This window comes from Antedon mediterranea, chromosome 1 (genome assembly GCF_964355755.1).
Source record: "Antedon mediterranea chromosome 1, ecAntMedi1.1, whole genome shotgun sequence".
Taxonomy (NCBI): domain Eukaryota; kingdom Metazoa; phylum Echinodermata; class Crinoidea; order Comatulida; family Antedonidae; genus Antedon; species Antedon mediterranea.
In genome coordinates this window covers 14976124-15264481 of record NC_092670.1, presented here as the reverse complement: position 1 = coordinate 15264481, position 288358 = coordinate 14976124, and the positions used below count along the sequence as shown (strand labels likewise).

Here is a 288358-nt window from a genome sequence, read left to right as displayed (position 1 = left end):
GAATAAAAACGTCACAACGCATGCGCATTTTTTTAAACTTTTGCAGTGAATAAATCAATAAATTAATGTTGGTCTATATTATGTAGTTTCATTTTAAATCATTCTATATAAAAATACTTTTAATTGATTTGCAGTGTTCAGAATGATCCTATGTCTGGACGTTTGATTGTATCAGGTAAGTTCACATTATCATTTGTGTTTTATGTTACGTGTTTATCATTTTATCATTTATTATCTGAGTATTCTTAATTATTAAATCTGATCAACCAACTCGCTCACTTAGGTGACCAGATGATACTACCCTGCTTAGAATTCCATCAGCGGGTTGTTCCAATGTTTTCTTTATTGATTCATTTAGTAGAGTTGTAACTTGGGGGTTTGGATCCTTTTCTATTGATTCATTATTACTGGTTTTAAACGCTATTAGGTATATTCTCACGACATGTTCAATTTCACTCACAAATACCTAATGCAATACTTTTTGTAGAGCATCTTGTGTTTGTACGGTAAATGGCAGTGCACCGTCACCTTTTTGGCAAAAATTATGTATTTTGACAATATTTGACTGCGTCTCTAACTGCGGTATATCTGTGCTTTAAAGACTTAAGCCATTTTGCATATAAGAATGTATAAAAAAAATATATTTCGTCTTTTCGGGTATTTGACATTTTACCATGAAGATATCTAAAATATGTAAACAAAAACTCGTTTATTGTTTATTATCGCTGTTTTTTACATTGTTGTTGGTTTAGCCGATGGTCGTTTCAATAATTTAGAAAATACACAAGCTCCACCTGTAATTCTACTAAACCAATCAACCCCAGTGGCCAACTCCGTGTACGAGGGAACAGAGGAACTTTGGACAATTACATTTGATGGACCCGTAAGTATACAGTAATCACAGTTAAATCTGACGTATTGGTACGGCGGCGCTCTTTACTATGACATGACGTAGGTTCAATGCATAGCAAACTGGGTACCCATTGTTCAGTTTTGATGGATCAGTGAATACTACATGTAAGAGGCCATCGTTCTTTTGAATAAAAGTACATATTAATTTCATTTGATGTTGTTACGTTGTACTCGTTGTAATGAGATCACGAAACGCCATAATATACCGCGGAGAAGTCGGGCATGGCGGTAGAAAATAAAGCCAGTAGGCCTATAAAATCTCGACCAGAATAAGATACGCCAATATATTATTTTACTTATAGGTTCAACGTCCAACAAACAATTCACACATCAAAATCTTAGACTCGAAAAAGAATATAATTACCAAGTATAATGCTGTTGAAGATGTAGTAAGGTTCCCAAAAAGTGATCTCACGATTGTCCAATACCCTGCACCTACTGGTCTAGAAGGAGGCAAAGATTATCTTGTAAAAGTTGAGGCAGGTTTTAGTGAGCGAGTCTGGACAACTCCATGTGGCTTGAGTACCAAGGCTGTCAATGATGAACGGATGTATGGCTTTGAAATCGGTAAGTAGGCCTACACTCACTTGTAATTTACATACATAATACTTTAATACTAAAAGTTGTATAAACGGTTGTATAAACTACTTCTTGCAAACTATGCAATCCAAAGGATCTTGTTATATTGTACGTAGGTATAATATTTCCAAATATAGGCCTAAATCTGAAAATGTATTAGTCCCCTATCTTTTATTATTCAATGTTATATTTCTCATTTTTTATAGCTAAGCCACCAGAACCAGAAGTAGAATGCGGAGAATCATACATAAATGTCCGCATTCCTAAAACGTACGTGAATAACATTCCAGCAAGTGAGCTTCACCTTCACGACACAAGATGCAGAATTCAGGATAATGACCCAATGTACTACACGATTGAGTTTGATTATGACGAGTGTGGAACCATCATCAAGGTAAAAAATATGCTGATTTTTACTTGGTGAAATAGTACTTGCTTTGTTTGTTTGTTAGCACGATAGCGTCTACAATTTTGAAGTTATCATTCTGAATTTGTCGGTTTAATAAAATTATATTCTTATAGAACATGCCTATTGAATTTCAGGAAAATTGATATGGTCACGTCACAAAAGCTTAGTAGGCTATATTAAAATCTGAGTTGCCTGTATCTTCCATATGAGGAGTGTTGACAAAGTGCCAGGCCTATGTATAAAATAAAGTAATCAATAATAATATATAATAATAATTGGTGTAATCATACAATATTCCTGTTTTAGTAGGCTAGGTAGTACGAACGATTTTCATTGTTGTCCACGTACGTACTATTAGGCCCCGGCGGCGCTAGTTCCCTGCCTTGCATTTTGACTCCAAATTTGGGTTATTACTTTATGAAGATTCACTCTTCCCTCATAAAAAGCGATGGATTTTGTTATACACCAAGTATTCCTTCACTTTTAAGTAACTATGAGCTACAAAATGAAAGCAGTACTGGATATGGGACTTTATGAAAATGGAAGTCGCTAAAAATTGTGCGGTGTGAATATTAATCTAGGGTGCGCATCATAAAGTAACAACGTTGTACATGAGAGGCAGGTTGAACTCTGATAATCAGTTGGCAGTTGAAAACATTTCAATGATATGAATTGATAATTTATAGAATTGAGATGTTGGCATAATAAAACCACAGCCTCTAAAACCACAGCCACGGTCTTGAAATCAACACAAAAAATGCATGATAAGATGATGCGCGCGGACACTAACGAAAGTAGGCCTATAAAATACCAAACTATATTTCAAATGTATTTTTCGTTGTGATATTTTGTTTGTCAGAATGTTTTTCTGTTCATTTACATTTTTTTAAATTTCATGGCTTATTATATTTTGCTTTTTGTGTGTCAGGTTTCATATCCGTTTTGCTAGTTTTGTAATTAGATTATTAGATTGAGGTCTAGTTTTGATTTTTAGATTTAAGCATGTCGCGGATTCGAACTCAAACGTACTAAACATTGATATCAATGGTCACGGCGATTTACTTACTGAGCCATACCATGATTTACAAAAATCATTCTGTTCAAACTATGTGTATAAACTTCAACGACGTGATCATTAGATACGGTTGACTAAAGAGTGGTGTTTTGGCGGCCTGGCATGGTATTTGTAGATCCATCCGGCCATGGCGCTACACAAAGAGGAGGTTGCGTAATTTTTACAGTGACGTAACACGGTCGCTGAGACGTCAAATTACTGATATTTTTTGCCTTTTTTAGCGTTTCTCCTTAGAATTCAGGAAAGTGACATAGCCTATCGTGTGCAGTCCATCAATAAACATCTGTGTGCCAAATGTGAGCACGTACCGTTCAGTGGTTTTGGAGGAGATACGTAAAATAAAAAAATATTTAGTAGATAGTAATAATAGTTGTTCAATATTTCTGTATCTATGGAGCACCAAAAGAGCAACAATAATAGAGGACTAAAACTCATTGGAATGCGTCAACTTGTAATGCATTTATTGGTGAAATACACGTTTAATTTCAATATATTTAGTTTTCAATCAAAATGCTGTAATATGTTACGCGTACAGTCTTTTATTGGCCATTGCGTAAAAATATGGAATCTACTTAGCTTCCTTTTTTTTAAATCGACGTCAATTGAACTTAACTCTGTCTTTAGTTGATATAGTTATATCTATATACATGTATAAGTTATGTTATTAGGAATACATGTATTTAAAACATGTCTGTATATTCAGTTTGCTTTTTTTTCAAGCGTTCATCAAAATCGAAAACTAAATTCTACAACACAATCAGAGACGACCCGAAACCAATCTTCCCAGGTGCACCAGTAACCCGAGCAAAGCATAAGGTTGAGATGCAAATTATTTGTGAAATGAGAGGACTTAAGGTTAATGACGTATTCTTCAAACCAGTGGCAGCAGTAAAACCCGAAAAATACAAAGCAACTGGAGAGTTTAAGACTTATCTTAAGATGTATGAAGACTCAAGTTACAGAACAGACATCACTGGAACTGCATCAGTTGAACTCAAAGAAACCTTGTACTTTTCTGCGCAGAGCACATCTTCGAAGGACGTTGCCATTGAAAGCTGCAAAGCAATGGCTAAATTTGGAACATGCACAGAGAATGACAAGAAATACACATTCATTGAAAACGGGTAAGGTGTTTATATTTATATACTTTTACTACAATTGTCTTCATATTTTTTACTCATTTAGCTTATTATGTATTATATATTTTTTCAGATAATTATTATCTATTAACTATACTATTACTGAATATTAATTGTATTATAATTGTAATACAAGAAAGAAGATTTTGATTTCATTTGACTTGATAATTATTTGGACATCTCTGGCATGTAATTTTCTTTACGTGAACTTCCCCTGCGTGTCCCATTGTGGAATTCTGTTGAACAATTTTCATATTTTTTTGTAATGAATTACAAAAAGACACATGACAAGACTTTGATTTTCAACAGTGCATAAGAACACATTATTCTGTTAGCATTGGCACGCCACAAGGGTCTGTTATCTCCCCAATGTTGTTTTCACTGTTCACCAGCAGTTTCAGAGCCAATTCAAATGAATGTTGTATAGTAAAATATGCAGATGACACAGTCATCACTGGATACATTACTGGCAATGATGAAACAAGCTATAGACAACTAGGATGTGATTTTTATCACTGGTGCTGCAATAACAACCTGAAACTAAACATAAAGAAAACAAAAGAAATGCAAATTGATTTTAGGAAAATTAAAGAACCCTTAGAACCTCTGATTATAAATGAAAATGAGATTGAAGTAGTAAATGAGTACAAATATCTGGGTTGTATAATTGACAATAAGCTAAATTGGATAAATAATGTAAATAAAGCCACATGCAAAGCCAACCAAAGGATGTTTATTTTAAGAAAAATGAAGTACCTACAAATTGACAAAACTATACTTAAATTGTTTTATAACTCTGTAATTCTCAGTGTAATACTTTTTTGTAATGTTTGTTTTTATGGTAATACAATGCAAAAAGATAAAATTAAACTTAATCGAATAGGAAATAGAGCAATTAGACTAGTAGGAGAGCACTTACCTGATGTTGAATCCTTGTATAAAGAAAATGTGTTAAAAAAAGTAAAAAGTATCATTGATGATGAAACACATCCTCTTCACAAACAATTTGCTCTCATGAATTCTGGCATAAGACTACGTGCACTTAATACCAAAACAAAACGGTTTAGGTGCTCGTTTGTACCTAATGCTATACACTTATATAACTCGTACAAAGGTAAAATGTAACCGATAATTTTTATCTAATTTTAACAATTTTTAGCCTCTTAACTTTTTGTGTGTGTTTTTGGAAATTGTATTTTATATTTTTATATTTTGCCAGTTTTCAAATCACATTTCTGTTTTTTAAATGGACAATAAAGTATATATGACTATGACTTCTATAATTAAAGTAATGATCTTCTTTCTTGATTATTTAGGTGTGGTGTAGACTCATCCGTCAGTTTTATTCCTTCTGGCTTGGATCACCGCTTCTCTATTAAATCATTTGGATTCCTGCAATATGGCTTAACTAACGAGGTAAGAGTCTTTGTTTAAAAATAGTGATGACATTTACTGTTATGAAAACTGACCTATCATCAAACACTTTATATTGCAACTAACCCATAATCAAAGAGAGAGTGTGGGGTAGTGGGATGTTATATTACATAACAAAAAAATACTATTGCATTGATATTTTCTAATACTGTATTATTCGAGACTGTTGAGATTTGCTATTTATTCATACAACATTTGTTTTTTGTCTAGGTATTTTTGAAATGTAAGATGGTATCGTGTAAACCTGAAGCAAGTAGTTCACGTTGTGCTGAGATCAAGCGTGGTAACTGCTCCAGACGTCGGCGAAGTATCAGCACGTTTGAAGAGGAAATCGATACCTTTATGACATTTAGAATGTAACATATGAATCAAATCCAAAAGATCAATGATAAATAACCTATAACCGATGACTTCTGTTTACTGAAATAAATGTTTTACAAAGTTTAAATGTTATTTTTTGGTTTTTTTTCTGAATTTACATAATGCAATGAAAATGATATGGATTAACACGATTTTCGGCAACCTACGACTGACGACACATATATACTGTTTGGACCTAGAATTCGCTGCCAATTGTGAAAACAAATTGTGCCCGTTCATTATGAATGAAGACGTAAATAGTTTCTAGTGTATAATGAGAGCAGGTAAAATCGAAATTAAGGTTACGAAGATGTTGATTGTGACATTTATTAATTCCCCGGAAGCTCTGGCTTTTGAGCAATTTGGTTAATTTCAATCCGTTTCCTTTTTTATTACACTCTTATAAGCTGTATTTAACTATGAATAACAAACAGTAAAACATGGTTGATATTTCAGTAAGATATACCGATATATATAACAAATACAGTATTTCTTCTGCGTTTAAAAATGTTGAAACGAAAAAAGGGTAAACAATAATAAATAAATAAAAATAAAATGTCATCTTTAATAGCAGTCTAGTGTATCGACGGTTCTTGATATTTTAAACTATTTTTATTGTACTACTACTGTTAGTCTAGTAGGAAATGTGGGTTCCCATGCACTCCTGAGGTATATATTTTAAATATTGTTTTTTTCCATTCCCAAGTATGTCTATTTACCAGATCAAGTTGTTTTTTTACCCATTTAGTCGGCCATGTTGGATTTAAGTAGGCCTATGTTAAGTAATTCATTTCATTTCTCAGGGACTAGAAGAAATACAATTTTTGTACCAAAGTACTCAGAAAGTTTTTTGTAGAAAATGACCGAAAGTAGGACTTTTGATACATTACCTTGCTTTTAAATGGGATCCATAGCTCAATAACCGGTATGGCATCGAAGCTTTAGTTTCGAAATTATGCAGAATACCACATTGATATGGTAATGCGACAGTTTGGCCAACATTTACAGGAAATTATAGTTTTTGACCTTTGACGTAATTTCATTTACATTTTTACAAAATTGTTCCCGTATTTTGGTGCATTTGCAGTCCTCGATAATTAACAGATGTAGAAATATAATTTTGGTGCCAAAGAACGTACTCTTATGAATTTTTATATTCACTCTAATAGCAGTTTCCTTTTGCAAACAATGACCGAAAGTAGGAATTTTGACATATTAGGATCTCAATTTAAATGATGTCCCATCCAAAAACAGGTTGACATAAAATAGTATTGATAGTATCAAATTGTTCAGAACGCCGATATTCATATTTATGTTAAAATGAATAGGTTCGGATCAGAAATGGTATTTTTTTTATCATTGTCTTCTTCCCTTTTTTGAAAAAGTAAATTATAAGCCAAACAAATAAAACAAACATATTTTAATATTTTCAACCATTTTCAATCATAATTCTAAAAAAATACATCACTTTCAACCATTTCTTTTGATTGAGCCTCGGTCACTTGAACTAGGAATGCATGAGCTACATTTCTTAGTGCATAGAGATATATCTATATGCTTAGTGAAAGGTGATGACCTGTTTGCTCGCAACGCCAGTTTTTCAATTCAATTGAATTAAGCTGTACGGCAATCTCAAATGTATGTGATTGAAGTTACAACAGACGAGATTTCAAATATCTACGTAAGTTATAATTATGAGTCGGGGCTACTTTTAAAAGAGAACGGAGACGGTGTTATTTTATACTTTATTAAAGTATGTTGCACTAAGCATTGATGGCCTCTGAAGACGGGACGGGGCAGGGAGCTTCATTTTGATCCTTTCAAGTTGTTTAGACTCATTAGTAAAACTGGTATACCAGACAAGACATCCATATTCAATAAACAGATCTAATAAACGCGCAAAAAAGTGAAGCATGATGACACACCATCGTAGCTTGTCTCGAAAAATGTACTAGATTCTTTAAAGTGCACGAGAAAACTATAGTTCTAACACCAGAACCATGGAGCGAGTGAGGATCGAAACCTTGCCGATATTAATATGGTAGGGTATTACGGTTTCACTGTCTTAAACCGCTTTGCTCTACTCACTCATAATAATAACTAGAAAGCCACTCCGAGAGTGCAAAGTTCCACCTACTGTAACATTCTTCTACATAAGATTTAGTCTCCGGAAAAATTGTGTGTGATTTAGACTAACTTCACTACAAGCATGTGTACAGTATGCGAGTTTGGTGGGATAGTTATTTTATGTAACCAGCCTTTCAACTAACAATAGCTTCAGCTGACTAACAATAGAACAGCAACCCGAAAAACAAACAATGAATTTGAAAAGAAATAGCTTTTTTAAACTACTCGAAAAACGTGTACATTAAATCTAATTATGTTTTAAAATTACAAACCACAAATTATAATTCTTGCCTCTTGAACAAAAAAGTTTTTCAGACAAGTAGTTCTCGAGAAAATGCAATTTGAGTTTACTCGTTACCTGCTCACCAGCTTTGAAAATTCTGTACTATCTTTTAACACTAGCAGGTATGAAAATAATTCTAAAAAGTGGTCCAGAATAATTGCTTCCAAAATTTAATGGAGTGGTCCTTGACCGCATATCTATCTGTATTTTCATTTTGGGAAAGATCTTGTAATTACTTTTTGAGTAATCCTGCCAACAAACAAACAAACAAACAAACACACGCGATCGATTACATATACCTCCTTGGCGGAGGTGGTAAATAATGATGATGATGATAATAATAATGATAATATAGACGATGATCAAAAGTGGGTCGATCATTCAGGAGCTTTGAGGAACTCCTCTATGCCTAGGTGATGCCCATGACGATAGATATTGGTCAATTTTCACACGGAGTGAATGCTAAAAACGCTTCTACAAATCATACACGGATCTCATCTATGTTTAAAAATTAGGTCGAAGCTTTTTATAATCAATCAGCATTACACGGCTCTCCGTATATTATCATTCAAACCTTCGTTCAAAAATAAAACAAGAGCGTTATACATCTTTTAGTGGAGAACCTAATGTAATTCCGTGATATTTTAATGCTCAAGGTGAGTTCTTGGCAGTTTTGGAATCATTAGGACTAGTAGACTCCATTGCAACTGGGGCCAATTCTTCCTGACCATTTTTTGGCCACCATATTAGATTTACTCAAAACTGATAGTAGCTCCTATTTTAAACCACGTACGAACGTAATTTGTGTGACAAATCTTACAATATTATGATAAATCAGTCCAATGGTCAAATTTATAATAATAGCATATGGCAGCCATAATGTGATGATTAAATATATAAATGCATACATTATATACGTTTTTCATAGCGGCCATCTTAGAATCCAATATGGTTGCCATATGCTATTATTATAAATTGTACCATATGACTGATTTATCATAATATTGTAAGATTTGTCACACAAATTACGTTCGTACGTGGTTTAAAATAGGAACTACTATCAGTTTTGAGTACAAAATGGGGGCCATTTTGAAATCCAATATGGCGGCCAAAATAGGGTCGGGAAAAATTGACCCCAGTTGCAATGAATTCTACTAGTCCTAAGGATTCCAAAACTGCCAAGAACTCAACTTGAGCATTAAAATCTCACGGAATTGATATTTGGAACATTAGGTTCCCCACTATTTGGTGCCTCAGAATTGCTCTGGATATTAGTTTAATTTGGTTCTAGGTAAAATGTCACTGGTGTGTTACTATACTGTAGTAGTAAACGAACCAGTACAGTATTCTGAAATTGTCAATTTTTTACTGCTTTTAGACATTTTATTTGTGCACTTAGTATTATACTTTTAGTATTATAAAACTTGAAATACCTTTTAAAGCTACAGAAGGCCTACTTGCAAAAATAATAGTAGACTGGCTCCTGGCCTATTTATAACAGGGTTTGTTCATTCCTAAGTTACATGTTAATGTATTTCAAAATGTATACAAAATGTATTCTTTATAGATCAAGAATATGAATTTACATTGGATGTTAAGTATTTGCAATTCGCTGACAATAGATTGGATAGATTCTAGTAACCTATTTTCTTTTGTTAGGTGCTTGGTAAGAGTTTAGATTGTGTCAAGTAAAGCCGATTTTCCACTAGGCGAATTTGTTCGCGCGAATCGAACGCTTGTACGCATGTGTATTCATGTTTACGTCTTCCAAATCCTTCTCTACGCATGCGTATTAGCTGACGCCTTCGATTCGCGCGAACAAATTCGCCTAGTGGAAAATCGGCTTAAGTCGGAAGTAATTCCAGTTGTGCTGAATTGAAAAGTGGTAACTGTTCCAGACGCTATATTTGAAGAAGAACGTGATATTATTTCTGTTTTACCATAATGTTTACTACAAAACAAGACAATAATAATTAAAGATCCATCCCTACAATTTGTTGACGTTTAAAAAAAAATAATGGATATACATTACTTTAAAAACATGGTCATTCCTTGTCTTAAATGTACGTTTTATGGTAAATTATGATAAGAAGAGAGAAACAATGACGAAGAGGTCGGAAGATACCATCAGTACTTGATAGAGTTGTACAACAAAGTCAACTTACTAGATGCAACTTCATTGGAGCCTGCTTCAACAGAAATTTATAATTCCCAGCAATGTTTTAACTATATATATGAACTGTTTTATAAGTTGTTTTGTGACTGTGCAATTTGGTAGTAGTCACTCTCATACTGTACATTTAAAAGTAACACATACAAATGCCAACTTTAAGTCAATGGCTACCAGATGTCTCTGTGAGACGGTTATTTAAACCAGTACCAGTACCAGTAATGCACTACCTAAGTTAAAGTAGCTCGCGTTGAATGTCCGCGCTCGTTTGCCGTCTTAGGCCTAGACCCCGGAACCTTACATCGGTAACGTAGAACATCGTACACTAGCTATAGGCCTAGCCTGACGTTTCGTAAACATAGAACCCATTTTTTTTATTGGAAATAGAAAATTAATACGCTTGAAGGTAAATTAGGCTACTAACTAATAACTACTTTTAGGCTATTTGAAATTCCAACGTGGAATTAACATCAACTCAATTCTGTGATCTCTGTCCATGCATAGCTAAAATAATAATTATTCCATATTTGTTAACCTCCAATAGTAATTTGACTTTTAGCTAATAAGTTAATTTCAATATTTATTTAATAAATGTGGTCTGTAAAATCGATTTAGGCCTCCCAACTTTGAATAACAGCACTTAAAAATGAGAAAAGTCTGTGAAGCGCAACAGAATTGATGGAATGATTATACTTCTAATTACTTGTCCAATTACGTGACCAAATTAAATGACCCATGGACCAATGTATGAACTGTATAAAAGGACCAATGAATTTCACCTACAGTAGTTGCGGAGTGTGTGTGGTACAGGAGGTAACGGTTTCGACAAATCCGTAAGTTTTTCCTTCAATGTTTTTTTTTTCTGTTTCTTTTAATTCTTTTATATTTTCTAAAGGACCTCATTGGAAACAAGTCCACTTTAACTATTGACTTTCATGGGCTATCATTGCATTTCTATGTCTGTTTTCCCTGTCTGCTTTCCGTTTTTATTTGATTAGTCAAGTTGTTTTAAATAAGGTTGAAAAAGGAATTTTACTGCTTGTAACAATGATGCTTTTAATTATATTCTCATTCTTTTTTTTAGGTGCAAATTTCTTACAATAATTGTAATTTCACTCTTCCCTGATCAAATCAAAATAATAACTATTTGGGATAGTCTTGGATTTAGGGTAAAATGCATCCTCCTGGTTAATTCTTTGTAAGAGTTGCAAGAGTTTGTTTGTTTCCTTTGACAGGTAATCATGAGAAGTTTGGTGCTCTTAGCGATGGTGTTTATGGTAGCTGAGGTGTACGCTACTCACTACCGTGGCGGTACGTTCTACTATGAAAGACTCGGAAAAGCTAAGGTACCTTGATTTTCTTACAAACTCGAGAACAGGCATAATTTATGTAGTTCTTTGTATTGTATATCCATTGCCCATTATATATTGGTATGGACAATAACTGTGAGTTAAATTAAGTTCATAAGTTCCCCAATTCCTCGATCAAATCCTATGCTATAATTTGTGTTTATAAAAGTCGTACATTGATAGGTTTTAACCTGTGAGTTCTAGACTAGACTAGGTTTATTCTTTGTTAAGATATAGATGGTTTTAGTCATGAAATATTATAGGTCTTAACCAGAAATATATCAGGAAGATGCAAAACACCCGTTATATAGTAATTATCATAAAATGCGCTCCAAGATAAATGATCTGTATGATCTATCAGATGTAGAACCGAGAGATATAAAAAATCCGTTGTTCCTTACTCGATCAGGTTGTATAACGCTGAATAATCTTAATTGAAATCAATTGAGCATAGTAAAGTCAGAAAAAAAATTTTTTTAGCCAGTTTTTTTTGCATAATTTAAGTAATTATTGGAACCAGTATCAAGTAATTTTTATAGTATTATTGATGTTCTTATATGTTGCTTTTAAAATATTGTATCCCTGTGGTATTCTCAAGTCTGTTTTTAAATATTGATTGTTTTAAAATAATTTACTCGCATATAAAAAGAGAACTAATAATTATGTTGCTATTACTATTAGGCTTCCTTAAATGTAATTATTATGTATTATTAACTCTTATTGTATTTGTGGCAGTGGCCTACATACTATTGAATAAATGAATGAATGAAACACGAATCGATATAAAAGTTCACTGTATGTAGGATTTGAACATTGGACATTGTTATCATTTATAATCTTAGTTCAATGTTATTTCTGTTGGACTTAAATATTCATTTTCTTATGTACGCCTAAATAGTAATAATAATAGTAGTATAAACGCAAGTTATTTAATCAATCACAATCCACAATTCGGATGCTCCATCACGTTGTGATTGGTCAAATTACTTGCGTCCAAAGTAAAGAGTATTATCATTTTGTTATAATTCCTGATTATGATGTGAATTTGTTTTCAATAGGTACGTGTTTTCTGGCGTCTATCTTTCCAGTTGATTAACTATTACCCAGAATACTATTGCAACGAAATAGGAGACAACCTGATTGCCGAAAACCTTCTTGCTTTAACATGTATCGATTGTGGTACCAACCAGACCATCTTAACCCCACTAAAACTTGAATGTACTTCCATTTCACAAGAAATGGGATGGAGTCTTCTAGATGGATACGTGGATTATACGGCAGACCGTAAAGAATTCATTATGGCGTAAGTAGTTTATTTTTATTAACATGACTTGGTGTTTACATCTATCTGATCTTGTTGGAAATAGAAAGTTCATTGCTTTCGTTACGAGCGCTATACGAAGAAATATTCATGTTGGCATTATAATTGCAATTACCTACTATGCATTAACTGAAGTTGAGTAATTGATCCGATGTTTGTCCTACTGTACTCTGGCGTAATTTTGTACATACATTAAGTACGTTGAGAAGACTAAACATGTTAATATTATTATACAATATAGTATTGACTTTGATGCAAAACAATTAATTATACTTTGTTTTTGTTTTGTTTTTGTTTTTAGATTTAAGACAACTGGCATGTGTTCCGACAGCAGCTGGATTAAGCTGGAAAATTACGGTCCTGGCAAGTGTTGGTCACTTTTGACTAAAGTTGACACTTCGATAAAAAACGACTCTCCACGAGTTACAGCTGGTTTACCAGTGTATAGAGTCAGACATGGTTGCAAGAGACTTATCGACCTTAACCGTAAGTGTTGTAATGCTAAAAAGAGACAGAACAATGCGTATGCTCTCTCTGAAGATAGATGAAAGAGTAATTTAGAAAATATAACTAAAACACAGTATTTCAACACTTATACAGTATCTCATTTATTTCGTCACCTTAATCTTTCAGCCATTGATATAAACGAAGACCCGACAAAATGTCGATGGGCGAATAACGACGAATGTCCAGAAGGTCGAGATAGTAACGATGTGAATCGTGTATGTGGACAAGCAACATCATTGACAAAACTTTATCAGGTATATAATTATGCTGTTGTCCTTTGGTGCGTTCGAGTATATTTTTGTATGAGAAAAACATTTATGGTAAGTATAATAAGAAAGGAAACCATGAACATAAATTGTAAATGTAAATGGTAAACTTAATTTTAGGAAGAATGCAAGATCGAGTTTATTACCGGAGAAGATGATTTGCAAGGATGGTATGGCGCTTCCGTAATGATCGAAGATTTTCCAGATAAAACTTACAGTAAAGCTAAGAGCACAGTTCCATTCCAATTTCTTCTTGATGTTACTGCACGTAAGTTAAATTTTGTTGGGTTACGATTTTACTGACTATACATACACTCCTGTTCTGTTGTTAGGATCTTCCTAGGGTAAATAACTGTCTCTGAATGTAAATCTCTGTAATAACTAACTTGATTAATGAACTCACTTGTTCTGTCTACGTTGTTTTGTTGTGGGATTCACTGTATTGAGGAATATCATAAACAATTAATATAGGCATAATTTATTATTATTAAATTGATGTTTTTTCTCTTCACTAGCTGGATCATGTGTAGGACCAAAGATTGATCTAGAGGAGTGCAGCGTGATTGCTCCTGGAGAAACTTGGAACAGTTTCGTTACTGCGTCAATACAAAAGGGCTCTGATGCATCAACGTATGTAATTGTTTTTTTTTAAATTGAAATTGTTGTACATGTTTGTATAGGCATAGAACATTAATTCTAAACCGCCCGGTGATAATTTGAAACGATATATATATATAAGATTGATAATCTAGGCCTATAATAGACAATCAGAACGAATTGACACTTATATTGATTTTTTTTATTATTATTATGCTTCTTTTTATATTATAGTATTTATTTTTATTTGATTTTTATTGTAAATACTGATATTGCATATACTTGCAATACTGACATTGTTAATATATTTTCAGTATAACTGAAATCCAAGGCAGTTATCCAAATGGAATGAAAATGGAATACGTTAGCGGTTCAAAACCAAGCCAGAAGGTTGTCAAAGCCAAACTTTCTTTTAAACCTAAAAAAGAAGGTACCTATGTATTCAGTTTCACAGCTACTGATGATAATGGGTAAGTGGCATAATAAGGTCTTAGTTTTGTAAGTTTCGGATGAGGGCCATCTCGTGTTGCACAACATATTATACTAACAACGCATTAGCAACTTTTAGAAAGAATAAACCAATCAATTATGTCGGTCTATATTGTGTACAGTACTTATAAACACTTTCAATTAATTTACAGTGTTCAAAATGATCCCAAATCTGGACGTTTGATTGTGTCAGGTAAGTTGACATGATTATTTGTGCTTTATCATCTTATCTTATTATCTTGCTTACTCGGGTCATCAGAGGACTCTACTACACTGCTTAGTATTAGAGTCCCATCAGCGGGAAGTAGGGCGTTCAGCAAGGTTGCAACAATGTTATGGAAATCTTTATTGATTTATTTAGTTAAGTTGTAACTTGTGGGTTTAGATCCTTGTCTATTGATCTATGGCTACAGGTTTCTAAACGCAACCAGATATTTTCTCACGACATGTTGTTCAACTTCACTGCCAAAAACGTGTTTTAATATGTTGTGTAAGGCATCTTGTGTTTGCGATGTTTTCTGTATGTTAGTGATTGTGTCATTGGTTGTGTCTCTAACCGCGGAATCTTTTTGCTTAAAAAGTTCATATTAACCTATTTTGAAATGTAAAAATTTGTATTATTTCTGATTTTTACAAAATATTTTGCTTTCTAAAATCATAACTTGTCTATAATTTATTTAACGATACTTTGTACTTTATTGTTGGTTTAGCTGATGGTCTTCCCATGGAAAATAAATTAGACCCCCCTGCAATTCTACCAGATCAATCGACACCAGTTATCAACTCAGTGTACGAGGGAACAGAGGAACTTTGGACAATTAAATTTGATGCACCCGTAAGTATACAAGTATTCACGGTTAAAATATGACGTTTGATGATGGCGCTAGTTACTACAGAATGACGTAATGCATTGCAAACTGGATACACATTGTTAATTGTTGGTATTTGTGGATTGATTTTTTTATTTGATTTATTCAATTTTGGCACAACTTTACAAAGTAATAAAATGCTATGGATTTTCAGAAGCGAACTTAATCACTCTATGAAGACTTTCCTGTAATTAAATACAAATATATAACTAATTTTGCATACCGTAATTTATGCTGGAGAACCCAGGTATGGCGTCAGAAAATAGAGCCAGTATAAAATATCAACGCTATATGAATAAAATAGGTCTACGCCAATATTATATATATCATTTTACTTTATTTTATAGGTTACACGTCCAGAATCCAAGTCACTCATCAAAATTTTAGACTTGAAAGGGAATGTAATTACCAAGTATAATGCTGTTGACAAAGATGTAGTAAGGTTCCCAAAAAGTGATCCAACGATTGTCCAATACCCAGCACCAACTGGACTAGAAGGAGGCAAAGGCTATCTTGTAAATGTTGAGGCAGGTTTCGGTGAGCGAGTCTGGGAAACTCCATGTGGCCGCAGTGCCAAGGCTGTCAGTGATGAAGGGATATACAAGTTTGACATCCGTAAGTGACAATAATACCAATGACAGTAATGTTTAGTTCTTTAACGATAGAAAAATGAAAGAAATAACCGGCTGTATAAACTGCCTCTAACAAAATTATGCAATAAAATCAAAAGCATCTCGTTTTATTGTAGGAATGGTTTCAAATATACATCTAAGAAAAAAGTTTTATTTTCTCATTTTCTATAGCTAAGCCACCAGAGCCAGAAGTAGAATGTGGTGATTCTTACATAAAAGTTAGCATCCCTAAAACATACGTGAATAACATTCCAGCAAGTGAGCTTCACCTTCACGACACAAGATGCAGAATTCAGGATAATGACCCAATGTACTACACGATTGAGTTTGGTTATGATGAGTGCGGAACTATCATTAAGGTATCAATTGTGCTATTAATGAATTTAAAAATTAAAAATGTTTCTTTTTATTGGCCGTTGTGTAACAATATTATCGTATATAGAATCTAGTTAGCTTCTTCTCTTTAAAACTAAACTGAACTCTGTACAGTAGTTGATAGTTAAATCATTATTAAGTTATTAATAATAAATTGATTTAAAACATGTTAGTATAATCAGTTTGCTTTTTTTCCAGCGTTCATCAAAATCGAAAACTAAATTCTACAACACAATCCGAGACGACCCTAAACCAATCTTTCCAGGTGCACCAGTAACCCGAGCAAAGCATAAGGTTGAGATGCAAATTATTTGTGAAATGAGAGGAGTTGGTGTTAATGACGTATTCTTCAAACCAGCAGCAGCTGTTAACCCTGAAAAATACAAAGCAACTGGAGAGTTTAAGACTTATCTTAAGATGTATGAAGACTCAAGTTACAACAAAGACATCACTGGAACTGCATCAGTTGAACTCAAAGAAACGTTGTACTTTTCTGCGAAGAGCACAGCTTCAAAGGACGTTGCAATCGAAAGCTGCAAAGCAATGGCTAAATTCGGAACATGCACAGAGAATGACAAGAAATACACATTCATTGAAAACGGGTACGATGATTACTATACTTTTATTACACTTTTCTTCATATTCTTTACTCATTTAGCTTATTAATATTTGTCAAATATTCAATATCTATTAACTACTACTTTGTCGAAGTGAATATTAATTTTACTATTAAATTGTAATATACGAAATAGGATTTTCATTGACTTGACTTGATAATTATTTAATAAATAATTTGGACATCATTGGCATCATTGTTCTAAAACACATTTTTTCCTAGTGATATTCTCATGCGCGTGCGCGCTCCATTTTGAAATTCTGGATAACAGTTTTGTTTGCCATGGCGTATAATTGGTTGTAAACGTTCCAGCATTAAACGACAAAGGAGGACAAGACTATGCTCAACAGTGCCTAAGAACACATTGTTAATTATAATCAAAGTAATTCTCCGTCTTTCTTGGTTATTTAGGTGTGGTGTAGACTCATCCGTCAGTCTTACTCCTTCTGGTTTGGATCACCGTTTCTCTATTAAATCTTTTGGATTCCTGCAATATGGCTTAACTAACGAGGTAAGAGTCTGTCTTTGTTTAAAAGTAGTGATGATATACTCAAATGCAAAGGATGTACGTGGGAATGTCCTGTAAATAAAAATGTTCTAATACGTTGAACTTGAATTGAATTGATTGAAATTTATATTTATACTGGGTAAATTAATTTGTTTCAAAGTTAGAAGCAGGAAGTATAAAAATAGAAGAAACAAAATTCGGCTTAAATTAATGCTTAAACTTAATACATCCCAATTTAAGAATTAAAGAAAACCATATCTAATACGGCCCTGACGTGTGATTATACAGGTTATATATAGGGTTAATAGATCATGATGATGATGACTGTAAAATATTTTTTATCTGTAGTTGTATCTTTTGTATATTTACGTGTATTTTAATTGTAACATTAACCTGGATTGAATGTAAACTTTCTTTTGTACACATTTTTATTTTTGAAAAAAGAATGATTGAACTACTGTTCATAAAATACTGTATATTGCAACTAACCCATAACCCAAGGGAGAGGGTGGGTATTGGGATGTTGGTGGACAGATATCATGCAATTATATTACATAACAAAAAGATACTATCACATTGATATTTTTTTAATATTACTAATACTGTATTATTCGAGACTGTTGAGATTTGCTATTTATTCATACTTTTAGGCTACTAGTCTACTCTAATTTCCAGAGTTATATTGAATAAAAAAAGATTAATTTAGACTGCAGCCGAACTACTACTACTAAAGCAAACTAGTTTATAACATGAACAAAACACTTGCTTTTTTTCTAGGTATTTGTGAAATGTAAGATGGTATCGTGTAAGCCTGGAGCAAGTAGTTCACGTTGTGCTGACATCAAGCGTGGTAACTGCTCCAGACGTCGCCGAAGTATCGGAAACTTTGAAGAAGAACATGATACATTCATGACATTTAGAATGTAATAAACGAATGAATTTCTAAAGAATAATCTGATAACCGAATGTGATTTTTTTCTTTTGTGTGAAATAAATGTTTGCAAAGTTAAAAATGTTGATTTTTGTATTAAATTCTGTATTTACTTATGTGACAATGAAGATGATGAAAAAAGAAGATTTTCGACAACCTACGACCTACGCATAATTATGCTGTTAGTGTTCGCCCGGATTTAGAATCCACCAAAACTCAGTCGAAGAATTAAAATAAAAAGCATATTTCATTGTCCCGCATGCACACAATGAATTAAAATGACGTAACTAGTTCATAATAATAAAGAGCAGTGAAAATGTAATTGTTTGCGAAGATATTTTCATGACAAAAATGATAATAAATCAAAGTTGGCAAAACGCAGAACGACAGAGGGCGTTCTATTTAATATTTCAGCTCATTATTAAAGATACAGATAACTCGAGATTTTAATATAAGTATTTTTCCTGGTAAGTTTCCTGGCACACTGTAGTCGCTATATGATCGTCTATCAAAATGAAATGTGACAATATCATTTGAATATAATGCTTTGGATAAATTTGTCTTCTATACTTTCTTTAAAAACTATAATCTTATGTAAACTTACAACGATAAAGTCTTAATTTATAAAAACTCCGACCTATCTATCACATATGCTACATATATATTATATAAGATACAAGATCTAAAAATGACTTGTGTCTAGTAAAGCCAAATACAGAATGTTTTAAAAAAAAAGTTTTTCCTCATTTGAAGAAAAAATTTGGAACATAAAAATTGCTTTATCCCAAAACGATTTCTTTTTATAATTTTTAGCAATTCTGTTTTAATTTATATATACTAACTTTAAATCTATTAATCCATTACATTTATACTAGCAGTAACCCGTGCTTTGCATGGTATTTTTCTGCCCTATGTGGTTATATACTTTGCATGGGAAAGTATAATAAAAGCGCACTCTGACAAAAGTATTTGACAAATTATTAAAATAAAAACAAATTGTATCAAGAATACAATTCGGAACTACTGTATTTACGGCGGCCATTGATTTTGTTATACACTATCCCTTCACTTTGCAATATATGTAGACTAAAAAATGAAAGCAATACTGGATATGGAACTTTATACTTTACTTTTGTTTAGATTTTGCGAAAATAAAAGACGCTAAAGAAAAATTGTGCTGTGTGAATTAGATGATGCGCGCAAACACTAACGAAAGTATAAAATGCCAAACTATATTATTTTGGGTTTTTTTCGTATTGTATTAATTATTTGATACAGATAAAATAAAAAAGTTTAACATAAATCGATTGAAAAATACATTGATGCGGAAACACGAATTGTTAAGTTGTTTTCATGTTCAACAATATATAAATCTAGGCCTATTTGGAATAGTTTTTTCTTCATTTACATTTTATTTTTATTTCAATGGTTTTAATATTTTAAAATTTTTGTGTGTGGGAGATTTGTTAGCTATTTGCTAATTCTGTAATTAAATTGTGGTCTATAGCAGTAACACGTGCTCCGCACGGTCTTGTCTGCCTTAATAACAATGGGATGATTAAGTATAAAAGCGCAATACTGGATATGAGATATGAAAGTGACAACGTGCACGTTGAAGATTAAAACATGTTAATGATAAAATATAAATAAGTTATAATAATAAAATTACAGCTGCCTGCGGACACAAAAAGTGTCCGGAATTAAATGTTGCACTTTTTTGTTGGGTGCTCATATTTTGTGGAAACACAACACCCATTGGATTCGTTTTATGTGTTTTTTTAGAGTTCATTTACATTTTTTCATGTTTTTTTATATTTTGCAAATTTTTGTTGTGAGGTTTTATATCTTTTTTGCTAGTTTTGTAATTACATTGTGGTCTAGTTTTGATTGACTAAAGACTGTTTTTATATCGGTCCAGCATGGTATTTATAGATCCGGCCATGGCGGTACACAACAGAGGAGGTTGCGTAGTTTATACAGTGACGTAACATGGTCGCTGAGACGTCAAATTACTGCTTTTTTATTTGCCTTTTTTTTGTGTTTTATCCTTAAAATTTAGGAAAGTGACTTAGCCTATCGTGTGCGGTCCATCAATAAACATCAGTGTGTCAAATGTGAGCACGTACCGTTCAGTGGTCTCGGAGGAGATACGTCAAATACGCGAAAAAATTAGTAGCATTAATATATAGATAATTTTTTTCTCATTTTAATATATAATTTTGTTCATGGTTGTTCATCATTCAGATAGTTATGATAATTGTATTTTTTCATACGACCTCGTGGAAGAACCCAGTTTGTTGTGAACGAGCCTACATTTTAAAATAAAGATTTCATTATTGTTATTATTATGTTTATTTACGAAAAGTGCATATAGAGTGTAGCGAGGCAGACCACATCGTAATTAAAACGGCTTGTTTGATACTAATTAAAAAACACATAATACTTTGTACTTAAGCATGTGTTTATGTAATTTATATTGTATTGTGATATTAACATAAGCATACAAACAATTACTAACAATTTACTGTCACTTCACTACTTTCGACTAATTAAAAAGACATATACCATAGCATACCATATACCCGACCTAGATCAGTTCTGTCGTCGTTGGTCGTCGTCGCCTAGTCCCAGAAAACATCAAACTTTGTTAAGTCTGTAGCGATAAAACACGTCCGGCGTCCCATAACACACACTTCTTTATACTGTTGAAACACTGTTGTTTATGGTATATAGTTACATTACAATAACATAACATAAACATTACTTATATTGCGGCTTTTGTGTGTTAGTCCATAGGTCTTCTAATGGTTTATCGATGATTTTTGTTGTAAAACAATATTTCCAAGAATTGGAAAATACACTTATGCCTAAATATTGTTTAGGTTATGGTAATAGGCGTACCGTTTTCACACATTTAAAACATGATAAATAGCGAGAATTTTACACAGTTTGTTTATTAAGTCGAACACTTTGATGTGTTACCTTGCTCGTGCTGTTATCGGCAACTTTTCATCAGTGTTGTAGGCATTTTCTTTAACGGCTTTGCGTTACTTTTTCGCTTCGAAAAATTGCAACCTGGTTCCGGCTTATCAACTTAAATCAGGTATTTTCATCTACAATTTCCGACAAAAATAATTGCTATAATTTATTATGTAGTTTAGATAAACTTCTAGACAATTTAAGTCTAGTTCGGCTTTCTTATGTTTCCGAGTAGATCGTGTATTGCTAAGCCATTTGATGACTTAAAGTTTAAAAAAAATATCGAATGTATTAATGAACCTTTGCATTTTTTGAATATTTATGTACCATTAATTGTTATTGTTATGTTCTGTAATTTGTTTATTGTTTGTATTTTTTATAAACGTTGAATTTTTTTTTAATTGTGTAAGTATACTCTTTGAATTTGTTACGGCAAAGTAATTGTGAATTATGCGCGATGCTTCTTTTTCTGGGATAGAGATCTTCTATAATTTTTGCGGACTTGCTTTTTTACCGACTAATTAAAGACATATACCCTCCAATGTATTAAAACATCCTCGTCTTATTCAGTTCTTCCTGTGTAAATGGAATTTTCTAGGGATGTAAATGGGGTATAGGCCTAATACAGTATAGAGATTGTATTTCCCGAGGTGTGTATTTGATCCTTTAGATAGAATCTACTGACAGAGATAACATATTAAAGTATTATCCGAGACGTGTGTTTAACTGATTGTCAATAGAAAGTTAGGTATTACGTGTGGATTTTTAAATAGTCATGATATTTCGAAAGTATCCTAAAGAATTATCCAGCGGAAAACATTATTGCAAAATTTGACAGAAACACAATTGAATGTGTGCACTTTACTTCTTTGAAAGTAAAAAGACATAATAGTTATTTCTATATGTGTGTTTTTTTTTAGCGCGTAGTAAGATCATCGGTGCTATCACTGTTGTTTTGCAATCATAATGGTAGATATTCGGTAGTTTTGACGATCGACGACCTAGATCAGTTCTGTCATCGTTGGTCGTCGCCTAGTCCCATAAAACCTCAAACTTTGTCGAGGTGAGTCTGTAGCGAGGAAACACGTCCGGCGTCCCATAACACAAAATACGCATGTTACCGTAGCACTAGGCGTAGGCTTACTTTGGTCGTTGGTCGTCGCCTGAACCGTACCCAGAAAACATCAAACTACGTCGAGGTGAGTCTGGAGCGAGAAAACACGTCCGCGTTCCATAACACATAGGCCTAATGCGCTTGCGTACATTGGTCGTTGGTCGTCGCAAATTGAAATATTTTCCTATTGTGTAAAACAGCTTGCATTTACAGTATACTAAATATTTAGCATACATTTTTCCTAACAACGGTTTAAACGTATGTGATAAAACCATAAAACCATCATCTTTCATATAGTACATGGACACTCGCATTACGGATACATATTACTAAAGCCAAGTCATTTTTTTGTTGTTGAAACATTGCCTATGTTGTTATTGCTGTCTGATTTTAAATGTAAAACAATATCAACAAGAATTGGAAAATGTATTCCTAAGTCGCCAAATTGTTTCGATTATGGAGATACGATTTTTAGTGGCAATGTGTACTTAAACACATAGATGTTTTGTGTTCTTATACCATAGTACATACATATTTAAAAACCTATAGAATAATCATCAGAATTACAGATAATAAAATCATATAAGCTGACTTAGTAAGAAATTGATTCAATTATTTAAAAAAAAATCATATTGTCCAATTAAAGATATTACATATCTAGATACCAGATATAGCGTTCAAAGTTGCAATTGTTGCTAAGCAGAGACTGTATAAAGTCGATTGAAAGGTATGAACGGGTCAACAGCATCAGACGGGTGCAGAGAGTTATCATAAATAAAATGTGGAAAACGCTACACGTATCTCCATAATCTAAACAATTTGGCGACTTATTATATTTATTACACAGTATCATACTCACACAAGACCAACAAAATCAATTATGGAAGATAATTCTATAACCTGACACCATTTATTTTCAGTCAACTAAATTGGGAAGTAATAATAAAAAGAAAAATACATACTCTTATAGTTCTGATATATTAAATATTGTTAGGGGTGTTTCTTCTCAATAATAATACTTGAGAAATACGGAAAATTACATTTAAACATACACATGCCTTGACATATCTTGCTCCCGTAATAGATTTTCTTTGAAATATAGGTACCCAGCAATCTTTTTAAGCCATGACTTTTAATTTTTGGCAGGTCATTATGAGGACTCTGGTACTCTTTATGGTTTTGGTGGTAGCTGGGGTGTACGCTACTCACTATCGTGGTGGCACGTTTTACTGGGAACGACTTGGCAACAAACATATCCGTATTTTTTGGCGTCTCGCATTTGAAAAAAAAGAAGACTTTTTTGACGAGTATTTTTGTGATTCTATTGGACAACAAAGGGAATCAGAAACATCTCTTGCTTTGACCTGTACAGACTGCCGTGAAAATAAAATAATTTCTTCACCACTAAATATTAAATGTTCATTCACTTCAGAAGAGATGAAATGGAGTCTTTTTGATGGATACGTTGATTATAAGGCAGACCGCGAGGTATTCACATTGGCGTAAGTAGGCCTACATGTTCGTGTTCATTTAGTACTCATAATAAACCTTGTTCAGGCCGGTAGCCAGGAACTCTGCTGTTTGCTATAAGGCTCCGCTTGGCACCAAAATAACATTAAAATTGTCAACTAAATAAATTAAACACATAGGAAATAATTTTCGTTTTCGGACCTCTTATTCTTAATTAATATTTCCTATTTTTTTTAAATAAAAAATTATATTTTCAGGAGTATAATTTGTTTGTTTAAAGTCTCGACAGTTTCTTTAAAAATAAGCTAAACAGCAGCCTATGATTCGTTTGAACGGAAACTTATCCTCTTACACGATAGGTATACTGTAGATGACGAATTGCATAATCACTGTTGGGCTGAGTTATCAATCACAAGACTACAAAATCTTACATCAGACCCACGATTATTTGCATTGGCCCGCAAGTGTATCTCTTTTTTCAAATTTGAACTAATCTACAAAAATCCTGGATATGGGCCTGTTGTTTTAATTAGAGCATCATTATTAGTGAAATGCACAAACGTTTTATTTAATAAACATAAACGACATTGTAAACATTTAGAAAATAGTATTTTTAGTCGCGTGCAACGCGACTCTATAGCTCACTATGTCGGTCGGTTGGTAAACACTAAATGTTTGGTAAACACTAACTCAAATTTTCGCACGTGACTGCAGCCATGTATATGGCCTTGTTCTAAAAAAGAAAACAAGAGTTTTATATTATTATCTTCATTATTTTTTTCAGTTTTAAAACAAAAGTAGACTGTAAAGATAGTAGTTGGATTTACCTTCAAAACTACGGTACCGCCGGTGGAAAATGTTGGTCACTAATAACCAAAGTTGACACTTCAATCATATTAAACAACAATTCTCCAAGAGTTATGGCTGGTTTACCAGTTCATCGAGTCAGACAAGGCTGTAACAGAGTTATCGATCTTAACCGTGAGTTGTTTATATTTAGATATAGCTACCCAAATACAAATAACTCTAACGATTATGTTAAACTCTGGCTACACTTCATCAGTGCAATATATATATATATATATATACTCATACTGGCCGCATTTTTCGGATAAGACAATCAATTAATTGTCTAACCAAAAACGTCATTTATCTCATATACTGTAATATTTGTGGCAAACAGTACGTCGGAGAAACAAAAAACACTCTCCGTATGAGAATGACACAACATAGATCAGCTATCAAAACAATAAAGCTTGATCAACCTGTAGCCGAACATTTTAATTCAGCTGGTCACTCGATTGCAAATTTCAGAGTTATTGCAATAGACCACGATGTCAAATGGAGCGAAAAAACTCACAAAGACAAAGAAAACCACTGGGAATTACTACTTAACACCACAAAACCTTTTGGAATTAACATTAGGAACATACTCCCAGATCGGTAAAATTATTCCATTGACTACCAAAATTTAAGTTTCAATATTAACCACCATTTTACCTTTTTTTAGTTCCATTCAAAAATTTTTTATATCTCTACCAAGCTACCTTCTTTGTTTTCTACTCTTATTCAGTCTCCACCCACTATTCAACACGCTGTTTCTATTGTTATATTTCTTTTATTCCTGTCCACCCAGGCAGCACTTGCCAACTCATATGCTATGACTTTATCCAAATTCCCTCACTTGCACTGATGAAGGACTAGTGTTGCCTGAAAGCTCTGCTAACTTTTCTGGCTGTTTACTTTATCGTTTTGATTTAGCTTTTCGCTTTTTTTTTTTGTATCTCTATTGAGATCCAGCCACTGATACCCACAGCATTGTCATTTTTTTCAGTAATTTGCCTTTGGATTTATATATATATATATATATATATACCCAAAATGCCCTTCATCAGTGTATATATATATTAGGAACATACTTCCAGATCGGTAAAATTATTCCATTGACTACCAAAATTTAAGTTTCAATATTAACCGCCATTTAGGCTGTTTTTTAGTTTCATTCCAAAATTTTGTATCTCTACTACCAAGCTAACTTCTTTGTTTTCTACTCTTATTCAGTCCCCACCCACCATTTACCACCCTTTCTTCTTTTGTTGTATTTCTTTTATTCTTGTTCTTATGCTATGCCGTTATCCAAATTCCTTCACTTGCACTATAAAATATGCAAAGATATGCTTGGAGTAAACAAAAAAGCATCCAACCATGCTATTAGAGGAGAATAGGCTCATATCTAATTCTAATTTCATTGCTATGTTCTTCCATTAAATACTGTTTAAAATTAAATAACATGTGTTACAATGGGATTGATTCACTGGTTATTGATGCCCTTTCGGAGAATAGAAAATTAGACACACAGTACGCATGCCAAAAAGGCTTTACATGGTCCTCTGGAATACGACGTATTCTGGAATCTATCGAGGCAACACATATTAATGTAAACATTAATTTTAACTTAAATATTTTATCGAAAATACATAAAAAGTATGATAACCAATGACTTAACATGATACAAAACCATCAACCTAAATTACGATCCTTTTGTACATATAAAAAGTCCTTCTGTATAGAGAATTATACGTTATTATATAAAAGAAATAAAAGATGTCAGTTTAGCAAGCTAAGAGTAAGTGCGCATGCTCTCGAAATCGAGAGAGGTCGCTACACAATTCCCAAAACAGATGCAAACAATAGATTGTGTACTCTTTGCAAAGGTGGCGATATTGAAGATGAGATCCACTTCATGCTATATTGCCCCATTTATGATGACATCAGAACGGCATTATTCTCGGATCTAGATTTTAATCTAAACTTAAAAAATATGTCACAAAATGATAAGTTTATATTTATTATGAGTGCAAATGATCCCGATATCATCAAGCCAGTTATGAAGTATGTATGTTCGGCGTTTGAAAGGCGCTCGACCATTCAGGCCTCCACCTGATACTGGTTTTTTATTTATTTGTTTTATTTCGGCCGCGATTTTTGTCTGAAAATACAGACTTGTGAAACACGTATAGAAATCGATTTGCAGACCGCAAACATCCGATAAGAATGACGTAGGTTATCATACCGTATTTGGCTATATGGGGCGGGCGGTATGTAAATATGGATTTCGAATCAACCAATGATCATTTTGTTTCAAAATGAAAAAGATCGAGTACGTACAGTGCTGAATGTACGATCATGGATTAAAGAATAGAAGGATATGCATCGACGTGAGATCAAGGGTTCCTTGACTCTCGCCGACAGACCGCGGACCGCCCACAATGTTACAGTTTAATTAACCGCATGGTAACAACGAAACGGTCGCGTGCCTAATATATTGTTTACTGCACATGTGCAACGACATTTAACCTTGTTGGCTACTACGCTTCTTTCGCGCGTTCTTTGGTGGCATGATGTTTGTAGATGGTCAACTATTGACTATGTTGGTTTCTGCCGCGATTGATCTACGCTAATGATTTTTTTATGATGATTAAAGTAGCATTTTATGACCTGTAGTAGCCCTACATCTGAGACAATAACTATTAGTTGTCTCATTTGTTGTAAAATTACAAAATCAGCAAGAATGCTAGCCTAGCTAGGCCCAGGCCTTGTACTAACTAGGCTAAACTGGGCTAGTAAACCCTATGATTTGCCGACATTGATACTGCCTAGGTAGGCCTAGGCTAATCTTAAATACTCACCGTTGTCTTACTTCTTGTGTGAATAATAATAATAGGTAGGCCTACTTCGTTTGTTCGTGATCAAGTTTGCCCTGCGTGTACTTTTCAAAACGACCGCTAGGTAACGAATCGCAACTATACATAGCCAGCCAATCCCGGATCAGGGATCACTGTTTTCATTCAATTAGGCCCGGTGATTGGATGTGATGTGGATGACATAACCACTAGCCAATCACCAGGCACTACAGTTTAAATATAATCACATCGATAATTAAGGAGATTTATGAAGAAACCACTGCTTAGCCATATATTAAAAAACACGATTGTTGTATGTCTGAACACCGGCCACGCTAACAACATACATGGTCAAATGCATAATTTAATATTCTATAGATTAACGCAATTTTTAATGACAGAAGATGGCAGGCAAATAATGATAATTCAAATATAAAAATGGCATATTTTATTAATATTACCAACTACCTAAAATTACCAGTCGTAAGAAAGTGAACTTTTCGTAGTCCGATTGTGATGAAACTAAAACAGAATTATTCAGCAATATATGTTTGTTATCAATTAATCATCGACGCAGACATGTCAATAGAACATTCAGACTGCGCATACGATTTCTACATGGTTACGTTTTGGTCTCAAAAAATGTAACAGTTGATTCGCAGCGTTTTACAGAGGGCCGCGGTTAGAGACACGGAGTTCAATGAACGTGTTTGTTTGATTGGCAGCAGTGCTTTAGTATAGGCAAGCGCGTTGTAAAATCGTTTGATGTCACCGTCGATGCATATCCTTCTATTCTTTAATCCATGGTACGATCGAGACTGTTGAAATATGAAATCGTGTTGCCAATTTGTTTTGTTTATTAATTGTTTAGTCCTTAGCCTAGGCCTCCTTCGTAGGTCCTACTTAACTCGCACGTATGACCTGCCAAATAAAACGCCAATAAGGTAGGCCTACATACCACCACCGGCGCACACAACAGGATTCACACACAACAGACAGGGCTACACTACACAGAACAGGACAGGGTCTGGGTGGGAATTAAATCAAATTATCTCCGCGTAATATTAAATGATCCATTCAATGTTTGATTTGCGGAGAAGCAAGACGAGTTTTCTTGGGAAAAATCCCATCAAATTTTTACCAGACTACTACTAGGCATACGGTATAAAATCATTTCTAGCCTTCAGAAACTTTCATTAATGTACCCAAGTACACATTGTCTAAACGTAACATAGCGCATGCGTACCTTCTTAGTTGTTGAGTCTTTGAAATTCTGAAACATGAATATTAAAACAGTGTACGAGTGAGTAGCCAATCGCATGCAGCTGAAACTAGTCAACCGGATAATCTATGCACCAAGAATTCTTGGTGTCAAACCACGTGACTTTTGCGTGTTTCCCCAGACGGAGTATCCAAAATCAAGTAATACACGTATGAAACGCCATATGTGCAAAAATATTTATATTTTTACTAATATTAAGAAAAAACTCCGTCTGGAGCCCAGACTATAGTTTACACAAAGCGGTACGATTCTAGGCCTATCTCCGCTGTGGTTGCCGCGTGCGATTTCATAATAGAATAGCGGCGTTTTGTGTGAATTGTCGAAATAATCAGCCTTTAGTTTATGGTGTGTTTAATATAATTTATTACTAAAGAATTACGTGTTAAAATTATAGTTTCTATTGATACTATTAGGCCTAATTACTATTCTCTAAACCCATGTCTATTCTAGTAGTAGCTGTGTTGGTGTGTGTGACGTGTGTGTTAGAGTCAGCAAAATTAAACAATAAACATTACACAAAAATACATTTTTTATTCTCGTGGGTCTAATCTTCCCATCTCATGTGTTCATATACGCGCATTTTTAAAGTTCCTTTGATTACATGCATATTGTTTGATAATAAAATAGCAGAATTAAAAAAACTAGATGGTACGCTCGCTTCGCTCGCGTACCATCTAGGTCGTGCCCACAGTTGGTTCTCGAATACATAATAATTTCAGCGTTAAAAAACTGGCGATTTCAAATGTACGTACCGCAGGACAATACATGTCGTGTACAGGAACGAATAAATAGACACTGTGATTTATGTACTCAACTAAAATTAGCACCCTATTACTTCCGAAAGAGAAATTTGTCACAAAATAAGACCAATTGTTTAAGTCAAATTTAAACAAACTTAATTTGTGTTTTGTATGTAACATTAGGGTTGAGGGATGGGGAAGAGGATGGGTGCAAAGAGGAACAATGTTAAAATATATTCTTTATCCATTTAGTAACGAAATATTAATTGCTTTCATGTTTTACAAATAGTATACCACTAAACACAGTAAAACATTGCGATGTAATACTTTGTTGAAACTATCACCGTCCTAGTCGATTGAAATAGTACAGCACATGTAACGATACATCACTACGACGTGTATATGTTTATAATATAATGTAAAACAATTTGTGAAAACCACCTCTATTCGGGGAAAATCATAAATTCGATTTAATCGTCAATAAATATTAAATTATCTAACTCAACTTAATTAGTAGGCCTAATGGTTTTCAATTGTTTCTTAGAGCCAATTTATACTTAAGTTGGTTCCTACCCTACCCACCAAAGTTGTTCTGCGTTTAGGGCATGTGATGTACCGTAGGCCTATTCTCTACTGGTTTTACAACGTTACTCATGCCAGTGAGGGAAAGGTGATGATGTGGGTGGTTTAACTGCAATAATAAAGATTTGTACATAATATACGGCGAGTGAAAACGCTAGCTCATTATCCGTTTTAAAAAAATTATATCCAACCTCTGCAGCACAGATTGAAAACAAAAATGGATCGAATTTCGAGTATACAGTGCTGTACTTGCCTTTACGACGCCTGAGGGAATAGACACTTGTAAAACAGAGATTGGAATGTTCCATTCATCGCAAATCAATACATTAGTATAATCGTATATTAAATCTATCAAAATAGTATTTTTTTAAGAAAATCGGCCTGTCTTCAACATTATGATGCTGTACTCTAGCTGTTCAACCAGTTTTCAGCTATTAAAAACAATTATCGTAGGAGGAGATAGGAAAATGCGAAGCCTCCTCGTATTTTTGTGGCGGGTATTTTTCCAGATGGACATCCATTAGACAGTGTATACCACGATCGGAAAACACCCCTATTTGGGGCAAATCGTTGAACCTAAATTCGTTTTAATCGTCAATAACTAATTACCTAACTCAATTTAATTAGTAAACAGGGTTACATCAGATGGTTAAAATCAGTACCGAAAGTATGAACCAACTTTATATACCATCGAGTAGAAATTCTAGAAATAAACCGAGATTTACCGAATTTTGCCCTTACGTAAATTTATATTTACCGAATTTTGCCCTTACGTAAATTTATATATAGATACAGTACACAAATTATACACATTCTTTATTCTTGTGGGTCTAAGCTTTCTTTGGGCTATGTCCAATGAATTACTACTTAGTGTAATGTCTTGCCTAGCTGTCGATTAGCCTCGACTCGACACATTTTGCATAGTGGTGTGTGTGTAAGAAGAGTGCGCGAAGGCAAAAACGTGAATTGACTTAGAATCCTAGGCCTACTGTAAAAGTATCGTATCGCAGTTGTGTAATCACTTCTTGTTGCTATACGCTTGGGTGCACACGGAACAAGAAAATTTAACTGATGAATTATTCATGTTTATTTTGTGACGTTTCAGGAGGGGGGGAGGGTCCCCAACTTATGTACGAAAAAAAAATTGCATGCGGGACATGGTACACTGATTATGAACACAAAGAGTACACGAGCTCAACGAGCGTGCTTTGCAAAATGCTAATAGTATTCACAACAAAAATGCACCGTGTATATATATCATGGAGTAATTACTCCATGATATATATATATATCCTTCTTAACGGTACATACTTGTTCATCTTTCAGCCATTGATATAGACGGAGACCCAGTTAAATGTCGATGGACAAGTACTAAGGAATGCCCAGAGAGACGAAGTGATACGCCTTACAATAATGCTCCTGTGTGTGGACGTCCGACAGATTTTACAACACTTAATACGGTAGTGAACTGGTTAAATATAACAAATACAATTATAATGTAAACAAATTTAAAGCATGTAACAGATAATTGAACCACGTGACATTAGAGTCCGAATTTGATAAATAAACGATGTACCTAAAGAAAACTGAAATTTCATCTATTGGTAATTTAATGTTAACCTCCTTATTGTAGACATCATGCACGATCGAGTTTAATACCGGAGAAGATAGTGCGGAAGGTTGGTATGCCGCTTCCGTTATGATTGAAGATTTTGAGGATGAAAGTTACAAAATAGCTAAGAGCACAGTTCCATTCCAATTTCTACTCAAAGTTACGTCACGTAAGTAGCCAAATGTGAACAGATTTATCGACCGATTGAGGGCAAGCTATAATGTGTTTTACTAAAGTCTAGTGTTCTACACTATATATATACACAATACAAATCGGGAGGTAGAGACCCAGTTTTATCGAGCTTGAAAGTTGATGGCCTTTGGCCTATTTAAAAACAAAATAAGTATTTTTTATATATCCTCAATATATCTCAAATTCATTGTCGTACACATTCTAACAAATAATTAACAATCAAAACCAAACGAAAAATACTACATTTACTGCAGTAAAACTATTATTCTTCTTTTCAAACAAATAATGTTCAATTTTATATTTCTTAGTTCTGTAATGAGAAAAGTCTATTAAATAAATATACATAATAACATTAATTAGGCCTAGAAGACACATAATACAATAAAAAATACAAACACTAAAAAAAACTGACACCAGTCTGGCGGATTGTTGCAGAAAAGTGACGAAGTACTCTCCTTCTGGTGCAGACAAAAACAACAAGTTAAAAATATAAATTGTTATAGGCCTACACAAAAATAACAAGAAAAGAAATGAACGTAATAATACTGTAGTAGCCTACAGTAGTAAATAAAACAATGACCGTTATATTGGTGAATGGCGCTCCATACTATTAGCTAATTTATATACGAGATCAAGCGGTACAGCGACCGAAATGTGAAACGCGACCGATATGAGTCGCGACCGAAATGGGTACATCACAGAAGGAAAAAGAAAATATCAATAGCATGCTGCTATATATAGCTAGCGGGCAGCTTAAATTATTATGATCGGCTTAGCTTTCACATTTTGAACAGTTTAAAGACCAGACAAATTATCGCAATTTTACACGAAATTCAGTGTGTAACTTTACTTAATCGAAATAATGAAAGGATGTATTACAAACGTGGTGTCTAGACTCATTTTCATGGTCAAGATCATTTTTATATTATATTTTATACCAGTTATGAAGTGACTAGGCCTACATGTTTCAATAACCAGCTATATTAATAAATATAGCTGATTATTTTTAAGTAGGCCTATGTAAGTAGAAATGCAATGCCAAACGCGTTGGCCTATATGTCAAGGGTGTATCCAGATTTTAAATGGGTTGTGCTTTTCTGGTTAATACTATTATTATACAACATTACGAACCTTTAACCCCTTGTGTGTGCATGTGGATTATTATTATTTAAAATTTTTGTGATGTGAATAAAATGCCCTAAGAAATTCAGTTCATGAATGAATGGCTAGGTACCGTAGTTGGGTCATGCTTTCAATTAATCAATATTTCGTTGAAGTTGATGTATTTGGTATATTAGCCATGGAAACGTAAATAATATATGTGAATAACCTTTGTCATTTAGCCGGCTCATGTATAGTTCCAAAGATTGAGATAGAACATTGTTTTGAGATTGGTCTTGGAGAAACATGGAGCAGTACGGTTACTGCTTCAATACAAACGGGCTCAGATGCAAAAATGTATGTACCTTTGAAAAAACTGTATTATGCAAAAAACAACCATAATTTATAAAAGGTCTATACAGTATTTTCTTTTTTTTTTTATGGTCACAGTACAAGTATATCCTTAGTGGTTTACTGTAACGTTTTAACTTGATAATGTCTTTGTTAACACACAGAATAAAAGAAATCCAAGCAAGTGGAAAAGGACTGAAAATAGACGACATTAACCCCGGTAAAAAAGTAACAGCAAAGGTGTCTTTCTTACCTGAAGCTAAAGGTACCTATGTATTCAGCTTCACGGCAATAGATGATAATGGGTATGTTCAAACTTCTCTTTTATTTAATATTCTTTAACAGTATTAGAGACTGTAAAATACGTAAAGAATAAATTAATAAAATTAAATAACTACATTGTTCAATAACATGTTGAAAACATTTTTGGATATGCATTTTTGCTCATTAACATACTGTTTTTTTTAACATGTTTCTTACCTTACTTAAATATGTTGCCTGGATCCCACATCTTAAAGTTTAAGCTTCCAGTGGGGTAACCCACTTAGTACCTCATTTATTATGTATCATTTTAGAAAATGTTATCTGTACTTTGTTTGTCTTTGAGAAATAAAATTGATTGATATTAATTGATAAAATAAATAAAAATAAATTGAAAATAAAAAAAATGTCAACATCATCATAGCAACATCACCTCCATGACCAATAACAACATCATATTAACAACACCACAACAACAACAACCAACACCATATATTCCTTTATTAGTGCTCGAGGATAAATATTGTATGGCCCTTTTACTGGTTATGCATTTGGGGTGAATTACTTGATTTCAGGCTCGAATTCGTCAATGTTAATTTAAGTTAGGTCTTCTAGCAATGGGCCCTCAATTCATTACCCTTTGGTTGAAAACCTTTGAGACAATAGTGTAGATACCGTTTATATATTAATATTATTAGGCCTATTTATAATTCACCTACAGTGTTCAAAGTGATCCGACGTCTGCACGAGTGCATGTATGTAAGTATCATATTATCTCCAATAATATTCTATAAAGTAATTCAGTAGACTTATCATCAAAATTGGATTGGTTTATGATAATATAATTATTTCCAATAATGATATGTTATTGTTTAGTAAGAATTCAATTTATACATTATATCGTCGTAAATCGTTGTTGGGTTTTGAACCTCTGTCTAAGTTGTCTTATTTTCTTTGTTACTGATTTAGCTTCCAGAAATCCTGTCAAAGATAAACAGCCTGCTCCCTCTGTTCTACCAGAAGAGTCGACCCCGGCCAAAGCATCTCTGTACGAGGGAACAGAAGATTATTGGACAGTCAAATTTAATACAAACGTATGCAAAGTTCATTGCAGTAAAGGACTACGCGTAACCAAAATAGTCAAATACTCTTAGTATTTTTAATAATTAGAAACTATAAACTAATTTTACTTATAGATTAGACGTCCTGAAAAAAAATCATTCATCGAGATAAAAGAAAATGGCACTACGAATCTAGTCCGAATTGCTAAGTATAATGTTCGTAATAAAAGTGAAGTAACATTTCCAAAAAGTGATCCAACTATTCTTCAATTCCCTGCACCAACTGGACTAGAAGGAGGCAAATCATATTTTGTTTTTGTGGATGAAGGAGCTGCTGTTAAAGACTATTCCGGTCTGTGTCACCGTCCTGCAACGAAAAATGGCGCTTCCAGCTATCCATTCACAATCCGTAAGTAAAAGCATTGTTGTTGTTTATTGCTTTCATGTTTGTATGTCTTTTTTAGCATAAAAAAACAATTTAATTTACATTTTATAACGTTATACATTAAGATCTATTTTATCCCACGGTCTTCTTTATTATTATTTAACTAGGAAGTTGAATTACGTGTGTTTCTTTCTATAGCTAAGCCACCAGAACCGGAAGTTGAATGTGGGAATTCTAAAATAAAAGTCCGAATTCCTAGAACGTACGTGAATAACATTCCAGCAAGTGAACTTCACCTCCACGACAAAAAATGCAGACTTGAGGAAATTGAAGATAATCCAAAGTACTACAAGGTGGATTTTAGTTATTATGAATGCGGAACCAGTATTAAGGTAACATTATGAAAAGAATAATGTTTAGAGTGTATACATTTTATGCAAATTAGTGCCACCATTATAAACAAAATAATGTCATACGAGGATTGTTTCAGCAACAACATTCTGGAATTTGGGTGAAAATCTATCAAGGTTATGCGTGATCGTGGTCCATAAACTTTTTTTAATTATAATAGTTTAAAATACGTAAGTAAAATGTGGTTAAATAAAGGTATTGTACAGTTAAATGAACAGTGGTTAAATTGTCTAGTAATAAGTAAAATACTTTAAAATCTCGAAATGAAGCCCATTTAAACAACAATCCATTCCTTTGTCTGCAAGAGTAATCTCGAAAAGAAGCTTATGTCGAAAATAAGCCCACACACAAGAAATTTACTAAAAAAAAGAATTGGGCTGCTTTTGTTTCATAAGATAGTTCATGTATTGTAAAAGTGAATGTGTGTCAAGTCAGTGTCGTCAAGAGACTTCTTTATATATCCTTAGGTTTTTAAGTAATTATGATTAGGCTAAATGATAATGTAAATATTTAAAGTGAGTCTTTACCCATTATTGCTTCATATATTTCTAGCGTTCATCAGAAACGCATACTAACTTCTACAACACAATCCGAGACGACCCTACGCCAATTGTTCCCGGTGCTCTTGTAACCAGAGAACAGCATAATGTTGAAGTAGAAATTATTTGCGAAATGATAGGAGATGGTATTGACGTACGCTTCAAAACAGTTCATACCACCACACCTGTAAAATACAAAGCGACCGGACAATTTAAGGCTTACCTTAAAATGTACGAGGACTCGGCTTATAGACATGTTATCAGCGGAACCGCTTCAGTAAACATAGACGACGTCATGTATTTTGCTGCTATAAGTACCTCCTCTAAAAACGTGGCCATCGATAGCTGTAAGGCAATGAATACGTTAGCAAGAGAAACGGTACAGGAATACACTTTCATTCAAGATGGGTATGTATCTTTTGATATTTTATTTTTTTTGTCTCCAAAATTTGATATCAGTTTCCATAGTTTATAACAATGCCATATACATGGCTGCAGTCGCGTGCTCAAATTTGAGTTAGTGTTTACCGACCAACCGACTGACATAGTGAGCTGTAAAGTCGCGTTTGCACGCGACTAAAAACTTAGAAAAGCTCTGTCTACAATAAATAGTTTGACAAAAAAAGTGTAATTTGCCCAAATATGGTAGTGTTATGACATACATGGGCACATCACAATTAATTTTCACATGAAGTTTGATAGTGTAGACAGAGCTTTACATCCTTGTACTAATAATTCAAAATTCCTTTTCTGTTTTGATTTAGTTGTGGTATAGATCAATCGGTGGTGATTAGTTCTTCAGGTTTGGATCATCGTTTCTCCATCAAGTCGTTTGAATTCATGGATCGAGCATCTGACGAGGTAAGGATGTTTACACTTAAGGCACTAAATACAATTGACTAATATGTAATTATGGTTTAGGAATTCCTTTCTGTTTAAAACTGTGGTTCGTTATGAAATATACATGTGGTACAAAGCATGATTCAGTTCTCTCTCGACGATATACCTAATGTCAATATAATGGCATTAAGGTGATATAATACATAAAATTGTACACTGTTTCACTGTAAGAAACTTATGTAATAATAATCTATATATAAACGCATTAGTCATGACTTAACATGAATTGTATACCGCCCGGTTCATAAATAATAATAATTGCAAAACGATTTTCCAACAAAATACAACACTAAAAAATTCAACATTTTTATTCAACTATTCATCTGTTGACTTACATTTTAAAAACCCGGTAAAACATTGTTAATAGAAGAACATACACATTCTTAAGTAGTGTATAATTACATATTTTCTAGCCGAAAACCAGACAACATAGGCTAATTACAATAAAGTACGAAAAATGGAAAAGAAATGGGGGTAAGATAAGGAGTGTGAGATAAATTCAAGTCAAAGTATATTGTGTGAGAACACAAAGCCTATCAGTGTAGGAGGATAAAAGGGACTGTTAAAATGTAAAAGTTAAAATTATTTTACTTAGCCAAAAACTGGCGTGGTAATCTGTTGACAGCGTGAGGTGAAGACGATGAGATGCTCACGCTGTCAAAAGATGATTGCGAGGGCGCCCCGCAATCACGTGATATTTTCTAGCCGACATTGTATAGTTTTTGTACTAAGTCTAACCACCTAATGTAACCTTGTTTACTAATAAGGTTAGTTGGATAATAAGTTATTGAACGATTTTTCCCCAATAGGGGTTTTTTCCGAACGTGGAACTTGGAATCTGTTTTCGATGCTGAAACTTACCCACATAATAATAATACAAGGATACTTCGCATATTCTTTCTACAATAAGTGTTTTTGATTGCTGGAAACCGGTTAAACAGGTCGAGTACAACAGCATAAAATTGACCGTCAAACAATAACAAGTTATAATAATCTTTTCGGTTAGGCCTACCAAAAAATAATAACCGAATGAGCCAGGTTCTACACTCACTCCATATTACAATACAAACAGTTAAAATAAAATCATTGGCCTATGAATAAAGTGTTTTGTTAGAGAAACTTTAAATATTCAAAGTGTTGGTGAAATTTGTATGTCACTTTGTATTTGTTCCAATAGTCTAGGGAAGAAAAATTATGACAAGTATTGCCTTTCGAATTAAAACGTAAAAGTCTGTCCGGTTGCATTTTTTTCCTATGAGGTTAAGTCATTAACCACCATGAAATCATGAATAATTCATTACCTTAATTATTTTCTATTATAAAGAATTACAAGATAGTTGATCTACTTCCTAAATATACTAAACCTAACCCTCTAAATAATCTCTCTCAAGTATTAAAAAAACATGTTCTTGATAGACCTCGAAGCGAGTATAGGAGGTTAAGGCCTTTACCATTAGACCAAACATTTCGGTTGGCAAACGCTGTTTACACAAATTATTTTTAATCTCTCCCCATGCTTATATAGCGCCATCTATAATGTCCCATATTATGTCATAGTTATTCTAATGAATTATTCATGATTTCTTTGAGGACAGTAATTCTCAACACAATCATAATGAACGTTTATGTAATGCCAACAAGTCTTCAATAGATAATATTCTCAGAACTTCCAATCTTTAAACAAACTTAATGATTTATTTAGTTCACTTCACATCATTTAATTTTAAAAATAAAAATGTAAAATCAAGACGTAGGAGCTATCTTATTATGATTTCATTATTTAAAATATATTAATTAATTTAACAATAACAAAAATGCTATTTTTAGATTCTTGTGAAGTGTAAGATAATTTCATGTAATGATCTACATACTGAATCCCGTTGCGCTACTCTCAAGGATGACCAATATTGCTCCTCCAAAGGACGACGCCGCCGAGGTAACCGAATCGGTACGTTTGAAGACGAAACTAATGCATTCATGACATTTAAAATGTAATCAAATAATAATTGTTGATTTTTAATTTTACTATGATTAATAATTTGCTCAGTGATAAACTGAACAAACTACATCGAATTACATTTAATTATTAGTATATCTCATATGTGTTTAGAAATTCGATGTAGTCGGTCAATCGAATAACAATTTAAAATTGATAATATTTTTGTTATATTCCAATTACTTTGTGGAAGTAGTTGACGCAGTTATAAACTGAACAAACTACATCGAATTAAATTTAACTGATAGTATATCTCATATGTGTTTAGAATTCATTGTAGTCGGTCAATCGAATAACAATTTAAAATCGATAATATTTGTGTTATATTACAATTACTTTGTGGAAGTAGTTGACTGAATAATCTTATCTAACTTACTTCTCATTTAAAAACTTACTACTTTCATTATATTTAGTCAAATTAAGTCAAAATTAATTGACAATATATCAACTTTATTGAATGTACGAAAATAGTAAACCGTTGAAAATGGTAGTTCTAAATAAATAAATAAATGTTGTAAATGAAATTGTTTTGAATTTGCAATCATTTGATTATTTGATGACGGTTGTGGTGATGATAAATAACGGTGAATGTGATATGACGAGTTACCATTGATATGACTTATAACGAGATAGTGCATATAGATGTTTATTGGTAAACTTTTTTCTTGCCATTTGACTTTAAAATTTGGTTCTTTAGCTTTTCCTTATCGGAAAATTTAAAATGAGCAAATAATTTTGAGTTAATACAGTAATAATATTTATGGACCAATCATTTGTTATTGATCAACCCACTTGTATTGCCCTAAGCGGTGCCAAACTTTACTAGTTGTTTCTGCCTAAGCTCTGTCTACAATGTAGTTTGACAAAAAAGTATGATGTGCACAAATGGTAGTGATATGACATCATCAAGTCGATATATGGGCACCATATTACATTTTTGTCACATAAATTTTGTGTAGTGTAGACAAGGCTTTATGAGAGTTGCCAAATGCACTGGTATAGGAATAACTAATTTTGGCGTCTGGATGTATGTCCGTTAATGGGACCAGTCTGCTTTCGAGGAGGGGTTTCCGCAGAGGGAGGTTCAACTGTAAATTTAATGCGAACAAGTTAGGTATTGATTACCCTATAATTGGCGTTTCTTAATCCGTTTACCCTAATAATGTCATTTGATTGACATTAAAGACCTAAACATACGAAACACTGACAAACGATACACAAATTACGTATTCAATTTCATTTAATTATGCAATACAACTCTTACTATAAAAGTTGTCATAAGCAAAACGCATCAGAATTAATTAACAATAATTGAATGATAATTGTTAAACAGTATTGTTGCTGATATCGCATTTTCAAAAATGTAAAACAATATCGACTGGAATTGGAAAATTCATTTATTCCTAAACGCATTATTGTTTGATACGTTGAGTTTTGGAGATTAGGTATATTGTTTTCACACATTTTATAAGTGATAAAAAGGTGAAAATATGAACAGTTTATTCATTTGGATTGAGGACGTTCTAGAGTGACAATAGCAAGTTTGTTGCGTTACGCCTTAGCTTACCGAAACAGCAACTTCTTGTCTGTGTGTTCAGTTGATCAGGTATTTTAAAATATTATTTTCATGTTACATATTGAAACTAACTATTTGAAGCTTAGGTAGGGCTTAGTACATAATAAAAGTGTTTATAATACAATTCATTTTGAATACGGGATATGTATGCTGTGCACGTTTAGAATGGCGTGTGAGTACAAATTTGTTGACAACAAACCAACACTGGCTTAGGTTTAATATTCCATATTGAATATACACGTAATCAGTATGGATTCAGGAACTAAACTAGGGAAAAGAAAGCCTGCAAAGATTTACGTACCTTGGTTGTTGAATACATTTATGTTAATAATAGCATTATTTTAATTTGTTTTAAGAATGTTATATGATATTCATAAAAGCATGTGTTTATTATAGTTTGAATCACCATGCACTTGGTGGGTTTACTGCTGTTAGTATGTGCACTTTCTCAGTCGGCGCAAGCACTTCATTACCGCGGAGGAACATTCTATTGGGAGAAAATAAACAATCGGAAGGTAGGCCTACACAAATATTTTTTAATATTTTAATCTAAATTATTATATTGGAAACAAAATTATGCTTCCTTATACATTAGTAAAACATATAAACGTATATTTTTATATCTTTGCCATAAGCCTGTTTTCCCTTAGCGAATAACATATTATTTTCATTTCGTGTTAAAGACACGTGCTACGTTTTAACATTTGCTTTCCAAAATCTATGTTTTATCTTCTTCAAGCTTTTTAGTATGCGGCGCCAACCACATACTAAAAAGCTTGTAAACTGAACATATTTCATTTTTGTTCGTTGTTAATGCAAAAATATAGTAAAATAAATTGTATGTGAAATATAAAGATTTCCTGAAATTGCATTAATTATTTAACTATTTGTATTTAAGTATTTCCATTAGGCCTACTCCAAAAAAACATTTTAAAACATAATTGTCAGCCAAAAAAAATTTGAAATATTTAGATTACAAGGGGAGGCAAATGTCTATTTTTATTCAGCTACGAAACTGATGGGCCATGTACATGGAGTAGTTGGCTATATCTGCAAAATTTCAGTTCCGGAAGATGTTGGAACTTACTGAGTCATGTGGACCTATCTATTGAAAATAACTCTCCCCGCGTAACGGCTGGACTACCACTCTATCGTGTACGACAAGGATGTGAACTGCTGATCGATTTGAAAGGTAAGAAACATAACAATTATAATTATTATTTACGCTCATTTTTGGCTTTGTTTATTTTATTTCTACTTATCGTAAAGAAATAGCTAACCGGTTCAACATGTAGGCCTTCTCATCTATTCAATTGTTAAGTGTCTTTCACACCCGCTCCGGTCCGGCTTGATCCGCGTGGCCGTCGTGAAAACGAAACCTTGAGGTTCGATTTTATTTGCCGGAGCTTGACCGGAGCAGGTGTGGTGTGAAAGGCCCGTTCGATATGTACCTTAGATAATACATAGGCTACGCCATTAACATGTTGAAATATTGTGTATTGTTTTATCGTATTTTAAATGTTTTTATTATAAAGGTATTTTAAATAGAATTTGATATCTTAACTTGCCAAGAAACACAATTTTCGAAAATATCCTGACGAATAAAGTATATCTAGGCTATGTCTATACTTATTGTATGTTTTTTTTAAAACAGCAAGTGATCCAGACGGCGATACAGTGCGATGCCGATGGGCAGATCCAGTTAAACAAGAATGCCCAGACGATGCTAATGAACCCCGTGTATGTGGTGACCCAAGTAAAGATCCTGCTAAAGCCGAGATTTACGAGGTATTTCATTTTTTTTATTTTGTAGATTCGACAAACACGGTAAATGGGTTGCGCCATAACACGTGTCTGCAACCCTTACAGTTAGCCATATACTTCTACTTTACCAGAATGTCTATTGCTACACAATTTTACACATGTGTATTAACATAAAAAACAAATTCAATTATTTTCTATCTAATAGTTCACGTCTATACTGGGCAGTTTAGATGATTTTCTTCTGAAGTATATTATATAAATTGCAAAGGGTACAAAATAGAGCTGCACGATTAATACTAGGTGCTGATATTCGAACTCCTGTTAGACAAATGCATTATGATTTAGGTTGGCTAACAATTAGGACAAGAATTGAATATCATACAATTTGTACAATATTTAGATGTTTACAAGAATCTGTACCTTCATACTTATGTGATGTTTTGCAATATATTAGTAGTGTACACAATATTCAAACCAGAAACTATGAAAATAATCTGTTGTATTTGCCCAGATGTAACCTCGAAATATACAAACGTAGTTTTGTTTATTATGGAAGTTCACTCTGGAATGGCCTACCTTATGAATTAAGAAAACAAAACAATTATAACCGTTTTAAATCACTTGTTAAGATTCATTTATTGTTGCCGGTGGTCTAGGATGGTTCCAGTGAAATATATTTAAATATGGTATAAAAGTATAATAATAATGAGAACATGCATTGAAGTTTAGTTTTAGTTTAAGTTTTAGTTTAAGTTTAGTTTAAGTTGTTTTCAAATTTTGTTTAAATGTGCCGTAGGGCCCCTCGGAAGAGCAGTTTTATTTTATTACTGAGAGGGCAACCCTACTAAAAGAAAACGAAATAAAAGAAAACGAAATAATATAATAAAGAACATTGTTTGACAACCTAAATATTCACAATGTTTTTACTGAATGTAGGATAGGTGCTTAGTAAGGTTTCAGGCAGAGGGAGACTACGTTATTCCAGTAGAAGGGCATTACTACGGCGTATCCGTGATGGTTGAGGATTTCGACGAGGGATCGACAAAACCAAAGAGCACCGTGCCCTACCAGTTTCTTATTCAAGTTACTGAACGTTAGTTTAATCAATAGGCAATTTAACAACAGGACACTGAGCTCGCCTTGCTAATATATAAACTCGTAACAGTCCTTTGCTCTTATGTATGGCTGCGATAAATACCACAGTACTGCAATTTACATGTGCGGTTGAATTGATCGTGTCGCATCCACAGATAAACCATGTAGTTAGATTGCCTTGGTTGAGTAAAGTCAACACTCGGGGCTGGGGTGGCCCAAGCAGATAGAGTAGACTGTATGAATACAGGAAAGATTACTCTTTTGTATGCCTATTATGCCAACAAAAATGTTTATAGAGAATATGTAGTGAAGTTGAAATGCGCTGATCCCGGTTGAAATGTTTATTAACAAATTGGTTAATTATGAAGAAAAAAGCTGAGTACTATGTAGTAGAAAGTAGAGTAATAGACACTCAACACTGTAACAATTAATCCCATCCATCCCTCTACAAGACATTATTTCCAATATTGAACTAGAACATTGTTCAGTGTAAATTATTAGCTCAACGATACAAATGTATTAACAAATTATCACTTAGCAGTTGTTCTTCAGAAGACATAAAAAAAAATATATAATTTGTTCATAATTATGAAACTCAACTTATTGCTTATATATCGGTAGCCGGTAGTTGCATTGGACCAGAAGTGTCATTAGGTAACCCCTGTTCCAGTATTAAACCAGGTACACAATGGGAGAGTACGATTTCTGCAAAGCTACCAGAAGAGTCAGATGGAAATCGGTGTGTTCATTGAATATTATTTTTTATCCTATAAATAGTTAAAAATGTTGATGAGATAGGGCTGTAATACGTTCACAATAAAGTTTTAAAACAAACTTATCAAAAACTAGGCTTGCCCCAATGCCTTTAGTTATTATTTTATTTTACAACAGTCTGAGTTTCGATTTTTTCAGCTCAAAATATTATACGTATGAAACGTATAATACGCATATTTGTCAACAAATTATCTTTTTACCAATATAAAGTCGAAATGCTGTCTAGAACCTAGACTAATCAAACACCATCAAGAACCATTTTTTGACACACGAGTGCTGATTTATTTTTACTATTTATACAGGGTTGAAGAGATGACGTATATTTTACCAAAAGGCATGACATACACTGAAGATATTCCTCCGCCAGGTAGATTTGTTCAGAGCACTCTTTCATTTCAAACCACGAAACTTGGAATATATGAATACACTATAACTGCTACTGACGATTTTGGGTATGAACAACGTCTAAAATTTATTAAAAAACCATTGCACTTTATAGATTAAATGCAATGATTATTATAATATTACTTGTATTTTTACAATATCCACTACAGTAGTACATTTTTTATTAAGTCAGTTTTTATTAAACCTTAGTTGCCCGCTTTGCTAAATCATTGACTTTCCATAAATAAACCAAGTACCATGTTCTTATTTTATCTAAAGATTGCAAGGTAAATCTGTATCTGGAAAAATTGAAGTTACGGGTGAGTTCTATTTCAATACAGTAAGCACTTTACAGCGTGGTTGCCACTAGCGACGCAACGCAAGGACGTAACGCAACGCAAGTGAATTGACCAATCACAAGCGATGGCTTATTCGCTTGTGATTGCTAACTGTCTGTAACTTCGCTTTTCATTGGTTAACACGCTTGCGTTGCGTTTACGTCCTTGCGTTACGTTCTAGTAGGAACCAAGCTTAAGTAAGCATAGACATACGTCTATGAACATAGGTTATGGAAGAACTTAAGCACAAAATGATTCTATGCAGTTAATGCAGTAACTATATTTACATTCTAACCTTATTTAGCAAGCTTTTTCCGGGTAATCATGTATTGTTTATTATTACTTCTACATTTTCTACTAAAATCATACGTTGAATGTTAGTTACTGCCGAGACTGCAGTTGAATAATTTAGAAATGATCCCTTAAGCATACACGATGATGTCATTTCACTACCATAATTGGGTACATCACGCTTTTTTATGCCAAGCTAGTTTTGTAGACAGAGCTTTAGTTACTGCATTATAACGAAATTCACTGAAGTTATTTTTAGACAGAATTTACAAGTTTATTTAAATGTTTGTTTTTTTGTAGATGATGAAACCGTTATTAAACCACCACCGCATCCACAGGTGCTCAATGACGAATCTTACCCAGCTTCCAATAGCCAACTGGATGAAACCAGAGAGTACTGGTTTATTCAGTTTGATGGACCGGTACGTATCCTCATGATTATTTATTATTATTCAGTAGTATCTCTCTTACATGGACACGAATGTAGGCCTATACTTCTACTTTTACTACACACGTGGATTCAATGTGTTTGGTGTTCGCAGACAGACAGCTGTACTCTGATTATCCATTGTAGATTTGTAACCAATTTATGTTTCAACAATGTGTACAGGTTTCAAGACCGGAAAAATCTGCATATATTACGGTTTTGGATAATAGATTCAGGAAAACATACGCCACATATGACTCAGCAAATCCGGATGAGGTAGAATTTCCTGCAGACAATCCTACAATAGCGCGGTATAAAGCGCCAAAAAACTTACAACCCGGACAAACATATGCGTTACAAATAGAAGAAGGTTTATCAGTTGTCAAATACTCGACATTTTGTGAACTCGCTGCAGTAGTCAATTCAGACACATCAGCGTATCCCTTCAGTATTCGTAAGTGTTGTCAATAGCTACTGATAGCTTAGGTTTACCTTTTGTATTGTAGTAATATTTACGTTGGGCTTCAGATATGTAGTTCTCTTCAATTATTTTTGGAAAACCCGAATAGAGTACTTCTTTTAAGATATCAAAAGTACCAGAAGCCAAAGTCATTAAAGGGGAATAGGCTTCACGTACAATAATGCAGACGCATCATAATACATGACCAATGATTTTCACTAGTAACTTAATCACTCGATACACATTATAACATCACATTTGGTAGTCTCCCTGGAATGATAAACTGTGTGCTCTGTTGTTCTACTCTCATATATTTTATTACATAATAATGTACGGTATCTTCTGAAATAAATTTAATTTAATTGAATTGGAAACAATATAAATATAAATGATTACACCACAATATTTCTGATTAACTTTAAACATATAGCAACTCCGCCAGAACCAACTGTTGAATGTGATCAGTCAGAAATCACTGCGTCTGTTCCAAAATCATACGCCAATGACAAGTCGGTGAATAAGCTACATCTGATAGACCCACGGTGTAAGAGTAATGATAATGGAACGCATCTAATCATTAAGTTTGCGTACGATTCATGTGGCACTTACATCAAGGTAAATGCTTTCGTTCAAGTTTGAAATCAATTCAAATTGTTTGCTATTATGAATTTTTTTTTTCAATAAAGGCTTAAGCCAGACCAGTGGTGTTTCTTGGTATCCAATACTGTACAATGAAAGTAATTAAATATGGTCTTTCACTAAAAGCAATTTAATTACGCCACGTGTTCTGATGGGTTTAACTGATTTTCCAATTGGCAATAACATTTAAAATGTTTTCACAGAAAAAATCCTCAGATATCACTCGATTTATCAACATCTTGAGAGATGATCCAGAGCCTTATCAAACAAGTAAACTGATAACCCGCGAAAAACGGAAGGTGAACATCAAAATTATCTGTGAGGTCGAAGGGGTTGGGATTGCCAACGTTTACTTCAATCCAGACACATCGGTAGAATCCAGTAAGTTCCTATCAAAGACAAGATTGGAATCAATGCTGGAGCTCTACGAAGACAATGGCTATAACGACAAGGTGGAATACGGCACAGAGAAGGAGGTGGATTTTAAAGATACCTTGTATTTTGCCGCCAGAGCACACGACAGTGGTAAAGAGGTTGCAATTGAGAGCTGCAGGGCAACGCCAAAGTACAAATCTTGTACCAAATTTGATAAGAAGTTTGAATTTATCAAAGACGGGTAAGTAAAACATTGTTTCTATGACCTATGCATCACATTTGATACTGTATCACAGAATTTATCATTACAATACCATTGGCTAAATATCATTATTGATATAATTATTATATATTTGGTATTGTAGCACACTGTTCTATCAATTCGCACAATGTATATAAATATATTAATATACCTACAAGCTTCAGAAACGGATGTTGTTAAAAAAACGATAAAAATCAAACTTGATGATTACGTGTGCAGTAATAATTAAAAATGTATATATATATATATTTTTTTTCCCCCGGAGAAATCTTATGTAGGAGAATTTTACAGTAGGCAGATGTATGCACTCTCGGAGTAGCTTTCTAATGTTTTACTGCTGTTAATTTCAGTGTTTAACTGTCGAATTAGTGGGTTATTGATGTTACTGTTTACTTTTAATTGTCTTTTAGTTGATTTTTGTTTCCACTGTTTTGTCTTGTTTTTTCTTGATATAGTTGTCCAGTGGATGATACCGTCATGTTTTATGGGTCTGGGTCGTTTGCTCAGAGACGCTTTTCTATCAAGACATTTGCGATGATTAACTATGGCTTAGACGACGCGGTAAGTGCAATAGTATATTGACTATGGGTCAGATTCCATTATAATGACCAATAATCTGTTTCAAAGCTTTGCAAACTTTCAATTTGAAATTATGTTAACCAAACGTACCATAAACAGAAGTAACATTATCTATATTGAACAGAGGACTAATATTAAAAAATATCAGAAATTTGGAATAGTTCACTACTCGTATTTTCACTTGCTTTTCATTTGCTTGCATATAACATTGTCGTTAATATACTTTTATTATTGGCAGGTCTGGGTAACGTGTTCATTTGTTACATGTGATCCAACTAACAACCAATCGTATTGCAGGATTTTAAACTCCCAGGAGAGTTGTAATTCGGCCGCCATACGACGAAGAAAGAGAAGTGCCACCGATGCGGTGACCCAGGCTTTCTTGGAAGTGCAAATAGACTCTGATTTCATGGAATAAGCCGCGGAAGATAATCAGTTATTTATCGAAACTTAAACTTTAAAATTGTTTATTTACTTTTAATGTATAATGTAATGAAAATTATTGAAAAATGTTTACTCATGACACGATGTTGTTTGGAAATATTTTACAATTTTTTGATGTTAATACTATCATTATTCTTACAAAATATCTAATTTAAATAATATATAAGTATAGAATTGGTAGAACTCTACCAAGTATAAAAGCTTTCAGTTTATTATTGTATTTTGTATGCTTTTACGTTATATTTTAAGACTGAAAACAAAACAAACTCGAACGAAATACGTTGAAAATTCAAACCTTGTTTTGGCTCTAACCATCCAAGCCAAATGTTGAATTATGTCAACTAAGTGCGTAGGCCTATTACTACTACTACAGCAATCTGCTAGATATAGAAGTAGATTTATTGACGAAAATGCAGTGCTAAATCATAGTCTTAAGCTCTTTCTACACTATCAAACTAACAAACTTCAATCCAATTATAAACCATGAGAGGCATGTAATAATTTGCATAAAATGCCATGTCAGCTGTCGCGGTTGGAGTTTACTAGCCAGTGTGGTTAGTTGAGACGATAGTATAGACCTGAGTTCTTAATAGTATTGTGATTGTCATGTTATGTAGTATTACAGAAGTTATAGAATAAATCATTACTTTTGTGGCATGATTGCAAACCTTCTGTGTTCTTTCATTTATTATCTCAACTCAAAGAAGTGGCCAGTGAGGCCGTAGGTCAAAATCCCATCGGTTACTGTAATTCTTCACACACAAGTAAAAAGGCAGAGTAGGCTATACATTTAACCAATTGGATTCATATACCAGGGAAGAGTTAAATTAATTTAACTCTTTTCTTCATATACGATGGTTAAATCTCTAACCAAACTATTCCATTTAGGAATACAGTAAAAATAATCACATTGTCATACGAGAGTTGGTTTGGTTTGGTTTGTGCCGGAGTGATAATATAAACCATCAGTTTGAATTTGATTTCAAACGCGTTTGGTTTGTACATTTAATCGACGCCATTTTTATGGAAACTTATTATTTCTTCAGTGATTTTGATATTCCTGTTGCTATGACAGAGGAAAGACAGAACTACGGAATACTGTTTTCAAGTACATACTTATAAAACATTATGAGGTAGGTAGTAACAAACTTCCAATTGTTAATGTATCCTACTAAATAGTCAGAGTTCAACGGAATAAATATAGGCGTAGGTATTGGTGTAGATAGGTAGGAATTCGTGATTTTGTTTCTATTATCTTTGAACTATTGTTTTTTTTATGTACATGTTTTGAAATAAAATATAAATTTTTAAAAAGAGGGTGGGAGTGGGTAATTTGATTAGAATTAAGATTAATTCTGTGTGACCCGTTAAATATTAATAAAGTAAGTTAAATAAAAGATTACAAATAATGTAAGCTTATTCAAACTGAAAACAGCCAAGATGAAACCTAAAAACAATATGTAACTTGATTATTTTGTAACCAAATAAACTGTGTTCTGTTACGATCTAATTTTATTTTCTTCAACCCCATATATGCAATTTTTTTTAAACGTTGAATGATATTCGAGACCTTCTAAACGAATTAAAATTTCAAGCCATTGTAAATTTATTTATATCTCATTAAATTATTTAAGATTATCTTTTGGTTCAGTAAAATTGTAGAAATTGTGTATAAACTTTCATAATATGTAAGTTTATACACACTTTCTACAATGTTTAACTTACAATATTATTGTAAGTTAAAAAGGTGCCCTAAAGTTCTGTCTACACTATCAAGCTAGTGTGATGCGCCCACATGTTGTAAAGTCATCGTGTCCTTATTCCCACATTTTGTTGTCACATAAAGTTTGATACAGAGCGTAATATCCTCTAACGGTTGGTGTGGTTGATTGGTGCGCTTAAAAGTGGTCCCAAGTCCACCAATGGAAGAACAAACGGGCGTTTGTATGAATATCCGTTATGAGAGCCACGTGTCTGTTTACATGGTTCAAGCTATATTTAATGCGGCAAGCGGTAATAATTACACTTGAATCGATGTGTATACGTTTTGGCAGCTGGTTTTGCATAAACCAAGACTTTCCATGTTTATGTTATTTTATATTTGATTGAAATTAAAGACCTAAACATACGGAACGCTGATAAGTGATATACAAATGACGTATCAAATTTCATTTAATTTGGATTTAAAAACGCATTAGAATTGATAAATAATTGGTTGATTATTTTTAAACAATATTGTTGCAATTATCGTCTTGTTTTCAATGTAAATCAATATCAACGAGAATTGGAAAATTAATTTAATACTCAATGTATTATTGTTTAATACCATGGAGGTTTGGAAACATCGTTTACACAGATTTTATACAATATAAAAGGACAATGAAGAGATTATTCATTTTGATTGCACCTCTAGCGGCAGGCCTAGGTTTCAAATTTACAGTGTAGGCCTACAGTTATCGACAACAATAGTTTTGTGTCTACATAATTAAAAGGTATTTTTTTATTTTAACTGAAAATGTTGAAAGTAGGACCAGCTACTACAATGCTTAATTAAATCAGTTTATAATGATATTGAATGGTTAATTTTATTTTTATTATATGAAACTAGGAACCAAATCTGAACCAAATCTTGTTGAATACATTTGTATTTAATAATATTAGTATAATTTTTTTTTTAATGATATTGATATTTATTCATGTTTTGTTTATATGTATTGTAGGCTGTAGTTTTGATTCACCATGCAATTGGTGGGTTTACTGGTGTTAGTATGTGCACTTTCTCAGTCGGCGCAAGCAGTTCATTACCGCGGAGGAACATTCTACTGGGAGAAAATAAACAACAAGAAGGTAGGCCTGCACCAATTATTTGTTTATATTTTACCGAAAGGTAGGCACATAATGATAACTAAAACGTTATTACTTAAATTTTAATTTATGATAATACTGTAGATTATTGTAAATGTTACGACCAGAACAGTATAAAAAATATGAATAAGAATATATGCATTGTAATGGATGAACACTGCACAAAGTGCATGGTTGGTGTACCCCCACTTGACTCCTAATGTTTTAAATTTGAAACTCACATTGTATTGTTAATGATTGTATTCCAAACTTAATCATTTTTTAAAATGTTAGGTTGAATTTTTCTGGCGTTTGTCGTTTAAAAAGAGTGAAGGGACCTACCCTTGTGAATTCGTGGGATCCCAGATTCTGGCCGAAGATTCGAACATGTTAAAATGCAAGACGTGTTCCGTTTATGATCAAGAAATTATAAAACGCCTTCCATTAACCTGTATTGCTACCAGCTCAGAAAATGATTGGAATCTGTTTAAAGGTTCTTATAAGTATAAGGTGAAAAGTAGTGAATTTACAATGAGGTAAGTTTATAAATATTTTGATTTATTTTTCTGTAATTAGCCTATATACTCATTATACATTGTACTAAAAACAGAACAATACATTTAATAGGTTTGGTTTGAATTTTGGGTCAGGAAATCGAGTGGTAGCACTTGTTTGAAAGGTTTTGCGTGGAAAGCTACCGTGATGGAATAGCTTTTGCGGCCCTAAAATCAATAATGTAGTCTTTTACCATCAGTGGCAGAGACGTAATATCTAATTTTATTCAGCTATGAAACCGAAGGGTCATGTACAGACAGTAGTTGGCTATATCTGCAAAATTTCGATCCTGGAAGATGTTGGAATTTACTGAGCCATGTGGACCTATCTATTGACAATAACTCTCCCCGCGTAACGGCTGGACTTCCACTCTATCGTGTACGACAAGGATGTGAACTGTTAATTGACCTGAAAGGTAAAAATCATAACAATTATATTAAACGCTCTTTGTTTGTAGCAATAACTAACCAGTTCAGCGTTTACTGACCAATTAAATTGTTAATAGATGATGGGTAGGTCTACATTAGACATCTTAAGCCTGTTTTCCTGTCGACGTTATTCGACGCTATCGTCGTTGATCGTTAACAGTTCAAGACGATCGTTTGAAAACGATAAAATTGAAATGATAACGATAGTGAGTACCTTTTCCTGTAAATCGTTAACATTTCAATGTTTACGTAGAAGATTGCCGATTATTGTAACGATAGCATCGAATAACGTCGACAGGAAAACGGGCTTTATTTGATACATTCACGGCGCCACTCTTTGAAACTAATCATCTCACTGTGGTAGATGTACTTCCAATTATACCTCCATGTTCCAATTAACCAATATCACCAATTAAAATGCTACCATTCATATTTAAAACTTTTTGAATTTAGAATCAACTGAACTTGTTGAAATATGCAAGAGAATAAATACGAGATGAATAATGAAGTTCTATCAATGAAATTCATTCAGTTTTACGTTGTATCCTATCGTAGGCATACTAGTAGGCCTAATGTTACATTTTGTGTTTCTTGTTCAGCAAGTGATCCCGACGGTGATATAGTCAGATGTCGCTGGGCTGATCCAAATAAACATGAATGCCCAGGTGATACTAATACACTCCGTGTCTGTGGTGACCCAAGTAAAGATCCAATTAATGCAACCATTTATGAGGTAGGCATAAATTCTCTTCTACATGCGCAGTAGGTCTAACCTAAATGATTTTTTTTGTTAAATCTAACCGTTTATTTTGTATTTTTATAAGAGAAATATTTGTGGTTTTTTTTTCTACTTTAATTGACTTTCTTTAAACTACAAAGTTTGATTTTGCTAATCCTCATTTTCATTTTTGTGGGAAAAAATTTTGACTGACCATCAATTCACGATTTCTATTATAAATTCGATTACATTTTTCCAAAAGAGTTCGCATTGTTTCAATCACTGCATATGTAATCCCTTAAAGATGTATTGTTCCCCGAAAACTTGAAAAATTAAGATTAACAACACAAAAACAACTTTGAATAAGCAGTTCACAGTTTCAATAAAGTTAATCACTTCTTTAGAAGAAAAAATCTTTATTATATTTTTGGTTTTTTTTTCTGGTCAAAGTGAATAACTATTATTTGCCATTTAAATGGTATTCAACAAAAACACTGTAACAATTATTTTTTCAGGGTGAAAATATTGTCTTTAAAATAAATTTATTTCATTTTAGAAAAAGTGCTTAGTAAAATTTCAAACAAAGGGAGAATACGTTTATCACCCTGCGGGAAATTACTATGGCGTATCCGTAATGGTTGAAGATTTCGACGACGAGGGTTCAACAACACCCAAGAGTAAAGTGCCGTACCAGTTTCTTATTCAACTTACTGAACGTTAGTATAGTACAATTAACTCTCCCAATACGGAAACTAGACTTGTACAGTAGTCTAGTCTTTTTTTATGTTATAGTCAACCAGTCGGCGTTTCGATGTTTGTCTGCTGAAAGTACAGAAGAGAAACTTAACTTGAAAAATAGTTCTGCTTACGAATCGTCAATGAAAGTTGTATAAAATAGAAAGGTTTATGAGACCAGAAAAATGGTTATATAACCATAACAACATCCGTCCGTAACGACAGTTATTTTATTTATATTTTTAAATCTTATTCAAAAATCAATACAAAGTAGCATTTAACTTTATAGTAAACTTAAATATGAAAACATATCTAGAACATTGTCTTTAACTAAAAGAGAATTATATAATTTATCTAATCTACAAAACAATATATATGGTTATTTTTAGCCGGAAGTTGTACTGGACCACAAGTGACGTTAGAAGAGGAATGTTCCATTATTCGACCAGGTGGAAAATGGAAGAATACCGTTTCTGCGAATCTACCAGAAGAATCGGATGGAAATCAGTGTGTCATTTTTCTCGATTTTTATCTACAGCCGTATTCCTATTCTATTTTAAGTATTGCAGTTTCTGGAATCTTCCCAATAAAATACTGTAACCTCGTTGTTTCTCTTTTAAACACAAGAACAAAATTCAAAATTTCGTAATAATTTGGACAATAAAATAATTCCTTTGTTATATCATCGAATACAATTATTTGTTGTTGTTTTATACAGAGTTGAAGAGATGACGTATATTTTACCAAAAGGCATGTCACACACTGAAGATATTCCTCCGCCAGGTAGATTTGTTCAGAGCACTCTTTCATTTCAAACCAATAAACTTGGAATATATGAATACACTATAACTGCTACTGACGATTTTGGGTATGAAAAATATTTCTTTGTACCAATTTTTATCGGTATAAAATAACTTATAGGTTAAATTCGATCAACTTACATTTCAAGCACATATGTTTAAAAGTTCTATGAAGCTTGTGTTACAGCTTGAAGTGTGGCGATAAAATAAATACTACATAATATAAAGTTTATACCACATTGGCTATGGCTCTGGCAAATACCTGATTTAACTTTTTTTTTTCCCTAAAGATTGCAAGGAGAGTCTGTCGCTGGAAAAGTGTTAGTTACAGGTAAAGAATTGTTATTACAATAATTTTGCATTCAAGCCTCTATTCCATTAGGCGAATGTTCACAAATCGAAAGCAATGACACATCAGGTTCTCAGACGGCAATTCCCGATTTCATATTGTCTTCAACTACGATGACACTGTTACAAAATGCAACACATGGGTATGGCATTATGTTCACGTATACACTCTACCAACAAATGAAGCGTGATAATCGCGTCTACGCCGTAATACCGTATTTTATACTGTATAGTAATCATTCTTTAATAATGCATAATATTAACTAGCGCCATTTGGGGACCCCTTTGGAAACAAGCCTCTGGGCTTAAAGGGCCATCCCCTGCTTTCAATGCTTATTTTCCAGTTTAGTCTTGTATTATTATATTTAATGTTTTCTCTTTTTATATCATTTACATTATACTGTTTTATAAATTTGTACTGTTCTTGGAAAGCAATAAATATTACTTACTTACTTACCATCACACTATTTATATCTTTTTTTTTGTAGATGACAAATCCGTTCGAAAACCACCGATTCCAAATGTTTTAGATGCCGAATCGTACCCAGCTACCAATAGCCTATTGAAGGAAACAGTAAAATACTGGTTCATTAAGTTCGATAAACCGGTAATGTAACCTCATACACTATTATTCCACTTTTTTTAAATTCATACAGTACCGGCAATAACGCGCTTAGTTAGTAAGTGGAAAAAGAGATAGTATTTGGTTAAATAACTAGAACAATAAATACATTGAGTAATCCTTTATATATGTAACCATATTACATTTTCGTTTACCACTATTATTTAAGGTTTCAAGACCAGAAAAACCTGTATACATTCGCGTACTTGATTTAACGGATAACCAACAATTAATCAGCTATGACGCTGCCAATTCGGATGAAGTAGAATTTCTTTCCGACGATCCTACAAAACTTCGATATAAAGCGCCAAAAGACATAAAAGCTGGAAACCGTTATGTTATAGATATAGATGGAGGTTTTTCAGTCACCAATTACTCCGCATTTTGTCATGGTACTGCTGAAACCACGTCAGATCCATCAAAAATTGGCTTTAATGTTTGTAAGTATTGTAAATATTACAAATGTATGATTAAGTTTGGTACGAAAGTTACCATGGTACACATCATTTTGATATTCTAATGAAAATTATCTAATTAGTTATGGATAAAAACCAAATTGAAACTTTGAGACTGTCTATATCAACATAACGACCTTGTATGTCACTTATTCGCCTGTTGATTCATCGGTAATAGAGTTTTCGCAATCTTACGGTACGAATACGATAACGAAAACGGATACGTCACGCACACGTATTCGTTTTTCGTAAGCCAGTAAAAATCTGTTTCGCATGGCAACGAAATATTGAGGACGCCGTCCAAAATATGACTGCGGTAAATTTGAGCGAAGCGCAGGTACGTGTTGCTTGGTGCTTGGCTGCCTAGGCCTAGCGTAACACCAAAGCGAGTGAGGACTTTAAAAACTGCTATTTATACCTGGAATTTTAGTAAATTACTTTAGTAAATTACTTTCAATAAAAGTAGGCCTATAATTATATTATAATCATGAATCATTCATGATTCAAATGCAAAATGTGCAAAATAGATCAAAAACTATAGGCCTACTCGTTTTGTAGTTACGAATATGACTGGTGATATTCGTCAACACGAATACGCTTTACAAATATGAAATGGGGATCAGCTCAAAAGTTTCACAAATGTGTGACGTATCCGTTTTCGTTATCGTATTCGTAAGGTTGCGAAACCTCCCTATTAAATATCGAAAACTTAAATAAAGATATTAAAAACTATGAGTGGCATAATAAATTGTCATAAATAGCCATCGATCCTGTGATAGGTTAATCTTAATTTGAAAGTACAATCATGCCTTAATTCCGCAGTCTTTAGTTTACTGAATTTAATATAATTATATTTAGTTTAAAAGAAAGTGGTAGTAATAGGGAGGTTTCGCAACCATACGATAACGAAAACGGATACGTCATACATTTGTGAAACTTTTGAGCTGATCCCCATTTCATATTCGTAAAGCGTATTCGTGTTGACGAATATCACCAGTCATATTCGTAACCACAAAACGAGTATAGGTTTTGATCTATTTGCACATTTTGCATTTGAATCAGGAATGATTCATGATTATAATATAATTATAGATTTATTGAAAGTAATTTACTAAAGTAATTTACTAAAATGCCAAGTCAATTTTGATAAATAGCAGTTTTTAAAGTCTTCACTCGCTTTGATGCTACGCTAGGCCTAGGCAGCCAAGCACCAAGCAACACGTACCTGCGCTTCGCTCAAATTTACCGCAGTCATATTTTGGACGCCCCTCAATATTTCGTTGGCATGCGAAAACGAATACGTGTGCGTGACGTATCCGTTTTCGTTATCGTATTCGTAAGGTTGCGAAACCTCCCTATTATGACGTCATTGCGTCCATATCACTTTATTGTCTCATTAAGTTTGATAGTGTAGACAGAACTGTATTATTGTACAGTGTTATCTTTTGTTTAAAGCAAATCCTCCAACGGTTGACTGTGGTCAGTCAGAGATCACTGCGTCTGTTCCAAAGTCGTATGCCAATGACAAGTCGGTGAATGAGCTACATTTGATAGACCGACGGTGTAAGAGTATTGATAATGGAACGCATCTAATCATTAAGTTTGCCTATGATTCCTGTGGAACTTACATCAAGGTAAATGTTTTCTTAGAGCAGCCTTATAGCACTTCCATGTTGATAGGCTAATGCAACCATTTTCCAAAAATTGTACCGTATGACCGAATTGATAAGGCGCATTGGGACAAGCAAAGGTTCTATAGTGGGAATTTGTTTACTCTAAATACCTAATTCGGATATTATTTTTGACATTTATATTCAAACCAAAAAAAACGGCAATAAGAGTGACGGAAAGCAAGGATTTAATTCACAGACTAGACAAGTCCTAAAAGCAAAGTAATTGCAGTTAATGTTTTTTAGGTTAGTTGTTGCCACAACATAGTGTGATAGGCTGCACATTGTGCACTCTCATGTATGAACAGAATAATAACTATTGCAATCAGTAACAATATTATCAAATAACATAAAATATGTTTTTACAGAAAAAATCGTCAGATATCACTCGATTTATCAACATCTTGAGAGATGATCCAGAACCTTATCAAACAAGTAAACTGATAACCCGCAAAAAACGGAAGGTGAACATCAAAATTATCTGTGAGGTCGAAGGGGTTGGGATTGCCAACGTTTACTTTAGTCCAGACACATCGTTAGAATCCAGTAAGGTCGAATCAAAGACACGATTGGAAGCTGTGCTGGAGCTCTCTACGAAGACAGACGCTATGAAGACAAGGTAGAATACGGCACAGAGAAGGAGATGGATTTTAACGATACTTTGTATTTTGCCGCCAGAGCACATGACAGTGGTAAAGAGGTTGCAATTGAGAGCTGCAGTGCAACGCCAAAGTATAAATCTTGTACCAAATTTGATAAGAAGTTTGAATTTATCGTAGATGGGTAAGACATCCTCTTACATATTCATAGACAAATTACATAAATAGGTTTAGAGTAAAATCAAAGCCGTGTGTGACATGGTTTATTTTTTTTTTTATTATTATTTTTTTTAATTCATTTAAAAAAATACAACCATAACACAAAATCACATAAAGTAATAGATATCAAAGAAATATGAACGTTTAAATAAAGTAACTTACAATGATCAAACAATATTAAAAAGTATAAATTATTAATTCCATTTTTTTAAAGTAAATAATAATTAATTATTAATTATTAATCAATTATTAATTTGGTAAATGCTGTAACCAATCTAGTAACTGAATGTAATTGTTTTAATTAAGTAACCAGATATATACATTTTATAACATAATTTTTTTTCTCTTTAACATAATATTAATAAATCATATATACATAGGCCTACCGTATACATACACACATATGTGTGTGACATGGTTTATTTGATACAGTACAGGTATTTGATATTATATAAAACTTAACTAAATTTCGATTGTGGGTCACATGGCATGCAAATAGTGCGCACTATTCAACGATTGTTAAATAGTACTTTTCACGTACGAAAAAAAATGGGAAAGACCATAACAGTGATTCTGAACGTAAAATCCAACAGCGCCGCCTATTTTTAAACAATACAAAAACAGTGCACTCTCGTCGTATCGCGACGGAATTTTTAAAGAGATACCGTACTAAGTTAGACCCAAGAATCAAATGTAGGCCTATTATTCAATCTGATTCAAATGACCGGAATCTATTTAGATGTTATATAAAACAAATAATGAATGTTTATGTTCGTGGAATGGTACAAAAATACTAGAAGGAGAATAATGAAAATTACATTTTTATTTATATACTGTATTACTGTAGATTTAGCACCATTGAATAAATATGCTAGCGTGGCATACTGTCAATCAATTTACAAAAAGGATATAAATATATTAATACTCCTTCAAGCTTATTTAAAACAGATTCAGACATGGCTGTCAAAATTAAAAAAAAAAAGCAAAACTTAAATTGATTTTAAAAGGCGGAAATGTAATGAGATTTCTATAAATTATTAGGCTACATGGCCAATAACAATTTACAATTCAATCAACTCTTGATTTTGTTTCTGTTTCATTGTTTTCTTTTGTGTGTATTTGTTAGTGGTTCACAGTTGTTCTCTCTTGTTTTGTGTTGATATAGTTGTCCAGTGGATGATACCATCATTTTTCATGGGTTTGGGTTTGCTGCTCGGAGAGAATTTTCTATCAAGACATTTGCAATGATTAACCATGGCTTGAAAGACGCAGTAAGTAAACATTTTTAAAAGGTGGACAAACATGACCCAGAATCAGTTTTATACCAAGTTTTAGTTAGAGTGTGAAATTTCTGAAATCAAGATTTAGACCCTGTTTAGTTTTATTAAGTAAATTAAATTTAACATTAAAATAACATAGGCCTACAAAAATAAACTTTAAAAAAAAGTGAGTGAGTGTTTGTCTGCGCGTTTGAGACAGTGGAACCGTAGTCCAGCCAAGTTATGGCAATTAAGTTCGATGCTCACCCGCTCTATGATTCTGGTGGTAGAACGAGTCTTCTCGGATAAGGACTATATAAATCGTAGGCCCAGTGTAGGCCTACACATCTAGCTCATGTGCACTTCATCCAATCCAGTACATTTTTCGAGACGAGTAGAGGGTTACCTCATACAGCAGCCACTGTCATGGATAGACTCCTCATTAAGTTATATTTATTATTATTAGGTGTGGGTAACGTGTTCATTTGTAACATGCAATCCAAAAAACAACCAATCGCATTGCAAGATTTTAAACTCTCAGCAAAGTTGTAATTCGGCCGCCGTACGACGAAGAAAGAGAAGTGCCACTGATGTGGTGACCCAGGCTTTCTTGGAAGTGCAAGTAGACGATGATGTCATGAAATAAGCTTACATCACTCATCAATTATTTTTCGAAACTTTAAAATGTGTTATTTGCTTGAAGTAATGTAGGCTATAAAGTAATTACATTTGTTGATAAATAAGATAAAAAAAATAATAACAACCCTTCTTGGCTCTAATCATCCATTAAATTAAGTCAACTAAATTGAATAAATACTTATATATATAATTAAGCGGATCATACCTAAATCACCAATCTTCTAAATATAAAAGTAGACCTATGACATATGTATTACACTTATCATGTTTTATTATTGTTGTGTGTTGTTAGTTAGAAATTATACTACTTGAAATTGATATTAAAGCTCAGGTACAGGCATGAATTTTAAACATAATATCTGGTTAATTGTACATAAATCTAATATTTGTAACAGAAATCAAGACGAAAAAACATGAATTTCCCCTAATATGGTCAAATACAAAATTTGGCAAAATTCTGCCAAAAAAACTAGGAAGACTTTTTTTCAGTAGTTAGGTAGTTAACATAATGTAATAACATGTCTGGTGACTCCCTAGAAGGTGAAAAAAGATAGTGGATATACGGTGGATAATTTTTTCTATAGCATGAAAATAAAATTCTGAAGTTGAATAAAAATACCAGAAATGTAAAATTCAAGTTATATTACCTATATTTAGTCATCTGATAACATTTTTTACCACACCGTTTATTTTTCATAGCTTTTTAAAATGCCTCTCTATTTTCAAAATTTGTGTACAAAAGAATAGATTTTACTGTGTAATTTGAACTATCCCCCCCACTGATAAGAAAGTGCTAATTTTCAAAAAGCTTGTGTAACACAAATAAAATCCCAAAAATTATGAAACATAGGGGAAACTATAGATCGATAATTATTGGAATGTATGATCAATATAAATTTTTTGCCACCACCCTGGCCTTTAAAAATCAAATCAAATATTATAGTCGTGCTATTTAACTTTCTTATAGACCGGGCGCCCAGAAGATTTATTCATGTGAAAAGCCACAAAAGGTCTGATGGGCTGATTATGTAGATATATGGCCAATATTCAATATTCAATATTGCTGCCGGGTCCTATCATGTAAATTTACCATGGGGACACCAAATAGGAGGGGTAAAAAATGGATTTAATCATGTGAAAAGTCACACGGATAAAAGTTGTTGGACATTGTTCCCATATATGTGTATACAATGTTAAAACAGCAATGACAGCAACTTTATCCTGTAAGTTGCCCGAGACAGTAGCCCCAAGTGACCCCTAAAAAATGATGTTATTCATGTCAAGAGCCACACGGCTAATTCCTTTTGCATTGCAACTGTTACACATTGGGGTGCACAAAAATATCATTGACAGCAACTTTATCCTGTAAGTTGCCCCAAATAGTAGCCCTAGACAGTAGCCCAGATATGCCCGTTGGGCTATACAAAATTTAATCACACGAAGAGCCACACGGCCAATTCCTTTTTTATTGGAACTGTTACGTCTTGGGATAGACGAAAATACCGATGACAGTAACTTTATCCTGTAAGTTTCCCCAGACAGTAGCCCCAGACAGTAGCCCAGAAATGCCCGTTGGGTCTGGGCCTACAAGATTTAATCACACGAAGAGCCACACAGTCAATTCCTTTTTTATTGGAACTATTGCGTCTTGGGATAGACGAAAATACTCATGACAGCAAATTTATCTTAGGTTTCCCCAGACAGTAGCCGGCCCCAGACAGTAGCCACACGGCCAATTCCCTTTTTATTGGAATTTTTATGACTTGAAATATACGAATGTATTCACGACAGCACGTCGGCAGGCTCCTTAACTTCAAGTTTACCCATCAAGTTACAATTTACATTTACCACCATGTGACACGAATACGGTTTTGTCACCTATTATTGGACCATAGTGATCATTCTGGACATCGTTTATAAGAAACTGTACTAGAGCTTCCTTAAATTCTCCATTATTTAATAGATCTATACCTTTCTTTTGCTGTTGTTGATCCGCTCCAGTTATAATGAATGTGTTCTTGGCGTTCTACTCTGCACCTCTTTTTAATCTTTCGACATCTTTTATTGATTGTTCTATATATTTGTCCAGCAACATCAGAACAGAATTTCCACTGGCTGAACATACCTTAATCATGATATCTGCAACGATTTTCCCAATATGTAGACACATTATGACGAGGTAAAATTTCATGCAGAACAAGTCCGTCATCAAAGAGAGTTGTGTCGGTCGCAGGAGTATCTTCCTTATGTGAACCAGATTGTCTTGTTTCTAAAATCTTCGCAAAAATTGCCTTCTCTGTTTTTGTTGGAGTAATAACCATTGAATGTGCAATAGCTAGTGGTATTTCAGTGATCGTTAGTACATAATGCAAATCTGTAGTCGTCTTTGATAACAAGTATCCAAAAGCATCACGAACACCTTCAGCTACACCAAGAGCTTTGTTTCATTTTAACGATTTCTTCTTCATGTTTGAAGCAGTAAAATTGCGTACCTTTATACGCTTTACCGTCTTTAATAATCTTGTTTCGTTTGAAACACATTCTTTGTAAAATAGATGCCGTGATAGGGCTCCTCTCTGTAGTGTTCCCAGCAAATATGTACTATAGTTATGTCATTTACAGCTTTACCTGTAGCAATATTTACTAATGTGGTTGGTTAATCTGAGGGGAATGGATTGCATGTACTATTTAGCTTAATGAGAAACTTGTCTACATCATTATTATCTCTCTCAATCCTCCGTCGACGTAACTGGTTAGCTGGTGTTTCACCGGGTTGAATTCCACTCATGGACTTCATTTCAGACACAGGAATACTCCGTTGAGTGAGACTTACGCAACAACGACGAAATGCACTCTCTGAGTTCGCAAAAGCTGTATTTCCAGTTGCCGATGACGCAGCATCTCTGTTAACAGTTTGGTCTAATGTAAGATCTACATTTTTTCGTTCATCGTGTTGAAAAGGCACCGGCTTTTAAAACATCTAATGCTGCAGAGTCCAAATTCTTCATTTGTTTCCATAAAAAGTGACCCCCAACGAGCATAATTTGGCCGGTTCAGATTTCAACCAAATACGGTAGTACATTAATGAACAGAATCACATCATTCGTTATTACTGCACGCTGGAATTGACGATACAAGCGGTTGATAAGGTACACGTAAATAGCCCAATATGCGGCAGTGTTGTCAAATTCACCCTTTATAGTAGGCCTACGATGTAAAAATTCTTCATATTCATTAAGAAGTATTAAGAATTCGTCAGTGTCGGCAATTTGATGAGGCGCATTTATATCGTCCGTTGGTATTGCTCGAACACTTTGTAGCAAAGTATCATCTTTCATAGAGTAGGTACCCAGGAATCGCTTAAACAATTCTTTCTCAAATGCCATAGCAGTGATTTGATGTATTCTGGTGCATCGGTTGTATAATTTACCATGGATGAAACCATTATCAATCAATCAATCAAATCAATCAAAGTAACATTTATTTCTCTTCTTTTCTTTCATAGAATATAAAATTAACAGTAAATAGGATTAAAATAAGAGGGGCAAGATTCCAAAAAAGCGAAGCTTGTATAAGGCAGCCCATAAAAACTGAAACAAAAAACAGGACAACACGGGAACCGGAAACATGACAAAAACAGTAATGAAGACTTTTAGTTTCAGGGTACCGAAAAGACTAAATAAAGTCTTAAGTGACCTCTCTGCCAGTATACCAGATTCAGAATCAGAAATGTATGTTCCAACCGCTCCAAAAAATGCCCCTTCGATATGAAAGTGACCAAGTAAAATTACAAGTCTATCAAAAGCTTTAAGTGCCACGTCACTGGATGATACGGCATTTTTGTCTCATCTGCAACTTTAAGAGATCGAATCATTGTCTCTTGCACAACATCATTTCTTGTTGTTGGTTATAAAATTGCGTCCATGTATGCAATGGCAGTTAAAGGAAATGGATCGTTAACGAACGTTGAGTAAAAGCCATTGAACAGAGGAAGTTTTCAATTAGATGATAAGATTAGCCAAACTAAATCTAGGCTTTTCCATCTTACAAGAGAATAACTTGCATCGGATTCACTTATTTGTTCCTGGTATTTTTCTTCAAATTTAAACTTGGCAAGTTTTAGATTTGAATAAAATAGTGGTACTATTTTCTCTGCTCCGTCAAATTTCCGCCTAGGTCTTCCAGTGACCAAACTGAACGGCAGTCCTTCCATCTCAGTGGTTTGCCCCTGAAGGACATTCTGATATGCAATGCGAACTGTAACATTGAGACTATTTTTACCATCCATGGTTTCCATGTTTAAATCGTAATTTTCCCACGCAGTACCTGTAAAAACAAAACATATCAATATATACACATAATGTACTGTGCAATTTGTCACCTTGATTATTGATACTAATTACTAATTTCATTTATAATTTTCATTAAATTAAAATATTTATATTACCTGTAGCCAATAGAGGTTGCAACAATAAGCCAGCAGGGGTCTCCAATTCACTTAAAGAACATGTGTATGCTATTTCGGTCTCCATACGTTTACATTCATCATAACTTATTGTATGACTAAGGCGATTTAAAATAGTGATTGCTCCCTTAGATCCAAGCATGGACGTTAAACCATGGAAAAATAACTTATTTCTCCATGGTTAAACCAAGACCTAACGATGTATTCTTCCAGGGCCTGACAGTACCTCGTGAAGTTGATATTTTTGTGCAACCCAATGTGTAACAGTTGCAATGCAAAAGGAATTAGCCATGTGGCTCTTGACATGAATAACACCATTTTTTAGTGGTCACTTGGGGCTACTGTCTCGGGCAACTTACAGGATAAAGTTGCTGTCATTGTTGTTTCTCGACAAAGCAGTAGTAAGCCTAAGCACACGCATCATCTGATCGAGAAATTCACTGTTATTTGCTATGATAGCGTTGATCATGTTGCGAGCGTCCTGTTAATGAACAAAAAAACCCAACAACAACAACATAATTTGACGCGATGAATACTGTACTGTTTCTATGGTTACTCATCCATCTCTACTAAGTGCACAGTAAGCAATGTTGATCAAGAAATATAATGGTTATTGTGTATGTCTACCTTTAATACCTTTAAATAATAATGTTTATACTAAATCACAGTCAATCATGGATAGACTTTTAAGAATATTCTTACAAATGAATATACCTTTTCTAATGATTTACTTTATTGCTATATAAACAAAAAACATTGAAAACTGATTTTATTTAAACAAGAATTTAAATCGTGTAATTGGCCTTAATATTAAATAAATTAAAAAACCTAAATGCCACTGACTTCCAATTAAACAACGAAATATATTCAAACTGATTCACTTCACTTCATAACCAATCACAATCATATTTCCACCTTAACTAAACAGCTTTTCAGTATGTAAACAACTATGGCGACTAGATGGAACAAAAAGTACAAAATGATCGAGCCTTTGCCTTAGGTCAAAGTTTAAAAACCCCATATTTTTAGTTCTTCGTAATTTAATCTGTTCATTCCAATTCTAATTTGTATTTTAAGCTCTTTTGGGACAATCTGCTGATTGTTAAAAGTGCTATATAAATTTGTCAACATTAACATTACATTCTCAATTGTTGTTAGTGCTTCTAAATTGAAAATTAAAAAGAGATTTCGAACAATAACTCAAACGCGGTAGTCGAAACCTTACAAATAATGAATGTCTAATTATCTTCTTTTTTTTTAAATGTAGGCCTATATTTCTAAACTAATAATATGCAAATTTAAATTTGCAAAAACTTATACCTACAAATATGATGTTAATTTATTTTGCGCATGCGTTTGTGGTTTTTTTTTTGTGACAATTTTTTCCTGTCGTCGGACCTAATTTCATCGATTAATATTACCTTGGATTCTGTTATCTAGACATACCATTACGTTTTGGGTGTACGGTCGTCGCGGAAAATAGAAATTGATTTTGGGCAACGATTTGGAACAAATAGGCCATGTAGGCCTAATTTCAATTTTTTTCTTTCCAAATTAAGAGATATTTCCCTTCAATATTAATAAGTATCACTCAATAACTATTGAAGTATTCCCCTTAAATTGTATTCACTCAGATAGCAGATTGTTATTATAAGTGTTTCCCTTAGCCTAAGTGTGAACGACCAGTGTATCACATGACCGCTCCTTAGCCTTTATAAAGCCGTGTTCGTGCTGCGTCTGTTTCTATACAATATTTTTATTTTCATGATTATACACCTTCCTGATTATTTACAATGCAGAATATAAGTAATACACAACACTAAAGTACATACTACTAAACAGAAATGATTTACACATACAGTAAGCCGTCTAGTACGAATGAAATTAAAGACAGCGCATTATCCATGCTTACTTATACACATAAAACGTCTAAAATATTACAAACTATTACACACAAGAAGTAACATACTGTAATGCTCTGTTGTAAAACTATTAATAAACATATGTACATGTACATATATACATATGTGAATACCTGTCGAATATTATTAGAGTCTTTGAGACACTTCACACCAACGATTGTATAATTTGAAATTCTACTGTACAATTTTGCTTCAGCTTCGTAAAATATTATATACTTTTTTACGTCTTTACGTTACGTATATGTACGGTGTTTTATCTGTTTTTTCAACAGATGATTCATTCTCAAGCCCAGTTGTTTATCAGTTATGAATACTGACATTTTGTTTAAAATATTTGTTAGTTACGTAGATAAAACTACACACAAGGGAAAATATAGTAATCTTAAATACTGACACAAGCTTAGAAATCATTACAGTGTAACACGTTTCCTGTCATTATTTCATCAACCGAGTCATTTATAGTACAAAAAGCTATCAAGTGTAACGAGCGCGTATGGATTTTTACGCGATAAATAGCAGACGATAATATAGCGAACTCATAATATTACATAATTTATATTTAATAAATTATAAGAGAAACTCTTGGTTAGCCTTCTGGAGAAGGTTTGGTTCAATAAGCTAGATATTATTGTCACACTGTAGTGTACAGACATTAACATTACGTTAAATTATTACTATCATATACATAATTACATAGTTAGTTTACATAGTTTACTCCTAAATGTTAAACTATGTCACAGTACAATTATCAATATTTATAATGTTTAAAGCACCTCTTCAGACTAATGATCATTTACGCGCGATAATTCCTAATTACCAAATATGGGTTCGTGGCATTGCCTGCAATGCCCTAGCATGCGTATATTCAAATTAATAGAAATCAATAATAGCTTCAAATGGCTATCAACAAACGATTATGCAATGTAAATTTAACAAGTTGGCTTACTTGGTGGGGTCTGTACTTCATGAATTGAATCAGAGTTAGGAATTTCATAGTTTTTCAGGGGCTCGGGGAGAGGATCGAGTAAGTGAATCCTGAGACATTTGATTGTTGTCTCAAATAAATCACATAGTTCAACTTATACATTTTAACCTAGGATATCCCACTGACAGTACAAAATTTACTGCGTTAGGTACGTCTATTGATGGTCAATAAAATGTGTAGAGTTGGTGCGTAGCGCCACCTAGAAAATAACACATTTTGATATTAAACACAATATGGTACTTATAGACAAAATATAATCTAATGAACTAACGGTGGCAGAGTTTGTAGGGTTCGGTTCTGGAACTGGAACGACTGCCATTGCATCTTCGTTGTTACAGTTATTTTCAGTACAACATTTTCGGCAGGTTCCGACTTGGATAAACTCTGCACATTCACTTTCTTCCTCGCAATCGTTCGACAATGTGCAACCCCTTTTAAAATTGATGATGCAACTACCCACTCGAGTTACCTCGCTCTGAAAAAAGAACAATCATATATTATATCATTACCATATTTGGGTATATTACATTTTTTTAAACTAGTTTGATAGTGTAGATAGGGCTTTAAAAAAAAGGTTGATATAAATGACAATTGTACTGATGGTACCACGACAATAATAATTATACTGTAAAATAGGAAAAAAACAACAAATAGAAATGACATGCTTCCCCCTCCCTCCCTTAATAGGGACACTTAATTGCTCCTTCTCTGTCTTACCTTAGAATGGGACAATGCATAATAATTGCTTACAGTGGCAGTATAGTATTTTCGGACTCAACAAAGTATCCATTATTGTTCGTTTCGTTCGAAAGGGTTCCCCTTAAAATGGGTCTCCCTTGAATGGAATGTCATATGTAGTATCTTATAATTGCATGTGTACAATTGTTATAAAACAATTGACAAGATAGCCCTAAAGGCAGAGCGAACCAAAAGACAAAAATGTACCCGAGGTAGTTTAAATACAATCCAAATCTGTAATTGTTAGGAGAGGGAAAAGTATTCGATATACCTTCATTATGACACTTGAGCTTGGTTCCCACTAGGACGCAACGCAATGACGTAACACAACGCAAAGTGAATTGACCAATCACAAGAGATGGCTTATTCGCTTGTGATTGCTAACTGTATATAACTTCGCTTGTCATTGGCGTAACGCAATGACGTAACGCAACGCAAAGTGAATTGATCAATTTCAAGCGATGGATTATTCAAATAGACGTGTGATTGGTCAAAACTCGCTTGCGTTGGGCCTACGTCCTTGCCTTGCGTCCTAGTTGGAACCAAGTTTAAGCTTGGTTCCAACTAGTGTGAAGATTACAGCTTTTTAGCCAGACAGAAAAAACTAAATTAACTCACATAACATTTATTTGAGCAATTCAGGATCTGTGGAGAGTATTGTTCAGTAACAGTACACGGTGTTCCAAATTCTAAGTAAGAATCGCAGGTATAGCACTGTAGTGACGTCACTTTATGAAATAATGACAGTAGGCTTACTGCAAAAAGAAAAATATAACCATGAAGACATTTAAGTTCGGTTCACACTGAGGATATCTACATATCTATGTGCCCATATGTGGACATGATGATGTCATATCACTGCCATATTTGGGCAAACACTACAATATGTTTGGGCACATTACACGTTTTTTTTGTCAAACTTAGTTTGATAGTGAAGACAGAGCTAGTGTCAATTTAATTTTAAGCTTACGCGTGTCACTTCGCGTGTAAACTGAATAATACAATAAATAGTTAAGTAAGGCTAGCATCTACCAAACTAGAAATGTATTTTAAATTGGTACAAAATGGTATATTTGAATCCCCTAACTCTCCCTTACACCCTACACACATACGGTACAGCATACACCGTATATAAAGCGATCTGCTATCATTATCTTATGTTCAATCATCAGTAGGAATACCTGCACATAAGTATATGTAAAAGTATCCATCAATTGATAATACAAAATAAGACAGACACTTGCAATTTGATATGCATAAAATGACACTTTAAATGTTAATACTAATTTAAAAAGTATAAAAAATTGCAATTGCAATATATATCTCAAGTCAACATGTCGTGATATAACAGTAATTTAAAACAAGATACAATTACAGTTGAGCGAGTACTTTCAGCTATAAAAACGTAATTTCTTACTCTACAACATAATATCGAGATAGATTGATATTTAAATCAACTTCAAACATTTTTTTTACAAGATTATGTGATGAATACTTGTATTTTGTACATTCATTGCTTAGTATTGGTAATTAGGACGCAACGCAAATCTAATTGACCAGTAACAAACGACAGTTCGGATAGTTCATCGTTTGTGGTTGGTCAAATTACTTACTTTGCGCTTACGTCATTGCGTTGCGTTCTAGTGGGAGCTTTAGTTCTAATACTATGGATGGCAACTGTATTTCAATCAATACATATCGTGCTACATCTAGGATTTTTTAATGTAGATAAACCTAGGCCTTAAACACAGTGCTGAATTAACCCAACGGTTTTTTTTAACGAGGTGGGGAGGAAGGACCGGTCCAGATGGATACGTTTGAATCCCCCTGTCGTATGCAGTTACTTAAATAAATTATTTTAGACATAATTTAGATTATTTTATATGATATAGGCCTATTACATTATCATTTTTTTTAATGGCGGTAATTACGTTAGAGATAACTTTCAGTTACAATACAATTACATAGGCCTAATACCGACCTATTTGTGTACATTTTAATGTTTATTAAAACAATCATTTACGCCCACGTGCACACCACGTGGACATGTCCTACATTAGCATCATAACGTGAGCGCGAACGTTAGCAATATATCTCGTTGTGGCATCCGTTTTATTTGTTTTGTACGTTTAAAAATATAGCAATTACCATAAGGACTCGACGTGTTTTTCCAAGATTTAGTCAAGTTAATTAAAACTGACAGTAGAATATATTAACGGTGCAGACGTACAGTAACTATTTACAAGATCAATGATCAAGAATCATAATAATCATGATGATAATAATGTTATAACATGTAATAACATCCTATAAGTAAGTCTCAATAGCTTTAATAACAGCATCGTCAACTCCAAGAACGTGATGAAAATTGTAATATAACAATTGTCTGCCTATAATTCAAATATAATATTCCGCGCCGTACATTATGCTGACAAAAGCCTATTTTCTAAATCTGTAACATCCTTGGATCTATATCGCTAATGTGTTTATGCTTTTGATTCCTGTATCGTAAACTGTTCTGCATATTTACATACTAAGTAATAAGTCTGAAACAGACAGATATATAAAAACAAATACCAGATCATGAACACATTTTCAAACCGTTACTTACCGAAAATGGCTAACACGTCGCAAAATCTGTTCGCCTCCATGTTCAATTAGAATCGAAACGTCAGAAGAAATTACAACTCAGAATTTGGAGATTGTCAGATTGAAGTCAGTTGGAACGCGTACTCATGAATATTAGAGTGGCTGGGTGTCACGGGACGCACTCCCAGGGGATTCGTGCTCATCAACCTCTCATTATAGCAGTGTGAATGTCATTTTTTTAAACCAATAGACAGTCTGCAGAGCTCAAATGAAAATGTTATCTAATAATATTGAAGATTTTTAGATATATACTGTATACAGTATTGAACGATGAGTATCTATAATAATATAAATTTGTATTGCTTAGCATTCTTATTCATTTCACAGAAACTATATTCCCATATGACGATTTCCTCATTAGTCTCTCATTAAAAAAACTCTTTGTTATCCGCCAACACAGATCGAAAAAAAAAATGTCGGTATGGTAGCCTATATAATTATAATCATTGTACTCGCCCTGTAAACAAAATTCGCGTGTTCGAATCCTTCCAGAAAAAAATAAAATAAATTGGGACTCGCTTTCTGAATTTGCACCGCTCCCCAAAGCTTGATTTCTACTAGGAAGCAACGCATGGACGTAAGCGAAAAGCAAATGACGTAAGCGCAACGCAAGGACGTAAGCGCAAAGCAAGGACGTAAGCGCAACGCAAGAAGGAGGTATCATGCGCAACGCAAGTAATTGAAAAACCAAAAGCGATGGATTTATCGAACTGTCGCTTGTAAATTTGCTTGAGTTGCGTTTACGTCTTTGCGATGTGTTGCGTTCCAGAGGGAACGAGTCGTTAAGCTCCGTTTACACCATCTAGTTTTACAAGAAAAGTGTTATGTTCTAAAAAATGGTAGTGATATGACGTCAACGGGTCTATATGGGCAAATTCCATTTTGTTGTGACACAAAGTTTGATAATGTAGACAGAGCTTTATATTTTTTAGGTAGGCCTACATTATCATAATTCTTAATTTTTGAGGAAAAAAAATACTTTCGTTCTATTTAGGGCCTAAGTCAGATCTGAGTGTGATTTATTTATTTATTTATTGATGTAGGCATACACTGTACTTTTCATTATAATCATTATATATGATATAATATGATTATTATTATAGTCATAAAAATAAAACATTTGCTTGATTAAAATCATTCTGTAATTATTATTATTATTATTATTTTATATTTTTATTAATTTATATTTTATTAATTTAAGTTTCTCCATACCATGTGTCCATTTCATAAATAATTAGCATCTAAAGGCAGTGAAATGCTTTACAAGGTGCACATTCCGACTTATTTATCAAGACAGTTCTGTGGAAGTTGAGTCATGTTGCTAGTTATGATATATTCTGGATTTGAATCAGCTATTGATGATCCGTGACGTTGCTACAATTATGAATATACATCAAGATGCATACGGTAATATTTTATTGGTTATTGTGTATTGTGTTATGTTCTCATAAAATGATATAGCAAGTTATGTAGGCCTCGCTCCGATTGCTATAAAAAAAAATAGGCCTACAGTGCAGTAGATGCATTCATATTTTGGTTTAATTACTACGGCTTACCCGTAGAAAATTATCATAATCTTTATCGGTGTTATCATACTATATTGCACAGTCTCATAAAAAAGTCGTTCCCCAAAGGCATCCCACCCGCGTAATATTACTTGGCCTATATTATTTTGGTTTCAGTACCTTGAATATCTAAACGCTTGACTTCCATTTGGACGTAATCGCGTAGGTCTACACGTCACACCGAAAATGACGGATGACTTCGATTTCTTTTCATAACACGCGATTACAGTATATTGCGTGTATGTTCGAGTTAAGTTGATTTTTATCAGTACAGATATGCTAAACAGATGTTACATAATACAAATACTATCTACAAATGTACTACCTGTATCACATTTAACAACACTAAGTAATACCATAGAGATAATATCTCTATGGTAATACTTGTCCTGTAATTGAGATCGACAGAATTTGAACTTTTATATGCTTGATATGAGTGATGATTATTGAGAAGTGTTATGTGATTGTCTTTGCGCAATTTCAGACCTATATTGTGCGTGATGAGAACTTAAAATTAATAACTGATGATCGTTAAGTATTGTAAGTCGTATGGGTTCGTATTGCACAATAGTAGGCCTACGGATAATGCTTGATATAATTATGGGAAGATGTTTCAAATTTGTTTGCGTTAATCATCACTCATATAACGTTTTCTTGTTTTCGTTAGGGCCTAACCCATTTTCTATTACAATGAAATGACGTATTAGTTCACTTTTAATAGGAAGGTGACAAGAATTATTAATCAAAATCAACAAGAATCGATCATGATTTTGCAATAGTGTTAAATAACTTTGAAAAATCGATTAAAGCATATTCGTTCACACTGATGTGGCTACTGTATATACTGCTGTCTATTAATACTAATACGGAGCTCTCTATTTGCGAACATGTTTCGAAATTGTTATAGGCCTATACATAAACAATTGAATAAAAAAAGGACTTGTGTTAATGTCTTTTTAGTCGTTTGCAATGCAACTCTACAGCTCACTATGTCGGTCGGTTGGTCGGTCGGTCGGTAAACACTAACTTGAGCACGCGACTGCGGCCATCTATGGCCTTGTTTACCCCCTCCCCCCCAACAGCTTAACTATTTTTGTCATTTTCAGGCATGTTAATACTTTACACGTAACATTTTTTGTTGAAAGTGGTTGTTTTTTTGTGAGACATGTTGATAGTGATTTTTTTATAAGATCTATATAACAAATACAATAGTACGAGTGTAACTCCAAATAGAACACATTTTGAGAATTAGATTAGCATGTCTCTTTTTCTATATATATACAGTAGGCCATACACATGTAAAAAAGTGTCACCAAAACAATATTTGAACCAATGAGTGACTGATATGTTTTAACCAATCATGGAGACCTTATCATATTATATCATTTATTTCGACAATATACAGTACAGTACAAAGAGAAAAAACACTACTAACTAAAGTAAACCAATGAGGCCGGATTACCTAAAAGTTATAAATTAAAATAACCGTCGAGTGGCTCTCCCGGGGGCTCTCCACATCGAAATACTTACACAAAATGAATAACACACACAAAAAAAAAATGAATTCCTATAAAATTGAGATAAAACTATAAAATTTTGCAATTGATTTATATAAAACAATTATTGGTAATTTAAATAGATAGAATTAAGAAAACATCTTTAAAATACACATATAGATGTACAGTTTAAAACAGATTGGTAAGATATTTAAGGCTATGCTTAAAACAGTTTATATTAATTAAAAGTTGGTCGCAGAGATCCGCAGGCAGATCTCTGAAAAGTCTCTCAAAAAAGTTAAGGACAGAGTTATGAAATGAATCAGTCCGAGCTACAATTATTACGCAACTCAAGGTTGTTAATATGTCTGCAATTAATAGATAAATATTTAAAAACGTTAACATCATATAATTTGTACATATATTTGGTAACAAAATTAATACATAAATACCTAATACGATTGTTAATGGACATCAGATTAAGGCGTTTCAAACGTTCAGGGTAAGGAACACTGGCTGACCTTGGGACAGATTCAAGAGCAGCGATGTCTTTTTTAAGAAAGAATGGGATCCAGGCAGGGAAACCGTAATCAATATATGGTCTAACTAACGATATATATAGTCGCAATATAATGAATAAATATTAAATGAAATAAATGAAATAAACAAAAATAGTATCGAAAATCTTTTATCCAACCCGGAAAGTTGTTTTTATGTTTTTAGCGTAATAAAGTATGATACTTCAAAATCAGGAACTTACTGATATCAGCATATTTAATCTTGCTGATTTGTGCAATTTTTTTTCTTCAAAATATTGCATTGATTGAATAAAATCGATACCAGCAATAGCAGACTTGATTATCACACTTTATGAATGTTCTCTTATATTGGCTTAATTAAGCTTCAATTAGCGACAAAAGAACTTCAGTCAACCGTTAGCAATCCACAGATAGAATACATATTATACTTCCGGGTTGCAGCTATTTGGCTGCTAATTATTTTCATATAAAAATCATAATTATAGAGCCTTCTGAAAAACTGTCCTTACGCCATACAATGAAACTATAGGATAGGCCTAACTACTGTACTTCTGCTATACTCGCGAATGTGTGTATTATATCAATACACATCATTCTAGATTCATTCATTTTGTAACCCGGAGTCCGGACTGGTTTCAGAATAATAACACATGAAATAATTTATCTTTTGTTATTTTGCCTCCTTATTAGGCTAATAATTCACAGATAATGAATGTTGATCAGTTCAATTATACAAATATTTTCATGAGGTGAAAATAGAACATACTTTCACCAAATGTAAATTGTTCTTTGTATAAATAGAAAATCCGAACATCTTTGTTTTCTATTAAAATCTAATAATGAAGTACGATTTTGTTTGTATTATTATGATTCAGTATAAATAAGGTATATACAATAAAGTGAAAACAAAACCGACGCAGCGGTGACATGAGAAAAAACCAATAGAAAATGTATAAAGTATATGGTATTTCTTCATTTTTACCTATTTTACAAAAGAAAAAAAAAGTCCTATAACATTAAAAGTTAACAAGTTTTCATTACCACATTAAAACATTCTATTTTGTCATTTATCGACTCTAACTACTCTTCTACTCTTATGTTTCGGCCTATAAAGTTTACAAGTCCTAACTGTGATGGTTTTATATAATATTATTATGAAGTACCATTTTGTCGCAATTGTATTCTTCTGTTCCCTGTACATTGAGTGCCCAGTGTGTAGGTTTATATTATGTTAGACTCATTTAAATTCAAACGGATAAAATCGTATGAAGTCAGGTTTTCGCCTGGATGGCGGCTTTAATATAAAAGGTGTGGGGGAATAAATTGTCTATGAACATTTTTAGTTTTGAGCTATACCCGACCTTTCACTTCAGTCGTTCCCACTTTCTCTTCAGTCAGTCACACATCTTGTTTGGATCCCTCCTTAACAAATTCACTATAGTTAAAAATGTATTCTGATGTTTAGTTAATAATGAAAATGAGTACTTTATTTTCATTGATTGAAATTATTTTCATAGATTCTTTTTTAGTATTTATCCGGTGAGGCAAAATAATTGCATTGTAGGCCAATGTTATAATTGACTACTACAAATCCTCCGGTATTCGATTTGAATTACTGTGTAAAGCGTTCAAAAGGCTTAATAACGATTGATTTTATTGAATTTTCTTTTATTCCACCATCTGTTCACTGAAATCAGTAAAATCGATGTAATACTCTACAAAAACTGTCATTACAAAACAACTGTTCTGATTGATTTTCAGCCACTGAAAATACGTTCACTATTTTCTATAGGCACTTTCTAGAAAGTTTTGACCAATCAATGAGCTTCTTTTTTCTCTGATCAATACAAAATCTACGTTAGTATAAAAAACGGTCGGCAGGTATAGAACTGTATAGAACCAAGTTTCCTTTCGCTTGGTTCGAAATCGACGAATTCATCTTCAGTAGAAGATAATTAATATCGTGTTGTTAATTAAGAAAGGTTAGCTTGCCAATTATCGTATAATTTTATTTAAACAAAGGATTATACACCGCGGAGGAATGGCGCCGAAGGCGTTCTTCTTGGCGTTAACATTAAGCCTTCTTTATTTGGCTAGGTAAATATAACTTCATATTTGTATTTTATTTAGTTCTGTTTATGTTATACGTTAATTGTTCGTTCCTAGTCAAGATACATAGGACATTCATTCAACAATATTTAGGCCATTCATTGATATCAAAATATCTTCCTTCTGAGTAGTAGTATCAGCAAGGTAATTCTACTTAATACTAAGTTATTAGTTGTTCCCAACTTAGTATCCTTAACAACAGGGAATGGGAGGGCGGGGCGGTCTTCTGAATCTAGGGACTCGTGGAACACAATTTATAAAATCGCAACAGATATCATAGTTAGGCCTACTAGTTGGATCGAAGTAATCAATTTTCGCGTAATTGATTAAGCTCATAAGGTAATTTAGTTTAGGTTTACACCGTAAAGATTAAAAAATAACACTTGATTTATTTTATTTTGAGAAGAGTACGGTAAGCTTCATCTTTGTTTGGTAATGAAAGAGATAAATATGAATTTAAAGGCTGTAAATATAGTATTTACTGAGAAAAAAAAAAAAAATAGTACATACTACTGTAGTATTATGAATAAAATATTATTAGGTCTGAATGTGTAAATTCTATGCGAAATGATAGAAATATAACGCTGAGGAGAGGAAACAACACGATGGTGTGGAGACAAATGTCACGTCGGGACAAATTTGTCCCTGTTTTTTATTTCACACTTTCCTAATAATTAAATTCAATGATATTTCAGCTGCCAAAGCACAGAGACAATTGTCACTGTGGCTGATACTGGTAACGAAGTAGTGGATGGAGTTGCCCCGCTTGCGCCGGGTGGTCACTGGTGTACAGAGATGGTTCAAGTGAGCCAAGAAGTCGAGCAAGTTGAAAGCGAGACTCAACTCCAAACTGTTACCATTAACTGTGGTGAAACAATAGAAGGTGACTCTAATCTTCAGGAAATAGGAAATGGCCAATGTACAGTTTTGAGGTAAGTGTTTCGTTTCACTTAATCTAATAATAACACGTATGAATTTAATATGACTACTAGGGGAACATTTTTAAAATGAATGCCAGGTTAGGTGTCTGTTTGACAGATTAGGGTGGGGGATGAGTTGTATGTGCGGACAAGCAATAGAATTCGACACAGTCCACACACTTTATTCCACCGTACATCAAGTATATTGTGTGAGATATTTCTACTAGTACTGTAGGCCTATACATATTTACGTAATTTAAAGATATATTGTCTCATAAACAATAATTAAAACATTTTTTTTCAATTTTGCTGAAAATATGCCATTTTAATGACACGTATTAGTTATTCATTTTCACCAAAAAGGATCGAAAAAAAAATAATAATTCACCTGAAAAAAAATAAAATAATTGAAAGCCAAAAAAAAAAAAAAATAGTCAAATTGCTTTTTTGGTTGATTTAAACCGTTTATTTTGGTTTTTCTTAAATATAAATTTTGGTTTTTTTTTCTATGGAAGTGATTACCCTTAAAAGCCCTTTAAACTACAATTTTTTGGGGGTAGAGGGAGGATGGGGAAGGTGGGGTGGGGAGGACAATACAGTCTTTAACTGGTAGTGACTTAAAGGAACATAGTTAGATTTTAATATTGTGTTTTTCTTAGCTGTGTGATTGGGGGAATAAACGATCAAGAGTGGATGAGAGGTCCTTTTTTGTTATTATGATAACCTCAATAAACATAAAAATTTCAAAATGATGATCCACCTTCAATCTTATGAATAATTAATTAATAAACCTTTAATAATTAATGAATGTTCATTGTACGACTGTGGTGATTCTTACTTTTTCAGCCTATGGAAATTAATATCACAATATACATCCTAAATGTGTGTAATATAAATCAATTCCCAGTAGGCCTATAACTGATTGGAATGTTCTATTTGAATAATGCTTCGAAAATCTTAAAACCAATAATTAATCAATAGTACTGATAGGAGGCCCATCAGAGTAATGATTTTTGTACCTTATACGAGAGAGGGCGCGAGGCAAGCTTTCGGCAAAAACTAGCAGCTCACCTGTTGTGTGTGGTTGTGGTGTGAGTTGTTGTAGAGGGGTGGGAGTTTCAACTTTAAAGACTCGGCGTGTAAAGACATTTTTTTCTTATACAATTATTTATGACTCACTGACACTCTATCTATGTATCACTAACTTTTGATCTAAGCCACCATGGTACAACAATACGTTAATTTTTCATTGCGGCAGGCTCATCATATACATTATGATAGATAGAGGGCCCAGGCATACTTTTTTAGGCTAGGCCTTTTTAGGCCTACTACTAGCCTAGGCTACTCGTACTCTACACTCTAGCCTAGGCCTGGGCTACACCTAGAGGGCCTAGCTAGGCCGCTAAATATTATATTCAATTCGACTTCCTGTGCAAAGGGGGCCGTAGCGAGTGGCGCTATACGATCTTTGGTTAGTATAGAGCGCCCATATCTACCTTTTCTATACTGTTCAGTGTTATAACAAATTCTTGGTGAATTTAAATGGAACTAATTGAATATTTATTAGCAACAATTTTACTTTTTTCATTAACAATAACATTCAAAGAAGTTGGAACTGCTTTTTCTTTCAAACTAAACTTAACTTAATTAAATTCAATAATAAAATAATAATCAAATACCCGTCTAATTAATGCTTGAATAACAATATTTAATTTCTTTCTATGTACATTTATTTTTATAGCTTTACATATTAACATTAAAAATTAGTTAAAACCCTTATTTTTATAACACTTTATCTTGCCAGTACCCATACTTACTAATTATAGTTAATAACAATATGTAAAATATTAATTTATTTATTTCAAATAATCAATTATTATTGATGTTTGTTATAGTTAATAACAATATTTACAATATTAATTAATTTATTTCAAATAATCAAATATCCGTCTAATTAATGTTACCTGGAATTGTATCAAGAATTAATATATCATTTTTGTACAGTCCAATTTACAATGATTTTATATTTTAATTTATATATGATAAAAATAATATGACATATAGGGTACATTGCAATAAATTACATTAATTAATCACATTACAATTAATAGCCTATTATACATTGGATAAAACACATAAATTATTTTGTTTTAGCATTAGTAGACCTAATTTAAAACACTTGCAATGTTGTTGTTGTGATCCTGAAAGAGAAAAAATATACTGTATGATTACAAATGTTTATTTTGATTCTCTACAAAAAACGTTTCTCGGTTGTAAAAGACTCATTGGGCGCTCCATAGCTGCGGCCGGAATGCATCGCGGCCGGAATGAATCGCGGCCGGAGTGAAGCGCGGCCGGAGTGAAGCGCGGCCGGAGTGATCTGTATTCAGCCTAGTACGAACAGCCTATTATTAATTAATATATATTCAATGAAAATTGGCCGCTTATTAATTAATTTTCATAACGATCCCATTTTGATGAAGTTTCATATTTTAGTGAAGAAAAACTGCCTCTAGCATACCTGGATAAAGTGGCATAACTCTATTGAAAATGAGAAACAAAAACACCCCTCTATGTCTAATTGATTAATCCGATTATTGATTTAGGGCTGTGGCTGTGGACGTTGATGTTACCAACACTGAAGTAAATGAAGTCCCTCAACAAGTTTGCTGTGCAGGTTGGCAAGGAGAAAACTGTGATGAACGTAAGTATTCATTTTTTTTTAGATGCCTTAATTCATTCGAAAAACATTTAATGTTGGAAAATTAAAGATATAATGTCCCCTAAAAATGAAATGAAAAATGAAGATTAATTCAATTTAACTTTGAATGAATAGTCCATTTTGCAGCTTTCATAAAGTTAATCACTTTTGTAGAAAAAAACAATGTTTTCACTTACTTCATAAAAAAAGACAAAATAAACTGTTAACTTCATCCAAACCCCAATTTTTGGTCAAACTAGTGAATAACTATTATGTAACGTTATAATTGCATATTAAAAAAAAATGTTAAAACATTATTTTTTCAAAGCTATCAAACACGAACTTAAATATTAATATAAATTGAATATAAAAGGGTTTCACAATGTAAACACCTAGGTGTTAAAATTGATGAATGTCTAGCCTGGAACAAACATGTTGAGCTTATTAAAAACAAAGTTCTGCCAGGTTTGTTCTATCTTAAAAAAGCTAGTTGTTTGTTGCCAAAGCATCTCCAGATAATGCTATATAAAACAATTATAGCCCCCCCCCCCCCCCCATTTTGACTACTGTAACATCGTATGGTGCAGATGCAATAAACATCTAAATCATACATTTCAAGTGCTTCAAAATAGGGCAGCAAAAATAATCACTAAAAAAAGCAAGTATGATTCAGCTACAGGCACTTGAAGAACTAAATTGGAATAATCTTGAATGGAAACTAACCTACAACGAAAAGTCTTAATGTATAAAGTAACAAATGACTTAACTCCGACTTATCTATCAAATAAATTTACTCAAAGCAAATCCTCATATAATACAAGATCTAAAAATGACCTGTGTCTAGTAAAGCCAAACACAGAATATAAAAAGAAAAGCTTTTTTTACTGTGGAGCCAAAATTTGGAACGAAATTGATATAAACACAAAAAATGCACTTTCCCTAAACAATTTCAAAAGATTAATTTCTTCTTATTTTAAGACTGTTTTTTGTTGTAGTGAGTTTTATAATTTTTTAACTGTTCTGTTTTAATTTTATCTACTAACTAGAAAATCTATTAATTCATTAATATAAATTGTTGTTATAATTTTTTCTTTTTCAATGTATAATTTTCTTGTTTGCTCATCAGTTTGATAATTGTGATATTGTAGTTTTATTTCTTTCATACGGCCTCATGGAAGAACACATTTTGTTTTAAAAATAAAGATTTTATTATTTTTTTTATTATATTTGTTATATTATTTGTTATAATTTTCAAGCGGAAGCATTCCTGATGTGGAGTTTTCTAGAACTAGAAAACTCAGATATTTGAGTTTTCTAGGATCTGATATTACATCCATATGACATCAATAAATGTGTTGTTTCATTAAAATATGTTAAATTTTTCTAGAATCTTTACTGTAAAATAGTAACTGATCATCTGTACACGATCATTTTTTTTTCCATTAACAGCTGTATGCTCGTCATCATGTCAGAACGGAGGTGTGTGCGATGAACCAGATCATTGCAACTGTGACACCACTGGCTATACAGGAGAGTATTGTGCACAACGTAAGTAGCATGAGAGAGGATGCGGGAAAAACATTACATCCCGCTCAAACTATTTATTTTTGTTTTATTATTCATTTTTGTTTTATTATTCATTTATTCAAAAGTTCTGTCAAATACAAAAAAAAGATATAGAGTAAAAGGTGAGGAAAGACCAAACACCTTTTAATGCTATTTAATCAACCAAAGAGAAACAAATAAAACACAAAATTGACTAACTGCAGGGGTTGTGCTTAGGGTTGTTTTTAACTGGCTTGCCTGGCTATTAAATCTGTTTTTCTTACTGAACATTTAATTTCACTGGCCATCAATAATGTTAACACAAAATTTGAAGTACTTCCCACTCTCTGCATACAGTCTATGCTCAATTGAGGTAATCAAATGCTGACAATGCCTGCCAGTCCTCAATAACTACATTGAAAACATTGTACAAATATGTGTTAACATAATAAAGTAGTTTATTCTTCATTAAAGAGCCTATAGATAAATTGAAATTGCAAATATTTACATGCATGTCTGTAGTCACTTTGTGTTTATTCTCTTAATTTTAGCTCTATGTGATCCAGAATGTGGTGAAAATGCAGAATGCACCAACCCGGGTGAATGTACATGTAACACTGGCTACGATGGAAGTCCTTGTCTTCCAGTTTGTGACCCAGCTTGTGAAAACGGTGGTGAATGCATTAGCCCTAATGATTGTCGGTGTACAGAAGAATTTGAAGGCTTGACTTGTTCTGATCGTAAGTAGCCAAGGGTTTTTGTTTCAGTCTAGAGCAGCACTAATAGGCCTAGTAGCTGATGATAATTTGTTTGGGCAAATTCTCCTACCAACAAGCAAATTTCATCTACACTTTAATAAAACCGTATCAGGCATGAATTTATTATCACTTTTTTTGTAAAGGTATTACAGATACAAGTGCATGTGACCAAGATTGTACACATGGAGAACTAAGTGACGGATGTATTTGCATTTGTAATGAGGGCTGGAGTGGTATTCTGTGCAATGATCGTAAGTATTATAGGATGAATTTACCCAAGTCAATCTAACAACAGGATGCTGAGCTCTATTAGATCAATGGTTTTATGTGTGGTTGTGACACGACCAATTACACGCCCCTAAACAGAAACCAGAGAATAATGTACTTGGTATGTAACAGTAACTAGTATGAATTTGTAGAAGCCAATCGTAAGATCAAAGGACTGGAAGTTCCTATCTCAGCATCCTGTTATAGATTGCCTTGATTTACCTGATTAACTGTATATTTAAAAATGTTTCCTCTTTGTACCCAACCTCTTCCCCATCCCTCACCCCTCATGTTACTGTACATACAAAACACAAATTGGGTTTGTTTAAATGACTCATTTTGTGACAAGTTTCTATTTCAGAAGTAATTCCAGGGTATTAATTTCAATTGACTACATAAATCATTGTCTATTCATTTCTGTAAATGACAATGTATTATAATCCTGCAGTACATGCATTTGAAATTGCCAGTTTTTTTACGCTGAAATTACGGTTTTATTAGAGAACCGTCTGTAGGCAGGACCTAGATGGGAAGTTAGCGTACCATCTAGTATATAAACATGTTTGCATGGACTAGATGTTGAGAACCAAACATTGTGTTGCTGACTAACAAATTATGTTTTCATGGATGATCTAAATTTTCCTATAGATTGTGAAGGTTTTGCATGTTTCAGTTTTTCACAAATGATATTTGATTATCTTCTTTCAGCAATCTGTACAACACCATGTGAAAATGGTGGCATTTGCGTCCAACCGGAAACATGTGGATGTACACAAGGTTACACGGGTGCATACTGTACTGAAATTGACAGTAAGTTTTGAAAATTCAGTATACTCCTTATCATGTGTATAAATCTTTGTTTTTAAAAGCTTGATTTTGTAACACTAAATTTTTGTGTTTTTTTATAGCATCGTGAAGAACTTTTTAAACATAGTTTATGTAGTAAATAAATTTCTTTTAGATGAATAAATTCTTTTTATTATTTGTTTTTAGGTAACATTAATGGTGATGGAAGTGGTATCTTTGATAGTAAGTTACGTGTTTTTTATTGGCTATTGGGTAGGATGATGATAATGGCAATACCTACTTTTAACACGTCAAAGGTGTCTTTTGTCATGGCTGTGCAAGGCCATAAAAGAAAAACCAAAAATAGAAGAAGAAAGACACTAAAATAGTTGTCAACTTTACATCAATCATAGAGATATTATAGTTCACTATAATATCTCTATGCATATATATATGGTTAAATTAAACGGTGTTTGTTTTATGCAAAATATATATACTGTGTAATTTTTATATAAAAAGAAAAATGCAAGCATACTTTAAAAGAATAGATCTTTAAAGACTACCATAATTGTCATTGAAAGTGTTTCCGAGACAAGTTCTTTTTTAAAAAATAAGTTGATAATGTTTGTTTTATAAAATGTCTTCTTCAAATTTGGATACAATTTTAAAATTAGACATACAGTACCGAAGAGGTGTGGGGGATGTTTTATCATTAATTTATTCAGGGTTTTGAAATGTAACTATAGGCCTATCATCAAACTTTTCTGTTAGTTATTTTGAGATAGAAGAAGGCAGTGGTGGAATTAAGGAGAAGCATTTAACCTAGACCTAGGAAAGATCTCTTTGGGTGGGAAGGAGAGATTTTTATGTTTTATGACACCATTTATATAATTATTCTGCGTAAACAATGTTATAGAAATTGAGAAAGTGTAGTATGAACCCTGTTTCACGCATTATAGATTTTAGTATTTTGTTTTTATAATATTAATTAATTTCTTCTTTTTTTCTAGGTTTTAATGACAGCCGTAGTAAGTAATAACCAATTTTTATGCTGCAATGTAGGCCATATAAAAAGGGGTACATGGAAAAATTGTTTTCCTCAACAGAAATAATTATAGTATTCATTCACATTCAAAATTACCATATACAATTGATAAATTTACAAAAATATATTTATTAAAACAAACATCAATTCCATAAAAAAGTACCTTTCTGTTAGTATACAAACAATAAATTAATTTTTTGTTTTATAACACACCTACTTTTATTTAATTTATTTATCGTAAACCATTGACGAATGCTAGACTCGGAAGCTAGGCCATTAAAAAAGGCAGTGCTCTAAATTAGAGTAGAACAGTTTTAGATGAGTTGATTTCCATATCATTAACAATTGTCGTGTTGCAAAATTAGATTAGATACAACTTTTTCAAATGTAACGTGATGCGTAATTGACCAATGAAATTGCAAGAATGCAATCAGGTTTGTTATAAAACTAAATACCGCATGACACGTGATGCGTAATTGACCAAAGCAACATTGGCCTACTGTATTCTATTTAATTAATCAATGGGTGTGTCCTGTCAAAAAGTGCTCTGGTTGAAACCTCACCAACCGTGCTAGTGGCTATGGCCCTGCTTATTTTTGCTAATGATAACACTACTATTTTTGCAATTTAGTTTGTACAGCTTGCTGTAATTCACATTACCGTTCATTTGATGGCCGAGTTGTCATTTTTCCTGGAAAATGTACCTACAGTCTGGCTTCCTATGAGGGTGATCCAGACCATTTTTCAGTTGATATAATAACCGATTATGACTGTGATAATTCTGGAAATATTTGCAGATATGCAGTCTGTATCACGTAAGTCACAAAGTATCAATAATAATATTACTATTACTTGGCAAAATGCTAAGAAGATTAAAGTATAATTTCCACAACGACGCAACAAAAGAACATAAATGAAACACAAGATATTTGACCACAAAACGATGGAACATCAGGTGTTGCATCATGATTGTTCAAATGACATGCATTGATTCCTAGTGGGAACCAAGCTCTATGTACAGTACTTGCTTTAAATGTTTTTTTTCCCTTTTAAAGATATGAAGGAATGGAGTATATGCTGTATCCAGGCAAGGTGCTTACTGAAAATAGAGTCGAAAAACGAATTCCACGTACAGAAAATGATGTCACCATTGTTTCCCTCGGCGTTTACTTGATTTTCCAATCTAATGATGGTACGTCATTATACTTATACAAATATATACTTATTATATACTTATATTATAACAGTCCATTTAGCCAGTGCTTAACCGTTGCCTGCCTTAAAGTCTCAATCTTGTCTAAGTACATTCACTTGCACTAAAGAAGGGCTGGTGTAAGCTCTGATTTTTTTTTTCTGGGTGTTTCACCGTCCTTTGATTTGATTTGATTTGATCACTTTATTTCAGAATATATATTCCATATATACTGTACAACAAAAAATAATACAAAACGGAAAATCAAACTAAAATAGAATTTTTTCCCACTTAATGTAGAGATTTGAATATCATAACAAATAGTTTTAGCCTTTTGCTTATTTCATTTGTATCTCCATAGAGATCAGCCATTTATATATACATCATTTTAATTTTTTCAGTAATTTGCCTTTGGAATTAAATATATTATATTTTCTCATCTTTATCGTTTCAAATTAATTAATTAAAATTTCAGTATATCACCGGGCGGTTTAGAACTAATGTTCTTTGCCTGTCGTGTTTATATATTATATTAATGAAATGTATTATTTGTAACTCGTACTTACTTTTTTAATACCTTATTCATTTGTTTTATTATTGAATGAAAGAAAGAAAATAAATGTTTACGTTGAGTTGAGTTGAGTTGAAATATATTTGGCCCCCTCCCCATCCTAATCTTTTTCTAGTGGCTGTGTGAAGACCATTCTACATACTCAAAATTATTTGATTAATTATGATCAATTTTCCTAATTTGTACGAGTCACATATTCTTTGATCTAACTGTATTATTAATTCAGTTTAAAATGACGCAAATTTAATTATTTTTTAGGTATAAAAGTATCATTCGATGGACGAGCTGGTGTATACGTGCAGATGCCAGAAATCTATCAAGGCACAATGAACGGACTTTGCGGGAACATGGATGGTGATCCTGAAAATGACTTGAACATGAATCCATACTCTTTCGCAGCAGCTCAAAGTGATTATGAGTTTGGTAATACGATGAAGGCTGCCCCGAGAACGGATTGTGTTGATTTACCACTATACCCAGATCATCCTTGCCAAATACTTGTGGACACCGCTCAAAACCAACTTCTTAGTTTGGTAAGAATTATTATCTGATACACAAAAATAACACAAATGTAAACAAAATCTAACAAATTACTACATGGATATTTCCAGAATATTGGCACCAAGTTTCAGCCTTACACATGCTAGTTTGTAAATGGCGTGTTAAAAAAAAATAACTTTTACTAGTACTATACTAAAGATACCTGGAAGTACACCCTCTATCTTGTCAATTATAAAGAGTCAATTCAGAAAAATTAGTACTTTAAATATAAAATATTGTTAGTTGAGTATTAACTCAACGCTTAAAATACAAAATACTTAAATCTTCAATGGATCCACAAAATGATAATGTGCTTAGAAGCTATATAAATGCAAGTGTTATTATGGACAAACTATGCTCAACGTTAAGTGTCAAAATTGAATACAGTATTCATCAATGACAGCCACTTGCAGAAGAAGAGGTCTACAAGATCAGTAATGGTAACGTATAAAAAAGAATGCAAAATGAAGCACTGATTATCTGATTTATTTTGTTCATAATTCTATTTCTTTCCAGGCTGTTGAGCGTTGTAATTATATTTATTCTGACGTATTTGAGGCTTGTCATGCCCTAGTGAGTCCGGAACCATTCTTTGGTGTTTGCATGTACCACATGTGCCAGTGTAATATCACTGCTGGAGAGCGATGCGAATGCGAATCATTCACAGAGTACTCTCGTATTTGCGGCACAAAAGCGGTCAACTTGAACTGGAGGAGTCCCACATTTTGTGGTATGTCAGGTTTATCAACTTACATTTCAATTCAGAGCATATTCTTTAAATCACTATATAACACATACAAATCAAATTCTTTAGTAACACAATTCATTATTCTCTACTAAAACAAAAATTGAAACAAAACTTTACACACGTTCTGACAATAAAGCACAATTTTCTCTTAGTGGATATAAACATTTTTTTTTCAGGTATATCGTGTGATAGCAATATGGTGTACAGTGAATGCGGTACAGCCTGCCCTCGCACCTGTGAAAATGCGGACTTTGAAAGAGAATGTTTGGAGTTCTGTGTTGATGGTTGTGTCTGTCCACAAGGTACAAATGTTACATTTGAAAATGCTTTTTATATTTATCTACTTATTAGAGAAATGATAGCTTTCCACAATTTAAATGTGAATAAATTTAAATAACCTACTGAGTTAAGAACCAATCCCTATTTGGAAAATGATGTTCCCTCTTTTGAATACTGTATATGCCGTAATTTTTGTGAATTTCTCCATTTTAAACCTTACTACAAAAATCCCTGTAATCGGGGAACTGTGATTGACAATACTTCCGCCATGGCCATTTCGCAGTGGAAGGTTTGCGAAAAAATAAAGATATATCGAAATATTATTTTAACTAGTTCAGTAGGCTTACTTCTGTAAATGTAAGCCTACATAATAGACTTTGTTTACCTTACAGTACAGCTATTAATTACTGCTTCGTTCCCATGCGTAACCTTTTGTAGCCTACACGTGGGGCATTTTTTTATGATCGCAAACCCATGAAGTATTGTCCTTTGATCGCAATCCCACGCGCTCCCACGAAAGGTATTGTTTTTTTTATCGCATTCCCACGTGATGCCACAGTAAGGTATTGTTTTTGGATTGCGATACTACGAGAGGCTTAGTCCTAGGTAGGTACTAGATGTTCAAACTACAGTACTGAGTACATTCGCGAAAAAACCAAGTGATTGGTAAATTGCGAAAAATTCTGTACGCAAAAATAATGGCATATTATTCCCAAAATTTAATTTCTTGTTTGTTTACTTTTTCACATTAACTTTTTGAAAATAAAATATATGATATAATTAATATAGAACAAAAACAAGTTGTACTAAGATTTTATGTGATGTAAAACGATGAAGTGACATAAAATTAACACATTGATAAAATCTAAAAATGTATAAATTATTTCTCATTTCAGGAACATATTTTGATGGTGAGAATTGTGTTGAACGAAGACAATGTCCATGTTTACTCAATGATGAACTGTACCCAGCACAAACAACGTTAGATGCTGAATGCCGCTCATGGTATTTAATAATTTTTTTTAAATATATATCCTGGATTTATATAGCGCCTAATGTTGTGAAACCTCTAAGCGCTGTAAATATAAACAAATACCCAAAAACATAGGCTGGTTTACACTAAACAAATTTGATTGCATAAAGCTAAATAAACATTCAGGTAAAATGGTTTTCATAGGGGATCAAAGGTCACATTTTTTATTGAACAGGGGACCCTGTAAAGTCTCTATGATGAGAGGCCTGTTTTTTTTTGTTTCAAGATGAGCTGAGTTGTTACTGGGCATGTTTAATTGCCCTGGTACTAAACTGACCATCATAGTAATCAAATAGCTCCAAACTATACGTTTTATCAAGGTTCGCATGTATGAAAACATGTAATAAATCGGCAGATCAAACTATGTTACAAATTGTTTTAAAAAGCGTATTAATCTATAAAAACAAAACAATTGAATAATACACCTATTTAAATCTTGTTTAGTACATGTGATAGTGGTACTTGGCAATGTACAGATACTGAATGTGATGGCCGTGCCTCAATTATCGGCAGTCATTTCTTCACAACATTTGATAACGTCCGTTATAGACTGAGAGGAAATTGCCAGTACATTTTAGTTCAATCAGTGAGCGATGCATCCATTGAAACACCATTCCATATTTGGATTGACATGACACAATGTGCTCAGCAAGTCGTGACGGTGTCTTGCATTTCGTCAGTTTCTATACGTATTTATGGTGACAGTGTATACAAGTAAGTTTTATTCATATAAAGCTCTGTCTACACTATCAAACTTTATGTGACAAAAAAATGTAATGTGCCCATATATGGACATGATGATGTCATATCACTACTATATTTGGGCATATCACTACTATATTTAGGCACATCACACTTTTTGTCAAACTAGTTTAATAGTGTAGACAAACCTTAATATGGAGCTTTTTATTCGCGATGGCCTACGACCAACAACGTCAATCAATGTGATGTGCCCATATATGTACATGATGATGTCCTATCACTACTATATTTGGGCATATCACTACCATATTTAGGCACATCACACTCGTTTCGTCAAACTAGTTTGATAGTGTAGACAAAGCTTAATATTATTATAATATGGAGCTTTTTATTTGCGATGACCTACGACCAACAACGTCAATCAATGTACTGTAATAACAATATGTATGATTACACAAGAAAGCTTGCTAATTAGTTGCATAAACAGGTTTAAAGAGTAAACAAAATGTAGTTACTGCAATAACTGCAGTAGAATAATTTATACGTGATACCTTAATTGTATCTCATTTCATAGATTACGTTCCAATTCTGAACTTCTGAGAAACAATGAAGTCATTGGAATTCCGACAACAGAACAAAGCATGGTTCAAGTGAGATGGGTATCTGACGAGTTCATTCGCATTGAGACGCCTATAGGTGTCCAGATCCTTTGGGATGGTGAAAACCAACTGTTTGTCCGACTCTCGCCTTCATGGAGAGAATTGGTAAATTTATTTTGTATAATAATTCAATTTAATTAAATTCTTTAATAACACATGTGAAAAAATTTCAATTTCAAGAAGGTAAGTAACAAAACAAACAAATAAAAACTATCAAAACTTTCAAAACACATTAATTATGCCGAAAACGAGGTGCGACAATGCTTGATGCACAATAAATCCATCATAGATAATAAGCTAATGATACAGTTTGGTAATGGCCTAGCTACTGCATTTTTCTTGATTTTCTTCCCCCTTATCGCAACCACGGTCGTAATTTGAGAATTAATAATAATTTGTTGAAAACAATCCACCATCCCTACCACAGAATAAATTGTCTAAGATGTAGTAGTTTTATTATCGTTTGATTCTTGGCATTTAAAACTTTTTTTCATATTTTAATATTCTTGTTTTACTGTTTCTGTCCTTTTTTCCTTATTTCATAGGGTTTTTTTTTAATGAATGAATAAATACTAGCAGGTACTTGTCCAACAGACAGGCACCATGATAAATTAAGTACACACTGTATGTTCTAGAGAAAGTAGAGTATAACAAATATGCATAGTATATATATATATATATTATAATGTGCTCTGGATTTATGTTGTGAAACCTCTCCTAAGCACTGATCATACAGTAGAAACTGAGGGGAAAAAATTGAAACATATATTTTGTACAACTTTGCCGTTCTGATAATAGGCTAATGGATAAATGGAATTAAACGGCTCTGTATCGGAATTACAGTTTAGGAGAAGATAGAGGAATACATTTTGGCTTAGTGCTATTATAATATAGATACCTGTAATATTGAAATAATTAAGTTTGTTTGTAAAGTACCTAATGTTTCCATCCTACTGTAGTTCTTTTAACTTCTATTGTTTGTCTAAATTTACCAACTTTATATTTCTTCTTGTTTTACAATGTTATACGGTTTTGTTGCAATACTAAAGATTTTATTATTATTATAGGTCACTGGTTTGTTTGGCAACTTTGACAGCAACCAAGATAACGATATGATGACACCTAGGAACTCTGTTGCCGTGCAACCTTACCGCTTCGCAAACTCATGGAAGAATTCTGGGTCTTGCCCGGATCTCGGTGATGCTGGCTATGGCGGACTAGGAGGTGTTTGTGCAATAAATGCACAGATGTACAGGCAGGCAACTACACTGTGTAGCCAACTTCAGAGCGAGACATTCTCCAGTTGCCACAATGTTGTAGGCATTGAAGAGTTCATTGAAGACTGCCAAAATAGTGTGTGTGCTTGTTGGTCAAGAGTGTCAGTAGGGAACGAATGTGAATGTATGGCATTTGCAGCATATGCTCATAGATGCGCAGTTGCAGGAATTGTACTTGATTGGCGGACCAGTGAATTTTGCGGTAAGTGCATTTTTTATTTTATCTATCTAGATGTGACAAAAGCCCATGGGGTTTTCTTTGTGTGTCAATTCATCTAAGGGAATCTGTCCTACATTTATTTATATCATTTAGGGACCATGTCAACATTATTCTACTGCAGTTACTGCAGTAACTACATTTTGTTTACTCTTTAACCTGTTTATACAATATTTTTGTTTTGTTTATAAACATACTGTTTATTGCAGAACTCAAAAAACTGCAGTGTAAAATGTAGTTACTGCAGTTTAATAATTTTATCGTGATCCTTTATATTGTTTATATTTTTAAATATTGGCTATAAAAATGAATCAAATTAACATTTGTGTGTGTTTATTTTTTCTTATGTTTATGAGTTATAATATTTTTTGTTTTAAAATGTTGTTATGTTCATATCAGATTTCAATTAGTAATATTCAGAATGCATTTTTTATTTTATTTTAATTTGTTATATTGTCTAGAGCATGAATGCCCAGAGGGTAAGGTATACAGAGAGTGTGGAAGAAGCTGTGATGTAACATGCCATGAATTATCAATTAGTAATGAAGACTGCGTTGAAGAATGCATTCCTGGATGTCAATGTGCCGATGGAACTGTAAGTGACAGTGCTCTACCATAAAAAAATCTAAATAAAAATCCTGAGAGGCATCACGTCTTTCTAGCAATATCATCATCATGCTGTGTAGTTTCTAATGACAACAGCCTTCAGACCATAGGGTACTGTAATATGGTGATAGATTATTTTAAAAGCCCATTTACACTAGGATGATAATGATCGACGATAAATAGATAAACATACATTTTTCTTACTTCAAAACAAAAAAAATTTCGTTCTAGAACTATAAGATAATCTTTTAAGCTGTCTTTAAAAATTAATGTTTTTTTTAATCCAATCAAATGACGTCATGATCAATAAAAACATTAAAATCAATATTATTGCTCTAACTAATCTTGACGTCATTTGATTTGACGTGTGAAAATAATTATTTTCATCAAAAGAAGCATAGATGGTTCCTATCATAGTTCTAGGATGAGAACTATTTAGATTTCTTGTGCTTTTAGAATGACAAATGCATATTTATCATCGATCGTTATTGTCCTTGTGTAAATGAGCCTTAAGAGGGTTAGGTTAGTAATATTTAGGAGTTAGATACTATGGTATTGGCCATTTGCTATCAGCAGTTTCAATACTCCAGGATGTTTAATGTCGCTAGACTTAATTCTGTATTAGATTTTGTTTAGATTTTTATTGTAATTGTTTGTTAATATGTTAAATACATGTTATAATAATAGATGTGGGATGCAGAACGTGACAGTTGCGTCCCTGTGGCCCAGTGTCACTGCTACCATGGCACTCGCTACGAACCAGGAGAAACAAGGCAGGATCAGTGCAATACATGGTAAGGAATTTAACCTTAAAGGCCGTTTAAGTTTGTTTACAAATTGATATTTTATTTCACTACGGTGATCGTTCGAGATCACATGAGATCCCGTTGCGCACGTCAGTTCGTTGCATACGCACAAAATCAGAAGTCTTCAACATTGGATATCTAAAGAAAAACTGATTATTTTGTAAGAAATACACGTCATATTATCTATCAAGCATTGTTTCGTTATGGACAACTTATCACTTGGTAAGATAGATATTGATATTTTTTTACAGTTATTGTAAATGTATGTGTGGGAGAAAATCTGCGACTTGCAGGTGTGGACAACACATATCACAACTTTATTCTCCTGTAAGGGTCCCTTTGTGTCAAGTGCTGCCACCAAACGGCGCTCATTTGTCCTTAAAAATGACGGTGTAACCCCATACTCTTCCAAAAGATGTTACTACATGTTCTGATTTTTACCATTTTTTTTTCAAATTTGCCATCGCCCTAACTGCTAAATAAATACTAAAGTTGATAGAGTATTCTTTTATCCATATAATTTGGTAAAAATTATGTATACGTCGTACTTTTAACACGGACATTTGAGCTCTAAATTAAGGGTGCATCTTATATACCGAACATAAATGCCTCACCGCACAATAATTGTTCATCGAAACCTCGTTGGCTAGGCCTAGGCTTTAAGGTAAGGCCTAGCTAGAGTCTAGGCCAGCTACCTACTATAAATGGCAACCTGCTTGTGCCTAGTTTTCAAGGCAGTATCGTGATGTTATACTAAATATGATGAGAAGATTTGTTCATTATGGAGATGTTTTAGGCGCTCTTAAGATCTGATAAACTGATTGTTGACGTCACTGACTATAATATTATTATCGAAACACTAATTAAAGAAACTCCAATCGGCTTTTGGGATATTCTATTGTTCAGTTCGCTTAAAACTAATAGCACCCTCTAGTAATTTAATATTACTAAAAAACCGTTTCGATAATTTCTTTTCGATTTACTCTAAGCATTAAAGTTTACTTCAACCATTTGGACTTTTTAAAGGATAAATAAGCGATTTTGAAGACCGGACCAGTTTTGGCCTTGGACCAAATTTCGCGTTACATGCCCTCTCGAAATAAAAAAAAAAAAACAATGTTTTGATGAAATATTAAGTGCATCTTATACATCGGCGATATAAAAAATATGGATATTTTACTCTCAGTTAGGGGTGCGTCTTATACACAGATGAAAATTATATACCGAAATATAAGGTATAGCAGATCTATATCCATATGCTTTAGCCAATTTTTTAGTGAAGTCTGCAGCCCATTGGACTGAAAAAAACCCTGATTACATTATGCTGTTTCTTTGCACAATATATCCTCTTTAGTTTAAGTATATGAGAAGTTTATTACAAAAATATTAGTTTAATTTAGCCCTCTGATCATATTTATCTATATATAAATTTACGTAAGGGCAAAATTCGGTAAATCGCGCGTTATTTCTAGAATGTGTACTCGATGGTATATAAAGTTGGTTATAATCTCGGTACTGATTTTAACCACCTGATGTAACCCTGTTTACTAATTAAATTTAGTTAGATAATTAGTTATTGACAATTAAAACGAATTTAGGTTCAACCATTTGCCCCAAATAGGGGTGTTTTCCGATCGTGGTATACACTGTCTAATGGATGTCCTCATGAAAAATACCTGTACACAATAATACGAAGATACTTCGCATTTTCCTATCTCCTCCTACGATAATTGTTTTTAATAGCTGAAAACCGGTTGAACAGCTCGAGTAGAGTATCATAATGTTGAAGACAGGCCGATTTTCTTTAAAAAATACTATTTTGATAGATTTAATATACGTTTATACAAATGTATTGATTTGCGATGAATGGAACATTCCAAATTATTTGGTTTAACCATGCTTGCATACCTCCATGATTTAACACAAGTAGGTCAATTTATGGGCCCTTTGAGAATAAACATAAATAGTATTGTAAAGCTATACAATACTGTAAATAGGTATTAACCACTTTTGATAGCCATTTGAATCGCAAATTTCTTATTGTGTGCGTTGGTAGGCCTACTGTTTATTATAATATAAACAAATATACTAATAAACTTTATTACTGTGAGTGTGGGTAGCCCCTACTTTTAGATTATAAACACATAATAATATAATACTTTATTACTGACAGTTGCTTCACAACGTTTGTATTAATTAATAATTACAAAAAAATATAAACGTCGTGGTGGTGTATCGTTACATGTACTTTACTATTTCAATCGACTATGACAGTGACAATTTTAACAGTTATTAAATCGGAAATGTTTTACTCTATTTAGTGTTATGTTATTTATAGGCCTATTAAAAAAAAAACCCAACCCTCAATAATGTTAGATACAAAATACAAATTGGGTTTGTTTAAATGAGTCCAAATGAAACATTTGGACTCATTTTGTGAGAAGTTTCTCTTTTGGAAGTAATTCGCACGGTGCTAATTTTGGTTGACTACATAAATACATAAATAGATGTTTTATAGTCATGCGGTACGTAGGCCTACATTTTGAAATCGCCAGTTTTTTTACGCTGAAATTACTATGTATTCGATAACCATATGTGGGCACGACCTAGATGGTACGCGAGCAAAGCGAGCGTACCATCTAGTTTTATAAAATTGTTTTTTATTTCATATTTAATTATTAAGTTCATTATTGTTAGATCAATACTTACTAACTTATCTATTTTTTTGTGTTATTATAAAGTTGAAAATTAAAAGTCAAATATAAAAGTGCATTGTTTTTCTAGTACATGCAGAGATGGACAATGGTCATGCACAGAGATTGACTGTTCAGGTAAACATTCTAAAAAATATTAATAGAAACATCTTAAAAACTTAATATTTATAACTTCAAAGATTTGTAATTGATTTTTAGCAATTTGTTGTAAATAATTTTAGATTGTTTCAGATGATTGTGTATGAAATTATTTCTTTTATGTTTTTAGTGAATCCTCCATGTCCTGCGGGACGTGTGTGGAGCAACTGCTCAGCATGTGAGCGTACCTGCGAGACTCTTCAAATAGACTGCGATGCCGTTGACTGCCGTGGAGGATGTGCATGCCCAGACCATTTAATAAGCCACAATGGAGAATGTGTGTCTATGGAGCAGTGTCCATGTGACCACCAAGGAAGAGCATATGCCCCAGCTGCAATGGTCTATCAGGACTGCAATAGATGGTGAGATTTTTTTATCAAAACATCAAATTATAATAAACAAAATCAAGTTTTTAGAGTTTTAATTTAGTGTTACAGTATAATGAATAGTATTAAAGTGATCATCAAAAAATTTCCACTGCAATAACTACACTTTTTTACTGCAGTTACATATGATTTTAGTTTTTTTTCAACATAGAAGTTTACGAATCGTGTCACTGCAATAAACAATGTGTATGACCTATAAAAAGCTTGCTAAATAATTGTATAGGTTAAAGTATAACATAATTTTCTGTAATTGATTTGTTAGTTTCTGCTCAAACCGTGAATGGGTTTGTGAAGAGAACCAGTGTCCCAGGACAGCGAGGATTTATGGAGAAGCACATTATAAAACATTAGATGGAAAACTGTACAACTTCCATGGTATGTATAAATACTGTAATCACTTTAATATGTTGATCTGTTTTATAAAAAAATGTCAAATGTAAAAGAATCGGATTTATTATAAAACTTTAAAGCTATATTCAATTAAATAAGTTTTATATACTTATACTTTTATAGTATTGCTGTCGTTTAATAATATAAAAATAATTTGTAATAACAAATTTTACAAATAATTTATTTTCATCTTCTACCTAATGAAATTATTTGTTTCATTGAACGAATATAAAACTTTGGATGTAGAACAATAATAGAGCCTTTGACACTGTAGGTTGCCTGAATATTATCAGTCAACAACAGCCTCTTGTGTAACAAAATGAATGCACAAAAACATTGTGTACAAAATCGCACTCTGGAGAGGACTAGTACATTCATTTAATGTCATGACCCACAGTTATCCAATCAAATTTACAAGAATCAACTATAGGTGTGTTATAATAGTAATTATGTGTAGATGTTGATACCATAAAGAGAACGATTTTATATGAAAGGTATTTTTTGTATATTATAGCATACATAAAAAAAAAAAGAAAATGTAAAATATATGGGATATGCAATGTATATATTTAATTCAAATAAACATTTACTTCTTTCATTTTAAATTAAAATTAATATGTTGTAGATTCTAATGAGATTTTCTTTTTGAGAAAAAAAAAATATAATAATTATAATGTATAAAATGGTGATTAAAATATTTTAAAAATGAAAGCGGCAAAAAAACCCAAGATGTATGAATCAATTGGAAAAAAAAAATTGAAAAATATTTTTTTGGGAAGCCATATAATAACAATAAATATATCCAAACGGGTTTGAACAATACCATGAAAGCCCCAGTGGTCTAATGGTTAGGACATCTGCATATCAAGCAGAATGTTCCAGGATTGAATCTCGGTTAGGGCGACTTTTTCTCATTCTCACAGGTTTCCTCATCTGTATCGTTTCAATTTAATTAATTAAATGTTTAGTATATCACCGGGCAGTTTAGAATTTATTCTGTGCCTGTGATGTGTATAAATATTAACATATATATATATATATATATAAATCCAAAGTCAAATTACTGAAAAAATAACAATGCTGTGGGTATCAGTGGGGATACAAAATAAAAGCGAAAAGCTAAATCAAAACGAGAAGTAAAACAGCCAGAAAAGTTAGCAGAGCTTTCGGGCAACACTAGCCCTTCATTAGTGTAAGTGAAGGAATATATATATATATATATATGTTTCTATAATTTACAGTATAATTTATATATAATTTACACAGTGCTACGCAACATCATTGATTTACATATACACAATATTATTTTAAAAACCGTTGCGAATTAAAGTTGGAATTTATTTTGACTTGTTAAGCCTCCACTGATTGTGAGGGCGTTTGTTGTATGAGAGAATGTATCTGGTGGGTGAAAATCTTTGATAATACCATACATGGCTCTGTGGTCTAGTGGTATGATACTCGCCCTGTAATGGTTGCTATAATTATTATTTGAATATTTTTACATAGGATCTTGTGGATACGTTTTTTGTGAGGATGGCTGCGGTCAAGGTACGTCAACATTTAGTGTCATTGTGGAGAATGTTCCATGTGGTGTTACCGGTGTATCATGTACCAAGTCTGTCAGAGTAACATACCAAGGAACAGTAACTCGTTTCACAAGAGGACAGGATACAATTGATATCCAATTAAATGGTGCACCAGAGGGCACTGTTGACTGCTATCAGGTTGGCCGCAACTGGATTTACACAACACAAGATCAAAGTAAGATAATTTTGATTTTGAAAAACTAATTATTTCAGATATTAGAACTAAAGAAGGATATTTTTAAAGATCAAAACAAATGACTTTATTGTCATTAAGAACAATTTAGATATTGTATCATCATCTGAATTTTGAAAATGTTATTTACATCAAAGACAGCATAAATTGTTATCTTAGAGTTCTAGGATGAAAACTTTTCTTTTTGTTTTCTGTATGAAAATGTATGTTTATCCACTTTCAATCATTATTGTCCTATAGTATAAATGGGCTTTAAGAATGTGTGCATTAACTTTTCAGAGCTTGTCAAGTAGCACATTTAAACACAAACTAATATGTGTTGATCCTTTTTAGGACTTGTTCTTCAATGGGACGGAGGAACGAGTTTGTCTTTAACACTTGATGCTTCATACCGTGGTACCACTTGTGGTCTTTGCGGTATTTACGATGGCGACCAGAACAACGATTTCACAACAAGGTCAGGCGAAATTGAGTCTAGAGCATTGTTGTTTGGAGACAGCTGGCGTACACGCACAAGCTGCCCTCTAACACAAGATGTCATTCATCCGTGTGATGCAAACCCACGCCGTCGAAGCTGGTCACAATATTCATGCATGATCATTAAGCAAGCTGTATTTCGCCCTTGTCACGAAGTGGTAAGCATCCTAGTTTTTGTTTGTAATGGTTTTACTCTACAGACACTTCTTCATGACCATACAGTATATCCATTTATCAATCTGGCCATTGTCTCTGTTAATCCACTGATAAACTTGCCCTTTAAGTGCCTTGGAAAATTCCATATCTCAGGGCATTTTTATTGCCGCTGCACCTTTGAAATGCACTACCTCATAGTGTACATCATTTGTCAACAGTTTAAATCTGTTATTAAAACTCATCTTTTTTTTTGGTGTTAGATATAAACAAACTTTATACCTTATGTGTTTCTAAATTCGTTTCTGATCTATTTAATAATAGATTACCTCACAGTTTATCTGATTATTTTTAAACTACCAATCATGCATACAATACAAGAATTAAACATTATTTTAATTTAGCCATTCCCCCTTGTCGTATTAATTGTGGATGATTTAGAATCTCTTTGTCTGGTGCTGTTATTTGGAATGATTTACCTTTAGAATTACGAACAATTACATCTAGATTTGCTTTCTCTAAACAACTTAAAGAATTACTTTTATTTAAGTATATAAAAGAATAATCTATAATTCACAATGTTTTATATATTGATAATCCATCAGATATTATCTATTGAACTGATATCGTTTTGTTTATTACAGTACAATACATACATCACTTTATGTTATATTATGTTATTTATTTATTATTCAAAATTTTTTGTTTTGTTTTTGACGTTATCAAAAGTTCTGTTATATATTTCTTAATTTCGTAGCTTAAGTAATAGTTAAGATGTTTTAAAAGATACCAAGCTTGATTAGCTCCGGCTATATCTTGGCTACCTTTTGTATTGATAATTTGTTTGATACAATAAAGAAGAAAAAATAAGAACTAAATATTTATTACTTATTAAATTAATAATTGTTTCACTGAAATATTTTCATTCAAATATAAAACATTCTTGTTATTTGTATATTATCATTGTTGTTTGATTAGGTTAATCCAGACATTTATTATGAGAGATGCATCTGGGATGCTTGTGCCTGTGATAGTGGAGGAGACTGTGAATGTCTGTGTACTGCTATTGGGGCTTATGCAAAAGTATGCTCCGAGAAACATGTCAATATTAATTGGCGATCAGATGGTGTTTGTGGTAAGTAAAGTAGTTTTTTATTCACAATTCACAATTATTAATTTTACAATATTACAAAAACAACAACACCCAACACCCAATGTTTGTTATTATTGATACCGGAAGACCTCTTCCGTCAACGACTGGTCTTGGTCTGGTACAACAGGATAACCCCTACTCATCTTAAAAGATGTACTTTAAAAAAGATCATATCTTCTCTTATTATTAACGTGTCACATTTTGACCAGTACCTATCTTTTCCATACTTCCCTTTTGTTTTTTAATTTATTTATCCATTTTTATTTATTTAATTATTTTTATTTATTTATTATTTTTCTTATTTATTTATTCATTAAGGCCCGCCCACCTCAAGATGTTTTTCTTTATCTTTCCGGATATCTGCTTTCAAGTCTGCTATTATATTTATTTATTTGCATTGTATTTTTCCTTACCCTTTTTGTCAGAGTTTGTAAATAAATGTTATGAAATGAAATTAATATTAACCTCAGACAATCAGAACAAAAAACTGAAGGAATTAAAACAATAGGCCTACCAACTTCTAATTAGAATGTAATACCAATAGATCAAGCCATTTAAATAACAGAAGTAGAACTAAAGTACTTTGTTTAATTATAATTTTAGTAAAGTGGACAACATTTTTTTTAAAATATTAACAATTGTTTGTTTATTTCAGGTATTCAATGCCCAAGTAGCTTACACTTTGATTCAGCTGCAAGTACTTGTCCCGATCTTTGCTACAACCCAGAAAACATCCGCATATGCCCAGCTTGGAATTCCACAGTAGAGGCTTGTGCATGCCCAGAAGGAAGTGTACTGGACAATGGCGAATGTATTTCACCACAGCAGTGCCCATGTTTTCATCATGCAGACAGATTCACTGCAGGAACAATTAAAGTTATAAATTGTCAACAATGGTAAGATAATATTTGTTAACCCCAGAGCTTAAGGGGCCCAGAGCATGATCAGTCCATTTAACTGTCCCTTAGGAGTTCTATGAAATATTAATATAAAGTATATTGTGTATTGCACACATTTTATTCATGTAAGCCAACAACATGTAGTATGTGCGCATACCATCTTACCAGCTATTAATATGCATGTGTATATAAATATAAATAAATTCAGATCACCTGGATAGAGTTCTCAATACACAGAGGTAGAGTTAAATAAAACAATACGAGATGCTGACAAGTGAGCATAGCTCAAATAATTGTATATTTTTCATACAAACATAAAATAAGGCATACATTTTCATATAATTTTCCATTTAATACATTTAAGTCCTAGAGGATGTGTCATCATTTTTTATGCAATTTTGTAAAAGAAACTAATGTTGAGAAATTGTTTTCAGTCAATGTAGAAGTGGAGGGCACTGGTTATGTACTGGGGATCCATGTGTAACAACAGCAGCTCGTAAGTAATCTGTTTTGTGTAAATGATTCTATGTTTTCCGCTTACCATTGACTGCTTACCATAACCCTCTGTTGTGTAAATTAATCCATATAAAATATTATCACTTGAGTGAGTACACATTTTTACAATATTTTGTAAAAATAACTCTGACTGGTGTCAGTCAGATTTCAGTCGTTTATAATATTACAAAAACACATTTAATTTGTTTATTACAGCTACTGAGCCACCGACAGTAGAACCACCTATTTGCATGTCAATTTTTACAATATTTTGTACTTGATGTGTGACCAATTAGATTGAATTTGTTTCTTCTAAAAACCCTACAACTGTTGTCAGTTAGAGTTCAGTCGTTTATAATATTTCTAAAACCATTTAATTTGTTTATTACAGCTACTGAGCCACCGACAGTAGAACCACCTGTTTGCACATGTCCAGGTGAAGGCTACTTTAGTTGTGCCGATTGTTCATTGTGTATTGCTAACAATAACGTTTGTGACGGAGAGAGAAACTGTGTAGATGGATCTGATGAACAGCAGTGTCCATGTACAGACAGCAACAATGTTATACACCAGGTAAGTGCACCATAGTTAGTTAAGGTTAGGGATGTTATGGTGTTGGAAAGATACGCCCTTTGAGTTGGAGAGACACACCCTTTGGGTTATAGAGACACACCCTTTGGTTATATTTGTCTTTGACAGCTCTTGTCTCTTCTCAGTCTTCCCTTTTTATGTTTCACTGAAGGGAATAAATCAAATAAATAAATGTATTCTACTTCAGTAACTACATTTTGTTTACTTTTTAACCTGTTAATGCAATTATTTATCTTTTTTTTGGTTGATTGATACTCACTGTTTACTGCAGTGACTGCCTAAAATCATACGTTATTATAGGCGGTTAAACAAATTTAGTTACTGCAGTAAATGCAGTAGAATAATTTTCATTAACCTTTAGCAATATACATAGAAGAGTAGAAAATGTTCTATTCTCATGTCATTTAAAACAAAATACAATAATTGATTTATTTTTATCTTAACTAGAATGGGGCAAGATACTGGCCAACCAACTGCAAAGCATGTTCCTGTGATAATGGTGTCAATGTCTGTGAGAAACAGTGCAATGCGTCATGCTCTGCAGTAAATAATAATCTTATTTTTATATATCATACTTCAGAGATAAAGTTAGACAAAGTGTTAGGTTCGAGAATAAAAGGAGTCTTAGATTGGGGGATTTTTTTTCTCTATAGATAGGAGAAAAATTAAAATAATGTTATCCTTAAAGGAGATCCGCATCGTTATAGATATTTATATGGATAATATAATTAAACCAAAAAAAAGAAAACATTAAAAATAGATAAACCTTCAATATATATTTTTTGTTGAACTATTTTGTTGGAGAAAGAAGAAATTCTCTTTTGTATGCTGTTTCCATAACATTTTGCAACTTTTTTTTTCTTAAATTATGGAAGGTTATTATGTAAAAAAAAAAGGAAAAATAACAAAAGTAATAAAAGATTTAAAAAACAAAGAACTAAGTTTGGTGAAGTATTAACAAAATACCTTTTTTCTGTTTAGTACTTTTTTTTATATAAACCATGGTTTGTGTATGCTTTCTTTTAAATGTTAGGGATTACTCCTGAACATGTACGAAAATGATCCTGACAGATGTTGTGAATGCTCTGAACGTAAGTATTCTTGTACTGATTGATTATTGATTGATGACAAAAATGGTGGAAGCCTTACGCTCACTGCTGTTATAGACTGGTCCAGGCTGGCTGACCACCTCTTGATTGAAACGTCTTGGTCACCACTTTAGTGACTGCACGAAAAGACAAAATAGACAGTTAAATTTGATGTAATGACAGAAAATTTGACCTTTGGGAAATAAGTTTCAAAGTGAATATTACAATTAAAACTGTTATATTTTAGCTTAACATTGAGAAAAAAAGAGAAAATAGATTTTTACTTTGAAATACAAAAACACTACTTGTATATGTAATTCCTCTTAATCAGGCCAACCTAAAAATGAAATTTGTTTCCTGTCGATTTTCGGCCGAAAAAAATTTCAGTCGAGAGGCCGGACAATTATTTTTTTTAAATAAATGTTTTTATTTTGCGCTCAAGACGTACATATTATGCGAGGCCGACTAGCCCTAATGTTTATATAGCCTAGACCTGACACAACAACGCACATGGGTTGTCATCCCTGTACAGAGATAAATAAAGAAAAATAGCCTATCCTAGTCTAGGCCTAGCTATATATATATATAATTATATTTTAGGGGGACAGTATATCTTTAAAGCATGGAATTTATTTGAGTCTGTATACATTTTGCTTTTTTTTATTACACAGCTTCTACTCCAAGTGTTACCACCATAGTTACTACAGAGACTCCAGTGTGTAAGTATATCAATACACATTTATCGATTCCACATACATTTTTTCTCCAGATTCAGATATAAAAAATAGTATATTATTTTGGCCAAATACATGTCTTATTCCACAACTAAATGAACTGCTTTAACTGATCATATAAATGCACAAAGATAAATTGGCCATATGGTTTTTAAAAAGCATTATGGTATATGCTATTTTATTTTTAAAATAGCACAGTTTACAGGCATAGAAAAAATTATAAACCATCTAGTGAATATGGAAGAATATTAAGTCATTTTGGAACAATAAAAGATGATAAAATCTGTGAGAATGAGAAAAAGCCACCCCATCCGCTATTCAATCTTGGCAGCTTCTGCTTGATATTTAGATTGCCTAACCATTAAACCACTATATTTGTATTTTTTTACATTTACAAAAGATATCTTTATTTTCATTACAATTTTAAATTAGTGGAACTGTAGCTTGGTGGTTAACATGCTTGTCTTTCAATCCCAGAATCCAGGATTCAATACTGACCTAATGCCAGAGTTGTAACTTAAATCTTTAAACTTCACTTTCCAAGAATCAAATGAGACTTAGTTTATATAAATTATAGAATAGTTTATCCATCCTGTAATTGGCAAGTTACTCGCTGTTGGATGCGTATGAAATGTTAAAAAGTGTAATTTGTATTATATTAAGTTTAAGTTGAACAAGATGATAATAATAAAACTTTCACAAAATATTGTAGTATGCGATGGATGTTATTGCAATCAGAACTGTGATGGTTCAAGCACCTGTAGGTCAGTGAACCCATGTGTTGAAGCCTGTGCCAACTCATGTGCTGAAGGCTACTACTGGCAAGGAGAATATTGTGTTAGAAGAGCTCAGTCATGTGGTTGCCTCTACAATGATGTTCATATGGGAGTATGTAGAATTTCTCAATTTTTATCTCTATGTATGTATTTATCAGATGTTTCTACCCTCAAGTTAACAATTTCGGAAGGTTTACATAATTAACGGATACAAAGTGTTTTTAATGGATTAGACTCGTTTAAACAGGTCAAATCCGTTACAAATATATAAAATGTTATGCCCTCAAAATATCTCACAATTGGTATTTCAACGTTTACCAAAGGCATGTTCTAGCAACTAATCGAATGTAATTATGTATTAAATACTGAAATAACCTTTTAAAAACTGTATTCAGACAGTAAAAGTGGGTTTTAAAAATCTTGAACCGAAATTCTGGGGATTTCTTTAATATTAATGTTCAGAAAATTGGATGAACATTATGGAGGCTTTCGGAGAAATCGGAAGGGTTGGAACTCTTTGAGCAAAATGCTTTTTTTCTTATACTACAGTGAACATTGCAAGTGCTTGATATTTTACTTAATAAGTTATACAAGCAAAGGACCAGTTAAATAGTGAGTGAATGTTTGTTTTTTTTGTTCGCATTTAGAATGGAACATCATGGGATGTTGGAGAATGTCATCGCTGCACATGTGTAAATTTTGAAGCTGCGTGTATAGCACAATGTAACATCGGTGCCTGTCCTGACGTGAGTTTTTTTCTCTTCCTTTTGTGTAACGACATATTCACAAAAAACTAAAGATCAAAAATATGTCTGTATTGATTTCAATAAAAAAAAAAAACAAATTATATATCTTGATAGATTTCAGATTTTAAATGGATTGAATTTCTGAAAATTGTGATTAACATATATAGAATAGATAATATTTTTTAGAAAACATTTTCCTTAACAGCACAACCAATTATAAATACAATTATATTTTAAAGGAAACTTTGGAGTACTACTGTTTTTTTGTTTTCTTTGTATTTTTCTTTGGCTTTAAATTTGTTGCCATATAATTTTAGGGTGAAGAGCGTGTTGATCGTACCTCAGTTGGAGAATGCTGTTATTGTCGAACTGCTAGTAAGTAATATGTTAACAGTAATTGAACCGCTCCTTGGTACAATCAAGAAATTGTTGTTTTCAATTTTGTTTGCTAAAATTAGTAAATAAAATAAATCAATGTTTTAATGTTGTTGCTAACAGAATTATTTTTTCATTTTGCCAACAGCAACAACTATAGTGACTACAACAGTTACAGAGACTACTACAGAGCGTAAGTAAAACAAAGTTGATTTGTAAGTTCCTGAATTTTCCTAAATTAGGTACTTTAATATTCTTAGGCACTATTTTCTGTGAAATTTAGTGACAAAATCAAAGAATATTTGTTGATATTATAGCTCAAACATTTAAACACAATGTCTAAGGAGACATATGGCAGCGCAAAAGTGTCAAGCTGTGACGTTATTTAGTGGCAAATAGTACCATTCTAGTCTAAATTTACTGTTTTGTTGAATGTACTCGATGTGCACTTGGATAATGTGATGGCATTTAAACCAATTCAATGGTTCATGTTTGAGCCATAATATAATGCTTGATATTTAAACATTGCTAACATATAGAAAATTACTACAGACACTAATTCCCTTTTAAAAAAAAAATGACCTATTTAGTATATAGTATTTGTTAGGTGGCTCTTAAATAAAGTTTTTACTCAGATACACCCCTCCCCTCCCCCACTCTTTCTAAAAATATTGAAAATGTTGTATCATATCATTGGTAGGCTCTTGTGAAGCTGCATTGGGTATGGCTAGTCGTAGAATCCTACCAGGACAGCTTCATTATTCATCCAGATTGGAAGGCGAAAATGATCCAAACGGCGTTGGCCGATTAGGGGCAAACCCATGGGTGCCTACTAGTAATTCCATTTCTGAGCACATTGAAGTAAGGTTCCGTAGGCCTCAGGAAATCACAGGAGTATCAATTCAAGGTGGTATGAATAGAGAACAAGGCAGAGTAACAAGATTCCAAGTAAGGTACTCTCAGGACCCTCAAGTTAATGAGTACATTAACTACCAAGAGGTAACTGGCACCGAGGAGATGATCGATAAGGTAATCTTCAAAGAATTTCATTTCGTTCCTAAGAGATCATGTCAAAATTATTCTACTGCAGTTACTGCAGTATCTACATTTTTCTACTGCAATAATGTATGATTTTAGGTTGATGAATTTAAACCCTGTCACTCATCTCATGTTTGCTTATATGTCATCAGAAAATTAACCAGAAGTTGTGTTTTTACAGGTGTTTTCTGTTGTCTATAACGACGATAATGAACCATTTAGAATTTACTTCACCGAACCACTGATAAATATTTACGCATTTGTGATCGTTCCAATTGATTGGGATATAAGGATTTGCTTGAGGTTTGAACTTTATGGCTGTGGAGAATGTAAGTTCAATATTTGCTTTGTTAGAGACACTATCCCTGCAATTTTGACGTTTTGTAAAAGTAAGGCATATATATATTACTTTAAAACATTAAACCAGGTCATTCCTTGTCTTAAATGTACGTTCTATGGTTATATATAAAATCATCCTTTATTTCAAATTAAAAAAACGTAAGAATGTAACAAACATCCCAGGTCACGGTTTGGGGGACCAAGTAGCATATGCAGGGCAAAATATGAAACAATAAAAAATAAGATGGCAAAAAAGTAGAAAACACATCAGGCATAAAATTGAGATTGTTATAAAAAAAAATTACAACTAAAAATTAAATTTTCTCACGTCAGTTTAAAGCTGGCATTCCATATGGTATAGCTACATACCAATGCTGTTCCGCTTAATTTTTTATTCTTTTCATTTTACTTTTATTAAATACACAAAACACATTTTGAAAATTTTATAAGTTTTTTATTTGTTAACAATCCACGGCTTCTTACATTTACACATAATAATCTACATGTACAAATCATTGTTTAATACTGTATACTTGGGTAATTTGCGTTCGTTGATAAAAAGAAAAAAACAATGCACTACCTAAGTAGCTAGCATTGAATGTTCTCTTATAGACGTTGTAAAGCTCTGTCTACACTATCATACAAGTTAGACAAAAAAGGGTGATGTGCCCAAATATGGTAGTGATATGACATCATTTCCACATTTTGTTGTCACATAAAGTTTGATAGTGTGGACAGAGCTTTAGGCCTATCGTAGCTGGCTTAGGCCTCTGATAAGAAGCAGTAATTGTACGATGGCTATGAAAATAATAATTAACAATAGAACCAGGAATGATATGATTTAATGTTTTCAAAGTAATATACTGTATACTGTACATTATTTTTACAAAATGTCAAACATTTCGATGATCAGACCACAATGCTTTTTAGTTGCGGATTAGATTTAGTGAAGCAGAATTACTTTCTTCACATTATTGAATACACATTTTTAATTATAATAAAGCATTTAATAGAAACTGATTTGTGTTTCTCGTGTGTGCATTGTTTGCCTTTCCAGATGTGCCATCTACTCGTGCTCCAACAACACATACAACAGTAACTGCCACAACCAACATACCTTCAACAACTGTAAGAAGTGAGTAGAAATAGATTTTATTTATAGAAAATATTTTTCTTGGTTTTATAAAATATGGTGATGAAGTCATAGTACTGTATCTGATTGGAGGACTGTTACATTTTCCACAAACTATACAATCAGGCTAAAAATCAGTGGCATAAGAGCTATGAGCGCTCATTGGCTAAACTCAGGGGCTTGAAAACAGTCCACTGCAACTACCCAGAATTAGAGGCCCCCTTAGGAGTGCTAAACTAGGGGCCTATGCCCCCTGCATTATGCCACAGCTAAAAATTTGCCTGTTTGAAGACATTACCCACTTTTGTTTGCCACTCTGTACGTTTTTGAGCAAGCATATAGGTCCACATTTAAAAAGTTCTTTTTCCATTTTGATGTTTGCCATCCATGTTGTTTTCGGTCTTCCTTTTGATCTTTTGAGTGCGATCTCAGCCGGTTTGTTTTCATAATCGGAGCATATGACCATACCATGCAGCCTTCTTTTCTTTACATACTTACTCACACAATCTCTCCTGCTCTTTTATACATATCTTGCACACAGTGGATGACTTAACTTGTTCCTAGCTCCTACAAATTACAACTAAATCAAAAGCTTGATACATTCAAACTTGAGATGTCTGGTATTTTAGAATATTCATTAACACTGGTTATTACATTAATATTATTATTTAGTATGTGATGGTGCATTGGGTATGGAGAATGGAGATATTCCAGATGATAGAATAACTTACTCTACAAGTAGCCTTGCTTCTGGAAGTGGTAGATACAATGGTGGATCCTGGTCTCCAACAGTTAATGATGCAGATCAATACATCCAAGTTGAATTCCTTGGTGATACAGTTGTCAGCTTTATAGATTTTCAACGAACATTGGAAGATTCATATATTACTGAATTCAGAATAGAAGCAGATGGACAAGTATTCGACAGGGTACGTGCCTTTTTTTTTGTATATTGCCGACTCTGTCCACTCTTTTCTTGAAACTTTTCAGAGTTGGTCCTTATTAATATGTTTTTATATCATAACATTATAAGTACGTCTGAACAGAATGCCCTGTTGAAACAAATTTTGGTTCGCACTGTTCTGTATTCAATGTGTACCATAAAATGGTATGTATTAAAAATAGTTTACGCCATGCGTGAACACTGTGATCCGCATTGTTACGTATGCTAGAGTTTGGGGCCCAAGAGAATCAAATGCCCAGCATTGGAAGGCCCCTAGGAGTGCTAAACCAGGGACCTTGCCTCTGTGTTTACGCCACTGTTTGTTTCACTTTAAAATGCATTTCTACTAGCTTCTGGCAATTGTAAAATAAATTTCATTTCCAACATCAACAATTGTTAGAGTATAGGTTTTTAAACAAAATAAAATACCGGTAATTAACATTTTTTTTTTAGGTTTACAATATTGCATATGGTACTAATGAAACTGTTAGTAGAGTAGAAGATACATTCAATGCAACAACAGTCAGGATTATTCCCTTGTCGTGGGAAGGTGGTATTAAAGTTCGCTTCGAGTTGTATGGTTGTCCATATGGTAAGTTCTGTGAAATTGTATAAACTAACCATCACTTCTTTGGCCTAAACGTATAAGGTCTATTTTTTTCATTATTCAACTCTTCAAAAAAAGTAGAGGATCGTCTCCGGGTGTACTTCCGAATTCACCACCAGAAGGACCCTACCTCAAAAACAAGTCTTAATGATAGTGGGTTATCTTTGGTGTGCAACAATCAAATCAAATTTATGATAAGCTATCGCTTTTTAGATACAAGTATGTGTCATCATTAGTTTATCAAAGCAATAATATTTTTAAATAGTCAAAAAGTTTAAGTTAAATTAATGAATATTTGAATTTATATATTTCAGAAGCACCAACTACAGCTGCCACTGTGGCTACCACTGAGACTACAATAGTAACAACGCCTGTAGTTAGCATTTCTTCTACTGTACCAGGTATAGTAAAAAGTCATTGAAAGTACTCACAGTGATATTGTTAAATTAACCTTTTTTTTTTTTTCCAATTTTCCATACATTTTCTAAATTTAAAATAAAAATATGATTACGTTTAATTTTGTATAATAAAAATTGAAAAGCTCATTAATCAATCAATCAACCAATATTCATTGCTACTATTTTACACAAACACTGTACGACAACCAATGTTACTATTTTACACAAATACTGTAGGACCAATAAAAAAAGTGTAAATAGAGTTTAGAATAATTTCAACCAAAATGTTGATTGTTTGGGGCGTTTTTCTTTTCAGTTTGTATGTATGAGCTGCAACAGTTAGAAGGTGAAACCGAGGGTTGTTATACGTTTAATTTCCCAGATTTAAAAACAATCAATGCCATTAAAGTTTCCAGAAATAGTTCTCAACCTGCGACAACAGTTGCCTTTGAAATTGTTAAAATTCTAGAAAATGTTGAACAACAAGTACGGAATGATGAGGTAATTTGCAATAGAATATTTGTTGTGGGTAAATTTTTTTACTCAGTTTGAACTTGTCACATAAAGTTGATTATCTCATTTTTCATTTTTTTAAAAAGTTCTATTTACAAACTCTGACAAAAAGTATAAGAACATACAATGCAAGAAGATCAAATAAAGGCAAATGCCTAGAAAGATGAAAATGGATGGGCGAGAAAAAAAAATAAACCAAAAAATAAATGACAATATGAAAAAGACAGGTCAAGACATAATGAATAATAATTAGAAAAGATATGATTTTTTTTTTTGTCTGGAGTATCTAATATTGTGTTGGAGTTGGATTTATGGGTAGGTACAGAAGTTATTATGAGATCGTGTGTGGTGGTGATGGAGAGACGAGTTGAAGGTAAAAGGATAGCAGAGATGATTTGGCAGGACATGGTAAATGGAGAGGAAGAAAATTTGCCAAAATATTTATATACCGTGCAGTGATTTTTTACATTTTTATTATTAGAATGCACCAAAAATCTTCATAGCAGACTTGATCTCGTCTAGCTCAGACATTTTGGAAGATCTGCACATATTTGATGTCATGGGAATTCGCATTGAGAGTATGAATGCAAATTTCACAGTTTCTGTGTATGGATGCCCTCCATGTAAGTACTGACATTATATTGTTATATAAATAAACAGAACAGGCTGAGAACAAATTCTAAACCGCTCGGTGATATACTGAAAATGTAATAATTAATTTGATAAGATAAGATGAGGAAATCTGTGAGAATGAGAAAAAGTCGCCCAACCGAGATTCAAACCCGGAACCTTGTGTTTGATATGCAGATGTGGTAGCCATTAAACCACTGGAGCTTTCATGGTATTCAAATTCGATTGAATGGCAACTCTTTAACACCCTCGGCATGGTACAGCGAAACAGCAATAGTTCTCAGTTGTAGAAAGAATTTCTCATTTTATAGAAACCTTTAAGGCCTATTTACACTTAGACAATCAACGATAAATAGATAAGCATGCATTTTTAGTCGCGTGCGACTCTACAGCTCACTATGTCGGTCGGGTGGTCTGTCGGCTAGTTTGTCGGTTGGTCGGTAAACACTAACTTGAGCATGTATATGGCCTTTTTCTTATATAAAACAAAAGAAATTAGAAAGGTTTTTCTTTGAACTATAGGATAATCATTTATGCTGTCTTTGATAAAAATAATATTTTTTGAAACCCAACCAAATGACATCATGATTAATAAAAACAATAAAATCTATGTACGATATTATTGCTCTTATCAATCATGACATCATTTGATTGGACGTGTGAAAATATCTTTTTCATCAAAGGAAGCATAGATGGTTATTCTATAGTTATATGATGAAAACTTGTTAGATTTCTTTTGTTTAATATATGAAAAGTTCATGTTTATCTATTTTATCACCAATCGTTATCGTCCTAGTGTAAATGGGCCTTTAGGGATCTTTTCAATATTATTTTACTGCAGTTACTGCAGTAACCACATTTCTACTACAATAATGCATAATTTAGTCAGTCACTGAATAACAACTTTCTAAATAATTGCATAAGCAGGTTAAAAAAATTAATACTAATCAACATATAATTTGTAATAATTGTGGCTTATGATTCACAGCGCTTGTTTTATATTTTCAAATAACATTTTATCATAATACTTTAGAAGACGACTTGGTTTATATTTTAATGTTTTTCATTTTTATATGTTGTAATGTGAACTTGTCATTTAACTATTTTAAATATTTTGTTGTTGTTTTAATATTGTAAATTCAACAATGCCTACCTTGTTGATGAATTGAAACAAAACATATCTCTGTGCACAGTAGAAAATTGTTAACTGTTTCTCTTTTTCTTTTACAGCTACTGTCTCTACAACAGAATGTAAGTAGCATTTTTGTTTTCATATTACATCAAAATGTGTATTGGTATATTAGTTTCTCTCTGTTATGATTCTGTTAAGCTCTGTCTACATTATCAAATTAGTTTGACAAACAAAAAAGGTGTGATGTGTCTAAATATGGTAGTGATACCCAAATATGGTAGTGATATGACATCATCATGTCCATATATGGGTACATCACATTGTCACATAAAGTTTGATAGTGCAGATAAGAGTCATTGGCACTGATTCGTATGGAAAAGACTTTCCAAAATGTCGCCAATAAATACACACATGAAAAAACCATTCCATTTTAATACCAAATGATACTTTATTTCATCGACATAGAGTTCATGAATTATAAGCTAGTAAAATAACTTTTTCGATACTTTACATTATTTTTCTTGTCATTGTACCTATGTTGATGTTCGATTCTTGTCGAAATAAAGGTTGAATTTAATTGTCATCTCCTGCTCCCTTGTAGTCTTGGTTTTGATGACATTTCAAATTTATATTGATAAAAAGATAAATATTTTCCCTGTACGCAATTTCAGTAATAGAAATACTTTGTTTATATGTTTAAAATTACACCTTGTATTGTTTGACCACATTTTCGTTTCATATAATTTTTCCAACTTGAGATCTCTGTTTTATTGCACTGTAGATATTACAGAAACAACAGTGGTTACTACTACACCTGAGTTTACTTCTATTACAGTAACAACTACAACTGTTACAGTAGAACGTAAGTAACTCTTTTTTTGCCCAGTTGCTATTCTGAATTTTTACTCCCGGCGTAACTTCGTGCTCCCGATTTTTCAACGTTTTCTCCCAGATTACAAGATAAATCTTGTATTTTGTATAAATTGATGCTGCGTACCACTGTAAATTATATATGAATCATACTGTCAAATTATTGAAACAGTGCTCATATTCGGAACATGATCTCATGATCGCTTCGAACATAGCTCATTGGTGAAATCAAGTTTTAAAACTTTAGATGTTGGCATGTATGCAGTTATAGCAATTTTACAGTTTTAATTTATAAAGTATCAATATTACTTTATTTGTAGCACAATGCAGAATACCATTACTTGGTAACTGCAGTAATATTGAGTATTCCAGCCTTGAAGATTCAATGAACGAAAACACTGTATATGGAATAAGTAGTGGTCTTCCTTGGATGCCCCGAAATGCTGGTGATTTGGGTACAAGAAATGAATTCATAAGAGTAAGTATATTTATATTAGGATGTTTTCACCTGAACATGTCAATGTAATATAAATGTAACAACATGCAATGTGCAAGTTCTGCCGACTTTATAATTAACAACATGCAATGCACAGGCTCCACCTACATTGTAATTAACAACATGCAATGTTCAAACTCCACTCACATTGTAATTAACAACATGCAATGCGCAAACTCTACCAATTTTGTAATTAACAACATGCAATGCGCAAACTCTGTCCACTTTGTAATTAACAACATGCAATGCGCAAGCTCTGCCCACTTTGTAATTAACAACATGCAATGGGCAAACTCTGTCCACTTTGTAATTAACAACATGCAATGCGCAAGCTCTGCCCACTTTGTAATTAAATTAATCTGCTTATACAATAAAAAGGTCTACAGCTAGGCCTAGGCTTTAGTCCTTCAACAATTTGTTGTAGGTTACACGATACATGCGTTGTGTCCTGTTAGAATGTTGAAGCTATCTGGTAAAGTTGAGTTTTTACCAGCTCAGGCAAAAACTCCCTATTATTATTATTCTGATTAATGGTACACTGCTGCTGTTATTGTTACAATACTATTGCTGTTACAATTTTTCAATTGTGTTTAATTAATTGTTTTTAATTATTTGTATTTAAATATTTTTCAGTTTACCCTTTCGCAACCTATGGACATAACTGAAATTTCTGTTCGAGGTGATCAATACAACAGAGTTAATATGTTTACAGTGATGGTAGGAGATACTGTAGATACACTGGTAACAATAAAGGAAGTCTCAAGTGATCCAAATCTTGATGTTGAACAACGTTTCGATAAGGTAATGACATTTTTTTTTATCAGGCCTTGTATTTTCAAAATTGTAGGTGTGCTACAAATTGCACTCCTCATCACATTCAGGGGTGCTGTAGTTGTGCTGTTTGTACTTTGGTGTGTAGAAGTTTACCAAATTTAGGCGTGTTGTAAATCGCACTCCTCAAGCGCAGTTTAGGATTGTGTTAGGTGAGTGATCACTCTCACTCGCCTTAAAAGACCAGGCCTGTTTTATATTATATATTTAGGTAAACTGCAAAGAATAACCATAAGTGAATTCCTTCACTATCCTTCTTAAAGGTGGCAATCCTGTTCACAAGACAAACATATACACGAATCATAAACAAAGTCTTTGGGAGTGGAGTTGTGTTTTTTCATTAGCAAGCAACTCCACTCCAGAATATTTCATGAGCTGATAAATCGATTGCTCTATGTTAACGAGGCGAAGCATAATCACAAAAAGCCTTCATACATTATTAGTATTATTATTATTATTATTTATTGATTTGTTAACAATAAAGCTCAATGATATTTATTTATTTTCAGATCTTTGATGTTACTAATACAGATTCAATCAGATTTTCCTCTGTGATCCGAACTACAATTATTCAGGTTGTTCCATATCAGTGGACAGGAAGAATGACAATGACTGTGGAAGTGTATGGCTGCCCACCAGGTAAGTAGTTAGCTTAGGATTGATTCCCGTATACCATGAATGATTAATGAAACTAGAACGGCACTTCAAAAGTGCATACCTCCGCCTACTATCCGCTACATAAGATTTCTCCCGAAAATATATATTTTTTTAATTTTTGTATCTAGTGTGCGATTAGGTTAATTTCACTACAATCTTGTAAATGTGAGTTTGGTGTAATGGTTATATATCCAGCCTTTTTTCATCAATCTTATTATTTCTTTTTATTAATATATTTTGTATTTTAATTACGTTACATTTTCTTTCGCAGTTATTGCAGTTTTATCTTAAAATCCACGTTCAATTGAATCACCTCTTGTCAATCATTTACGTTTGCCAAGAAAATATTTAAATTAATGCACAGCTTATTCTAATAATTATTCCCACCTTAAGTTGCTGTTAAGTTGTGAAAATGTCTGTATAATTATTTTTTTAATAAATCCGAAAAAGATCCAAAATCATAAAAATTCAGGCTCAAACCAGCCATAAATTAAGAACAGTAGAGCTGTACAGATATCAAACATCGCAGTGCTTAGAGCTCCTGAATACAGTATAGCTTTTAAGTTGTATCTTATTTACAGGTACGCTTAATACAACACCAGCACCAACAACAGAACATCCCACAACAGCAATTAGAGAATTAACTCAAACAACTAGTTTGTCATGTAAGTGTTATACGTATTTTGCACATTCTTGATGCTATGTTGTTTCATGGTAATTAGTTAAAATTTGAAATTTTCCCAACAGTGCATGAATTTTTTTAAATAAAGTTTACAATACAAATATAGATAATTATAGGTAAATGTATATTATAATTATAAATTGATTTTTATGATGTATTAGCTTCAATAAATTAGGGTAGGTAAACAAATATTGTTTTTGATTAAAATAAATGTAATGTTTTTTTTGTAGTTTGCTTTCAATGTATGTGTACCGAGGATTGCTTCGGCAACATAGAATGTGCCACTGAAATTAGTGACCGCTGTCAAGATTGTTGGTGTGAACACACAGTGCGAGACAACGTTTGTGTGGTACTTGCCGAAGATTGCTCATGTAGAGACATGGACAATAACATGAGAGACGTAGATGAGACATGGTTTGAAGGAGAATGTCGATCATGTAGATGTGAAGGAACACATACTAAAACTTGTCAAAATACGTGTGGTAAGTATTAGTTTAGGTTCAAATCCTGTCAGATGCCATCATTTTATTTTTTTTGTAACGAAAGACAATTTAACTCCCAGAGAATTAAAAACTGAAGAATTGTTTGTGGTTTAATTTGCTATAATTTTCAATGTTAAAAATGTTTAGAGTCAACCACTGAATCCACTCAGACAACAGGATCAACTGGAGAAGGAACAACCAGAGAGTCGGGATCAACTGAAGAGGGAACAACCAGAGAGTCGGGATCAACTGAAGAGGGAACAACCAGAGAGTCGGGATCAACTGAAGAGGGAACAACCAGAGAGTCGGGATCAACTGAAGAGGGAACAACCAGAGAGTCAGGATCAACTGAAGAGAGAACAACCAGAGAATCAGGATCAACTGAAGAGGGAACAACCAGAGAGTCAGGATCAACTGAAGAGGGAACAACCAGAGAATCAGGATCAACTGAAGAGGGAACAACCAGAGAGTCAGGATCAACGGAAAGAACTACCATCACAGTATCTTCAACTGTATCTCCAGTTGTTACAATAGTACCGTCTACTACTCCAACCGTTCCAGAATGTTCATTTGTAAGAATATTTTAATGTAATTTGTATCACTTTTACAAGAAACCACAATTTACCTTGTGAATTCATTCACTATATTTCTTAAAGATGCTCTACAGTACATAAACAAAGTCTTATTACAAGTCTTTGGGAGTGGAGTTGTAATTTGTCATTAGAAAAAATCTTGACATTGATATGACAGGACTTGAATCCAGGACCCTTGCATCATAATAACCACCAAGCTACAACTCCACTCACTAATCCACAACTCCACTCAATTCTCTACTCCGCCTCCATTCCTGAGGCTGATTAAATAAAATTATCTTTGCATTTCTTTCATGCTTGAATATGTTTTGTATTGTAGGAAGGGATGCAGGAGGAAGATGCATGTACTAGTGCAGTTTGTTCAGGAAGAGTACTGACACGTATACTGGCTTGCAACAAATTACCTGGAAGTTGTGATGCTGTATGTAATTTTTTTATTACTGTATATTGTAATTTTTAAGAAATTGATAGCGTCTAGCTTTGTAAACTTCTTGCTGAGTAGTTCAAACTAGTTAGCATGAAGCCATTAACTAGGCTACCAAACTTCCAAGCAGAAATTGCAATACTTTAAATGCATTACCCAAGTACTTTCCTAAGTATTAACTAGAGATGTACGATATAAGGGCTTGGCCTATTATGGATTTGAAGATTACTCCAAATTTGAAAAGTGAGGGTTGAGCAACCTGGAGGAAGACTGAGAGTTTTGCACTAATTACACACATTTGATCATTATAAAGAGGCAAAGCTTTATTTATTATATTATAATTATGATTTCAACATACTTGAATACAAAAAATAAAAAAAAAATAATGATGAACTTTTTATTTTTTCCTGTAAGTAAAATCATAAATTTCTTGTGTTTTCTAGGGTTATCAGTTGGTCAACTATGAGGATATAGGAAGGTGTTGTGCTTGCGAGCCAATTCCAAGTAAGTTGATTATTTATGGCAACAAAACCCATGTAGCATTAAAGACATCTGTGTGCACCAATTTGGTATCTGACCAACCAATTTGATATATGACCAACCAATTTGATATATGAGAAACCAATTTGATATCTGAACACCTCAATTCAGAATTTGTATAGTTAAAACATTAGTTAATTTTACACAGGCTGGTTGTTTATTGAGATAAATTTCCCCCCTAAATTAATTTTTTTGTCCAGTAATGTGTCATTTAAATATAACATAACATAATTCTTCACTTTGAACAAAAATTTGATCAAAAAAATAAGGTCTGTTTGCTCTTCTTGTCATCTAAAAATAATATTGCCTCCAAAAGTTAATAGATATTCCCAGGGTTAAGGTGGACCTGTCCAGAAAAATCTCAAATAATAAAAAAAATATTTTGAAATTCTTTTTCAGCTTACGAGCCTACAACCATTTCAGGTAGGTATTTATGCACTATTGCATATTCATTGTTGATTTAAATGTAGTTTTTACATTTTAACTTCAGAATTTTTATTATTTCCCAAAAATAATGAATAAGGTTTATATGTAAAATAATGCAAATTATGCATATATAAATGATCATACATTTTGAAAAGAGTATGGTACTATTTTATAGTCTCGCTGAAATTGTTGAGGCATTTGAAAAGTACTATGTACGTGTGAGGGTGTGTGCATACACATATCGACTAGCATTCAAAGATGAATGCAGATCTATTACTAAAGTTATGTTGAAAAAATGACCCGGATATAATGAAGACTTTGTCAGAAACAGTTGACTCTTAATGATTGTAATCATCTTGGTTAAACCAGGAAAGAGTGAAATTCAACTAGGGAAGTCCCTGGTTCAACATTAAACTAAAAATTACATTGATATTCTGTAGTACTGCATATCAATCCATGATAATGATAGTTTTACTTCAAAGTACCTTTTCATTAGGAAGCTTAAGGACCATTAATTATTCTACTGCAATTACTGAAGTAACTACATGTTTTACAATTTTGTTTACACAATGGGATAATCATACACACATTACAGTGAATGAACTCTAATCTCGTACATTGAAAACACTAAAATCATCCATTATTGCAGTAGAAAATGTAGTTACTGCAGTAGCTGCAGTACAATCATCATCAAGTTATTCCTAAAGTCAGATGTTTTACATTTGTATGGAGGTTTTTGGTTTTTATTTTAACCCAAAAAATGATATATGAAATATCAATTGCATTATATTGCAGATGTTGACAAATATTTCACCTTATTTATAGTTCGATTTGAGTGTTTGTTTTTATTTGTATTTTTTGCAGTGTGTAATACAGGTTATGAGATTTGCAGTCAAGTTTGTTGTAACTTCATATCTGAATGTGTTATTGATACCGTGTATTCTGGTGCTGAAGGCTGCGGATGTGCTGGCAACAAAGTATTCAATGGAACAGCTTGTGTTCATCCTACTAAGTGTCTTTGTCTGGATGGTGCCGATGAACTTCGTTTGGTAAGATTAAAGGCCTGCATTGTGAAGTCACTGACAAATTTATTTCATTGAATAACATTTACCAATTACAGAAATTTAACCCAGGCTTTCTAAATTTGATCCTCTTTTCTATTTGTGTTTATTTTTGGGGATTATTTTACAGCCTTTAGCATCATGGCCTGATGAAAGAGATCCAACTTGTTCTACTTGTACATGTTTCAATAATGCCTATTCCTGTGCAAGAGCTCCCTGTGAACGACAGCCAAATTGTGATGAAGTGAGTATCTAAATCTCTGTCTACACTATCAAACTTTATGTGACAAAAGAATGTGATGTGCCCATATATGGACATGATGGTCATATCACTACCATATTTGGGCTTATACTTTATTTATCAAAGTAGTTTGATAGTGTAAAACAAAAGTTGATTGGAAACAATTTCCATAGCTAATAAAAGATAAAGGTATTTATACTGGTCCTCAAGCTTAACTGGAAACTGAGGAAATTCAGATTAGGCCTTCTACGGACCCACGGCAACCAGCAGTGCAGCTCCTACCAGATCAGCACACCGGAAGAGGATCCCCTATCCTACTCTTTCCAAGTGGTGTACCAAGTTCTTTAGCATGCACTAAATTTATACTGGACCAACGGCTTTAGAGAGTAAAGAATCTTGCTATCTTGATACAATTTGTATGGTACAGATAGGCTTAAACCCATGCCTATCACATGATAGTCCAATATTTTCATTACACCATCACTCTCCTGTATATAAAAAGCACCCGACGCGATCCCAGACAGTCTCCCATTCACAACGTCACCAGGCCCAACATTGGTTAACTTCGGTGATCCGGCGAATTATTTCAACGCACTGTGGTCGTATTAATGTTGCAGTTGTTTCTCCCTAATATCAGTATAATCAGTATACACACTCTATGTCGTACAAAAAACATACAAAAAGTTATAGGTATAGTTAGATGGAAATTATTTTGACCAATTTTATTTACATTCTTCACTTATGAGAAATATGTATTAAACAATAGTATATTTTATTGAAAGGACTTTATTAGTATTAGTGTGGTTATAATGTTACTATTATGTTTATCTTCAGAGTGTATTGATTCAGGTTGAAGGCGAATGCTGTCCAGTTTGTCCAGGTGAGTTCATTTTTTTTTCTATAACAGCAGTAGTTCTATAGAGCTAGTTTCCAGGCAGTTCTACAGTTTATTCATAGATATGATTATGATTTATTAATTATTTATAGCACCTTATCAGTCACAAAATTTATAATTGAAAAAATGTTTAAATAGTTTTAGGATTCAAATTTGAATAGTTAATTGAAGATGTTGCTGAATGACATCTGCAAATATGTGTTCCAATTCTTGTTGTTCATATTTGATTTAAATTTGTAATTAAATATTTGTTTGTTTTTTTTTTCAGCTACAACAACAGCATCAAGTAAGTATCACAATTTCTTTAAAGTAAATTCATAAAAAACAGAATTTTTTTTGCAATAGAGCTCTGCGGTGCTGACGTCACGATGGTAGGGGGCGCTGCATGGTTGCTAGCCATTTTTGGTTGCGCTAGCAACCACGCAGCGCCATCTATCGTCGTGACGTCACACTGCAGAACTCTATAGCACAAAACGGATTAGTCGTGAGTTTATCAAAATTACATTAAAATACAAAATACAAAGGTCATTGTTAAATTGGATCATTTTTCTCACTTGGATAATTTCGCATGGTTAGTTTTACCATGGGTTTAACAAAATTGAAGCATAATTAAATTAAGTGTATAGTGAACTTCATTAACACCTGGAGTTTACCCGAGCTTCATATTCGTATTAGACTTTTTAGCCAGAGTGGTTATTTAACAAGACCATGGCAATTTTTACTGAGCAGGCAGTGTGGAAGGCACTATTCCTACATTTTTCCTATCGATTTTAAGATCAAAAGCTGCGTTTTTTATAAAAATAAATCCTATGATTTTTTTCATCTTTAAATGTTGTGAAATCTTTAAAAATGTAAAAAATAAGTTGAGTCTAATTTAGGTATAAATAAATATTTTCGTTTTGCTTCTATGGTGCACCACTTTTTGTGCAATAAAAGAAAACATTTTTGGCCAATAAAATGTTCAGTGCAATCCAGCCTTAACTTCTATCAGTATCACTATGAGTTTTGAAAAAAAAAATTAAAAAGAAGATGATTAAGAGGAATTACATATACAAGTACTGTTTTTGTATTTCAATGTAAAAATCTATTTTCTTTTTTTTTCTCAATGTTAAGCTAATTGCTGTAGACACTGATTATTAACATTTTTTGTCAAGAGTCAAAAAGACACTTTCTGTATGTTTATTTACTTCACTTTACTATACCCCACATAACTGTATGTGACAAAAAAATTTGATGTGCCCAAATATGGACATGATGATGTCATATCACTACCATGTTTGGGTACATCAAATTTTTTTGTCAGGTAAACTTTGATAGTGTAGACAGTTTTTAACTGTTTATTCCCCCTCAGGTTCATCAACAGGAACACCCTATGTATCAACAGAAGAACCCACAAGTGGTAAATATTATTATTCTTCTTCTCTAATCTTGTATTTTAGATCTCAGTTTCTAAAAAATGTTGTTTGAAACCATTTTCTTTTTTACAATGGTATGGTTTAAACAAATTGCATATGGAGGCAACGTATAACAACCAACCTGAACTAACAATTATATTATTATTAGTAAAGAGTTAACATCACAGGAGAGGTACATTGTCACGAATATCTAGTATGAGCCTTGTCTACCTGTGTCAGTGAGTTAGGTTATTGTTAACAAAAGGAAATGTGCATAAATAATATAAAATGTATATCCAAGTATTTGTTCATTCAATCCCCACAATATAAATTCTCAACAATATATATATCTACAAGTAACAACTTGTTTTGGGCATAAAAATGAAACAAAAATTAATACTCAATCATCAAATATAAATATAAACATTACAACATGGCATTCTGTCTTCTCTACCACTTGCTTTCCAATAAAGGAATCACAGACTAGATGCGTAAAGCTCCGCTCATCTATCTACTAATTGCTTTCACCACAAACAACTTTATTGGCTAGATGCGTACAGCTCCGCTCATCTATCTTATACCAAATGCTTTCACCACGAACAACTTTATAGGCTAGATGCGTACGTGCCTTTCTTCTCACAAGCTTGGCTTGACCAATTGCAACCATAACCTAGAACAACCTCAATCAATGCTGATGCCGCTAGTCATTCAGCACCCGTTCAGCCACTTTTAACTATCAGCTAACTAACGAATGGGTTCAACAATCGTTCTATAAATTTGCCCACAATGTAACACCTTATACCAACACTGTAGTTCCTGACACTAGCAAGTGTGACACGCCAATCACGCATTCAGTATAGATGATTACTGGTTTTTTTATGGCAATTTCGTTTTTATTGGCTCCAGATTATTGTACAATTGCAGTTTTTTGTGACATACCTTATTTTCCAGATTGCATTTTTTTTGCAGTTTTTTTTTGCTTTCTTGTTTACACTGTGAATTTTAAAACAGTGTAACTATGTTAAATTACTTCACAGTTAGACCCATAAGTAGTTAGCTACACTGCATAATTCATGGCATCATTTTCAGAATGTTATGAAATGGATGATGGCAGTGATTATAGAGGTACAGTTAGTACCACTGAAAGTGGAAGAACCTGCCAACAATGGACATCTCAAGGGCCTCATTCACATTCTAGAACACCAGGAAACTACCCAGATGGAGGTTTAGGAGATCACAATTATTGCCGTAATCCTGATGACCACGAAAGTCTTTGGTGTTACACAACCGATCCAGATCAAAGGTGGGAAAATTGTAGAGTGACCGAACCAACAGAATGTGGTAAGTTAAACATGATTACATTTCTGTATATTAATTATGAACATGTCAAAATCGTTCTACTACAGTTACTATATTTGGTTAACTCTTTAACCTGTTTATACAATTATTTTGAAAGCCTTTCAGGTCAATCATACACATTGTTTATGGCAGAGACTGCCTTATAAACTTCTACTGTACATTGAAACAAATCATATTGTTTTTTTCATTTTTGTTATTATTGTATTTGAGATAATAATTATAAATTGTAGTAACTTAGATTAAATTTATACAAATAATGAATGTTTATGAGTGGAATCGTACAAGTAATGCCATGATGTGAATGATTGAAGGTTATATTTCAACGAGGCGAAGCTGAGTTGAGATTTAGCCTTTCATCATTCACCGAACGACATTATTTGTACCATTCCAGGAATATAAACATTTATTATTGGTTTTATACAACATTTAAATAGATTCCTGCCATTTAAATCAGATTGAATAGGGTCTCAGGTTTGTTACAGGACTTCTACATCAGTGATTTCACTATAACTTTTAAAACTGTGTGTATGTCGCATCGCAGTTCTCCGTTACATAGATGAATATGTTCTCAGTTTCAGAATGTTATGAAATGGATGATGGTAATGATTATAGAGGTACAGTTAGTACCACTGAGAGTGGAAGAACCTGTCAACAATGGTTATCTCAATCACCTCATTCACATTCAAGAACACAAGCAAACTACCCAAATAAAGGTTTGGGAAATCACAATTATTGCCGTAATCCTGATGACCATGAAAGCATTTGGTGTTACACAACCGATCCAGATCAAAGGTGGGAAAATTGTAGAGTGACCAAACCAACAGAATGTGGTAAGTTAAACATGATTCAACATTTATTTGTTTCATGTACAAATTTACATCCACATTGATAGATTTTCTGTACATATCACTATTTCCTGAGAGGCCACAAATCAAATGCAAAGTCATACCCCAAAATTGCACCACCATTGCTTTACCATTGAGGAGCTACAGTATTTCTTTACCCAATCAGTGCACTGACAGGTTACTGTATCTGAAAATTCATTCGGCAACATTTTAAAATGATCTAGTGGCATACTGCTGGAATGAATTTCTTCAATTTGAGAAGTAAAACTTCCATTTTATTATTTAAGCAGAAACTAAAAATGCACCTGTTGGATACTATCTAGCTATATTTTGCATTCTATTCACAGTTTACTCCAATACATAGTTGGCTAATGTTTTCAGTTTCAGAATGTTATGAGGAGGAGGATGGTAGTGATTATAGAGGTACAGTTAGTACCACAGAGAGTGGAAGAACCTGCCAACAATGGTTATCTCAATCACCTCATTCACATTCAAGAACACAAGCAAACTACCCAAATACAGGTTTGGGAAATCACAATTATTGCCGTAATCCCGATGACCATGATAGCCTTTGGTGTTACACAACCGACCCAGATCAGAGATGGGACAATTGTGATGTTCCAATGGACTGTGGTAAGTTAAATATGATTAAATATCTATTTGTTACTAATTTTCATCTGCATACGTTTATATCTGTATATGTTTATCACTTACACCATGTAACTAAATGTTTTTCCTCAGGTACAACAACTGTACCTTCAACGACAGAACCTTCAACTACCGCACCTTCAACGACAGAACCTTCAACTACCGCACCATCAACGACAGAACCTTCAACTACTGCACCTTCAACAACAGAACCATCAACGACCGAACCATCAACGACTGAACCATCAACGACCGAACCATCAACGACAGAACCTTCAACAACAGAACCTTCAACAACAGGTAAAAAAATGTTATTATTTGGAAACAAACTGTATTATTAATTACCTCTTTTGTTACATACACTTTTACAAATTTAGGTTGAAAATTCAGTATTTGAAGGAAAGTTAAAATTTGATTATTTTAGGGTAAATATATATATATATATATAAGTTGGTTTGTCTGCCCTTCTATCCATTTAAGTGTATTTCAAAATGGCTGTTCTACCCTAAAAATGCATTTTCTGTAATTTGAAGGAAAATGATCAGTTGCATTATTTGATCTCTAAATTGAGGGAGTCTTTAATTAGATGAAGCAGCTAATGATAAAAGATGGCAGACAATCAGGGCAGTGGTACAGCTGTTTTTAATTTGAAGGAGTCTGTACAAATAATTCATACCCTACAGTAGTATTTAAGACTGTCAAAATACCTGTTGATCCGTAAAGCAATATAACTAACTAAGATTTCTCTTTATTTATCTACAAATTACATTTCATTTCTCTACATCCATAATATACAGCATTATTATATACTTAAGGTAATACTTTACTATAGTCTTTATCAAAACTCAGTTCTTCTTGTGCTGAGAGTTACAGTACTTGGAATAGACTAAGGCTTTTGTGGAAAATGCAGAGGAGTACTACCAGATTATAAATAGAAATTAAATTTTTATGTTCAATATATAGAAACATAAATTATTTACACAATTAAATGTTTTCATTATCTTAACTTATTTTTACACCAGAGCCCTCAGGTTCATCAACAGGAGCACCCTCAGGTTTATCAACAACAGGAGAGCCCTCTGGTTCAACAACAGGAGAGCCCTCTGGTTCAACAACAGGAGAGCCCTCCGGTTCAACAACAGGAGAGCCCTCTGGTTCAACAACAGGAGAGCCCTCTAGTTCGACGACAGGAGAGCCCTCTGGTTCGACGACAGGAGAACCCTCTGGTTCGACGACAGGAGAGCCCTCTGGTTCAACAACAGGAGAGCCCTCTGGTTCAACAACAGGAGAGCCCTCTGGTTCAACAACAGGAGAGCCCTCTGGTTCAACAACAGGAGAGCCCTCTGGATCAACAACTGGAGAACCCTCTGGATCAACAACAGGAGAACCCTCTGGTTCAACAACAGGAGAACCCTCTGGTTCAACAACAGGAGAACCCTCTGGTTCAACAACAGGAGAACCCTCTGGTTCAACAACAGGAGAACCCTCTGGTTCAACAACAGGAGAGCCCTCTGGTTCAACAACAGGAGAGCCCTCTGGTTCAACAACAGGAGAGCCCTCTGGTTCAACAACAGGAGAGCCCTCTGGTTCAACAACAGGAGAGCCCTCTGGTTCAACAACAGGAGAGCCATCAGTATCTACAACAGGAGAGCCTACTGGTTCAACAACTGGAGAGCCCTCTGGTTCGACAACTGGAGAGCCCTCTGGTTCAACAACAGGAGAGCCCTCTGGTTCGACAACAGGAGAGCCCTCTGGTTCAACAACAGGGGAGCCCTCTGGTTCAACTACAGGAGAACCCTCTGGTTCAACTACAGGAGAGCCCTCTGGTTCAACTACAGGAGAACCCTCTGGTTCAACAACAGGAGAACCCTCTGGTTCAACAACAGGAGAGCCCTCTGGTTCAACAACAGGAGAGCCCTCTGGTTCAACAACAGGAGAGCCCTCTGGTTCAACAACAGGAGAGCCCTCTGGTTCAACAACAGGAGAGCCCTCTGGTTCAACAACAGGAGAGCCCTCTGGTTCAACTACAGGAGAGCCCTCTGGTTCAACAACAGGAGAACCCTCTGGTTCAACAACAGGAGAACCCTCTGGTTCAACAACAGGAGAACCCTCTGGTTCAACGACAGGAGAACCATCTGGTTCAACGACAGGAGAACCCTCTGGTTCAACGACTGGAGAGCCCTCTGGTTCAACGACAGGGGAGCCCTCTGGTTCAACGACAGGGGAGCCCTCTGGTTCAACGACAGGGGAGCCCTCTGGTTCAACGACAGGAGAGCCCTCTGGTTCAACGACAGGAGAGCCCTCTGGTTCGACGACAGGAGAGCCCTCTGGTTCGACGACAGGAGAGCCCTCTGGTTCGACGACAGGAGAGCCCTCTGGTTCAACAACAGGGGAGCCCTCTGGTTCAACTACAGGAGAGCCCTCTGGTTCAACTACAGGAGAGCCCTCTGGTTCAACTACAGGAGAGCCCTCTGGTTCAACGACAGGAGAACCCTCTGGTTCAACGACAGGAGAACCCTCTGGTTCAACGACAGGAGAGCCCTCTGGTTCAACGACAGGAGAACCCTCAGGTTCAACAACAGGAGAGCCCTATGGTTCAACAACAGGAGAGCCCTATGGTTCAACAACAGGAGAACCCTCTGGTTCAACAACAGGAGAGCCCTATGGTTCAACAACGAGTGGTAAACATTTTGTTTGATTAAAATGCGTGTTTCTTCTCAGATTCTATTTTAGAGTATGCTATTAAATACAGCTTATTTCATGTTAAACTAATGTTTCTCTTAATTCTTCGTTTATTCTTCTGATAATTTTCTTCAAGTTTCATTTATAACTTTCTGTTTATTTGATTGCCTATATTTATATGCACTAAATTGATGATTAATGTAACATTTTTTTTGGCAAAACTTTATAATTGAAACAAACAACAAACAAATTAACTCCTATTATTATTAGGATCCAAATAAAAAATTAATTATTGATGTTGAAAGTGTAAAATATATTTCTTAATTAAATCAATTGTTATGTGTGAATAAGTGAATTAGGCTTTTTGTTTGCAGATGAAAGTTTTATAATACACCTTAGTTAGTGGATTCTTGTCATTTGATTTGAGGATTGTGGGTCACATAATAGTTGTTGCACTCCTAATGATATCAAAAGTGCCATCAATGTTGTTTTATTTACGAGTACTGCAAATTTGTTTTGCTCATTCAATAGGTTGACTGAAACCACATGTGCAACAATAGGTTGACTGAAAATCTATGCCCTATTTAACTGTGATTCTTCAATATAGGGTACTTTTTATTTAATAAATGTTAATTCTTAAATGAAGGTGTGTGTTATTAAGATTAAATTAAAAATGGATGCGAACACATTTTTTTTTCTCTTAATAATGACTACCTACAGTATAAATAACTATCTTTTTTTTCTGATAAATTGTATCTATTCTTCATCTTTTTTTTGTAAGGAATTCTATATTTTTTTTTAATTCACTTTTTATCTTTTCAATTTTTGTGTTATCAGTTTAAAAGACCATATCAAAATTATTCTACTACAGTTAATGCAAAAAATATATTATTTAGTGCATTAACATATGATTTTAATTTGCATCAGTGTAAACTTGAAGTTTATGAGTGAATCACTGTAAGAAAAGCTTGCTAAATACTTGCATTAGCAAATTGAGAGTAAGCAAAATGTAGTTACTGCGATAACTGCAGTAGCATAGTTCTGACATAATCCCTTAGCCTATTTTCTATTTTCTTCATCAGTATTTCTATGAATGGCAAATGGGTTTTAGCTGGAGTTATAATTAACAACTTGACCCAGGTCGATGTCAATGTTAGTTGTATTTAACTATTGTATTAACATTTTTTTTGTACGTTTATTGTTTCAGGATATGTTCCTTCAACTACCTTACATTGTAAGTATTATTATTTTATTTTAATTTGAGTATTTGGTTTTAAATGGATATAAAAAACAGCCAAATATTCCTATAAATATCAGTTTTTATTTTCTATTTTTAATGATTGCTGTGATTAAAATTAAATACATTTTAAAATCTTGTAAAAGTAGGACCATTTTGTAATTTAAAATACTGTGAGTATGGTAAGATAAATGCAGTTTAAATATTTATATTTTAATTTAAAACTACACGACAATACTATACAACAATTTTTAACAGGTCCAAGTAACCGTGTTGCAAGTGATTGCTACTGCACATTGACATGTGCTGACTTGGCTGATGGAATAGAAATGTGTGACACATCCAGTGGCTGCACTAGCGGTTGTAATTGTCCGTCAGGTTTGGTAGAACACAATAGTGTCTGTATAGAGCAGAGTGAATGTCCTTGCTATGATTCTGAAAGTAACCAATTCTATAGGGTAAGATTAGGCCCAAATGAGGTTTGCTGTCAACTCAAAAAAGAATTTTTGTTTTATTTTCTTTTTAAAGATATTGTGGTTGCAGAGGAGATTCACTGTTCACTACAAATGTTTACATTATAATACAATGCTTCATCTTGATACAGCAATTTAAACATAAACTTTGCCCCATATTGGCCATAACAATATTTACATTTTTAACTTTTTAAATCAAACAATTCATATAGTAAGCTGGCTGACTTTTATCTTGAACTTCTCTTTATTTTTACTTATGTGTGATTTCTTTTTTCAAATTCTTATTTTTCATTTGTAGTTGTTGGCTACATGGCGTCGAGGTAATTGTGAAACATGCATGTGTCAAGCAACACAAATTGTATGCGCACAAGGTGATTGCAACCTTGACAGTTGTCCAGAGGTAAGTTTCTCTCATTTCAAAGTGGCAACTCAGGCGTTGGGTGTTGAGGTGATCGCGGGGTAGGGGTTTGGGAGGTAGAACTAATCTATCATATTGCCAATCATCCCATGTCCTCCAGTCAAAGCCAAAGCTGCCAAATCCGTTCTCACGCTCTGTCTACACTATCAAACTAGTTTAAAAAAAAAAATGTGATGTGTCCAAAAATGGTAGTGATATGCTTAAATATGGTAGTAATATGACATCATTATGTCCATATATGGGTACGTCACATTTTTTATTACATACTGTATAGTTCGATAGTGTAGACAGAGCTTCACAATGATCGGTTGAATAATATTTGCTTGCATGCACTTAAAAAAAGTTCTTCTGTATATTTTTATTTTGTGATTATAAATTTTTTTATGTTTTACTTTTTCTAGGGATACACCCTTTATGATGAAGGTGACTGCTGCGAATGCCGTGCCACACCAACAACTGTAATCCCAACAACAAGTGTGAATCGTAAGTTTATTAAACTCTGCTGGTATGTACATGTATAATTAGGGACCTTTGCATCAGTAAAGCTTTTTTTAATAATACTATGGTAGTGATATGTCCACAAATGGTAGTGATATGTCCACAAATGGTAGTGATATGACATCATCATGTCCATGCACATCACATACAATTTGACAGTATAGACAGAGCTTAAAGCACATGAACAGAGCATTCTTCAGTTGTCTATGCCTATAGCTTGGATAATCATTTATCATGTGCTATGTGCAACCTCCACTAATAAGAAAAACTTAAGCTCTTTCTACACTATCAAACTTGATATGCCCATATATGGACATGATGATGTCATATCACAACCATATTTAGGCATATCATTACTATATTTGGGAACAAACTAGTTTGATAGTGTGGACAGAGCTTTAGGAAAATTCATTAGGAAAATCATTATAATAGCTCATTTAGATGCATTTAATTGTACCAGTATAAATATTATAATAATTTATATACAACTTTTCTAAAATAAAATTGTTATAGTATATTTTGTATAATTAAATTCTACAGCTTGCTTTGCTCCTTTTGTTTATCGGGAGGTATGCACGTGTCACACTGATTGTACCAACATGAACATGTTATGTAGTGAAGGCTGTGAAAGTGGCTGCTTCTGCCCAGAAGGAATGGTCAGAAGTGAAAATTCATGTGTTCAAGAGAATCATTGTCCATGTGATTATGAGGGTGCTGTACTTCAGGTATGATTCATATATCATTATATATCATTTATTTTCCATTGTCAAATTTACAATAATACATTAAAAACTAAATTAAATTAATGAGGCAGGATTACCTGAATGTTACAAACATTGTGATCGTGTATAAATTATTCTATTCTATTTTAATCAAAAAAATTTTTACTGAAAAAATTTATATTTAGTGTTTCTCATGTACAAGTTTATAAGACAATAAATGTGTTTGTATGATTGATAAAAATTATTCTACTGTACTTACTGCAGTAACTATGTTTTGTTACTCTTTAAAAACAGCTTATGCAATTATTTAGCAAGCTTGTGCAATCATACGTTGTTATTACAGTGACTGACTAATAAACTCACTGTTACATTGATACAAACTAAAAGCATACATTATTGCAGTAAACAAAATGTAGTAGTAGAGTAATATAATGAATAGAATAATAATAATATAATCATTTTGACATGGTCCCTAAAGATGTGTCTTGCTTAACATGCTTGGCTCTCATTGTATTGCATTGGCTTCATACTTTTATATGACCCTTCATTAAAAAACAGTTGGTACATTTAGGTTTTTTTCTTTCTAAATTTAGTATTCAGAGACCATGCATGTATCAGAATGTGTTACGTGTACTTGTCAAGAAAATGGAGACGTAAACTGTACAAAGGCATCATGTGATATAACATGTACTAATGTATGTTTCTTTCATTTTATATTAAAAAGAACAATAATAATAATAATAATAATAATAATAATAATAATAATACCACAATACATGCTTCTCCCCTTATAACATCATGTCATTTACGGCACTCCGCCCTCCGTCCATGACTGTGGCTAGCACAACAGGGTATTAACCCCTAAACGTCTTGAATGATGTACTAGGACTGCACATGAATCTTAGTTGTATGTTTTTTATTAGTACAAGTATTTTTAAATGTATTATGGAGTTTTTAGTAAGTTAAGACAAATTTTGGAAACTGTTTCTGGGTCATCTACGTGTGCAGTTATTTGCACTATTTGTACTATCTTTATTGAATGAATAAAATGTTTTTACAGGGCGAAGTTTTAATTGAACCAGTTGGCCATCGTTGCTGCTATTGTGAAACTTGTAAGTATCCAATTCTATTTTTAGACTTCAAAACAATAGTGAATGGATTGAGAGGAAAGATAATACTATTTTTTTTTTAAAGTGAAAACTTCCTCAATGTCCGAATTTTATAAATGTAATTTTTGTTATTGAACTTCAATTCAGAAAACTAGCTATCGAGCCTGTAATCAAAAGAAGTCCATTTTGTGTCCCTTTCAATCTAGAGAACAGCAGCGAAATTGCTTGTAGATAAGTCTAACCCATTAACATTTTTTAGTAAAATCTACCTAACCAGCAGGACAATTATTTTCATCTACTATGCTAAGTGTAAAACTAACTTTTCTTCAGTCTCTTAGGCTTGCACTTTGCCGTTTTGCGGGGGAAAAGAACCCCTCCTTTTATACAATTTCTGCCTTTTGGCCCTGCAAATTGGTAATACTGTACTGATTTCTTTTTTATTCAACAATAATAAAAACTTAAGCAATCGTATTACCAGCCCTACTTCGCCTTGATTAATTTGCTACTTTGACAATGTCCATTTTATTCAACTTTTTCTGCCTGCAAAAAAAAGAGTGAAAAAGATAACTTAAATCACAAAAAGTAACAATGTATCTTTATCTATTAATAGTGACTACTATTTCTACAACTACTTTGACAACTCTGGTGACATCTGTAACTGGAAGAAACTTTACTGAAACAACACCTGGTTGTAATGGATGTCACTCCCATGGTGAATGTATTGCCGTATGTACAGTATATTTCTCATTTCTTGCATGCTGGCAAATGCCGAAATAGATGCCTGCATCAAATTGTTTACATTTAATTATTTACATTTGATTGTTTACATTTAATTATTTACATTGTTTATATTTAATTGTTTAATTGTATACATTTAATTAATAATAATAATATCCTGGATTTATATAGCGCCTAATGTTGTGAAACCTCTAAGCGCTGAACATTATTACCACAGTCATTTTTTTGGGATCATACTCCCATAATGCAGCTATTAATCAGCGCAAATTTTTGTCTTGATTTAACTGGGTACTCTTTGGGCCTGTTTCTGCTGCAACTGCTGAAAATACGGTATAAAAATACGGTATAGAATACGGTATTTAAAATACGGTATTTTTTAGTACCCCGTTTCTGCTAACAATACTTCTTGGGGGTGGTCGTGTTAAATTTCATCTTTATACCCAAACTGCCATTCTTGAACCGGAAGTCTGTGTTTGACCTAAGTATACTGAGCGTGTGCAATGTAACTCAGGAATTCCCACTCTCGATGTCTACCGGTTGTCCACACTTGGTATGGTACACATGTGCTTGTGTTGTCCCGATAAACATGGTAGACATAACAAAAAATGTTGTAGTTTTGATTTTGATGAAAAGTCGCAATGAAGGAAATTGCTTTGGAGACAAATCTACATTGTATTTCTGTTTTATTTTGTTCAAAATTTCTTTATAAATAGTGCAGTCCCTTTTAAGTTATTGCCCCTTAGTTTTCCTGAAAGTTTCGCTTCCCCCCCCCCCCCCCACAAATTAATAGTAAAAACGGTAACTTCTTCGCTCCACATTTTTGCACATGTGTTAAACAACTGTCACAGTGACAAAAAATCAAAACACAACACGATGTTGACCTCATGTCACAGGTAAAAAAATACGGTATTTTTTTATTGGCAGCAGAAACAGTTACAGAAAATATGGTATAAATTTGTAAATACCGTATTTTATCCACTAATTTTGTGGGGCAAATACTGTATACAAAATACAGTTTTTTTTTTATGAGCACAGTTTCTGCTGCCAAAGAAATACGGTATTCCAAAAATACCGTATTAAATACAGTACTTTATGGCAGCAGAAACGGCCATTTATACACCTGGGTGAAGAGAGGCAAACGTAAATAATGTATCTTGTCTACGGATTCAAGCAATGCAGCGAGAGTTGGATTCAAACCTCGATCTCATGATCAGTAGTCGAAGCATAGAGATATTATAGTGAACTATAATATCTCTATGGTCGAAGGTCCAACACACTGCACCACACGCCCTCACATTGTTTACATTTAATTATTTACATTGTTTATATTTAATTGTTTACATCGTTTACATTTAATTGCTTAAATTGTTTACATTCAATTGTTTACATTTAATTGTCTAAATTGTTTACACTTAATTGTTTACATTTAATTGTCTAAATTGTTTACATTTAATTGTCTAAATTGTTTACACTTAATTGTTTACATTTAATTGTCTAAATTGTTTACATTTAATTGTCTAAATTGTTTACATTTAATTGTCTAAATTGTTTACACTTTGTTTACATTTAGTTGTCTAAATTGTTTACATTTGATTTTCTAAATTGTTTACATTTAATTGTCTAAATTGTTTACATTTGATTGTCCAAATTGTTTAATTTTAATTGCTTTAATTGTTTACACTTAATTGTTTAAATTTAATTGTCTAAATTGTTTACATTTAATTGTTACATTTAATTGTTTACATTAATTGCTTAAATTGTTTACATTTAATTGCTTAAATTGTTTACATTTAATTGTTTACACTTAAATGTTTTTATTTAGGTTGGATCAACATATACTCCTGACGAATGCACAGATTGCACATGTGAAGGTGTTGGTGATATAGAATGCACCACCCAAATCTGTGAAATTACTGACTGTCCACCAGTAAGTTTTAACACATTCATTCATTCATTACACTACACTATCAAACGAGTTAGTAATACGCTGTCATCGTGTCCATATATGGGCACATCACATTGTTTTGTCACGTAAAGTTTGATAGTGTAGAAAGAGCCTTAGATCAATGAGAGAGTGGTGGCACCAGCACATACAGTTTGTCACCTGTTAGTCAAAGATTGCTTCCCTCTTATTTAAAAAAAAATGGACATCGTAATAAATATTTTTACTTTTTATTTTGTTGTTTGATTCCTGTTTTGGCTGTTGGTCATATATATTTCACTATGCTCAGTCTCTACCACTTAGCAAAGGGATCATGTTAAAATAATTCTACTGCAGTAATGAAATAACATGATTTTAGTTTGTTTTAATGTAGAAGTTTATAAGACAGTTTCTGCATTAAACAATGTGTATGATTACCCCAAAAAAATTTGCTAAATGATTGTATAAAGAGTAAGCAAAATATAGTTACTGCAGTACTCGAGTAGAGTAATTTATTATTTATTTATTAGACTTACATAAAATGGCAACCAGATGGCAATTGCTGCCCAGGGTGTCACTATTCACATTGTGAGGGAATTGGTCAATTTTCATGCTCACCAAACAGTTGTACTAATACTATAAATCGTTGTGACGGTATATGTGACTGTCCTCCAAGATGCAGAGATGAGAGAGGATGTGGTAAGACACCAAGCATTACATAAGTCTGATATGTAACAACTTATGAAAGCACTCATTATTTGTTTCTTATATCTATTTTTGAGAAACAACATGTGTATTGACATACTACATTAAATCATATTTGATCATTATTTGTGTTATCTCAAGTTGACAATTGATTTATAGTATTTTAAATGAAATCAACCAATACAAAATAGGGATATCTGTGTTATAAATTCACATTATTTAGGTTATACTTCACTAGATATATTGTTTGTTTTTATTCTGTAGAAGAAATAACTACACCTGTAACTATTACTACAACTGGACCACCACATCCTCCGCCATGTAAGTATTCTTATTGATGGTAATAACAGCCATTGCTGTAGAATAACCTATGTATATTGGAGCTTTTATGCTTGGTACCCATTTTGACACAACGCAGCAACGTCAGGCATTACACAAGTGAGATGATTAACACGGATGATAAACTAAACTAAATTAGATTTCACGTATCATTTAGACCTACCAACCACCTCATTTTATATATCTTTCACGGACACAAATCAAACAGCTTAGAAATGCTCCGTTAAGTATAACCGTTTTATTCAATGATTGAATATGTGTGTATGGTACGTATGGTAACTGAAAATAACAGAAAGTATAATTCCTTCAAATTGATATTCAAATACAGTAGTACATATGAAATACTTTAAACCTTGCTATCATATAAATATGATTATATATGCTATATCATTGTTAATTAAATTGTTACATAGTTTGTTGTTTACATACAGTATCTTTTATAGTATGACATAACTTACAAAGCTGTGAGCCTATGGATGCAGCACAATGAAAAACATCTGTGAATGTATACTGTTAAATTTTAATACCTATGAAGGAAAAAACTATAACTGACAATCTACGAAATCTATAAAACTATTAAAAAGTACAAATTACAACAAATGTAAACATTAAGGGATCACCCTAAACATAACCATCAAAAAGGTACTTCCAATCGCCTTTTCAACACTATCCCTGTTGCCATAGCAACTAAGAAGAAACCATCCCGCAAACCAAGCCAGGCTATATACCACAGCATCTCGCGCACATGTGTGCATACTGTGTGATAACTAGTTCACCCTTCGAACTATACACAATCAAAACTATTATATAGATTCTCAAAATGCAATAACATTAATATCCATAGTATCCTAAATATATCTAAAACAAGCTGTTTCAACAGTTATAGTGATTTATCCATTTTAAACTAATATTTCTTACCTACAAAGGTACGACTGAAGTTTATGACTGATTAACTAACTACAGGCAAAACAGTGCCGCGAAAAGTTACAATATGAAACGCCACAAATATTGTATGGAAGGCAACTGCGGCCAGCATAATATCGTCGCTGTTTTATCAAAATCTTATTATTATTATTCCAATAACTATCAAGTTTATTTTGTATGTAATATTTCTTTGAGGTTGTGCTAATTTAACATTCATATTTTTGTAGCTTGTCCTCATGGACAGATGTCAGTGCCATGTCCACTAAATGATGGCAGTTGCAGGCAAGACACATGTCAAAATATTGCTTGCTTGGCCCATGATACTAGTACCATATGCTGTGAATGCATAGGCGAAGACAGATTCTACAATGGTACCCATTGCGTAGCTCAGCATAACTGCAACTGTGTTGATAATGGTCATGGATATATTGTAAATATTACATACTGTAGTTCTTTTGTAAATATAGCAAGCTCGAACCTGGATTTTGGCAGCCATGTTGGTGGGCGGGGAGGGGGAGTGGTCTTTTTCTACAAATTGGGGAAATTGCAAATGTAAGCAAGAGATATTTAGGCCTACCTATGTAACAAAAATTGCCTGCAGTGCTGTCTAAGTAGGATGGTCAAAAAAGTTCAGCCCATTGTTGTCTCTTGTTTGAAAGGGCATTCAGAAAAAAGGGGGCTATTTCAAACCCTACAAACCCCCTTACCTGCGGGCTTGAATATAAAACTGTATTATTCAATTACAAACTGAAAGAGGGAAAAAGGGCTAAAACCAAACCGAAATATGGGAATACACCTTCGCTGCTAACCAAAAAATTGAAACCTGGTCAGCAGCACTCGTGCCATCTTGGACTTTAGTGCCTAGTAAACTACACTAGAAAAAAAACTCAGTATACTTTAGTGATGTGCTCTTAGTGCATGCCAATGACTGCATACTTAATATAGTAGTATAGCATAATCCCAGAATAATTAGGTTTCATTTCATGTATACAATTTTCTTTTTCAGTATAGGGAAAAATGGCCTTCACACAATGAAGAATGTACAGAGTGTCTCTGTTTAGGAACATCAGTCAGTTGTTATGCAGTCAGTTGTACCCTTACAACAACACCAGCAACAACACCAACAACAACTGGCTTACCAACAACTCAACCAACAACTTCAACCATGACAACAACCACAAGTAAGCTCTTTGTACTGTGAAATGATTTCAAGTATTCCATTTAGTTAGGTTAAAGCTTTGACCAGGGAGTTGATAACAACTCCCTGCTTTGACAGTCCAAAGCAATAATACTAAAAATAGATTATTGTATAATGATTCTACAAGCTTTTGCATTTGGTATTCCTGTATTTTGTGTACGTAATAAAGATATACACTACAGTAGGAATTTTCGCTATAACGGTTTTCTACTGGGTGCCTGATTGTAATTTAACTTGTGGTCCAGATATTGTATATATCAAGTGTCACAGTGGGGGCCCTTCCATATGGGGAGTTCCTTGAATCTCTTGGGTTTAAAGGACTTTAACTCTGTTTTTAACTTTTAAAACAACTTAATTTTTTGAACATTACTTTTGGGGTTTTTTAAAACTTTTTTTAGTAACTTTTAACTTTTTAGGTCTTACCGTTTAAAGTACACTTTGTTGTATTGATATTTTGTATGCAATTTTCATTCTGTAATAAAATGATATACTTATGTGCATTTGATAATGTTTTTAACTTGTTTTTGAATTGTAGTGGAAAGTTGTGAAGACTTCTGTGATTGCAGACTCGATTGCAGAGGAGAACTGATAATGTCACAATGTCCATCAAGTGTTGGACCTCGCTGTAGTAGATGTAATTGTCCAGAGGGAAAAATAGATTCTAGTAGCTATTGTGCAGTACCAGCCACTGACTGTACTGTAACAGAAATTACCACAACAACACAAGTGACTACACAAAGTAGGTTCATTTAGTCTATTTTTGAATCAATACAGTCAACATTGCCAAAACTCTTCAATGTATCAAATCTTTGCCAATTGTCTGATCTTTTTAACTTAAATTACACAAACTAACAGTGGTGTTGGTAGTCATGAGTGAGATACTTACCTGTATACATTTACAGTGTAAAACAAGAGTGCATACCACCGCCTACTGTAAAATTCTACATAAGATTTCTCAGAGAAAATATATATACATATATATATATTTGTGTGTGTCTTAATGCTGTGTGTGATTTAGGCTAATTTCACTACAAGCATGTGTATGCGAATTTGGTGTAATGGTTATGTTACCAGCCTTTCAACTAACAATAGTATCAGTTGACTAACAATAGAACAGCAACGCCAAAAACAAACAGGTGAATTTTAAAAGAAATAGGTTTTTTAAAACTACTCGTATAAAAAAAACCTTAATTAAATCAAATTGTGTTTTAAAATTACAAATCACAAATTATAACTCTTGCCTCTTGTACAAAGATGAAGTTTTTTGGACAAGTAGTTCTCGAGAAAATGCAATTTCAGTTTACTTGGTACTTTAAGACTGTCTCCAAATGACTACATATCTATCTGTATTTTCATTTTGGTAAAGTTGTTGTAATTACTTTTTGAGTAATCCTGCTAACAAACAAACAAACAAACAAACACACTCGATCGACAACATATACCTCCGAGTCCTTGGCAAAGGTAAAAAATACTTTTGAAGTTTTAGTCTCAAAACTGTAGGCCTATGTTGTCATCAACCATTTATATGTTGAGCATCATGCGAATTGTTACAAATTGACTGATTAAATTTGCTATTGAAATCCTTTTCAATACTCTTAAGTAGACAACAATATTGATATTAATTTTTACTCTGAGAGATCTAATGTACACCTATTACCAGTCTGTGGTCCATGGGCTTTTGTATATTTTTTTTTTCTTGTATTGTTTTATTATGTAAGTATGTATATTAGTTAAAAGCTTTGTATCTGTAATGCAGTATATGTACATTTTATTACGAAATAAATAATAAACGAATGAAATGAATAATTAATTTGTCTTTCCTACTCCCCACCACCAAAAAACCCTCCATTTTTTTACCCCCTACACTCCCCACCACCCACACCCTCGATTTCGCCACCTCCTACACTTCCCACCACCTACACCCTCGATTTCACCACCTCCTATACTCCCTACCACTCAAACCCTCCATTTTGCCACATCCTACACTCCCTACAACCCACACTATCGATTTCGCCACCACCTACACTCCCTACAACCCACACCCTTGATTTCGCCACTACCTATGCTCCCTACAACCCATACCCTCGATTTCGCCACCTCCTACACTTCCAACAACCCATACCTTCGATTTCGCCACCACCTACACTCCCTACAACCCACACCATCCATTTCGCCACCTCCTACACTCTCTACAACCCACACCCTCCATTTCGCCACATCCTACACTCCCCACAACCCACACCCTCCATTTCGCCACCACCTATACTCCCCACCACCCACACCCTCCATTTCGCCACCTCCTACACTTCTCACAACCCACACCCTCCATTTCGCCACCACCTATACTTCCCACCACCCACACCCTCCATTTCGCCACCTCCTACACTTCACACCACCCACACCCTCCATTTCGCCACCACCTATACTTCCCACCACCCACACCCTCCATTTCGCCACCTGCTACACTCCCAACCACCCACACCCTCCATTTCGCCACCTCCTACACTCCCCAACACTCACACCCTCCATTTCGCCACCCTGTACACTCCCTACCATACTATTCATCCTTTCAATTTCATAAACTTTTTTTTTTAACTTACTAAAAATATATTCATTTCATAATATTCAAAACTTAACGTATACAGTACATCTCTTTAAATGTTAAGCTCTTAACACATCCACTTAGCGTATTAATTTCTTAGCGTATTGATTTTCTTAAACACATTCATTTTTTAACACAATTCATATTTTAGCATATTTATTTCTTGACCTAATCATTTTAGCATATAAATTTCTTAACACAAATCATATTCTAGCATATTCATTTCTTAAGCATAATCATTTTAGCATATACATTTCTTAACACAAATCATATTCTAGCATATTCATTTCTTAAGCATAATCATTTTAGCATATAAATTTCTTAACACAAATCATATTCTAGCATATTCATTTCTTAAGCATAATCATTTTAGCATACATTTCTTTTTTTTTTTACCGTATTTAATGAGGGTGATCCATCCAGCACTTTCTGATCATTTGGGACCCTTGGTAAGGCAATGAGAGTAAAGCAGCTTGCCTAATGATGCAATTAGTATGGTATAGATAACCTCGAATCCATGCCTATCATATGCTATTCCGATATTATCATTACACCATCACTCTCCGGTATATACAGCACCCGCCGCAATTTCTAGACGGTCTCCAATCCAGAACGCGACCGGGCCCAACGTTGCTTAGCTTCGGCATATACATTTCTTAACACAATTCATATTCTAGCATATTCATTAACATAATCATTTTAGCATATACATTTCTTAACGCAATTCATATTCTAGTATATTCATAATCATAAACTTGTTACTTCGATTTCCTCAACTCTTTGTTTATGTTACAATTTGTTATGAAACTTTTTAGCTGCATGTAGCATAGATGCCAATTGCGTGTACACGGTATCGTGCAATGAAATTGGAACGGAAAACCTAGAGGATACTATTGCAAATGCAGTAGGCGATTCCTGTATGACTGGATCATGTGTTTGCCCTGGATCTAGCGTCTTCTTCCAAGGATTCTGCATAACCCTTGCTCAAGAATGCACTTGTGAGGTATGAAGTGATTTCCTTATTGTCATAAATTTTGGAAATTATAAACAATATTAGTTTAAATACTACTATATTAATCATTTTAAAACAAATTATTACCTTTGTACAAACACGTACGTCTGTTTTTTAGTCGGTAGTATCTGTGCATATGCACATATCTTATCATTTGATGATTTTTGTTCACAGCATTTACATTACACTGTGACAAGCATCTCTCTGGAGATATTCATGTATACAATTTATTACATTTGGTTGTATGTGTGAATTTGGGTATTAAAAACTTGACCTCTACCAAATTAAAACAAAACATTATATAAAAATATACTGCCATCAAGTAAGATAAGATAAGATATTATGTATGTTTTTTGTATATATGCTTCAGTATATGCAGATAATTACTCACTTGAGATCATTTCAAAATTATTTACCTGCAGTTACTGAAGTAAAAGTTTATAAGTCAGTCACTGTAATAAACAATTGTATTAGCAAGTTAAAGAGTCAACAAAATGACATGGTCTCTTTAGTTTCCGTAGTAAAAAATTAACCAATATTAACCGATAAGACTTCCTGTGGAAACTGAGTTTAACAGATTCCGCTCAAGAAAAATTAACCGATAATTATCTCATTGAAATCGGATAATTATTGGTTAATTTTCTGCTGCGCAAACACGGCCATTATATATACTGGTAGCAAAAAATTAACACCAATCTCTTTTTTTTTTATCACAGAATGATGAGGAAACATATGATGTTGGTGACTGTATGAGTTGTAGGTGTACCTATATTCCAAGACTGGACAGATTAGGTATTGACTGTGGAGCATGTCAACCTCAAAACTTAGAGTGCCCAACGGTAAATATCAAATATTTTTATTGCACCAATTTTAAGAAATGATCTCAAAAACACAGTGGCTTATGTGCACTTTAAAGAATCCAGTGCACCTTTCTCAGCCTCTGTTGTTGTTGGTGACAAATAAATAAGCGCCATTTAATGGCAGCAGTACAACAAGAATATTGTTGTGAACATGTTCACACCTGTGCTCAATTCAGCCCAGTTAGGCTGTAATATAAGATTATACACAAACATTTACATTAACATTATTAATGTTTAACTACTGTACCTCAACAGAGACATGCATTAACATGTAATTGTTTGATATATATAGTTTGGTAATACTGTGAGAAAATTGGGTAAAATTTTGACACTTCCATCAAATGAACACAATTTTGGTATGTGGTTACAAGCTCTGTCTATACTTATCGAACTAGTTTGACAAAAAAAGTGTGATGTGCCCAATTATGGTGGTGATATACCCAAATATGGTAGTGATATGACATTATGTCCATATATGGGCACATCACATTTTATTGTCACATAAAGTTTGGTAGCGTAGACAGAGCTTTTAATTTATTAATGTTTATATGATTTTTAAGGGACAACATGGTGTGGAGATTGATGGTTGTTGCAGTTGTGAACCATATGTTACTACAATTACAACAATAACACCAGAAGCGACCACAGGTCAGTATTTTTGCTTATTTATTATATTTTTATAGTTTTGTCTACAAGTGATGTGCCCAGGTATAGACATGATGATGTCATATCACTACCATTTTGGCATATCACTACCATATTTGGACTCACCAACTACAGTAGTTTGATAGTGTAAGCAGAGCTTTAATTATATCAACTTCATTTAAAGCAGAAAAAACAATAGTTATCAGCTGTGTTGTTTCTTAATCTATTTTAATACAATTTGTTACTGCTTTTCATAGACGTATCTGTGTTTTTTTATTTTTGTTCATGAATCTATATATAAATTTACGTAAGGGCAAAATTCGGTAAATCGCGCCTTACTTCTATAATTTTTACTCGATGGTATGTAAAGTTGGTTCGTACTTTCGGTACTGATTTTAACCGCCTGATGTAACCCTGTTTACTAATTAAATTAAGTTAGATAATAAGTTATTGACGGTTAAAACGAATTTAGGTTCCAAGATTTGCCCCAAATAGGGGTGTTTTCCGACCGTGGTATACACTGTATAATGGATGTCCATCTTGAAAAATACCCGCCACAAAAATGCGAGGAGGCTTCGCATTTTCCTATCTCCTCCTACGATAATTGTTTTTAATAGCTGAAAACCGGTTGAACAGCTAGAGTACACCATCATAATGTTGAAGACAGGCCGATTTTCTTTAAAAAATACTATTTTGATACATTTAATATACGTTTTTACAAATGTATTGATTTGTGATGAATGGAACATTCCAAATTATTTGGTTTAACCATACAGGTATAGATTTAGATTTATGGGCCCCCTTGGAGAATAAACATAAATAGTATTGCAATGCTGTACAATACTGTTAAGGTATTAACCACTTTTGATCGCAATTTGAATCGCAAATTTCTTACTGTGAGTGTTGGTACTGTTAGATGTAATATAAAAATATATACAAATAAACTTTATTACTGTGAGTGTGGGTAGGCCCTACTGTTAGATTATAAACATATAATATACAAATAAACATTCCAAATTATTTGGTTTAACCATAGAGGTATAGATTTAGATTTATGGGCCCCCTTGGAGAATAAACATAAATAGTATTGCAATGCTGTACAATACTGTTAAGGTATTAACCACTTTTGATCGCAATTTGAATCGCAAATTTCTTACTGTGAGTGTTGGTACTGTTAGATGTAATATAAAAATATATACAAATAAACTTTATTACTGTGAATGTGGGTAGGCCCTACTGTTAGATTATAAACATATAATATACAAATAAATAAACGTTATTACTGACAGTTGCTTCTCAACGTTTGTATTAATTAATAATTTAAAAATATATAAACGTCGTAGTGGTGTATCGTTACATGTACTTTACTATTTCAATCGACTATGACAGTGAGAGTTTTAACAAAGTACCGTATTAAATCGTAAATGTTTTACTGTATTTAGTGGTATATTATTTATAGGCCTATAAAACATTAAAAACAATATTTCGTTACTGAGTGGATAAGAATATATTTTAAAATGTTTCCTCTTTGTACCTATCTTCTTCCCCCATCCCTCAACCCTTAATGTTACATACAAAACACAAATTGGGTTTGTTTAAATGAGTCCAAATAAAAAAAATTGACTCATTTTGTTTCTCTCTCGGAAGTAATTCCCAGGGTGCTAATTTTAGCTGACTACATAAATCATTGTATATATTTATTCGTTTCTGTAAACGACAATGTATTATAGTCCGGCAGTACGTACATTTGAAATCTCCATTTTTTTCTCGCTGGAAATACTGTGTATTCGAGAACCATCTGTGGGCACGACCTAGATGGTACGCGAGCGAAGCGAGCGTGCCATCTAGTAAAAATAATTGCAATAATAATTTTCTTTCTTGACAGTTATTGAGATTACAACAACACCATTTACTACACGGAGATTCCCAGAGACTACTACTCCTGGACCAACCACACCGGCTCCACCAACAACAACTCCTGCTCCGACCACTACTACAACCCAGACTACCACGTCCTATACCACAACTACTCCAATACCTACAGAAACACCAAGTAAGTATAGGAAGCTTCTGATTTGCAATGACCGACAAAACTATGTCATGTTAATTCATTGTGCACGTGTGGGAAAATTTGGACATGTTTCCTTGCTCCTCACCTAGGTCCAGGCGATGATCGGTGCTGCGATTGACCTGGGCTAATAAAATGTCAATTGTCGGAAAATGAATGCCTTTTGACATATTTCAATTTGCAACGACTGACGACCAATTAATTGTGCGTGATATTGGGACATGTTATTTTCAAATCAAAAGACTGTGGTTCTATAGAGTAATAATAGTTTTTGTTATCTTTTTTGTTTGCCAGGACCTTGTGTGTCCAAACTGGGAGAAGAGATACAAATGGAGGAATCAAGAGAGAGTGGTTCAAATACAAATGCTGCTCAATACACATCTTTGACATCATCTGACCCTGAAGAAGATTTCCTTGATGGATATCTGGAAATAAATTATGTGGACCCTGTAAAGATTAAATCTCTTGTCACACGTGGCGGCTCGTCTAGCTCTGATGATTTTATTCAACAATTTAGACTTCAGTATGTTACTACAGAGACTGATATATTTGTAAACTATTTGGAAAACGGAATTGATAAGGTAGATAAGACAATTTATTGATCACTTTATTTCAGAATAACATATAAAGAAAAATAACAATACGAAACGAAAATCACACAAAAGAGGATTTTCTTTCATTTAATGAAAATAGTGCACCTAACAAAGATAATTTGTACTATTCACAACTCATATTCTAATTAACACAGCACACTAAAAGAAGTGAGATATTTGCATGAAAGTGTTAATATAATACACAGTTATGTGCATATGAGAACACAAAATTGATTTGTGTTTATCAAATATTTAAAACTTAGTTCTGAAATAACACTTGGAGCACAGTTGTTTATGGCCCAACCATGTATAAAGCTCTGTCTACACTATATAGTTTGACAAAAAAAATGTGATGTGCCCAAATATTGTAGTGATATGATTTCATCATGTCTATATGGGCACATCAGATTGTTTTTATCACATTTTTTTGGTCACATAAACTTAGTTAGTGTAGACAGGGCTTAATAGATACATATTTATTGTAAACTCCAGAAAACTGGACAATTAGATGTTCCTCCTTCTACAGTATTACAACATATTTTATATCCCAGTAAAATTACCAGATTGTCCTGAATTGGAAATGATAAAATGAAAATGAAATGTTACAGGATATGATTTATCAATGTTTACTTATTCATTTGAAAAATTGAGAAATGGGCTTTTCATAATACAATATAGAACATTACATTAAAGGTAAGAAATAGTGTAATATTACAAATGTAATAACATATAGTTATAATTCCATCCTTATGGAATGCTCTTCCACAATCAATCAAAAATGCCAACGTCAAACAGTTGCTGAAAACCCATCTCTTTCGCATAGCATATGAAATGACATAATTTCTACCTGGACGTAGTGTTTCATAGAAAATTAATTTGGTTAGGCACTATATGAAAAACAATTATTATTATCATTATTAATATTCTAATCATAGTATATATATTTTTTTTAGCTGTTTGTGATTGACAGTACTGATATGTTTACATATGAGTTTCCTGAAGAGCTTCGACATGTTGTAGCTATCAAATTGGTTGTTGTGGAAGATGCTGTAGAGGATAATATAATCCACATTGACTTCCTTGGCTGTGATGAGAGTAAGTTATTGTTTTTTTGAATGGGACACCAATTTGAATGTTTTTAACTTTAATTCTGCCAACTAACTTGTTTATGCATTGCATTGATTATTTAAGGAAAGTAGGAATTCTGAAAAGTAGGTGATAAACAGGGCAGTGATAAATTCCCATTTTTTTTTTTTAATCAGTTGAAACAACAACCACTTTTACTACAGTAGTTGTTACAACACGTCCAACAACATCCATGCAAACAATGTCAGAACCTACTATTCCTTCAACGACAAGCAATGCCCCTACCACAACAAGTGAAGCAACCACAACTCGATTGACAACAAACACAGGTAAAATAAATGGTTAAAAAATGTCATTAGTGGCACTATAAATTTGAATTTTTGTGTTATCACAGTATTCGCAGTTTTCTTGTGTTTAAATACATCCCCCAGTGGCAGATCCAATAATTTGAAAAAGCTGTATGGAGGGGCCAGGGCCTAAAAATTGTAAATATAAATAGTAATAAAATAAAGTGCTGAACACAATCTAATATCCTATTTCTTGCATCGTAATTTACAAATTTGAGAGAATGGACTGGCCCGGATGTTAGTGGTATGTGTTTAAAATGACATCTAGTGAAATTATGTTTTATTTTATTTGTTTACTTATTTATTACGGTATATAAAAAAATATTACAATAAGAATAATAGCATTAAGATGAAACTGTTTGTATTAAAATAAACATTACAATATGAAAATATGAATACTAAAGATTGCACTTAGATTAAATAACATGAGCATTTTTTAACAGCAATTTGTGGCATCAATATGGAAGAATTTGGCAATTTGGATAGATATGAAAGAGCCAGGTTTGTTAATCAACAAGAAGATGCCATAGGTGCCTCCAGACAAGGTTCCTTAAGACCATGGAGTACTGGTCAAGATGTCACCTCTGTCTCCGTCCGTTTTGAATTTAGTGTACCAGTCACGATGGCAGAAATTAATATTGAAACAAGCGGTTTTGCCGATGAATCAGCTGATTTGACAATTGAATTACAGAGAAGTGGGAATAGTAACTTTGTACCAGTCGTTGAACCAGATGGTGTAACAGCAAAGGTAACAAAAAATGTGATGTGCCCATATATGGGCATGATAATGTCATATCACTACCATATTTAAGCATATCGCTACCATATTTGGGTACATCACACTTTTTGGTCTCATAAAGTTTGAATATGTAAGACATATCACACCTTGGTGTGATATTAGATAATAATCTTTCTTGGTGCTCACAAATCGATAATGTAAAATCTAAGGTTTTGCAGAGCTTGTACTACTTAAAAAAGACTAACCAAAAGAAATTCAATGCAAACTATACAAATCACTTATGGCTCCTCATCTTGAGTATTGCCATGTTGTTTGGGAACGTTCAAATATAACTCAAAGTAAAACACTACAAGTTCTTCAAAATCGCGCAGCAAAAGTTATTACAAACAAATCTCAAACCGACTCAAGTACTCAAGCTCTACAAAGTGTAAATTGGATGAACTTAGATAAAAGATTATATATAAATGAAGCTATTGTTATGTTTAAGATTATGAACAACCTTGCACCTCCATATTTATCAAATAAGTTCAATATCAAAAACAATTACTATAATATTGGAACTAAGCCAAATTTAATAGTACCAAAACCAAACACAAACTACAAAAAACGTAGCTTATCATATAGAGGTGCCAAGGTTTGGAATGAGCTACATGAAGATGTCTCTCTTTTTAAGAAACTGTTAACTGCTAATTTCATGTAGCTTTATTTAAATGTAGTGTATTATTTAATTTTATAGTTAGTAAGTGTATCCTTGTTTTATTTCATTGTAATTGTTTTATTATCTGCTTTTGTTTTTTGCTTCTGTAATTGTTTTATTATTTGATTTGATATCTGCTTTTTACATTTATTTTTGTTGGTGTTTTCCTTTGAGCACGGTCTTACTGAAAAACAACTTTTAGTTGAGTTAAGTATCCGTGATTAAATAAAGCTTATTATTATTATTATTATGATTTGTCACCACTATCAATTAATAATAATACTTTACTGCAGTAAGAAATTTTAAAAATGATGTGTCACTGTCAATCACTATCAATAGTGATTAATAATGTTTTTTTCCTTTAGAAATTTGTCAAATTGTCATAAAGATAACCAGATCTTGCATTAAAACTTTGAACTAAACATTATTGGCAGCACACAAACCTTTTGATTTTGTCTAAAAACGCCTCATAAATTATGTTATAGAGCTATCTGTAAATGGTTAATATGGCATTTAGAAAATGATTTGTCCATGCAATACATTGGGACCAGGAGAAGCCTTGTTTGTGAACAAATTTTTTTTGTTTTTGTTAAAGGTGTATTCTTTTTCATTTGCTGATGGGATAAAAGAAATTGCTCTTAGTGGTGAAGAATTTTCAAGCATTATTACAGCTGAAGTAACATTTAATGTGGTGGACCGAATTTCCGAATCAGCAGATATAGGGATCAGCATTGTTGGATGCGCTCAAGTTGGTAAGTGTGGTCAACAAACCCTCACAGTTAAAAATGCAGAAAAACAACAGAAGAATAAATTCTCATTAAGTATCTTGATCTATACTTGCTCACTTTAATTCTACCCATCTACATAAAAATACTAACAAATAAAAAAAAAATGACAAAGTGTAATGAAGCATGTCACTACCATGTACTATACGGCCTAACATACATAAATCGCTTTTAACATGGGTGTACAATCATGATATGTCTTATCAAACGTAATTAAATCATAACTAACTAATAAATAAAATAACATATAACATAAATACCTGATATTAGGGCTCACTTATATAAGATTCTGTCTCCACACGGAGCATTAAAGGTGTACAACAACATTAATACAACGTATCGACTATAATTATTACAACCGTAAATAGCCTAAATGAATGAAAGGTTGAAGGATAAAATGTGATTTCTATACTGAGGGCAGGAACCAGGTAGAGAATTAACCTGATGCATCTTGTCTTGGTGGAAAATTTCTTGAACATTTTCTATCCTATGTACTTGTCTGTATATTCCTGCAGTGCACTTCAGAACAGCTGGGAGGTTTATTTAAATTTTATTCATACAAAAATAAATAATATGTATATTTTTTTTTTAATTTAAGCCACAACAACAACTGTGAGCCAAGAAACCACTTCGTCTCCAACATTGTTTACGACAACTACTACAGAGGTAACTGAAACACCCTTCTCAAGACAGACAACCTCAAATTCAACAACAATTGGTATGTTCATTCTTTTCATAAATCAAAAAGTACAGCAATACTGAAAAAAAAATTTAGATTATTTAAAAATGTTTTACTTTCGCTTTTACAGAACCATGTTCCAGAATTCTTGAAGTTGTAGCTCCATCCACTAGACAATCTCCAGACAATCAAGGAGAATTAACAAAATTTGACACTGAAGGATACTGGACTCCAGACGGTGCAACAGAAGCTTCGGTTACCATCTTTTATGATGAGCCAGTGCGTGTCACTGGATTCTTGACCAAAGGTGTTAGTTCAATTGGCGGTATCGGAGCCTTTAGTATAAGGTACAAACATACTTTGACGGATGAGGAATATATTGAAATTCCTTCCAACAATGGTGATGGCGAGAAGGTATGATGCTAAAAACCTTTTTATAATGTTTTATTTCAGAGGAATGTAATTTGTGGTGCAAACTAGTTTAACAATCTACACTAGGCTTTACAAAAGAGTAAATGAATTTTTAATCATGTAACAAATAAATTGAATGAATGAATAAATAAATAAGTTAACCACTAAATCATACAGTTTGAAAACCCTGTTACATTTTTATCATAAAGAAATATTCTTCATTTAAAACAATCTTTCAAATCATAAAAATATTTCATTGAATTGAGCAAAGGTAAGACGTAAAAACGTTTTTTTAGAAGATTTTTTTTGTTGGTATTTTCAATAAATTTATATACATTTTTTTTATTAGGTGTTCGAAATAGAGGCACCAGAAGTGCTAACTACACAAGTACATACTAGTCTGGTGTCACCACTTATGAATGTGAAGATAATTAAATTCACTGTAACTGGAAATTATGGACCAACTAGCTTTCCACCTCCAATTTTGGTAGAACCATTAGGTTGTATTGAAGGTTTGTGTTCTGATTTTACTACAGTGTTTTATTTTCTCTTTTTAGCCAGGGGAGAGTAGGGTGTGGTTCAAAAGTTCAAACAAATGCTTTTTATTCTGAGGTTCCCTTTTCAAACTTCAAATCAGCAGTGAAAGTAAGATAAACTGACTAAATTAAATGCTAAGGTAGCCTAGCTCATGATGTGCAAAAACAACCCCCTGTAAAATTCCTGACTATAGAATTGCTGATCTGGTTAAATAATGTCTGGTTAATAAACTACTAAATGAATCTGGATTTTGGACTCTTTTAATGATAAATGTTCTAATACAGTTGTGTTTTTTTTTTCTTTTTTATTTTCTCTTACCCTTCATTCTTGATCTTACATTCTTCCGACATTTTAAACAGTAAGTTTTGTTCTTATTCTTATAGATCAGACTGTTTTAATTTTAATAGAAAATAGGATGATAAAAACTATATAAAATGTTTGGGTGTTGATAGAAAATTCTGTTTACTTGTTTCCAGAAATTGCTTCAACAACATTGCGTACAACAATACATATTTCATCAACAACTTTAACACCCGCCCCATCTACAACTGCTGAACCTCCATCAACAACTGCTGGATCTCCATCAACAACTGCTGAACCTCCATCTACAACTGCTGGACCTCCATCAACAACTACTGAACCTCCTTCAACAACTGCTGAACCTCCTTCAACAACTGCTGGACCTCCTTCAACAACTACTGGACCTCCATCAACAACTGCTGGACCTCCATCAACAACTACTGAACCTCCTTCAACAACTGCTGGACCTCCTTCAACAACTGCTGGACCTCCATCAACAACTGCTGGACCTCCATCAACAACTGCTGGACCTCCATCAACAACTGCTGGACCTCCATCAACAACTGCTGGACCTCCATCAACAACTGCTGGACCTCCATCAACAACTGCTGGACCTCCATCAACAACTGCTGGACCTCCATCAACAACTGCCGGACCTCCATCAACAACTGCCGGACCTCCATCAACAACTGCCGGACCTCCATCAACAACTGCCGGACCTCCATCAACAACTGCCGGTCCTCCATCAACAACTGCCGGTCCTCCATCAACAACTGCCGGACCTCCATCTACAACTGCCGGACCTCCATCTACAACTGCCGGACCTCCATCTACAACTGCCGGACCTCCATCTACAACTGCCGGACCTCCATCTACAACTGCCGGACCTCCATCTACAACTGCTGGACCTCCATCTACAACTGCCGGACCTCCATCTACAACTGGTGGACCTCCATCTACAACTGGTGGACCTCCATCTACAACTGGTGGTCCTCCATCTACAACTGGTGGTCCTCCATCTACAACTGGTGGTCCTCCATCTACAACTGCTGGACCTCCATCAACAACTGCTGGACCTCCATCAACAACTGCTGGACCTCCATCAACAACTACTGGTCCTCCATCAACAACTACTGGTCCTCCATCAACAACTGCTACACCTCCACCTCATGTATCAACAACCACAACAGAGGTAACAACAACACCTTTCAGTACTGAAGAATTTACTACAACAGAAGTTACTACAACAGAAAGCGGTAGGTTGTTATATATTAAGTCAATTTATACTCAGCACTTCTTAATACTAGGTAATTTGATTTGATTTGAATTTACTAGAAAAATCATCATAAAAAAATACATACAAAGTGATAACATAAATTACTGACATTACAAATAATACATTTATAAAAGATTTTTCAGGATAGCACAAAAAGCTTGTTAGCTTATTTCCATTAGGATGATCTATACTAATAAGTAGTCTTGTTTAATTGTATTATTATTATTTACCTCCGCCAAAGAGGTATATGTAATCGATCGCGTGTGTTGGTCTGTTTGTTTGTTTGTTTGTTTGTTTGTTTGTTAGCAGGATTACTCAAAAAGTACTTACAAGGTCTTTACCAAAATGAATGTACAGATAAATATGTGGTCAAGGACCATTCCATTAAATTTTGGGACCATTTTGGACCACGGTCGCAATTCTGGACCACTTTTTAGTATACTTTTCAGACCTGCTAGTGTTAAAAGATAGGACAACATTTTTCAAAAGCCGGCGAGCAGTCTTAAAGTAACAAGTAAAATTACATTTTGTCGAAAACTGCTTGTCCAAAAAACTTAATTTTTGTACAAGAAGCAAGAGTTATAATTTTTGATTTGTAATTTTAAAACATAATTTTATTTAATGTGCACGTTTTTTGATGCGAGTATAGTGTAACAAAACCTATTTCTTTTCAAATTCATTCGTTTGATTTTCGCGTTGCTGTTCTATTGTTAGTCAACTGAAGTTATTGTTGTTGAAAGGCTTGTTACATAACCATTACACCAAACTCGCATACACATGCTTGTATTTAAATTAGCCTAAATCAGAAACAGCATTTTTTACCGGAGAAATCTTATGTAGGAGAATTTTACAGTAGGCGGAGGTATGCACTCTCGGAGTGTCTTTCTAGTTATTATTATTATTTTTATTATTATTATTATTATTTTTTTGAGTAGAAGGAATGTCTACTACAACCACCACCTCAACAGCGAGTTCAACAACCACACCAACATCTACAACAATGTCAACAACAGAATCTGTAGTTACAACAATAGCTACAACTGAAGCAACCACAACTGTTCGAACTACCAGTGTTGAGACTACCACAGAACAAAGTATGTATGTTGTTTATTTTGTGAGGACCTACCTGTGATTAAACTAACATTGTTTATTCAGTACTGGTTTGTCATCCCAAGCTCGTTCTCATAGCAACTTCTGCAATTGGTCATGAGCTTCCTTTAGGGTTAATGTCATATGGCCGGGCAGTTAAGGCAGAAGCCAACAATATTGGCATGGGTTTGAGGCCAACTCGCTCCTAGTTCTGGTGGTATAAAAAGTCTTCTCAAATAAGGACTATAAGCTGTAGGTCCAGTGTACACAGTTATAACTCCTGTGTACTTTAAAGGACCCAGTTCATAATTTGAGACAAGAGGTAGCGTTACTTACACACAGATTTATTATTGTTGCTGAGTTTTGTTTTTGTTTTTTTTTTTTCAGTTGTGTGTCGCAAGGATCTTGGAATGGATGAAGGACTTCAAGTTACAATAGTGCACAAAACCAATGTAATTGGAACCACTTGGACAGTTGATACGACAAATATAGTCAGTGACTACATTGTAGTATATTTCAATCGACCAACTAAATTGACGGCCATTGGTATTTGGCAAAGTCCTGAAGGAGATACTATAAGCCAAGTCAATTTAAAACTTGAAAAGAAAATACATGGAATGACTGGTTTTGTTACAATGACTGAGGTAAGTGTAAACTGTTTTAAACACATCATCTTTGTCATGTAATTGGTGGATTTCAATGAAAAAGTTTCTACTTTCATACATATTTTAGTACTGTATGTTGTATTTTCCATTATTTTATCCATTATGTGTGTATGCCTAGCTGTAGGTAAACTACTACAAACTTCCAGGTCAAAGGAACGTTATGGATCCCATGTTTTTTGTATGGCTTTTGGTCCTTTACATTTATACCAGTTCAGCAAATTGCTGCTAGAAATATATCATTACTCAAAAGAATTTTTTTTGCAGAATGAGCTTGTTACTGGGGATCGTTTAACTACTGAATATATCGAAATACCAGATGACCAAGATGACTACATTTCTGAGTTGAAGATTACTGCTTTGGAATGTGTAGCCAGCTCAAACGTCCTGCTTGATCTCACTTTCCTAGGATGTTTTGAAGAAAGTAAGTAACACATTTAAACTCTGTTAACACGTTTGAGTTAAATGTTTAAAGCACATGTGCTTATTTTGTATCCCATTCCATTATCATACTTATTGTATTTGTATGTGTTATTTTGATCTTGGAATAAAAACTTGATAATGGCACAAATTAAACAGGCCTGAACAGGTTGTGCCTTTCATATCTCTACACCTTTTTGTTTGAGAACATTATTTATATCTGTATATATTTAACTACTTTTTAAAAGTTAATGAAATGAACAGTATGAAAAGCTGTATTAATAAATAGCTTCTGAATTTTTATTATTCAAAAATTGACAGCTACATCATATGGTCCACCAACTCCAGTTACAACTACAGTTTCAACTACTGTTATATCTGAAGTGACCACAGTACCTGTGACACCAACTGAACCAACCACTCAAGAAACTACTCAAATTATACATTCAACTGAAGAAAGCACAACTGCTATTGTGTCCACCATTGAAACCATGACAACAATAACCACAACACCAGGTAGAGTAGTCAAAACATTAACCGATTTTGTTTTAAATTATTCTACTGCAGTTAATGCAGTAAGAACGTTTGTTTACAACATTATTTAATTTTATTTTGTTCAATGAAGAAGTTTTTGAGTCTGTTACTGCTATATTATCATAATGTAATTTATAACTAAAAACTGGCTTGCTAAATACTTTTATAAACAGGTTAAAGGATAAACTAAATGTAGTTACTGCAGTAGAGTAATTTTCAGTTGCCTGGCGATTGTTGATAAGTAATATATTATAATATATAAAATAAATTACTGAAAAATGGAACTATATTAAAATGTTATTTCAAAAACTTTCGTAATTTATGCATTCGCCAACTGAGGGCATATTTTATTGTCATTGTTCGTATGGCGAAAATGATCATTTTCTGCAAATTTATAGGTCTTTATTTTAGATAAATAACTGACAATTTTCTAGTCAAAGTAATTGCAAATTTTTTAGACATTTATAAAAATGTTATTTATCTTTTCCTTTAGGTGAATGTTTTGAAGAGTTGACCGAGTTGACTGATGTGCTAATGTTTGGAGATGCACTAATCACTGATGGACTGTGGTTGGTAACAGAATCTAGCAGGTCATTGACCGTCAGATTCCCATCGCCTGTGACACTAACAGCCATCAGAATCAATGATTTACAATTCACCATGAATTTGATGGTGTCTGTGCAGTATGCAAATGAGGATTTTAACGACAATCCTTCATTGTCAGTTGTCGATCCAGTATGCATTTTTTTTTATCTTATCATTTATTTATAATATTCCGTATTCTATTAATTCAAATTTTTATTTTGTGGTATGTATATATTATGTACCAGCACCCATCACCACATACGATGGCCCTCTGCATTCTATAAAAAGAATTTAATTTTTATTTAATAGTATTAATTTATTATGTACCAGCACCCATCACCACAGAGAATGGCCCTCAGTCTGCATTCCATAAAAAGAATTCTAATTTTTATTGATTCATTTTATTTTACAATGCATCATATTCATATATACAGATAGTCAGTGAATGAAATATTTCAAAAAAATATATTTATTTTCTTGAAAAACTGTAATGTACTTTTAAAAAAGCAAAGAGACTGCAGCAGAGACCTGTAGATCTTGGAGCATGGCACAGATGAAGGCTGACATGAAAGATCACTTGATTTCATTTTCTATTCATTATAATAGCCAATTGATTCTTTTTCAAGATTTCTGTTGAACCAAATTCGGATATTGCTTTTCCTGGATTGAGTCAGCCAATTTTACAATTGAGACTGATGGTGGATCCACCCGTAACATCAAGAGTACGCCCTGTAGTGTATGGTTGTTTGGAGTCAGGTAAAACCTTCTATAAGAATCCTTGGTTTAACATTTTATATTTTAAAGTTGTTTTAGGATCATTCTCATTTCTGCCACCTATTGAAACTTTGTCTTTGTCCATTTTAAATGGCCGACACTCAACTCTGATTCCATGCTAAGACCGCCCACTTTCTCCACTCTATCTACTTGTTTAAACCCATATAAGTAGGTGTGATTTTTAAAGCAAAATGTGGTGTTTTGGATAGAAGCTGAAAAGGTATCAGCATGAATCTTAAACAAAAGAATTTTTCTCACAGTTTCAACAACAACTATGGTAACAGAGACTACAACAACAACAACACCAACTGAAACAACCGAACCTGTAACTACCGTTCAGTCTACCACTACCACTGAAATCACAACGTCGGCAACAAGCACCACCACTCATACTGTTACCGAAACTGAAACAACGATAGGTAAATTAAATTCATTTTGCAAAATTCATTTTTTAGGTGTGATTGTGGAATAACAATAATGGTAATTGTTTTGTTTTCTTATTTGTATGTTTTGTTATCTGAAATAAAAGTAAATGAATGAATGAATAAATATGTTGTTTGAAGGTTTGCATGTAGAAACTAATTTGTTGATATAAAGTTTGTGATACACCACGTAGTTTGTTCTTAAAAGAACTGTTGAGTTTCTCCTCAATGAATATGAAAATGTTGTTTAGTCTTTCTTGTTTTCCACCAAAGTACTAAATGTTTAAGCTATGACAGTAAGCATAAATGCATTATTTAAACTTATCTTATTTACTTATAGCACCACCAGAAACAACAGAATTCCTGACTACAACAGCAGGACCAACAAGTAATCATAAAACAATTTAATATTTTCATATCTTTTCTGCACTAGAAAGTCTTAATATTAGAAGGTTTTAGTTTCTCTAACAATGTATATTCAATAAACTGATATTCTCTTTCTTTGTACTTTCACCAAACAAGATTCTATTTTAGAAATATTTCAATCTGGGTTCTTCACTTGAATTTTCAGCTGTTATCAGAAGGTTAATTATCTAAATGATATCTACTTATAAACATGGGTATATCTATTTGAATTTCAGCATCTTCTTTGGAATTTAGTATTCTTATGTAATGGTAATGTCAAGTTAAGGAACTGCTTGAGATAAGCACTTCAAAACTTAATATTCAGACAGTTACAGTTTAATTACATAAAAAAATAATTCTAATGAACATTTTTTTTGTGTGTTTCATTTATAGTGGCACCAACAACAACAGAATTCCAGACATCTTCAACAGTCACAGAACCAACAAGTAATCATAACGACAATATATTTCAATACTTTTAATATTCTTGTTTTTAACCATTCAAAATGTACAATAATTGTTTTTTATCTTTCATTTTCCTTTTTAGATATTTTAACGTTTTTATGGAAATAATATTATATACTGTAAAAAAAAGTTTATTTATTTTATTACACTGTATTCTAAAATGTTTTATTAACAGCAATTTCAGAATCGACAACTGCAGAAAGTACAACAGAAAGTGTATTACCTCTTAGTCCAACAGAAGGGACTACATTAATATTTAGTACAACAGAAGGGTCAACTACAGAACCAATTAGTACAACTGAAGAAACAACTACAGAACCAATTAGTACAACAGAGGGGACAACTACAGCACCCATTAGTACAACAGAGGGGACAACTACAGAACCCATTAGTACAACAGAGGGGACAACTACAGCACCCATTAGTACAACAGAAGAAACAACTACAGAACCAATTAGTACAACAGAAGGGACAACTACAGAACCCATTAGTACAACAGAGGGGACAACTACAGAACCAATTAGTACAACAGAGGGGACAACTACAGAACCCATTAGTACAACAGAGGGGACAACTACAGAACCCATTAGTACAACTGAAGAAACAACTACAGAATCCATTAGTACAACAGAGGGGACAACTACAGAACCCATTAGTACAACAGAGGGGACAACTACAGAACCAATTAGTACAACAGAGGGGACAACTACAGAACCAATTAGTACAACAGAGGGGACAACTACAGAACCCATTAGTACAACAGAAGGGCCAACTACAGAGACAGAATCTACAACTAGTTAGTAAAAACGAATATTTTTTGAGGATTTAAAATTTTGCTTTTTCTTTCATCTCATTATTTTTTCTATATTTGTATAAACTATTGGTACTTTGATCCAGAGTACCTGTTAATTCTAATCTTTTTTCTCTAAATGTTGTTTTCTAACCATTCATTCTTTTTTATTCAGTCTTCAGTGAAAATTACATTTGCCTTAACTATTAAACCTTATAAACCCACCACACTTTTATATTGAACAAATTTAACTTTTGTTTCTAGACAGCTGCGATGGGAACTATATTTGTATCAGTTATTTCTATGGAGATTTACTTAATTTTTAATTATTCCAATTCTAATGAAGATGCAAATATATCCTTTTACTATTTATTACCCATTGTTCTACTGTATGTGTGACACTGAGAAGGATTATCACTAAAATCATACAACTATAATTCCGCATTATTTTTGTTAATCATGTATTTTACTATTTTTAGTATGAAATATTTACTTGTTTCACTTTGATTACGTTTGTCATTGTTAAGGAGAATATCAAAGATAAGAAAGATAATTGTATAATATTAATTCAAAATATTTGTTAACCTTTTATGTTGGGTTTGTTTTTTACTTGTTTTAACTGAGTATTTTGATAAGTTTACAGTACACCTAATACACAGATTAGACAATTCAATAGCCTTTTGTTTGAATTGTTTAAAATTTATATTTAACAGGAGAATCAACAACTCCTATGCCAGAATCAACAACTCTAGCACCAACACACGAGCCGACAACGCCAGAATCAACAACCCCAGAGCCGACAACCCCAGAGCCGACAACCCCAGAGCCGACAACGCCAGAGCCGACAACGCCAGAGCCGACAACGCCAGAGCCGACAACGCCAGAGCCGACAACGCCAGAGCCTACAACGCCAGAGCCTACAACGCCAGAGCCGACAACGCCAGAGTCGACCACGCCAGAACCAACCACCACAACGCCAGAACCAACAACCACAACGCCAGAACCAACAACCACAACGCCAGAACCAACAACCACAACGCCAGAACCAACAACCACAACGCCAGAACCAACAACCACAACACCAGAACCAACCACCACAACACCAGAACCAACCACCACAACACCAGAACCAACAACCACAACACCAGAACCAACAACCACAACACCAGAACCAACAACCACAACACCAGAACCAACAACCACAACAATAACAACCACAACACTTACTACAACTACTCCAACAGAAACGACTACAACAGAGACTACAACAACAGAAGTGGTTACAACTACAACTGTTACCACCACCACAGAAACCACAACCACTGAACAACCAACTACCACTCCTGGTGAGTATACTTTTACTTTAATTTAAACTATATACTATAAACATTTGGAGTCCAAACTCATAAATATATAAAATATATAATTTGATCTAAATTTACTCTCTGGTAATATACTGTACTAGAAAATAATTGATTTATTAAGGAAATCTATGAGAATGAAAAGGAAAGCTACCCCAACCAAGATTTTAATTTTTAATTTTCTGCTTTATATGCAGACATTCTACCACCACTGAGGCTTTCATAGAATGTTTCTAATTTGATTGGATAGTGACACTCAACATGGAACACTATATCTTAGATATACGCACACGGAACAGAGATTATAATATATATTATATATATATAAATTCAAATAGCAAATTACTGAAAAAATGACAATTCTGTGGGTATCAGTGGCTGGATCTCAATGGATAGAAATAATAAAGCAAAAACTGAATCTAAACGATAAAGTAAAATAGCCAGAAAAGTTAGCAGAGCTTTCAGGCAACACTGTCCCTTCAGCAGTGCAAGTGAAAGTACTTGGACAAAGTCGATAGAATTGTAAAGTTGTCCAAAGTACCCTCCAGGATTACAGCAATGTCAGATCAAAATTGATACAAACAGTAGAAAATATATATAAATCCAAAGGCAAATTACTGAAAAAAATGACAATGCTCCATACTTTGTTAATAATCTTTCAGAACATTGTGATCTAAACCTGGGAATGGAAGAAGGACTTGAAATTACATACAGATTGAGCCCAGGCCAGGATTTGCCACCAAATACACCATGGTTCCCATCATTATCTGAAGATCGTGAATCACTCACTATTGTATTTGATCATGAAACCCGTATAAACAAGATTACATTTCAAGAAATGGAGGGTGAAGTTGATGAAATTACTTGCGAAGTTGCTTTCTTTGATGAAACAACACAAACCTTTGAGTTTATATCCAATGGAGATGAGGTATATTATTAGTTAATAATAATAATATTATTTTTGCACATGATTTTAATATATATATTTATGCTTATACAATTTCATTTCTCGTTTTCAGAATGAGAGGTTTGTAATTGAAAAGATGGAGGAAGGAGATGATTTCAGAAGTATCTACTTAGATGAAGAATTTCCACCAACCAGACAGTTTCAGATTCATCTGTTGACTCTATCTGGTAGCGCCTCAGATCCAAGCTTCAATATAATATTACATGGATGTTATTTGGAAGGTGTGTTTTTCTCTACGTAACTAATACACATCTACTGTAACTGTATTTTTTTACTGTAATTTTTTTTTAAATGGTTTTAAATTTTATAATTTTCAGAATACACTACTGTAGAGACTACCACAACAATAACTACAACAACAATACCAACAACCACCACACCAGAACCAACTACAACCACACCAGAACCAACTACAACCACACCAGAACCAACTACAACCACACCAGAACCAACTACAACCACACCAGAACCAACTACAACCACACCAGAACCAACAACAACCACACCAGAACCAACAACAACTACACCAGAACCAACAACAACTACACCAGAACCAACAACAACCACACCAGAGCCAACTACAACCACACCAGAGCCAACTACACCAGAACCAACTACAACTCCAGAGCCAACTACAACTCCAGAGCCATCAACCACTCCAGAGCCATCAACCACCCCAGAGTCAACAACCGCACCAGAGCCAACAACCGCACCAGAGTCAACAACCGCACCAGAGTCAACAACCGCTCCAGAGTCAACAACCGCTCCAGAGTCAACAACCGCGCCAGAGTCAACAACCGCGCCAGAGTCAACAACCATGCCAGAGTCAACAACTGCACCAGAGTCAACAACTGCGCCAGAGTCAACAACCGCGCCAGAGCCAACAACCTCACCAGAGCCAACAACCACACCAGAGTCAACAACCGCACCAGAGTCAACAATTGTGACAGTAAGAACTACAGAAAGGATAACAACTCCACGTCAAACCACAGAAGTTGTTACTTCGAGTACGACAACACCTGAAGGAACAACAGAGCATCGTGAGTTTATATTCATCTATATTTCACAAAGGGCTGGTTTTTATCAATATTTTTGCTTAAGTAAGAATAGTCACGGTTTTTGAGATCAGACAGGAACAATCAAAGTTTGCTGTAGCTGAATCCGCAAAGCGGAACACACAAAGATTATTAATTGATAGTTGATGTTTTAATTACATCTAGAGATTACGGAGGTCGGATGTAGACCTATGACAATCTTCTTCTTGTTGTGCAGAAGGCAGTTGATTCGTCCATCGAGCGACCACGCGACTTCCACAGCGGCATGTGCGCCCGCTTCGCGCAGGAGGGTCATGCGAGAAGGTGTTAAGTTCTCGGTTATAGAGTAAGAAGAATTTTTAAGCAATTTCTTGTTGCGAAATACCTCTTCTCGTGCGCGGTATGTGGAAAAATTAACGATAATCGGACAAGGCCTTGGTTTAGAACTGTTGCGTGATTTGTTGTCATGGAGTACTTTCTTCCGTCCAAGTCGGTGAGTGCGGTCCATATCGATTAGTTCCATATCTTCGCAGATGCGAGATGTTATAATATCTAGAGCTAAGGTATCTGTGTCTTCATTTGCCGTCTTGGGTACTCCGTGAATTAGTAGGCAGTTGCGCCTACTGTACTGTTCAAGGTCATCGATCTTGTCCACCATACCGCGATGTTCTTTTCTCAGACGGTCATTTTGCTCTTGTAGAGTGATGATGTCGCCCGCTATAGTCTCGTTGTCCATGGAAATGCTACTGTAAATATTTTGACTGACCTGGTCAAGAATGGCGTCACTTATTGATCTTATTACGATTTCATTTCCGCATATGGATGATATTATTTAAGATTGGATTGACGAAAGAATATGTTTGCTTATCGTTGTTGCAACAATACTTACAATTTATTTATTTCAACTTTATTTATAGAGGGTAACCCTTCCAGCTGAACCCGCAGGCCAGCTGATATTCAGGGGCCTTCTTAAAAATGACAAAATATATAAAACTATACTTAACTAATACGAATCTATATACATTTAAATTTAAAACAATTATATAAAAAAATAATGATCCAAAAAAAAAAAAATTCAATTAGACAATTACGATAAAATGTGTTTTTTAAAATTAAATTTAAACGAGTTAATATTTGTACATTCTTTTAAATCAGAAGGTAATACATTATATAAAATACTAGCAGAATAAATAAAAGAGCGCCGGAAACATTCCAATTTAACTTTGGGTACTAGTAAGTCTCCCCTTACAAGTTCTTTATCGTCTGATAGGAGGAGCTTTACATCTCGCTAAGTAGACGAGTCTCTTGACAACAATGGGCTTTGTTGTTGTACCGGCGAGGCTCCGGTTTCTGGTATGTTGGGTGAGTCAGCAGGCTGGGTAGCAGGCTGTTCTCCATCGTTGATCGGGCCTTCGGTAGGCACAGATAAATTATCGGTTGATTTCCCGGTTGTCCGTTTAGATCTTAAATTTGGCTTCGTAGACATCATTTAGAAGCCCTTAGAAGTATTGGTGTTTGATTGATTATACTGTTTTGTGTATAATTAGGGAGCAATTTAGAGTTTTTGTGAGCTATCTGAAATGCATTGTTATCAGTTGCTCGACATTACAATCAATTTGTAATTGACTGCTAGGATCTACAATTTAGTAAGCACGTTGATACAATATTTGCAGTATTTTATCACTTCCTGATATTAATTTGGGTTTTTCATATCTGGGGAGCATTAATTTGATTATACAATGTTACCATTTTACATCCAAATCACCTTGAATAAAAATGGTATTTAACTATCTTAAAATATCCTTGCATTTATAATTTTCAAATATTATGTGCAGGTACAGTATTCTGGAGTTTCATTTGGTTGCATGCGAAAGCTAGGTTGCAAGTTTGCCATTGTTGTATTTTCAATCAATTCATTCTCTTTTTCATTTTTCTTATAGCTACTGTGTCGGTCGTAGTAACAACAGGACCTTCTACAACAGGTCAGTCAGTTTAAAGATTTGAATAAGGGGGTAGGGTGCAGGGCAAGGGCACAAAACATAATAAGGTTGAACTAAATACAGGCACTACCCAACAAAATGCTACCTCAGAGCTTGCGTTAGACTCGTTCCTAATGTCTCTTAAGTTAATGTGCTAATCAATGAATGTGATGTGATGATACATGCTAGCGAACGATCAATGTATAGACGCAATTACTGTCTGCAAAAATAAAAAATCAATTGTCACGAATATTAATAGCATTATATTTGTTTTCAGAAACTGTCACGCAAACTATCACCAGAAATACAGGTTTGATTTTTATTAATAACAGTTCAAATTTAATAAAATTTATGTTTTTGATATTTGTTTTGCCAACAGTTTAAACTAGATTTTCCTACGGTGTTTGGTTATAGATATTTAAATATAAAATTCATTGTAGATATAATTTATAGTTTGTTCTTTTTATATTACTCCTTATTAGAACTTCTATTAAGGGAACACCTTTAAATACTAACAAAGTGTCACCTGAATGGGGATTGATCGTATTGATAAAATATTTTTTTTTTCTAAAAAGGTGAAACCTTTCAAAGTGTTCCCTTAATGTCAGTGCCCCAAAAGAAGATTTCAATGTATTTCATAATAATGTACAGAACTCCTGAATCCTTATACTTGCTTACTGTATAATACAGTACTTGATTTGTACAGTAATTATGGAAACCCCTTGAATGTATAATTTAAAAGCCATTGTAGTAGGTTTATTAGAAGAAATGTTAATTTTCAAAGCAAACTTTATTTGGACAAAAAATGTGATGTGCCCTTCTTTTACATGATTGTACACCACCTTAGGTTCCACAACAGAAGCTCCCTCAGTTTCAACAACAGGAGAGCCCTCAAGTTCAACAACAGGAGAGCCCTCAGGTTCAACAACAGGAGAGCCCTCTGGTTCAACAACTGGAGAGCCCTCTGGTTCAACAACTGGAGAACCCTCTGGATCAACAACAGGAGAGCCCTCTGGATCAACAACAGGAGAGCCCTCGGGTTCAACAACAGGAGAGCCCTCTGGATCAACAACAGGAGAGCCCTCAGGTTCAACAACAGGAGAGCCCTCAGGTTCAACAACAGGAGAGCCCTCAGGTTCAACAACAGGAGAGCCCTCTGGTTCAACTACAGGAGAGCCCTCTAGTTCAACAACAGGAGAGCCCTCTGGTTCAACAACAGGAGAGCCCTCTGGTTCAACAACAGGAGAGCCCTCTGGTTCAACAACAGGAGAGCCCTCAGGTTCAACAACAGGAGAGCCCTCAGGTTCAACAACAGGAGAGCCCTCTGGTTCAACAACAGGAGAGCCCTCTGGTTCAACAACAGGAGAGCCCTCTGGTTCAACAACAGGAGAGCCATCAGGTTCAACAACAGGAGAGCCCTCTGGTTCAACAACAGGAGAACCCTCTGGTTCAACAACAGGAGAGCCCTCTGGTTCAACTACAGGAGAGCCCTCTGGTTCAACAACAGGAGAGCCCTCAGTTTCGACAACAGAAGCACCTTCAGGTTTTGTTTTACAATTTAACTTTTCTCTTCTTTTGTTTATCAGATAATAAAACTGTTACTGGTGCTTACTTCTGCTATAGAAGCTGTTCATAGCAACTAAACCTTACATTTTCTCACACACATAAAACCCAAAATTAGATAAAATAAAAGCAATGAAGAAAACTGAAACTGGAGTGGGCTGGACTGTGGATTAATTGACACTCTAAACTGCCTAACCACTGATATAGAGAGAACTTAAAATAATGTTTTTACTTTTGTCTTACTTATCCTTTTATACATCTGATTTCTATTGCTTGACCATTAATAACTTTCCATTTTGATAACTTACTACATGGACCTATAAATAGATTAATTTATAGGTCCATGCTTACTATAACCTTATTTATGCACTACAAACTCAATGTATTCAAGTCAATACAATAACAATTTATTTTAATGGGTTAATTTTGTCTGTACCACTTACATACCATTTTTGTTTCCCTTTGAATGCATTGAATGAATGTGTACATAGTTTGTATTGATTTTCTCTTAAACTAATAATTACTCTCTATGCTTCTTTTTCTATTCATCTTTATAAAAAATGATCTATCTTATTTTGCTTTTTGAAATTTTAGATTTAGACTGTACTTTTACATTTTCCAATTAGTTTATTTTTTTTTGTAAACAATCCTTTTTTGTTTGTAATCGTGAAATCTTAGAAATTATTAAAAAAATAAAAAAATGGAATAGAGACATTAAATAAACGTATTTTCCATGCAGTAGAACTAATATTTAATGGCATTCAGATAATGAATATACACTCTATCATGAATGCATAGCACGTCATACAAAATCAACCTTAAATAGCAAGCATACATCTAATCAACTAAATCTTTTTCTCCTCAGCACCACCCTCAGTTTCAACAACACCATCAAATGGTAAACATTTTTAAAAATATTTTTCTCTACTATTCCATTTTATATAATTATTCAGAATATACTATTTAACGATCATGTAATAGTACTTTCTTTGTCATCTACATGCGTACGAAAAATGCATGAAATACAATAGCAGCTATGCACATGGTGCAATCTCTTCCTCACAACAACAAGATCAGAACAATGGAAATGACAAAAATATACTTAATAGATTTTATAACAAATAATGAATGTTTTTCAAATTCGTGCGATGGTACAAATAATTTCATTCGTTGAAATATGAAATTACATTTCACTCAGGCTTTGCCTCATGAAAATAGAATTTCATATTTCACCCCATGACATTTTTTGTATTATTCACTCATAAATATTCATTATTTGTATGCTATTGTTTAAAAAACCCTTATTTTTGCAAGCTGTAGACACACATGTTAACACTTCCTTTTACATCAGACAATTTATTCCTGTGTTTAGATTCATTTCTTATAATAGTAACTATGTATCATTACATCATAATGTTACCCTTACATAATAACAGCATCTGCTGAAGCAACCTATTAATTGTAGTACAAGCATGTTTTTTTAATGACGTTCCATCATTCGATGAATGAGTTAGAAAGTCTTTTTTTTATTGTCAAGTTAAATCAATTTAATAAAAGTGTTAATACTCTGATCATGAAACTCCACATTTTTATTATGTGTCAAGAATGCATACAGTGGAATGCCCTTTTTGCATTGACTAATTTTTTTTTTCTGTACTGGTACAACTTCAACTTTAATTTTGTTACCTGTAAAATGTTTTTGTTTATTAAATTTATATATGGATATATTAAGAGATCATGGTATTCCGAAATAAAAAGATAAATGAATGTGCAACTTCATTAATTTTTTTTTTTTCATTTTCAGAATGTTATGAAATATCAGATGGTAGTGATTATAGAGGTTCGGTCAGTACCACCGAGAGTGGATTAACTTGCCAACAATGGACGTCACAAACACCTAATCAACATTCCAGAACACCAGAGAGCTACCCAGATTCAGGCTTAGATCAAAATTATTGCCGTAATCCTGATGGTGAACCTCGCACTTGGTGTTATACCACAAATCCCAATACTAGATGGGAATTCTGTGACGTTGGACCAGCATCGGAAAACTGTGGTGGTAGGTTACTATATTTACAGACACTAACTAAATTGTTTGCGTTTGATTATTAAAGATCTCTACTAATTTGCAATTATCATAAAACATGTCTTACAGGCATATTCAATTGTTAAAAATGAAAACAAAATCTATTCATTTTAATTAATTTTTTTTTTCCAGAATCAACAACACCTACAGTCACTCATATTCCACCTACTACGTTTACAACTATGCCAGGTATAGAAACTATTTAGTCTCTATTAAATTTAATAATGGGAACAGAATGTGTTTTCTACATTAATACACATTTTATACATAGTTTCTTGTTTTTATCATTTTACATTGTAGTTCATTTATTGACCTCCTTTGTTTATTACTTACAAAATAACATTTTGAAAAATAAAGTGCTAAGTAACAAGAAATGTGTGTTTAGCTCTGTCTACACTATAAAACTAGTTTGACAAAAAAAAGGCGATGTGCCCAAATATGGTAGTGATATGCTTAATGGCATCAGCATTTCCATATGTGGGAACATCACATTTTGCTGTCACATAAAGTTTGATAGTGTAGACAGAGCTTTTGAGAAACAGAAATAGGTTGCACCTGAAAACATGATGCTCTTTGTTTACATTAGTACTGTGTAGATTTTCATAAAAAATGTTCATTTTTTCACAGATTGTGCAAACCCACTACAAGCATTGGAAAACTTCAGATTAGTAAATGGTGATGAGGCAATTCCAAATACGTTGTTGGGTAATGAACATCCCTGGATGGGTAGCCCTGACGGCTCCCCAATAATTGTCATCGGGTGGAGTATACCAGTTTATATTTCATCGATTGTTGTTCAAGGTTCAGGACCAAATGTTCCTACATCATTTGACTTAGAAATGGAAGTAGATGGTAGTGACGAGTTCCAGCGATTGAATCAGGTACATACAAGTATTTATATGAACAATTGATGGATTAAATATTTAAGTTATTTGGGCATTTTGTTAGTGACCCTGTCAAAATGATTCCTGCAGTTGAGTAATTAGGTCCCTTATGTATCTATATATAAATTATGGTTAATTCTGACATAGGTGAGCACAATGCAACCCCTTTGGTACAAATCTCCGCTTTGGATACCTACCTTATCTATCTTAGATGTACCGCAAAACGTAGAATGGATAACATTAGTTTTCAGTACTACGCTATTGTTCCATATTTCTATCTTAGGAAGATATTATAAAGAGTTTTTAAACAAAATTTATGATTTCAACAGTAGATTTTCACTCAATTTCCATTCTTCGTGGTCCAAGTAATTTCCGGATTCACAATGAGTTCACCTTGCAACAACCTGGTTTCAACTATTTTCTCTCTTTTATACACAAGGGAGCAGTTAAAATAATAGATTTGACCCTAAAGGTGACTGGAAACAGGCACTTTCCATCAATCAATACAGTGTCCCTTTGGAAGACGGGAAGAAAAAATTATACTATTTGTAGTAGAATTCATCGCACTGTTATCTACAATTTACCAAGCATTTGTTATTCTTTATTACCACTTTTCATATCTATTAGAAGATTTCATTTGATTATAAATGTTACCATATTATTAAAACTAAAAAATTTAACATATCCCTCGAATAAGCACCTTCCTCAAATGAACTCCGGCTCCCCACCACCTCCGCCCTATAAGGGCCCTACCAAACAATAAACACTATACTTTAAAATGTTATTAATCATCTGAGACACTGTGAAACAGAATAGTTTAGTTTTACGAATGTCAAGCATTTTCAATAATGGAACCGACAGAAAACGTACAAGGAGAACATCATCATTCCGAGAACCATCGTCTACACTTCCTAGAGGGGGAGCGAGCGAAGCGAGCTCACCCTCTAGTTTGTTAATTCTAAAGACTTGAAATCAAATAGATGCAGTTTATGTTTTTGTAAAAATTGTGACCAATGATGTGGCGGGGTGGGGGTTCTGGGAAGTGGATGTTACATGATGTTTGCATCAGAAGTAAGACTAATGATGTGGTTTTGAATTTTTTTACTTTGAAAGAATTTTGAAATACCTATGGATAATGGAGATAATCTGGAATCCTTTACACTTGAACTTGCCAGTCGTAATATTGCTGTTACACGTATGCGGTTAATAATTACCTCCTGGGCCTTGGGATACAGTCCTTCCATCAGATTTGACTTTTATGGTTGTGAAAAAGGTAAGGTAGCTTCGTTTTTTAATTTACTCAATTCAATTTTTGGTGTGTAGAAATACAGCCTATTCAAATTTAAACACTCACAAAATCGAAATTCTTCAAAACTTAGGCGCCACAAAAATTCTCATGAAAATTTAGAATACTAAAGGATGCACTCACCCTACCCTTACCAGTAGCCTGGGTGTTCAAGGGTTCAAACAACCCCCATCCCTTTTTTCTGAAGTGCCCTTTTCAAACTAGAGATGGCAGTGAAAGTATGGTAAATAGGCCTAGCCTTAACTCTTGACAATTTTGGTCGCTTTTGTGGAAAAAAAAACCTTCCTGTAAAAATACATTATTCCTATTACCTATATATTTTATTTGTATTTTATTTTAATGCCTACAATTTCAAACAAGGCAATGTGTGTTTGACTTAATAATAAATAAAATAATAAGTGATAATAAATGAAATGAAAGTAGTAATATGCATTTTAAATGTTTGTTTGACAGTAATAACAACTACAGCAGCTCCAACCACCACAACAATACCAACGACAACTATCCCATCAACCACCTTAGAATGTCATGGTGAAAAAGTTTACAAGGAGTGTTCCTGTGAGACAACATGTGATCATAGATACAGGCAGATTGAAGTAGAATGTTCAAGTGAGGTGTGCACCTCTGGCTGTTTCTGTGCTGACGGTTATGTATGGTTTGAAAATGAGTGCATTCGGGACTATCATTGTCCTTGTTTCTATAATGGACACTTTTTCAATGTAAGTGGTTTTTTTTTAAAGGTTAGCTCGGAGTTTAAAATTTATGTTATTTATTATAAATAAGATAACATTTTACTAATTAAAGGGTAAACAAGGCTGTAGCTAAAAGAAAAAAACAGACAAGGCCAAATAAAAATGTTGAAAAAATTGTTTACCAAAAAAGTACTGTAATAAAAATACCAGTATTTGAACCATTTTAGCAATATTTTTACCGTAGAGAGACTGTAAAATTAATACAATTTCATTTTTATTGCAATTAATTGATTGATTAAACCTTCAAAGTTGCAATATTATATTTTCGAAACATTATATAATGGACTGCAGCTCTTTAGAAACGCAGATCTACTGTATACGTAGAGGATCACAATAGCATTTTTGTTGTGAATTTCCCATCTTATAGCGTTATGAATTCTGTAGCAACACTTAAAAAAAAAGTTTCACAATGCTCATTCTGCATCATCGCTGTCATAATATATTTGTGGTTATTATCAATGCTGTTGCTAAAATTTCTAATAATAAAAAAAAAATAATAATACTAATAATCAAATAAATACCACATAGATATTTCAGAAAAGGGTTTTATTATTGCTGTGTATTGTTTATTGTAGTATGGTGATAGTGTCCGAGTAACCGACTGTGGATTTGTAACATGTTTACCAAACTGTGTACCACTCTCTGAGCAAGTACCCATTAAAGAATGCCATGTGGATAACTGTGAAGAAGGCTATCAGGTGGTTGAGCCTGTTAATGAATGCTGTCACTGTGCACCAGGTAGTGTATAAAACAGAGCTGTAATACATAGAAAGCTTGGTCAACTGGCTTGCAGGTGCCATCTTGTTTCCAAACCACACCATTAATCGAATTAATTTGTTCAGAATTACCCCATGGGGAATAATTGTTTTGTTATTATATTCTAGGAGTGCGCATGTTGCATGCTCAAATATATGCCCTGCAACCCTAAAGTGCTTTACTGTATTTCACTAAATTGTTTAGTTTCTAGCATTACGGCCAATTTACACAGACAAGCTGAAACGTTATTTCTTATGACTGATTACACAAAATGCGGAGCAGATCGGTGGTTGGAGCAAAAACTCACTCAGGATAGATACAGATTCTACATGGGACAAGTTTTTGCTTTTACGCTTACCGTTACTGCCTGTCTGTGTAAATTGGCCTTTACTGCGATTCACTTGTGAAAATTGCCCTATTAATATTCTCATGCTCTCTGTGCTGGTGTAGGCAATATCTAAAACACAAGACTTAATTCTTTGATAGTGTGCCAAGGTGGACAGATTTATGATGAGGTATGTGCGTGTCAAAGAACATGTTCCAACAAGATGCCTGCCTGCTTATATGATGAACAAGATTGTTCTCCAGGATGTGTTTGTCCAGAAGACCGTTTCTGGGATGGTATAAGCTGTATTGAGACCTGCCCTTGTGAACATCCAGAAGGAGTTGTACTTGTAAGATATTATGCAATTAATGAATGTTTATGACTGCAATGGTGTATATTTTCATGAGGTGAAATTTCAACTTTCATTGAATGGAAATATTTTGTTCCATTGCATGGATTTTTTTTTTTTTTTATTAGATTGGAGGATACATTGCATAATAACAAGAATGAACACACATAATACAAATTTGCATATAACCAAAAAGGCACTTGTGATGTCACATGGATTTAATAGAGTATTTATTGAATCATGTGACCACATTCCTCCAAACCAATGAAAAGGATCTACAGGTGTTATACTGTATAATAAATACTTTCCTGTTGATCACTATGCTTGTTTAAACATTCCCACCACAGGTTTTCACTGAATTAGTTTAATTTATTGTACGAAAGGGGAGGGGTGTGGAACCATGGTTCTTGTCAGCACCTTTCAACATTTTGGTGCAGGATTTTTTGCAAACTTATTGAATCACAGTTTATATCACATAAACTCAAGGTTGGAATACAGTAGGCAATCTATCGAAACCTACACCCAGGCCTAAACTTTTACTTTTACCTTACAGAGAAATTAAAATAATTTCACCATCTTGGTATTTATTTTTTTTTAAAAAGATGAATCATTTGACCAATATGAACAGTGCACTAACTATATTACCTCATGTGTTCAGGAAAATGGCAATGTGAAGTGGAGAACTCCGGGTATGCCATGGCAAGAATGCAAATGGTTAAATCATGACAACTGCGAATCAATTTGTTATGAAGTATGTGACCTGACACCTAGCAGCTGTCATGAAGAGGTAAGTATGAAGTTACTAAGACCATACTACAGTAACTACATTTAAACTCTTAAAACCTATTTATGCTATGATTACCAGACTTTTTTAGGGATAATCATTTTATTTTTTTTTACATTTATTTATTTTTTTAACAATAATTTTGACATGATCCCTAATAGTATATAATAAAAGTCAAACCACAAATTATTTGCCCGCTTTGCACTTCAAGATTTGGTTAATATAATATATAATTTGTACACCATGTTCATGGTATGAGTTAAACTAGTATTGATACGTCAGCTTTGCCATTCAAGCTTTACAGTCATACCAAGAACATAATTCCAGTCACAATATGTGAATTGTCACAGTAAAAAACAAAATTTGATATCATACGTTATTGCAGTAGAAAAATGTAGTTACAACTGCAGTAGAATAATTTTGACTTGATTCCTAAAGCCTTGTCTGCACTATCAAATTTTATGTGCCCATATGTGGTAGTACTATGCTTAAATATGGTAGTGATATGACATTACCATGTCCATTTGACACATAAAGTTTGATAGTGTAGACAAGGCTTAACAATTATAGATAATTGTTGAATATTCCAATTTACTATCTTAGTCACCATGTGTATGCTTCATGCTATTTTAATAAAAGATAATAATTTTGACATTGTGCCTTTACCATGCACTTTGCTAACAGCACCAAGTTACAGTGAATTATAAAATAGTTTTTTTTTATTTGTTTTAGGAAGAGTTGATCAATGCTTTGCCTAATGATAATGTCCCATGTGAATGTGTTCCAATCGGTAAGTCAGTTTTTAGTCAATTTTAGTCAGTTTTTGCACCGTATATACCGTATATCTTTTTAATTGGAAATGCTGTCAACAATTCTTTTTATTTTTATGAAGACAAATATAGTTTCTTTTATCTTGTATAAGTATTAATTTGTTTTCTCAAAAAGCACGCTGTGAAACGGATGATGGACGTATCGTTCGCGTTGGTACTGAGTGGATGGTAAATCCTTGTGAGAATTGTATGTGTCACGCAATTGGTGATAAAGAATGCATCACTATCCAATGTCAACAACCAGTGTGTTTACCAGTAAGTAGGATTATTAATTCTATAACTTACGTACATTTCATTGTTTTAGTGGTAAACTGAAATCTGTGAAGTTAAATAAATACTTTAGATACTTCAATTCAACCTAGGATTATTTGATATAATCACCTCCCTTTATTGCGTATTTTGATGAGTTTTTTTTTTAGGGATTTGTTCCACACCAACGTGAAGGTGAATGTTGTGAATGTTGTGGTAAGTTTATTTAATTCTTACATGTAAATGACTACTGTAATTGTTAATAAAGATGTTCATTTGTAATAATGAGATTACATTTTTGTAAGTCTATTCTCAGATTTGTTAGCCACTCTCTGCAATCGCAGACTAATTAAGTTTAAATACTTCATTTCTATGTTTGCAACATATTTCCTTTAGAAAAAAACTGTTTATATATTTAAAATATCCATAGTACGTGAAGGAGAGGAGTATACTCCATCAACAGTGACCTATACCACATGGACGCCACCAACACCACCAACTACACCAACACCACCAACTACACCTACTCCTACTGAACCAGTTTGCGCTCATCAATGCACAGATGGTTCTTGTTTGTACAATCAACATTTATTATGCAATGCCAGGTATGAATGCGCTGACCATAGTGACGAAGTAGACTGTGAAAGTAAGTGCAAACTTGTATTATTATTATATTTTTTTATGCGAATACTGTAGTTATATAATTTATAGTTTTTTATATTTCATTTATGAGTATTGATGTAAGATGATAAGAGTTTTTTTTTTTTGCCGTTTTGGTTTTTGTACTGCAGATTGATAACAAGGACAATCAAAAAATACATTACATACCTCCGCCAAAGGCTGACCTCAATATAAAAAAGGAAAAAGGCTCATTTTTAATTTCTTATGTTTAAAATACCGAACTAAAATGTGTAAGGCCAAACAGAGAGTTTGTCTAATGTAATATGTTTTGTTCATTGTTATATAAATATTATGTAGTTTTCAGTTGGTGACCACAAAAAGTCACAATTTGGCCACCATCCCACAAAAGTTGTCCAGAATTGGGATCTTGGTCCAGATTGCCTCCAAAATTTAATGGAGCCTTGCATATATCTGTATTTTAAATGTGAAAATATGTTTTTTAGTATCTGTTTTTAATATCCTGCTAACAGAACAAACACAAATAAATATCGGAGAAAAAATTCATTGGGAGATGTGAATAAAAATAACATTTATAAAATAAAAAAAGAACGAACATTTAATTAAATACTATAATTATAAAAAAAGTACTTACTGGAAATAATAACTGGAATTAATGAATGTTAAAAGAAAATTAAAGATAGGTATAAAATAATATATATACAATTATAAACATATTAATATTGTTTATTATTGTTTCAATTCACAATAAAATTAGTACACTTTTATAGCATGTGTCAAAGTAGAGTTGTACCTTGGTTTAGATGCTCACCTACCACTGGGTCCTGGGTTCAAATCTTGTCAGATGTGTACATTTTCAAAAACACTTAAAACAAGACATTTTATAAGATTTTGTTTATCTAGAGAATCTTGTGTGTATCTCTTGTAAACAGGATTGCCACCTTTGAGAAAACCAGTGAATGAACTTAATATGCGAATAGGGTAGTTTAGGCATTCCTTGTACCATGTTTGTACTAAAAGATGAGGTACTGACACATGGCTCCTGACTGATGTACAGCAATAAAGAACTTAAATTAAATCTAAAATTATTATTTCTTTTACTCTTTTCAGCAACACCAGGAACAACTACTGAGATTATTATGACAACACCTCTGCCACGTAAGCAAAATGTTATTTATTCATTCATAAGATATTCTAATTTTATTTGTAGGATGCTAATTTTATATGACATGCTATAGTTTTATTAACAGGATATGTTAATTCTATTTATATAGGATATGCTTATTTTATTTATAAGACGATAATTTTATATGACATGCTATAGTTTCATTCATAGAATATGACAAATTTATTAACAGGGTATGTTAATTTATTTTAGGATATGCTTATTATATTTTAGGATATGCTTATTAAATTTATAGGATGCTAATTTTATTTATTAAATATACTTATTTTATTTATTTGAATATGCTAATTTTATTTATAGGATATGCAAATTTTTTTTTAAGGATATGCTAATTTATTCATAAAATATGCTAATTGTATCGTATCAGTTCAGCCCACATCTAGTTTCTTAAAAATAAAATGAAGGGATCATGTCAAAACTATTCTACTCCTTACCGTGTAACTACTTTTTTTACTGCACTAATGTATGATTTACAGTCACTGTAATAAATGTGTATGATTACTCCAAAAAAGCTTCCTAAATAATGGTATAAACAGGTTAAAGTGTAAACAATATATAGTTACTGCAGTTAATTTCAGTAGAATAATTTTGATATAGCCCCTAAAAAAAATGGATTTTATTAGTATAGAATAAGAAGTGTGAATGCAAAGAAAGTCTGTTAGCATTATTAGAATTAGTACTGTACCTCCTACTAATTACTTTTATTACTATTTGCTGGAATGAATTAAAATACATAATAAACTAAGGCACGGACTGGCGAACACAGGCAAGACACGCAATGTCTAAAGACGAATAGCGTTATGTAGAGAAAAAGAGAGGATATTAATATATATATTTGGATTTCTTTTATTTAGCTTGTGATGAAACTTGCAATTACATGGTTACTTGTAACCAAAGGGCATCAATGAGGAGTGGAGTTGCATGGTCACTGGAATTGAATGATGTAAACAACCCCTTGTGCTCCCCATTATTTAACCTCAGACCATGTGCGTGTCCACCGGGCTATGAGAGGGATATTCGTAGTAACAGCAATTTCCTTAATTTATTGGAACCATATAACTATGGAGATACAGGACTTTGTGTCAGTCTAGAAAGTTTGAGCTGTGGAAACCGATGTGTGGTCAGTCTAGATGTTGTGTTGAATGTAAGTATTCATGATGATGATCAAATACGTTCCATCAAGTTTTATACTATGTTATGCATCTATTGTAAAGCTACGTCTACACTATCAAGCTAGTTTGACAAAACAAGTGTGATGTGCCCAAATATGGTAGTGATATATTAAATATTGTAGGGATATGACATCATCATGTCCCATATATGGACACATCACATTTTTTTTTTTCACATACAGTTTGATAGTGTAGACAGAGCTTTATCTAACATTCATCATATAATGTAAATGCCTGTTAAAACAGTTTTTATGAGTCAGAGTGGATGAAAACATTACAAGAATGAAGACATATTTATGTATATATCTTCATTTTATACTTGCCAAAATATAATTTTGCTAAGTATAGTACTTTGTTTGTTTTTTTAGCATGATAGCGTCCTAAATGTTTGGGGGTTAATAAGTATATACTTACAAAACATGCCTATTGATTTTCAAAAAAAATATTATATTAAAAATCTACCTTACCTGTTTAACTATACCTTATAGATGAAATATTATCTAGCATGCCTTCTGTATTTTAACGGTTCTAGGACACCTACCCCCTAGACAGTTACCCCCCGGATATTTACCACCCGGACAACTACCCCCTTAGGACAACTACCCCCTTAGGACAACTACCCCCTTAGGACAACTACCCCCTTAGGATAACAACCCCCCGGACAACTACCCCCTTAGGACAACTACCCCCTTAGGACAACTACCCCCTTAGGATAACTACCCCCCGGTCAACTATCCCCCGGTCAACTACCCCCCCCCCCCCCAATCCAAAAGTAGACAAACGGTTTCTGTAAAAATGAAATCATATGTTTTTAACGGGTGTTTCGAAACTAGAGACCCGAGACCAGAGACCTGACACGAGACCCAATACGAAAAGGGAGACCTATATTTGGGTCTCCCTTTTCGTATATTAGGGTCTCCCTTTTCGTATAGTGTGGTCTCTCTTTTCGTATAGTGGGGTCTCCCTTTTCGTATAATTTGGGTCTCCCTTTTCGTATATTTAGGTCTCCCTTTTCGTATATTAGGGTCTCTCTTTTCGTATAGTAGGGTCTCCCTTTTCGTACGTGGGTCTCTCTTTTCGTATATTTAGGTCTCCCTTTTCGTATTGGGTCTCGGGTCTCTGGTCTCGGGTCTCTAGTTTCGAAACACCCGTTTTTAACCGATTATTCTGTTTAACAGCACGCTAGACCCTAGATGTGCTAGATTTAAAGTACCGTATTTATTGACAAAACGGCCTGGGCTGTTTATTGTTTAGGTGGTTTTTAGGTGGACATTTATTGGAAGAAAGTTGTTTATTCAATGGGAGGGGGTATAATCTAATGGAAATAGACGCCGATTATTAATTCCATATGATGTTTCATGGGAGTGACATGATCACCGTTTATTTGAGGGGAATTTATTTAAAGATCGCCGTTTATTCGGTGAGTGAACATTGAGGTCAAATATCAAAAGTGATATTATTCTTCAAGTGTACAAAAATACATATATGACAAATTTGAGTGGTTATCGAAGCATTGTCCTGACGCAAACATTATTATTATTATTAGCGAACCCAGTCTTTACAGTAAATACAGGGAGTACTATATAATACGTTCGACTATCCTATGATCATGTGTGACAATCTTCAGTTTAAACCAGGCTATATTTATGTTCAATCTTTTACTTTTGTTTACAATAATGAATAGTAATTCGTCAAAGTAACGAATTAAAATATAGTTATTAATTCCTATTATACACTGTTGCAAAGTCAGGTTGTTGAATGGTCTGGGTGGTAGTTGTCCGTCCGGGGGGTAGTTGTTCTAAAGGGATAGTTTTCTGGGTGGTAGTTGTCCAGGGGTTAGTTGTCCTACGGAGGTAGTTGTCCTAAAATATTATTTGCCCTCGGAGTATTGTCCAGGTCCAGGAGGTAGTTGTCCTACCCGGTATTGTGTCAGAGGTAGTTGTCCGCGGGGTAATTACCCGGGTGGGGGGGGGGGGAAGGTTGTCAGGGCGTAATTGTTCCTAGGGGGTAATTGTCCGGGGGTAATTGTTCCTAGGGGGTAATTGTCCGGGGGGTAGTTGTCCAGGGGTTAGTTGTCCTACGGAGGTAGTTGTCCTAAAAGATTATTTTCCCTCGGAGTATTGTCCAGGAAGTAGTTGTCCTGGAGTATTGTGTCAGAGGTAGTTGTCCGGGGGGTAATTGTCCGGGGGGTAATTGTCCGGGGGGTAATTGTCCGGGGGGTAATTGTCCGGGGGGTAATTGTCCGGGGGTAATTGTTCCTAGGGGGTAATTGTTCCTAGGGGGTAATTGTTCCCGGGGGGTAATTGTCCGGGGGGTAATTGTCCGGGGAGTAGTTGTCCTAAGGGGGTAGTTGTCCTAAGGGGGTAGTTGTCCGGGGGGTAGTTGTCCGGGGGGTATTTGTCCGGGGGGTAGTTGTCCTAAAGGGGTAGTTGTCCTAAGGGGGTAGTGGTCCAGGTGGTGGTTGTCCGGGGGGTAGTTTTCCGGGTGGTAAATGTCCAGGGGGTGAATATCCGGATACGGTATTTTAACATGGACCGAAATATCAAATAGCATGAGCCCTCACTCTCCAAATATAGTACTTTACTCAGTTCCTGAGTGTTTTCATTTATTGTTTTTATTAGTGACAAATACACCATCTTAGATCAATGCAGATGAGAAAATAACTATTGGTTGCATTTTACAGATTGGACAATCATATGAGAGGAACGGATGTGAGCGATGCGAGTGCGTTCATAATGGAGAAGGAACTGAACTGCAATGTCACCGTGATTGTCAAATTCAAGAAATAGAATGTCTAAATGTATGTTGTCTACTGAGAATCTGAGCATTTTTGCTACTACCAGGTTTATCAAACCTACCATGATTTTTAGAAAGTTCTTTCAAGGGTGTAACATTGATTTGTCATCTATTGTTGTATGATGACAAAACAAAAACCATCCAACCATAAAACAAGTCTGTGCCAAGTACACTGTAATGTACTTAATAATGGTTAAATAATAATTTGTATCCTTATGACTCAGTATAGATTAAAGAATATTGTAGTCATTATTGGAAAAAACACTTTACAATAAATATAGTATAATTAACTTAAGTGTATTTCAAGGTCACAGAAAATTTCATCTGAAGTATTTAATATCATAATGTGATAGAAAAATAGTAGGCCTTACTATACCATACAGCTTTCTTTAAAAATATTCAAAAATAATATAGAATTTAAATTATATTACTATACGAAATGAAAGGTAATTTCATGTTTTACTTTAAGTTGCTTCAAAGTGTAGAAACTATGAATGAAAAGGTTCAGAAAGGAGAGGAAGAGTAATATTTGAATGAAGTACTGTAGGTTGTTGTAAGGGTTAAGAAAGTGATAAAGGAAGACTGGAAAATTTATTCTATGGAGTTCATTTACGACATTGATAAAATGTAATTATTTTCTGATGGAGACAGTGATATGTGCAATCAAAATGCTTGGTAAATTGTGGATCATGTCAATCATGAATTCTATTACAAATAGAAATGTGTTGTATATAATACATTGATACTGCAATCAATCTTAGATCAAATGACAAAGAAAATAAGGTTGAAAAATGAATGAATAAAAACTATTAAAGTTATATATTATTCAATATAAACCGATGTAAAAAAAGAATAAAAAATAAAAAGACTCACGTCTGCTGTTAAGAAAGTGTTTGACAATTGGCTATGAGGTATAAATCGGTTCACAGGGTCTTTATCTACATCAACATATAAATCTTGGCCGTTTGAGTAGTAAGTGGAGTTGTAATACATATGAAGAAATGACAAAAACATATACATTATTGTAGGACAAATTCATATTTTTTGAAACGGTAATTTTTTTATTGTCATATTTTGTCTGGTTAAATATCGAAAAACTAAAGAATTATCCTTCAATCACTTGCTCACCCAAATTGAATCAAATAATTCAAAACATGTTATTCAAACTTTTTGTATATAGCTTGTATTTGTAAATATAAGTAGAGTAGTAATAGTATACAAATATTGACTACGCTAATGGGCATAATTTAAAGTAAGCCCAAGGTGATCTGGAAAGTATACTATATAATAGATAAAGTGTAGCCTCGAGCTCACAGAATGCTATACAGTATTTTTAACCTTGCCCTTTTGAAATCCTAGTCAATATTTATTTTCTATACCATACCAAAACATTTTGTTGTAGGCTAGGCCAAAGCAAACACATAACTTGGTTGGAGTAGGCCTAGCTAGTTTTTGCTGTGAAGAAGCAAACATTATCAAGGTCTAATAATTTTTGACTCCAGCTATGCAATAATCCCAAAGCATACATTATTTGTTTATATTTTAAGTGGCCGCTAAACTTACTCAGCTACTTCTACAAGCTAAACCAGCTATAGGACAATAGAGTAATATACAGTATAGAGTACATATTTATTAGTCTTCTTTTAATACAAAAAGTCAGCTTGCTAGAGACTACACTAATGCATTAATATATTTAGGTGATCACAAGTTCTGTTACAATTTTAAATGTAAGGATGGTTAATACCTAATATCTAGTTTAGTTTCCTTTAGAGTGTTATACAAACAAAATTCTTTTTAATTTCTTGAAATTGTGTTTGTTTTACTTGTTTACGTGTAATCCCTCATAGTCGTATGAATAGAGGGAAATTGAGGCGAAGCCTAATTGCTTATAAAAGCCCCTCGCAGTTATCATGTCATATTATACAAACGGTGTGAACTTTAATGGATGGTTTACCCATGCCTCGTTTAGCCTATTTTAAACAAATTTAAAGAACTAGCTGAAACAACATAGTCAGAAAGACCATTCCACAAAAGTACAACTCTAAACAAAACAAAATTTCTTCTCAAGTTTAACTTTGCTCGATGAAACTTTAATTTATACTTATGTCCAAATCACTTGAGACAGACTCCATACCCTTTATAATTTTGAAAACTTGAATCAAGTCAGCTCTATGTCGTCTATAAATTAAAGTTGGTAAATCTAATACCCTCAAACGTTCCTTATATGAAATTTTACGTAGCCCTGGAATCATCCTAGTAGCTCTTTGCTGAACTTTCTCAAGCAAATTTTGATCTCTCTTAAGTATAGGATTTATAACTGTATTGCAATACTCAAGTATAGGACGAATCATAGTATTATACATTTTAAAAAAACCTATCCTCTTTAGAGATTTAAATGCACGATTTATCATCCCTAATTTCCGATTTGCCCTTTTACAAACGTCAGCAACATGTAAACTAAAATGCAAACTAGGGTAAAAAATAATTCCCAGGTCCTTTTCACATTTTTCCTCCGATAATAAATAACCCGACATTTCATAAAGAAATCGTTGTACATTATTTCCGTAATGAATAACTTTACATTTTTGTTCATTAAATGGTAATTGCCACATTTTGGACCATTTAGAAGCATTGTCTAGATCAGTTTGTAATAATTCCGAGTCCGCAATATCATTAACAATCCTGTAAATCTTCGTATCGTCAGCAAACAAACGAATAGACGAATTTATTAAATCAGGCACGTCGTTTATAAAAATAGAAAAAAAACTAGGACCGATCACACTTCCCTGAGGAATTCCGCTTTTAACCAAAATATTTCGGGAAAAATCACTATTTACACGGACTCGCTGAATACGCCCCGATAGAAATTCCGGACCATGCCAGTAACGAACCAGTTATACCAAAATGTTGTAATTTAACAATTAAACGCTGATGCGGAACGCTATCAAAAGCTTTTTTATAATCCAAATAAACACAATCAAAATTATCAAAATTATTCAGATTTTTAGTCCAACCCTCTAAAACTTCCAACAACTGAAGGGCACATGACCGTCCCTTTCTAAAACCAAACTGCACATCAGATAGAAGTTTATTTGACTCTAAATAAACAACAAGTTCATCCCTGATAACTCTTTCCATTATCTTCCCAACAACCGAAGTTAGGCTTACCGGTCTATAATTTGATGGGTCCCCTTTATCTCCCTTCTTGAATAACGGTATAACAATGGCTTCTTTCTATGATTTAGGGACAGTGCTATCTTCAAATAACCGAGTAAACACAACACTCAATGGGAATGCAATAATATCTTTAATTTCAAAAAGCTCCTTACTGCCTAGATCATCACTTTATAAGCTTTTTAATTCTGTCTTCATTATTTTGTTTACACAGTCTTAAGGTATTTTTACCAGTTCGTTAAACAATTATAAAGAAAAGTTTTGGTCCAATGTATTTTTGGAACATTAGAAAACACTATTTTTCTTTCCTATTTCCAGCTTGGACAGGTTTTACATCTACCTGAAATTGGCTGTTGTGAATGTTTGGATTCAGAGCATAGCACAACTGATGAACCACCAGGTAAAATCTGATTTTGCCATGCATGGTAACATGATGATGTTATATCACTACCATATTTGGGCACATCACACTAGTTTGATAGTGTAGACCAAGCTTTACATCACATTTGATTCATCTTTCCTTGACAAGTGTGATGCCAGTCTATTTCGTGAGATCCCTAGCTGTAGGTATCTCACTCATAAACTACCATGACACCACTGTTGGTTTGTGTAAACATAATACAGAACATTTGTTTTCTATGTACAGTTATATGTGATGATGTCTGTGTATATGATGCTGATTGTGATAGGCTGAATCACAATTTTGACGAGTCCTTAAGCCCAATCGATGAAAACCAGAAAGTTGCATGTGAAGCTCATCGTGCTGCCTCTGATTGTGAATGCCCTGTAGGCACTGTTTTTGATAACATTCCACAAAGCATGAATCCATCAGGATTTTGGGGCAGTCAGATGTGTGTGCGCCCTGCAAGTTCCTGTGTGTCTCTATGTGAATGGCAAGGCCGAGCATATGAGGTATATGCTGTTTTTTTAGTGAAATTATTATTGTTTTGTAGGAGATAGAGGAACAAATTTTTGCTTAGTGCAATTATAATATTATATACATATACATAATTTATTTTAATTTTATTATACTGTCAAAAGTTCGGCAACATTATTTACGACATCATCTTAAACACTTCGGTGTCAATCAAGGACTTGCAAAAGTTGGAAAAGCTCTCAAAAATATCCGTAAAAGCAGCAGCTGATATAAACTACAAAAAAAAATTACAAAACGTTCGGCATGTTTCTGAAATGTATAACCCACATATATGTTTTTTTGTACTATGCTTGAAAGAAACTTCATTTTTGTATTTTGCTTATGACTTCATGCCACTGAATAACCATAATTTTCTTTTTGTAATTAGGTTGATCAACCTATGGTTGTAGCTTGTGAGACCTGTACATGTGGGTTGATAACTGAATCAGACACTGTTGTCAGGGCTAACTGGAATTGTGTAGCAATGCCAGATTGCAATCCAACAACAACTGTAGTGACAACTACCATATTATCTACTACTGTTTCAACTAATTGCACGGTAACATTTATATTTTACTTGTGCATACACAAGCCCAGAAATAATCAGTTAAAAAGTATGAGTAAGAAACAATTCTCATTAGAGAATCAGAATATCGAGCATAAAACAACAATTCAATATTATGTCTGGCACTTATAAAATCAAATAGATACAAATATACAATAAGAGAATATATACTTTGTAGTTCTGTGATGGATACATTTTTAGATGCGAGGGTAGGGGCATACTTGTAAGGGACCATCTCAAAATTCTTATAATGCAGTAACTACATTTTTACTGCAGTATAATGTGATTTTAGTGTTTTTCAATGTACACGATTGTGAGTCGGTCACTGCAATAAATTGTGTGTATGATTATTCCAAAACAAGATTACTAAGTATTGCATAAACAGGTTAAAGAGTTTTAAAAATTAAAAACTTGTAGTAAAGTAATTTTGACATGGTTCAAAACAAGGACAGAATTTAACCAACTGCAAATTTTTCAACTACAGCAAGATTCATTAAGACGGTACACAGCAACATGTGATGTATGCCAGTGTAATGAAGAGACCGGTGAATATGACAGTAACTGTCAGAGCTACTGCGACGAAACATGTGCTGAGGTAATGCTATTTTCTTGATGTATTTATTAACACAGTTATATAAATATCCCTTTCACACCAAACTCTGGAGTGATCTCTGGAGACACTCCGGGGTTTTTGACCATACAAAATATAGAGAAACCAAACTAGCAACACCGAGGTTTATCAAATAAAATTGTAAAGTCGCCCTCTATTTGTTTGTTTACATAGCGACGATCATTAGAATCATTTTAATTGATAATATTTTTAATTTAATAATAATTTTCAAAAGTCTCAGAAGTGATATAATGTTTTATTGATACTACTTATTATTTTCTAGGCCCGCTATATATTTTTAACAGATATTTAAAGTATTTTGAAATAATACTAAAGCAATGAGTGATCCGGAGTTTGATGTGGGTACCTTTCACACCAAAACTCCGGGGTGTCCCCGCAGTTCCCTCTCCGGAGAATGTTCAGCTGTTCAACCCCGCAGTTTTAATCTGCGGAGTTCCTTGATTTTACCTTTCACACCAAAACACCGGGTCGTCAACTTCCGGAGTGTCTCCAGAGTTTGCTTTTGGTGTGAATTTACGTTCAAGTTAAATTTAAAGATTATTTATTATGACAATATTCTTTACACATTGTTTTTTTTTTATGGTCATGCAGTATAATTGTAATCAAAGAGCTTTAAATACACATTTAAATCCAGATGGTTGGATTTAAAAATAAAGTAAAAACATTTTGAGCCAAAACTTTTTTTTTAAATAGAATGAAACCATGGTGAATGGAGATAATATCTGCTGTTATTGCAGTAAGTATCATGACTTAAATTTTTTTTTTAGTTAGATCTAAGTAAGTTTATGTCGACTTTGACTGGAATTTAACAATATTTTTACTTAAGTAAACACAGTTATCATAAGAGTATAAGTGAAACCTGAAGCTTCATTATTAATTTTTGTCAAACATTTATTATCCAACCAATAATATAAAATTGTTCTTGAATCTTGAATGTATCAATGTTTTGGTTGGTACAGTAAACACAAATATTTTGTTAGTACATAAAATGTGCATCTAAAAATAGGGCAAAAAATGTATATATAATTTTAACTACTCTACTACAATAATTGTTTAAATCAATTACTGTAACTATGTTTAATAGCAAATTAATATCTTGATTGGTTTTTTTTCTAGTTCCAAGCCCACCAGAATCAACTACATCACCACCGGAATCAACTACGTCTTCACCAGAGTACACTGGTACTACAGGCACTCCATCTTATACAACTGAACAACCAGAAACAACTTTAGAACCCACTACAACTATGCCAGGTTAGTTGATTACCATTGTTACTGTATGACGACAATTTTCTTTGTACAATGAAAATTTTACAAAGTGACAATAACAATTATTTGTTACTAATTACTTTTCTCATGTTGTATAATTTTGTGTATACTTCCTAAAAATATAAACATATTCAATTAATTATTATAATTTATCATCATATTACTGTTCTGTTTTTATTTTTGCAAATTATTCTGTGTTGAATCATATTTGATTTTTTAGAATGTCTGCCACATTGCTACTGTACAATGGGATGTGGTAATTCTCAACCATGTACACGAATGGATCGTTGTGATCAATTATGTAATTGTGGTGCTGGAGACATGCAAATATCTACTGGACGTTGTTTAATTGTTGAAAATTGTCCATCTACCACCCAGATCGTCACAACAACAACAGTACCAGGTATGTGTTTTATTTTCATAAAACAAGAAAACTATAGTCAGATAACATTATGGTTAACAATGTTGAACATACGTTATGGACTTCAATACAGTTGAACCCCTATTAAGGTGGCACCTTTATTCCTTTCTCTATCACTTTTCTACTAATTACATCACTATCACTTCTCTACTAATTACATCACTATCAAACACTATCTGCCTATAATGATCCACGTCAATTATAGAGAGGTCCAAAGTTGGTTTTAAAAAAAAACACTCTAAAATAGCAATTTATTTTGTGAAGAACACATTTTTAAGTTATCTATCATATGAATTAAAAAATTGTTTTTTGTTTTTACTTTTACACATTAAGAAAAATGGTAAAAGCCAATCAAGTTTATTCAATCACATTTAGCAGGGTGTGGTTCTTAAATCAGACTTATACGTTTTAATTTTTTTTTTTCATTTTTTTTAACCAGCAACAACAACGCCTACACCAACAGCAGTTACCTATCCAACTGAACCTACAACAACTGAACAACGAGGTATAAAGTTAGCAATATAATTTTATCATTGCAATTTATTGGTAGGGAATCAGACTGACCATTTTGAAAAAAAAAAAAGAAATTTAGTGGTAATAGATATCTAGACAAATGTCATAATTTAAAAATAGAAGTAGTTTTTTGCATAAAAAAATGAAGTGTGATACAGAGTCATAACATGAGAAGATTGTTTACTAAGTTTATGATGTATAACAGAATAACTTCATTCATTGTAGAATGTTCTGAGGACTGTATCAGAACAGTGAACTGTGAAGCCGTACAAAATCTAGAGGCAGGTAGTAGGCTTTTTGAGCGAACATTAATGTGCAGAGATTGTCAATGCCCGTCTGGGTACATTAAAGATTTGCCTGGTAACACAGACCTTCGTGAAAGCTATGATGACATCCAATTTGTTCCTGGTTCCGGCTTTTGTGTCAATATCGGGCCGTGTCCTCCACCACATTGTTATCACAATGCACACCAATTTTCCGTAAGTAATTCAATCATTTATTCTTCATTCTTCTTATTTGCAAACATAATAAGGATATATTGTGCACAGAAAAAATGTTTTTTTGTCACTTAATAGTTATTCATGTAAACCATGTTGAAATTGAAATAAAACTCCGAGGCAGAAATCATGAATCATTCAGCCCATCTTGAAAAGAGTACTAAAAAGCCCATTGGCTGCTTTTCCAGGTTTTACAGTATAATGGTATAATACGTAATGTATATGTAATGTAATAATAAAATAAAGTGCAAAATTCAGATTCAGGACGAGCCAATTAATCCTTGCACAGAAAAAGTTTCCATTGGCTTTCATTTCAGTTTTCATTGGATGTCATATTTTTTAGAAACACAGGAAATCGATTTTTTGCACTTTTTCATAAATTTTCCTCAAAATCATGTTGCCATTATTATAGAGATCAGTGTTTAGTCCTTTTGCCATTCTCTACTGGTTTACATCACCCTTTTTAAAAGAAAAGATGAAGAATCTTTTTAAAGTCTAACATCTTTTCATTTATGAAGATTTTAGTTAATGATTGCAGTATAGTGGTAGTTTGACACAGATGTTGGTGCATTCCTAAACATAATTTTTGGAATGTGAAACACCTGTGTCAAGCAGTTATTGCACAATAAAAACTGGGTAAATGCTAATTTCACTGCTATCTAACAAATTTAATATCAACCAATCAATTTGCTAAAAGGTTTTTGTTAAGATAACAATGAAATTATACAGTTACAATACTGCAAACATGATTTTAGCAAATTGATTGTTTTGATATTAAATTTGATAATTAAAGCCTTTTGAATGTTATATATTTTTAACACAATTAGTCTAATCCATTCAATGTCAGAACTCTTTCAATGCCTCTGCTCGCATGTCATGAATACTGCACTCAAACGTCGAAAATTAGTTAGTCATTTGATTGTTGAGCTTGTTCTTTGATTGTTCGACTTGTCCTTTAATTTTACAAATTGTCATTGGATTTGCCAAATTGTTCATTGTTTTTTGCTTATTCTCTTATGAGAATATGTTTTAGTTCTTTGTTTTCTATATTTCTTTGTTTATTTTTATTTTCCTTTGTAGTTTTTTTAGTTTGTTTGTTGATTTTTGAAAACGTTTTTTTACATTATTCTTTGCTTTAATTTTTTACTATTATGGGCCCTAATGGCCGCTCATAAATATTTAACCTCATTATTCATGATTTCTGTTGGAGAATTGAAATACAAATTTTGTGTACAGGACATAGGCGTATTAAATTTTTCTGTTAACTAAAAGTAAAATAATCTACAAAAAAACATTAATTTGTAATGATTTTGATGTAATTGATTTATGGTTTTCATCAATCTATTTTACTTATTTTAAATTATGTAATTTTATGTAATTGCTTGCTGGAACGTCTCCTCTAAAGTGATTGAATTTGTTTCCCCCATGTGAAATCCAGAATAAATTGAATATTAATATTATTCATAAAATCCACCTTTTTATTTTGTTTTTGTTGATGTATTTATCCTATGCTATGATGAGATGCAAAATAAATGAAATGAAATGAAAAATTTAATTCTATCTATAAAAACTTTATTTTCTAGGCTGGTCAACGTGTTGACATATCAGATTGTCAATCATGTAACTGTGCATGGCTGAATGGTACATATGATTTTGATTGGGAAAACTGTGACACTGGATGCAATTTGAACGAGGCTGATTGTCCGGTAAAGTTACTTAATATTTGTACTATATGTAATTATATTATGATATAAATTTAAAGATAATATGTTCGACCATATTAAACTACTAGAAATCAACTCAGCAACAGCTTATAATGCAAACAGAGCAGGGATTCAAAATGGCAATCCATAAATATATAGAAATATTAAACAGATATAAATATAACAAATTATGAAGAACCACATAAATCAGAACATTCATTTTTTCAGGCGTTATAAATTAACTCAATCATTTTCTCGGTAAAAGTCTTTTTTTCGCATTCTCATGTTTATTGTTTTATTGTACTTAAAATTTGTATCCATTTTTAATGTATTTTTATGAGTGAGTAGCCAAATGGTTTGAGTCTCACTCGCTCCATTGTTCTGGTGGCAGAACAAGTCTTTTCGGATAAGGACTTTAAACCGTAGGTCCACTGTAGTACACATATTGCTCGAATGTGCACTTTAAAGAGAACCTATAAGAACATAATTCGAGATGAGTATTGGGTTACCATGTACTAGTTCAGACACAGACACTGTGTCGTTGACAGATGAGAGAGTGCCTTAAAGTGACTGCACTGACATGACATGACCCTTAGAGGAGAAGCATGTAGTTGAAAATTGTAACATCCACAGCACCATAAACAATTCGGTGCTATACAGGAACTCGTATATTATTCATTATTGTTATCTTTAAGAAAATCCTGATTGTTTATGTATTTAGGGGGGTGAAGTATTGTACCGTGAAGAAGATGGGTGTTGTCATTGTGTGAATGAAAATACGCCACCATCCACAACACCATTACCACGTAAGAACATTTTTTTACTACAGTAACTCCTTTTTTAACGTATGGTTTTAGTTTGTTTTAATGTAGAAATGTATTAACTTCCATCCATAACATTTTCTTTATTAATACTTCAAATAATATGTTTGACTTTGAATCTTGAAAAATCTCAAATGTCATGGTTTTCACCAGGAAAAACCATTTTAATTTTCCTGTCTACAAAATATTGAATAAAAAACTACCATGCTTTCTTTGTTTTGAGACCGAAATGCTATGTGTCTTTTCTTTATTGATTTCTTAATTTTTTGTGTCATCCACGGTTTATCCTTCATAAATCGTTCCACAGTTTTTTCCGGGAAATGTGAGTTAATTGATTTGGCGAGTAATTAGGTAAAATATGTCACCCTTAGTGTGGATGCCAATAGATTCCGATACAACTTTCCAATCTTTCATGAATCTGTCATGAATGATCAAGGATCCGAATTCATGTATGCTTGATTCCTTTAAGGGTCTGATCTTTTTCCTGGTTGTAATATTTGGTTGGCTTGTATCTTAGGTTTCCAAATTATTGAGTTATGGTCACTAGACCAATAGGTGAGTATGCTGTTAGTTACACTTTTTTTCGAGACTAATATCCTCCTGCGTTGGAAAATGAACAATCTGTTAGAGGCCATTTCCTTGTAGTAGTTGATATGAAGTAGTATATCAAGATGGTTAAAGTCACCAAGTATGGTGACTGCCATGTTGGGATGCTGTGAGTTTAAGTAAATGTCCCACCTGGTCATCAGGGGGCAATTACAATATAGTAAAAAGCATGCATGATATTGTATGGTCTTCATTTATTCCAAAGTATTTCCATATTTTTAGGCACTGTGGTATTGTAAATCATTGCGTTTAGATTCTATCTAACATACAGCGCAACGCCGCCTTTTTTTGGGTTTTTATAAAAAAAACAAATCCATCAATGTTGAATGCTACAAGGTGTCTTTCATCAGAAAACCAAGTTGCTGATACGGCAGCAATTTCAATGTTATTATCATAGACTGATTTGTAGCCATAGTATAACGTACACACCTATTTGGCAACAGTGGCTTTAATATGCTGCTTTTGTACTTTCCTGGCAGCTAGTGAATATGATTGAACCTTATCTTGTTTGTTTTACTTATTTTATATGTTGTAAATGTATTTCATATGTTGTACATTTTTGCCTGAATACATGAACGAAACCTGTTAATATTGTTTGGTACAATTATTTATTTTATAAACATTTTCTGCAGCATGCCTTCACTGTAATTATGTACTGAACTGTAGGCAGTATCGAATGATTGACAGTCTAGATAGAGCACCAATTCCGAACGGGATTAAGATACAATGCCTCAGTGAACGATCACAAGGAGAATGTGGTTGTCCATATGGATTTGCAGAGGATGAATTGTGGCTTAGTGGAATGTGTTTATCTTATCCACCAGAGGACTCTTGTCGAGTGCAATGTGAATTTAATAATGTTGTACATTTGGTAAGTTTGCATATAGATCAACTCTTTTTTAACAATTAATTCAGAATCATTAAAACTATCAAATTGATGATTCTTGCTTTAATGAAAATCTTGTGCATAAAAGTATACAAAAATGCAACTAATTAGGAATCATGTCATGTCATGAAACATTGTGTATGATTACCAAAAAAAAATTTAAAGAAAATTAAGGAGTAAACAAATTGTAGATACTGCAGTAGAGTCATTTTAACATGTACAATCATATATTCAGGTCACTTGGGGAAACCTTCTCATCCTCAGGCCAAAACTGTTTCCAAGCTCCTCATTTTGTATACGCTTCCTTTAGATATCCAAAATACTTAAACCTTGCTTACCTTTCGAATTAACCTCTTTTAAGGGTCTTTCACACCGGGTGGAACTGTGCTGGAACAGGTGTGAAAGACGACCCTTTACCACAGCATGAGCTTTTTTTCCCAAAAAAATGATCTTAAAATCATCATAAAGGTACTGGTATGATCACCCAATAGTGGTATGATCACCCAATAGTAGTATTGATGATTCAGTTAATCTGTGGTGACAATAAAATGGACCTGAGAGATATTTTGTTTTCTTTTCCCTCCGCAACCTTTTTTGACCTCGACCCCGAATCTAAATCATGGGGATTTTTACAACCCTAAATCAAATGTGTTACATAGGTATATGAAGACGAAAAATCATGATGACCTTTTCTGTTTTGCAATCAGAAGCATTCACAAACAAGCCCAGATAATCAGGTCTAAACATTTGAAAAGCCTGTTTTAGACCAATCGACTTAATTCACACAAAAATTGAAATATCAGTCATATGCGCATGCATATTTTCATCCACTGAATAAATTACCGTAATAATAAATGAATTCACAACCAATCAGGAATGTTCAATTCATACAAATAATACTCGCTACTTGAAAAATATTTTGTCTACGACGTAAAGAGGTATTCTCCACTTGCAATTAACAACGCCCACTGTTCCGTCCATTCCTTATTATGTGTGCGCACTATAAAAGCATCAACACGCGCCAGAAATTGTTATAAGTGTGTATATGTGATAAAATTAGAAACAATTTCCCCACCCTTTAAATTTATTTTGCAACCCAAAACAATAAGTTGCGCAACGCGTTATAGATAGTCATGTGTTGTTATTACCGGTTGAAAAAGTATGTTCAAAAGTTCTCTACATACGATTATGGGTGTCATTTCCTGCCAGGTTCCATTAATAATTAATTTGATGTATGAGAGTATCATTTCCAAAAGCATTTAACAAAAGCTGTGACTCATGTACTTAATCTATCTATCTGAGCGCCCCTGTGATCTCTAATTTCAGTATCTATATTAGGTAAAAATAGATATCAAATATTATTTCAAAATAACGTTTAAAATGTTTACTTTTAAATTTTAATTTACCCAGTTTTAAATGTATCTGTAAATATTGACCAGTTTAAAAATTTAATTTAAATATTCTTTGCATTATTTTTCTCTCTAACACATACCTTTAAAATTGATATAGCTTGGTGAAACAGTACAAATTGGTTGCCACCTTCTTACATGTGCAGCTCAAAATAACTTTGTCAATAGATGGGAACATAGTGATGTAAATTGCGTTACGCTACCTCCCTTTCACACCACACGTAAGTACATTTTTTTAAATCTAATACCTGTAATTTAATGTAATTAATATGATTATACAAATATACTTTGGCCTTGAGAGTTTCTTTGTTAACTATAAGGCTAATTTACACAGGATGAGTGGTAATAGTAAGCGAAATGGTTCAGAGGTGCCTGAAATATTATATTTAAACTATTTCAGAAACACCTTTTATTTGTAAACTATTAGCCTCTTTTGATAACTTCATTCAAAGAATAAACCAATGTTAATCAATTTTTTTTACAAATTTTTATTTAAGCAATTCAATTTTTTGAGTTTTCATAATTATTGAAATCAATGTGATTTTATTTATTACAGCTACAGTAGTGACAACAGTGGAAGTAACTGAATATGGTAAGCTAATCAAGCTTAAACTACTATTTATATATATATATTTATATATGGCAAAAAATAGAGCACTAATGACCCTTTTTACTTTTAGGCAGATAGCAAAGAAGGAGCATTCCATATTTACCTCTGCCACGGAGGTTATATCATTATCTTAGTCTGTTTGTCAGTATGGCCCTTGTCTTTTAGTAAGAATGTCAAAAATACTAAAGACTTCATTAAATTATGTACACAATTAATAGTCACCTGATCTATGTACGCAAACTCACACTTTTAGTTTTTATCTTAAAATTGCTCGTTTCACATTATTTATTTTTTTCATTTATAGTCTGCAGCTCAGTGTGTAATTGTGAAATAAGCTGTAATGAATTGGCGTCTGGAAACCTAGGTGAAATGCAATGTGAACGCAACACTATGTGCTTATCATGCCTATGTGAGGATGGTTATTATCGTGATGATATTTTTAACACTAGTTTATGTATACCACAACGTGACTGTCTTTGTCAATACAATGGAATACAATATGAGGTATTTTTTTCTGTTTTGCAATATAGAGCTTTCAATTTGCGACGATTTAGGAATTCATTTTTAGGTCATGTTAATTCATTGTGTGCATACTGAGGGAGTCAATCTGTAGGTCATATGTCGTCAATTGTTGCTAATTAAAAGCTCCCTATATTTAGTATTTGACCCACACTGACACTAGTAATTTATGACAATAAATAATTTCTTCACAGTTTATCCTGCTTACTTATACACAAATAATATACAGGTAGTTTGAGATATTACATCTGTAAAGATGTAATTCCTTATATTTTATGCTATTAAATTGGTCTATACCTGATTTCTATGGTCTATCCAGATGAATATATATATATGTTAATGTGAAAGAATCGTTTTAGAATTTAAAATACATTACAAATACAAGACAATGCTATAATACAATCAAGGTCCACTTTTCAAAGTAAGTAAGAGTAAGAGTCCCCTGACTGTAGTGTAAACCCTATTGCCCTCATTCATTTCACAGGGAAGTGTTCCATTAATGTGGGAGGTTATACTGTATATGAGTTAAAATGACTTGGTGTTTTGTTTTTTTTTTTTTTTTTAGAATGACCAAACGTTCTGGATGGGAGATTGTGAGCAGTGTACATGTATAAATGGCCAAACAGAATGTGTTCAATCTTGTAGGCTTACAGAGGCAATATGCAGTGCGGTATGCAGTTTTTTACAGTAGTAGTTTCTTCTTAATGATTTGTTACTCATGTTAGAGTCATTGATCACTTTACTCTGACTCATTAATCACTTAAAACTCATTAATCACTTAACTATGATTCATTGATCACTTAACTATGACTTAGACTATGTTTAGGTATAGACATAGACCACTTTACAAGATCACTTTAAGATTTTTCTTCTTAATTTTATGTGCATTCATTGTGTTTACAGAGAGACCAAGTTTTAGTAGCACAAGATAATAGTTGTTGTGAGTGTACCGACCAAACAACCACATCTACTACTGTGCGCACACAGACTACTACTCCAATTGAAACAACAACCGTTACTACAACAGTTATTGCTACAACAACTCCTTATGTTAGTACAACAACTCCAGTTCCTCATATTAGTACAACAACAGAGTCAAGTACACCATCACCAACTACTGTTACCACAACACTTTCTACAACAGAGACAACAATGGTAGAAACAACAACTATAATAACCACAACATCAGAACCAACAACAGAACAACCAACAACTGAGGAACCGACAACAGAACAACCAACAACAGAGGAACCGACAACAGAACAACCAACAACAGAGGAACCGACAACAGAACAAACAACAACAGAACAACCAACAACAGAGGAACCGACAACAGAACAACCAACAACAGAGGAACCGACAACAGAACAACCAACAACAGAGGAACCGACAACAGAACAACCAACAACAGAGGAACCGACAACAGAACAACCAACAACAGAGGAACCGACAACAGAACAACCAACAACAGAGGAAACGACAACAGAACAACCAACAACAGAACAACCAACAACAGAGGAACCGACAACAGAACAACCAACAACAGAGGAACCGACAACAGAACAACCAACAACAGAGGAACCGACAACAGAACAGCCTACAACAGAGGAACCGACAACAGAACAACCAACAACAGAGGAACCTACAACAGAACAGCCTACAACAGAGGAACCGACAACAGAACAACCTACAACAGAGGAACCGACAACAGAACAACCAACAACAGAGGAACCTACAACAGAACAGCCTACAACAGAGGAACCGACAACAGAACAACCTACAACAGAGGAACCGACAACAGAACAACCAACGACCGAGGAACCAACATCACCAACAACTGAACCGAGACCACCACCACCAGTAACATCCACAACGTCATCACCTACAACAACTATTCACAGAAGTACAACAACCGAAGGTTCAACTACCACTGAGACGACGACTTTTAGTACTGTCAGTCTCACAACTGGTAAGACTTTGATACTATATTGAGTTAGGGACCATTTCAAAGTTATTATACTACAGTACTATCATTTTGTTTACTCTTTAAATTATTTGCGCAAACTTTTTTTGAACAAACATACACACTGTTTATTAGAGTGAATGCTTCATCAAACTTTATTGCAGTAAATATGTAGAATAATAAGAGAATAACTTTGACATAGTCCCTAAAAACTCTTGTGATTTTTGTTGACATGAAACAGTCTCAGAAAATGTTTTTGGTGAATGAATTATTTTCTGTTACTAAATAAAAATATTATTATTAATAATGGACAAAATGCCATGGTCATTCATAAGTAAATCAAATCTGGAGAATTGTTAAATGGGATGTTTACAAAAAAAGTCTCTAGACTGCTAATAAAAGATGTAGCAAGACAGTTAACACTTATTTTTTTTATTTTAACAGAGCATAATTACGGTACATAATTAAATTTATTTTTTTGCAATTACAGAAGAGGTTTGTGATCGAATTTTGGATGACTTTGAATCTGGTAGAACAAACAGTTTTACTACTAGTGGTGATACCTACCTTAACAGTCCTAACTCATTCCATCCAGCAAGCAACGAAAACGTCTGGGCCAAGGTTACCTTCAGTGAGCCAGTTTTAGTTTCAGGTCTCCGTTTCCGCGGTAGCAGTGAAAATTCTGCCCGCCGTGTTTCCATTTCCAGTCTGTATGAATCAGAAGAGGCTTCAGATCATGGTGTAAGTATTGTATGAAAGTATTGATTTCATTACTAATAAATTAAAAGAAATTGTTGAAGTTGTGGAAAATGCAGACTAAAGCTCTGTCTACACTATCAAACTAGTTTGACCCAAAAAAGTGTGACGTGCCCAAATATGGTAGTGATATGCTCAAATAAGGTGGTGATATGACATCATCATGTCCATATATGGGCAAATAAAATTTTTTTTCACATAAAGTTTGATAGTGTAGACAAAGCATTAGTGACCATGTCAAAATTATCAGTGCAGTTTCTATGGTTTATTATTTGATATCACTTTTAACTTTTTTTGCAGTGATTAACTCAATAACATTGAAAAACACATAAGTAATTCTGGTAAAAAAATCTGTAGTTTACTGAAATAGATGTAGTTGAATCATTTTTTTCATGATCTCTAAACCAATGCAAAAGTTTAATTTTACCATACTACTGTATTTCAATGTCAGCAACACAATGTATATATACAATATACATTTAAAAAGAAACTTTTTTTAGCATTGGCCAAACATATCAGGAGTAACAATTTTTGGCAACGCAAACCATCTATATAAGGAGTAATGACCTCAATGAATCTGAAAATAACATTTGTCATTCAATTGAATTGAATTGTCTTATACATTTTATTATACATTTCATTCTATATTTGTTCATACACTACTTATACATATAGTCAAAGAACTTATAACACAAGAATCTCCTGTTCTTCAATTTGCATTCAAAACACAGTATCGGAAGTACAGGGTTGAAAGGTCAAACTGGGCGACGCCATTTCACAGCATGGAGCGGCGCCCCCTCCAAACTAGCAAGTCAATTACTCTACCCCCCTAGAGTATTAGCAGATTCCCTCTATGATTTTGACTTTCTAATTTGATGCGGGCGCCCTACTCCTCAGTCAATTACTCTATCCCCCCTAGAGCATTAGCAGATCCCCTCTATGATTTTGACTTTCTAATTTGATGCGGGCGCCCTACTCCATGGCTCACAATGGCGCCACCCATAGCTCTATTGTATCCCACAATGCCTTTCGAAATTGTTACGCGCTTCGGACGAACAGGAGATTCTTCTGTTATAAGTTCTTGGATATAGTACATATGATGCTGATATCCATGTACTGTATTATTAATTTCTAAACTGTATTGCATACTCCAAAAGCAAAAAATGTATGTCTACATCTGGTTTTTTTTAAAACTACATCCTCCTGTAGAATATTGTATTTTATCAAACTATCTCCATGGCAACTTTATACATGCAACATTCTAATCTAGTTGCGGTAATGAGGTAAAACACATAATAAGCATTACAAAGGATTTACAAAGGACATACTGCACTAATATATTTTTTTTTATTTATTCAATATAGACACAGTTGAAATTCTTATTAGAAAATATAACAATTAATTAACACAGTTATAAAAAATGCAAAACATCAAACGTAAGCCTATACTGGAAAACTAAATAGAACCGATAAAAAAACATTAAAAAAATCATTAGATCAGGTTCTAATGATAATTTTGCAGACAATGAACTGGACACAAACTTCTAGTTGTTCAATGGTATGATAAATATAATATTTGACTATGGATGTAAATATTTATTTGGTTCAGAATAACTTAACAAGCATAATAATAATAATAATAACCTTATTTTTAATTTCAGGCATTCACTGTTCTGGATGAAGAAGATCCAACCGGCATATTTGTGGTTGAGTTTGATGAACCAATTGGACCTTTGTTAAGTCTGAGGATCGAAGTTAATGATTTCATTGGAGAGTATCCAAGTCTACAATTTGATATGCTTGGCTGTGCAGCAGAGGGTAAATAAATAAACCAGTATACTCTTGTGTGTGTTGTGTGCGTCGTGCGTATGTCACATGCGTAACAGCCCTAACCTTTTTTCCTGTTTACCTCAACAGCTTAACTATTTGTTAATTTGCTCTATTATTGACAATTTGTTCAACCTGCTTTTTATTTATTTTTTGAATTGATAATGTATAGATTATAATTAATATTTAGCAGATTAAGTTTAGCTAGGCCTAGCTCCTGAGTGGATAAAAGACATTCTGGATAGCACTTGATGATTATTACGTTTCTTAATATTTTTCACAGTGACTGTTGAAACGACAACGGTTTCGACCACTACTGAAAGCACTCCTACTGAAATGACAACAACCACTGTTACCAGTACCACTGCTACACCGACGGAAACTACCATTCGTTCTACAACAGTGTCGCCAACAGAATCAACGACTTCTCTTACAACTATTATCGAGGAAACTACTACTACCATAACCACTGTTACCACAATGGGCGAGACAACGACAACAGAAACTACAACTACTCCAAGTACGACCGTTACGAGGAGGACAACTACACCTGTTCCTACAACTGAAAGTAAGCCTTTGCCATTTTATTTTCCATCGTAACATCGATAAAACAATAACAACAAAGATACATACTGGATAATACGCAATGTGCATTTTTTTTTTCTTATTTTATTTGAATTAAATCCAACAGAGATATCGACATTTTAAATAGTTAATTTGTTAATACATTTAAAATAATCACAACAAAAAATGCGAATTTGTCTTGGCCAAATAATTTCAATATACATTCAATGTCCATATTTATTTTAGCAGGAAAGGGTGTTTTTTCACTCTTCCGTGATTGTAGTAATTAAACTTATAGATTCTAATAAATATTTGTAATAGAAAAAATAACTGAACATTTCATAACCTTTCTTGAGGTACACAACCACCATCAACAACAACAGGTGAATAAACTTGATTAATTACATCAAAAGTTGTTGTTTATGGCAAACAAATATCTAGGGTATTTTCAATTAAAATAATTAAAGCGAAACAAATTTGTCTTGGAATTCAATGTCCACATTTCAAACAATAGTTTGAAATAATGAAATAACTCCAACATTTTATGAACTTTTTTAGGTACACAACCACCATCAACAACAACAGGTGAATAAACTTGATTTAATTCAAACTTTTAATGTTTTAATAAATAATTTTGAAAATACTCAATATAAGTAGCATGTTTGATTTTACATAAATATACAATATGAAACTGAGAAATATTTTATTATTTGAAATAAAGAAATAACTCTCAACATTTCATAAACGTTTTTTTAGGTACAACTGAACCACCATCAACAACAACATGTTAACAAAATTGAACTTTTAATGTTTTATAAACAATTTTGAAAATGCTCAATATAAGTATAGTAGATTTTATATATTACAATAAAATATACTAATTAAAAGATAATAGAAGTAAATTAAAAAGTTAGCAACTAAACTGATAAAGATTGTATTATTTAAAATAAATAAATAACAATCAGTTTTTTATCAACTTTAAAGGTTCATCAACAGCGCCACCACCACCATCAACAACAACAGCAGGTTAATAAAACTGAATTTTTGTTTACATATATATTACAAAAAAGGATACAATTAAAACATAATAAAAGTAAATTAAAATTTATCAATTAAGCTGATAAAGATTGAATTAATTAAAATAAATGAATAACAGTTTTTTATAAACTTGTTTAAAGGTTCATCAACAGCTCCGCCACCACCATCAACAACAACAGCAGGTTAATAAAACTGAATATTTTGGTTTTCTATTAAAAAAAGGGGACTTATTCTAATTCTTTGTGTGCTAACTATCAGATCATGTCAAAGTTTTTACTGCAGTTACTGTATAAATTTAGTTTATTCCAATGTTGCCGTATATGAGGCAGTCACTGCAATAATAGAGTGTATGATTAACCATAAACAGGTTGCTAAATAATTGTATAAATAGTATTAACAGAATGTAGTAACTGCCGTAGAACAACTTTGACTTGGTCTCTAACTATTATGACATTAACAAACTGTACTTTTATCCTTAAATAATATGTTCTCAGTTCCTTCTAGCTTCTCCTGTCTTTAAAAATATATTATTATTATAATACAAGAGCCTTCAATCATGTACATTAAGCCTATTTTCCACTAGGTGAATCGAAAACGTCAGCTTAGATACATAGGTAGAAAGGGATTTTTTGGGAGATGGAAACATGAATATGCAAGCATATAGGCTGCCGCTTTAAATTTGTGCAAACAAATTTGCCTAGTAGAATAACAGGCTTTATTTGCAACAACCGACAACCTAAGAATATGAAACTAGTTCAGGTCAATTCATCTGCTGTCAGTCGTCAGCTTGAACTAGAAACCACCATGCTGTGTTGAGGTATTATAGAACGAGGAAGCACTTTCCAACTTCCCTCCCGCGCGGACACAATGAATTAACATAACTTTGTTTGGTTGTCGGTTGTTGCGAATCAAAAGTACTCTTTACTTTAAAATAGCACAACATCCATTTTAATTGTCCAAAGTTGTTCAGCGACTTCTCATTGAATCCCAATATGATGTAGTGTATTTTAATGTTTAGAGTATGCATTCGTTTCCATACATGAAGTTGATAAATGAACCATTAGGTTTATACAGAAAAAAAAAACTTAAGCCAAGGAAAGTTTTCGAAATTATTTAAAACTTTAAAACTTGAGCAATAAGCATTTATGCCAACTATTTTGGCATAACATTGAATAGTTATGTAACGTTAGTTTTGCAGTTGATGTCATTTGTGGCCTTTCAGTTTCAATTGTTCATCTGTTTTTCTGTTTATTTTATTACTTCTATGTGATTCACCAAAGGCTTTTACTTATTTATGTGTTTGATTAATTGGTTAAAATTTATTATTATTTGGAAAAATCCCAAAATATGAAAGTATTTGTTTATTCATTAAACATTTCTCATAAAATTAATTTTTTTTTAATTTTAATTTTTTGTTTATTATTTATTTAGGTACACAACCACCACCACCATCAACAACAACAGGTGAATAAACTTGATTTAATTCAAACTTTATCGTTTATGTAAAAAAAAAGGAAATTTCTCTTTTCATTTAAAGATGTATTGTCCTTTTGACTAATTCCAAAAAAAATTTTAAAAAAGATTTCGAAACAAAAGGGTCATTTTGAAGTATCATAATAGTTGTTAACTTTTACCAAAAATTAGTCAACCAAAAAATCATTTAACTGAAATACGGATGTTTTAATGTTAAAAAAAATAACTTTGACTTCCAGTCAAAGTTTTTGATCAAAACATATCTCATAAGGCTACTCTATATGCATAATCATAAAACTTCCTCGCGATCTGTGTGAAAACACCTTTTCAACCGTGACAAGTTGTAAACAATCTTAATAGCATCATGCATAATGCATACTTGTGGTTTAAAGTCTTTGTTTACTTTCGTTCGCGATGATTTTCCAGATGAGATGTAATCAAATTAATTTACGTAAACTTGTTTTTTGCTCAAATTTTCGACTTAAAGTGAATAACTTTAATATTACTTTGATATGGCCAATTTAAATTTAGAATATTTTGACCTTCATTTTTTGTGTTTCAAGGGACAATACAGTACCCAATATTTATATATAGCCTACAAATTTGTCCTAGTTAATTAAACTTTTAATTTTTAATAATAATAAAATAATCTTTGAAATAAGAAATCATGTTAAAATTACTTTAGTTACTGCACTACTGTATTATTTTAGTTTGTTTCAATGTAGAAGTCTATGAAGCAACTTGGGGCGAAAATATTACCTGAGACTTTCTACTGTAATATGAAAATAATAAAAACTAGCTTAAGTTGTTACTACATTTTTTTTGTTAAGTTACTCATCTACAGAAGTTATTTGATTTAAACTATGACCTCTTCCATAATTCAGTAGAAAATCTAGTTTTCAAAATTAATGGATTCATTCATTTAATTGTTTGTATTTCATTTATTTAATTGCTTTTCTAGGTACAACTGAAGCAACGTCACAAACAGGTAAACTAAATTTTGCTTTAATATTTCTTCATTATGGATTACAACTAACTAAATGTTGCTACTACTTGCTATGTTAAAAATCAGATTTCAGAATATGCAGTATAACAATTATTAATATAAAATATAAACTAGACAAACATAACTATATTTATACTTAAAGATGTATTGTCCCCCTGGGAAAATAATTGTCAACAAAATATTTGTTGAATATGCCATTTTAATGTAACTTAATATTTATCCACTTTGACCAAAAATTGGATCCAAAAAAAAAATTTATTTACCTGAAAAAACTGTAATTTAAAGCAAAAAATTGTCAAATTGGCTGCCAGCCAATTGGTTGAATTTAACCATTTATTTTGTCATTTTATAAGTGAAAACATTTTTTTTTTCTACGGAAATGATTAACTTGATTAAAACTACAAAATAACATATTCAAAGTCTGATTTAATTAATCTTCATTTTTCATGTTTTTGGGGGGACAATACATCTTTAATTGTTGGAGTTTAAAAAGTTAATTAATTATTAATCATTGCTATTATTATTGTTTTTTATTTAGGTACCACACCAATGGTGGAAGGTAAGGTCACATTTCAGTTTTAAATATTGTTGGGAATATAGCAAATGTATTACAAACTTACTTTTTTTAATGACGGGACATATGAGAACAAATCCGTATTACTTATGTGAATAAGCCAATTACTGTCAAGATGTGTAGGAGAATACAAGAAATAAGTGAATGAGAAAAAATGTGTTAGATTCTATGGGCCTGTTTCTGCTGAGAAGAGAATACGGATTTAAAATACCGTATTTTGAAAGAACAGTATATTCTTGCCAGTAGAAACACATTCATATCAAAAGAACCGATTTTCTTTTTATAAAACAGGTATTCCCAGAATACAGTTCTTTTAAATTTTTCCGTAGCAACAGGCCCTATAAAGCATAAAGGTCCTTATATGGTATGTTATTGTAAAAATTAGTAGATAAATTATCACATTGTGAAGTGAAAAGCAAACAAACTTATTTTAATGCTAAATCTGAATGTAGCTTGATAGTTTTTACAATCATCTATTAACTTTTCATTTTTATTGTTTTTTTTTACAGTCTGCCTTGTTAATAATCAAATTTACAATGTGAGTATGTTTTTTTTTTGTATATTAAACTATTTTTAAAAAAAGGTAATTTTTTTTATATCTGAGTATATCCTCTTTCTATATTTTATATATATATTTTTTAGATTGGTGAAACGATTCCGACTAGTGATGTTTGCCAGTCAATGACATGCACAGACGAAGGTGTCTCAACGAACACGACTCAATGTGATAACACGTGCGAAGAGGTAAATATTGTTATTTTGATAATAGGGACTTTTCGACTTGAGTGGAAGTTCACGTTCACTACTGGGTTACTCGTCGACATATATATGAACTTTTAAATTTAGATTACATTTATTGTGCTAGTAAATGTGTGACGTAAAGACTTTGAGATCCGACTGTAAACACAGCACAGTGTATATTGAATAAATTATATTCAGTGTTTTTCTATAATTATTTAATAAGAATTGTCAATACTTTATATAATAATTTGTCCAGGCAATTTCTGTAATATAATATGTCATTTAAATATCAATCATGTAATATATATACCATAATATGGAGATACAATACAGAGAATCATGTAGATATTTTAATTTCTTAATTGCATTTTTTTTTTTAAATCAGGGTACCTTAAGATACATGGAGGGCGTATGTTGTCCTATATGTGGTAAGTACATATATTATATATATATACAACTAATGCCGATAGTTTTGTGTTTAATTTATTAAAAGAATTAAAAGAATTTTAATTGTTTTTACTTAAAAGATACTTTTTAACTTAATGTTAACTTTTCTTTACAATTGTTATTTATGTTGCTTTTTGAGACTATTTAAATAAGACAAGTGTAAATAAATTGTATTTATAATTGCAACTTCAGAACCTCTGGAGAATTGCAGAGTGGTAAGTGAGCAGATTGAAAACTTTGAATATGATGGATGTGTGGCTAATAGTTATGTCCAGCGTACAATGTGTCAAGGTCGTTGCAACTCCAAGGCTAATGTCACAGAATCAATGACAAACGTGAGTGTAGCTTGTGATTGTTGCAAGCCAACAACGATCTCTACAAGCACCGTAGAACTAGTATGTTCTGATGGAATCAATACAATTCAACATGAATACTTCGTCATTGAAGAGTGCTCATGCAACAGTTGCGAGTACGAGGCAGAAACACCGCAACTGAGTGGTAATGCCTTTGGTTTTGTTAACGTGTAATTGAAGCTAGTACGGCAGTATACAATCATGCCAGATTATATACTAGTAAATAAAAAAAGTATTAAGTTTATGACCATGGAACGTCTTTAACTAAGATTATCTGCAGCTGTTGTTAAAATATTAATTTAATTTAGCATTTAAAAAAATTAATCTTTTATTTATCACATATTAGATTGAAAAAAAATATATATTTTGACCCGAACCCAAGGTATTGGGTACATTTAATAATTTGGCTCTGTAAATGAATTGTGGAGTAGATTGTAGGATGAAAATGATTAACAGCAAATTAGATGAACGTTTGTAAATGAAATATACTCATGTAAAGATAAAAGTTTATTTTAGAAATGATTTGAAGAATATATATGGGGCTATTTAAATAATAATTAATGTTATCAACATAAAATATCATTATTGAGTATTAATACACATGTTAACAATAGTTTTTATCAATTGATATCAAGTAATTATCATTAATATTAGCAATAACGCTTGTTCATACCAGTTTTATAAATCTATATCAGTGTTATCAACATCAGATTGTTATTATATATTTATCAATGATACCTAACAGTGTTCAATATATTGATATATAAACATGAAATAATGACTATCGAGGTATCAATAATATTTAACACTGTTCAATATATATTGATGAAATAATTACTACTGAGTTATCAATTTTTAACAGCAGTTTTCAATATCAATTGAATGTTATCAACATCAAATAATCATTATTGAACTTATCAATAATACACGTTGACACCAGTTTTCAATATCAATACTATCGATATTAATCCAGTATTAATTAATCAAATATTTGGTAAATTAGTTACATTTTTTTTTCTAATTTCGTTCTTTCGGTAAAGGTGATGGGAACAGTTATTCTCCATTGACAATCAGCTGCATTAAAATTATCCTTTTGGCAAATGAAATCAGAGATCATAGCGTGTTCTTTATTATAGTTCACAACTACCGTATTTATTTGAATAAAATGCCTCCTTCAATGGAATATTATTTGTTATTCGTCCCTCGAATAACGCCTTTGGAGCGTTATTTGATTATACATGTTACCATATTACACCGACAAAACAAACGCTTCCCCCGAATAAACTTCCCCCGAATAAACTTCCCCCGAATAAACTTCCCCTAAAATCATCCGATCCTAAACAATATTCCCGAGGTGTTTATTCAAATAAATACGGTATTACCATACATATAATAATAATTATTGTTTGAAGGTTTGCATTGCGAAATCAAATGTTGATATCAAGAGTTTGCGGAACACCACGTGTATTATTTCTGAAAATAACTGTTGAGTTTCTCGACGTTTCGTTCAATATGCTTTGATCATCCTCAGGAGTGAACAAACTTTATATCAAAATAATAATTATTGTGATCCTCCATCCATGGTGGTGTGGTGGTAACGTTTTTGCAGGCGGTGAGGATGACGACGTATGATGTTGGCGACGATTAATGATGACATTGTTGGTAATTGATAATACAAACCATGGTTTTTCAAGTTGCGTAGGTATGAATTATGTCTTCGATATGATGTCGAATCCTAAATGAAATGATGACGATGACGATAACAAAAGGAAAAGGACGTGTTGTTAATGCCATGGTTGTTGATTTTATATTGTTTGAGATTGTTGGTTTGCATGGAGAAATTCAACGTCCAAAAAATAAAAAGTAACAAAAAACAACAATGGCAAGAGATGAACATGGACGAAGGCAGATCCCAGAAGAAAGATGTGAATCTTGTGACGGGATTGCCTTTAAAAATAGAAAATTAGGAAAAAAATAAATAAAAATAAAGTTAATAAATTAATTTTAAAATAATGAAATGCAAAAATTAATATAACAGTTGTATGTGTATGCGGTATACCACGTATATTAGTTATCAAACTGAGTTTCTTCACGTTTCGATCAAAATAGTCAATTTGATATACCGTAGGCCTAGACCCGCAGGAGTGTTGTCTATTATTTGAGCAAAAAGTCCCAAAGCGCTTACAAATAAAATCAGGTCTAGGACAACTACCCCCTGGACAACTACCCCTAGGACAATTACCCCCTAGGACAACTACCCTCTAGGACAACTACCCCCTAGGACAACTACCCTCTATAATACAGGTTTCCCACATTGATATTTTTAATTTGAATTATACAGTATTATTAATATTTTCTGATAGAATGTCATCTCGTTGGTGGCGCACTCTAGCAATGAGTGGCGATACTTTTATTGTGGTTTTACGATTTTGTTTGTACAGTTAGTAGGCAATATTTAGCTATTTTTCGGGGAGTTGTAACAAGAAACATATACATTTTTTGGAATTATGCAAATATTTATATTATTATGCCTTTTGGCAGGAGCTACAACAGTCGCAGGTATAAATCACATGGTGTACTAAGCATAAAATTCACCCTCCTAGCTAGGATAGGCCTAGATAATCATTAGGCCTAGCTAGCTAGCTAGCTAGGCCTCTCCTAGCTAGCTAGGCTAGGGGCTAGGCCTAGCCTAGTAGGTCTAGTTAGGCTAGCTAGGCCCTACCTCCTATCCCCTCATCATAGGCTGGTACTAGTTGCCGCTTGGCCTAACTAGGCTAAGACTAAGAGACCTAGGGTGAGAGCTGAGTAGGGCGGTTTACGATGAAATCGGTCGCGTCTGAAATCGGTCGCGTTTGAAATCGGTCGCGATAAAATCAACTTCCGGTATTTTGTATGGCGCGCCGCTAGAGCTATAATCCTTTTGATGATATCGGTCGCGTTTGAAATCGGTCGCGTTTGAAATCGGTCGCGCTATTTTGTATGGATCGAGCGGGATGCATGCTAGAACGGGATATACATTTTTCGTTTATATAGATTTAATTGATATTTTTTAGGAACTAGATTATTTATGTGGATGGTTAATAAATATTTATTATCAATCATTAAATTAATTTTTTTTTTGTATTTCACAGGTCTCGGAGAAGGACTGTATCTTTTCAAAATGGCCATTTCTAAACACGTTTAAATATTATATTAGGCATAATGTTATATTTATTAGGCATATAATAATTTACTTCTATTAATATGTACTGTAATTAATATATTATATAGAGAATATACGTCTGTCGTGTCTTTTATTACGCAAACAATTACGTAAAAGAGAACAATTTATTTAAAAACAAGAATTTTTACAATATAGCCCGTAAAGCCAGCGTATCCATTTTTATACTTATGCATACTGTGACTGATTATATCACTATTCGATCACCTTATTTTTATTTCTATTTTCTAAGTGTATAATGATTATTGTTGAGGCAAATCACGTGTATGTTTTTATTTCTAATGTTTAAAATAGTTTTTAGTAAAATGATCATTATATGCGGATGGTTAACAGGCGAGTTACTGAAATAAACCCCCGAATAAGCCATATTGGAGATGCGCCTTCTATGATCGTGCAGCTGTTTCCTCTAACAATACGTTATTTTGCTGACGGGGATTCCCCTTTTTAAAAAACACGCACTAGTAGTGTGTCAAATCATGGAGAAAACACGTACGATCGTTGTCCATGGCGAGGTAAAGATGACGTCTATTACTAATAACCATACATTTGAAAGGTCTATAGGCCTCCTGCACGTGTTTTTGTGAAACGATCCGATGAGCTATAGATGCTCGACGCGATTATGAGATCATGTTCATTCATTAAGTTTATTTAGCCTTTAAAATCGAAATACATTTAAAACATAGGTAACCAAATCAAGACACGTGGAAATGTAAGGAGGCAAGGATAAGCAAAAGCAATTAAATCGCTGTAGCTCACAGGCTTGCTTATCCATAATAATTCCGAATAAAGCACTTTTTCTATAATTTGACAGTATGATTTATACGTATATACGTCGGCGATACTATAGATTTTAATTTGAATATTTTTTATTTTTTTCTTCATTTATAATAATCATTTAATGTAAATAATTAAGTAAGTGCAACTCAGTGTCTCGCATTCATACGCCGTTCGTAAATCTAAACGTTTAAATATCAGTGCAGATTACCTCTTTGAGAATTGTGTCCACCTTTATTATCCATACATTATTATTCTCACATCTATCATCGGCATATTATCTATATATTTTATTAATATCCTAAAACCATACGTAATTGTTTGCATAATAAAAGACACGACAAACGTATATTCTCTATATAATATATTAATTACAGTACATATAAATAGAGGTAAATTATTATATGCATAATATAACATTATGCCTAATATAATATTTAAACGTGTTTAGAAATGGCCATTTTGAAAAGACACCGTCCTTCTCCGAGACCTGTGAAATAAAAAAAAAAAATTAATTAATGATTAATAATAAATATTTATTAACCAAGTAACAAATATCCACATAAATAATCTAGTTCCTTAAAAATATCAATTAAATCTATATAAACGAAAAATGTATATCCCGCTCTAGCATGCATCCCGCTCGATCCATACAAAATAGCGCGACCGATTTCAAACGCGACCGATTTCAAACGCGACCGATATAATCAAAAGTATAGCTCTAGCGGCGCGCCATACAAAATACCGGAAGTTGATTTTATCGCGACCGATTTCAAACGCGACCGATTTCAAGCGCGACCGATTTCATCTGACACCAGTAGGGCCAGGCCTACCTAGCTAGGTACCGAGAGTAGGGCTAGCTAGGCCTAGAGCGTGGCCTAGCCTAAGTAACTAGGCCTAGCTAGGCTGGCTAGCTAGGCCCTAGCCGAGTTAGTTACTAGCTGTATAAGGCCTAGCTAGCAAGGTTAGGCCTGTACAGTATTATGGTATTCTACTAGGCCTACCTAGGCTATATTTGTAATGTATTTCTATAAAAAATAAAAAGAATGAACAATAAATCTCCATCATGAGACATTACTAGGCATATTTCACCATTTTAAATTTTAGCCTACTTTAGCCTTTTTACTGTAAGCTACTAAACCATAATATAATGTAATAATGTTTTGCTGGGGTTTTTTTCCTCAGCATCATCTAAATACTCGCAAATCACGAAAGAGAAAGCTGATTCTTTTCTTCGGCAAGTTGAGGTGAGCGATGACGCAACCACCACAAGGTCATTGAGAAAAAAACGACAGGATAAACCAGACCCGGCTGATGAACCAACTGATGTTGGATATATTAAGGTCAGTTTCAATGTTTAGCCAGTTATCTACATTTTCAGCTTAATAATATCTACCTTTTATTCTGAGTTAATTAAAAGAGATTGTAAAAAAATAATTGCAATACGAATGTTCACAATAATGATTGATCATCATCTTTAGTTTTTCGATATTTAACCAGACAAAATATGACAATAAAAAAATTACCGTTTCAAAAAATATGAATTTGTCCTACAATAATGTATATGTTTTTGTCATTTCTTCAGTAATTTGCCTTTTGATTAATAAAAATTAGAAAAAAACTTTCAGCCAGGAATTGGTTAAATTTGAGTAAATGACAAAATCTATAAAATACCTGTAGTATCTTTTATAAATTTAATAATTTCTTTTTGTAGGAAGATCAGCATATGTATTACAACTCCACTTACTACTCAAACGGCCAAGATTTATATGTTGATGTAGATAAAGACCCTGTGAACCGATTTATACCTCATAGCCAATTGTCAAACACTTTCTTAACAGCAGACGTGAGTCTTTTTATTTATTATTCTTTTTTTACATCGGTTTATATTGAATAATATATAACTTTAATAGTTTTTATTCATTCATTTTTCAACCTTATTTTCTTTGTCATTTGATCTAAGATTGATTGCAGTATCAATGTATTATATACAACACATTTCTATTTGTAATAGAATTTATGATTGACATGATCCACAATTTACCAAGCATTTTGATTGCACATATCACTGTCTCCATAAGAAAATAATTACATTTTATCAATGTCGTAAATGAACTCCATAGAATAAATTTTCCAGTCTTCCTTTATCACTTTTTTAACCCTTACAACAACCTACAGTACTTCATTCAAATATTACTCTTCCTCTCCTTTCTGAATCTTTTCATTCATAGTTTCTACACTTTGAAGCAACTTAAAGTAAAACATGAAATTACCTTTCATTTTGTATAGTAATATAATTTAAATTCTATATTATTTTTGAATATTTTTAAAGAAATCTGTATGGTATAGTAAGGCCTACTATTTTTCTATCACATTATGATATTAAATACTTCAGATGAAATTTTCTGTGACCTTGAAATACACTTAAGTTAATTATACTATATTTATTGTAAAGTGTTCTTTCCAATAATGACTACAATATTCTTTAATCTATACTGAGTCATAAGGATACAAATTACTATTTAACCATTATTGTGTACATTACAGTGTACTTGGCACAGGCTTGTTTTATGGCTGGATGGTTTTTGTTTTGTCATCATCATAGATGACAAATCAATGTTACACCTTTGAAAGAACTTTCTAAAAATCAGAAACTTTTGGCTGACCCACAAAATTTCTTGAATTTTTAAAACTCTGCTTTTTAATTGTTTGTGCAATGTATTAAATACCTGTAGAACCTTTATTAAAGATTGATTTTCAGAAATCTTTAAACTCTCTGGTTTTAAAGATTTTTGTAGCTATACCCGTAGATAATTTAGTAATATTATAGTCTAGTTTTGTTGATTCTGTTGCCAAATGAATACCGTATTTAAATAATATTTAGTATTTTTGTTAATACAGTAAGTCTATACTGTATTGGTATATTTTGTATAAAACCATGGACTATGATAAGATAAAATACTCTATATGAAATATACTGTATTCCTCACAAAAGTTTGTCAATAAATTATAAAAGTAAATCTTTTTTTTGCTACCAATAAAATAAAAAGTACCATTTTTATATGTTTGACCTTTCACTCAGCTTTTTATGTGAGCATAACCTTTTTAGGATACCAAACAAACAGTAACACAAAAGAAATGATTATTATTATTAACTGAAGTGGTTGCTGATTAAAGCATTCATTTTCCTCCTTATTGAATTGTACTGCTTCCTATGCCACCAGACTTTTGTTTGTTGAAGTATTTTGTAATGTCTATTTGGTTTCCTCCATGTTTGGTCCAACTACAAAAGGATATTGCAAATTTTCTCATTCCTTGCCTCCATAAACATTTGGATAAATAAAGTCCAATCAATCAATCGTACAATAAAAGTGCCATTCCATGATCATTTTGTTTTTTAGCAATGACTTGAAAATGTCAAATTATGACGAGTCATTGTCTAATGTTAAACAGTTTCAGAGCCTAGGTCCAAATAGTAAAAGTCTTTAAATCTCACCCAATCTCACACTCACAATTGTGACCAATTGTATCTGTGAAGAAAATATAGTAATTTTAATAGAAATAATTTACATCTTCTTTTAGAAAATAAGATTACCGTTTACTTTCCTATTCTATGGACATGAAGTTGATAGTGTTTTGTTAGCTACAGGAGGTATAGTATAAAGTTACTTTTAATATTCTTATGAGTTAAAATAACGATAGTGAGGCATTTAATGAATAGGCAAACTGCCTTAAAATGTGACATGTTTTGAGAAACTATTCTCATCATCAGAATAGAAAACAACGCCTAGATTACTATTATACCAATAGGACAGGTTGTATGTAAATGTATGTATCTTATCATTTTCACTGTAATTATTGTCAATATACAATTTGTTTGAATACCAAGTCAGCGTCAATAGTAATTTTTTATGGTTAATTTCCATATGATATTTAAACATAATTCTAAAGATGGTTATTAAAGTGAAACTATTATCAGCTATAATCTGATCCAATAATATGCAACCATTGTTTCGTTAGTCCTTAATACAGTATTCAAAATTAAATAGATTTGATTTTTCTAGCCTTTATTTACATAACATAAATACATTGGCTGTACCCTCTCTTGCTGTATGAAACATACGAATACATGTATTTCTGCTTCTTGCATATTACTTGGATGATGTCACATAGATATTTTTGTATTGTTTTATAGGTTTCCTTTATTTGGGTTCATTTTTTCATGAGTATTTATCAGCTACTCAGTACATAGCTCCACTAATGGGCAGCTTTGATCCCAGTCTCAATGATAGTTCAACAATAAAATATGGCAATAACGGTAAGTTTTTACATTTTAATAATATTAATATCATCATCATCACCTTCATATAAATTTACGTAAGGGCAAATCGGTAAATCGTATATAAAGTTGGTTCATACTTTCGGTACAGATTTTAACCACCTGATGTAACCATGTTTACTAATTAAATTGAGTTTAGATAATTAGTTATTGACGATTAAAACGAATTTAGGTTCAATTATTTGCCCCAAAATGATGTGTTTTCCGATCGTGGTATACACTGTCTAATGGATGTCCATCTTGAAAAATACCTGCACACAATAATACGAGGATACTTCGCATTTTCACCATCATACATCATCGCCAACCTCTTCAACCTTTTCAGCAACAGAATTTAGTCAAATAAAACCATCTTAATTAATTAAGTTAAGAGTTATTATTGTGCCAACTCTTCTTTCAGGAACGGCTTTCACTGTGGAATGGTCAAAGGTCCATATTAACCACCTAGAGGATGGTAAGCAATAGTAATTTTAATTTGAAAATATTTTCATAAATATAAGCATGGTGTATTCCGTTGAACCATTCTAATACATATCTTTTGCATGTTACATGTTGAAAGTATATTCTGTATTGTTAGTTTTTAATTGAATGTTTATTGCATGGACTAAACCATGTGAGTAAGTTACTTGTATTCCTATTTAAGATGGGTAACACTTTATTTCTTTGGAATTAGCACACATTAAAAGTGATTTCCAGGTTTAGAATTTTTAGAACACTACGACACCAGTAGAAGAATCTCCAACATACAGCACAGTATACTTGTATTTTAGAAGATGTAATTGTACTACTGTAGGCTCTAAAATAGTCTTGAATATAGATTATTTTAAGCAAGAACTTATAAGCTCTTGAAATGGATTTGTATAGTTTCTGGTGGTCTTTATTAACCTTTGCTAGTAAAAGATATAAATTAGAATTAAAGTAATGTTGTACTGTACTGTATCATACAATAGAGATAGATATAAAATATAGACAAAAAGAGAAATTAGAAAATGATTTCATTGCATGACCTTTTTTAAATGTTATTAAATGTGTAAATGTTTAATAATAATTGCATGAATTAACTACATTTTGTGTTTACATTCAACATTTGTTGTACTGTACATGCATTCAAATAATTGTTCACCTTTTTCATATTCAACATTAAAAAAAACACAAAACAGTCATGATCAAAGTAAATATTGGATTTGGTTTTAAAACATTCTTTTAACAAAAAGGATTTTAAAAACAGTGCTGTAGTAAAGGCAACATTTATTTTACCAAAAAAAGTGCAGAAGATATGTGTAAAGAGGGAAGAGTGAGATTACCCCTTCTGTACTATATGATTGTGAATAGAGAGAATGATGCAAGTCTATATCCAGAATGGTTTTCCAAGGTTACAAAGGTGACTGTGATCAATGAAAATTAAAATATAAGAATTCAACATTTTCATGTACGAAAAGACGAAATTTAATTTTATTTATTTCAGGCAATCAATTCATAGTCAAAAGCAAAATCTCATCCTGTAACAAATGTTTTGTTTTATTAATATAATTTGTCATTTTTCATTTTGTGCTTGCTTGTCATGTCAACTAACCATTTCTTTCTGCTGTTAATTGCCTGCCGCCGCTTCAGCGGGAAGCTTCACATTTCAAACCACTCTTATGAACGATGGACGTATTATATTTGCGTACAAAAACGTAAGTAGGCTAGGTTTCTGATTTTGTTGATAGTAATACCAGTGACATATTGTACTGGTTGAAGTCTGCTCGGATTGATTTTGTTTTGTACCCTGAAGATAAGATGAGATAGATTTGATGGAGATTTGAAATTGCCATATTATATTTTGCTTGTATTTTTCATGAAAAGAATATTCCAAGCAACTTAACATAACAGGTTTTTTATCTTTTCAGTTGTACATATTTAAAATACAATTGAAAACACATTGTTTAAAGATATATTTTCTCCCTGAAAAAATATTTTTATTTTAAATTTTATTAAATTAGTTATTTGCTTTAACCAAAAATTGGATCGAAAAAACAAATTTGGTTTTTTTACCTGAAAAAAGTGTAATTTAAAGTAAAAAATGTTCAAATTTACTTGAAATAAATGAATTTTTTTTTTGTCTACTGTTATTATTTGTCTACTGTTTTTTAAATTTTTTTTTCTACGGAAGTAATTAACTTGACTAAAACTGCAAAATGGCTATTCAAAGTCTTTTTTTTATTTCAATTTTAATGGTTTGTGGGACAATACATCTTTAACCATATAAAATTATAAGAGCACACCACAGCCCTGATCACATGTTGCTAACTGGAGACTCTCGCTATGAATAACTACAGTGCTTATGTCAACATTATCATTGATTTCAGTTTCATTCAGTTGCTCAAAAGTGCCTTTAATAAGTTCATTTCCGTTGAGTTTCTTTCAGTTCCAGGTTCAAGAACCCCGTTTAAAATATCATTTAAAAAACAGTAACCTTAATTTCAATAATCTCTGAAATAAATACATTTTTATCAAATGATGTGTAAAGCTCTGTACACTATCAAATTTTATGTGACAAAAAATGTGATGTGCCCATATATAGACATGATGATGTCACATCACTACTATATTTGGGCACATCACAGTTTTTTGCCAAACTAGTTTGATAGTGTAGACAGAGCTTAAGATGTGTGATAGCGATTTCTTGTTTCCAATTGTTTTCACCAGTTCAAATGCATAACTACTATAATAGCATAAATCCTAACATTGTAGCATGATTATTGTTTATAAATAGATTCCATTGGCTCCTAGTGAAATCGGTGGTGGAAATGGACATAAGGTGACTGTCGGTCTATCAGATGCGTTTTACTATGATGAGCCACTATCTGAAGGTATACTACATATTTCATTAGTTATTGTTGCTAATATATTGTGAATGATAACAATACCATACAGAGAAAAAATTTGTGATTGTTATTCAATCCAATCATGGAGGATAATATAATTTGATGTGTTTAAACAGTTTTTAAAAAACCATGAAGAGTTGTGACATTGAATATTAGAAGAAGATTAGAAACTGTTTGACACAAAATAAAGAATGTTACATGTTGCATTGCAAGACTCTTTCTTAATTTGTGTATATTTTGATTGATTTGAATTTTGGTTAGTTGGAAAAAAAGTATTACTGACAAAGTATACTCATAAATGATAATTAAGTCTGATTAATGTACTGGAAATATAGGGCTTCTGTTGCTTCTACAATTACTACAGAAACTTACTCTAAGTAATGTCTCAACAATTTGAGAAGGAGGTTATATCATTTCCATTGGTGATTGTATAATTGTTGTAGAACAAAGAACATTGACATTGATTAGATGAAGCCACAGAATAACGAAGCCTAAAGTACAATTTACACCCAGACTCAGATCTAATTAGAGAGAATGTTGAATAACATTTAATTAGTGTGGAATTCGTATTTATCTCAACGTGATTGAAATGAAAGAAGACTTATTTTCACTGGTAAATTTCTATGTTCACAAAACATACAAGAATCTATTTAATTGTTGTTATTATGTAACTTTGTTACACCAGGCTCATCATTTTACAAGAGAACAATATACCGCTATGATACCCTGGAATTAAACGACACGTTAGTGATGAGTTCAAGTGCATTCATTCTAACACCATTACCAAGTAAGCTATAATTTTGAAATTATTTAATTGTTATTGCAATATTCTTTTATAAATTCAATCTACATAATTATATTTACTTATCGTTGATAATAAAGTCACAGTATTAATTGATTGCTAAAGTATCTTACTATTTTTAAGTTTGTTAAAATAAAGATTAAAATTGATCTGTTGATGATTCAAACAGTGGCTAGCCCTTGCCAGCCATAGTAAGTGAGTGCTTCTTCTTTTCGTCACAGCATGCACTCAACAAAAGAGTTGCAGTAAATGTTTCAGTGGCAATGTTGACTCATCCTTTGACTGTAAATGGTGCCCAAGTTTAAACCTATGCTCAAGTGGTTTTGACAGAAATCGACAAGATTGGTCTGAAGGGCAGTGTGATACAGTAAGTACTGTATATATAACCAAAGATAATAAAAAGGAGAAGATACAACAGTTCCGTTGGCGGTGTAAACCACATCCGGGTTACTATTTGCCTACGCCTGAAGGTGGCGCACTTCTTTTTCGCTAGAAGAAGTGCGCCACCTTCGTGGGTAATGTAAAACTTTTACTGTAAATATCTATAAAAATGCAAACGATGATTATTTATCAAAATGATTATCTAAAATATTAATAATATCAAAATTAGTTGAGCACAGACGCGAGAACATCAGATCATCACGGTCCATCCAAACGTGGGATTAGACGGGAACCATATCTAGAGCCCGCCGTCGTTCGGCTGCTGGATTCTTACGCGTCCATGAATAAGCGTCCGCGTTTCCTATCCTTCTATGTATAACAGCGTGTACTGTTGATTCTTTACCTATTTATATTCTTTGATAAAACCAACTACTAATTTGTTTTAATATACTAAATCATCTGTATAGCGTATTTGATTTTGTTTCTCTACTTATTATCCTTGAAAAGAAGTCCATTTTTTTGGGTGGGCTGCTTTTTGAAATGTGCTTCTTTTCGTGATGGACTTCTTTTTGTGTTGGACTTCTTTATGAGATGTCCTTCATTTCAAGATTTTTTTTTGCAAACTGAAGAGGGGGCTTCTTTTTGAGAAGGACTTCATTTTGCAATGGCCTTCTTTTCAAGATTTCTTTTGCTAACTGAAGAGAGGGCCTCTTTTCAAGATGGGCTTCTTTTAAAGATGGGCTTCTTTTCATGGTTTTACGGTAGTTATTAAAATAATTGTCAGATGCAAAAAATGAAATAAACAATAATATAATGGAAATGTGGAACACAATAATAACATATTTATTTTTCAGGTTGGGGTTAAAGGTATCAGTGAATGCCCTGGTGAGGGCAGCTCCAGTAACACTACAGTGATTGTGGTAGTTGTTATACTATTGGTAATCACCATAGGTGTGATTGGATTACTTGTTATTGCAAGTCGATGCCCACTTACAACTGCTGGCCGTGCATTATCAGAGGTATTATTTTTATTGCAGAATCTATCTAGTCATTCTTAATATTATGACCATAGGAGGATCTTATTAAGTATCCAAGCCCTCTCCCACTCTCAATTTTGAAAATTTCAATCCACAAAATAGGACGTTCAACACTTTATGTTACTATTGTAGGTCCTGCTGAAATCCTAAATAGCTAGTTAACTTGAACTAACTTTTTATCTTACCATTTGATTCAACTGGCCTCTCATGCACATTCAACGTTTAAACAAAATATTATGTGTCCATATTGGTTAACATTTAAAATTTCACCCCAACTGGTTCACATAAAATAAAGCCACCAGTAAACAATGTGTAGTTAACAATATTGTATTCAATGTGCAGTTAACAATTGTAATAAATGTGTAGTTAAAGGACAACTTGACCGAGGACCATATTTTAATATAATGTATTAATTAGGGATATGAATTCAGAACCATCGCGAAATTAAGTATATCGCCGCACGCGCTTGCCGTACAGCCATCACCGTAAAATTGCTGTGACGTCACAGGTGCATTGGAAAATTTACGTAATGAGTTTTCTGGCAAAGTCTAGCAAATCGTGAACATTTCTAGTACAACTCACTTTGTAAATAAATCGTAAAAAATATAAATGTTGAGTTTTTTAATTGTTTTTTTTTTTTGCTTATCTGGACTCATAAAGTAGATTTTGCGATGCACCTGTGACGTCACAGAAATTTACGGCGACGGCTGTACAGCGAGTGTGTTCGGCGATATCATTTCACGATGGTTCTGAAATCATATGTACATTCCTAATACGTTGTAAAAATATGTCCTCAGTCAAGTTGCCTTTTAACAATTGTATTTAACTAGATGGTACGCTCGCTTCGCTCGCACGTATATTAAATCTATCAAAATAGTATTTTTTAAAGAAAATCGGCCTGTCTTCAACATTATGATGCTGTACTCGAGCTGTTCAACCGGTTTTCAGTCATTAAAAACAGTTATCTTAGGAGGAGATAGGAAAATGCGAAGCATCCTCGTATTATTGTATGCGGGTATTTTTCACAATGGACATGTATTAGACAGTGTATACCACGATCGGAAAACATCCCTATTTGGGGCAAATCGTTGAACCTAAATTCGTTTTAATTGTCAATAACTAATTATCTGACTCAATTTAATTAGTAAAAAGGGTTACATCAGGTGGTTAAAATCAGTACCGAAAGTACGAACCAACTTTATATATCATCGAGTAAACATTATAGAAGTAAGGCACGATTTACCGAATTTTGCCCTTACGTAAATTTATATATAGATGTGTAGTTAACAATTGTATTCAATGGGTAGAAAACAAATGTATTCAATGGGTAGTTAAAAATTGTATTCAATGAGTAGTTAATAATTATATTCTGATGTGATTTTGTTGAATAGAAACAATATAATTTATTCATTCAATGTTTAAAAAGACTGCTTAGAATGAAAAATTAGTTGCAAAATTATGTGTAATAACTTCCACATATCAATATAACATTGTTTATGTCACTTTTAGGTGAAGTCAACAATTTTCAAGAAGACAACTCCGCCAGAAGATAAATACAACATTACTAAAGATGATGCTGTTGACCAAGAACATGCAAATGCCCAGGCTCCAGTAAATATCGAGGCACCAGCAACAAATTCCAAGGTACCAAGTGCCATGGTGATTACCAATCATACAGATGTATCTCATGCATAGAAATACATAGGCTAGACATGTGCAGAAAATGGTCACAGGTTAAATTTCAAGATGGGTTTTCTCCAAACATGTTGAAGTTTGGATGTAATTTGTTTTTAATGGACATAGGACAATATATTTGTATGTTATATATTATATTTTGTGATAATATTTTTTGTATTTGGTGCCAGGTTATTAAAGTGTTTACCTCAAAATGGTATGGGCATTATGTCATTCTTTAATCAAATAGAAATAAAGGTTTTTTACCGCATAATTTAAGGATTCCATGAGTTATTATACATGTATACAGTTTGGAATTACTCCTACTGTACGCCTGGAACATTTATATATGACTATATATATGTATATCAATATTAGGGATATATATATAGCCATATATAAATTTCTCAAACGTTATTACTTACTATGACATTTTGTGCATACCTTTTGCAGTTTCAACTTCTATTATTAGACGTAGATCCACATCCAATTAGTTCCATAGAATGTTGTTTTTATCAAAAACCAAACAAGTTTTCGAGTTTGTAAATTCTTGATTATATTATCAAGCAAGAAAAGGGTAGAGAAAAGGTATTAATGTAGTTGCTTAAATTAATGTTGTATTGTTGAATGTTAGAAAAAGATTTAATAGTATATAAGAAAAAAATGCCTTGAATAATTGCAAAATAAGGTGAAGAGTTTTAAGAATTTTAATCAAACTGTTATACCAGATTTGTTCACTTTATGCTTTCACCGGGCAAAGTGCTTTTTTGTTAGAAAATCTACCTGGAATATCAAGCAACTACTATGAAAAGATGTGCATGTTTATAATTCATTGCAATATCTCATAAAGTATAACTTTTTAAAGTTATATAGCAATAGTTTCAAAATGATGGAGAAAATAAATTCCAAACATTTTCTATATTGAAGTGGACAAAATGGTTAAAAACTAGAATATGCAATGCTTCAATGAATGGCTACAGAAAATCATTGTAAAGCAATTAATCAAACAAAATGTATATTTCTGAAAAGATTTTTGGAATACTAGTAAGAATCTTTGGCTGTGTTTAATTCAGTTTTCTTGTTATAAATTTTACAAAACTAAAATAATTGAAACTGTATAAAAAATTGCAAAACTTTGCATTGACATTTTCCTTGTAGTTTTGAAACATGTTGCAACAAAACGTCAATAAAACGTTGTTTAGTTTAATGATACGATTATTGATAATTAATAGTGCAAGTATGTACATGTCATGCTTTCACCGGGCACAGTGCTTTTAATGGTAATATCAGTATATTACCCACATCACAAAAATCAAAACATCTGTGGAAAACATAAAAAAGAAAATTAATACAAAAATTGGTCAAGTATAAATGTAACCGTATCAATAAGGTATAATATGTATACAGAAAACAGCCCATAATATAATAAATTGCTTAAATGTTGCAGTATTACTATTAGCAAGATAATTCGTAAAGTAAATTTAAGAATGTTGTTTGTATGAGTATTGAAGACAATTAATTGGTGATATAACCTGAGAATTTGATATGAGTAAGACTATTAGTAGTACAGATACAGGTAAACTAATACATTGTATTTTAAGTGTTTTCGGGAGTTTTGCTTGACATTAATGTTTAGATAACAATTTTAGATGTTATAAATACTGTAATTACATTTTTAATAGTCTCTAAATGAAAGAATCAATCAAATCAACAACAATTATTGAAAACCAGCTTAAGAGAAAAAGGTTTTTGTTTCATTTAAATTTCCTTATTATAATAATGCTGGTTGTTGATTGGCTCAAACAGCATTCTTACCAATAATAATGCTGGTTGTTGATTGGCTCAAACAGCATTCTTACCAATAATAATGCTGGTTGTTGATTGGCTCAAACAGTAATAAAAACTAAAATTATGCAAATGAAAAAATAACTTTAGAACCAACAAATAATGCTTTAGCAATTAAAGAAATGTACTAGTTTTAAGTACTACTTTTAAGTACTACTTGACAATGTTAAAATCAATTTGCAGTATTGTATACTGTACTTTAAAAATAGTTACAAATTAAGAATGGTGTTGACACTCTTTAATTTGTTACTGCAGTAACTGTCAATTCACTGCAGTAACAGCATAATCTTGTCAAAATTGTTTACTACAGTAACTACGGTTTGTTCTGAATATGCAATTAAATGATGAGTTTGTTTTTTGGTAAGCATTCCCTGTTTATCAGTGACTGCCTCATAAACTTTTACTTTGAAACAAACTAAATCATTATAAATTACTGCAGTAAATAACTTAAGATAATTTTGACATGATCTTATAGAATATTGTAATGCAAGTTTGTTAAGTTGTTAGTAAATGGTACAAGTCTTTTTGTACATAAATTGGGGAGAGTGTTCAGATATTAACATGTTGTTATCATGTTAGAAACGTCACCTTGAGCAGTCATATGCATGTAAACTACTTGTTATTACTTCAATACAACTGTTTAATCAATTTAAGAGTTAAATTGCATTGGTTAGAATATATGATTATATTTTGCTTTTTTAGGATATGGAAATATAATGGTAAAAATGCACTTTTTTTGTTATGTAATGAGCACATTGTTTTACCTTGTATATAACCATCTATTCATTTTGGTAACACTTGTATAAAACTGATATTAGCTGTATATATCAAAAATAATAAACACCCTTAAAGGACAACTTTACCAAGAACCATATTTTGACAACATAATAGGGATGTCATATGATTTCAGAACAATTGCGAGGATTTACGATATCGCTGAGCATGTTCACCGTACGGCCGTCCCCCTAAAGTTGCTGTGATGTCTACCTGATGAGTTTTCACTGTTGTCAACATACAACTAATTGCTAATTTGATATGTACATCCCTAATACGTTGTCAAAATATGGTTCTGAGTAAAGTTCTTCTTTAACATTACCATAGAATTGCCATGATCAAAATGCACTTCACATAATATCTTGATCATGTTGTTTGTTTCAGTATTATTGAATACATTCATTTATTTTTGTTGTATATATTAGTAGTCTATACAATGATTACTTCTTCAATAATACTGACAGAAGCCCTGTATCAGGATTGAGGAACACCCCTAAAAATACAATGGAACTGTCATTTACCGTACAGTAATTAAGACTCTGTTATGTGTTTTATCTAACCAAATAGCACCTATCAATTGTCGTATTCGATTTAGATTTCACCGTTGAGTACAGTTTTTCTGTTGAGTACTTCTTTAACGGAGTATTTTGAGCGTTGAGATTGTTCTTAACGAAAAAGCTTTCGTTGTCAACGTTTTCTATTCGAATGACTTTCTGTTGAGCAAAAATTTACAATTTGAATACAAAAAGTACTCAACGAATCTTTACGTTGACAACAAAAGTTCCCAATCGAATACGACAATTGTGTGTGAGCTATGGTTGCGTATAGCATTGTTTATGCAATGTTGTCACTTAAACTTGGTTCCCAAGTGTAAGTGAGTTTACCAATCACAAATTTGAATGATCTATTGCCTCGGGAGTATTTCGCTTACATCCTTGCGCTGCAGCCAAGTAGGAACCAAGTTTTAATTTTGTTTTTACCAACACAGTCATAGTTTATTTAATTCTGAAAATCTTAATCAAGAAAGGAATCATTGAAATGAAGAAGCTGTATGGGTGTTATTTATTTACATTTTTTTTCTGTCAATTCATGCTAATGATGCACTAACTCAATAAATGTTATAATATTTTGACCACAAACACCATTTTATTCTTTATTTTAGTCAGCCTTTCATGTTCTTCAGACTTTGTCTGTAACCCCATACTCCATATTAGGAACCTTTTAATTTACGACTAAAGCTCAGTCTACACTATCATACTTTATTTTGATTGATCAATTTATTTCAGTTATCTGCAAAGTTAACTTTTGATAACCATCATAAGTTTTATATTACAAACCTAAACTATGTGACAAAAAAATGATCACACACTTTTTTGTCAAACTAGTTTGATAGTGTAGACAGAGTTCAACAATGTAGGTCATGTTAATTCATTGGAATTTAGCACATTGCTTCTTGACTATTTTCCTCGACATACTGTTGGTGGTTTTTATGTCCAGACAGAAGCTCCATATTATCACTTATCATTAGGATGATATTACAATAAAATTATTTCACTATTCCTCTCTACAGTGTCATTGATGCAAGAATGTATATTGTTATACTCTCCAACTGCACTTGCAATTTCCAGATCAATGACAAAGTATGCTGCACACAAACAGACAGATTCTTTAATTGTATTTGTTTGACATTTTATTGATTTTTCTAGATGTGTAAGTGTATCTACGTATGTATGTGTATTTACATTTACTAAACAATTTGTAAATTAAAATTTTTTTAAATGTTTATACTAGGAGTCAAAATAACTGGTTTGTCATAGCAGTCGTGGTATACATAATCATCCAGACAACAATACAGAATAAGTTATGTTAGTAAGTACATAGTTAAATATAAAATGCTGGAAATTTTGCCTTCTTTGGACAAAGAAAATCACTAAGAAAATAAATAGCTCCTGCCATACCTGAAAGAGAGAAAAATAATAAGTTAAGCATCTTTTTTGTTTTGCAGAAACTGAATATTTAAAAGGGTCTGTTTTTATTGGAGGAGATTATCACTAGATCATGAATGAAGGAAAGAAAAAAAGGTAACTTCTTAAATTGTATTGGCATGTTTTATCAGAAATTAAAGGAAATGTGTAACGAAATAGTAGTAGTAGTTGCACTGTCAAGGGTGCATGAATGTTGGGCCCATGATGCTGAAAGTGTAAACATACTGGCCTGCTTTATTTGGATAAGTATGATGTGTAAAACATAGAAGATTTTAGACCACTTACCCTCAAATAAAGAAAAAGGTCGATCGGGTGTATTGCAGCCATGCCTGCCATAGTCCAAACACCATTCTGCAAACTAAAAAACACGCTTTATTGTTAGCGGTGTCGGTATAGACCATAAACCTGTAATTAAAATCTAAAGTTATGTACAGCATTTCATTTACATTTGTCACAAAAACTGCCATAAAAACAGAATGAAGTTCATTTGGTATTCAACCAAGCTGCACATTGGAGTCCTCGATTATAGGCTAGGATTCTGGTAGTCAAGAGGGGTTATACTACACCAAAGTCAACAAAGATACACATGTAATTAATTGCATAGCTTTCTGTACCTTCCAGGCTCTATGTAGATGTTTTTTATCTTCTGTAGTCTGGTACAATGCAATGAAGGCGTAGGCATTTCCACTAGTGCCATGACAAAGGCCATAGCCTTTCCGAAGAAGACCTCTTGACCAGATAATGTCGCCACATTTTTCTGCTTGATTGAGATATTTTTGATCACCAAACTTCTGTTGATTGTTCAAAACATAATTATTAGAATCGACTTATTTTTCACATTTTTAACCATTTAAAGATGAAAAAAGTTATCGCAATAGGACCATATAGTATTATTTTTACATTAAATATAGTTTGTGATCTTAAATTAGATCTAAAAAACGTAGGGAAGGTGTCTTTAACAGTGCACCCTTATTGTTGATTGATATTGTTCTGTTCAACATCATTTTCTTATTTTGGTAGGATAGGATAGACAGATGCTTTTTTCAATTGAGCTGTGAATACGGCGAGCTCTCATAAGGGAGCTTCAAAGTGCTGGAGAACAGAGCGGTGTATATGGTTCCTATGCTTTAGACAATTTTATGGATTAATTTTGTGTGTAAAGCACTTGGAAACATTGTATTAGGCGATATATAAGATTATTATTAATAAGTGAATGTCATGTCAAATACATGAAAGATTATGCTACAATGAAATGAATGAAAAAAACTTTTCAGTGCATATAGGTTAGGCAAAATCAACTCCATACTAGATAAATAATGTCTACCTTGTAAGCCTGAAGCATCAGATGAATAACTCCGGGAGCACCATGACACCAGTGTATCAAGCGATCCTTATCATTTCCAAGTGATGATGGAAAGTTTCCGGAAGGAAATTGCAGTGTTGCCACGTAATCAATAGTAGGTTGTATGTATTCCCTTAGACTACTAGTAACAGCTGGTAGATCCACCTACAGAAGTGGCAACCAAAGTATTCAACTTTACAAATTGAGAGCCATTTGACTGAAACAAATGGTTTGATCTTCATAAAGTACTTTAAGAAAAGGAAGAATTTGCAATTTTGCATAAATTAGTAGTCTGGTTTGTGATTTACAAGTACAGTACTGATAATATCACTACTACTTTGTACATTCTAAATGGAATCAAGAACAAACCAGAGAGAGAGAGTGGTATTAATGAGGGATCCAGAAAACTTGTATCTGACAAAAAACCTTAAAATCAGTAGAGTAGTACTGTAGTGGCGTTGTGAAAGTGGCATACTGTATGAACAGTAAGAACACTGTACAGAAGATTTAGAAACATCATGAAAGTTTCTTGAGAAAGTTATAAACATAGATAGAACCTGCAATAGTGAAAATAAGATTCCAGCCATGCCATGGGCAGCTCCTATATAAGGCTTGTCATGCCACTTGTACATCAGTGGTGATTGGCTCTGCACTTTACGTCCTAAAGACATTCCAGAATCCAAGATCGCTTTTGCTACCTGTGTAAAAGAGTCTCAGTCAAGTTTTAAATGTTTAAGTATTAGATTATTTTTAATCATGTCATAATCTGAAATGAATGAGAGTACACTAATATAGTTTGTAAAAGATATCTAACCTTTTCTATTATGTCATTTTGTATGACATCCTCAGCAATGTTGTGTCTTACAAAGAGCAAAGCATACAAGTAGCCTGACCTGCCATACAGCAGCTCATCTGGTGTACTCAAATCTAATGCCATATCAACTAACTCAAGTAATCTGCACAAAGAACAAAATGGTACTAAATTTATAAATTTCTATAGAATAAATAGAATTTATTTTTTTGTACTAATATTCAATTAGTTAAGGTTCTGCAATTTGGCTTAATATTCATAAAAAGAAAAAATATTCTGGCACACATGGTAGGTACCAACAAAATGTAAAAAGACATTTGGAGCAAGTCTATCCTTAATGTTTCTGACCATGGAAGTAAGGAATCTGAACTGGTTACTTCTAGGTTCTTCACAAGTCTTTTGCCAAATCACCATCTTTGGGTTTTGTTTGCATATACTGTATGCATTGTTTTTGCCAATTAAGGAAATATCAGATAGACCTTTGTATGCATTCCATAGATTTTTGTTTGTTTCCTTTTTTGTCATACACCACACTGCCTACTGCTAAGGGTCCTGCATCTCCGCATAAGAAGGTCACTCTATGACCTTTTAAATGTTTCAATGATATTTTTACGTATTTTTCAGCTTTTGTGAGATAATCCCCATCTGGATACATATTGTGTAGGTGTAAGTAAAGAAGTGCAATACCTGTGAAATAATGATGATGAAAGGTTATTTGTGGAGGTTTGTATAATAGAAAAAAGTAATAAGGGTAGAAATGACTGCCTTTTTGTCTAGTCTAGTTTGGTTTAAGCAAGGTTCCAAGTAGAACACAATGTAACAGTGCTGCAAACTTTGCTGAACAACTAACACTGATGCACAACCAAGCAGGTTTGATTTCATGCAGACGAGGAAAATCCACAATGGAAGGACATTTTCTTACATTGCGTCGCTAGTGGGAATCGTATGCTTTACAGAACCTGTGGATCACATGACCAAATATGCCGTGAATGTTGTGTAAAGAAGCTCTGTCTACACTATAAAAAAAGAGCGTGATGTGCCCAAATATGGTGGTGATATGCTCAAATGTGATAGTGATATGACATCATCATGTCCATATATTTTTGTCACATAAAGTTTGGTAGTGTAGACTGAGCTTTAGACATTTATTACCAAACTACTGCACAGTCTCCTCTTGTGGAGGAGTCATTTTTGTTCAAAGAACATTAATACAAATACTAGCACATCAAGTGCATGAGCAATAGATCAATTATGCCGAAGTGTCTAGGAAACTGACCACCTGATAACTGATAACTGATTTTGCTGTCAACAGTACCATACCAGTTTTCCCAGTATATATGGAATAATCTCTATCACTACTAGCGTCTGTTTGGACTCCAGTGTCAAATTTAGCAACCAACTTGGTGATTCCAGAATTCAAACGAGATGCAACATCATCAGTCAACTGTAGTGTATAAGATATATAAAGGAGGTCAGTCACAATTCATTACCTTTCTCCAACTATAAATGACAACAAGAATAGGCTTACATTTTATTCAGGGGTGGATCCAACTTTACAGATTAGGGGGCTAAATATTTCATAAATGATAAAAATGATCCATTGGGTTGCAGAAAAATAAAAATATTCATCATTTTATTTTAAAAAGATATTGGCTGTTAAATTTTAAGGGGCCACAGAAAAATTAGTTGTTAGTAAGTCTAGGCTAAAGTACACGTACAGAATTGTAACAGTGATTGTGTTGTAAAAACGAAAACGAAAGCCTATAGTATTCTGTCACTAATATTTTGGTGTACACTACAATTCATTCTATTGGTCAGGGATGGTTGAATATGACATCTGACATCTGACTAGTAGTAGTACTATAGCCTAAGTATGGCATATCATATTCATATTTTCCAATTGTTGACAAGATAGAGATTTTAGTTGTGGTGCCAATATTTCATTTAAGGTGGTAAAGTGGAACAGCCATAACTGACCAATCAGATATCAGAACATCATTATAATATGACCAGACACCGACCAACAGAATAGGCCTAGCCTAGGCCCTAGTTAGTATAGGGCCAGAAGGGGGTGTCTGATCATTTCGGCCGCCAGTCATTTCGGCCGCCGGTTATGGAACGCCCAAAATCATGAAACGCCAAAAAAGACAAAATATGTATTGTTCATTTCGGCCGCCAGTATCGTCAATATTGTTAATAACGTATGGCACGCCTTAATTGTCAAAAAGGGTGTATACATGTGCCTATCGCCTGAATAGACGTGTGTAAACATGGAATACCTCCATGGTGTAAATCACACAGCCAATTTATGACTTATGGAGGGATTAGTTTAGTAGCTTTAACTAAAGTATTTCTACACGACTTACTTTATTTCATAGTGGTTGTTGTGGAGGAGGGGTTGTAGGGCCCAGGAAGAAGCCGGCGAATGATAGTAAAATATTGATAGCGCAGCTCCATGTAAATCAAAATGTATGAACTATGATCGTTTTTGTTGATTGCTTGCTGTTTGAATACGCACGTCTATTCAGGCAATAGGCACATGTATACTGTAGTATATGCACGCGCACATATATATATGCGTACTGCGCATATGGTCTGACGAGGTTAGCCTACAAAACGTTCTATACTATTGTTCATGACTACTAGTTGGTTTCATTAAATACGTTCATTATTATACTCATCTCAACGTACTTATTAATTTGTCTACGACGATACACGACACTGGCGACGAGGATACAGGCACATTTACATAGAGAGAAACGGAAGTATAATAATATTATAAAACTAGGCCTAGGCTAGCAGTTTTTGATTTTCCAACAACGGCAACCGTAACCAAGGAACCGCACAGGCTAATAACGATTCTGAGCGCCCTGAACGTACAGAGCGAAGCGCGGTAATGGCAGCGGCTAATACCAGAATTCTATTCGAGGAATTCAACGTCCAGGATGGAGACATAGATACGTATGTGGACAGGCTGGAACAATATTTTGTGGCATTAGATATCAATGACGGAGGTAAGAAAAGAGCGATATTATTGAGTAGTTTAGGAGAGACTGGATACACAACGATACGAGATTTGTGTTTTCCTGATAAACCAAGTACAAAATCGTACGATACGCTCACAACCAAGCTCAAAGAGCATTACAAACCTACTCGAATAACGATTTCTGAACGATTTATATTCAGAAATGTAAAACAGACACCGGGACAGACTATTTCTCAATTTGTATCCCATCTAAAGAAAAAGGCGATACATTGTGGTTTTGAAGGAGAGGCATTGGAAAACGCACTGCGTGATCAGTTCGTATGTGGACTAATAAGTCAGAGCATCCAAAAGAAATTATTGACAAAGAACCATACGTTCAAGGAAGCAACAGACATAGCCATAGCCTCGGAGGCAGCAACAGCGAATATGAAAAGTATGTCGCACGATGTGGACAAGCCAATCAACCACGTTACGTCTAACAGCAGGAAGTCTACGAAAACTTATCAAGCGTCAAACCTAACACGAACGCAGAAATGTGACCGCTGTGGTATGAACAATCATACAAGAGATACGTGTAAATACAAAAACGCTACATGCTTTAAATGCAACAAACAAGGACACCTAAAATCAGAATGCAGGCAGTCGAGTAAATCAACAAAACAATATAAACCTAAATCCATCAAGCAAGTAGAAGCACCGGATTACGACGAAGGTAATGACGATTTTGTAGATACAATGTTTTGCGTAGGCATTAAGCAGGACAATTCGGTACCACCAAGAACGGTACAGATGCGAGTTGATGATATAGATATTGATTTTGAAGTAGATACGGGCGCAGCAGTATCGATAATTAGCTTTGACGATTACGAAAGCAAGCTTTGCCATCTACCATTAAAGTCAGTAAAACGTACACTTCACGCATACACAGGTACTAAGCTCGATATAGCAGGAGAAATTAAAGTCACCGTGAACTATAGGGGCCAGAGTAACGTTCTCCCACTGATAGTAGTGAGAACACAGCGACGAAACTCACCACCCTTGCTTGGAAGAACCTGGTTAGAAGTGATTAAGTTGGACTGGAAGTCATTATTTCCACCATCGCTTGCTCAGAATTCGGTAGAAATAGATAACGATGTCGGTCAGTCATTCAAACGGAAGTTCCCAGAAGTTTTCCGAACGGAATTAGGTACGGTTCAGGGACACAAAGCGACATTACATCTAAAAGTGAACGCAATCCCAAAATTCTGCAAAGCTCGAAATGTTCCATTTGCGCTACGCTCCGCAGTTGAGGTAGAGTTAGACAGAATGCAAAACGAAGGAGTTATTTATCCGGTAGACTTTAGTCAGTGGGCAACCCCATTGGTATGTATTCCAAAGGCCGATGGCAGGGTACGTGTCTGCGGAGATTATAAAGTAACAGTCAACCCGAGTTTAAATTGCGACCAATATCCAATTCCGACCCCAGAGGAAGTTTTCACCAAGTTGGGAGGTGGAAAGCGATTCTCTAAGATTGATTTGAAATGTGCGTACCAGCAGTTAGTACTGGAAGACGAGGCGCAAGAGTTGGTAACGATCAACACGCACCGCGGATTATATCGATACACGAGGTTACCGTTTGGTATTTCGTCCAGTCCAGCCATATGGCAGCGATTCATAGAACAGGTGATAGCAGGACTTAAAGGAACATGTGCGATCATGGACGATGTTCTTGTTACAGGTGCGTCTGATAAAGAGCATATTAGTAATCTTGAGAAACTATTTGAGAGATTTAACAAGTATGGTCTCAGAGTGAAAGCTGAGAAATGCGCGTTTGTACAAAAGGAAGTAGTCTACATGGGACGTAAGCTATCAGCAGCAGGAATTCAACCGACAAACGATAAAGTGAAAGCCATCAAGGATGCACGAGCACCACAGAATGCAACAGAACTAAGATCCTGGCTAGGACTAGTTAACTATCACGCGTCATTTATTCCACGATTATCGACGATGATACATCCTTTGAATGAGCTGTTGGGAAGCAAACCATGGTCATGGACTGTCGACTGTAGTAAAGCGTTTAACGCGGTAAAGCGAATTATTAGCGAAGACATGATGTTGACGCATTATGACCCATTAAAACCACTGGAACTATACACGGACGCATCACCATACGGAGTTGGCGCAGTCATTTGCCACGTAAACGAGAACAATATCAAAACACCGATCGCGTACGCATCGCGAAGCCTGCATAAACACGAAAAGGGTTATGCACAACTAGACAAGGAAGCCCTAAGCATCATGTTTGGACTTCAAAGGTTTAGAACATACTTATACGGACGGAAATTCACGATAAGAACTGATCATAAGCCACTCGAACGCATTCTAGGACCTAAATCAGCTATTCCGACACTGGCCGCACAGAGATTACAGCGATGGGCAATCGTACTGTCAGCGTTCGAATACGATTTAAAGTTCATTCCTGGAAAACAGAACGTAATTGCCGACGCACTCTCACGTCTCCCAATGCCATACGAAGGACGGGAAGACGATGCAGTATATAACATAGCGGGGCATACATTAGACAATTTGCCAGTCACGAGTACGAACGTACAACAGCATACCAGGAAAGACCCGCTATTGAGCAAAGTGTTATACATGGTACAGACAGGTTTATGGCAGTCAGAAAACGACGACGATCTAAAACCATTCCTACACCGAAGAGACGAATTGAGTGTAGAACAGGACTGTTTGCTGTGGGGATACAGGGTAGTGATTCCACCGAAACTCAGAGGGGCAGTTCTGGAGGAGCTTCATTGTGCTCACCCCGGAATCGTGCGTATGAAAGAGATTGCGCGAAGTCATGTCTGGTGGCCCCAGATAGATTCCGACATTGAACGATTGGTGAAGCAATGTCAAGCATGTCACCAAACACAAAGTCGACCAAGCGTAGCACCAATGATGCCCTGGATCTGGCCAAATCAGCCTTGGACACGAATAAATATTGACTATGCGCAGAAAGATAAACGAGATTATCTAGTAGTGGTTGACTCATATTCGAAATGGCCAGAAGTCGTTCAGATGAACAGTACGACGAGTGCAGCGACCATCAAAGCGATGAGAGAGTTGTTCAGTAGATACGGATTGCCTGTTCAACTTGTAAGCGATAATGGACCTCAATTTGTTAGCGACGAATTTGAATTCTTCTTAAAGCAAAACGGGGTGAAACATGTAAAGGTTGCACCTTATCACGCCGCAAGCAACGGAGCAGCAGAACGAATGGTTCAATCTTTCAAAAGATCGTTAGCGGCAAGCCGAGCTAATGGGAAGGATTTCCAACAATGTTTGGACAGATTTCTTTTATCGTATCGCACAACAAAACACGCAACTACGGGACAAACGCCAGCGAAGTTATTCATGGGCCGTGAGTTAAGAACGCGAGTATCACTTTTACATCCCAGTACAGAAAACAAGGTACTTAACAAGCAGAGTGATCAGAAGCTTCATCACGACAAAACGAAAGATCTACGAGAATTTTACCCAGGTGAAATGGTATTAGTGAAAGATTTCCGACAAGAGGGAAAGTGGTGGCCAGGTACCGTGATAGAACGTACCGCTCCAAAATCATACGTAATTAGTGTTGAGGATGGCCGAGTGTGGAAAAGACACATTGACCAGTTGAAAGCGACAGACGCGGACGCTTACGCGAGTAAAACCCCTACTTCACATAGCGAGTTGGAACACAAGATTAAACAGACAGTACCAATAACGATTGCGAGCGAAACGATTGCGAACAAAGAGCAAACATCCACCAACCAACCGGTTGAAGAGGAACATAGATTGTCTTCATCGCCTGAGGTTATTCCACGACGCTCCACGCGACTTCGAAGGAAGCCAACACGACTTATCGAAGAGATATAGAACTTGTGAACAATGTTATTATTATGAACGTTAAAGTTATGTTGTTCATGTTTTTACACAAAATTATAATGGTGAGAATTACTCACATTTGTTAATTATTATGAGGAACCAAATAAGAACTATCTGGAACTATAGAAGCAGTAATTTAATCACGATGATTAACCTATTTGATTAACAAAATAATTAACGAAAGTTTATTGTGCTTATTGATATAATGTTAACGTTAAAATAAGAAAGGAGGAGTGTAGTATATGCACGCGCACATATATATATGCGTACTGCGCATATGGTCTGACGAGGTTAGCCTACAAAACATTCTATACTATTGTTCATGACTACTAGTTGGTTTCATTAAATACGTTCATTATTATACTCATCTCAACGTACTTATTAATTTGTCTACGACGATACACGACATATTATACGTACACCCTTTTTGACAATTAAGGCGTTCCATACATTACCAATTGACGATTTTGGCGGCCGAAATAAACAATACATAATTTTGTCCTTTTTGGCGTTTCATGATTTTGGGCGTTCCATAACCGGCGGCCGAAATGACTGGCGGCCGATATGCACTGTGACCCAGAAGGGTATGGGTACGAATTGACTCAGATCAAGTCAGTAAGCCAAAACATAATCCACACCAATAACAAACAAAATTCGGCATGAACAACTAGGCTAGTAGGCCTAGGCTAGGCTACGAAGATCTTTATTTCCCCTCTGACAAATCCAATGGTCTGTACAGCGAGGCATAGCTTCTGTAGTTATTAACTACCTTGCTATAACTGTCTATAAGATTACTAGAAGTTGATACATGATCATCTAATGTGTTCGGAAATTCTCTGTTGTGACTCGAAGATGCCATGTTTTCTTGTCTTCCATGCCCAGTCTTGCGTGACAATAACACTTATTACACCACCAGGCCATGTGCTAAATTCCAAGGGATCTATAATAAAACTAGCCAATCAGAGGAGTGTAACTCTTAGGGGCAACGCCCCTGGAAAATTTACATTTTTTTTTAAATGTCCTAAGTTATTCATTATTTCTTTCAATATATTTGTTTTTTTACGTGGGTCCCACTTTTATTTCCATCTACATTTCTCACCTAGGCATAGGCCTATTTCTCTTTACAAAATAGTGTTCCTTATTAATAATTAATATTTTTTTAAATGTCTTAATAAAGACCTATTATTTTTAATATTAAAAAATCTATAAAAACCAGTCTCCCAGTTTGTTTTAAAATTTGTAAATAATAATTAAGAATCATTGTAGGTTATTTATCAATTGCTCCAGTAATTACGTCAAACTATTTTAAAGTGATGATAGTTGATAGATTAATAGATAGTTCAATCGCTTTGATTAGTGTTTTTTCTTATTTAAAAAAGAAAAAAAAATCATCATATAGTCCAGTTCCGTCAAGTTTTCCTTTGCATTATTGTCAAACTCTTCATTCTGGGCAACTGTAAAGTGGTTCTTCCAATCGCCAGTTACGCCTGAAATACAAAAGGGCGTACAATAGTAATATCAGTCATAGACAAACAAGATGAAAATCAAAAGAGGTATGGTTGTCACGTTGCCATGACCCATCTCCCTGTTTACAGACCCCCTCCTCCATCTCTGCCAAATATTGGTTCACGTATCTTTCGTATAAAGGATGACTGGCCCTTATAATATTTTGTGTCAAACATTTCATTTTTTTCTTTAGGAAGACCAACTTTTTCGCTGCTCTTCATACATTTAAAGCTTGATTTTTCGACAATTGTGTTAATTGCATCATCCGACAGTTCGTATCCCATGAAACCTGCTACCTGAATAATAGCACCCTTTGGGTCCTACAGTAGTGAGAAGAATAATAATGACAAATTATTCATGTAAAAGAGCGCATGGTGGCCCTTTATCTCATAGTCAGATGAATGAAGACCTTACTTACTATTTTCATGTCTTCGTACTTCAAGAAAAAAACATTAGGAAGGTGACGTCTTTTCCACCAAAACAGGTTATGTTGAAACCAAGAACCACAAATGACTAAAAAATTATGGATGGAAAAAATTTCACATGTCATGTTCTCAGTTTCACACACCTTACCAGTGGTTTATTATCTATCTAACTTACTTTATTTAATATAGATAATTTTTGTATGATGGGCCTACATAATGACAGCGAAACAAGTAAACCAATGCCGCGTGTCTTTGTAATTTCTATGACTCAGCCTGGTGCTTTATTCTGTTGGTAGATTGGGTTTTGGTTTCATTTTGGTTAATCAGGCAGTTAAAATTCGGCTTCACAAAAAAAAATTCCATCTACCGTTGTCTTTCTTGTAATCTTCGTAAAACAGTCTGTGTAGGCTACTTTGGCAAACTGCGGTTGTAGGTGTGAAAGTAAAAGTACGACACAGCAACATCCTTAGGATTTCTGGCAACGTAAATGACCTTTTAAGAAAGAGGAATTTTTTTAATGTCGAACTATTTGTATTTTATTTTAATTTATAGATATTATGCCATAACATATTATTTTTAAATGGTCTGTATTTATTCTAAATTAGCTGCTGCAGAACAAGATTGAAATGGCAGAAGATAAGACGAAAATGTCAATAGGAGTGGGTAGTGCTGAATACGTATACTCACCTTTGGTTTAGTCTTCTCTAGCAGTTGTCGAGGCAGGAACGTTTTTTGAAGGTGAGTTTTAATCATTCATGGAGAAGGGGCTTGATCTAACAGTTTGTGTGGAGGCGGCATTCTGTCAAGCTTGATTTGGAAAAAATATATTAGGCCTAGGTTCCACAGACGTACGCAAAATATTAAAGCATTAAATATTTAAGCATTCAAAAGCGACAAATCATCCAAACTGTCAGTCAACGTTTAGTAGTTTATACTTTGTTTCAATGAGTTGTGTCCATCTCTACCGATGTGAAAATGTGTATGCAAACTGCCAATGCTTGTTCTTATTTCGGATCGGTTTATGTGGAAATGGTCGAGTTAACTTACCAAGGAATAGTGTGGAACCATAGCCCTTTCTAAGAATGGTATATTTTGCATGCATGTATGTGGTTTTGACCTGTTCTTCGTTTCTTTTAACAGCAACTAAAGACATGATAGCTTGCATCCAGATTGTTCCTAAATTGAAAAATCAATTGATTGTCCAATTTCTTTTTAGTTGATAGAATATTTTTCTAGTATTAATCGATATAAAGTCGTTACCTGACTTGGGATACGTTACGAGCCAGACGTCATCATCACGAACTTCAAAATCTTTAATGGCATCAAGGTTATCCTCTCTTAGCCACTTTGAGAGCAATATTCCATCTTTTACCCAAGTCACAGAATCGCTATCCCAGTCGTGAACGTGATCTTTTGCCGAAAAATCGCCAAATAGCTTACTGAAGAGATCGAGTTCTGTACAAAACAAATAGCTGTCAAGAGTTGCAGAATCAAAATAAACACTTTAAATCATGCAACGGTGTAGATAATGGTAGGGTTACCTTACCGGATGGCATGTTGGTTGGTTACGATGTTTCTGAAACAAAGTGAATATCATGCAAATGTAAATAAAAGTGATTTGTTACATTTCGTTGATTGATAAATCAAAATCAACATCTAAAAGAAGAGCAGAGATACTAAATCAATTTCGCATGTAATATTTTAAGTTCTTTTACTTACCCTAGGGCTATGCCTATCTTAAGGATTATCACATTAGAGTTAAGGTCTTGTTTAATAATACGAAATAATGTATGGAAAACGCTTTAGCACCACACCCCCGCCTAAACCAAATATAACAACCAATACAATAGCAATATACAACTCACATTCATACCCACGGGCATAGGCCTATAATAAGTATAGCATCAATTAGTATATGGATAAAGAATGATAACACATCTTTAAAATGCACACACACACTTGATTAACATTAATAAACAGCACCTACCAGCAAAATAAATAATATGTTGTGCAGGATGCTTAATTTTGGAATCAGCCGGCCGCCAAATTATAATTCGTATCTTATCTCCGTACAGGCTTGCAAACGAGGTTGGTCGTAAAATAATTACACGTCGATAACATAACCAGCCCTTGCATCAATCTAAGTCTGTAATTTGAAAATGTATGTTGGATGCGCAGCGAAATAACATATAGGCCTACCTTTATTGTTTCCAAGAACATTCGATACCAATACTAAACTTGTAATAATTAGGCCTATACAACATGAACCATAATGCGCATAAACAAGGTCTAATCGGACATTATTAGAGAGAAAGAGAGAACAGTAGTTTAATCTGATAAAATGTTGAATTGTAAATATTTACTTACAGGGGTTTTAGCTATGTCATAATAACACAAAGTCTAATATCAATATGCAACATTATTTCCTTATAACATTGTTTCATGTTATATTTACATCATTTACCAAAACGGTTTTTTCAAACTTAAATTCCTACATAAATATCCAAATTCTTTATTGGATCGATCAATTTAATTATGTAGGTTTATAATTTTTCTGTTACACCCAAACCATATGGAATCGTTTCTTTTTCTTGATTTAACAAACAATATCTAAAGCAACCAACATTATCTGCGAAACTTACTGTATTGTCATTATAATTTCAAAAAAGTTTATACAGTATATAATTATATTGTGTAAAAAGTGAAACTGTAGCCTTAATATCAATATATTTCTTCTTTTTTTTTTTTTTTAACAAGGAAGAGATATTGGCATTCACTGGTCTGTGAAAGCGAATTACGAAGCCCTTTTTTTTAAATATATGCCAAAATTGCTTATAAAATTCGGCTGTTAAGTCACCTGACCCTAGTATTTATCTTTTTATAGACGTAAACATTATCACTTAGCAAATGGCTATCAATTTGCCCTAAAATCTGTAGGCCTACATTTCCAAATACCTAGTTGCCTCACGTTACCAGTAATACAAATTATCAACATTATAAACTGTTAAATAAAATGTCTATTGTTGTTATTAATTAATATTATTTCAAGGAACAACGATTGAATAATAATTTTGTTTTATTTTAATAAGAATAATCATCGTCATATAGTCCAGTTCCGTCAAGTTTTGCTTTGCATATCTTGTCAAAATCTTCATTCTGGGCAACTGTGAAGTGGTTCTTCCAATCGCCAGTAACGCCTGAAATACAAAAATTATGGTTAATGAACCATAACAGTAATGGTATTACATGAACATCATCAACATTATTGTTATTTACATCATTATTACCTCCGCCAAGGAGGTTATGTTTTCACCCCTGTATGTTTGTGTGTGTGTTTGTGTGTGTGTGTGTGTGTGTGTGTGTGTGTTTGTGTGTGTGTCTGTGAACAGCCTGGAGGCCACAGTTTTTATCCGATTCTAACCAAATTTGGACACAATGATCTATGCCCAAAAAGCTCGGACGAGTTCGAATTTGAGGGGGAAAGGTCATAGGTCAAGGTCACAACTAACAAAAAACTATTTTACTGTCTAGAGACCACAGTTTTGATCCGATTCTCACCAAACTTAGCCACAATGATCAATGACACATCATATAATTTTGGTTACATTTTGAAGGGTCAGTGTCAAAGATCAAGGTCCACCAAAAAAAAAAAATAAAAAATAAAAAAATAATTAAAAAAAAAAAACCCTCAGTGGGGCTTGAACCAGCGACCTCAACTGTGAGAGGCTGGATACATAACCATTACACCACACTGTCATCCACAACTTTGTAGTGTGCAGTTAACATATTTACACTTAGAACTAATAAAAAAAAATGTTAAAAAAAAATTATACAGGGGGCATTTTATGTAGAGGAATTTTACAGTAGGCGGAGGTTTGTACTCTCGGAGTACCCTCTAGTTTATCTTTATAAACACCAGCAATAAAACAATTATAAACATCCTTATCATTAACATCTTTGCATCGTCATCTTTACCTATAGCTACAACATTAATTTGACTATTCCAATTTTTAATTTATAAAATTGATTTATTTTCCCCAACTGTCCCATATTTTGTTCACGTAAGCCTACCTTTTCTTATAAAGAACGACGGGTCTTTATAGTACTTCGGGTCAAATAATCCAGTTTGGGCTGCTAAACGAGGACCAGTTTTGTCGCTGCTCTTCATTGTTTTAAAGCTTGATTTTTCGACAATTTTGTTAATAGCATCATCCGACAATTTGTATCCCATGAAATCTGCTACCTGAATAATTGCACCCTTCGGGTCCTAGTGAGAATATTTATAAAGATATTTTAAGCATACATTTAGCGTACGAAAGAATGCTGAATGTAAGCTAAATAATTAAATAAAATTAATCAAATTGATTCGAATTCTTTGTTAACTTACTGTTTTCATATCTTCGTACTTCAAGAACAGAACATTTGGAAGATAACGTCTTTCCCACCAGAACAGGTTATGTTGGAACCAGGAACCCCATATGACTTTTAAGAAATATAAATGGAAATAATTTAGATTTCGTCGTCAGTTTATATATATATATTATACATCACCACTACTGTTACTGGTCCCGTGACCTGGTGTTGTCGTCTAGGGCCAATGCACCTGGCTTAGCCCATCCCTCTCCAGGAAAAAAATGTATTAATGACTATCTCCTCTTTCCATCGCGCCCACAAATGTCGTGTTTTTGTATATGCGACCAGTCCCTGATTCGACCAACTGTTGAGCGTCATTCTCATAGTTAATCAGTCGGTTAGTCGACAGTCGCAGCTTTTAAAAAAATCCACCCACCCTTATCTTTCTTGTAATCTTCGTAAAACAGGTTCCAATCTGTGTACTTTGGCAAGCAGCGGTTGTAGGTGTGAAAGTGAAAGTACGACACAGCAACATCCTTGGGATTTCTGGCAACATAGATGATCTTTTAAGAAAGTGGAATTTCTTTTTTTAAGTGTAGACTGAACTAATATTTAATGCGTATTTGAATTATTACATATTTAATTTCATTGACATTATGCGGCACCCTAAAAGATATTATTTTGCATTTATTCTAAAATAGCTACCTAAACAAGAATGAAATAGAAGATGAGTTTTTCTTGTGAAGGAACTGTAATTAGGTGTAGTGCTGGTACTCACCTTGGGTTTAGTCTTCTCTAACAGTTGCTGAGGAAGGTGAATATCTTGAAGGTGAGTTTTAATCATCCGTGGAGAAGGCGTTTGATCTAACAGTTTATGCGGAGGCGGCATTCTGTCAAGCTTTATTCGAAAGAAAAAATAATATTAAGTTCCATGACTTAATGCAAAGATGCACGCACAATCTATATATAAATTTACGTAAGGGCAAAATTCGGTAAATCGCGCGTTGTTTCTAGAATGTTTACTCGATGGTATGTAAAGTTGGTTTGTACTTTCGGTACTGATTTTAACCACCTGATGTAACCCTGTTTACTAATTAAATTGAATTCGATAATTAGTTATTGACGATTAAAACGAATTTAGGTTCAACGATTTTCCCCAAATAGGGGTGTTTTCCGATCGTGGTATACACTGTCTAATGGATGTCCAATTTGAAAAATACCCGCACATAATAATACGAGGACACTTCGCATTTTCCTATCTCCTCCTACGATAATTGTTTTTAATAGCTGAAAACCGGTTGAACAGTTCGAGTACAGCATCATAATGTTGAAGACAGGCCGATTTTCTTTAAAAATTCTATTTTGATAGATTTAATATACGTTTTTACAAATGTATTGATTTGCGATGAATGGAACATTCCAATCTCTGTTCCACAAGTGTCTATTCCCTCAGGCGTCGTAAAGGCAAGTACTGTATACTCATAACAGAAATTCGATCCATTTTTTTTTCAATCTGTGCTGCAGAGGTTGGATATACATTTTTTTTAAACGGATAATGAGCTAGCGTTTTCAGTCGCCGTGTATTTATGTACAAATATTTATTATTGCAGTTAAACCACCCACATCATCACCCTTCCCTCACTGGCATGAGTAGCGTTGTAAAGCCAGTAGAGGATAGGCCTACAGTGCATCACATGCCCAAAACGCAACAACTTTGGTGGGTAGGGTAGGAACCAACTTTAAGTATGAATTGGCTCTAAGAAACAATTGAAAACCATTAGGCCTACTAATTAAGTTGAGTTAGATAATTTAATATATATTGACGATTAAATCGAATTTATGATTTGCCCCGAATAGAGGTGGTTTTCACAAATTGTTTTACATTATATAAACATATACACGTCGTAGTGATGTATCGTTACATGTACTGTACTTTTCAATCGACTAGAACGGTGATAGTTTCAACAAGTATTACATCGTAATGTTTTACTGTGTTTAGTGGTATATTATTTGTAAAACATGAAAACAATTAATATTTCGTTACTAAATGGATAAAAGAATATATTTAAAAATTGTTCCTCTTTGCACCCATCCTCTGCCCCATCCCTCAACCCTAATGTTACATATAAAACACAAATTAAGTTTGTTTAAATTTGACTTAAACAATTGGTCTCATTTTGTGACAAGTTTCTCTTTCGGAAGTAATTCCCAGAGTGCTAATTTTAGTTGATTACATAAATGTATTATTGTCCTGCGGTACGTACATTTGAAATCGCCAGTTTTTTAACTCTGAAATTATTATGTATTCGAGAACCATCTGTGGGCACGACCTAGATGGTACGCGAGCGAAGCGAGCGTACCATCTAGTATTAGTAATTTTACCAATCACTTTGTTTATTGCGTTCACGTGGTTATGCTATATAGATTAGTAGGCCTATTATTGATCACTCCAAAATTTAAAAAAAATGTCGTATTAGACAAAATGATCAATTTGGGTCATTCGTGAACCGTAAAATACTCATTCTGCATATATGTGGTTTTAATATTTTTTTCGTCGCCTTCAACAACAACTAAAGACATAATCACTTGCATCCAGGTTGTTCCTAAATGGAAAAATCGATTGATTGCCAGATTTTTTTTAGAGAATTACTTCTATATTTCAATGTGATTCGAATTTTTATTAATTGGTTGTATAATGAGATTGAATAGTTTGAAAGAAATGAAATTGATTGAATTATGAGATGGTCAATCAAAATTGATTGAATGAGAAGATGAATCGATCTTTTTGATTGACTTTGTCTAATATTAATTGACATAAAGAAGTTACCTGACTTAGGATAAGTCACAACCCAGATGTCATCGTCATGAACTTCAAAATCTTTAATGGCATCAAGGTTATCCTCTCTCATCCATTTCGACATCAGCATTCCATCTTTTTCCCAAGTCACACAATCATTTTCCCAGTCATGATCTTTAGCCGAAAAATCACCAAAAAGTTCTGTACAAAACAAATATTTTTTAAGAGTTTCAGAATCCCATTAAACAGTTTATTTATATCATAGTGTAGCCGAATAATTGTGGGGTTACCTTACCGGACGTCATATTGGTTGATCACGATGTTTCTGAAACATAAGTATATTTTATAAAAAGTGAATAATGCAAGTAAAAGAGAATTTTCTGATATTTCAATAAACAAGCATAAATGTGCGATACTCGGGGTACAGCAAAGAAGTTGTAATGACGTCATAAGACGGGATGTAACGTCACATACACATCAATAACCTCGCTACCAAATACGGCTATATTCCGAATAGTTACGTCACATACCCGAAAATGGCATAAGTACGGTAAATTATGAAATCTCAAAGTGATTTTCTTTTCAAAGATACTAAACACGTCTGTATTTCGAAAATTTTCGAAAACCGGAAGTGACGTCACATAACCGGAAATGATATTACACAAATTATAAATTTCCAAGTGTGTTATGTGATCGGCAGAAGTTGTCTATTATGTGCCCTAAGTTTGATTGTATTCAATGATTTGTAAGTATATGCTGCAGTCACGGACCTTCTGCGTGTTAAGCAGACGTGATAACCACTACACTACGAAACCTCTTACACCAAAATGTGGGTTACACAAAGTTTTTTTAATCCATTTAAATTACAAATAAATATGGTTATAAGCACAAAGCAAGGTAAAAGGGATAATTACCGATTACACAAAATAAGTATTTAACAAGAACTATTTTTTTACAAAAAACGCTGCTCGCTTATTGACGTAACAGTTTTAAAGATATATTGTACCTCTAAAAATATTTTTTATTTCAAATTTGTTTTTGAATGTGTCATCTTATTATCGCATAATAGTTATTTTACCTGAAAAAATGTAATTTAAAGCAAAAAATACTTAAATTGTCTGTCAGACAATGGTTTTTGAGTTATAATTAAACGTTTCTTTTCTCTTTTTATATGTGAATAAATATTATTTTTTTTGTTACAGAAGTGACTAACTTTGATATGAAACACAGACTCAATTTCTGTCACTTTAGTACAAACAAAAACTTTCATGGACTGTCTTGATAATAATTCAATGATTATCTGACAGCGAATTACAGTATTATATAATATCATGGGACTCATAAATACCAGAAATGCTTTGGGATTTGTCATTCAACTGTTAGACTCTTTTCCCAGACGTTTTTTTGGGTCTAGCAGCTGGGACCTATAAATTATAGTGGAGTATGCATTTTCGCAAAAATGTAGTACTAGAATTGCAGCTTGCTTTATATCTGATTACGTCATCTCTTGTGACGTAGCGGGCTAGAGCAGCAGCGTAAAAAAATAATAAAAATAAGATATACTGTATATCATATTGTGTATACAGTACTTTTCACCATAAAGTTAAAAAAAATAGGTTTTGCCCGGGCTTGAACCGGGGACCTTCTGCGTGTTAAGCAGACGTGATAACCACTACACCACGAAGTTACACATTGTGGCATCTGAATTTAACAAATTAATTAACAAAAAGGCACGAATGTGCGATACTCGAGTACAGCAAAAGAAGCTGTAATGACGTCATAAGACGGGATGTGACATCACATACAATACAATAACATACAATAACGTCGCTACCAAATACGTCTATACGATACCGTCTTCGATACGTGATATGGCTGCATCCGGTTTAAAATTTAAAAATCCGGCTCATAGATTTGAGTACATGTCCCTGTAGTATATTCATGCCAAATCCCAACTCAATACTACAACGAATAAGGGAGGAGTAGTACTTTATAAATCGCACTTTTTACTCAATAGTGTCCAGATGGAGGAGGAGAAAATGAGTCCTAGACTCTCAAGGGTACCCCGAGTAAAAACAAAATCAAACATTTAGGAAGAGACACTGAATCAATTTCATCCGTATATGTATTATTTGGAAGTGTTTTATTATCCTTATCTTAAAGATTATCAGCTTTTAGAGTTAAGGTATAAAACTGAGTTACTGTTTTTGTGTCGAATTAAGCGGTTAAAGCAGGGGCGCCGTCGCAAACAATCGGCACAGGTTCAAGTCACTCGTCGACCAGGGGTACAACATTTAATTTTGTCACTCCTATGGCTACTGGCGTTAATGATACGATTTTTTATTTCTTAGGTATCCGTGACTGGAACAGGCTCCCCAATTCACTCAAATCAATACAAAAGAATGCAACCTTCAAAATAAAGCTTAAAGAATATTTTAATAATGAACAGCTTGGAATTTCAGTTTAATTAAGTTATTTTTAATTGTTTTTTTGATGTTATCTTGTCTTGTATGTATTTTCTTGTTTTTTTCATTTTTACTGAGTCATACTTAATGATAATTGTACTAGGCCCAACCACTCACTTTTCAGTCATTACGGATTGGACCCCATTGGAAATAAGTTTACTTTTTTGTCGACTTAATGGGTTATCCAGGTATTCTTTTTATACATTGTATATTTTAACTTTTATGTATGAATATCGAATAAAATCAATCAATCAGACCATTGTTCTGGTGGTTGAACGAGTCTTCTCGGATGAGGACTTAACACTGGAGATCTAGTGTACACATCTGGCTCGTGTGTCTGGCACCCAGTACATCGTTCAGCAGAGTAGGGGGTTAACCACAATGGAAATAAGTTTGCCGTCTCGGTACTTTTTTGTGTATTTATCCTATTGATTTTATATCAGAATAAAGAAATAAATAATTGTTTACTCCAATAAAAAAAAAAAAAAAAAAAAAAAAAAAAAACCCGGTGTACTGGTCCATTCAACCCCTGTCGTTGTGGGCAGACGAACGAGTGCCGTTTGGTGGCATCACTCGACACGAAGGGACCCTTAGGGGCGTAGAAAGTTGTGGTATGTGTCGTCCACATCTGTGCGCAATTCAACCCAGTAGGCTGCAAGTCACGGGTTATTCTTCCATTTACATTTACATGTTAGTTTAAACATGGTGTGTGGAAGACACGACACGTTATAATCTATCTGTCCGATCTGTACAACAGTACAGACTTGCAAGCGCGCCAATAATCTTACCCTTCGTTTCTATTAATCGTGTGGTGAATTTATGTTGGATGCGAAACGACCTACCTTTACTATTCCTGTTCTACTAAGAAAATTCGATACCTACCACGTCTGCTGAAAACTGTACTTGTAAAAATTATACAACGTGAACCATAATGTTTATTTATAATGATTGCAATTTTTATTCTGTTTTATATAAATTCTATGTTACCGGGTTGTTAAATGTTTATCCTTGTTAATGTTATTTTGCCACGAGCACTATCAGGAGAGTCTTTTATAGCGATATTTTTTGCTTTTTGACAATCCGCCAGGATAGTGTTCTGCGCTTTTTCTCTGCTTGTTGTTGTTCTATGTTATTTATGCTTTTTGTATTGTTTTTGTATTATTTTTTCTGGATAATAAATGAATATGAATATGAATATAATGTGCATAAACAGTGTCAACTTGGACTTTTATTAGCAGTGGTTTGAACTGATAAAGTTGTTTAAATATTAACAGCAATTTTAGCTGTGTCATAATGACATTCTTTAATACCTTATCTACAATGTCAATATACTACACCATTATTCTGTAACATTGTTTCATATTATATTCACATTCAAAATGTGGAAAGGAATTCGTTTGTCAAATAATCATTTTATTTTATCGACCAATTTAAGGTTTATCTTTTTTTTTTCTGAACATTCAAAGTATTGTTCTCGATGAATTGTAGATTGTAAATTTAACAAATATCACTAAAACTATTATTGCAAACAATAAGCATAATGTTATCATCAGCAAGCTGTGATATTATTATTATATCTTATTTTTATTGTAATTTCCGATCCATTCATTTATCATTTTATTAATACTATGATAGAGAGACGCAAACATTATCACTTAGCCATTGGCTATACAATTTGCCATACTAATGTAATCTGTAATAAGTTTTTACCACAGAGGTACATTTCTACTAGTTACCGTACCTCATCAGTTATAAAATGATCATCAACATAAACTGCTATATATATTGTATATAAACTCATTGTTGCTATTAATTAATATATTTCAAGGAACAACGGTTGAATAATAATTTTATTTAATAAGAATAATCATCATCATATAGTCCAGTTCCGTCAAGTTTTCCTTTGCATATCTCGTCAAACTCTTCATTCTGGGCAACTGTGAAGTGGTTCTTCCAATCTCCAGTAACGCCTGAAATACAAAATGCAGTCGTTAATGAAACCATCTGTAATGATATTAAATACAATGCACCACCAACATATTGTCATTTTTAGCTCACTATGTCGGTCGGTTGGTCGGTCGGTGGGGAACACTAAAATTTTCGCACGCGACTGCAGCCATGTAGATGGCCTTGTTTATCAATACTTCACAAACACCAGTGAACAATATAATAATAATAATAATCATAGCATTCTTATCACCAACATCTTTGCATCGTTAGCGTCATCATCTCCTTCTTGATAAGATCGTCAATGGCAGGTTTAATACAAATCGTAGGCCTACGATACCATTGCTACAACATTACACCTCGGATTTACATATTACTTTGACTATTCCATTTTTAATTTATAAATCATTTGTCCGATATATTTGTTCACGTAAGCTCACCCTTTCTTATAAAGAACGACGGATCTTTATAGTACTTCGGGTCAAATAATCCAGATTTGTCTGCAGGGGGACCAACTTTTTCGCTGCTTTTCATTGTTTTAAAACTTGACTTGTCGACAATTTTGTTAATAGCATCATCCGATAATTTGTATCCCATGAAATCTGCTACCTGAATAATTGCACCCTTCGGATCCTAGAGAGAAAAAAACGTTATAATGAAATATATTTACTTGATTTTCACTAGAGAGAAGAACGCATTTAGGTCGCATGTCTTGAATGTAATACATGTTGGAAAAATTAGGCAAACATTGGAGAACTTACTATTTTCATGTCTTCGTACTTCAAGAACAGAACATTGGAATGATGACGTCTTTTCCACCAGAACAAGTTATGTTGAAACCAAGAACCATAGATGACTATTAGAAATTTAAGAAAAATATAAATTGAAAAAAAAAATCTGAATGATCAATCAAAGTGTAGGCCTATATATTTACATAAATTACCCGGTTATCAGTGCTGTATCTCCAATTTGCATATTATCATATGAATATTAGTTAATACAGCATCTCATTTGTATCACATATGGTGCTTGTTTCCTAGGTACTGGAGAATCGATAGCCGGGTGCTTAAAGACCAAGAAAAGTAAGGAAGTATTTCCTCTTTGGTTGGTAGATTAAGTTGTAGTTGGGTCTGTTGATCAGTCGGCCATACAGTAGTTGGTCGGCAGGTTTGTCGGCTGCCATTTTTAACAGAAATCTTCACCTACCGTTATCTTTCTTGTAATCCTCATAAAACAAGTTCCAATCTGTGTACTTTGGCAAACTGCGGTTGTACGTATGAAAGTGAAAAAATGATACGGCAACATCTTTTGGGTTTCTGGCAACGTAGATGATCTTTTAAAAAAGTGGAATTCCTTATAGTGTAGAACTATTTCAATTTAGGCCTACATCCAATTATAAAATCTTTAATTCCATAAATTATGCAATAAAAATTATTATCTGGGATGTTACACAAATTCGTAACCATCAATTCTTTCATTTATATTTTAAAATAGTTGCTGAACCAAGTAAATGAAGATAATTAACACTTTTAGGAGAAGTCCTGATTATGTATACTTACCTTGGGTTTCGTCTTTTCTAACAGTTGCCGAGGAAGGTGAATATCTTGAAGGTGAGTTTTAATCATTCTTGGAGAAGGGGCTTGATCCAAAAGTTTTTCTGGAGACGGCATTCTGTCAAGCTTGATTTAAATTGATTTAATGAATCGAATCATTAAGTTATAACATAGGCGATGATTTGACCAATCACATACGACTGCTGGGATGATTCGTCGCTTGTGATTGGTCAACATTATTTTTGTTAGGAAACAGTAGTGCATTACTGGCTGTTGTCAACATTAATACTTTCGGATCAGTTTATGTGGAAAGATTTGAGGTAACTTACCAAGGAATAGTGTGGAACCATAGGCATTTCTATGAACGGTACATTCTGCATGTATGTTGTTTTGATCTTTTCTTCATCACCTCCAACAGCAACTAAAGACATGATAGCTTGCATCCAGGTTGTTCCTAAATATAAGATGCCAATACATTGAAAAGTCGATTGATTTCATAATTAATTGACTACTTTCTGAGTCATTACTTGAATTTCAAGTTGTTTCTTAAATCGATTAATTGATGAGATTGAGTGAAATGCGATTTATTGATGAACTAGATCGATCAAACGTTTGAGTGAATGGTAAGATTGGTCGATCATTTCGACTGACTTTGTCTAGACGTATTATTTAACATAAAGACCGTTACCTGACTTAGGATAAGTCACAACCCAGACGTCATCGTCACGAACCTCAAAATCTTTAATGGCAATGAGGCTATCATCCCTCATCCACTTCGACAGCAACATTCCATCTCTTTCCCAAGTCACACAATCATTTTCCCAGTCGTGATCTTTTGCCGAAAAATCGCCAAATAGTTTACTGAAGAGATCGAGATCTGTACAAAACAAAATATTTTTCAAGAGTTTCAGAATCACAATAAACAGTTTATATCATGCGATAGTGGGAGAATTAAATATTGTTTTACCTTTATCAGACGCCATGTTGGTTGTTCACGGAGTTTCTGAAACATAACATGTTAATTTGATTATCAAGTATCAAGTATCAAGTATAATCTTTATTCGTTCCCACAAGGAGAAAATTTACATTGCTCGTCTTCAAATACATCATAATTACAATATATAAAATAACATGACAATACAACAATACCAATATTAAAAACTCACAACAAGAACATATTATTACATATTATTTCATGGTGCTCATCTGGATGAATGTCGCTGATGTCTCCTGATACCTGTGGGCAGAAAGGAGAAAAGATATCGGTTTGTGTCAGCAGCCGCGGATCGCAATCTTCCACTACGAACACTCCTGAGACTGCCTAAATCGGAATTCACAGGATGACTTTCATCCCTCAACACCATCCCAAAAAGCCTGTCCAGGTTCTCGCAATAAACTGAATCCACCGACTGCTGACACAAACCAGACATCCTCTCAACCCTTCTTACCACACAATCAATTCTACCCTTATCTCCCTCTTTAACATTTCCACCCCACCCTGCAATACAATATTTCCAAACCCCAACAATAATAGACTGATAGAATGTAATCAAAATATTATTATTTACACTGAACTTGTTTAATTGTCTTAAACAGTACATTCTAGTATTTACTTTCTTCATAACGAGATCCAAGTGGTTACTCCACGTCAATTTATTGTTAAATACAACCCCCAGATATTTATATGTTTCCACCCTCTGAATTTGTCTACCCATTATGTCAACTAGATCACATTTATTCGTTTTCTTTTTAAAATCTATAATCATTTCCTTTGTTTTTTCAACATTCAATTCTAAAAAGTTATCAATACTATATTTTACAAATTATTAATCTCATTTAAATATGAAGTGCAATCGTCCTTCTGAATCAAGCCAATCATCGCCGTATCGTCAGCAAATCGTACAACTGGGCAAGAATCATATTTAGATCTATAATCACTTGTATACAAGGTAAACAAAAAAGGGGCTAATACAGTGCCTTGTGGCGCACCTGTATTGGAAACACTAACATCAGAACATACTGTTGGGCTAAGCTTCACATACTATTGAATACATATAATAATATAATACATTAAAAATTGATGTATAAAATGCAGAGTAGTAAGATAAGTATAAAGTTGCTAATTGAATTGAAGAGGTTATGATGCAAGTATTGATAATCATTCAAGAGGAAGATCTAGCAAACAAATACTCTTCCACATTCCAAGGATCGAGAAACATAGCCTGCTATAGCGGGAAGATAACTTTCATTCTGTTGCACCTAGGCTCTGACGTAATCATCCTGTACCCATTAGAAACTTATCATATAAATTGCATTTTTATTTATTTAGAAATTAGGTTATAGGTTGTTTATTAAAGGATGGTGAATGAAATGCTTATAGTATCACAGAAGACCGACATTCCGGGGTTAAGACAATTCATTGTGACACAGGAATCAACGAACCAATTGTGATCATCCATCCTCTCTTTGTAGGGCCTGGCTCAATGCCAGACACTATTATCGTCGATATAGGTTTAACCCTGCATTATTCGTGTAGTACAGTAATAAGAATATCATTTATTGAAATATTTTATGTTTGTTTAAAGATAGAAAGTATAGGCCTACCGTTACTGGTTTTCCAAGAAGTACAGTACTACCAACGGCTATTGAATACATATAATAATGTAATATAACATGAGCAAGGTGCATAAACCGATCTATAGTCGCACTTTTTATCTGAGAGCAGTTTGACCCGATAACATTGTTTAAATATTTATTTAGACTGGCTTTAGCTATGTCATGATTATACTAATATCAATAAAAGTACTTCGGTTCATTCTATATTCCTTTATATATATACACGTACGTTTAAACTTTAATTTGCAGTCCACGAGTAGATTAGATAATAAATGCACGTGGAATTATGGTCAACCCTGATCGAACTTTCAAAACAGTTGTTACAATCTAAAGTGGTTGAAAATTCTTTTATTGTTTAGGCAATCGAAGAATTCCTGTATGAGAAAATTAAGGAAAAGATAATAGTTCACGCACGTTGTATGTGTTTATTTTGTTTATACATGGTTGGCGATACATGCCTGTATTATTGTGCCATGTACTTAACTATACAGTGTACACACTTTAGTACTTTACTAAGAATATGTTAGGCCTAATTACTATTTGTTACAGAAGGTATCGAGCATCATTATTAATAATAATTAAGGAATGGGGAGTGGGGCGTGTTTCGAGTAGATGTGTAAACCCTAACATTTAAGCTATATTCAAACTTTTTATTTACGAGAGTGCACTGCTTCATTGTTTGTACAGTATTGTCATGTGCATCTATAATCTAAAATTACACAGAAGCCAACTGCCGCTGATACCGTCACTTCTTAATAGTCCGTCCCGTGGAAGATTATTCTAAAGATTATAGCAGATGAAAGATCTTAATGGTCAAGAGAATAATATGGCGTGAAACATCATACATATTCATTGTATAACAACAAACTAAGAAATACAAAGATATAGTGATAGGGCTAGTTCATGTCTGCACATGAATTTTGTTACTTATTTGGCAAAGCTATAAGATCGTATGTATCATCTGACTTTACTTAAGCACAATCATCATAAAGTCCAGTTCCGTTAAGTTTTTCTTTGCATATCTTATCATACTCTTCATTTTGGGCATCTGTAAAGTAGTTTTTCCAATCGTCAATTACACCTAGTAGTAAAAAAAGATATCGTTATCGTAAATAATAAACAAGAATCAATTTTATCATGAACACCTCTTCATTACCTCTTTTCATCACTTGAATCAATCAAGCTTAAACTGATAATTCGCCCACCTCGCCATAGAAGACAGATTGTGCCTGCTTTCACGATGGATCACTTGGTCGTTGGATTTGTTGGAAACGGCTTGATTACCTCACAATAATTTTAAATGGACGAGAAAGCTATTAAAAATGTATAACATTTTTTCTAACTTTATACAACACTAGATGTAGAAGTCACTATTATACAAGATCCTGATCAGGCTCCTACCTTTTCTAAAAAACGATGTATCTTTATAAACATGCATGTCGATCGGAAATAGTTTCTCGGGAGGCGGATGGACTCGGTGACTACAGGTCTTCATACTTTTAAAACTGGATTTTTCAACAATTTTGTCAATAACATCATCTGAAAGTTTGTATCCCATGAATTCAGCAACTTTAACAGTGGCAATCTTTGGATCCTGAAGACAAAACAAATCGTTATTATTTTGAAAGAATATTGCTACTTGTGTGGGAAATTAAAGTTTTGTTCATACCTTCTTTATGTCTTCATACTTCAAGAACAGAACATTTGGAAGATGACGTCTTTTCCACCAGAACAGGTTATGTTGAAACCAAGAACCATAGCAAACTATTAATGAATTGGGATAACATTGATTAATGATTTGGTTACGTTGAATTGACATGCATCACATAGCTTCAATCATTATTTACCTACCGTTCTCTTCCTTGTAATCTTCGTAAAACAGATTCCAATCTGTGTACTTTGGCAAACTACGGTTGTAGGTGTGAAAGTGAAAGTACGACACAGCAACATCCTTAGGATTTCGGGTAACGTAGATGATCTTTTGAGAAAACCAAATGCAAATAATGTAATCATCAACAAATATATAAATACCAGCCGAATTGTAAGGCAAACTTAATAATATGTTTAAATTCGATTAGGAAGAATATTGTCAAACCGGATAGGAAGGAGTTACAACGTTCGCCATGACAGGAAAAGCCTCTCCGTTTTCTACTTTACATATTTCTAAAACAACCTTCATAGTACCTTGGGTTTCTTCTCTAACAGTTTCTTGAAGGTGAGTTTTAATCATTCTTGGAGAAGGAGTTTGATCTATAATTGTATGTAGAGCATGCATGCTGTCGATCTTGATTGGTTTTGGAGTAATAAAAACAACGAAAACATTGATAATCATTAATGTAAAAATATCAAGTAATCACATTATCTCTCTTGCTAGCTCTTCGTGGTTTAGGTTACTGTAACTGATAAATGAGTTATGCCTCTCTGTCTTTATGAATCGAGAAGAGTGAGATGTAGACCTACCAATGAATAGTGTGGAGAAAAGGTCAATTCTATGAATGGTACATTCTCCAAGTATGTCGTTTTGATCTTTTCTTCGTCACCTTCAACAGCAACTAAAGACATGATAGTTTGCATCCAGGTTGTTCCTAAGGAATCAAGTTCGGAATCATTTAATATTGGATTTGATTGAATGTGTGTTGGGTGAAATGAATAATCGAGCAACTTGGAGGACATTACTTTGCTTGACTGCAATTTTTATTATTAGTGTTGTCAGTGAATTATCAATGGCAACTTGAATAAACTAATGTCTTGTGAAGGAACTTACCTGACTTCGGGTAAGTCACGAGCCAAATGTCATTGTCACGAACCTCAAAATCTCTAATTGCATTGAGGTTATCCTTTCTTACCCACTTAGTCCATTATCTGTCCAAGTTACACAATCAGGATTGGTCCAGTCTTGTTTATCAGAAAAACAAGAAAATGAATCTGTTACAGTATTTGTTAAAATTGATCAAGAAAGTTAAGCTCTATCAAACTAGTTTGAAAAAAAAAGGTGATGTGCCCAATTATAGTAGTGATATACCCAAATATGGCATTGATATTACATCATCATGTCCATATATGGGCAAATCACATGTTTTTGTGACATAAAGTTTAATAGTGTAGACTGAGCTTTAGAAAAGAGTTACCTTTATCAGTTGCCATTTTGCAGGATTTCTATAAAATAAATAGGCCTACATGTATTTTGAATAATAGTTAGGAAATATTATTGATCATGAAATGTTTGACAGCGATGGTTCCATGAAGAAGTGCAAACACGTTTTCTAATGATATTTCAAAATAAAACTGAAATCATTTCTGGTCAGATCAAAGTTCAGCAACGTTGGGTCCGGTTGCGTTCTTGTATGGAAGACCGTCTCAGAATATATTTAATGTCAAGGGGTCGGACTAGATTGTGATGGCATGGGTTTGAGCCTGTTTGTGCCATATTGACTGTGTCATGTCATTGGTAAAGATGTGTTACTCGTATTGCCTTGACAATGCATCTCCCGGTGTGGAAGCGCTGCACGTCCTCCTCACTTTTAGTTGAGCTTGAGAAGGATAATTGAGGCCTACTTTACCATTTACTTTTACCTCCAGCAGCCAAATATAATTGCGCTTATTTGTATTTAAACATTCTTGTCATTTGTCAACGTCCCGTTTATTTAGTCAAGAACTCGTTTCAATATCACCGTACAACGTAGGCCCACTATTAAGCCATTTTACAAGATATAGGCCTATAGATAAGAAAAAGTAGGCCTATTTGAAAACATACCTCAAAAGTATTTATCATACACTATCAACGAAAACTTTGTGATTTGGTAATTCCGTATAAAACTGGTCTAACCTTAGTTAACAACGACAGAGAGTAGGCCAACTATATTATACATGAATGTGTTTATATATAGAAATTGTGTTTATTTAGCCAATCGTAGCGAAGTAATTGTGTGATAACATTTTTTATTATCAAGCAGTATAGTTACTAAACCATCTGGGTACGTACTTTAACCTTTTACTTTGACACAAACTTTGACAAATATAGTACCGTTTTATTATTTGCATAGAAATAATTGAACTTCCTTTGAAACTATATACCATCCTAAAGGAGAAAACACCACTACAGTATAATAGCTGGCCTAGTTTCCATGGTCCGCCGAATTCTTCTAAGAGGCCTACGGATGATCCGGATTATCAATCATTAATAGTAGGCCTACAAAAAAGAAAATTTGGCCCTCAAAACATTGAAAAGTTCATAGTTCGAACGCTTGTTAGCAACAGGGACTTCGGTTTTGTTGCTGAATGATGAACTTTCGTTTTCTCTATTTCTTTTAACAGATCTTTTTTATTTTTTTTATTTACACTCTTTTTAAATTTAAATTTTAACCATAGAAGTGGTACAAAATAATATATTCACGTTAATAATAACGGAATACAAATGTGCATAATGTTTTAATTGTTATGCATTATTACTGGTACATGTTTAACTGGCTTGGTCTCATTCTATTACTATATTACATACACATACAACATGAAATAATTTTTTTTTAATCACTAAGGGCCTTAAAGGCCAGGTGCGGGCAAAATATTTCTATTGATCATACATTCAAATAATTATCGATCTATAATTTCCCCTATGTTTCATAATTGTTTGGGATTTTATTTGTGTTACACGAGCTTGTTGAAAATAAGCACTTTCTTATCAGTGGGGGGATAGTTCAAATTACACAGTAAAATCTCTATTCTTTTGTACACACATTTTGTAAATAGAGAGGCATTTTTTAAAAGCTATTAAAAATAAACGGTGTGGTAAAAATGTTATCAGATGACTAAATATAGGTAATATAACTTGAATATTACATTTCTGATATTTTTATTCAACTTCAGATTTTTATTTTTCATGCAAAAGCAAAAATTATCCACCGTATATCCCCCATCTTTTTTCACCGTCTAGGGAGTCACCAGAAATGTTATTACATTAGGTTAACTACCTAACTACTGAAAAAAAGTCTTCTTGTTTTTTATGGAAGAATTTTGCCAAATTTTGTATTTGACCATATTAAGGGAAATTCATGTTTTTTTCGTCTCGATTTCTGTTACAAATATTTGATTTATGTACAATTAACCAAATATTATATTTAAAATTCATGCCTGTACCCACCACAGCAGGTGCTAAGAAACCTTCGCAAAGGCTACTTTAAACTGGATATAGGAGAGTATAGGCCTACAGATCATATTCATTCGACAAGACAATTATTGTCATGTATTTAAACAAAAGTAATATGTTTACCCTTTTCAGTCATCATTTGGTAAATAACAACAACGCTTTCCAGAACAGATATAAAATACAACCGTTCGTTGTATTTCGATAAAATAGGATATAAGATAATATGGAAGACACATGATTTAGGAATTTCTCACCCAAAATATCGGTGGTTAATTTATAGTGCCGCCGCGTATTTAACATAGTCTATAATATCCTATAATGAACCGGGTATATTAGTTTTTATATACATATGTAATTTTGTTTCTCATTATACTCAGTGATAATTATCTAAACTGCCCTACTGGTGTCAATGGTCGAAAACAAAACGGTAGACCTACTTATAAGCCTAAACAAGAAACGGATGCGCATGTTCGAATAAAGATGTTACGTCCCGTTCACTTATTTATTAATTAATTAATTTATTTATTCTCTTTATACTGAATGACATTTTCAGTGCTGAAGCATTGACTTCCAAGGTAGTTCAGTAGAGAAACATCAATAATATAATAAAAATAATTCAGACAACTAACAAAGAATTTACATTAGTAGGCCTACACACACATTACAAAATGGTAACTATCTACAAAACATACAGTATACAGTTTCAATAAGAAATTCGTACTGAAATGAATACCTTTTTATGTTTTTTTTTTACCAAATTATATCATATGTTTAAGTGATCGCATCATCGCATTTTCTTGTCAATGTGTTACATTCGGTATGCTTCGACCTAAAAATGAATAATACCTTAAACCAAATAAACGGAAAATTAACACAAAATTTGCTCTACAAGTACTTGAAACAATTCAATGTCGATTAGCTTTCAGCTTTATTTCTCTTTATTCACCATATTGGGGAACCATTGATTTAAAATAAACAATAGACGAATTTCATATACGGAAACATCTTGCAGATAATAGACCAGCAGCTGAGATAAAGAGCGTAAAAAACAAAAATAACACAGCGTTCTCAGAGGATTTCAGGACACCATGTTAATTAAAACCTCCATGACAGTCTATGTGTAGGCTTAATATAAATGTATATTTATTTGATAAATGTTTCTGTAATCTGTCTATTTTTAGTATTTATAAAAAAGAATAATAAAGTACAGTATTACTATTGTTAAGCAGAATTAATTGAATGATCTGATTGGTGTGCCGCATTATTATGCAACTTTAATTGATTTGCATAATACCATAGTGACGTAAAGCGGCCATTTTTTGTATCACACGGGGACTGCTAAAGAAAAACACGAGAGGTCAACATTATCATAACACACACGGTGTCGAAAAACTCTTTATCAAAGTACTTTGATCAAATTTAAAGATGAATAAGGAATGTTGGTAATTGCTTGAAGATTTTAGGAAAACAGTACCACTATAACTATATAACTATAGGCCTAGTTGTGAACTTATTGATAAATTCACAGTCTAGCGCTAGGCCAGGCTAGACGTCAGACTGGACCTCTTTTTATTCTGTGATTGCGGCTCTCTGGGCAGTGAGACGGCAGTTGTTAACTTGACTCTCACCCGGCTAGCCTAGCTGAAGTCTAGGCTAAGGCCGTGTTTACACTACAGTTTGTTTATTTAAAGGTAAGCTTTACCAGGTTGTAAAAATAGGCTAGGCTAGGCTAGGCCTAGCTAGAGGCTAGTAAATCGGCCTCGTTTGTTTATTTCAATAAAACAGAGCCTAACTAGCTAGGATAGGCCTAGAGGTTATTATTAATACTTAGTTAGTAGGGGCCTAGGCTAGGCCTCTAGCCAGGCCTAGCTAGAGAGGCTAGGATATACTGGCCTAGGCCTAGCCTATTATTAGGCTACCTATAGGCTAGGTTACTAGAGTCTAGCTAGAGAGGCCTGTAGTCTATCTAGGCCTAGCCCTAGTCTAGGATGGCTTATTAATGGCCAACTGTACACTGACTGGCACTGCTGTTTATAATAGAAAAATAAGATATTATTGACCATTTTTTTATTACGCCGTGGCTAAAGATACGGTACCGTATTCTAACTTCTGTTTACTAAAGGTACGGTAAAATTGCATTACGTCATAATCAGCCAATGGGGTGCTGGTACGTGTGTGACGTCATCGTATAAGGACTTGGGATTTTTTTTCATATCACGTCTGTTGTATTATATATGTAGAGAATTCCTATCGGCGGCGCCAGGCTGCGTGGATGTGTGTGCGCTGCAGATGAGGGTTTTATTTTTATTCCAAATGGCCTATTTAGGCCTATATTTTTTATTAAACTTTGTTTACAATGGTGAAGATAAACAACAAGCAAATGCGGACAATTAAGGGGCCCTCAAATGCTATGATTTAGACAGTAGCCCCAGGGCTGACGAGTCACAGAAATCAGCTCACACATGCAGCTGGCCCCAGCCTGGCATCGCTTTCCCTCTACACAAACAAACTCATACAATGAGGTTATAGTACGTAGTAAGTAGGCCTAGGCCTCTTTTGAAACGGTTTTCTGTATTCTAAAATTAAAATCAACATGTTTTGGCTTTTCAATAATAATAACAGACGTAGGCTACATTTAGTTTTTGTCACACACGACGGCGATAATAGCGATAAATAAAGCATCAAGAAAATGCGGTTGATCACTGTTTTCGCGATATGAAAAAAATCCACAAACTCCTTATACGATGACGTCACACACGTACCAGCACCCCATTGGCTGGTTATGACATAATGCAATTTTACCGTACCTTTAGTAAACAGAAGTTAGAATACGGTACCGTATCTTTAGCCACGGCGTTTTTATTATTATTGGGGAATTCCGTTTTCAGTTATATACTGTACTACAGCCCTGGACGGTGCATGTGCCTAATTATTTACATTATTCAAATATATTTTGTAAACAAAAGATGCAATTCACTTTAGATATTTAAAGTTACAGAAATTTATTTAAAAAAAAAGTTATTTAATCTACAATGCAAAGGATAGAATTAGGCTCAGTTCAGCAGTTCATTTTCCATTTTTAGACCCTTCTTTCCCTACCCTCCTTTTTCAAAATCCTCATCCAATGTCTTAATCTAGACTGCTTGCTGTTCATGGTGACTGAGGATAAAAATAATATAAATTTGTTTTTTAATATTCATTATTCTTTAAATTATTATACAGTGCTTTATTATATTTTTTATTATCTGCATTACAAGACAACAATTATTATTGTTTAGATATAGTAGGCCTACACAGTATTATAGAAATTAGCAACCAATTTTGTTAATAAATGTTATTAATTCTAAATAGGAATTTAAAAACCTGTGAAATATGTATACGTATTCAAGTCAATTCAATCTTTTATTTAGGAATCTCTGGTCCATAGAAAGTAAAAATTACAAAAGTGAAATAAAATAAACAAGACTAATTACTACTACTCATCTCTGGATGGCATTCCACCTGGAAAGCATCTTCGACTTAACTAAGACCGTTGCTTATAATCGTTGAGAGTCTTTGACTGAAGAGGTTACCCAGTATAAATATATTATCAATCAATCAACCATACAATATTGATAGGAAATATGTTTTAATAATTAATTTTTAATGAAAATGTGTTAAGATAAAATATGTAGGCCTACAGTATGTAAAGAGACAACGACTAACAATTACAATTTTAAGGGAATATTTATATGGTTAGAAATAAAAATGGAAATAATCCTCATCATAAGACCAACAAAAAGAAGAAATCCTACAAAAGACCCATTCCCTACAATTTGTATCTATTACTTTAAAAACATTAAGCCAGGTCATTCTATGTCTTCAATGTACATTTTATGGTAAATTATGATAAAAGAGAGAAATAATGCACTTTTGTAGCTGGTAAACATTGGTACTGTACGGACATTGTATGCTAGCTATATGCCTGATGTTGTATAGTTGCTGCATTGGTTGTCTTTCTGTTTTTACCAGAATCCATTGATTAAAATTTGGGGAAACCCGGTATTTTCGCTGAAAAATTAAGAATATTACATTTGTTTTGGCCTCAAAATTATTTACCTGAAAAATAGTCAAATTGGCCGCCAGCCAAAAGATTTTTGGTTGAATTTAACCATTTATTTTGTCATTTTAGTCAAAAACATTTTTTTTTCTCGTTTTTTTTTCTACGCAAGTGATTAACTTGATTAAAACTACAAAAAAAACCTATTCAAAGTCTGATGTAATTAATCTTCATTTTTTATGTTTTTGGGGGACAATACGTCTTTAATGTTTACTTCTATTATTTCCTACCAGGTTCAGTTTAAAGTTACAAGAATGAGTTGGCAGCAGTCTATTTGAAAGTGCTACCCATCAGACTACTCGCCTACAGTTCGACAAAATCATCATCTGTTATTAGCGCCGTTGTCGTCATTTCATTGATTCTTTCAAATTTGAGGTAACAACCACTGGCAAGTCATAATGAGCTCACAAACATTTTCAAAAATGAGTACCAAACCGTTTGTTACAGATAATTCAGAATCACTATATGACAGGTGAGTGACTATTCAGAATTTACACTGATAAATAAGTTTTACTATTTTAATATCTGTTTATTTGATCTGGAGTACAGTAGATTTTTAATTTTTTTATGTTTATTAAAGTGGCAAAATAGTTGCAAGATAGTTGCAATACATTTCTATTTTATTTCATATTTTTTGCATCCAAGAAGTAAAGTACAAAACATTTTTTTTCCTGAACTATTTTGTTTTTATTTTGCAAACAAAAAAGAGAGAGATTTCGATCTGTAAAGGTTTTTCTAGTGAAACATGGCATTTTATCTACTGTACTTACTGTACATTGAAAAAATACAATACCGTTTTAATAAAAAGAAAGTTGACTCATTATTTTTCTATCAAAAATTGAATTTGTTTTTGCTGTTGGTTTTTCCTTAGTAAGTACTAATTATTCTACAGTAGGTTACTGCAGTAACTACATTTTTTTACTGCATGTATTGTAAACTTTATGAGGCAATCTCAATGTATTGCTTGCTGAATAGAATAAATAGATTAAAGACTATAACATAGTACAGTATCTGCAATAGAATAATTTTGATAACTTTTGTTAGCATTGATTTTGAATATAAATCACTATACTGTACTACACTATCAAACTGTACCCATATATGGACATGATGATGTCATATCACTTCTGTATCTTATTTAAACATTTAATACCATATTTGGACACATCACACTCATTTTTGTCAAACTGGTTTGATTGATAGTGTAGACAGAGTTTAAGATGAAATCATTATTTGAAACAAAGATTATTTGTGCATTAAAAAAATATTATTTTTGTTTACAGTCAAGAAAAGGAACCCTCTCCACTACCAGTAGCGACAGATGATGCTATAGCATATGTTGACAAAATGGGTATGTTCACTAACCTAATAATAACAGTTAGTTATAAGTTTGTAGGGCCTGGCTACAGAATCTAGTAAATATTAGGGGCAGTAGATTATACTTGGATAAATGAGTTTTACTGGGAGGATTGAGGTTATACTCGGACAAATAGAACTGTAATGTATCTGTAATGGTAGTTTATACCAAGAGAAACAAACAAAGTGATTATTACAGAACAGTCTCCAATATTCTGATTTTTGCCGAAGTGAAAGACATTTTATGACAGCAGCAGCGGCAGTGTTTACAATTACCGCTAATCTAAAGTAGTTCCACATGGCAGTTTTAACAATTCAACATCTGATTATAATTTTTGCAATTTTTTTTTATTACAAAATATTAACTAATAATAATATAAAAATTATTTTTCTGCACAGTACAGTTTTTTAGATAGAATTGTGGTAATTCATAATATTGTGCTTTTGTTATTTATTTTCAATTAATTAATAAATAATAATATAAACATACAATAGAAAACATTTTGTTAATGTTACAGTATACAATACTTTAGAAAGCATCAAATTTATACAAACACTGTTAATTAAAGTGATTGTCTTATAAACTTTTATTAAAACACTAAAAACATACGTTATTGCATTAAAATGTAGTAACTGCACTAGAATAAATTTAACATGATCCCTTAAAGCTTGGCATTTTTGTTTGACAAGTTACGTTAAGCTTTCTGAATTAATTTATTTGTTTTTCATCAATTCTAAAGTGAATTCTTTCCGAAAGATGGAAGATTGTGTATTTAGTAAAATATGTGGACAGTAAAGCAAACTGATTAATTATTAATATGATTGAAGTCAGCTTATTAATTAGAGCAAATTTCCAAGTGTTAAATCAGTATTTTTTTAATAGTGATAGTCGTCCATCAGGGAATGAATTAGTTTTATCTTTCATTGTAAAAGTCGATGATTGGTGGTTGTATTATGCCATCTGTTAGCGTTCTCGGATAGTCCGCTTCACCATTCTTGCATACATTACGGCATGAAAATTATTATTGAATGAATTGCTTATATCATCCAATAATTATGTGGATGGTGGTTAAAAATTGTTTCAACATACCTTAATTAAATCCACCTCTCGAATTTAAACCCTATACCATATGTACATCCCACACATACATCCCACACATCATTGGATATTTTCATCAGTAGAAATAAATTGGGACACCACTATAACAACTGTACTAGAATAGTGAAATTGCTTTAACTTATCATTATCAGTAAAATCTCTATCCCTAAGGGAATACCTTTATACTGTACGATGTTTTTTTATATGGATGTCCCCTCAATAGAGGTTATATTAGTCATATTTTTATAAAAACATTTGCTTGTTAATGTTAAATACAGAAAAGTGTCTCTGCAATTGGTTCTACTAGTAGTACTATCTACTATACCTTAAACAGTTGTGAATCAGCCATGATAATGTCCATTTTGTTACCATCAAAGCAATAAATACCATCATCTTAATTCATTATTTTAATGTTGATGATATAATTTGTATTATTTTCAGATGAAGGAGAGATTGATAGTGTGCTGTTCACAGATTCTTTGGTAACCACATCAGACACAGGAAAAGAGTTAGGAGAGTTCACAGTGAGCATAGAGAAAGCACGGTACAACAGCAAAGATTGTTACCTTATACATGCAAATAGCCATGGTGCCATCGATAATGTACCAATGGGAACATCTATTACTGGTACGTAACGTATACTGTTTATTTTATTATAATATAAAGTAGAAAGAACACCTACTGTATTAAGTAAGGCACCTTCAGGACCCAGCAAGTTTTAATTATTATTATTAATAGGAGTGTCCCTTTAATGGAGGATTACTGTTTTAGTGGTATTACAATAACATAAATTGCTCCTTATTCTTGTCCCCTCTCAAAGGAGGATTTCTAATGTACTTCATTTATTCATCAATTTCTTCATTCACTAATTCATCCATTTCTTCATTCACTAATTCATCCATTTCTTCATTCACTAATTCATCAATTTCTTCATTCACTAATTCATCCATTTATTTATTTATGCACATCTATGTGTGTATCAACAATAATTCATTCACCATTTCAGTATAAAATAATCAGTTGTTCTATCTGTTCTTCACTCAGTCTTATTAATTACTCTGTGCATTGCTGCCACAGATATGTTATTATCATTTGTTCCGGCCTTGGTCTGTTTGCTTAAATTACAGTTAGTATTTAGGCTTCAAGTAAAACAGTATGTTATCATTTTACTATCGCTGTAATAGCTAATCAAACAAGTAAATCTAAGATTTAAATGTGTCAACGAACTCATAAAACACACAGACTGATTTTAAAATAAAAAATATTAATATTTTAGCAAGCAAATAAGAAGTAATACTGTAGGGTAAGACTGACATCCACATCTGTAAAAACGTAATTAAATTCACATTCAAATACCTCTTACCTCAATAAACATACTGTACCTGTACTCTTACTACTGCCCTCATCCTACTGTAATAATCATTGTAACAAAGATTCTAAAAAGTTAAATTAGTTCATGATGAAAGTAAATTTAGACTACTTTTCACAAATGTTTAGTAAAAGTGAATGCATACTTCAGCAGTTTTAGATGGTGTTGCTAAACAAACATCACAAAATCCATCCCTGTGCAACTAAAACTTAATCAACTAGTTGCAAATATTTTTGTGTGTGATATTTGCATAGAAAAATCTGCTAAAAACGGACCATTCAATTGTATTTTTAAAAAGTGTATAATTATTATTTTGTTATTAATATCATGGAGTATTTTACTCCATGTTAATATGTATTCTTTGAAGGTTTGTATGTTGAAATCAGGAGTTATTCTCACTCAACACATGGTGTACCGCAAACTTTATATTAATTAATTTGCATAAATCCTTTTGGAAAAAAAAAGGTCAGAAAAAAAAGTACTAATATATGTTATTAAGACCAGAGTTAGTGAACTGTTTATACTAATGAACACCTGCTGTTGTAAGGTCTATGGCCAACTGGTAACACCCTTTTGCAATACTGAAAGGGAAGCTGATCAACGTTGTAACACAGATAATATCTGCCAATGGATTATCGTTAATAAGCAACGTTGAGTAAAATTCATAGCATGACATCATGATACCTGGATTGTGGTGTTAATTATGTATGTAAATCTTTCATTTTTAAAAATGTCAAATGTTTGATTTTTTAACATTTTTTAATGATTTTGTTTTGTGCATTACACAAAATACACATAAATCATCATCACGATATTCATTTAGTCATTGATTGGGTTGGGGGTGGGGGAAACAACGTTAGGAGATCACGCAACCTGGAAGTTTATAAGGGAGCAAAAGGAGATAAAGAAATTATGAAATAGTTGTTATTGTTTAATAATTAGTTTATTAATATTACACTACAGTAACATTATGACAATTAACGTGACATTACTGTAATAATTTTATTAAAAAAATCTTATTCTTCCAGCATATGTGTCCAAAAAAATAGAGACATTAGAACAACAGCATCATGAATATGTCAAGGTGAGTGTTTATTTTTTGCCTGCAAAATTACTCAATTTTCATGCACAGACAAGACTGGAAGAAGATGTCATGATACTACAATGTTGTACTACTGTAGTTGTAATAATGACGCAGTGTGTTGGATGTTGGACTATTGATAGTGAGATCATGGGTTTGAATCCAATGCTCGTCATATTGCCTGTATCATTTAGGCAAATGGGTGCCTTGTAAGGTCAAGACACAACTTTGCACGGATTGCTAGCTGCATTATGGGAGTATATTTCCATACGTCTTTGATCCAAAAATAACCGGGGTAATAATATTCACAGGTTTTACAACATTAGGCGCTTTATAAATCCAGGATATTATTATTATGATACTTAAGTTCTGTCTACGCTATCAAACTTTATGTAACAAAAAATATGTGATGTGCCCATATATCGACATAATGATATCATATGTTGGTATATTTACCTTGAATTTACCTTGAATTGCCACAGTCCATCTTCTTTCGATAGAGTGTGGCAGGGTTAAGGGGGCTTTTTAGCCCATTATAAACCCATGTGTTTATTTATCTCTTTCTTGAAGCAGAGTAGGTTTGGAGCAGATATTGCACTTTGTGGTAAGTTGTTCCAGTCATTCACTACACGCTGGCTATAGAAGAATTTCCTACTTTCCAGATTTGGTTTTTCTTTTCTCAGTTTGTACGAGTGTCCTCTTGTCTTTCCATACTCGGCTTTCTTAAACATTTTTGTAGGCTCAATTTTATCTTTCTGTGTTATAATGCGGTATATTTGTATAAGGTCACCTCTTCTTCTTCTATCTTCAAGCGTTGTGAGTCTTAATCTTTGTTGCCGCGTTTCGTATGGTAGGTCTTTCAGGTTAGGAATAATTTTGGTTGCCCGTGCTTGAACGTTTTCTAATGTCTTTTTGTCTTTTTCTAAGTGAGGACTCCATACCTGCATACAGTAGTCTAGATGACTAGTAGTCTAAATGCATACAGTAGTCTAGATGACTAGTAGTCTAGATGCATACAGTAGTCTAGATGACTAGTAGTCTAGATGCATACAGTAGTCTAGATGACTAGTAGTCTAGATGCATACAGTAGTCTAGATGACTAGTAGTCTAGATGCATACAGTAGTCTAGATGACTAGTAGTCTAGATGCATACAGTAGTCTAGATGACTATAGTAGTCTAGATGACTATAGTAGTCTAGATGCATACAGTAGTCTAGATGACTAGATCACTACCATATTAAGGCACATCATAGTTTTTTTGTCAAACTAGTGTGATAGTGTAGGCAGATCTTTAGAAGATTGTCTCCTTGATGTTGGTTGTGGTTGGCGCTGCACTATTTTGTTGTGGATTCAAGTTAAATTCAGGAATGAAAACTCAATTATACATATAGAAAGGTTGATTTCTCTGGCATCAAATGTGTTTATCATTGCAATGAAAAACACATACCTAAATGACAGCCATGTTGCCAGTAGTTCCGCTCCACTGGTTAGTGCTTTTTTAGCAAAAGTTATGATGATGAAGTAAGGGAGAGCAGGAGAACAACAATCAATCATGGTGTTTGAAATAACATTGGTAGATGCCATGAAAGTAAAACAGTTTTAAGAAAACCCCAATCGATTGAGTGTATGCTATTTTACCGATTAACTGCAACTTTAATTAACGTTAATTATTGACCGTCGTTTTGTCAACTACCATACAAATTTTACCCTTTGACCACCTGAGCTTACAGTATCTTGGGTAAAGATGATGTTTCAGTCAATAACTAGCCCCAGAAAATGTGGTTTTTATATAAGTTTTATCTTTTAATCTAATCTCAAATAAATGGTTACTTGGCGTTTATGCAACAGAAACAAGCCCTAAAGCCTGATGCGCATTATTGTTGTAGGTGAATCTACAGTACTGTTATCAATCAAAGTCATTAATAAACCCATTTTCATTATCTTCTATCAATCATTGGTTGACTTTCAAACAGTTACCTACAGTCCTTGTAATATCCTGACTGATTCCCAAACGAGTCCTTTGTTTTATAGGTTTAGCATGCTGAAGATCCTACACGTACTGTATGGTTATGCACAATGAGAATTTTTCTTGTTTTTTTTTCTTTTATTCATCAGTTCATCTTTATTCTCCCTTAATCTGATTTACACTTTTTTTTTATTTCAACCATCTTTAAAGAGGATAACTTTTCTGGTTTATCCCAGTGGATTAATTAACTGAAATTCAGGGTACATTGTAATCAGTATAAACATTAAATTACGAATATCAGAATCAATATAATATACTATAAAATAAAAATATATATTAATAATTATTAATTATTATTAATTATCACTTCTATTAAAGATGTATTGTCCCTTTGACTAATTCCAAAAAAATAAAAAATAAAAGATTTCGAAAAAAGGTGGGTCATTCTGAAGTATCATAATAGTTATTAACTATCACCAAAAATTTTTCGAAAAAAAAAAAATTTTAACTGAAATACAGACGTTTTTTTGTTAAAAAAATAACTTTGACTTCCAGTCAAAGTTTTCAATCAAAACATATCCCATAATGAAACGCGCTTGTTTGGCTACTCTGTATGCATAATCATAAAACTTCCTCATGATCTGTGTGAAAATACCTTCTTAACCGTGACGAGTTGTAAACAATCCTAATTTAGCATATGCATAATGCGTACTCATGGTTTGAAATCTTTGTTTACTTTCGCTCGTGACGATTTTCCAGATGAAATGTAATCAAACTAATTTACCTGTTAATTACGTAAACTTGTTGTTTTTGGCTCAAATTTTCGACTTAAAGTGAATAACTTTAATATTACTTTGATATGGCCACTTTAAATTTAGAATATTTTGACCTTCATTTCTTTGTGTTTCAAGGGACAATACATCTTTAAGCACTATGAGACAACTGTGTCACTTATGTTTTATATTTCACCTGAAGAGTGCGGCCAGCTACATGCTGGTCGTACGAAACAAATTTGTAGTGATTAAAACAATGAAGTAACCAAGTTTTCTGCTGTTATTTTATTTATTTATGCTCTACCTTGGTATTGAGCACTCTATCCAAACGGTCTGAAAATTTCAACCTGTATATTAATACAGTAATTATATGTATATTAAAAGAGTTAAAAATAATATATCTTTTCAATTTAAGTTTAAATATATTTTCAATTTTGCATTTCCGGAGCTTGGTTGGTACATTATTATAACAATTAGGACAGATGTACTGTAAAGAATGTACAGTAAAACATTCCAACTTGACTTTGGGACAAATTAAATCACCTCACTTTCCTTGTCTTTCCATATCAGGACAAGCAAACTTTTAACAAAATAAATTATTTGTTACACCAAGAGTATGAAACAGATGCCTCCTCTTTTTATTTCTAAATCTTAAAAATTACATTGGAAAAGATAACCCATTATTTCAGCACTTTTTGGGCCCCTGATTTGTGAATTCTACTTTAATCAAAAATTAAACAAATTAATAATATAATATGATGTTCCTTAATATACTTCTGTCTTTGTTTTCATCTCAAGATGCATATAAATGATAATGACATTGGTTTATGACTCATTGTAAAGTGGCATCATAAATTGAAAGTAGGCCACTTAATGTGAACCTTCCCATCAACTGTACCCCATTAAACCTCATCGATAGGTCATAGGTCACATCTTACAAATGACACAGATTACCTGAACTCCCATGATTGATGATGAGAGGTATATGTTTAATTTAATTTGTTTTAATCACTTTTGAGACACACTTTAATTTTAAAGGACAAATTATTATGAGCAATTAAAGTATTCTCACTCTTGTTTAATATTCATTGGTGACCAAATAATAAATTTATATTTATTTTTTTTATAGTATTTGTAACGCAATACTTTTTAGGTTATAAAAACACCTTTTTAATCTACTAAGCCTCTTTGGCTATCCTGGATAATCTTCTATAAATATATTTAATCTGCAATGACAGTAGTATGTGTTTTTGTATTTATATTTTTATAGTTAACGATTTCCGAATAAATAAAATTCCATGATCAGGTATAATCCTACCTCCTAATTTAGGCTAAATTCAGACACAAAATTTCATTGTCAATCATATTATAATCCCATCCCCTATTTCCCCTCAAGTTTCATACCCAGGCCCTTATAATTATAATAAATTATAGAATTGATTAAGATCGTTATACCATTTTTATTTAGTTATTTTAAACATTTTCAATACTAAATTAATTATTAATTATACTTTACATATTTTGAAAAGAAGCCCTCTATTGAGTTTGCAAATAATAGCGAATAAAAGCCCATCTTTCAAAATGGCCATAAAACGTGTTATTGGTGAATGAGCCCATGGGCTTTAAATGAGGTTGAAAAGGATATCAACTGGGACTCTTAACATGTTTTATTCCCTTTGGCCAATTTAATGTTATGTAATATGTTGATAGATACCCGATTAAAGAATTAATATAAAAGTATTTATAGATTTTATGATTCGGTGATGATACATGATATTTAACTTGAAAATTAATCAAAATGTGTTTAACTGTGATGTTATACACAAAGGAATTATTGTCCTTGAATGTCATAAAAAAATTGAAGTTTAACGCCTTTTGTAAATTGTGATGTCATGGTAGATTATGAGTATGACCCACAAGATGTCGTGAGCGGTTCATTGACTGAGAAAAGAACCCTGGCCTGGGATGGATAAGAAATCAGTAGGCGAGCTTAGAAACTTCGGTAAATCCTCTGAGAATTGTATAATATCCCAGTGCTTCAGAGTAGGAAGTCCTATATCATTAGTTCCTTAAGTAAGGAGTGGATTGATAGTGACTTTAAACCAATGAACAGCAAGCACTTACGATACACCGTGAACAAACACAGCAAGGTTTTCATTCCTGAAACCGGTAGATTACACATCAAAAGAGAAATTGGCAATACCTTGGGCTTGCGAACAACTGTTACGTCACCGACAACGCGTAAACCGTTCCAGATTGGCGAGCTAACAAACTCACCGGTTATAAGTGCACGCTCAGAGTTTGTTTAGACTGTGACAGAGGTATACGACGAGCATACATCATTATGTTGAGATCACGAGCTGCTACCTACGGTTCGACGAAGCGATATTTCGTAAGCACTTCTTTGTTGTTAAGCATGCATTTATTTTTTTGTTGTTAGTTCGGATGTACTTAATTTTCTAACAGGTAATTGGCAATGTACAACTTTCGGTATTGAGCTTATCTAGTGTGTTAAGGTGTGCAGGTATGATAAGCTTTGAATGCAGATGGTAGGACTGCGGCGATAGTTGTTCAGTGTGATATTTATTTTTTCCATGTGTCATGGAAGGGGTGTCAAAGATCAGATTCTGGACAGGATATTCGAATCTATGGACACCTGGGCATGTTTTAAAAAGTGACGTTGATTAAATATGAAAGATCTATGATTCCCACCACCTCTTATTAAAAACTACAACAATGCTTAATATTACGATTTTTGAAATATATCACTTTCTTGTTAATCATCATTCATTCATTTATTTCTTTTTTTGCTTTTTAATCATAGCATTATGTACTTGGTGTTTTGTTTACATGAATTAATTTAAGCTACCGCAGTTCAATTCAATTAATGTGTTCCAACCCTCCAAGGTGGAAACTATTTAACAATTTGCAAACATCATGGTTGGATTTTGTAGATTTTCACAGTGTAAAAGAATGCTTTTATTTAAACCAAGTCTCAGTTCAATGTCTTTTTACCTTAGCTTTTCTCATCAAATGTATTTCATCTGCCGGAGATTGCTTTTTATTGGGGATTTAGTCTTGTATGGCTGATAAAGACAATGTTATATGCCAATTTCCTGGAGCGTCCTGCAGAATTTTAGAAACTGTTGTTTTTATTTGACTTGATATCATTGTATTACATTTTTTGTTGTGATAATTTTTTTTTTTTCTCCTCAATTTTCTCTAGCATATTATATTTTAAAGCTTAATGCTTTTTGAACTAATGGAATTGGCTGTTAGAATGTGACGTATTGTTTAAATAATATGGTGAATAAGGAAGAATGATAATTAATTTTTCAGGTTTAAATGAAAAAGTAAGAACATAAAACAGTAAAATTGATCCCCAATAAGATCTAGTGGTTATTGTGTCATTTCAATCCACTTCCTAAGCCTTTATTTTTTTTATTATTCTTTTATTATTTATACTGGGTGACCTCTTCAGTCAAACACAGTTCTCTCAAATGGCCCAGTGTACATATCTGTGATGATCAGCATACCAGTGATGATCCCCTCAGTGACTGTGTATGACAGTGGCCATGTGTAAACTAGTACATCGGGGTGTATTTTGTGTACACTGACGGTTTATAGTCCTTATCCGAAAAAACTCATTATTATAATGAGTTTTTTCGGATAAAGAAACATGGAGTCAGTGAAAATATTATGTTATGGCTATGTACTGTATTACAGTTGCAATGTCTTAACAGCTCAGCCACTCAACGTTAAACGAAGCCTTTGAGAAGCAAGTATTACTTGGATTTTCTTTATTACAGCTTGGCTATAGTTCTATAAAGCTCATTGTCATTTAAAAATAAATACAGATATTATATGTGCTCTTCTAACAACATGTGTTTAAAGGTTTTCATGGCAAATGGTGTACCATGTGATTCCAAAAAGGAATATGAGAATGTATTGCCGTTTTGGTTATTATGCAGAAAATGGTTGTAGCACAACGTTTTCAACCTTTATCTTCTTTTTGGAATAAAAGGTGTACCGCAAACCTGACGCTTCTTTTTCTGAAAAATAATAATCGAACAAAATAAACAAATTTAGTTTTCATTTCATTATTTATTTGGTCTATTTAAGTATATACAAAACAAAAAAAAACTGAAATTGGGGAGACCAGGGTCAACCTAAGTGAACTTAATCACTGTAGCTGAGCCGGTTGACCCAAACTAAAAATGTGTGTGTGTGGAAATTGCTCCGGATTTGTTGGTGGGCATGTTATACCTCAGGGTGGGCCTATGTCTGAACAAGTATGATGAATTTGTTTGTAATTTTATCTTTTCAGCTAGAAGAACAACATCTTGATAAAAAAACGTTTATTGTTAAACAAGAGGATAAGTACATTCTTAATAGAATAATCACACAAGGGGAGGTAAGTAACAGATTATTTTTTCATCATCATCATCATCATCATTGTTAACATCATCATTATCATCATCATTGTCAACATCATCGTCATCATCATTGTCAACATCATCATTGTAATTGATATCATGTTAAAATGATCCTCTAAAAATATACAAGTAAATTTACCAATCTAATGTGACAATTCGAATAGTAATTTGATTAGTTAAATTGCCTGCTTTGCGTCCACAACCTTGCGTTGCATGTACGTCCTTTTCTTTGCGCCCTAATGAGAACCATGCTTTATGTACAGTTATAATGAAATAAGATACTAACATATCATTGCTGCTAATGCTATCATTATTGTACAACTTAATGAATATGTTAAGGATGATGTGAAGCTATGGAATCTTTTGAAGAATTTTTAACTAACTAATTACTGTACATGAATTTCCAAATATGAAAAAAAATGTTTATGAAATTTTTTTATGTTCACAGCAAGTGTTTAGGCATGCTGAAACATACAGTTCAGAAACCATGCATGGATTCATATCAGAAGGTGGGTAGTACTGGTTTTTTATTATTAAAAAAAAATTCATTGGACCAAAGTGACCTAGTTTATTGCAGTGACTAACTTATAAACATCTACATTTTTAAATAAAATCATACTTTTGATGCAGTAAAAAATGTATTTACTGCAGCAACTCCAGTAGAATAAATTTAAAAACCTGTATCAGGTAGAACTCTAACCCGCAACACCCATTATACATGGAGTATGAAGAACAATTACATACAATAGTGCGACCATCTGACCAAATATCTAGCTGCAAAGTTACTCTGTACATTTAACTTTACTTGTTTTTCTTATAAAAACAGGTTCTAATTTGTTGATACAAAGGCTAATGGTGAAGAAAGGCATTCCAGAAGATTGTAAATTCATTTCATTTGATTCAGAAGCCAAACTGTGTCATGCAACATATGTAAGTATTTTTTATGACTAAATAAAGAGTGTCCACTGTCAATAAAAAAAGAGTGTTACAGTAGGAGTATAGTTTTTCCACAAAAGGTGCAAAAATTGGCATGAGCTAGTATTGGCATATTTACCATAGTGATCTATAGTTTGAAAAGGGCACTTCAAAGAAAAAGAGCGTTCGTTCGAACCATTGGGCTTGATTACTTAAGTTAAAGTACGTATTCTGAAATTCATTGACAAGTACTGTAACTTGCATGGAAACTTGCAAGGAAAAAAAGTGGGTCTTTTGAACCCTTCACTACCCCATCTCATCGTGCCTAAGCTCAGACTAGCAGTTTTTGATTTATTTATTAACAAAATAATAAAGTATAGCATACTTGTAAGTACAGACAACAAAATCATTGTTGGAAATTTGTTTCTCACGCTATCTAAAATGTGTCAAAACCGTGTACAACTTTTTTTGTAAAAAAGATTGAGTTTAAAGCCCCTGGATCTAATCACCACTAGGGACTCTGCTGAAAAGGTTACCTGCAAAAAAGGATATCGCAAGTTATCGTATTACGTCATTTTTCAGAGAATGTCAGCGTCTGAAAAAACAAAGGTTAATTGTCACTAATGCAGTAGTCGTGGCTGTCTCTTCAAATTTCGCTTTCAGTTTTGTTTTTCAGTTCAATTTTTTTTTAATTAAAAAAGTCTGGTATTCAAGTGATCCCCTGGAGCCATGAAAACAATGTCATAAAATGTCATAATGATAAAAAATGAAAGAAAAAGCAGTATTGAACACCTTTGTTAAATTAATTGTTCCGTATTATTGAAGGCGGATGATGTCATCATTGTACCCCACCTTGCCACGATGACATTTTTCTTCAAGGTCATTTAATGGAGTTGAATAGGTTTATTGTATTTAGATTTAAGTGTTTGTGCTGCAGTGTGTCACTGGATTGGGTGTTCAAGACCAGCACTTGTTGGTACTTGGTAGGGCCAATCACAACTTCACTGATTACTGGAGGAACCATTTTAAAATAAAAAGTGTAAATACAATATAATGTATACTATAAGATGAGGTCGTATCAATTTGATCTCTGGTGCGCGTGCGTACAACTGAGGACTAGTCCTGTTTGCCGTACCACGCCGAGAATGTTAAAGAGTCGCTATCCAATCGAGTTAATGGTTAGGACATCTGCATATCAAGCAGGCGATCCGAGTTCGAGTCTCGGTTTGGGCGACTTTTTCTCATTCTCACAGATTTCCTCATCTTTATCGTTTCAAATTAATTAATTAAATTTCAGTATATCACCGGGCGGTTTAGAATTAATTTTCTTTGCCTGATTTGTTTACAATATAATGTAGTGTTATGTCCCTATGCGCTATCTGTAAGTTATTGGAAATATTGTGATTTTTTGTTGTCCTTGTTTTTTTATATGAAATTTTGTTATTTTGAAATAAAGTTATCAAGCAATCATTAAAAAAAAATATCTAATTAATTTCCAGTGCGTCACGGGCTGTTTATAATTTCTATTATTTTTCTTTTTATTATTTAAATTATTATGTATTGTATCTGTGAGGAATTGTTTTTTTCTTACTGTTGTTTATTGTTTTGATTTAGCTTTTTTCTTGTTTTAATTTGTATTTTCATTGAGCTCAAGCTCTGCTAACCACAGGCATTTTTTTTTTCTGTAATTTGTAAGTTGGATTTATATACTGTAAAACTGTGATATATTATGGTATTATATTAATATAGTATAGAATTGTATTCAAATAAGTGGATTTCATACAAAATAAAATATACTAGAATCTTAAATTGTAACGTGACATACTGATCGCACCGATTAATTATGCAGTTACTCTCTGATGTGGACACTCTAATCAGTCTGTTTAAAAAAACCTGTGTTGAATTTCTGGGCATTGCGTAAACAGGGTGATTTAGCTAAAGGCAAATGTCATGTGATATTAATTTCACTTTGTCACATCAACATAATTGTATTTTGTTATACCATATAATAACAAAATTGTGTGTATTTTTCAGGTCAAGGTTTTCGTGGCCAAACACTGACCTATTATTATTTTATTGATGGGTGGGGATATTTGTATAGCCATGACTCAATATTGTGCCTACATACGTATTACAAGGCTAAAATGTATACGTTAGCTCGGCCATGTTAAAATATATCCCATTTTTGGATTTCAAAAAGAATCTTGATTAAAGTAAATTGCATACTTTGAAATCAGCTGGTGCCATTTTGAAAATTTTTAAAAATTCTGTCATCAGCCAAACGTTTTAGGATTATTACTTCACTCACAATCTATTAATGTAGACTTATAAATACGTCTCGGTTGTCTGGGAGTTTGTAAAGGTTGTCAGTTAGTTATAGCCATCTAAACCCATTTACATCAAACCAATTTGCAGAGTATCTCGCTTTTTATAACTAATCTTGGAATAACGGCGTTTAAAATGTTAATCTTTACAATCGTTATCATGGCGTGATGTAGTTGTATGATAATCTGACCTTTTTTTTAGAAATCCCTGGATAATCATGCTCAAATGATTGAAGATACCGAGGTGACCGTGACAGGGATTGAGAGAACAATTCAGTCATACTCGGACCTACCTACGACATGGCAAACATGTTTCTTACGTGATGGGTAAGTTTTTTTATAAGAAACAAAATAATGATGCTGCATTTATATGTTATATAAAGCTTGAAAGGACAATTCAAGTAATTTGACCAATCACGATGCAATAGATCATGTTGCGTCCTAGTAGAAAAAAAAACTTTATAAATTTGATTGATTTTAAAAAGGGGAAAGAAGTGCACCACATTTTGTTCTATAATTTAAGAGATCATGTCAACTATTCTACTGCAGTTACTGTATGTAAATGTAAGTTTATGAGAAAAGTTGCTAAATAATTGCATAAACAGGTTAAAGAGTAAACAAAATGTAGTTACTGCAGTAATTGCAATAGAATATTAATGTTCCCTAAATCGAAAAGAACATCGAATAGGAAAATATGTCGTTAAAATGTGCATTTTGATCTGTATTTAGCATAGAAAAGCACTCTTGTACATTCTTTATAATTCTAATACAAATCCACCATAGCACTATATCCTTGGATTTGATTAGCTGTGTCTCCAACTTGTGGTGATCCTGTTTTTACACAATTGTACTTTATAATTGTTATACATATTTATGCATGTTGATTTTGTATGAAAACAAAAACTTGCAATCCATGCAGGTAATGTCTAGCCATCTTATATAATTGCTATCCTTTTCATAAACTGCTAAGATCTATGTTTAGAGGCCAGCCAGTCCACAGGTCAGACTGTTCTTGATATTTATTTTAATCGAATGGAAATTTTAGAAATCTTGTTGACCTTGTCATGCTCCTGGGATATAAAACTAGCAGTTTTGGTAACATGGTTCCCATGTCCCACATTCAATAAGTTCTCTAGAGTATGGTCCAGACAGCCATGGACACTTGGGAGTGAGTAGTCCATGGTGTCGTTCTATGCTACTACAGTATATGTGCTATACTGTATATAAAACTATATATAGTTAATCATACAATAATAGGGGCTAAGTCTGTGTTAGTCTAGAAAATGCAGGCCAGATAGGTGAAATAATGACAAAATAGGAAATAAACAAGAGTTTGTACACAGCAGTCTTATCCATTCTTGTGTGTGCCCCAAGAGGCGGATTAAGGGAGATGCATATTATATTTCAGTCACCTAAAGAAGTAACAAAATACACAAACCAGACTATTATTTGTGCCCTCAGAACAAAGTGCGCCCTATACAATGCTGGATCCACCTCTGGCCTCTGCTGAATGTATAACACTTAACATAATTGAATCCAAAGGCAAATTACTGAACAAATGACAATGCTGTGGGTATCAGTCGCTGGATCTCAATGGAGATACAAAAAAAAACCGAAAAGCTAAATAAAAACGATATAGTAAAACAGCTAGAAAAGTTAGCAGAGCTTTCGTGCAACACTAGCCCCTCATCAGTGCAAGTGAAGGAATTTGGATAACGTCATAGTATAAAAACCGGCAAGTACTGCCTGGGTGGACAGGAATAAGAGAAATGCAACAAAAGGTGACAGGGTGGAGTCTGAATAAGAGTATGTAAATGGTGACGATACCTGACACGATACCTGATACTTAACATAATTGAATATATTTTTGTTTTACAGGAGAATGAGCAGTAGAGTCCAAATTGGCTCACCTGTTACCATGCGATTATTACGTGTTCCTCAGCCTTTAGAGAAGGACGAGTTTCGTGAAAAACCTACCGTGGCCAAGAAGACTTTGAATTGGGAAGATGATATGCAACTTTATTCTAAATTTCTTGACAGAAAGGTAATGTCACTAAAGCTCATTCTAAGTGTGTGCCAAAATATGGTAGTGACATGCTCAAATTAATATGATAGTAATATGACATCATCATATATGGGCACATCACATTTTTTTGTCACATAAAGTTTGATAGTGTAGACAGAACCTAATGCAATAAATTGCTATAGTGGGTGTCCTTATTTCAGCATACTTTACTTTCATATGTACAAGATAATGCAACAAAAAGCATAATAAATGTATTGTTTTTTTTTAGGAGGAACTAAAGGGCGATCATGCGACCTACATGCGGCACCATCCTGAATTGAAAGCTCTTCTTGCAGACTTTCTTCAATTTTTACTTCTTCGCAAACCAGAGGATATTGTAGCATTCGCTTCTGATTACTTCTCTGCATTCTCTCCATCGACCAAAGAGGGCAATCCTTACGCCACATCTGGCGAGGACCGTTACATTCCACGTCCGGAATCCCCCTTAAAAAAGCTTTCATCGGCATCCGGGTTCCCATCTTCTTAGACCAAAAAAAAAAAAAAGAACGTTATACATGTTTATATTTTTAAATTGAAATTGCTTCTATTCTATTTGTGTTTGTTATAATGATTTTAGAGTGCAATTAATTAATGATTGAATATTAATTAATGATAGTCTGATATTGGTTATGAATGTTAATACATAAGTATTTATTGCATGTCAAGTATTACTGTACAGTGTCATATTATACCTGCCTAATATCTTTCAGTATATTGTAAATTAATAGATAAAAATTTAATATTGTGTTTTGTATATACCTGTATTAAGTATATTTTTGTTCGGTATTTGCAGGGCCCCTTGTCCATATAGTTAGTTTACATACATACATGCATAGTTGTTTTATCATGTTTGTAGTATACAAACTGTATCTGTAGGCAAAAGTTAACTTTGCAGGTAACTGAAATACAAACAAAACATCGCTGGTTTTGGTTAAAGCAACGCAATAAAAATAATTATTTTATTGTGTTAACAATAAAAATGAGAAAATCGAGAGTGAAGTAAGTTGCCCCAACTTAAAGATTCAAAGTTTCCCGATAATCTCGGAAGTTTCTCAATTATTATGATGGGACAGCAACACTTTTCACTCTCAATCTTTACCATGCTGGTACAGTGGGCAGTTTTTCTGTTTATTACGATAAATATAAGTAGCACTAAAATAAGATTATTTAATATTGGTGAAGGGACTGATTTTGTTAGTTTTCATACTTTTATTCAGTTAGTTGTGTATTGCAATAAATGTCAGATATATAGCATAAGAATATAATGACAACATAAATACGTTTTGTTGAATCACTTAGGTTTCTAACCCACAACTACATACATTGAAAACAGGTCATAAAATAATAATAATAAACAAAGAATAATAATTTAATTATTTTATTGTTTTATAAACAAAGTTGTACAAAGTTTGTCCGGTTACAAGTCTTAGTAGACACAATGAACAAATAGATAGCATTATATATATTTACTAAAGTTAATGAAAAAACAACGAAGCGAAATCAAAATTGAAGCAGATAAAGAGAAATGCCAAGCTTTTGGAAAACAATATTTCTTTATCTGTTAATGAGTTGGGTACTTCAAAAAGTTCACACTTGAATGTTATAATGCAGACATTAAGGACATTTTGATTTGCAATGACCTATGCATGTTGTTTCATAGGTCATCATTAGACCTAGAATCAACTAATTAAGCCACCAGTCCACCAAAACTGTATCAAAAATCAAGCTGTAAACCACGTCCCAATGTTCCTGCATTCTCACAATGACATTACATATACTGTATATGGATGATGGTATATGTAACGCTAGTGCTAGTTCCTAGGATGTCTCAAATCAAATACTCTTGATTAAATGCATCAGTGGAGAGAAATAAAGGAAAGCAGAACAAAAGAGCTTAACAAACAGGAAAAATTTAATTGGTTGATATTAGTGAAATATAATATGTGTTTGATGTACAAAATCACATTATATATTAGTCTGGGTTCTAGACCAAAATTAGTAAAAAGATAAATATTTTGGCACATATGACGTTTCATACATATAATGCGTGACCTCACATTTTCAAAGTTTTTCAGACAAAAATCGAAACGCCGACTGTTGAACTACCATAAGAAAGACAATAACTACAGACTTTGGGAAGTCTACATACAATATATGTCTTAGTTGTTGGCTTTCATGTACAGATTTAAAATATATCGATCTAAACTATATGCAATATTCGCAACAAATTAAAAATTCTAACCCCAGAACGGCATTTATCAATCTTTTTCATAAATAAAAAATGTTTATGAGTTAATTAAAATGAATGAATTTTTATGTTATGCAGTTTGTGTTGTCATCTTAGATTTTAAAATAATGGTTAATTAAAAAAAAAATATATAACTTTAAAACAAGATTCTTTTGCTAAGCTGGATAGTAGAGTCGTACAATACAGTGAATCAGGTGGGGAATGAAATAATCATTTGTGTGTCTTTGGTTACAATCCCTCTCTACTCTGTATAATTTTTTCACTTAAGCATTTAGTCGCATTTCTGATTTATGTAAATTCTAGAGCTGTTTTGGTAGGTCTTCCATACTTAATAGTAATTGTTTAAACAGGTTTTTAAACTATAGTATTTCATGGTAATATGTATATTTTAATTTAATATTTATTTCACTTATGATTAAAACTGGGTATGGACAGAAGTTTATTTTTGTATAAATACATTAGACAATACTTCTATGTTCTTACTACGATATTATATATATATATATATATATATATAAAAGTATTAATATATCATTAATTGATATATAAGTATCAAAATAGAAAACTATTTTAGGATATCTTCAGCACCACCATAATTTAAAAAAACAAACAAACAAAACTGATGATTTTTAATTCAACATTTTGACCATATACTTATGCCACCACTAACGTCCATACTGTGTTATCATTTACATCTGCCATCATAAATTTCCAAACCACTTAAAAATGGGCCTACTACTCTATATAGCATCCCAAGAAATGCATGTGAGGGAATTCAGGATTTGTTAAGGGGGAGGAGCACTAAACATAATGTTAATAAAAAAAAACATCAGATATCAAGAAATAGATCCGATATCAAAACATAGATCAAAATTTCATTTTAGATGTTAAAAGGAGGAAGTAAGCGCCTCTACCACAGTGATTATCCAGCGCTCTACCCATCTGGATTTCGCATTAAACTGAATTGAATGGATTTAATGAAAATATAAATCTAAATATGTTAACAGTCATGTTTTAGCAGTGGCCATAGAATGTGTTAATATTCAGAGTATGTACTTGCACTGGAAATCTTATGGAAGAATGCTGTGGCTAGTTAGTGGTTTATATAGCTATTTTAGACTGTTTCTGTTTGTATGAAATTTGTACGCTTGTTAAAAGCAAATATAAATATAGAAAACATGTTTATATTGTGTTTGTTTGTCAAAAAATCTACCTTTTAGTGTTAGAATTAATTAATCGCAGATTCATAAAGTTTACTGAAGGCATATTCGGCGTGCCATATGAGATTGAGTAACTTTTGATTGGTTACAAGTTTACTATCATCCCTCTCCGATCCCCTCCTCCTCTTCGATGCAATTCAAGCGGATATTGGTCGTGTGAGACGCGTGCTGAATAGAACTAAAAGAGTAGTATAGTAAGACTAGTTAGGCCTAACTTTTAATTGATAATATACTTATTTATAGGCCTAATTTTGCATATTACATGCTTTTTAAGAATTTGAATGTGCCATGTTCAGTTTATTGTAGGTGAAGTCTCTCTTTATCTTATGGTGGGCCTTAGTAGGCTAAGGCCTACTAGAGAGGGGTCTAGCCCAGGCCTAGTAGGCCTAGCTAGCTAGCTAGACCTAGGCCTAGGCAACTGTAAAGTCTAAATAAAAGAAAGCTAGGCCTAGGGCCTAGACGCCTACCTGCCTACCTACAGGCATAGGGCCTAGCCAAGAGCCTGCTGGGCGGGCTTGGCAAAAATAGTCTTATTTTTTTAGTTAGGGATCCTACCAACAACAGTAGCTACACAGGTACCTAGCATATAGCCGGTAACCCTATTAATTAGGCCTAGCTAGGGCTAATCTCTTTAGCTAGGATAGGTAGCCTAGTTTTTGTTTGTATTGTATCTAATAATTTATTATTTTACTGGATTTTCTCTAGATAGGCCTAGTTAGGCTAGTCTGCATCATCATGGAAGAAGTAAAGGAAGGCTGTAGTATTACTATTAGTAAAAATGTGTCCACACATGGAAGAATGAGTGAAAGCCAAGATAAAAACTTTCAACTACCCTCGGCCTTAACTCAAAAGGAAAAGGTAATTTATTTCTTAATGTTTTGTTTGGTATTTGTTATTTTAACCTATATTTGTCCTCAAACTCAGGAAAACTTCAGTGATTGATTTCAGGAATCCTATCAAACATTCTCCTACTCCTACCTATACTAGGCCCTAATGGAATTTAATTATTTATTTTTTTTCAGAATTTATTTAGCCCAACCAAAGAACCATATCGAAAAATTCCAAGACAGTCAATCGACCTGACATTGGGTAAGAGTAGTAAGCAGTTTTCTGGTGCAACACCTGAACAAGAAAAACAGACACTGCCTCATCAGAATCAGGAGTCACTAACAAAGCAGCAGCAACCACAGTCTTGTTCAGAAAGCACTGACAAAATACATAGAGGCTTGACATCTCAAAACGAATCTGTCAATGAAGTTATCAAACGTACGTAGTTTGTATTCACTAACAAATAAAGTTATGCCCTAATAAATAACACAGGAGAAGGCAAAAGAAACATTTTTTATAGATCATGCCATGAATACAAAAAAACAGAAATACAGTACATAAATAATATTTATAATACATGGGTGGATTTAGGATTTTGAAATAGGGAGGGGAGAACTATTACAATAACAATTCAAAACAATTTTACTATCTCTGTCAAAAGGCTTCATTTAATATACCTAGTAATTTTTTTTTGTGCATATTATTATAGTGATGAATGGTGATATCAATATGACTATTTCACAATGGAAAAACACGTTTATGTAAGTTTTTTATTTGTATTTTTAATATATAACTACTACTACATAATACTACAATGCTTCAATACTTCAATGATGTTACAATATTTTTTATTTTGATGCTTGAACAACCAATTTTTCCATGTGGACAAATAAAATGATTTGATTTGATCACTTGCTAATTCATGTTTAAACTATTAATTCAGATATTAGAAGATTAAAAGTGTTCCAAATGGAAATAAAGTCTGCTTGAAAATGTATTGATATTTTGGTTGTTATGCTACAACTTCTGGAGATTAAAATTCTTATGATAGCTTGGTTTGCATTTAGATGCAACCTAAGGATGTAAGTCGTAACATAAATGAATTGACCAATCAAAAATGAAAGTTTGAATAATCCAACTATTTGATTGGCCAATTCGAATGCGTTGCGGCTTATGTACTTGCGCTGCGTCCTAGTGGGAACCAAGCACATGATCCAAACTGAGCCAAGCTTGTTTCTTTACAGTGAAAGTGAACAATATGAGACGTTCTCTTTCAAACAACTTGATGTCTTATTAGCCCAGGCTGAAACGATTGAAAAGGAGCTATTGACACAAAAGGAAGGACTTCGAAAGCGTCTTGCGGCCTTATCCAACGCCTTGAAAGTCTAATGTAATTTTCAATTGGTTTTATTTTAATAATTGGAGTACAGTAAAATACATGTAGTTATCCCTCCTGTCCTGTTATTATTGATTAACACACTTTTTCTCCATTGCAATTATATTGCTCACACAAGCACTTTTAACTGAAAATAATTTACTTTATGTACAATACCACAGTAAAAAAATCCCTCACATATGAGATACTGAAAATATATAAAATTAGTTGTACATTTAAATATTTCGATTTGAAAGTTTTATTTTAAATTATCATTTTATTTACAGAATTTGTTTTTTAAAGTAATAAAATATGTATAGAAAGTTATATTAAAACTTTAATTTTCAGTGCAATAGGAGAATTTACTTTTCTAATAAAATGTTAGTTTATGTATAAAGATTAAACAATACTAAGAATGGAGGCAAGGTTCATTTGGTTTTTGTTTATTGATACAATGTATTGATAATTTTCACATGTAAAAAGTTTCCGTGTTATTTACAATTATATTTAATATTGTTGTCGTAAATAAATAATATTGACAACTAATTTATATTTTTGCTTATTCTATCAGCAGACTCAACTCACAACAGTAATTTAATTGGTTTATAAAGTAACAACCCTGTACCTCTGGATTGGAAGGCAAGCATGTTAACCACCAGCTACAGCTACACAATTTAGTTTTGTACAATAATTTGATCGTAGTCAATTGTCACAAAACTGGACACTTGGGCCAAACTAAAAAGTCTTATTCCCACTCAATTAGTTTTCTCAGTTCTGTATTTGGAGAGTTACATTTTGTAATGTACATCCCAACACTGTGACGCTTTGTACTTTGACATAGGTTACTTCAGATTAACATCTTTTACAACATTTGCACAGTTAGGAGGTAGTAGAAGCATTATCAGGGAACAGGCCAGGAAACCAGAACAATCTCCCATCTTTGTTTTGATCATCAACCCAGGCCAATCCTTCTTTTACCATATGATCCTAAAAATAAACAATTGAAAAAGGGCAACAGATAAACGCCATTTCATTATAAACAGTAGCCTTAGAGGTTAAAGTGCACAAAAATACTTACTAAGACAAGAGATGCCCTTTCAGTTTCCCATTTTAATTCTGATTTTAGGATGTTCACAGACGTGTAACCACAGCTCTGAAAAATAATTAATAATTCATATATACCATCAAATTCCACAACAAATGTACATTAGTACTATACATTTGTCTTTAGAAAAAATACAAGCTTTAATGTTTCTTCAAATGATATGCTATAACATTAAAGTGGTTTAGTAGTTAAGCCACCTGTCCTGAATGAGACAAGTCACTGGTTCAAATCCAGGCAATGGACATTTTTCTTGTGCAGATTTTTAAATGGAACCTTTTCTATGATTGAAATAGAATTAAGATTATGTTTTATTGATCACACACAAAGACATACTTTAATTCGATTTAACTACCTGTGCATTATCCAGAACAGAAGTGTGATCCATATTGAGTTCAGCAGGAACAGACTGTATCAAATAGCGGCCATCTTGTAAACGATGGAGTGCAAAGCCATTTCCTAGTATTTTTAACTTTTTAATTGCACGCATTAAATCATCTCTGTAAGAAAATTGTATTTGAAAATTCCAAAACTTTAAAGAAGTTTGCTGAATAATTGTATAAACAGTTGATTTCAGTAACTGCAGTAGAGTAATTTTGACATGATCCCTAATTTAATATATTAACAAAAAATATTTGTAAAATACTGGGTTTAAAAACAATATGACAAGGCTAAATCAGATTTCTGTACTATCTATTTATATTATACTTACAAACTAACATCTTGGGCTTGTTTTGTTTTTCCTCTCGTTGCCTTTACTTTTTGTAACAGTTCATTTAAAGTCATAAGGCCACCATTCCGGTGCTGTGTTGACATGCACACTTCAATAATTTGAACACCAATCTCGTAGTAAAAATCACCAACACCTAGCATTTCGGACCAAAATCCTTTACCAGCTAAAAAAACGTAGATCTTTGGTCAGTAAATTCATTGAAAGCTATTTACTTGCTCTTACTATAAAACCATACCATATATATATATATATATATATACGCCAATGAGCTATGCTCGACGCGATTATGAGATCATGTTCCAAATATGAGCACTGTTTCTATAATTTACAGTATGATTTATATATATATATATATATATATATATATATATATATATATATATATATATATATATATATATACATAACAAAAATTAATTGATGTATGGTGGTAAGTTTATGCTTGATTTTTAGGGACCATGTCAAAACTATTCTACTGCTCTTACTGCAGTAACTATATTTGTTTACTCAGACCTGTTTATACAATTATTTATCTAGATTTTTGGGTAAATATACACTTTTTATTACAGTGTCTGCCTCTAAACTTCTACATTGAAACAAAATCATGTTTGCAGTACGGTAACAAATTCAGTTACTGCAGTATATAATAATGTTGACATGATTCCTTATAATTATGGTGATTTCCTACAGGCCAATGGATCCACGCCAATACTGGCACACATCTCCTGGAACTGTGTTCGGAATGCTGGATTTTTTCGGATTTCATTCTTGTGATTGGCAGCAAATTCCTCTAAATTGTTTCTGAAAACCTCCAATTGTTTGGTCATCTGAGCAAACTGGTCCTCTGCAATTTCAGTTCCCTTGTTCTTGTATTTCGCCTGGAAGCAAAAAAATGGTTTCAAAATATTAATAATTATAATTCTAATTAGTTATTGATTAGGCCTAGTTGGTAGGTGGTATGCGACATTCCTATGTTTGAACATTAACCCGGCCAGTCGAATTTACAGGTACGAAACGACTACGAAATTAGACAACGTGTAAATTGTGGCCTAAATTGCCTGGCTCTCTCCAATCAATAACAAAATTATGCTGGGTAGCCTAGACCTAGTGCTATAGTAATTACAATCAACACAGTTGTTGGACTGTTTATTGACCTGTGCAAGTTTCTTTTTATTAATAGCACCAAGTCCTGGTCCACCCCGTCTCATTTTGACAACTATTGCTGTATTTTAAGCAATTTATTGAGATGATAAGTTCCGGTATCTAGGCGCCTAGGCCTATATTGTGTGTTGTGAAAAAAAACGGAGTGAAGACTATGGAATGCCAATTTCGCAAAAGTCTAATTCATAAAACGGATTGAAGACTATGGAATGCCAATTTCGCAAAAGTCTAATTCATAATTATGAGAGAAGGAGCAACCTCGTAAAAATACAACCTTCTAAAAACTTTTGTTGTTTTTCTAAATTAGAATAAAATTAGATATCCTTGTTCTTTCTATCCGTGTGATGCCAAGGAATAGAGGAGGAAGGAACATTTAAAATTGGGTACAGGATTATCCCTATTCATTATGACATGAGCTAGAGATTCCAAGGTATAAAACTAATATTTTTTCCATCCAAGATCTGTTGTCGTTCCCTCTAACTAAAACATAAATCGTTGTATTTGTTGTATTAAATTTC

At 33.2% G+C, this 288358-nt stretch overlaps 15 protein-coding genes and 1 long non-coding RNA gene across 28 annotated transcripts in view; 9 read left to right on the top strand and 7 right to left on the bottom strand.

The window, feature by feature from the left end:
• LOC140042138 (uncharacterized) overlaps positions 1 to 5996 on the top strand; it is a 7806-nt gene extending 1810 nt beyond the window's left edge. Inside the window, exons 6-12 of the mRNA XM_072087679.1 lie at positions 135 to 175; positions 753 to 883; positions 1215 to 1479; positions 1698 to 1885; positions 3696 to 4099; positions 5431 to 5530; positions 5759 to 5996. Coding sequence (XP_071943780.1) covers positions 135 to 175; positions 753 to 883; positions 1215 to 1479; positions 1698 to 1885; positions 3696 to 4099; positions 5431 to 5530; positions 5759 to 5908 — 1279 coding nt within the window. The 3' untranslated portion in view covers positions 5909 to 5996. The remainder of the gene's footprint in view (positions 1 to 134; positions 176 to 752; positions 884 to 1214; positions 1480 to 1697; positions 1886 to 3695; positions 4100 to 5430; positions 5531 to 5758) is intronic.
• A 1548-nt stretch (positions 5997 to 7544) lies between these two features.
• Positions 7545 to 19000, top strand: LOC140042122 (uncharacterized). The gene is made up of 15 exons (XM_072087678.1): positions 7545 to 7589; positions 11724 to 11834; positions 12896 to 13140; positions 13460 to 13644; positions 13792 to 13919; positions 14052 to 14199; positions 14447 to 14561; positions 14843 to 14998; positions 15170 to 15210; positions 15728 to 15852; positions 16234 to 16501; positions 16690 to 16877; positions 17092 to 17495; positions 17921 to 18020; positions 18795 to 19000. Exons 1-15 carry the CDS (start codon positions 7545 to 7547, stop codon positions 18942 to 18944), a joined length of 2409 nt encoding a protein of 802 aa, XP_071943779.1. The 3' UTR covers positions 18945 to 19000.
• A 2911-nt stretch (positions 19001 to 21911) lies between these two features.
• LOC140046906 (uncharacterized) lies at positions 21912 to 40115 on the top strand. The gene is made up of 14 exons (XM_072091656.1): positions 21912 to 22051; positions 24188 to 24543; positions 25296 to 25492; positions 32125 to 32258; positions 32432 to 32579; positions 33946 to 34060; positions 34219 to 34359; positions 35037 to 35074; positions 35285 to 35409; positions 35512 to 35785; positions 35960 to 36153; positions 36725 to 37119; positions 37476 to 37572; positions 39439 to 40115. Exons 2-14 carry the CDS (start codon positions 24194 to 24196, stop codon positions 39604 to 39606), a joined length of 2376 nt encoding a protein of 791 aa, XP_071947757.1. The 5' UTR covers positions 21912 to 22051; positions 24188 to 24193; the 3' UTR covers positions 39607 to 40115.
• Positions 40116 to 41121: 1006 nt separating this feature from the next.
• LOC140058106 (uncharacterized) lies at positions 41122 to 49675 on the top strand. The gene is made up of 14 exons (XM_072103664.1): positions 41122 to 41213; positions 41580 to 41698; positions 42156 to 42375; positions 42838 to 42971; positions 43884 to 44040; positions 44664 to 44781; positions 45119 to 45268; positions 45480 to 45520; positions 46130 to 46251; positions 46440 to 46710; positions 47147 to 47331; positions 47559 to 47971; positions 48448 to 48553; positions 48810 to 49675. Exons 2-14 carry the CDS (start codon positions 41591 to 41593, stop codon positions 48987 to 48989), a joined length of 2205 nt encoding a protein of 734 aa, XP_071959765.1. The 5' UTR covers positions 41122 to 41213; positions 41580 to 41590; the 3' UTR covers positions 48990 to 49675.
• Positions 49676 to 51754: 2079 nt separating this feature from the next.
• Positions 51755 to 61531, top strand: LOC140042106 (uncharacterized). Its single transcript, XM_072087677.1, has 14 exons — positions 51755 to 51862; positions 52154 to 52395; positions 52645 to 52829; positions 53442 to 53575; positions 54117 to 54276; positions 54685 to 54802; positions 55014 to 55163; positions 55386 to 55426; positions 55932 to 56050; positions 56235 to 56505; positions 57976 to 58154; positions 58559 to 58973; positions 60174 to 60279; positions 60734 to 61531. The coding sequence occupies exons 1-12, from the start codon at positions 51755 to 51757 to the stop codon at positions 58811 to 58813; spliced, it is 1962 nt and encodes a 653-aa protein (XP_071943778.1). The 3' UTR covers positions 58814 to 58973; positions 60174 to 60279; positions 60734 to 61531.
• Positions 61532 to 65981: 4450 nt separating this feature from the next.
• On the bottom strand, positions 65982 to 71856 carry LOC140046901 (uncharacterized). The gene is made up of 3 exons (XR_011844882.1): positions 71628 to 71856; positions 69635 to 69771; positions 65982 to 68753 (listed from the first exon to the last, which is right to left on the bottom strand). It is a non-coding gene; the product is annotated as an uncharacterized lncRNA (long non-coding RNA).
• Positions 71857 to 77155: 5299 nt separating this feature from the next.
• LOC140057990 (uncharacterized) lies at positions 77156 to 207248 on the top strand. 12 transcript variants are annotated; one of them, XM_072103646.1, is made up of 155 exons: positions 77157 to 77362; positions 78070 to 78306; positions 80901 to 80998; positions 82445 to 82543; positions 83092 to 83280; positions 83442 to 83549; positions 84274 to 84375; positions 84559 to 84594; positions 85362 to 85379; positions 86028 to 86211; positions 86452 to 86588; positions 87418 to 87692; positions 88216 to 88429; positions 88624 to 88749; positions 89623 to 89731; positions 90204 to 90473; positions 91036 to 91225; positions 92188 to 92599; positions 93076 to 93209; positions 93908 to 94014; positions 96811 to 96857; positions 97009 to 97240; positions 97527 to 97639; positions 99161 to 99415; positions 99767 to 100068; positions 101042 to 101198; positions 101872 to 102112; positions 102550 to 102611; positions 103002 to 103183; positions 103649 to 103744; positions 104235 to 104292; positions 104961 to 105008; positions 105736 to 105911; positions 106447 to 106545; positions 106863 to 106920; positions 107069 to 107113; positions 107621 to 107949; positions 108140 to 108287; positions 109355 to 109432; positions 110102 to 110358; positions 110826 to 110964; positions 111294 to 111380; positions 111694 to 111878; positions 112372 to 112513; positions 113751 to 113771; positions 114434 to 114514; positions 114843 to 115000; positions 115652 to 115819; positions 116359 to 116488; positions 117088 to 117171; positions 117419 to 117670; positions 117818 to 118242; positions 118583 to 118684; positions 119131 to 119191; positions 119627 to 119650; positions 120518 to 120702; positions 120845 to 120958; positions 121790 to 121835; positions 122119 to 122136; positions 123202 to 123249; positions 124334 to 124585; positions 125176 to 125433; positions 125830 to 126081; positions 126190 to 126396; positions 127119 to 128777; positions 129986 to 130012; positions 130274 to 130473; positions 130787 to 130888; positions 131308 to 131389; positions 131945 to 132129; positions 132720 to 132821; positions 133187 to 133238; positions 133846 to 133961; positions 135796 to 135900; positions 136425 to 136593; positions 136864 to 136920; positions 138090 to 138292; positions 138869 to 139043; positions 139596 to 139799; positions 142478 to 142665; positions 143391 to 143513; positions 144095 to 144182; positions 146065 to 146232; positions 146542 to 146828; positions 147794 to 147935; positions 148103 to 148255; positions 148717 to 149021; positions 150305 to 150461; positions 151093 to 151212; positions 151304 to 151587; positions 151934 to 152096; positions 153612 to 153677; positions 154633 to 154791; positions 155174 to 155430; positions 155716 to 155872; positions 156190 to 156384; positions 156896 to 157137; positions 157614 to 157743; positions 158022 to 158180; positions 158524 to 158571; positions 158982 to 159035; positions 159229 to 159849; positions 160557 to 161189; positions 161867 to 162132; positions 162224 to 162392; positions 162489 to 163211; positions 165146 to 165187; positions 165462 to 165494; positions 166032 to 166727; positions 167613 to 167645; positions 168552 to 168806; positions 168966 to 169022; positions 169461 to 169714; positions 170831 to 170990; positions 171477 to 171742; positions 172351 to 172513; positions 173018 to 173205; positions 173864 to 173992; positions 174722 to 174779; positions 174935 to 175074; positions 175239 to 175284; positions 175499 to 175714; positions 176818 to 176865; positions 177748 to 178037; positions 180749 to 180865; positions 184354 to 184435; positions 184682 to 184947; positions 185340 to 185510; positions 186001 to 186111; positions 186841 to 186883; positions 187264 to 187401; positions 187637 to 187819; positions 188277 to 188342; positions 188576 to 188829; positions 190431 to 190553; positions 191272 to 191356; positions 192610 to 192848; positions 194373 to 194493; positions 194829 to 194864; positions 195187 to 195386; positions 195967 to 196071; positions 196305 to 197370; positions 197855 to 198105; positions 199781 to 199937; positions 200230 to 200514; positions 200867 to 200893; positions 201495 to 201536; positions 201689 to 201730; positions 202980 to 203012; positions 203983 to 204009; positions 204566 to 204586; positions 205111 to 205139; positions 205244 to 205345; positions 205728 to 205770; positions 205982 to 207248. In XM_072103646.1, the coding sequence occupies exons 1-155, from the start codon at positions 77307 to 77309 to the stop codon at positions 206314 to 206316; spliced, it is 26892 nt and encodes an 8963-aa protein (XP_071959747.1). In that variant the 5' UTR covers positions 77157 to 77306; the 3' UTR covers positions 206317 to 207248. The 12 variants fall into 12 exon arrangements, with proteins under 12 accessions (XP_071959738.1, XP_071959737.1, XP_071959739.1 ...); XM_072103634.1 differs by lacking the exon at positions 200867 to 200893 and adding an exon at positions 201069 to 201095 and having other exon boundaries at positions 152598 to 153677; XM_072103633.1 differs by having other exon boundaries at positions 152598 to 153677.
• Positions 207249 to 208566: 1318 nt separating this feature from the next.
• LOC140057958 (plexin domain-containing protein 2-like) lies at positions 208567 to 224855 on the top strand. The gene is made up of 12 exons (XM_072103631.1): positions 208567 to 208701; positions 211322 to 211479; positions 211851 to 211982; positions 213719 to 213788; positions 214332 to 214454; positions 214876 to 214929; positions 216087 to 216151; positions 217231 to 217327; positions 218028 to 218129; positions 218366 to 218511; positions 219380 to 219544; positions 221072 to 224855. The coding sequence occupies exons 1-12, from the start codon at positions 208650 to 208652 to the stop codon at positions 221255 to 221257; spliced, it is 1350 nt and encodes a 449-aa protein (XP_071959732.1). The 5' UTR covers positions 208567 to 208649; the 3' UTR covers positions 221258 to 224855.
• A 127-nt stretch (positions 224856 to 224982) lies between these two features.
• Positions 224983 to 235835, bottom strand: LOC140057974 (glutathione S-transferase LANCL1-like). The gene is made up of 9 exons (XM_072103632.1): positions 235655 to 235835; positions 229314 to 229437; positions 228473 to 228680; positions 227997 to 228138; positions 227740 to 227880; positions 227165 to 227347; positions 226455 to 226631; positions 226126 to 226198; positions 224983 to 225813 (listed from the first exon to the last, which is right to left on the bottom strand). Exons 1-9 carry the CDS (start codon positions 235742 to 235744, stop codon positions 225737 to 225739), a joined length of 1215 nt encoding a protein of 404 aa, XP_071959733.1. The 5' UTR covers positions 235745 to 235835; the 3' UTR covers positions 224983 to 225736.
• Positions 235836 to 236474: 639 nt separating this feature from the next.
• Positions 236475 to 238372, bottom strand: LOC140042090 (amine sulfotransferase-like). Its single transcript, XM_072087676.1, has 5 exons — positions 238363 to 238372; positions 238077 to 238271; positions 237864 to 237992; positions 236810 to 236904; positions 236475 to 236711 (listed from the first exon to the last, which is right to left on the bottom strand). Exons 1-5 carry the CDS (start codon positions 238370 to 238372, stop codon positions 236475 to 236477), a joined length of 666 nt encoding a protein of 221 aa, XP_071943777.1.
• Positions 238373 to 239897: 1525 nt separating this feature from the next.
• LOC140042074 (sulfotransferase 1C2-like) lies at positions 239898 to 244271 on the bottom strand. The gene is made up of 8 exons (XM_072087675.1): positions 244262 to 244271; positions 243997 to 244167; positions 243678 to 243772; positions 241948 to 242067; positions 241606 to 241732; positions 241204 to 241298; positions 240888 to 241083; positions 239898 to 240013 (listed from the first exon to the last, which is right to left on the bottom strand). The coding sequence occupies exons 1-8, from the start codon at positions 244269 to 244271 to the stop codon at positions 239898 to 239900; spliced, it is 930 nt and encodes a 309-aa protein (XP_071943776.1).
• A 4014-nt stretch (positions 244272 to 248285) lies between these two features.
• On the bottom strand, positions 248286 to 251361 carry LOC140042058 (sulfotransferase 1C2-like). Its single transcript, XM_072087674.1, has 8 exons — positions 251169 to 251361; positions 250620 to 250808; positions 250261 to 250385; positions 249938 to 250057; positions 249585 to 249711; positions 249140 to 249234; positions 248819 to 249011; positions 248286 to 248401 (listed from the first exon to the last, which is right to left on the bottom strand). Exons 1-8 carry the CDS (start codon positions 251359 to 251361, stop codon positions 248286 to 248288), a joined length of 1158 nt encoding a protein of 385 aa, XP_071943775.1.
• Positions 251362 to 253518: 2157 nt separating this feature from the next.
• Positions 253519 to 254777, bottom strand: LOC140042042 (sulfotransferase 1B1-like). The gene is made up of 5 exons (XM_072087672.1): positions 254643 to 254777; positions 254399 to 254525; positions 254217 to 254311; positions 253949 to 254141; positions 253519 to 253628 (listed from the first exon to the last, which is right to left on the bottom strand). Exons 1-5 carry the CDS (start codon positions 254775 to 254777, stop codon positions 253519 to 253521), a joined length of 660 nt encoding a protein of 219 aa, XP_071943773.1.
• Positions 254778 to 259028: 4251 nt separating this feature from the next.
• LOC140057900 (ciliogenesis-associated TTC17-interacting protein-like) lies at positions 259029 to 280358 on the top strand. Its single transcript, XM_072103627.1, has 11 exons — positions 259029 to 259381; positions 262023 to 262261; positions 263073 to 263140; positions 264686 to 264871; positions 266642 to 266697; positions 273761 to 273847; positions 274318 to 274378; positions 274696 to 274799; positions 277311 to 277435; positions 278987 to 279152; positions 279403 to 280358. The coding sequence occupies exons 2-11, from the start codon at positions 262188 to 262190 to the stop codon at positions 279658 to 279660; spliced, it is 1185 nt and encodes a 394-aa protein (XP_071959728.1). The 5' UTR covers positions 259029 to 259381; positions 262023 to 262187; the 3' UTR covers positions 279661 to 280358.
• Positions 280359 to 282762: 2404 nt separating this feature from the next.
• Positions 282763 to 285270, top strand: LOC140057932 (uncharacterized). 2 transcript variants are annotated; one of them, XM_072103630.1, is made up of 5 exons: positions 282763 to 282835; positions 283351 to 283499; positions 283664 to 283907; positions 284179 to 284230; positions 284714 to 285270. In XM_072103630.1, the coding sequence occupies exons 2-5, from the start codon at positions 283377 to 283379 to the stop codon at positions 284856 to 284858; spliced, it is 564 nt and encodes a 187-aa protein (XP_071959731.1). In that variant the 5' UTR covers positions 282763 to 282835; positions 283351 to 283376; the 3' UTR covers positions 284859 to 285270. The 2 variants fall into 2 exon arrangements, with proteins under 2 accessions (XP_071959731.1, XP_071959730.1); XM_072103629.1 differs by having other exon boundaries at positions 282764 to 282835; positions 283347 to 283499.
• Positions 285271 to 285306: 36 nt separating this feature from the next.
• On the bottom strand, positions 285307 to 287978 carry LOC140057916 (vacuolar-sorting protein SNF8-like). The gene is made up of 6 exons (XM_072103628.1): positions 287834 to 287978; positions 287368 to 287557; positions 286659 to 286842; positions 286302 to 286446; positions 285923 to 285997; positions 285307 to 285831 (listed from the first exon to the last, which is right to left on the bottom strand). Exons 1-6 carry the CDS (start codon positions 287885 to 287887, stop codon positions 285724 to 285726), a joined length of 756 nt encoding a protein of 251 aa, XP_071959729.1. The 5' UTR covers positions 287888 to 287978; the 3' UTR covers positions 285307 to 285723.
• Positions 287979 to 288358: the final 380 nt, after the last annotated feature.

Bases quoted from the DNA above. Each gene is read 5' to 3' on its own strand.
- LOC140042122 (XM_072087678.1), top strand. From the start codon at position 7,545: ATGTATGTGATTGAAGTTACAACAGACGAGATTTCAAATATCTAC. The intron at 13,141-13,459 runs GTAAGTAGTTTA...TTTTGTTTTTAG, and splicing joins CGTAAAGAATTCATTATGGC to ATTTAAGACAACTGGCATGT. The intron at 14,999-15,169 runs GTAAGTGGCATA...ATTAATTTACAG, and splicing joins ACAGCTACTGATGATAATGG to TGTTCAAAATGATCCCAAAT.
- LOC140046906 (XM_072091656.1), top strand. From the start codon at position 24,194: ATGAGGACTCTGGTACTCTTTATGGTTTTGGTGGTAGCTGGGGTGTAC. The intron at 37,120-37,475 runs GTATGTATCTTT...GTTTTGATTTAG, and splicing joins TACACTTTCATTCAAGATGG to TTGTGGTATAGATCAATCGG. The intron at 37,573-39,438 runs GTAAGGATGTTT...TGCTATTTTTAG, and splicing joins TGGATCGAGCATCTGACGAG to ATTCTTGTGAAGTGTAAGAT.
- LOC140058106 (XM_072103664.1), top strand. From the start codon at position 41,591: ATGCACTTGGTGGGTTTACTGCTGTTAGTATGTGCACTTTCTCAGTCG. The intron at 42,376-42,837 runs GTAAGAAACATA...TTTTTAAAACAG, and splicing joins ACTGCTGATCGATTTGAAAG to CAAGTGATCCAGACGGCGAT. The intron at 46,252-46,439 runs GTACGTATCCTC...CAATGTGTACAG, and splicing joins TTATTCAGTTTGATGGACCG to GTTTCAAGACCGGAAAAATC.
- LOC140042106 (XM_072087677.1), top strand. From the start codon at position 51,755: ATGCAATTGGTGGGTTTACTGGTGTTAGTATGTGCACTTTCTCAGTCG. The intron at 51,863-52,153 runs GTAGGCCTGCAC...TTAAAATGTTAG, and splicing joins AGAAAATAAACAACAAGAAG to GTTGAATTTTTCTGGCGTTT. The intron at 53,576-54,116 runs GTAGGCATAAAT...ATTTCATTTTAG, and splicing joins TTAATGCAACCATTTATGAG to AAAAAGTGCTTAGTAAAATT.
- LOC140057990 (XM_072103634.1), top strand. From the start codon at position 77,307: ATGGCGCCGAAGGCGTTCTTCTTGGCGTTAACATTAAGCCTTCTTTAT. The intron at 175,715-176,817 runs GTAAGTGCAAAC...TACTCTTTTCAG, and splicing joins TGACGAAGTAGACTGTGAAA to CAACACCAGGAACAACTACT. The intron at 191,357-192,609 runs GTAAGAACATTT...CATTTTCTGCAG, and splicing joins ATCCACAACACCATTACCAC to CATGCCTTCACTGTAATTAT.
- LOC140057958 (XM_072103631.1), top strand. From the start codon at position 208,650: ATGCAAATATTTATATTATTATGCCTTTTGGCAGGAGCTACAACAGTC. The intron at 213,789-214,331 runs GTATAGTATAAA...ATTGTTTTATAG, and splicing joins TGTTTTGTTAGCTACAGGAG to GTTTCCTTTATTTGGGTTCA. The intron at 216,152-217,230 runs GTAAGTAGGCTA...GTTTATAAATAG, and splicing joins TTATATTTGCGTACAAAAAC to ATTCCATTGGCTCCTAGTGA.
- LOC140057974 (XM_072103632.1), bottom strand. From the start codon at position 235,744: ATGGCATCTTCGAGTCACAACAGAGAATTTCCGAACACATTAGATGAT. The intron at 227,881-227,996 runs GTTAGATATCTT...TCTTTTACACAG, and splicing joins AAAATGACATAATAGAAAAG to GTAGCAAAAGCGATCTTGGA. The intron at 227,348-227,739 runs GTTCTATCTATG...CCACTTCTGTAG, and splicing joins TCTTATTTTCACTATTGCAG to GTGGATCTACCAGCTGTTAC.
- LOC140042090 (XM_072087676.1), bottom strand. The intron at 237,993-238,076 runs GTAACGACTTTA...TTTTCAATTTAG, and splicing joins CGTAACGTATCCCAAGTCAG to GAACAATCTGGATGCAAGCT. The intron at 236,712-236,809 runs GTAAGTAAGGTC...TCACTACTGTAG, and splicing joins AGTACGAAGACATGAAAATA to GACCCAAAGGGTGCTATTAT.
- LOC140042074 (XM_072087675.1), bottom strand. The intron at 241,299-241,605 runs GTGGGTGGATTT...ATTTCTTAAAAG, and splicing joins AGATTACAAGAAAGATAAGG to TCATATGGGGTTCCTGGTTC. The intron at 241,084-241,203 runs GTAAGTTAACAA...TATTCTCACTAG, and splicing joins AGTACGAAGATATGAAAACA to GACCCGAAGGGTGCAATTAT.
- LOC140042058 (XM_072087674.1), bottom strand. From the start codon at position 251,361: ATGTCTGGTTTGTGTCAGCAGTCGGTGGATTCAGTTTATTGCGAGAAC. The intron at 249,712-249,937 runs GTAAGTATACAT...CTTTTTTAAAAG, and splicing joins TAGAAAAGACGAAACCCAAG to ATCATCTACGTTGCCAGAAA. The intron at 248,402-248,818 runs GTGAGCTTACGT...TTTGTATTTCAG, and splicing joins GTCGTTCTTTATAAGAAAGG to GCGTTACTGGAGATTGGAAG.
- LOC140042042 (XM_072087672.1), bottom strand. From the start codon at position 254,777: ATGATTAAAACTCACCTTCAAGAAACTGTTAGAGAAGAAACCCAAGGT. The intron at 254,312-254,398 runs GTAGGTAAATAA...ATTCATTAATAG, and splicing joins AGATTACAAGGAAGAGAACG to TTTGCTATGGTTCTTGGTTT. The intron at 253,629-253,948 runs GTAGGAGCCTGA...TTTTACTACTAG, and splicing joins TACATCGTTTTTTAGAAAAG to GTGTAATTGACGATTGGAAA.
- LOC140057900 (XM_072103627.1), top strand. From the start codon at position 262,188: ATGAGCTCACAAACATTTTCAAAAATGAGTACCAAACCGTTTGTTACA. The intron at 263,141-264,685 runs GTATGTTCACTA...TATTATTTTCAG, and splicing joins AGCATATGTTGACAAAATGG to ATGAAGGAGAGATTGATAGT. The intron at 279,153-279,402 runs GTAATGTCACTA...GTTTTTTTTTAG, and splicing joins CTAAATTTCTTGACAGAAAG to GAGGAACTAAAGGGCGATCA.
- LOC140057932 (XM_072103630.1), top strand. From the start codon at position 283,377: ATGGAAGAAGTAAAGGAAGGCTGTAGTATTACTATTAGTAAAAATGTG. The intron at 283,908-284,178 runs GTACGTAGTTTG...ATATTATTATAG, and splicing joins TGTCAATGAAGTTATCAAAC to TGATGAATGGTGATATCAAT. The intron at 284,231-284,713 runs GTAAGTTTTTTA...GTTTCTTTACAG, and splicing joins CAATGGAAAAACACGTTTAT to TGAAAGTGAACAATATGAGA.
- LOC140057916 (XM_072103628.1), bottom strand. From the start codon at position 287,887: ATGAGACGGGGTGGACCAGGACTTGGTGCTATTAATAAAAAGAAACTT. The intron at 285,998-286,301 runs GTAGTTAAATCG...ATTATTTTTCAG, and splicing joins CTGTTCTGGATAATGCACAG to AGCTGTGGTTACACGTCTGT. The intron at 285,832-285,922 runs GTAAGTATTTTT...GTTTATTTTTAG, and splicing joins AAAGGGCATCTCTTGTCTTA to GATCATATGGTAAAAGAAGG.